The sequence below is a fragment of the Loxodonta africana genome, chromosome 1 (genome assembly GCF_030014295.1).
Source record: "Loxodonta africana isolate mLoxAfr1 chromosome 1, mLoxAfr1.hap2, whole genome shotgun sequence".
Classification (NCBI taxonomy): Eukaryota; Metazoa; Chordata; class Mammalia; order Proboscidea; family Elephantidae; genus Loxodonta; species Loxodonta africana.
This window is the reverse complement of record NC_087342.1, coordinates 96,859,589-97,147,946: the sequence shown is the minus strand read 5'-3', so window position 1 is coordinate 97,147,946 and position 288,358 is coordinate 96,859,589. Positions and strand designations below refer to the sequence as shown.

At 41.1% G+C, this 288,358-nt stretch overlaps 3 protein-coding genes, 1 long non-coding RNA gene and 2 pseudogenes across 8 annotated transcripts; 5 read left to right on the top strand and 1 right to left on the bottom strand.

Annotated features, from left to right (window-relative positions):
- The first annotated feature begins 18,954 nt into the window (after positions 1–18,954).
- On the top strand, positions 18,955–30,853 carry LOC100675728 (DLA class II histocompatibility antigen, DR-1 beta chain-like). 2 transcript variants are annotated; one of them, XM_064285154.1, is made up of 6 exons: positions 18,955–19,122; positions 26,198–26,467; positions 28,600–28,881; positions 29,601–29,711; positions 30,187–30,210; positions 30,521–30,853. In XM_064285154.1, exons 1-6 carry the CDS (start codon positions 19,023–19,025, stop codon positions 30,532–30,534), a joined length of 801 nt encoding a protein of 266 aa, XP_064141224.1. In that variant the 5' UTR covers positions 18,955–19,022; the 3' UTR covers positions 30,535–30,853. The 2 variants fall into 2 exon arrangements, with proteins under 2 accessions (XP_064141224.1, XP_064141226.1); XM_064285156.1 differs by lacking the exon at positions 29,601–29,711.
- Positions 30,854–62,002: 31,149 nt separating this feature from the next.
- Positions 62,003–203,804, bottom strand: LOC100667002 (mamu class II histocompatibility antigen, DR alpha chain-like). The gene is made up of 4 exons (XM_064285152.1): positions 203,008–203,804; positions 63,402–63,647; positions 62,579–62,877; positions 62,003–62,297 (listed from the first exon to the last, which is right to left on the bottom strand). The coding sequence occupies exons 1-4, from the start codon at positions 203,096–203,098 to the stop codon at positions 62,178–62,180; spliced, it is 756 nt and encodes a 251-aa protein (XP_064141222.1). The 5' UTR covers positions 203,099–203,804; the 3' UTR covers positions 62,003–62,177.
- LOC100675165 (DLA class II histocompatibility antigen, DR-1 beta chain-like) lies at positions 92,329–104,447 on the top strand (annotated as a pseudogene).
- Positions 154,178–167,570, top strand: LOC135231298 (DLA class II histocompatibility antigen, DR-1 beta chain-like). 4 transcript variants are annotated; one of them, XM_064285128.1, is made up of 6 exons: positions 154,179–154,323; positions 157,173–157,229; positions 159,039–159,308; positions 161,838–162,119; positions 163,309–163,419; positions 164,204–167,570. In XM_064285128.1, the coding sequence occupies exons 1-6, from the start codon at positions 154,233–154,235 to the stop codon at positions 164,215–164,217; spliced, it is 825 nt and encodes a 274-aa protein (XP_064141198.1). In that variant the 5' UTR covers positions 154,179–154,232; the 3' UTR covers positions 164,218–167,570. The 4 variants fall into 4 exon arrangements, with proteins under 4 accessions (XP_064141204.1, XP_064141198.1, XP_064141207.1 ...); XM_064285134.1 differs by lacking the exons at positions 163,309–163,419; positions 164,204–167,570 and adding an exon at positions 162,811–163,287 and having other exon boundaries at positions 154,178–154,323; XM_064285137.1 differs by lacking the exon at positions 157,173–157,229.
- Positions 174,198–176,876, top strand: LOC135231296 (uncharacterized). Its single transcript, XR_010321989.1, has 3 exons — positions 174,198–174,292; positions 175,440–175,463; positions 175,769–176,876. It is a non-coding gene; the product is annotated as an uncharacterized LOC135231296 (long non-coding RNA).
- A 64,156-nt stretch (positions 203,805–267,960) lies between the features above and the next one.
- On the top strand, positions 267,961–279,490 carry LOC100665834 (DLA class II histocompatibility antigen, DR-1 beta chain-like; annotated as a pseudogene).
- Positions 279,491–288,358: the final 8,868 nt, after the last annotated feature.

Genomic DNA, 288,358 nt, shown 5'->3' with positions numbered 1-288,358 from the left:
ATGTTAAAGAATAGAGTTGCTCCATAGGGTTTTCTTGGCTGTAACCTTTACAGCAGCAGAGAACCAGGCCTTTCTTCCACATTGTGAGTGGTTGGGTTCGAACCAGTACCTTAGTAAAAAAAAAAAAAAATTAGGTTAGTAGATGAGTGCAAACAACTTGCACCACTCGGGGACTGAGGTCCTCAAATGTCTGCGACAATGGTGTTGTCAAATAGCAGGAAGCTCAAAGCTGGGAGTTTAGGGGGAAAGGAAAGATGATATTCTGGAAGAGATAAGGAGGAGTAAGGAGGTCACTGACCCCCCTTCCCGGCCAGTGGCAGGAGAGCGAGGGGGGAAAACAGCCACCACTTGCAGTAGTGGGAGAGGAAGCAGTGTCCTTGGGGAGAGCCAGGCTTCCAGAAGAGCTAGAAGGCGAAGGAAATGTTCAAAGACAACAAATTCTAGGGCCCCTCCCATGCCTGGGTCCTTGGGTGCTGCAATGGTTAATGGGCTCGTCCGCGAACTGAAAGGCTGCAGGCTGAAGTTCACCTGGAGGCACCTCAGAAGAAAGGCCTGGTGATCTGCTTCCAAATAATCAGCCACTGAAAACCCTATGGAGCACAGTTCTACTCTGACACACACGGGGTTGCCGTGAGTTGGAATCTACTCAATAGCAACTAGGTTTTTCCCCATCCCTGAGTTCTAGGCAGCACAGTGGAGTTCTAGGAGGCTGAGTTCTAGGGAGGGGTGGGAGATGGAATCAGAGAAGGGGAAACAGGGCCAGATGGGGATTAGATGCAGGGAAGAGGGCTGACCTGGGAGTCCGTGACTCTTGTGGGGACTGAATAAACAGATTAAGGGGTGCAATGGGATTAGTCCTCCTGGCTGGCAGCAGAGGGGGGAACTGTGAGTGGCTGGAAGGCTGTTAGGGAGAAAAGCAACAATCCCATCTCTGCACTCAGAGGGCCTTGCTAGGAGTCTGCCTTAATCTGGGTCACCTGCCCTTCAAGTCTGGCCAATGACACGGTGAAGGGCAGGTCTATCCAGAACTGTGACTCCTGCCAACACCTGTCCACCAACGTTCAAGAAAATGATGAAGAAGTCAGTGAGGTAGAATAGAGTACAGAACAGATCCCAACATATATTTAATGTACAACAACAGTGGAATTTCAACTCAGTGAGAACCCCCAACCTCTTACCAAAAAAACCAAATCCATTGCCGTCCACTAGATTCTGATCCATAGTGACCCTACAGGATAGAGTAGAAGTGCCCTATACATAGCCTTTCCAAGGAGCGACAGGTGGTTTTGAACTGCTAACCTTTTGGATAGCAGCCAGGCTCTTAACTCTGTACCACCAGGGCTCCTATATCTTACCATGACCATATAAAAAGTAAATTCCAGATGGTTTGAGCACATAAATGTAACCACTATTCAGGAAACATAAACATATATTCAGAAAGACCTTTTATAACAAAGACCAGAGAGCCAGAGCTGTAAGAAAAAAGATTTCAGTACCAGTTGCTGTTCAATGGATTCTGACTCAAGGCAACTGATGTGTGTCAGAGTAGAACTGGGCTCCACAGGGCTTTCAATGGCTGATTTTTTGGCAGCAAATCGTCAAGTCTTTATTTGAGGCGTCTCTGGGTGGACTACACTCTGTAACCTTTCAGCTAGTAGGTCAGCAGGTAACAGTCTGTGCCATCCAGGGACGGGGTGAAAGAAAAAATGTAGAATGAAAGCCTGAGGGTGGTGAAAGATTTCTTCTCATGACACAGAAGCACCAACCGTGAATGACAATGCTGACAAATTTGGCTTCGTTAAGATTAGTAGCCACCTGTCTGTCACTTTGTCATAGTGTGGTGACCTGCATGTCTCTGAGATGTTGGAACCTATGGCACCTGTACTTCCAATACCAGCAGGATCACCCACGGTGGACAGGTTTCAGTGGAGCCTCCAGACTAAGACAGACCAGGAAGAAAGGCCTGGTGATCTACTTCTGAAAATCAGCCATGAGAAGTTTATGAACAACTACAGGACATTGTCCGACACAGTGCTGGGAGACGAGTCCTTCAGGTTGGAAGTCACCAGAATATGACTGGTGAACAGCTCACTCCTTAAAGTCACCTTGACCTTAAAGACAAAGACGGAGTAAAGGCTTCAAGCCTTTGTGACATTCAGGTGCTTTTGTGATATTTGCTGATACGGAACGACTGAAAACGAGACCAGCTGCAAACATCCATTATCCAACATACCAACAGTCACGAAGATGGGCAGGGCTGGGCCATGTTGCTTTCTGTTACACACAAGGTCCCCAAGGGATGGAGCCTACTCAATGGCAACTAACAACAACAACGAGATTAATTGAAAGTTTCATTTCATAAATCTCCATGGAAAAAACCCTTGCTGTAGAGTTAATTCCGATTCATGGCGACTCTATAGGACACAGTAGAGCAGCCCCATGGGTGTTCTAGGCTGTAATCTTGACGGAAGCAGACTGCCACATCTTTCTCCCATGGAGCAGCTGGTGGCTTCAAGCCTCCGACTTCTTGGTTAGCAGCTGAGTGCTTAACCACTGCGCCACCAAACCAAAAAAACAGACCCACTGCCGTTGAGTCAATTCTGACTCCCAGTGACCCTATGGGACAGAGATGAACTGCCCCATAGAGTTTCCAAGGAGCGCCTGGCGGATTCAAACTGCCGACCTCCTGTAGCACTTAACTACTATGCCAAAGGGGCTCCTAAATGTGCATAACAGGAAAAATTAAACCATAGTGTTCAGGGAAGCATATTTAGGTTGAAATTATCTAGAAAAGCAAGGAAGTGACTGCAATAAAGGTCAGGGTGGTGGTTCCCTTTAAAGGGAGGCGGGGCCTTGTGCCAGGAGAGGAGCTCCTTGGGGGCTTTTGGAGCCTGACAATGTTCTCTTTCTTGACCAAGATAGGATTACAGGAACAATTGCTTTATAATAATGCATTAAGTTGTACACATTTTGTTCTGTATGGGTTATATTTCGCATAAAGATTTTAAGGGAAAAAAAATCTTTCCAGATGACTGTTGAACAACCATATTTAAGGAAACCTTGTCTAGTGCTGTAGAGGGACACCGTATGAGTCATGTCAGTTTCAAACAACAGAAGCCAGTGCAGACTGGCACATCTCAGAAAGTGAGTGTTGTATCGGATAACCCCAGGGAATAGTTTCAGGAATGGCTGGATCCAGGTGCTACATCAGCAGTATGTGGGTTCTCCTGTCTAAAGAAAGGGGGAAAGATGTTTGGCTAGAAAAATGGGGACCAATGAGCTGGAAGTCCCAATGAGGTCAAAGGAGAAGTGTGGTGGAGGTGAGTGAGTAAGGCCCAGAGGGCAGAAAGTGTCATCAGAGAGTGGGATGCCTGAATTGTCATCTCAGGTGGAACAGTTTCAGGTGATGACAGTGTGCAGGGTGTCAGCATGGTGTTGGGTGGCAAGAATGTCAGGGAACCAAGACAGCAGGGTGTCAGATGCTTGAGAGCCACATGCCCAAGTCTACATTAATAAGAATGTAACCCTAATAAAGCTCAGTCCCATGTGATTCAGTCTAAGAATAGTATCTGATTCAGGAAGTGCAGCTCAATAAGCTAGAGTAATTAAAAAAGAATTTCATTCTTTACTCGTGTCACTCAAAGGACTTTAAAGAGTTCTTATACACAGTCCACTGCAAACTAATTAAAATTCCGTGTCCTCTCCTGTCCCTCTCCTTCTCACCCTGAGGCTGCTCTGGGCCACTCATTTCAGTCTCCATCTCACAGCAAGAAAACTCTCCACTTCCACACCCAGCTCAGCGTGGCTGCTTCTCCTGCAGGGGAGACTCAGTCTTCTTTAGGAAGGGAGGAGGAGTGGAGGAGAAATTGGAGCAGCAGTTACAGGGCTCTTTTTGGTGGGCCAGGAAAGGAGGAAAGGCTGTGCCCAGCCTCTCACTGACCGTTTTTGTCCCATCACAAGGGGAGTGGCCCTAGAGTTATATGGTCGCAGCCACTGAAGGACCAGTAGGGGGCACAGCAAAAATATATGAGTCCGAAATGAATAGAGGTTTTTACATGAGCGGGTACGAATTCCATCCTTCCACCTTGAGAACAAGGAGCCCTGGTGATGCAGAGGTTAAATGTGGTTGACATTTTGGCTGCTACCTGAAGGTCAATGATTCAAGCCCACCAGTTGCTCCATGGGAGGAAGATGTGGCAGTCTGCTTCTGTGAAGATTACAGCCTTGGAAACCCGATGGGGAAGCTCTACTCTGTCCTATAGGGTTACTACGAGTTAGAATTAACTTGATGGCAATAGGTTGTACCTTGAGAGCCTCCATTTGAGAACCTGGAGTTTCTTCTTTCCTCTGCCACTGAGACAGGAGAACAAAGCTTATGGTGAATAAACAGAAACAATCAGGGCAGAAGCTCAAAAAAGAGCTATTTTTTCTTCCTCAAAAATAGACCTAGCAATTCTACTGATTACTCTAACAATAAATACTAATTTGACTTATTAGGTAAAATAAATTGGAAATGCAAATGCATTCCACTGTGTGAGTCATAGGAAATCATGGCCAACATCTTGAAGAAGGGAAATTCTAGAACTCTTAATCGCGCTGATGTGGAACCTGTACATAGACCAAGAGGTAGTCATTCAAACAATAAAAGGGGACACTGCATGGTTTAAAATCAGGAAAGGTATGTATCAGAGTTGTGTCTTTTCGGTATATATATTTGATCTGTATTCTGAGCAAATAATCAGAGAAGCTGGGCTCTATGAAGAAGAATGTGGCATTAGGATTGGAGGAAGTCTCCTTAACAACCTGCAGCACCCAGATGACACAACCTTGCTTGCTGAAAACAAAGAGGACTTGAAGCACTTACTGATGAAGATCAAAGACTACAGCCTTCAGTAAGGATTACAACTCAACATAAGGAAAAAAATCCTCACAACTGGACCGATAAGCAACATCATGATACACGGAGAAAAGAGTGAAGTTGTCAAGGATTTCATTTTACTTGATCCACAATCAACACCCATGGAAACAGCAGTCAAGAAATCAAATGACATATTTCATTGGGCAAATCTGTGGCAAAAGTCTTCTTTAAACTGTAAAGAGCAGAAATCTTCCTTTGAGGAGGAAGATACACCAGACTCAGGCCATGGTGTTTTCAGTTGCCTCACATGCCTGCGAAAGCTGAACAATGAATGAAGGAGACCGAAGCAGAACTGACACCTCTGAACTACGGTGTTGGCGAGGAATATTGAATACACCGTGGGCTGCCAGAGGAACGACAAATCTGTCTTGGATGAAGTACAGCCAGAATGCTCATTAGAAGCAAGGAAGGCAAGAATTTGTCTCACTTATTTTGGACATGTTATCGGGAGGGACCAGTCCCTGGAGAAGGACATCAAGCTTGGTAAATTAGAGGTCAGAGAAAAAGATGAAGACCCTCAATGTGATGGATTGACACAGTGGCTACAGCAATGGGCTCAAACATAGCAACAACTGTGATCTAATAAATTTTAATACAAACTTAAACACCTATCAAATTAAAAAAAATTAAGTAAGAAAAAATAAGAAAAATAATAAAACCTAAATTGTGTACAGTTACTGGGGAAAAGTATACTCACAAATTATTAGCATAATTCTGTTGTGGAGGGAAATTAGCAATGTTAATCAAATCCACACAATATGTATTCACAAAGTTATTCAAAAGATGAAGAAAGACATCTCCCTCCTTGCTGCTACCACCGTCCAGGGCTGGGCAGGCACTGTCTCATCTTTCTTTTGGGGCCTGGCTTCTAGATCAGAGAGTATTAAGAGATTGGAGGGATTAGCTCTGTGACCTTAGGCCAGTCACCCTCTGGCTCTGGGAGCAGATCCATGTTTCCAAAACAGGGCCTCTTTTAACCATATATATTCAGAAGTCTCTTTTCCTGGGAGATTCTAATTTTGTGCCTGAGCTGGGGACTGGGAATTTGGAATTCTCCTTAAAAGAGCCTCAGGTGATTTGCAGAGTCAGATAGGTTTAGGAACCACAGGACTGGATTTCCACAGGGCCTAGCAGCTCTGACCTTCTGTGACCTCAGGAGTTAAGAGACTCATCTGGAGCTAAACTGAAAAGAAACCAAACCCACTGAGGTGCATCAATTCTGACTCAGAGACCCTGTAGGACAGAGTAGAAGTGCTTCGTAGGGTTCCCAAGGCTGAAAAACTTTAGGGAAGCTGCCTGCCACATTCTGCCACATCTTTCTCCTCTGTAGTGTTGAGCAGGTGGTGGGTGCTAACAGAAGACATTTTCGTTAGCAGCCGAGCACTTTAACCACTGCCCACCAAGAGTCTGGAGTCAGACTGACCGGGTTCAAATCCAGTGCTGCCAGTTACTACGTGAACCACCTCCATTTCTTCACCTTTTAAAGGAGACTGATGGTGCCCACCACAGGACTGTTGCAAGAAATGAAATGAAATAACGTAAAGAACTTAGCATATACCGAGTACTGAGGGGAAAAAAAGTCCTTGTTAAATCTTTGTATTTTTCCCAAATAACTTGTATTCACCTTAGGCCTGGCTGGTGTCCTCCCCCAGTGAGTGGGTTTCTCGCCACCTTGTGGTGAGTGTATGTCATTGTGTTCCTGCACTCACAAGGCCACTTACCCCTCCCCCAATCGCCTGCCCATCACAAACCCCCTTCGGAAATGTCAAGTCCCTTGAGAAAAGTTCAAGTCAGAAGGGGCTGGGATGGGGCACCAGGCAGCCTTGCCCATACAGGACTCCCCAAACCAAACCCATTGCCGTCGAGCTGATTCTGACTCATACTGACCCTACAGGAGAGCATAGAACTACCCCATAGGGTTTCCAAGGCTGAAATCTTTATGGAAGCAGACTGCCATGTATTTCTTCCATGGAGTAGCTGGTGAGTTGGAAGTGCTGACCTTTGGGTTAACAGATGAGCGCTATATCCACTGCACCACCAGGGCTCCTGCAGGACTCCAAACAGCCCAAGAGTCCATTCCAGTGATGGCCGCTCTGCCTTCGTGGTGGCCGCTCTGCCTTCGTGGTGGCCCTGCTCAGACCTGAGCCTGTGGCCAGGGCCTAGTCGGCTTTACCTCCTCTTTCATTGTCAGGATGTGTGCCAGCTCTGCGATCAGAGCCTTACAGACATCGCCTCATTGGACTGTCTCAACTCCTTCGTAAGGTAAGGGAACTTACTATTCCTTTCCACAGAAGGGGAAATTGAGGCTCAGAGAAGTTAAGTGACTAGTACAAAGCCACACAGCTCAAACTCAGGCCAATATTAACCCACAGCTCCTTTTCCTAAGTCAGAGACCTCTAAACTAGTAGCCCCTCACCTGGGCTGGATGCTGAATTTTACCTGGGGAGCTTTAAAAGATACTGAGGTCTGGGTCCACCCCAGAGGTTCTGCTTTAACTGGTCTGGGTCGTGGCCTGGGCATCAGGACTTGGTAAAGCTCCAGAGGGATTCTAATATGCAGCCAGGCTGAGAATCACTGCTCCCAACTCTCCCTTCCTGTTCTCGGTCCTGGGGCTCTGCCTTCACTATGGGCTGGTGTCCTGCTGCCCAGACTCAGCCTGCAGCAGGAGGCCTGGGTTTCCTGCATGGAGTATGGTGGGCTAGGATGTGCTCTACACCAGATCAGCACAACCTCTCAGTGGGGCCATGAATGTGGGAGCCCGGGGTCCTGCTGCATATTGGCTGTGTGACCTTGGGCAAGAGAATGCACCTCTCTGTGAAATTTCCTCTTATATAAAATAGGGGTGAAAGTAGCATCTACCCAATAAGATCATTGTATTTAGCGTACATATGAACTATGTACAAAACACTTAGAACAATGGTCAGAACACAGCAAGCGCTCAATAAATGTTACAACTACTGCTGCTGTTATTATTACTCCTGGCTCTATCAATAGCTCCCTGCGTGGACTACTGTCAGTTGATCTGAAGTAGGGAATTCCTCTGTTCCTATTTAGAACTACCATTCTCCCAGGGTCGGGGTATCCATCAAAGACAGCCCTGCCCAGGATAGGCTCATGACTCGAACTGGCCAATGAGAGTATCCCCTTCTCTGGGCAGAAACCGGTTAAGCCAAGGGAAGACAAGTGATCCCTGTTGGGGAACTTAGAGAGAGACCAGAGAACACCTTTTGAGCCCCTGTGTGTACCCATTCCTGAAGGTGACAGTGCACCAGACATCCCAGTATGAGGCCAATCAATTCTCTCTCCCCCTTTTTTACGGTGAAAACATACCCACCAAATCATCAGGCAACACAACAACTTCTTCACTGACAATTCAGTGACACTGATTGTGTGTCTCATGTTATGCCACCATTACCTCTATCCTAATCCAAAACATCGCATCACCATTAATACAGATTGAAAGCCTTCCCCAAACAAAAACTCCCCTTTCTCCCCCACACATACCTCTGCTAACTATTAATAATCTTTGGTTTCTATAAATTTGCTTATTTCATGTAAGTGAGATTATGCAACATTTGTCCTTTTGAGACAGACTTATTTCAATTAGCGTAATGTATTCAAGGTTCATTCATGTTGTGGCATGCATCACAACTTCATTTCTGTTTATGGGTACAGAATATATACACCACATTTTGCCCACCCATTCTGCTGTTGATGGATATTTCAGGGGTTTCCACGTTTCGGCTATTGCAAAAAGTGCTGTAATGAACATTGGTGTACTGGTTTCTGTTTTGCATTCCTTCCTCTACTTCTTCTGGGTATATACCTAGGAATGGGATTGCTGAGTCATATGGTAATTCTGTGTTCAACTTTTTGAGGAACCGCCAAATGGTTTTCCAAAGGGACTGCAGCATTTTACAAATCTACTGTATGGATTAGGGTTCCAGTTTCTCCACAACCTCACCACCATTTTCTGATTTCTGTTTCTGTGATCACTGCCATTCTAATGGAGGTGGGTTGTAAACTCATTGTGGTTTTGATTTTCATCTCCTGAGGAGCCCTAGTAGAGCCCTGGTGGTGCGGTAGTTAAGTGTCTGGCTGCTTACCAAAAGGTCAGCAGTTGCAATCCACCAGCTGCTCCTTGGAGACCCTATGGGGCAGTTCTACTCTGTCGTATAGGGTCACTGTGACTCAGAATGCATGCAACTTTGGAACAGGGGGTTAAGGAGCCTTAAGGACCCTGGTAGCACAATGGTTAAGAGCTCAGGTGCTAACCAAAAGGTAAGCAGTTCAAATGGACCAGCCATTGTCTGGAAGAAAAGACCCAACATTCTTCTCTCATAAAGATTTCAGCCTAGAAAACCCTATGGGGCAGTTCTACTCTGTCATGTTGTGTCGCTGTGAGTCACAATTGACTCAACGGCACACAACAGCAATGGCTAATGATGCTAAGCATCGTTTTATGTGCTTGTTGGACATTCAAATATCCTTTTTGGTGAACTATCTGTTGAAGTTCTTTGCCCATTTTTTGAGTGGACTATTTCTCTTACTGTTGTCAATTCCCATTTGAGCTTATGCTGAATTTATGTTGGACTTCTGTCAAAGACACCTGCCTGGTGTAACATGGTGTTCACAGTCCCTGCTCATCCCCAGGGCCACTGGGATTCAGCTGAGATGATGTCCAGGGAGTGGTGTCTTATGTGGGATTTAGCTTCTGAAGGCAGCTCACAAATTGTATTAACTGTCCATAATTGATAATCACATGCAGCAAAATGTCCCTTGACAATCTCTCATAGCTTGAAGAGGACTGAAGAGACATGGAGCGTTGGTGGCACAGTGATTAAGAGCTTGGCTACTAACCAAAATATTCACACTTGAAATCCACCAGCTGCTCCTCAGAAACCCTATGGGGTATTTCTGCTCTGTCCTGTAAGTTCCCTGTGAGTCAGAATTGATTCAGTGGCAATGGATTTTTTTCTTTTTTCCTGGTCAGAGGGTTGGAGGGTGTAGGGGGGCCAAGACAAACAGATGCCTCAGGCTCCCTGGGGATTGGAGGAAGGACAAGTGGGTTGGAAGGTAGAACTCAGCTCCTATAGGTCCCTTCTTTTTCTACCAACCACCATCCATTTCCAGGGGACCTGGCAAGTTCTGTCCCTACAATGAAACCTCTTCAAATTAAGATGAAGAAGACTTCAGCAGCACAAGGGACCAATATGAGAAAGACAAAGAAGGAAGATGAGCCTGGTCAGCGGAGGAGCAGGGGACCCTGGATGTAGGGGATTGTGACCCTTTCCCATCCATACATGCAGGGCATGGTGAGGCTGACAAGGACACCTCGGTGAGCCCAGCTAGAGTGAGGAAGAAGATCCGAGTAGCCATGTTTATGGTCAGGGAAGGTGGCCAAGCACAGAAGGCTTAGAAGAAGAAAGTGGGGTGGTGTTGACCTCTGGTGCCCTGACATGGTGAGGCAGTCCTGGAGGTGGGAATCTGGTGGACTCACACACCATGTGGTGCAGTACAGGGTAAAAACTGTGGGATCTAAAGTCAGAAGCTTTGAGGACACCTCGATACCCACTTCAATAGCTGTGAGCAGGTGTCTTAACCTTTCTGAGGCTCCGACAGTAATAATACAGGCTTGACCCCCTGCAGTTGTGGGAAGGCTCCAAGTGACACACGGGTGTTAAAAGCTCTTTGTAAGTCATGAAGTGCTCCACCAGGGTAAGAGATCAACAGGCTTGTATCCTGCCCACCCCACCCATGTCCAGGTACTTCCAAAGGCCCAGAAGAGAAGCCTAAGAAGGTAGAAGAGGAGGAGGAGGAGGTGGCAACTGTGGTGGCCAAGAACAGCAGTCAGAAGCGCAAAGTGAAAGGAAAAGGCAAAAAGGTCGGTACCCAGAGGTGGAAGACCTCCATATGTGGGCTTGCTATGAATTTAATTGACTCAAGAACAACGGACGCAACAAAAATAGTAGTAGCTAACCCTTCTAGTATGCCTACCATGTCCTCAGCTCCAGACCCCTGTGGAAGCAATGGCAGGGGACTAGAGATGGGGAACTAGATTCTGGGACCTCCTGGGCTGGAATTTTGGAGCTACTTGGGTTATAATCTTGGCTCCCCATCATGTAATGACTAGGATATGAGGACTAAGGGCACCAGGACCTCCCAAACCTTCTCACAATCCAGCAACTGAAGGGCTAACTGTCAGGGCTGCTAACAGTCTCCAACTGGAGGCTGTCAGAGGCCTCCAACATCCTCCCCCAGGTCACCCAGGCTCCGTTATAAGTGAGGACTTCCCATGGGCACAAAACAGGGTGGTAAATCTTTTTGAATCTTGCCCCTGTCCACAAGCAGAGTTCAGGCACCAATCAGCATAAGCTGAAGTGAGCAGAAGAGAAGGGTCCAACTGGGGAGAGAAAACGACAAGCCTTTGAGAAACAACTTTCCCACAGAGGAGATGTCACCATGTTATCAGGGCTCAGGTCTTAGCTTTGTAGATTTATTAATTTGTGCAGTAGTAGTCAGATCTTGTTGGGTTGATACACATTAACCAAGATCACCAGACACTGATGTATAAACTGAAAGGCCAGTTTATTATCTCCCAGAAAGAATATAACGGCAGAGCAGCCTTCATACGGTAGGTCCTCAAGATTCACAGCCATGGAAGTGTTTGAGTAAGCTCTGCTTTCTCCATATCACAGCCCAAACATAGCTTAAAGTTATCCAAGTTTCTTCTGGAGCAGCCTAGAGTGGAGAGTGGACACGCTGGGCATAATGACTAAGGGCCTGCTCCCCCACACCAGCCTTACCTCACACACGGGGTAGACCTACCCTTATCAAAAATGACCAACCACAACACAGCAGGGCTTCCTGGAGGCTCACAAATAGCACTTAATTCTCCAATGCACATATGCAGGTTGGCAGTCCATTCTCTCCCTGTGGGAAAGATGGACTTAGAATCTTGGTTCTCCTTCTGGTGAGGGATATGACATGAGGGCAAAGGGCACAGGTTTGTGAGAAGAGAAGGGGAGTCATGAGGTCCCCAGACCAGGCCAGGCAACCCAACAGTCTTAGTCAACAAGATTGTTACTAGGGGTTTCTCAATGAGCAAACCAAAACCAAACCCATTGTCATCAAGTTGATTTTGAATCATCTAGACTCCAAGTGTTACAGAGTGGAACTGCAACAGAGGGTTTTCTTGGGTGTAATCTTTTTTTTTTTTTCCTTTATATCCAGAAATGCTCCTAAGAAAGGAGATTGATGAGAACTTGGTCTCACATACTTTGAACATGTTATCAGGACGGACCAGTCCCTGGAGAAGGACATCATTCTTGGTAAAGTAGAAGGTCAGTGAAAAAGAGGAAGACCCTCAATGAGATGGATTGACACAGTGGCTGCAACATTGGGCTCAAGCATAGCAACAATTGTGAGGATGGTGTAGGACTAGGCAGTGTTTTGTTCTGCTGTGCATGGGGATGTTCTGAGTTGGAACCGAGTCAACAGTAGCTAACAGCAACAGCTAGAAATGACAACATGCATAATTAAGTCCAAATGGAATCATTATCTTTCCCAAATATAGATAACATGAAGATCATAGAATCCTCATAATCTATCTTCTTGTTTTCATCTAAGAGCTTATTCTTTCCTCTAAATTTATATATTATTATGTTGGTGATAGACTTATGTATTATTTTTAAACTTTATCAGACAATATTATTATTGTCTTATACAGTTGATGTAATTTGGAATGACCACATATTCACCACTCTCTTTGTTCTTCATTCCTCATTTCATCTCAGAATTTCTATCTCGGGTTATTTTCCTTCTATCTGAAGTGCATCCTTTAGAATTTTCTTCAGCAAAAATTTTTGATTGCAAATGATCTGGCTTTATGTTCATCTGAAAATGTTTTTCTCAGTACTGAGGGGATTCCAGAGTCACAGTTATTTTTTTTCAGCACATTGAGCATATCACTGGGCTATTTCTGACTCCCATCATTGCTTCTGAAAAGTTAGCAGTTGGAATAACCCACCTCTGGCTGCTTTTAAGATATTCTCTTTACCTTCTGTGTTCTATGGTTACACTATGATATACCTGGGATGTTTTCCTTTTTATTTATACTGATTGGGGTATTTTTTGCTTGTTGAATATGTAGACTGATCATTCATCAGTTCTGGAAACTATTTTCAGAAGAGGTAGGCAGCATCATCTGTGCTCATGAAGCATTCTTCAACCTCTTCCAGTATTTTTCACTGGCATCTGGCTGGCTGGCTGGCTGTGGTACAGGCTAAGCTTTTACTAGACGGCCAATTGACTTATTACCAGCTTATGGCTCCCACATTCACCTCAGGGAAATTCTACACCCTCCATCCAATGGTTGCTGCATGTTCCTGGGAGAATCTAGACAGAAAACTTTTCTTGCCATTGAGATGGACAATAGCACGTGCTTGGGGGATGGTGTTATGATGATTCTTGTTGTTATTGTGCTTTCAGGTCGGTTCCAACTTGTAGTAATTCTATGTACCACAGAATGAAACACTGCCTGGCCCTGCACCATCCTACAATTCTTGCTAGATTTGAGCCCATTGTTGCAGCCATTGCGTCAATCTATCTTGTTAAGGGTCTTCTTCTTTTCTGACCCCTCGACTTTACTGAGCATGATGTCCTTCTCCAGGGACTGGTCCTTCCAGATAACATGTCCAAAGAATGTGAGACAAAGTCTTGCTGGCCTCCCTTCTTAGGAGCATTCCAGCTGTATTTCTTCCAAGGCAGATTTGCTTGTTCTTCTGGTAGTCCATGGCATAGTCAATATCCTTTGATAATACCATAATTCAAAAGCACCAATACATTCTTGGTCTTCCTTATTCATCTCCCAGCTTTCGCATGCATATGAGCCAATTGAAAATACCATGGCTTGGGTCAGGTGCCCCTTAGTCCTCTAGGTGAAATCTTTGCTTTTTCACACCTTAAAGACATCTTTTGCAGCAGATTTGCCCAATGCAATTCCTGCTTTGATTTCTTGCCTGCTGCTTCCATGGTGTTGATTGTGGATTTAAGTAAAAAGAAATTCTTGACAACTTCAGTCTTTTCTCCGTTTATTACGGTGTTGTTTATTGGTTCAGTTGTGAGGATTTTTGTTTTGTTCATATTGAGGTGTACTCCGTACTGCAGGTTGTAGTCTTTAGTCTTTATCAGTAACTGCTTCAAGAAGTCTTCACTTTCAGCAAACAAGATTATGTCACCTGCATAACACAGGTTGTTAATGAGCCTTCCTCCAATCTTGATGCCAAGTTCGTCTTCCTATAGACCAGCTTCTTGGATTATTTGCTCAGCATAGAGATTGAATAAGAATGTTGAAATGATACAACCCTGATGTACACCTTTGTTGATTTTAAACCATGCAGTATTCCCAAGTTCTGTTCAAAAGACTACCTCTTGGTCAATGTTTCCACGAGCAAAGTAAAGGGTTCTGGAATTTCAATTCTTCACAATGTTATCTATAAGTTTTTTATAATCCACACAATCAAATACTTTTGCATAGTCAATAAAACACAGGTAAACATTTTCTTGTATCTCTATAATGAAGAATGGTACCAAAATTGCTGTGAAGTTTAGTAGGTTTATTTCAACTTTTTCACATCTTCTAAGGTGAAAAGACCAGAACATTGTGACACAGCTACCTTTAGCCATCTTTCTGATCAGGGTACATGGCACGATGATGTTTACTCTCTGTTAAACCTGTGCAGAGACCACTAACAGGCATCTTATGGACACACTGACAGCAGCCTGCTTACCAGTGAATTCAGTGCGTGTCTGCACAAGGATCACAGGGTCAGTGAGATACAAGGTGTTTAGCATTTTAAGAACGATGTGACTGCACACTTTGGGGACTATTTAGACAGCAATTATGGAATTCTTCCCAGTTTCCAGCTGGGTTTAATTGCAACTCTTGCCGCTCAATATACAGAGAAGATTCTAAGCCTTGGTTCCGTGTTATCAGCCTGAATCATGCCAAGTCTCCTGATTTCTCTGGGAGGAAATCTCACAACTTAGGAAAGTTATACACATTCACAACTGTCCTAAGACTCTTGGTTTAGGAAGCCTGTGGAGAGGCTGAGCATATCTCCTCACCTTCCCAAGCAGTTTATGCTGAGACCTTATAGGTGATATTATGCAGTGATGTGCCAAGATTGTGCAAAGATTCCTGCATGTCTCCAATTTCTCCCAACATCTTTATGGCCTGACTGACCATTCTTTAGCTCATTTGGAATTTTACAACTCACTTGGCAGTTAAATTCTTGAGCATGATAGTGACTTCCTTTTAAACTTAAAAAAAAATAATAAAATAAAAAAGAAGTTACCATCAAGTGATTCTGAGTGATAACAACTCTAAATAAGACAGAGTAGAACTGCTCCATAGGGTTTCTAAGGAGCAGCTGGTGGATTCAAACTGCCAACCTTTTGGTTAGCAGCCAAGGTCTTAATAACTGAGATACCCTTAGAAGCCTGTTTCTTCTATTTAATCCATTGCCCAGAAATAATCTTTAAACCATGAATCAAAATTATCCCACAAAGTCATCTTTAAACTAAACAACATTTCAACTCCAATAATAAAGAATGCCTTCTTTGATCATTGAACTCTTTTAAAGAATTATCTGTATGAGATCAAATTGACAAGAGAACTCTGAGGCACAGATGAGAACCTAAAAGGGTAGCTAGTTTAAGTTATTGGTGGTGAAGCCATCTGGGTAGAGCTAGTGAGAATAGTGACAGAATGTGAGGAATGTAACCCGTTTTCATTGAGCTGCACGTGTAGGAATTGTTGGATGGGTGTACTTTTTGTTGTGTGCATTTTCATCAAAAATAAAAATTAAAAAACCTTTCTAGATGAACACACCAGTAAATGGCACGTACGGGAGCACCACAAGGAGTTTGAGTTTGATGGTCTGAAGTCACATGGCCGTAGGTGGGAAGACTATGGACAAGATAAAAGAGATCACAAGTTCGCAACAATACAGAGGGCAGTGTTGGCAGTTAAAACACTTCACGGTTTAATATTTCCTCTGGAAGAAAAATAAACCAAGGGCTATACATTTTCCCTAGGTGACAGAACTTATTGCCACCCCTGAAGTCTTTTAATTCTTGCACTGACCCTTGTTGTGCTTTTGTATTTTTCGTAGCTTTGAAAATTGTAAAAGCAATAAGGATTCCTCACTTCTTGAGAAGCTTAAAATGTCTAATAGATATTGTACTGTGGTTGTTAGAACCTATTTTCCCTTTGGTTAATAATGGAGCCATGGTTTCGATATATACATATAAATATATATATATATTTTTAGTTAACTGGAACCTTTATTTTTGTCTTTAACATCTGACCAGACAACTCTAGTAGCACTTTTTTTAAGGTCAGGCCTCCAATTTTGAACTTTAGAGACTAACAGGTTATTTTTTTGCACCCAGACCATCTTTAGCATCTCTAGATGGCTGTGTAGTACCATCGAGTTTTGCTCCTTTACCTTGTTTGTGTAAACTTATGAAATTGTACATAGAAAAAAAATAAGAATGCTAGCAAAAATTAATGAGACTGGTATGCTTCAAGTTTCTTAAAATAGGTCTACAATATTGAAAGAGTTGATTTGTTTGACAGGCACAACATGTAGAAGGACTTGTCCAAATGAGTCTTCTCCCCTTGGGGAACCTTTTATAAATATTCAAGTTGATTTCATTTAGGTAGTTTGGCTTTGGAGGATGGATAGAAGTTTTCCATCTACAAAGGTAAGCTCTCAGTAAAATAAGTCCTAAATGGTATTATTTTTTGTTTTGGAGAACAAAAATAGCATTCCAGACATACACTTTACAAGAAGCCCTACAAAATAGATGGTAAAGAAGTTGGTACAGCTCAACAGATTGATCAATTTCTTCATTGTCAAAACCACCTGGAATTTTTAGATTGTGGCCGAGAAGAACACCAAAGTGGATTTTGAAAAATAACAGTCAATTCTGTGCTGGATAAAGAGGCAGACACCTTGTCATAGCACACTTCTCCAAAATGAGACGCTATTTCTATTCAATTCTGAGATGGTCAAACTGCACTTGAGGTGTTGCACTGCATTGTGGTGAGAAAGCTGAAATAATGACTGAGAACAACAGGCTGGGTTTGAGAATGTTGAGGTCACTGTTAATCTTTAATAACAAAGAGACTACGGAGGTCACTACATAATTTCAAATTTTGTCACTTGTAGAGGAGAGTAAGGATGGTGATAAGGGAAATCTTTTAAAGAAAGTAGAATTGTTATGAAGAAAATGAAGAAGCTCCCCTAAATGATAGAAAATGCTGCCATTCATTAAAAGGAATAGCCTTACTGACTAGTCAAATCCATGAATTAAGGTGATAAAAATATTTTTAATATAAGGGACACTTTTGCCTTCAGACATTGAATGTAGGTGGTATAATGACTGAGCTCATGGAGTTTGGAATCACGTATAACTTGATTCAACCTGGAATGTACCATTTATTAGCCTTGTATCTTTATAAACCTTGTTTAATCTCCATCATTTTTTTTTTTCATCTGCAGGGATAAAAAGGGTACTCAACTCAAGTGAGAATTAAATAAAAATATGATACTCAAAAAGCTCTCAGTACAATCCTTAGTAGAAAGTAAAATGCTCAGAAATTGCTCGATAAAGTTTAATCAGCTTTTATTGTAGAATATTGAGTATCTTCTCACTAGAATATTAACTAAGTCACACAAAGAATGACTGCTTGTCAGAAGCGTGGGAGATGTGAATTACTGCAGAACTTTAGATGTAGTAGTTGTTCTCCAAAGTTTATTCTGAATCAGAGATGTTCCATTTATTTTGATGTCTTTAATAGTTACCTAAAAGTCGAATGATGTGTTTCGAATTATATGATTACATCAAAGGATGCAATTCCTAGTTTTTCCACAGTTTTCTATTTCCTGACTGTTCTGTGAGTTATTAATTAGCAAAGTCTCCCTATCTCATTCCCTAGGATTAAGCAAGGGAAGAGGGTCAATTCAGAAAAATATCCCCAGGTAGGTGAGAAATTCATAATGGGAGCTGAGAGCAAGGGACTGAACACTTTCCCACACAAATATTAATTATTGTAAAGCCGGCTTCTTGTGCCAAAGGCTGACCCTGAGTCCTTTATTGATCTCTCAGCCCCTTGAAGCCTTTGATTTGAACCATTTACCTTATTACATTATTAGGTTCAGTGTTGTGTAAAGGTGCCTTCAAGACCGTCCATTCCACATAGATTGCCTCCCATGTATGCTGGAGATGCCTCTAAACAGTGACAGTATCAGGAGAAAAACATGAAAAATCTTTTCACCCAGGTTAGATTATGGAGTAACTTTCAATTTCCTTTTGTTTATCAGAAGCATCCCTACCTCTAAGGAGGTACAGACTATACTCTCTCATCAAAAACTATAATTCTGTCAGCTCCTCAGTTACCAGGGAATGCTGCTTCTTGAGGGGGCTCCTAAGGGCTCAAAGATTCACAGCATTTTCCAGTATTGAGATTCCTGAAAAAAATCACCATGTCTTTATTTCTCCTGTGAAAAGTGAATTTTCCCAAATCTAGAGCACAAAGTTAAGTTGATCAAGATTAAAGATTAAAAGTCTCCTAACTTGCAGTCATCTTTCCTTCACCACATCTCCTCCTAAACACACACACATATGCTTGTCCAAACAGCTCCTTCTCCTACCATAGGAGAGATGAAGACTTCCAAAGGGCTTAAACTTGTGTTTAAGCTTAAATACATCACTGACCAGCACAGGCTGCCTCACAACAGGGGTCAATTAAAAGGCTTTAGATGTAGTTGGATCAAATCTTTAAAGTACTATCTTGAAAAAACCCTCTGAATGAAGGAAAGTCCAAGCTTCAGAAGAGGACCTTCATACTAAGTAGCTGACCAGCAACTGATGATGCTGTTTCTCTCAAATGCTGATTGGTTGTCAAATCCAAGACTACCCAATCCGAAGGCAATACAATGAGTTCTTTGGGATGTGAGTGGAGGAGGGTCACAGGTCTCCTTGAGGGGACTTCCCTGTTCCTCTGTTACCCTGTGCTCTCCTGTTCTCCAGCATGGTGTGCTTGTGGTTCCCCTGGGGCACCTGGATGGCAGCTCTGACTCTGATACTGATGATGCTGAGTCCTCCTCTGGCTTTGTCCAGGGACACCCGATGTAAGTGAAGACGTTGGCTGGTAGCTATTATGGGGTGGGATGAGTAGGGAGTTAACTTTGTCACTGTGTCCAGGCTATGTGAAGTCAAGTTCTAAAAAAAAAATTGTGACATTTTCTTCAGTGATTTTCTATCTCTATCATATGGATCCCAAATTCTTTCTACAGTGAGTGAATAGGGAATTTTCCCTGAGAAAGTCATGTCAGGCTGAGACATGAATGATGAGAAGAAGCCAGCCGTGTGAAGATCTAAGGGACAAGTGCTCCAGGGAGAGGGGAAAGGTCTAGATGAGGTAGGATGTTTGCTGTCTTTAAAGGTGAGAAAGAAGGCTACAGTGACTGAGCACAGTGAGCAAGGTGGAGAGTGGCGTTCGATGAGGTTGGGGAAGGAGTCAGGAGTCAAATTATTTAAGGCCCTGACAGCCATGGTAAGAAATATATGTATGTTTTAGCTACTATATGTAGAATGGATTATAGGGTTCACAAATGAAGGCAAGTAAACCGTTAAGGAACATTGTAGAATTCTACAGAGAAGTCATGCTTGTGGCTTCATTTAGTGCTCTAGTGAGAAAGACAAAAACATGGACAATTTTAGGATATATTTGGGATGACTTATGGGCGAATAAAATGTAAGTGGTGAGGAAAAGCAGAAAATCAAATTGATCTCTAAGGATTTTGTCTTGAATAACTAGGTGGATGTTGGTACCCTTTATTGAGCCAGGGGACATCAGAGAGGAAATGATTTGAAGTGGGAAGCTATAAATAAAAGTTTTGTTTAAGTGAGGCTTGATATGTCATTTTTGACATTCATGAGAAATTATCAAGCAGTCAGTTAAATATGAGTCTTGAACTTAGGGAGAGCCCAGGGCTGGAGATATACAAGGTGGTGTCATCAATTGTATTAAATGCAAGAAAATGGAGGAGGTCACATAGGGAGAGACAGTATAGATAGAAAACAAGAAGAGGTTCCCAAGGCCACACACAGAGACATCTTCACATTAAAAGTTGAGCTAAGAAGGATGAGTCAGCCAGGGACACTGAGAAGGAGAACCAGTGGTGTTTGTTGGAGGAAAACTAAGAGAATGTGATGATGCACAGAAGCCAAGGAAAGGAAATTGGTTACAAGAAGGTGGCAGTGTCCAGCTCTGGTGGATAGCACTAAGAAGTGTCTGAAGTGAGAACATGACAGAGAAGTGAGCACTGGCTTTGGTGGACTTGACATTGGCAGATTCAGTGGTATATTTAGGTTGGAGGCTGAAGTGTTTGAAGATACAGTGGGGGTTAAGAAGTGAACTCAGGATTAAAGATGACTCTTTTGAGCAGGTGGCCTCAAGAAAGGACAGTACTCTGGGATCAGAGAGTCAGCTGGACTTAAAATATAAGAATAAAAGGGCCTGAAGAGAAGTTCGTCATCATTCGATGGCACTGGGTTTGGTTTTTTTTGGTTTGAAGAGAAGTTGGGGGGAACTGAGAACCAGAGATGTTTGGCCAATAGCAAGGAAGCACTAGAGTATCTTTGTAGGCAATGTTGACTGGTTAGGCACAAAACCAGTAATTCTCACAAGAAACATAAAGCGTAGCAACATTTTACAGTTACTGAGTACAAGACGTATAATTGGAAGGGTTGAAAATTCAGATATGGGTGTGTAGAGTGAAATTAGCAGAGTTCCTGTGTGATGCCTGTGTACTGATTATGGTTATGAGAACCTGGGATGAAAAGGGGAAGTGAAAAAGTCTAAGTATTTCAACAGTTTGATAAGGTTAGAAGATGCGGTGGCCAGTGTTGAAAACTGCAGAGAAATTGAAATGATGATTGAGAACCATCTAGTGAATTTGGAATAATGAGGTCACTGTCAATCTTTACTAAGGACACAGGCACAGAAGCTGTGGCAGAACATGTAATTGAGGACTTGCAGGAAGTTAGAATCATGTCCTGGTGAAGTGCTAGGACACCGGAGCCAGATTTCCGGAGCTCTAATCCTTGCTTCACCTGCCATGAAATACTTGGCTATGGGCAAGTCATTTAGCCCCTCAGGGGTTTTGTTGCTCCAATTGTAAAATGAGGAAAATACTATCTCCTTCATGGAGTTGTTCTGAGGATTAAAAGAGGCGATATATGTAAAGCACTGGAAATACTTCCTGATGCACTGTACTCTTAATTCAGTGCAAGCTATGATTTTTCTCTCCATCCACATATCCATGAATGTGACATCCAAAATAAGTCTCAAGTCTGCCCACCACCTCTAGGTCCCTGTCTACTGCCATTGTTCAGTCCGCTGTCATCTCGTGCCTGGATTACTCTAGAAGCCCCCAAACTCATCTCTTTTCTTCCACTCTTGCCTTTGTCCATATCCACTTCACTTTTTACTGTGTTGTCAGTGATACCTGAAAATATATACAGATCTAGAATTTCATTTCTGAAGTTCTTGGAGCCAGATGTCCTGTGGAAATTAGAATTTTGGATTTAAAAAATTAACTTTCCCAATTAATTACAAACATCTTCACTGGAATAAAGAGAAGTAACCTATAACCAAACACATCAATATTTCTACACCCAAACCTCTGAATACTCAGGTTTATGGAAGAATAGCCCTATGTAGTATTGGAGACAATCTTGATAATAAGAAATAGCAAATGAAATAGGTAAATATAGAATAAATATTCCAATATGTTTTTCTGAGAGAAAATATTGAGTAATGCTTCCAACTTACATATGACTTGCGTTAAGCTAAATATTAAGCTAATACATATCCACACTTATTACATCCTGTTCCCTGAGGATCTCAGAGAGGTCGGTAAATCAGGGTCGTTATTCTCTTCATCATCAAGTTGGGTTGGACAATTCATTTTTTCCAGGAATGAAATTCACAAAGGAAGAAGCAGCGCTCCCTAGACTGTCATTTTAAAGCTCCTCGCAGCACCATTGCAGCTCTGTGTCAGCAGCGTCTCCCTCACTGAGGAAGCTGCCACACGCTCAGGCTCTGTAGTGAATGCACCTGTTCAAGGCTGTTAATTAACTGATCCCCTGTTCTCACCATGTCACCTTTGGGGACCTTTCCACCTGAGCTCTCCATGTCACCACTGCCATGTTCCTGTCACCCCAGGAATGCCCAGCAGGGGCCTCATTGTCAGTGCTCAGTAATTTGGATGTCAGCTTCCTCTGACTTATTGAAACCTTTCCCTGATGAACGTCCATCATATATTGAAGTTTGTTATCATTTTCTTCTCCTTCTTGACGTGACAGTTTTTCAAACCGTCATCAGCTAGCTCATTTGCAAAGTCAGGACAGCTCACAGTCTGTGCCAAACATTTCTAAAGGTTGATTTCTTAATTTTAGCATCTTAACAAGCACCAGCAATTGACTTTTTCCAGAAAGTTTTGGATTCCTTGACATCTGTAAACTGCGGCAATACAGAGTTTAAAAACTGTTTATAGCTCTGGGCTGCTAGCCTAAAGGTCGGCGGTTCAAACCCACCAACTGCCCTGTAGGAGATAGATGTGGCAATCTACTTCCATAACTGTTGTTGTTGTGTGCCGCTGAGTCAATTCAGATTCATAGGGACCCTGTATGACACTGTAGAACTGCCCCAAAGGGTTTCCTAGGCTGAAATCTTTACGGGAAAAGATCACCAGGTATTTTCTCCCGTGGAGGCTAGATTTGAACTGCTAACCTTTCAATTAGCAGCTTATCGCTTAACCATTGTGCAACCAGGGCTCCTTCCATAAAGATTACAGCCTTGGAAACCCTATGGCGCAGTTCTATACTGACCTATAATGTCGCTATAAATTGTAATTGACTCAACGGCAGCAGCTTTCTTCGTGGGACAAAAGAGTCCTCGGACACAGGCTTCAATACAGATGTCTCACCGGGAGAAATTGAAAGCCATAAAGTTTACTTTTTACACAAAGTTCAGGAAAGAGTGTGTATGGAACAGTTGTACACAGACAATACAATTTTATATTTTTCTCCCATTTCAATCGATTCGATGGCAGCTGGGTTTTTTTTTTTTTTTGTATAATGAACTTAAGCCACTGATAGAGAGTGATTAATAAACCAGACAGAAATCAGATCTCTGGTTCTCCATGTTTTTCTTTTTGAAAATTAAAGCACACATAAAATACTCCTTTCAGACATCCTGAATTTGGGCTTTTCCATTGATTACTCTCTTTTTTTTTCATTGTGGTGAAAATATGCACCACAAAACAGGCACCCATCTCACAGTCTCTGCGTGGACAATTCAGTGGCACTGAGCACTGCTCACTGTGTTTGGGGAGAGCGTGAGCGTTAGCACACCTGCTGTGAGAATCCATCAGAGCTTTTTCTACTCTCTCCTTAGACATCAGGAATTTTCTGTTTCTTTAAGAATCCAGTCCCAGTTCAGATCTGTTTTTCCAGCAAAATAAACTTGTTCTCCACTAAGGTTTTCATCAGATGTAATTTGGCACAATTTTCCATGTAATTTTCATCTACTTCATAGTGAACACGGACTTCTTCACCACAGACTTCTCAGATGGTTTTCACCAGTGATTCTCACCCAGGGACAATTTGTCCCTCAGGGGGCACTTGGCAATGTCTGGAGGAATTTTCTTTGTCACAACTGAAGATGCTATTGGTATCTAGTGGGTGAGACCAGGGATGCTGCTGAACATCCACAATGCGTAGGAGAGCCCTCCACAACGAGGAATTATTCAGTCCAAAATGTCAATAGAGTTACACACACTGGCTTACACTGTGCTGCTTCTGAAAGTTCTAGACTCATAGGTTAGACATACACACACCTCCCAACTCACTTTTTCATGGTTTATTTTAGCTTCTTTCCCTGCCAAAACATTAGAAAATTTTCCACTTTGTAGTTGCATTTATTCAATAAATTCAAGTTCAGGATCTTAACTTTTTTTTTTTTTGCCTTATGCAATGGTTTTCAATATTTCATGAGTTCTTGGTCATTAGCATCTCTGCTAACTTTCAACAACTTGCCTTTATGTTCTGAAGTCATCCATGGGGGTGACTGCCACAAGTATTTTTAACTGTGATGCCTCAAAGGCCTGCAGTGATTCTATATTCTATACTTGAACATCTGACTTGTCCTTTTATTTTTATCATTTTAAACTAAGAGGTTATTCTTTAACTTTTTTTTTTTTTTGACAGTTTCACAGTTCATAGTCAAATAAACTTAAAAACAAAGCTCAGAAGAATGTACAGAAGCATGTATGGTACATCAGAGCTCTGACACACATCTCACCCCTTATCTCATCTGGCCAGATTTGCCAAATGAGTTTCGGCACCAAAGTTACAAAATGCTTCTTTTTTCTTCTTGTTTTCAGAAATTTTTGGATTTTGAAATGTAAATAAGGAATAGGGTACCTGTATTAGATCATGGTATTAATCTGCTCAAAACAATAGTTTCTCAGTTCCTATTACATTCTATATAAATCCACAATCCTAACATCACCTACAAGGCTTTAAGTACCTGGCTCCGTGTGATTTCTCCAGCCGGATCTTTTCTGTCCCTTTCCCTTCACTCTCTGTGCTTCAGTGAAGTCTTTTCTTCTGGTTTCTTGAAGAAGTTCATAGATTCTTTTGAGCTTTTGCACATGGTACTACCTTTACCTGCACTGTGCCTACCTGCTAGCCCAAAATCCACACACGCCCCACTCTTCCCCTAGCTCACATCAGCTTAGTATTTCATGTTGTCTGTCTTGGTTATCTAGTGCTGGTATAACAGACATACCACAGGTGGGTGGCTTTAACAAACAGAAATCTATTTTCTCACAGTTTAGGAGGCTCCCAAAAAAGCAAACCTGTTGCTATCCAGTCGATTCTGATATAGAGACCCTGTAGGACAGAGTAGAACTGCCCCATAGGTTTTCCGAGGAGCACCTGGTGGATTCGAGCTACCAGCCTTTTGGTTGGCAGTCATAGCTCTTGACCACTGTGCCACTAGGGTTTCCATTTAGGGGACTAGACATCTGAAATCTGGGTGCTGACTCTTGGGGAAGGGTTTCTCTCTCTGTTGGCCCTGGAGGGAAGTTCTTGTGTCTTTGAATTTCTCTTTTGGGAGACCTAGATGTGGCTTGGCATCTATCTTCCCCCATGTCTGCTTGTTGTTCAGACTGCTCTTTTTACATCTCAAAAGGGATTGACTTAAGACACACCCTACAGTCATACTGAGTCATTAACGTAACAAAGAAAACTCATTAGGATTTACAACACATATTTGGGGGAACACAATTGAATCCCTAACATCGTCTTAAATGTCACATTTCAGAGTGTCCTTCCTTCTCTGGCACCTAAGGCAATCCAGATCCCACCATTATCCTCTGTACAGAAGGCCACACTTTTCCTTTTTTGACAGTTCTCACTCCTGTGTAATGTCTTGTGTGTTTGGTTTTTATGTGGCACTTTCACTACAATTTCAGCTCCCTGAGTGGAGGAGAGAAATCTGATTTTCCCTCCTTTGGATTCCCAGGGGGCAGCACAGGGGTCACAGGTCAGGACAACAGAAGTGTCTACAGAATGGAGGAGGTGGCAAGTGTTCAGGGAAACAGGTGAAGAACTGTGGGAGGTGAGAGGATGGGAGGCTTCAGGAATGGGTGGTGTAGACCCGAAACCAAAAATCAAACCCTATGCGGTCCAGTGGTTCCCGACGCATAGCGACCCTATAAGACATAGTAGAATTGCCCCGTAGGGCTTCCAAGGAGCACCTGGTGGATTTGAACTGCCGACCTCTTGGTTAGTAGCCTGGCTGTTAACCACTAGCCACCAGGGTTTCCGTAGACGGCGGGGATGGGGGCGAATCCTCATCTGGCCCCGACCTGGAGGTGTCCCGCCCAGTGTCTAAGCAGGAGAGGATCACAGGACCTGGGACCAGGCGGGCGCCCTCCGCCCTGCGGGGCCTCAATCAGGATCAGGCGGGTGAAAGATGAAGCCGCACAGGCCGGTGGCTTGGTGTCGCGGGTGGAGCCCCTCAGGGGTCTTTAGTGCCGCCACCTCGCGCCAGGGGCCCCTGACTGGTGGCTTCGCCGTCAGTTTCTTCCGGAGAGGCCGCCGGTGACCGCATGTTTCCTGTCCCCACAGCACGTTTCCTGGAGATGGCTAAGTCTGAGTGTCACTTCACCAACGGGACGGAGCGGGTGCGGTTTATGGAGAGATACATCTACAATCGGGAGGAGTACGCGCGCTTCGACAGCGACGTGGGGGAGTACAGGGCGGTGACGGAGCTGGGGCGGCCGGACGCCGAGTACTGGAACGGCCAGAAGGAGCTCCTGGATCGCAAGAGGGGCCAGGTGGACAATTACTGCAGACACAACTACGGGGTTGGTGAGAGCTTCACGGTGCAGCGGAGAGGTGAGCGCTGGGGGGCGGGGGGGGGGACTGTGTGTGTGTGTGTGTGTGTGTGTGTGTGTGTGTGTGTGTGTGGTGCAGGCTGGAGTGTGAGGGGCAAAGGGAGGCAGAGTGTGGTGTGTGGGATTTGTGGGTACAGGAGGGGGGCCCTCAGGTTTTCCTGGGGCCGCTGTGGGGAGAGCTGAGGGGGAGGGGAGATGGGAGAGTCAACATGTGGGATAATGTGGGGCTCCTCCCAGGCTGTCCTTAACACAGGACCTTCTCAGCCATGAATCCCCGAAATAAAAAGTGTGTGTTGTTTGCTTGCGTAAGTTTTTCACTGAGGGAAAAGTACCGGCGGAGTAGTTTATTTATTTATCTTTTGGGCGGTGGAAGAGAAGGAAATTCTAAGGCACCTCTAACCTTTCTGAGGCTTCTTTTAGGTCTAAATTTCTTGCTATCTTTTTAATGTATATATTTTTACATGGTTGAAATAATTCTGAAAATAGTTTTTTTGAAGTATATTTTTTTACTAACATACTGATGCTGCAATTTTTAAAATACCATTATTCAACTAGCTTCATATTACTCTTTTGTATGGTTGTAACACAATTTACCCCATAGTCTCCTTTGTCAGGTCTTTTTTTTTTTTTTTAATTCTGCTGAATATTCGGTTGAAATTTTCTTTTTTATTTTTAATTTCCATTTCTTTATTTCTGAGGCTATTAAATGTTTTTTCATATATTTATTGGCCATTTTTAATTACTACTCTAAGAATTATTTATTGACTGTTATCTCTAGGGTTCTAGTTTTTTTTTCAGAGAAATGGGTTCTCTAGGAAGTAAGATTACTAACCTATTGCTGCTATTTGATTCCACATTTTCTTCACTTTCTGGTTTATACTTTGACTCTCTTATTTTCAATGTTAAGAATTTAAACATTTTGATTAAATGAAAGGCTTTGCAAAATTGTTGGTAATGATTTACTATCAATCTTAAATCTACTACTTTGTGACATTGTGAAAAAGTTGCCTCCCAAGTTTCTCCTTGTTTTTAAAAAATAGTTGTATTTACAGAGGATCTGCTAGTCTCCAAGATTGGCCAAAGCCTTAAGCACATATATTAATGAGCCCCAGACACTGCCCTGACCTCAAATGTCAGTTTGGAAAGAGAGACAATTGTAAAAGGGTAACAATTCCAATACTAGATATGTTTGTTTTGAAAAAGGAGAGACATTGAACAGAGGACAGTACATATTAGAACTTTTTTGAATGAATGGCTTCCCTTATGACTTTATCCCACCAGACCCCCCTGCTTTCCTTGGGACTCAACTCACAGAGTTAGAGAATCACCTCTGTCTATTCCTGCCTCCCAGTGGTAGAACCATTTCTGTGGCTATAAAGGTGTGAGCGCATCCAGACAGCATTCTAGGACTCCATGCTCTTATCTCCCCACCTATCCCACTGCTGTTCCCCAATCTCTCCACACCACTTTGAATCACCTTTTCTCTCAGAGTAAACAAGGATAATAAATAACAAACAAATATTGAATACTAAATCCAGTTACTGTTTTGTGTATTTTAATTGCATCAGTTCTCACATAACACTAAGAGATAAGTTTATTAACTTATTATTCCTCACCACAAGTGAGAAAGTTGAAGCACCAAGAAATTAAAAAACCTCCCAGGAACATCCAGTAAGAGGCAGAGCCTGGATTTGAGCCCAGCCACCTTGGCACTTAAAGCCATGCTTTTCATTAAACACTATATGCTTTACGAAGATTAAAGCAGTGAATAACTGTTTCAATTATCTAAAAACCCACAATGTTACCAATGTCTCTCAAATCTAATGGTTTAAGTTCAAGGCCCCTGACATACTGACTCTTATGGCCACATGGCCAACTTGAGGGAGACCTGAGCAAGACTTGGGAGCCTTGGTGGCATAGTCGTTAAGAGCTCAGCTGCTAACCAAAAGATTGACAGTTTGAGTCCACCAGCTGCTCCTGGGAAACCGTGTAGGGTTGCTATGAGTCAAAATCCACTAGACAGCAATTTAAAAAAAAAAAATATGACAGACTAGGTTTGAAGAGAGACAAAAAGACAGCCAAGAAGACTTACTACGACTTCCTCACTTTTTCTCTCTGCCTTTTCTCTCCTAGTTGAGCCTGTGGTGACTGTGTATCTGGCAAAGACTCAGCCCCTGCAGCACCACAGCCTCCTGGTCTGCTCTGTGAATGGTTTCTATCCAGGACACATTGAAGTCAAATGGTTCCGGAATGGCCAGGAAGAGGAGGCTGGGGTTGTCTCCACAGGCCTGATCCAGAATGGAGACTGGACCTTCCAGATCCTGGTGATGCTTGAAACCATTCCTCAGAGTGGAGAAGTTTACTCCTGCCAAGTGGACCACCCAAGCCTGACGAGCCCTGTCACAGTGGAATGGAGTGAGAAGCTCTCTGACCTCATTAGTTCCTCACTCAGCAAGAAGGGGGCTTTTGCTTATTCCTGAGTGTAGGGTTTCTTTTCTTCCCACACCATGTTTTCGTTTGGTTCATGTTCTCCCCTCCTTCAGCACAGGTCACTGAGGGTAGAAGCTCTGTGATCCTTTCCACAAATACCTATACCCCTGGGGAGGTAATTATGCCTAGCAGGCAGTAATGAAATAGTCCCTGTTTGAATCTTCTCATGATATCACAGGACACAGTCACCCTCTTGGCCCTGGGTACCAGGCCCCTGCTTCCTCGGCTGGGCTTCCGCTTCCTGTGCTGTTGCTCTGAGCTGTATAGATGGTCATTGTGATCTGAGGAGAGGAGCGTCCTCTACAATGCAGGGCCCTTCCTGACCTGAGGGGAATGCGATCTCAGCTCTGCCCTTTATTAGCTCTGTCACTCTAGACAAGCTACTGAAGCTCACTGAGTCCCAGGCTCCTCACACATCAGATGTGTGGTCAAACCTCATGTCAGGGTGTGATATTAATGAGTTCAGTGCATCAACCTTGTACCTCCTCAACAAGATTGTGAAAACTTTGTCGTCCTCAAGTGACCAGTTATTCTATTTTGCAGAACAGACTTCTTCCCCCATTCTCAAAGCTCTGAATCTCAGAATCTCAATTAGAGAAGTTGGATTTGGGGTAAAAATCACTAAAGCTGGCTTCTTCTCTTAGGGGCACAATCGGGATCTGCACAGAGCAAGGTGCTGAGTGGAATCGGGGGCTTGGTTCTGGGTCTGCTCTTCCTTGGGGCGGGGCTGTTCATCCACTTCAGGAACCAGAAGGGTAAGGAAGCTGGTGGGAGCTGGGGTTCCCCATGGACTCCCCTGAGGAGGAAATAGGGCTTTGTTCAACTCATTTTTCTATATAGCAATGATCTTGTATAATGCTTTTGTTTTCCTGTCAATCCCAAATTTTGGGGCATGCAGAAATAAAGAGCCCATTGCTCTTTTGTCAAAGCACAGGGGTCATAACCTGTGGCAGGTAAAAGAAAGGCTACTGTGCATGGAGATCTTGGGTCAGGATCCTGGGGCAGATGAAAGAGGAACTACTGAAGCTAAATAAAATGCTACTGGATTCGTGTGGCAGAAGCTTCACAGATTGCAGGCTCTCAGACTCGGCCCTCTTTTCTGCCGTTATGTGATATGGCGTGTGGTGTTAGAGAAATCTCAGGTGGGAGACCTAGAACTGAGGACGTGGTGTGTGGGGACAGATGTGGCTCTACATCTTATAAACATACATCTTCTTCTCTCTTCCCCAGCACGCTCTGGACCTCAACCAACAGGTAATACACTTTCATTGCCTTTTACAATGAGATTTGGTTCTCCTACAATTATAGTAGAGGAGACAAGACAAGAGACAGAAATATCTGGAAAGACTGAATTCAGACTTCTGATCAGGCAGTTTGTACTGAGATTCTTCTTTCTGCTTAAAAGCCCTGTGCTCTAGAGTAGCATTGGGTCACGGAGACTTAAGGCATTTTTTTTTTTCTTTCTTCTGACTGCATTGCTATAACCTGAGGGTCGGAAAGAGGGGGAAAAGCATTTGTTCATAGAGTTAGGTTTGGAAACCACACTGTTCTCTGTCTTCTCCAGGACTCCTGAGCTGAAGTGAAGATGGTGACACTCAAGGAAGAACCTTGTCTCCCAGCTTCTTCACAGCACAAAAAGATTTGAGCTTCACTCTTATTCTTCCATGAATAGAATGCTTCTTCAGGATCTGGCTCACTCCTGGTTCACTGACCCTATAGAAAATGTTACCATCGATGAGTTTCCTCAGCCCCAGCCTTGACCTGAAGGTCCCCGATGTTGCTTAGAGCACCTTGTGTTCCTTTTTCCCCAGTTTCCTTTTTATTCATCCTTACTCCTCCCCGTGTATCTGAACTCACCATCTGCTCACATTGCTTCATAAAAGTTTTCTCAAATCAACATGGAGTGAAAATCATCCTTTTCCTACAGATTCAAAAAAAAGAAGCAGAAATAAGAGAGAAAATGAGAATTGCATTGTAATACAGTAATTGCTTTCACTTGTATTCCTGAGTTTTGGACATATGTAGATCCAGAAGGTTTCCTTGCCTGCTATTTCTTGGGTTTTCTGTGTCCTGTAAGGAACATTTCACTGTGCTAGGAGAAGGCCCTTTAATGCACCCAGATCATGGTGGTCTCCTTCACCTTTGCATCATCAAAGATAAATACACAGGTCCCTTTCTACCATGGGCTACAGACAGGAGAGAAAAAGCATGAGAAACTGTGGTGTCTGGAACTATTAGGTTGCCAGTATTTTTAATTCATTTCTGCATGAAGGCGTATATATTCTTACCAGGCAGCATCAGTTCATATTTTGAATCCTTTTTTTTGTGTGTGTGAACATGTCGAGTATGGAACACCAGCCATGAACCCAATGACAATTTTAAAACAAGTAAACAAGAGTATTGCTTGCTTGTTTTATTTTTAGAACTTAACATGCTGATACTTAATTTTATGGGGAAAACTATATTTTCCAAGGGAATTTTATTAAAAAGAAGCATAATGCGGACTGACCAACTCTATAATATGCTAAAACATGTTATACATTGATTTTAGTGAGCACACTTTTGGTCTTGATTCTTTGTTGGTTAAATGCACCAGTGAAACAGCCTCTAGAATTAGATGCCAAAACATTTGAGGTTTGTTTTAAGATAAATGGAGAGTTTATAGTAAAGTCTATCCTAAACTCATTCAACAAAATATAAAGAAAGAGAAAATAAGCAGAGATATTATTTTCATTACTATTATCATCATCTGTATAGCCAAACCTCTCTAAACACTGATGCATTGCTGGTAGAAATGTATGATGTTACAAACACTTAGGAAAACAGCTTGTCAATTACTTAAAAACTTATACATCTGCCATGTTGTTTTGTTAGGTGACACAGAGTTCGTTCTGACTCATAGTGACCTTTCGTATAATAGATCAAAATATTTTCTGGTCCTGCATCATCCTCACTATTGGTGCTATGTCTGAGCCCATTGCTGCAGGCACCGTGTCAATGTCAATCCATCTTGTTGAGAGTCTTCTTCTTTTTACTGACCCTTTACTGGACCAAGTATGATGTCCTTCTCCAGGGTTTGGCCCCTCCTGGTAACGTGTCCAAATTAAGTGAGATGAAGTCTTACCATCCTCACTTCTAAGGAGCATTCTAGTTGTACTTCTTCCAAGACAAATTTATTCGTTCTTTTGGCAGTCCATGGTACATTCAATATTCTTCCCCAGCACCACAATTCGCAGGCATCAATTCTTCTTTGGTTTTCCTTATTCATCATCCAGGTTTGCATCCATATGAGGCTGTTTTACTTGTAATAGCCCCAAATTAGAAACAGCTAAAACTTCTTTCAGTGGGTGAATAGGTAAACTGTGGTACAACCATACCACAGAGCACTACTCTACACAGAAAGTAAGATAGACTCAAGGGCATTTTACTGAGTGAAAAAAGCCAATCACAACACATCACATACAGTATAATTTCACGTATATAACATGCTCAAAGTCGCAAAATTATAGACGGAGAGCAGGTTAGTGGTGGTCAGGTGTTAGGTGGGAGTGTGAGGAGGGCGGTGGCTGTGACTACACAGGGGGAGCATGAGAGACCTGTGTGGGGAGGGGATAGTTCTGTGCTTGATTGTGGTGGAGGTTACACAAACTGCACGTGGAATAAAATGACATAGAACTACATACACACATTGCACCAATGTCAGTTTTCTAATTTTGATAAAGATTACAACCTTGGAAACCCTATGGGGCAGTTCTACTCTGTCCTGTAGGGTCGCTAGGAGTCAGCATCGACTTGATGGCAGAGGGTAGAACCGTTTGGAAAAACAGGAAGAGTTCACAGGATCTCTCTGTACCATCTTTGTAACTTCCCCTGAATCTCTAATTACTTCAAAAGACAAAGGTTTTAGTGAAGTGGCTTTCTGGGTAAAAGTCAAAGCACTGACAGCACCAAATGCTGGAAAGGCCGTGAAATAAAAGAACTGTCCTTCATTGCTAGTGGAAATGCAAACTGATCGGCTAGTCTGGAAGAGAGTCCACCGATTTTTTACAAAGCTAAGCAAAGGCTTATCATATAATCCAGTAAATACCATACTTCTAGGTATTCGCCCACATGAGCTGAAAACTTAAGTCCACACGAAAACCTGCACACAAATGTTTATAGAAGTTTTATTCATAACTACCAAAACTTGGGAACAACCAAGATGTTCTTCAGTGGGTGAATAAATAAAAAATGTCATACAATGGAGTACTATCTAATGATGAAATGAGCTATCAAGCTGTGAAAGACATGGAAGAACCTTAAATGCAAATTATGAAGCAAAAGAAGCCAATCTGAAAAGCTACATACTCTGTGATTCCAACTATATGACATTGTGGTAAAGGCAAGCTTATAGAGAGAGCAAGAAGATCAACAGTGGCTAGGATCCAGGGGGTGAAGAGGGGATTAATAGGTGGGGCACAGGGCATTTTTAGGGCAGTGAAACTACTCTACAGGATACTGCCATGGTGAATACAGGACATGATGTATTTGTCAAAACCCATAGGATTATACAACACAAAGAGGAAACCCAAATGGGAATAGTGGACTTCAGTTAGTAATAATGTATCAATATTGGTTCATCAGTTGTAACAAACAGATCACACTAATGTGAGATGCTAATAACAGGAGAAACTGCGTGGGGGGGGGGGTTGGATCTCTGTATTGTCTCCAGACGTCCTTGAGTGGTGTGAACAATTTCTGCTTGGCTACTCACCAAAGTGTTGGCAGTTCAAATCAACTCAGCAGCACCACAGGAGAAAGGCATGGCCATCTACTTCCAAAAGGTCACAGGCATTGAAAATCCTATGGAGTGCCGTTCTATTCATGGGGTCTCCAAGAGACGTATAAACCTGATAATAATGGGTTTTGTTTTTTGGGGTTGTATTTTCTGCAGCATTTTTCTGTGAACCTAAAACAGTTCTGAAACATAAAGTTCATTAAAAAAAAAAAAAATGACTTTCTTACATGGGAGGATCTGGTTTAGTTTTTGCTTTTTTTTAATTCCGTACTTGTCTGAGTTTTAGTGTATTTTCTATTGTACATCTATTTATTTTACAATAAAAAAAAAGTAGCTACAAAATGAAACACCAGTGCGTGATGTGTCTCCCTTTTTCTCAAGATTCTACTCTGAATCTCTAAACCAGAGGTACAGAAACTTGCTATTTACTGGTAAAGTCATGCCCTCTGAAGTTGTGCTTGTTTTGTTTTGCTTCACTCTGTTTTACAGGGCAGCTAAAAGTCAGAATCAACTCGATGGCAACAGATTTTTTTTTTTTTAATTTTAACAAGAAGCTGCAGAAATTTTGACGAACAGCAAAATTAACAATTTTTGCAACGTCGTTACTGCTAATCATGGTATCTAACAACTCTATTTGCATATTCTTTTTTCATTCTCACAATAGCTAAATGTAGTAAAAATTAACATCAGTATTTTCATAAGAGGAATCAGAGGCCAAGTTGTGGGAAGTAAAGTACCAGTGAATACATAGCCAGTAAGTAAGTGATGGAGCCAAGCTGAAGTCCAAGTCTAACTCATTCCAGCAACATGCAGTTGTTAGTCTACCACATTGTCATGGATAATTTACCTTTGTGGTTTGGGGTAGGTCCTGGTAACCATTTTAGACATCAGTATTCAGCTATTGTTTCATATTCAAATGAGCAACAGCTCACTGTGTCTCAAATATTCTTTCCTCTCTTTTTTATGCCATAGCCTCCTCTTTTCACAGTTTCTCCACTCAAGGGAGCATCTTCAAATATAAGATGGTTCCAAGAAATTAATTGGAATATTCTGCTGGTGATGACACAGGCATCAGGGATTATGTCTAATGAAATGGATAATTCCAATTTTAGTGTTCAGTTCTTAAGTCTGAAATGAGTGATGTTGATATATATAAATCCTGGAACATACATGGATCCTTCTCTCATTTCTCTCCCCACCTGACTTCTATCTTATCCTCATCACCTGTCTCCCCCATTATCGGAGGCCAAAACATGGAGCCTGAGATTCTCTCTACTGAAGATCCAGATATCTCATTGAATTGGAGGCTCAAGAACCAAAAACCAATTCTGAACCTATTGCTCAAGAGAGATTCCCCAACAAACAAACCACACTCTAGGGTTTTCCAGAAGACTGGACCACAGCCACTGGTTTGCCTATAGATACTCAGAATTATACCAAGTCCTAATGAAAAGGGATATTTATGACTAATTCCAAAACTTAAAATATACTTTGAATATTCAGACATTTCGGCATGGAGGAATAACATATATTCCCAGCCTCTGTGAAGAACTGGATCAGACACTGAAAACTCCACCGAAGAGCTATCCAATAGTTTATAATATTCAGAAAAAAATTGGTTTGGAGAAACCTCAAGCACTATGTATACAAGAGGTGACCTTGTGAAATGTTCAGAAGATTCTGTGGCAGAGAAAGGATCCTATGGGGTCTTTTCCAGATGCATTACATGGTGGTAAAATGATGGTAGGAAATGGAAGGAGAAAGATACAGGAAGGGGTAATAGACATAAGTCCAATATATGTTAGAGCATGGAGATATCAGGGGAAGGCATCATTGCTCATGAGGTGGATGTTAGAGCTGGAAAGTGCTGAAGAATGACTGTCTTCACTGAGGTGAACACTTGGAGTCCTGCTGACATTGTAAAGCTATTAAAGCAGAAAATTTGTGAAATCGTTAGGCAGAGCCAAGATGGCGGACTAGACAGACACTTCCAGTGAGCCCTCTTTACCACAAAGACCCGAAAAAACAAGTGAAATGAGTATGTTTATGACAAGCTAGGAGCCCTGAGCATCAAAGGCAAGCTTAGAAAATGAACTGAGGGGCAGGTGGAGGAAGAGGCTGTTCAGAAGCGGAGAGGAGTTACCGGACCTGAATCGCAGGGAACCCTCAGGCACCATTCCCAGAGCGGCGGTGGTGGGCTGGTACTAGCATTAGGCTGCAGTTTCCTCAGGGAGAAGCAGCCAGCCGCAGAGCCTACTCACATCTCCAGAACCAGAGAAGAACAGCCATCTCAGCAAAAGCTAAGTACTTGCGTATATTTTACTGTGTCCACACCCCCAAGCTGGCTTCAGTGGCTGAATTCCCTGGTCCTGAGACAGGCCCTGTTGAGCACCTAGAGCCATCCTCGCAGCCTTGGAGAAAGAATACATTTGCAATTGGGGGAAAAGATAATTTGCCACCTCCACTAACTGGGGGAGCTCAGGACAGAAGTGGCTCCTGTCTAGGCATAAACGGTCGGTGGACTTTCAGTACCTTTCCCCTCTGCATGGACCTGTGTGGGCCTATTTCAGAAGAATAGGCACTTGATGGCAGACTCCAACTGTTTCAGCTGTGCAGCAGAGTGGTGGGTGTTTTTTGTTTGATATCGCTTTGTCTATTAAACACCACCTTCACCTACCCTCATCAGGGGCCAAAGCTCCACTCAGGCCACTCGGCCACCCACGACAGGTGTACAAGAACAACTGGTACCTCCCAGTCCTTACAACCAAAAACATTGGGTGTCCGTGGTCCATCTGCAGAGCTCACCTACCTCTACACTCTAGGGAACAGGGACACGCTTTCCTCAGAGACATGTGGGGTATGATTCACAGTCCTCTGCCTTGTTCAGAGTGTGACCCCCGGCTGCAACCAGATACCGGTAGCTACACCAATCACCCATGCCCCTCTAAGACTGTAGGACAGCGCCTGTACCACACACTTGATGATCAGCTACCTGGACACCTGAGCTGAATTCTTATAAGAAAAGTGAATGGTCTCCCAGAGTGATATACATGATAACATCTCTAGCCATCTGGGGACAGGATGTCAGAGCTCCAAGGTGAAAATAATCAAGCTAGCTACTCAAGCAACCCATTTAGGCATATCAAAACAAAACAAAGCAAGAAGCTATGACACAGGAAGCAAGCATAAAATAAACTAATAAAATAACTTATAGATGGTTCAGAGACAACACTCAATATCAAGTCACATAAAGAAACGGACCATGATCTCCTCAACAAGCTCTCAAAACAAAGAACCCAGGGATCTTAAGATGAAAGTGCATTCCTGGAATTACCAGAGGCAGAATACGAAAGATTAATATATAGAACCCTTCAAGACATCAGGAGGGAAATGAGGCAATAAGCAGAATGAGCCAAGGAACACAGAGATAAAGCAATTAAGGAAATAAAAAAGATTATTCAGGAATGTAAGAAGAAATTTAATAAGCCGGAAAAATCCATAGACAGACAGCAATCTGAAATTCAGAAGATTAACAATCAAATTACAGAAGTAGACAACTCAATAGAAAGTCAGAGAAGCAGATTTGAGCAAGTAGAAAGGAGAATTGATGAAATAGAAGATAAAGCACTTGGCACTAATATATTTGAAAAAAACAGATAAAAGAATTAAAAAAAATCAAAGAAACCTTAAGAATCATGTGGGACTCTATCAAGAGAAATAACCTATGAATGATTGGAGTAACAGAACAAGAAAAGATAACAGAAAATACAGAGAGAATTGTTCAAGATTTGTTGGCAGAAAACTTCCCTGATATCGTGAAAGCTGAGAAGATATCTATCCACGATGCTCATTGAACTCCACAAAAGGTAGATGTTAAAAGAAATTCACCAAGACATATTATAATCAAGCTTGCCAAAACCAAAGATAAAGAGAGAATTTCAAGAGGAGCTAGGGATAAACAAAAAGTCACCTACAAAGGAGAGCCAATAAGAATAAGCTTGGACTGTTTGGCAGAAACCATGCAGGGAAGAAGGCAATGGGATGACTTATATAAAAAATTGAAGGAAAAAAATTGCCAGCCAAAAATCTTATATCCAGCAAAGCTGTCTCTCAAATATGAAGGTGAAATTAGGACATTTCCGGATAAACAGAAGTTTAGGGAATTTGTAAAAATGAAACCAAAACTACAAGAAGTACTAAAGGGAGTTCTTTTTTAGAAAATCAGTAGCATCAAGTATCAACCCAAGACTAGAACACTGGGCAGAGCAATCAAAAGTTAAAGGAGACAGGGAAATAAAAAAAATAAATCAAGACAAAAAAAAAAAAAAAAAACCCTCAAAACAGGGAAACAGCGATGTTATTAAGTAAAAGAAGACAACACTAAAACAAAGAAGAGGGACTAAGAAATGTAGTCATAGAAAGTCCATATGGAGAAGAAATAAGGAGATATGAAGATATAAATGTTAGGCTTAAATTTAGAAAAACAGGGGTAAATAATAAGGTAACCACAAAGGAGACAAACTATCCTACACATCAAAATAAAATACAAGAAAAAATAGAGACTGAGCAGAAACAAATTCAACAAAAGCACATATGAGGAAAGGACAGTATATAAACGTAATCTACTCAGCACTTAAAATTAAGTGGGAAGAAGAAACAGTCAACAACACACAAAAAAAGACATCAAAGTGATAGCACTAAACTCATACCTATCCATAATTAACCTGAATGTAAATGGGCTAAATGCACCAATAAAGAGACAAAGAGTGGCAGAATGGATTAAAAAACAAGATCCATCTACCTGCTGCGTACAAGAGACACACCTTAGACTTAGAGACACAAACAAACTAGAACTGGAAGGATGGAAAAAAACATATCATGCAAACAACAATCAAAAAAGAGCAGGAGTGGCAATATTAATTTCTGACGAAATAGACTTTAAAATTACATCCATCATAAAGGATAAGGAAGGGCACTACATAATTATTAAAGGGACAATATACCAAGAAGATATAACCATATTAAATATTTATGCACCCAATGACAGGGCTTCAAGATACAGAAAACAAACTCTATCAGCATTGAAAAGCGAGATGGACAGCTCCACAATAATAGAAGGAGACTTCAACACACCACTTTCGGTAAAGGACAGGACATGCGGAAAGAAGTTCAAGAAAGATGCGAAAGATCTAAATGCCACGATCAACCAACTTGACATCGTAGACATACACAGAACACTCCATCCAACAGCAACCAAGTATACTTTCTTTTCTAGTGCTTGTGGAACATTCACTAGAATATACCACATATTAGGTCATAAAGCAAGCCTTAGCAGAATACAAAACATAGAACTATTACAAAGCATCTTCTCTGACCATAAAGCCATAAAAGTGGAAATCAATAATAGAAAAAGCAGGGAAAGAAATTAAACACTTGGAAACTGAACAGTAAATACCCTGCTCAAAAAAGACTGGATTATAGAAGACATTAAGGATGGAATAAATAGAGTCCAATGAGAATGAAAACACTTCCTATCAGAACCTTTGGGACACAGCGAAAGCAGTGTTCAGAGGTCAATTTATATCCATAAATGCACACATAAAAAAGAAGAAAGGGCCAAAATCAAAGAATTATCTCTACAACTTGAAAAAATAGAAAGAGAACAAGAAAAGAAACCCTCAGGCATAAGAAGAAAACAAGGAATAAAAATTAGAGCAGAGCTAAATGAAATAGAAAACAGAAAAACAACTGAGAGAATAAACAAGACCAAAAGCTGGTTCTTTAAAAACAATCAACAAAAACGATAAACCATTGGCCAAACAGAGAAAAGAAAAACTGGAGAGGAATCAAATTACCCAAATAAGAAATGAGATGGGCGATACTACAACAGACCCAACTGAAATTAAAAGAATCATATCAGATTACTATGAAAAATTGTACTGTAACAAAGTTGAAAACCTAGAAGAAATGGATGACTTCCTACAAACACACTACCTACCTAAACTAACACAAACAGAGATACGACAACTAAATAGACCCATAACAAAAGAAGAGATTGAACAGGGAATGAAAAAACTCCCAACAAAAAAAAGCCCTGGCCCGGACGGCTTCACTGCCGAGTTCTACCAAACTTTCAGAGAAGAGTTAACACCACTACTACTAGAGGTATTTCAGAGCATAGAAAAGGTTGGAATACTCCCAAACTCATTCTATGAAGCTACCATATCCCTGATACCAAAACCAGGTGAAGACAGCATAAAAAAAGAAAAAAACAGACCTATATCCCTCATGAACACAGATGTAAAAATCCTCAAAATTCTAGCCAATGGAATTCAACAACATATCAAAAAAAGAATTCACCACGACCAAGTGGGATTCATACCAGGTATGCAGGGATGGTTCAACATTAGAAAAACAATTAAAGTAATCCATCATATAAATGAAACAAAAGACAAGAATCACATGATTTTATCAATTGATGCAGAAAAGGCATTTGACAAAGCTCAACACCCAATCATGATAAAAACTCCCAGCAAAATAGGGATAAAAGGGAAATTCCTCAACATAATAAAGGGCATTTATACAAAGCCAACAGGCAACATCATCCTAAATGGAGAGAGCCTGAAAGCATTCCCCTCGAGGTTGGAAACCAGACAAGGATGCCCGTTATCACCACTCTTATTCAACATTGTGCTAGAAGTCCTAGCCAGAGCAATTAGGCTAGATAAAGAAATAAAGGGCATCCAGATTGGCAAAGAAGAAGTCAAAGTATCTCTATTTGCAGATGACATGATCTTATACACAGAAAACCCTAAGGAATCCTCCAGAAAACTACTGAAACTAATAGAAGAGTTCAGCGGGGTATCCGAACACAAGAGAAACATGCAAAAATCAGTTGGATTCCTCTACACCAACAAAAAGAACATTGAAGAGGAAATCACCAAATCAATACCATTTACAGTAGTTCGGAAGAAGATAAAATATTAGGAATAAATCTTACCAGAGTTGTAAAAGACTTATACAAAGAAAACTACAAACGCTTCTACAAGAAACCAAGAGACATACGTAAGTGGAAAAACATACCTTGCTCATGAACAGGAAAACTTAACAGTATAAAAATCTATTGTACAAAAAGTGATCTATAGATTTAATGCAATTCCGATCCAAATTCCAACAACAGTTTTTAATGAGATGGAGAAACAAATCACCAACTTCATATGGAAGGGAAAGAGGCCCCAGATAAATATAGCATTACTGAAAAAGAAGAACAAAGTGGGAGGCCTTACTCTAACTGATTTTAGAATCTATTATGCCGCCACAGTAGTCAAAACAGCCTGCTACTGGTACAACAACAGATATATAGACCAATGGAACAAAACTGAAGAATCCAGGCATAAATCCATCCACATAGGAGTGGTTAATATTTGACAAAGGCCCCAAAACAGTTAAATGGGGAAAAGACAGTCTTTTTAACAAATGGTGCTGGCCTAACTGGATAGCCATCTGCAAAAAAATGAAACAAGACCCATACCTCACTCCATGCACAAAAAGAAGCTCAAAATGGATCAAAGACCTAAACATAAAATCTAAAACGATAAAGATCGTGGAGGAAAAAATAGGGACAACGTTAGGAGCCCTAATACATGGCAAAAACTGTATACAAAACATTACTAACAACGCAGAAGAAAAACTAGATAAGTGGGAGCTCCTACAACTCAAACACCTGTGCTCATCCAAAGACGTGACCAAAAGAGTAAAAAGGTTACCTACAGACTGGGAAAAAGTTTTTAGCTATGATATTTCTGATCAGCGCCAGATCTCCAAAATCTACATGAAACTGCAAAAACTCAACTACAAAAAGACAAATAACCCAATTAAAAAATGGGCAAAAGATATGAATAGACACTTCACTAAAGAAGACATTCAGGTAGCTAACAGATACATGAGGAAATGCTCACGATCATGAGCCATTAGAGAAATGCAAATCAGAACTACAGTGAAATTTCATCTCACTCCAGCAAGGCTGGCATTAATCCTAAAAACACAAAATAATAAATGTTGGAGAGGCTGTGGAGAGATTGGAACACTTGTGCACTGCTGGTGGGAATGTAAAATGGTACAACCACTGTGGAAATTGACATGGCACTTCCTTAAAAAGCTAGAAATAGAACTACCATACAACCTAGCAATCCCACTCCTTGAAATATATCCTAGAGAAATAAGACCCTTTACACAAACAAATATATACACACGCATATTTATTGCAGCACTGTTTACAATAGCAAAAAGATGGAAGCAACCAAGGTGCCCATCAACATATGAATGGATAAATAAATTATGGTATATTCACACAATGGAATACTACTCACCTATAAAGAACAGTGATGAATCTGTGAAACATTTCATAACATGGAGGAACCTGGAAGGCATTACGATGAGTGAAATTAGTCACTTGCAAAAGGACAAATATCGTATAAGACAATTATTATAAGAACTCGAGAAATCTTTTAAACAGAGAAGAAAATATTCTTTGATGGTTACGACAGTGGAGAGGGAGGGAGGGTGGGAGAAGGGTAACCCCTAATTAGATAGTAGATAAGAATTACTTTAGGTGACGGGCAAGACAACACACGATACAGGCAAGGTCAGCACAACTGGACGAAGCCAAAAGCAAAGAAAATTTCTGAACAAACTGATAGCTTCGAAGGCCAGCGTAGCAGGGGCACGGGTTTGGGGACCATGGTTTCAGGGGACATCTAAGTCAATTGGCATAATGAAATGTATTAAGAAAACATTCTGCATCCCACTTTGGAGAGTGTTGTCTGGGGTCTGAAATACTAGCAAGCGGCCATCTAAGATGGACCAATTGGTCTCAACCCACCTGGATCGAAGGAGAATGAAGAACACCAAGGAAACAAGGTAATTATGATCCCAAGAGACAGAAAGGGCCACATAAACCAGTGACTACATCAGCCTGAGAACTAGATGGTGTCCGGCTACAACTGATGACTGTCCTGACAGGGAACACAACAGAGGACCTCTGAGGGAGCAGGAGAGCAGTGGGATGGAGACCACAAATTATTGTAAAAAGACCAGACTTAATGGTCTGACTGAGACTAGAAGGACCCCAGTGGTCATGCCCCCAGGCCTTCTGTTGGCCCATAACAGGAACCATTCCTGAAGCCAACTATTCAGACAGGGATTGGACTGGACAATGGGTTGGAGAGGGACGCTGGTTAGGAGTGAGCTTCTAGGATCAGGCAGACACTTAAGGCTTGGTTGACATCTCCTGCCTGGAGGGGAGATGAGAGGGTAGAGGGTAGAGGGTATTAGAAGCTGGCAAAATGGACACTAAAAGAGAGAGTGGAGGGAGAGAGCAGGCTGTCTCATTAGGGGAAGAGCAATTGGGACTATGTAGCAAGGCGTATACAAGTTTTTGTGTGAGAGACTGACTTGATTTGTAAACTTTCACTTAAAGTACAATAAATATTAAAGAAATAATAATAAAATTTCAAATCCGAAAAAAAAAAAGCAGAAATTTCTTCATTATCTTCTCTAAGAAAGCCCATAACCTGTAGCGGGACACACAGAGCTACTAAAGAGTTTAAAATGACTCTTTTGAGCTCCCTTCGTCAGATTCCTTCCTCTCTTCCCTTAAGTTTTTTACTTTGGAAAAGTCTCTTAAGATCATCAGACCACTAGTAAACGTAACTCCTCTGATATGAACTGCTGTACCACACTCTCCAGGTGAACATGAATGAACAGGCCACGTGCTACCTTCTTTTAGAGCATCTAACACCACTTGTCAGACTGCAGAAGCTAGAACAGGCATTGGACTCCATGAGATTTCTACTGCATGAGATGAACCTATGCTAACGCCAATGGAGCCAGCTCTGGAAATGCTGCCCAACTGACAGCCTGCTTTAGGAAACAGGTTCTCTGTTGTCTCTGGGAGGAATTTGGCATTTCAAACTCTTGGAAAAAAATAAAACAAAACACAGGGTAATGAATGATGGTAGGGAAAGCACTTAGTAGCAAATGTAAGTTACTTAGTCAAGACAACAGTTATTAATGCATTAAAGAAGAGGAATATAAAATAAATTATTCCAGGAATTGCAGAATAGTGAGGAAGCTGATTAATGGCAGAAGACAAGGTATATAGATTTTACCAAACGGTACAAAGCAGTTATGGCACTCTGGGTCCCAAGGGACCAGACACATGCATCATCTGAGGAAACCATGAAACAAAGGAGATTGAAGGATGGTTCATACCCCAGTGCTTGAGGAGCACCTTGTCGAATCCCCAGTGATCCACATGGCAGTCACAGAAGTCCTCTGTTGAGGGTAGGAAGGGGAGATAGTAGAACTTCGAGAAAAAGTGGTCTTCCCTGGGCAGGAAGACTGTCTCTAAAACTCCTGCGATGACAGCTTTTCCATTTTTAAGCCTTGTGACGTTGAGCATTGGTGGGGAGAATTTGTCAACAAAACAGATGAGGATGTTGGGTTATACAAATTCTGCAGGGCTGTTCAAAAGCAGTGTCCCTTCTGGAGATTCTGGGGTAGTGGGCACATGACAGAAATTAGACTTGCATGCTGAGACTTGTCCCTTCCCCTCTCTCATTGAAGTGTGGTACAAAGTAAATTAAAAGAGCAGTTGAAGTTGTGTCCTGGGGACTCTATGCCATGGTCACAGATACCAATCTCTGACTCTGTCAACCTGGAACTTGAACCAAAATTGAGGTGTAAGATATCCAAGGACCTTCTTCTGGCTCCTTCCACAAACCATGGATTCAGGGTTGTGACTTTTGTGAGTGGCTGTGCATGACAGAGACAAGACATGCATCCATAAAGGAGGAAACAAACTCATGGGGCGTGTAATGCTGGGCTGGCTTATAACAAGTTTGTTGTTGTTGTTAGTTGCCATCAAGTCAATTCCAACTCATGGCTACCCCATGTGGCCCGTTGTAACTCCACAGGGAAAGTCAGTCACAATAATGACATAAAGAGGTGAAGCATTTATTTTAAAGCTACAGATCCCATGCCTAGGAAAGCAGCAGAGAGAGGTACCACTGATGTTCGGTGTGTGGTTGGACTGTTTCATCATGACATCCAGGTTGGCTTTGTCCACAGCTATATTGGCCCAATGCACTCTGAGCCTCAAAGCTGGCAAAATGTTCAAATTCTTTAAGCCACCAGACTGTCTCCTTCTTTTCCATAGCCACATGGAAAATCTCATCACCATCAAAGTCAAGCATAAACCCACCTGACTGGGGCTCAGATAGAACTCAGCCTGGATGGTCACGTGCTCTTCTGAAATGGCAAGAAAGGGAGTTAGGGTGAGAATGAGGAGAGAGAGATGAAGAAGAACCCAGGACATGAGACACATACATGTGGGCAGGAGGTGATGGAGAGGCTTAGGGCCCAGTGGAACTGAGGAGTGAGGGACACTAGGAGTGAGCTTGGAAAGCTGAGGCCTGAATGAAGGATATGCTTGTTGAACAGTGCTGGAGAAGACATAGAAGGGGGCAGAGTCAGAGAAGTTGGATTGAAGGTGATGAAGGCTAAAAAGCCCAGAGACTTATGAAGTTGTTTTTTGGCTCCATGTTACTAGCTGAGACATAAAACCCTTTTAAGAAATGCAGTGTGGGTCCCCAAAAGAGAAATGTTCTTTCACTCTTTTCACAGCTTTTACAGAGGCTTTAAATACACGAAAGGTCAGAGTTCCTGGCATGTCTTTCTGGGGACACTGTACTCTAAGAAGCAAACACCGTTTACTCTAGGAAGAGGGAAACACTGCTTAAAAGGTTGAGTTCTGAGTTTTGGAATCAAGTCAAATCTGGAATTCTTATTCACCTACTTACTTGCTAAGCAATCTTAAGCAAAACATTCTACCTATTCATGTATAGTTTTCTAATTATAGTTCTGTTGTGGTTTTACTTCCTCCATAGGAGTGTTTTGAAGGTTAAATGAGACAAGTAAGTAGATTACTAGTATATATCAGGTCTACAGCAAGCACTGTTGACTATTTACAGTTGGAAGCTGCTTTGTATCTCAGAAAAATACAACTGGAGCCTGGAATACCCAGAAAGCTAAGATCAAGACCTTGTGGTGTTGCAGATCACCCATTTACCTAGGTCTACACCACACCGCAGACACATCTATGAGAAGCATTATGTTTGCATTGACCTTAGCAATGCACTTTTGTATCTTGATGCTCCTTAGATTGGGACTATCGTTATTGGACATACTGTATTCTATATGGTTGATGCTGAGAATAATCAACACCAAGGGGATAATCTATCTGAAAATGGAAAACTACACTTGGAGAGTATGCATGCTGTATGGTGTGTGTATGTGGGATGGGGGTTGTTTCTTCACTCTGTCTTCAGAGACACATGAGGTTTTTCAAGGTTTGAGTGTATATTACTAAACCTAGGGATTAATTTAACATTTGTAACTCTAAACACACACACACACACACACACACACACACACATATTCTAGCTTCCCTTTCCAACCTAAGAGCCTCTATCTTTCCAGGTGAGCATCCTCATACACCGCTCTTTCTGGGCAATGGAAACTACATTTACCACCATGGTTGTAAAGGCTGGGACACTACTTTGATTATTTCCAGTGTTCACATGACCTTCTGTGGGAGTCACTCTGGATGAAGAATACTTCTTCACAACACCTCTTCGCAATAGCACAGATGTTTGTTGTGCAGATGGCAGAGAAAAAAATCAGATTCCTCAATTCTTTATTCATTTTTCTACTCTCTGGAAAATATCACTATATATCCGTGACTTCAGATCCCTGCAAGAGCCACTGTAGTGTGGATTATCACTGTCATAATACAAACCAAAACAAAAAATAATGTTGAGGTCTAGTGAATTCTGACTCATAGCGAACGTATAGGACAGGGTAGAACTACCCCAGAGGATTTCTAGGGAGCACCGGGTTGATTTGAACTGCTGACCTTTTGGTTAGCAACGGAGCTCTTAACAACTGCACCACCAAGTCTCCAACATCACTGTTGTAGGAAGGAGTTATTCGGTGCAATTGACATCAGCATTCCTTTGCTCCCAGTCTCTCTTGGGTTCATTGTTGCTCTTTGTTGACCTTCCTTTGTAGTGATCTTTAGTACAATGTCTGTGCTCACAATATGTTGACAGAATTCACATGCCAAAAGAAATTACCATCAAGTGAATTCCATCTCATGGAAACCCTGTGTGTCAGAATAGAACTGTACCCCACAAGGCTTTCAAATGTTGTGACCTTCAGAAGTAGATTGCCAGGCCTTTCTTCCAAGGTGCCTCCAGGCACTTATTGGCCAAGCTAAAAGAGCTTTGTAACACTTGCCTGAGAAGGGCAAAGGCTGAGTCAGCCCAAGAGGTCTAAGATGTAGGGGCTGAAGGCCAGAGAGAAGCCTGTCTGTGGCACAGCTGGAAACAGGCCGTGCAGATCAAAGAACAGTATCCTGAGTGTTCCTGAACCAGGACAGTAACCTCTTACTTCCCTAATAATCCACTTAACTGTTAGTACAGTTTGTTACTTCTGAGCGGCCATTGCAAAGAGTTATTGAACCCAGCACAGAAGTAGAGAGAGCTGTGGGAGGGAATGTTGGTGTCAGAAGTGTAAAAAGTTTGGAAGGAGGGAGTGTCTGGCCTCCATATCATAGGAGTCAGCCCTGGGCTGTTGGTGCTGATAATGATTCTCCTCCCCGCTGTGATGTTAGAGGAGGTCACATGCCCCAACCACCGTGCCATTTTTACACATGTGATCCAGCAATCCCACTCGTGGGCATATGCCCCAAAGAATTAACAGCAGGAATGCAAGCAGATGTTTGTAATACCATGTTCATTGCAGCAGTAGTCACAATAGCTAAAAGGTGGAAACAGTCTAAATGTCCACCAACAGAGGAATGGATGAACAAAATGTGGTACACGCATACAGTGGAATAGTACTCCGCCATAAAGAGAAAGGAAGTTGATACTCACCACCACACGCATGAACCTTGAAAAGATTATGCTGAGTGAAATAAGTCAGTCACAAAAGGACAAATGTTGTATCATCCCACTTATAGGAAATATCTAGAATAGGCAAATGTATAGAGATCAGAGTTTATTAGTGATTACCAGGGGCAGGAGGGAGGGAGGGGAAAAGGAAGACACAACACTTAGGGGACATTGAGCTTCTGTTAAGGGTGATGGAAATATTTGGGAATGATGATGGTTGACCAACATGGTGAACATATTTAATGTCACTCGATTGTACCTGTGAAGATTGTTGCAACGGAAAACGGTTTGTTACCATATATTTTCCACACTCATAAATGAATGAATGACAATTAAAATCCAGTATCTAGTAATCTCCGAAAAGCCTGAGAATGTCCCTTTCCCTTACCCTAAAAAATGACTGCGGGGTCCTTTAAGGAAAGCTCGGCAGAAAGTAAACAGGACATGTTTATGGAATTTTGCAAGGTCCTGCCTCAAGGGAAACCTGGTCTTGATTCAGGCAAAGGGGCTCTGGGTCTGTGAATGAACTTAGGCCCAGAAACTGGGTGAGAGGCTGCAACAGCTTTTGTGGCAACTACGTTGGGGGTCTGGCTACCAGATCTGAACCTTTTCTATTCTACAGATCAAGTCATATTTTATTTAGTTTATTTTTTTTCCTTTTTTAAAAAATTGAATTTTAGATGAAGGTTTGTAGAACAAACTAGTTTCTCATCAAAGAGTTAGTACACACATTGTTGTAGGACATTGGTTAAAAAACCTCATGACATTTTTCACTGTCTTTTCTCAACCCCGGGTTCCCTATTACCAGCTTTCCTGTTCCTTCCTGCCTTCCAGTCCCTGCCCCAGGGTTGCTGTGCCCCTTTAGTCTTGTTTTTCTTCCATGGGCCTGTTCAATCTTTGGCAGAAGGATGAACCTCAGGAGTGACCTGTTTTCTGAGCTGAAAGGGTGTCCAGGGGCCATGCTGTCACGGTTTCTCCACCCTCTGTATGAGGCCAGCAAGTCTGGTCTTCTGAGTTATAATTTTGTTCTGCATTTTTCTGCAGCTCTGTCCAGGGCCCTCTATTGTGATCCCTGTCAGAGCAGTCAGTGGAGGTAGCTGGACACTATCTAGTTGTGCTGGACTCAGTCTGGTGGAGGCCGTGGTAGATGTGGTCCTTTAGTCCTTTGCACTAATGTTTCCCTTGTGTCTCTAATTTTCTTCATTCATCCTTGTTCCTGAAGGGCTGAGACCAGTGGCATATCCTAGATGGCCGTTCACAAGCTTTTAAGGCCCCAGATGCTACTCACCAAAGTAATATATAGAGCATTGTCTTTGTAAGCTATGTTATGTCAATTGAGTTAGATTTTCCCTGAGACCATGGTCCCTGCAGCCCTCAGCCCAGCAATTTGGTCCCTCAGGGAGTTTGGATGTGTCTATGGAGCTACCATGACCTTGCCTTGTATAGGTTGTGGTGGCTTCCCCAGTAGTGTGTACTGCCTTACCTTTCACCAGAGTTGCCACTTATCTATCGTCTATTAAGAGTTTTTCCATCCCACACCCCCACCCCATAACCATCAGAGAGTGTTTCTTTTTGTGAGTTTTTACACTGGTGGTCTCATACAATCAAGGAATATTTTAGTAAGTTGTCCATCTATTTTATTTCTAGGATCACCATGGTGCATAATTAAAAAAAAAAAAAAACTCTGTTGCTGTCGAGTCAATTTGAACTCAGCGACCCTATAGGACAGAGTAGAGCTGTCACATAGGGTTTCCAAGGAACACCTAGTGGATTTGCAATGCCGACCTTTTGGTTAGCATCCGTACCTCTTGACCACTTTGCCTCCAGTGTTCTAATCACTCATTAGCCACCATCAAAATCCCTGCAGGTTAAAACATTTCGTAGGCTTTTTCTGATTACAATTCCCCAATGCCCATTATGTCTTTGGGGGTAAATGCTGACACTTGGCCTCTGCCACTCCAGGATTCCAAGGAGTCCTGTTGGCACCACGGTTAAGAGCTCAGCTGCTAACTGGAAAGTTGGCGTTTGGAACCCACCCAGCCGCTCCATGGGAGAAAGTCTTGGTGATCTGCTTCCGTGAAGATCACAGCCAAGAAAACACTATGGGGCAATTCCACTCTGTTACATGGGGTTACTAGGAGTAGGACTCAACTTGACAGCACCCAACAACTCCAGGATTCTGGCATTTCCAGAATGCATAGGGCCCATCTCACTGGTGGCTCTCCCACCTTGACCTCAGGCCAATGGAAACAGCCAGTACAAAGCTTCTTGAGGACACTGGTTCTCCCCTCACTAAGGTTGGCTATGCCTTCAGGGACTTGTCAGGGGGTGTAATTTGGAGCGGGTGGCCAGATCACATTTAATATATTCACTTCAAAGTTTCTACCGTCCTCAGTGTTTGGACCCTTTCTTCTATGTTATTCCAGGGAGTTCTAGCATCTCTACCTCTCTGACTGTAGGTCATTGCTGAGTCCAAGTTTTAGTCAATCAACGAGGCAAGTTGCTAACCCCTCTACCAGCATCACAGGCTAACATACTGCAGTAGATTGAGAAAGAAAAAAACTAACCTAGAAATTCTTCCCATCCCTGTGTGTGCACCCCTTTGATTTTACTGCTCTTCCCATCAAGAGATGGAATCTATTTCTTTCTTCTTTTTTACTGTAGTAAAATACATGTAACAAAAATGTGTCCTTTTAACCATTTCAAGTGTACAATTCAGTGACATTAATTGCTGTCACCATGTAACTGCAACCATCACCACTATCTCAAAAAGCTTTTCATCACCTCAAACAAAAACTCAGTTTCCCTTAAGCAATAAGTCCCCATTTCCCCTCCCCCAGCTGCTCGTAACCACTAACCAACTTTGTCTCTATGCATTTGCCCATTCTAGATATTTTATAAAAATCAGATCATACAATATTTGTTTTTTTGTGACTGACTTTTGTCACTCAGTGTAATGTTTTCAACGTTCATCCATACAGCAGCATGCATCAGAACTTCATTTTTATGGCTAAGTAATGCTCTATTGTATCTATGTACTGCATTTTGTTTATCCTTTGCCCTGGTGATGGAGGCTTGGCTGTCAGGAGTAATGCTGCAGTGGACATCGGTGTATAAGTATCTGTTTGAGTCCCTGCTTCAATTCTCTGGGTAAACACGTAGGAGTGGAATTGCTGGGTCATATGGTAATTCTGTGTTTATCTATTTGAGGAACCACCAAACTGTTTTCCACAGCATGTAGGCCATTGCTGCGCCCAAGTCTTAGCCACTCAATCATGTAAATTCCTACAAGCTAACACAGTGCAGTAGACTGCAAAAAAAAACAAAAGTCCACATATTCCTCCCATCCCTGAATGCACACCCCTTTGCAGTGTGACTACTGGTCCTCGCATCAAGAGGTGGAGTTTATTTCTCAACTCCTTAAACCTCAGTTGTCATGTGGCATGCTGTGACCAATAGATTAGGGCAGAAGTAGATTTGTGGGAGTTGTGAGCCCAAGGCTCCAGAGGCCTGAGGCTTCCATTCTCTCTCTCACTGCCCTGAGGCAGCCTGGGCAACTTCTTGTCGATAAGAGAGCACATGGACAGCCAGGCCCAACTGATGGTCAGCACCAACTAGCCAACTATCTCAGGTCATCCACCTCCAGTTGAGCTACCAGATAAAGATGAGTTCTACTGCATGAAAATGACCACGAGGTCATACCTGACCATGAGGCCATACCTGACCATGAGGTCATATCTGACCATGAAGTCGTACCTGATCATGATGTCATACCTGATGTAAAGTGAAGTGCAGGATCACCGGAGGAGAGCGGTCAGGGGACTGAGGGGCCAGGGCATGGGAGGGATCATCTATGTGACACTGACAGCATCGACAATTATGGCAAGAGTGGTGCTAGTGAAAACGGTGGTGAGTCAGGTGCTATAATCCTCAAGGAATGAGGAGTGACCCAACTAAAGACTAAACTCCTTGCTATTGAGCTGATTTCAACTCCTGCAGATGCCACGTGTTAAAGAATAGAGTCGCTCCGTAGGGTTTTCTTGGCTGTAACCTTTACAGCAGCAGAGAACCAGGCCTTCCTTCCACAGTGCCACTGGTTGGGTTCAAACCACCAACCTTTAGGTTAGTAGATGAGTGCAAACAATTTGCACCACTCAGGGGCCTGAGGTCCTTCAATGTCTGCCACAATGGTATTGTCAAATAGCAGGAAACTCAAAGCTGGGGGTTTAGGAGGAAGAGGAAAGATGATATCCTGGAAGAGATAATGAGGAGTAAGGAGGTCACTGACCCCCTTCCCGGCCTGTGGCAGGAGAGCGAGGGGGGAAAACAGCCACCACTTGCAGTAGTGGGAGAGGAAGCAGTGTCCTTGGGGAGAGCCAGGCTTCCAGAAGAGCTAGAAGGCGAAGGAAATGTTCAAAGACAGCACATTCTAGGGCTCCTCCCATGCCTGGGTCCTTGGGTGCTGCAATGGTTAAAGGGCTCATCTGGGAACTGAAAGGCTGCAGGCTGAAGTTCACCTAGAGGCACCTCAGAAGAAAGGCCTGGTGATCTGCTTCCAAATAATCTGAAACCCCTACAGAGCACAGTTCTACTCTGACACACACGGGGTTGCCGTGATTTGGAATCTACTCAATAGCAACTAGGTTTTTTCCCCCATCCCTGAGTTCTAGGCAGCACAGTGGAGTTCTAGGGGGCTGAGTTCTCGGGAGGGGTGGGGATGGGATCAGAGAAGGGGAAACAGGGCCAGATGGGGATTAGATGCAGGGAAGAGGGCTGACCTGGGAGTCCGTGACTCTTGTGCAGACTGAATAAACAGATTAAAGGCTGTAATGGGATTAGTCCTGCTGGCCAGCAGCAGAGTTGGAAACTGTGAGTGGCTGGAAGGCTGTTAGGGAGAAAAACAACAATCCCATCTCTGCACTCCGAGGGCCTTGCTAGAAGCCTGCCATAATCTGGGCCACCAGCCCTTCAATTCTGGCCAACGACACGGGGAGGGGCGGGTCGATCCAGAACTCTGACTGCTGCCAACATCTGTCCACCAACGTTCAAGAAAATGATGAAGAGGTCAGTGAGACAGAATAGAGTACAGAACAGATCCCAACATATATTTAATGTACAACAACAGTGGAATTTCAATTCAGTGAGAACCCCCAATCTCTTACCAAAAAACCCAAAAACCAAATCCATTGCCGTCCACTAGATTCTGACCCATAGTGACCCTACAGGACAGAGTAGAAGTGCCCTGTCCATAGCCTTTCCAAGGAGCGGCAGGTGGATTTGAACTGCTGACCTTTTGGATAGCAGCCAGGCTCTTAACTCTGCACCACCAGGGCTCCTACGTCTTACCATGACCATATAAAAAGTAAATTCCAGATGGTTTGAACACAGAAATGTAACCAACATTCAGGAAATATAAGCTGTATATTCAGAAAGACCTTTTATAACAAAGACCAGAAAGCCAGAGCTGTGAGAACAAAGACGTAAGTACCGGCTGCTGTGGAATAGATTGTGACCCAAGGCGACTGCGAGTGTGTCCGAGCAGAACTGGGCTCCACAGGGTTTTTAGTGGCTGATTTTTCAGCAGCAGATTGTCAGGTCTTTATCTGAGGCGCCTCTGGGTGGACTACACTCTGTGACCTTCCAGTTAGTAGGTCAGCAGGTAACAGTCTGTGCCATCCAGGGACGGGGTGAAAGAAAAAACATAGAATGAAAGCCTCAGGGTGGTGAGAGATTTCTTTTCATGACACAAAAGTACCAACTAGGAATGAAAATGCTGACAAATTTGGCTTCGTTAAGATTAGTAGCCACCCGTCTGTCACTTTGTCATAGTGTGGTGACCTGCATGTCTCTGAGATGTTAGAACCTATGGCACCTGTGCTTCCAATACCAGCAGGATCACCCACAGTGGACAGGTTTCAGTGCAGCCTCAAGACTAAGACAGACCAGGAAGAAAGGCCTGGTGATCTACTTCCGAAAATCAGCCACTGAGAAGTTTATGAACAACAACAGGACGTTGTCCGACACAGGGCTGGGAGACGAGGCCTTCAGGCTGGAAGTCACCAGAATACGACTGGTGGACAGCTCACTCCTTAAAGTAACCTTGACCTTAAAGACAAAGACAGAGTAAAGGCTTCAAGACTTCGTGACATTCAGGTGCGTTTGTGTTATTTGCTGATAGTGAACGAATGAAAATGAGACCAGCTGCAAACATCCATTATCCAACATACCAACAGTCATGAAGATGGGCAGGACCGGGCCATGTTGCTTTCTGTTACACACAAGGTCCCCATGAGTCGGAGCCTACCCCATGCCAACAAACAAAAACAATAAGATTAATACATAGGTTCATTTCATAAATCTTCAGAAAAAACCCACTGCCTTCGAGTCAATTCCGATTCATAGCGACTCTATAGGACAAAGTAGAACAGCCCCACAGGGTTTTCTAGGCTGTAATCTTCACGGAAGCAGACTGCCACTTCTTTCTCCCATGGAGCAGCTGATGGCTTCAGACCTCTGACTTTTTAGTTAGCAGCTGAGCGCTTAACTGCTGCACCACAGAACTCCTAAAACTCCACAAGAGGCGAAATTAGACCCCAGTGTTCAGGGAAGCACACTTAGGTTGAAACTATCTAGAAAAGCAAGGAAGTGACTATAGTAAAGGTCAGGGTGGTGGTTCCCTTTAAAGGGATACAGGTCTTGTGCCAGGAAAGCAGCATGTGGGGGGCTTTTGGAGCCTGACAGTGTTCTCTTTCTTGACCTAGATAGGATTACAGGAGGGATTGCTTTATAATAATGCATTAAGTTGTACACATTTTGTTCTGTATGTGTTATATTTCACACAAAGATTTTAAGGAAAAATCTTTCCAAGTGACTCTGTTGAACAACCATGTTTGGGGGCCTTGCTCTAGTGCTGTAGAGGGACACTGTATCAGTCATGTCAGTTTCAAACAACAGAGGCCAACCGAGACTAGCATATCTCAGAGTGAGTCATGTATTTGATAAATCTAGAGAATAGTTTCAGGAATGGCTGGATCCAGGTGCTACATCAAGATCATTAGGAATCTGCCTCTTTTTGTCTCTATGCTCAGCTTTTCTCATCCTGCAGGCAATCCTCCCAGGACAGGCCCCAGCGAGGTCAGGCATATGTCCTTCTGGCTGAGTCACCTGACCAAAAGAAAACATCTCCTTCTCTGGAGTCTCACCAACAGTTATAGGATTGGCTCTCACGGGAGCTACACCCATCCCTGACCAATTGCTGTGGCCAGAAGCTTGAAATACGATGACTGCCCAGATGTGGGTCATGGGCCTGGCCCTGGAGTTGGGGAGGGCGGAGTCAGCAGAAAGAGAATCACAAGGATTATCCACATGGGAAAAAAATGAATAAACCCTAAAGGAAAACATGGGTTCCCCTACCAAAAGAAAGGGGGAAAGATGTTTGGGTAGAAGAATTGCGACCGATGGGCTGGAAGTCTCAAAGGAGTGAAAGGAAAGGGTTGTGTAGGTGAGTGTGTAAGGCACACAGGGAGGAGACTGTCATCAGAGAGTGGGATGCCTGAATTGTCATCTCAGGTGGAGCAGTTTCAGGTGATGAGAGCGTGCAGAGTGTGACCACAGCATTGGGTGACAAGGATGTCAGGGAACCAAGACACCAGGGTGTTAGGGGCTCAAGAGGCACGTGTCCAAGTCTACGTTAATAAGAGTGTAGCCGAATAAAGCTCAGTCCCATGTGATTCAGCCTAAGAATAGTATCTGATTCCAGAAATGCTGCTCAATGAACTAAAGTAATTAAAAAAGAATTTCATTCTTTATTCATGTCACTCAAAGGAGTTTAAAGAGATTCTTACACATAGTTCACCCACACTTCTCAATCAGTTGGTTCTATTGTGGGGGCTTGCGTGTTGCTGTGATGCTGAAAGCAATGTCACCAGTATTCAGATACCAGCAGGGTCACCCATGGAGGACAGGTTTCAGCTGACCTTCCAGACTAAGACAGACTAGGAAGAAGGACCCAGCAGTCTACTTCTGAAAAGAGTTAGCCAGCAAAAACCTTATGAATAGCGGTGGAACATAGTCTGATATAGTGCCGGAAGATGATCCCCCCAGTTGCAATAGTGAAGGATTCTATGGGGAAAATATTAAACAGTGCAGGAAGCATCAAAACAAGATGGAAGGAATACACAGAGTCTTTATACGAAAAAGAATTGGTGGACTTTCAACCATTTCAAGACGGAGCATATGTTCAGGAACTGATGCTACTTAAGGAAGAAGTCCACTGAAGGCACTGGTGGAAAACAAGGCTCCAGGGATTGACAGAATATCAACTGAGATGTTTCAACCAAGGGGTGCAGCACTGGAGCTGCTCACTCGTCTATGCCCAGAAATATGGAAGACAGCTTCCTGGCCAACTGACTGGGAGAGATCCATATTTATGCCTATTCCCAAGAAAGGTGATCCAACCGAATGTGGAAATTATCAAACAACGTCATTAATATCACCCACAAGCAAAATTTTGCTGAAGGTCTTTGAAAAGTGGCTGCAGCAGTATATCAACAGGGAACTGTCAGAAATTCAGGCTGGATTCAGAAGAGGATGTGGAACCAGGGATATCATTGCTGATGTCAGATGGATCCTGGCTGAAAGCAGAGAATACCTGAAGGATATTACCTATGTTTTATTGACTATACAAAGGCACTCGGTTGTGTAGATCATAACAAATTATGAATAAAATTGAGAAGAATGAGAATTCCAGAAGACTTAATTGTGCTCATGAGGAACCTGCACATAGATGAAGAGGCAGTTGTTTGGACAGAACAAGGGGATACTGAGTGGTTTAAAGTCAGGAAAGGTGTGTCAGGTTTGTATCCTTTCACCATATCTATTCAATCTGTATGCTTAGCAAATAATCTGGGAAGCTGAACTATGTGAAGAAGAACGGGACATCAGGATTGGAGGAAGACTCATTAACAACCTGCGTTAGGCAGATGACACAGCCTTTCTTGCTGAAAGTGAAGAGGACTTGAAGCACTTTCTAATGAAGATCAAAGACCACAGCCTTCAGTATAGATTACACCTCAACATGAAGAAAATAAAAATCCTTACAACTGGACAAATAAGCAACATCATATTAAACGAAGGAAAGATTGAAGTTGTCAAGGATTTCATTTTACTTGGATCCATAATCAACAGCTGTAGAAGCAGTACATGAGAAATCAAAAGACACACTGCATTGGGCAAGTCTGCTGCAAAGGACCTCTTTAGAGTGTTGAAAAGCAAAAATGTCACCTTGCAGATTAAGGCGTGCCTGACCCAAGCCATGGTATTTTCAGGTGCATCATATGCTTGTGAAAGCCGGACAATAAATAATTGACGCCTTTGAACTGTGGTGTTGGCGAAGAATATTGAATACATCATGGCCCGCCAAAAGAAAGAAGAAATATGTCTTGGAAGAACTACAACCAGAATGCCCCTTAGAAGCAAGGACGTTGAGACTGCATCTTACATGCTTTGGACATGTTGTCAGGAGGGATCAGTCCCTGGAGAAAGCCATCATGCTTGGTAAAGTACAGGGTCAGCAGAAAAGAGGAAGATCCTCAAGGAGGTGGATTGACACAATGGGTGCAACAATGGACTCAAGCATAACAACAATTTTAAGGATCGTGCAGGACCGAGCAGTGTTTTGTTCCATTGTGCCTAGGGTCGCTATGAGTCGGAAGCGACTTGACGGCACCTAACAACAAAAACAACATATGTAGTTCACAGGCAAACTAATTAAAATTTCATGTCTTTTCCTCTTTTTCTCCCTCTTACCCCGAAGCTGCTCTGATCCTCTCATTTCAGTCTCCATCTCCCAGCAAGAAAACTCTCCTCTTCCATACCCAGCTCAACCTGGCCACTTGTCCTGCATGGGAAACTCAGTCTTCTTTATGCAGGGAGGAGGGGTGGAGGAGAAATTGGACCAGCAATTACGGGGCTCTTTTTGGTGGGCCAGGGAAGGGAGAAGTCTGTGCCCAGCCTCTCCTAAATATTTTTGTCCCATCACAAGGGGAATGACCCTAGAGTTACATGGGCACAGCCACTGGAGGACCAGTAGGGGGCGCAGCAAAAGATATGAGTCTGAAATGAACAGTGGTTTTTACATAAAAAAAAAGAAAATTTTTTTTTTACATAAGAAGGTACCAATTCCATCCCTCCACCTTGAGACCAAGGAGCCCTGGTGGTGCAGTGGTTAATCGTGGTTGATCTTTTGGCTACTAACTGCAAGGTCAGTGGTTCAAACCCATCAGTTGCTCCATGGGAGAAAGATGTGGCAGTCGGCTTCTGTAAAGTGTCCTATAGGGTCACTAGGAGCCAGAATCGACTTGATGGCAACTAGTTGTACCTCAAGAGCCTCCATTTGAGAACCTGGAATTTCTCCCTTCCTCTTTTCTGCCACTGAGGTAGGAGAACAAAGCTTATGCTGAATAAACAGGAACAACCAGGTAGAAGCTCAAAGAAGAGCTATTTTCTCTTCCTCGAAAATAGACCTGGTAGTTTTACTAATTACTAGAACAGTAAACATGAATTTGTTTTATTTGGAACAATAAATTGGGAATGAAAAGGCTTTATACTGTGTGAGTCATAACAAATTATGGATAATATTGTGAAGAATGGAAATTTCAGAACTCTTAACTGTGTACATGTGGAACCTGTGCATAGACCAAGAGGCAGTCATTTAAACACAAAAAGGGGATACTGCATGGTTTAACATCAATAAAGTATGTGTCAGAGTTGTGTCTTTTCAGTATACATATTCAATCTGTATGCTGAGGAAGTAATCAGAGAAGCTGGGCTCTATGAAGAAGAATGCAGCATCAGGATTGGAGGAAGACTCATTAACAACCTGCCTGACCCAGATGACACAACCTTGCTTGCTGAAGACCAAGAGGGTTTGAAGCACTTACTGATGAAGAGCAAAGATTTCAGCCTTTAGAGTGGATTACATCTCAACATAAGCAAAAAAAATCCTCACAACTGGACCGAAAGGCAACATCATGATACACGGAGAAAAGAGTGAAGTTGCCAAGGATTTCGTTTTACCTGATCCACAATCAACACCCATCGAAACAGCAGTCAAGAAATCAAATGACATATTTCATTGGGGAAATCTGAGGCTTCTTTAAAGTGTAAAGAGCAGAAATCTTCCTCTGAGGACGAAGATGCACCTGACTCAGGCCATGGTGTTTTCAATTGCCTCACGTGTCTGTGAAAGCTGAACAATGAAGCTGAAGAAGAAATGACACCTTTGAACTATGGTGTTGGCAAAGAATATTGAATATACTGTGGACTGTCAGAAGAACGACAAATCTGCCTTGGATGAAGTACTGCCAGAATGCTCATTAGAAGCAAGGATGGCAAGAATTTGTCTCACTTATTTTAGACATGTTATTAGGAGGGACCAGTCCCTGGAGAAGGACATCATGCTTGGTAAAGTAAAGGTCAGTGAAAAAGATGAAGACCCTCAATGTGAGTAACAGTGGGCTCAAACATGGCAACAACTGTGATCTTATAAATTTTAAGGCAAACTTAAACACCTATCAAATTAAAAAAAAAACCTATTAAATAGACAAAAAAAGGAAAATTATGAAACCTAAATTTGGTAGTCACTGGGGAAAAGCATATTCATAAATTATGAGTATAATTCTGTCATGGGGGGGAATTGGCGATATTAATCAAATACCACACAATATGTATTCACAAAGTCATTGAAAAGATGAAGAAAGGCACATCTCCCTCCTTGCTGCCACCACCCTCCAGGGCTGGGCAGACACTGTCTCATCTTTCATTTGGGGCCTGGCTTCTAGATCAGAGGGTATTCAGAGTTTGGTGAGATTCGCTCTGTGACCTTGAGGAAGTCACCCTCTGGCTCCGGGAGCACATCCATGTTTTCAAAACAGGGGCTCTTGTTAACCACATACACTCCCAGGTCTCTTTTCCTGGGAGATTCTAATTTTGTGCCTGACCTGGGGACTGGGAATTTGGAATTCTCCTTAAAAGAGCCTCAGGTGATTTGTAGAGTCAGACAGGTTTAGGAACCACAGGACTGGATTTCCACAGGGTCTTGTAGCTCTGATCTTCTTGTTACCTCAGGAGTTAAGAGCCTAATCTGGAGCCAAACTGAAAAGAAACCAAACTCCATTGGTGCGTATTCTGACTCGAAGAGATTGTGTAAGACAGAGTAGAAGTGCTTCATAGGGTTCCCAAGGGTGTAAATCTTCACGGAAGCTGACTGCCACGTCTTTCTCCCCTGTAGCACTGAGAGGGTGGTGGGTTCCAGTAGAAGACCTTTTGGTTAGCAGCTGAGCGCTTTAACCACTGCCCACTTGGGCTCTGGAGTCAGACTGGGTTCAAATCCTAGTGCTGCCAGTTACTAGCTGCACCACCTCCATTTCTTCACCTTCTGAAGAGACTAATGGCACCTAGAAACGAAATGAAATATGTAAGGAACTTAGCATATACCGAGTACTGGGGGGAAAAAAGGTTCTTGTTAAATCTTTGTATTATTCCCAAGTAACTTGTATTCCCCTTAGGCCTGGCCCGTGTCCTCTTCGGGTGAGTGGGTTTCTCACCATCTTGTGGTGGGTGTATGTCATTGTGCTCCTGCAATCACAGAGCCACTTACCCCTGCCCCAATAGCCTGCCCATCACAAGCCCCCTTCAGAAATGTCAAGTCCCTTGAAAAAAGTTCAAGGCAGAAGGGGCTGGGTTGGGGCACCAGGCAGCCTTGCCCATACAGGACTCCCTAAACCAAACCCATTGCTGTCGACCTGATTCTGACTCATACTGACCCTACAGGAGAGCATAGAACTACCCCATAGGGTTTCCAAGGCTGAAATCTTTATGGAAGCAGAGTGCCATGTATTTCTCCCATGGAGTGGCTGGTGGGTTTGATACGCTGACCATTGGGTTAGTTGATGAGCGCTATAACCAGTGTACCACCAGGGCTCCTACAGGACTCCCAGCAGCCCGAGAGTCCTTTCCAGAGATGGTGAGTTGTCAGGGCCTCTCTGCCTCTGAGGTGGCCCTGCTCAGACCTGAGCCTGTGGTTAGGGCTTAGATGGCCCCACCTCCTCTTTCGTAGTAAGGATGTGTGCCAGCTTTGTGCTCAGACTCTACCATAGCAACTGGTTTGCCTATAGATACTCAGAAGTATACCAAGCCCTAACAAAAGTGGATATTTATGACTAATTCCAAAGCTTATAATATATATTCAACATTCTGACATTTCAGGATGGAAGAATTACATATATTCCAGCCTCTGGGAAGAACTGGATCAGACACTGAAAACTCCACCTAATACCCACCCAATAGTTTATAATATTCAGAAAAAAATCAGTTTGGAGAAACATCAAGCAGTAAGTTTACAAGAGGTGACCTTGTGAAATGTTCAGAAGATTCCATGGCAGAGAAAGGATCCTATGGGGTCTATTCCAGGTACATTGCATGGTGCAAAATGATGGTAGGAAATGGAGGGAAAATAGATACAAGAAGGAGTAATAGAGAGATAAGTCCAATAGATGTTAGAGCATGGGGATATCAGGGGAAGGCATCATTGCTCTTGGGGTGGATGTTTGGGCTGGAAAGCGCTGAAGAATGCTTGTCTTCACAGAGGTGAAAAATTGGAGTCCTGCTGACATTGTAAAGCTATTAAAGCAGAAATTTCTTCACTGATCTTCTCTAAGAAAGCGCATAACCTGTAGTAGGATGCACAGAGTTACTAAAAAGTTTAACGTGACCCTTTTGAGCTCTCTTCTTCAGATTCCTTCCTCTCCTCCCTTAATTTTTTTGACTTTGGAAAAGTCTCTTAAGCTCATCAGACCACTAGTAAATATAAGTCCTCTGACATGAACTGCTGTACCATACTGTCCAGGTGAGCATGAATGAACAGGCCATGTGCGACCTTCTTTTAGAACATCCAACACCACTCCTATCACGGCAGAAGCTAACACAGGCATTGGATTCCATGAGGTTTCTATTTCATGATGTGAATCTATGCTAACACCAAAGAACCAATCTCAGGAAATGCTGCCAAACTGACAGCACCCTTTAGGAAACAAGCCAGGAAGTGCCCAAATCTTGCTGCTGACTTTCCTAGATCACTGACTTGGTATTCTAATGTGAAGCAATGCTATTCGGCACTGGAGAGAATTTCCAGTGCCTAATTTGTAGAAAGGGATGAGGGACCCTGGAGTTTTGGGATGTCAGATGGTACCCATGTCTGACTCTGTCCTAGGAAAACAAATCGAGAACCACATTCCCTTAAAGGCACGACATATCCTATTGCCCACTCTGCTTAACACACTCAGAAAACTCCATATGTGTCTTCCTCTGACCACATCAAAGCCACCTCCAGTTGCCTCACAGAAGCCCAAAGCACTCAAAGGCATTGCTTTTCACACACCCTTGATGATGAAGATGGTAGCAACGATGATGCCCACCACACCCACAACCAGGCCCAGGATGCATACACCAGATTCGCTGTTGTCTCTGGGAGGGATTTGGCATTTCAAAATCTCGGGAACAAATAAAAGAGAATAGAGGGTAGTGAATGATGGTAGGGAGAAGCACTTAGTAGAAAATGTAAGTTACTTAGTCAAGAGAATAGTTATTAATAGATTAAAGAAGAAAATAGAATGACAGATTCAAGGAATTGCAGACTGGATGGGGGGAGCTGATTAATGGCAGAAGACAAGGTATATGGCTTTTACCAAATGGTACAAAGCAGTTATGGCATTCTGGGTTCCAAGGGACCCGACACATGCATCATCTGAGGAAATCGTGAAACAAAGGAGACTGAGGGATGGTTCATACCCCAGTGCTTGAGGAGCAGCTTGTCGAGTCCCCAGTGATCCACCTGGCAGTCACAGAAGTCCTCTGTTGAGGGTAGGAAGGGGAGATAGTAGAACTTGCAGAAAAAGTGGTCTTCCCTGGGCAGGAAGACTGTCTCTGAAACTCCTGTGATAACAGGTTTTCCATTTTTAAGCCTTGTGACTTTGAGCATTGGTGGAGAGAATGTGTCGACAAAAGAGATGAGGATGTAGGGCTGTAGAAATTCTGCAGGGCTGTTCAAAAGCAGTGTCTCTTCCGGAGATTCTGGAGGAGTGGGCACATGACAGAAATTAGGCATCTATGCTGAGACTTGTCCCTTCCCCTCCCTCAATAAAATATGGTCCAAAGTATGTTAAAAGAACAGTTGAAATTGTGTCATGGGGACCCTATGCCATGGTTTCAGATAACAATCTCTGACACTGTCACCCTGGAACTTGAACCAAAGTTGAGGTGTAAGATATCCAAGGACCTTCTTCCTGGCTCCCTCCACAGCCCATGGATTCAGGGTTGTGACTTTTGTGAGTCACGGTGCATGGCATAGACAAGATATGAGCACATAAAGGAAGAAACAAATCCAATGGGCTTGTGGCATGGTAATGTTGAGCTTGCTTATGACAAGTTCCTTGTTGTTGTTAGTTGCCATTAAGTCAATTCCAACTCATGGCAACCCCATGTGACCCCATGTAACTCCATGGGAAAAGTCAGTCACAATAATATGACACAAAGAGCTGAAGCATTTATTTTAAAGCTGCAGATCCGAAATCTAGGAAAGTAGAACAGAGAGGGACCATTGATGTTCAGTGTACAGCTGAAGCGTTTCATCATGACGTCCAGATTGGCTTTGTCCGCAGCTATATTGGCCAATGCACTCTGAGCCTCAAAGCTGGCAAAACATTCAAATCCTTTAAGCCACCAGGCTGTCTCCTTCTTTTCCATATTCACATGGAAAATCTCATCACCATCAAAGTCAAGCATAAACTCACCTGACTGATTGGGGCTCAGATAGAGCTCAGCGTGGGTGGTCACATGCTCCTCTGAAGAGACAAGAAAGGGAGTTAGGGTGAGAATGAGGAGAGACAGGTGAAGAGGAACCCAGGGCATAAGACACATACATGTGTGGAGGAGGTGATGGAGAGGTTTAGGGCCCAGTGGAACGGAGCAGTGAGCGACACTAGGAGTGAGCTTGGAAAGCTGAGGCCTGAGTGAAGGATATGCTTGTTGAACAGTGCTGGAGAAGACATTGAAGGGGGCAGAATCAGAAAAGGTGGATTGAAGGTGATGAAGGCTAAAAAGCCCAGAGACTTGTGAAGTTGTTCTTTGGCTCCATGTTACTACTTCAGAAATAAAGCCCTGTTAAGAAATGCAGCATGGGTCTCCAAAAGAGAAATGTTCTTTCACTCTTTTTACCCAGGCTTTAAAAACACGAATAGATCAAGTTGTTGGGCATGTGTTTCTCAGGACACTGTGCTCTAGGAAGAGGGAAACACTGTTTCTTCTAGGAAGAGGGAAACACTGTTTAGGAAGAGGGAAACACTGTTTACTCTAGGAAGAGGGAAACACTGTACTCCAAGAAGAGGGAAACATTGTTTACTCTAGGAAGAGAGAAACAAGGTTTACTTAAGGAAGAGGGAAACACGGTTCACTCTAGGAAGAGGGAAACATTGTTCACTCTAGGAAGAGGGAAACATTGTTCACTCTAGGAAGAGGGAAACATTGTTCACTCTAGGAAGAGGGAAACACTGTTTACTCTATTGTTGTTGTTAGGTGCTGTCGAGTCGGTTCCGAGTAACAGCGACCCTATGCATAACAGAACCAAACACTGCCCGGTCCTGCGCCATCCTTATAATCGTTGTTATGCTTGAGCTCATTGTTGCACCCATTGTGTCAATCCACCTTGTTGAGTGTCTTCCTCTTTTCCGTTGACCTGTACTCTGTCAAGCATGATGTCCTTCTCCAGGGACTGATCCCTCCTGACAACATGTCCAAAGTATGTAAGATGCAGTCTCGCCATCCTTGCCTCTAAGGAGCATTCTGGCTGCACTTCTTCCAAGACAGATTTGTTCGTTCTTTTGGCAGTCCACGGTATATTCAATATTCTTTGCCAACATCACAATTCAAAGGCTTCAACTCTTCTTCGGTCTTCCTTATTCATTGTCCAGCTTTCACATGATGTGATTGAAAATACCATGGTTTGATCAGGTGCACCTTAGTCTTCGGGGTGACATCTTTGATCTTCAGCACTTTAAAGAGGTCCATTGCAGCAGATTTGCCCGATGCAATGTGTCTTTTGATTTCTTGACTGCTGCTTCCATGGCTGTTGCTTGTGGATCCAAGTAAAATGAAATCCTTGACAACTTCAATCTTTCCTCCATTTATCATGATGTTGCTCATTGGTCCAGTTGTGAGGATTTTTGTTTTCTTTATGTTGAGGTATAATCCATACTGAAGGCTGTGGTCTTTGATCTTCATTAGTAAGTGCTCCAAGTCCTCTTCACTTTCAGCAAGCAACGTTGTGTCATCTGCACAACGCAGGTTGTTAATGAGTCTTCCTCCAATCCTGATGCCCCGTTCTTCTTCATATAGTCCAGCATCTTGTATTATTTGTTCAGCATACAGATTAAATAGGTATGATGAAAAAATACAACCCTGACCTTAGTGATGTAGGTGGAGTAAAGCTCTCAGGACCTTCATTTGCTGATGTGGCACGACTCAAAATGAGAAGAAACAGCTGCAAACGTCCATTAATAATCGGAACCTGGAATGTAAGAAGTATGAATCTAGGAAAATTGGAAATCATCAAAAATGAAATGTAACACATAAACATAGACATCCTAGGCATTAGTGAGCTGAGATGGACTGGTACTGGCCATTTTGAATTGGACAATCATATAGTCTACTATGCTGGGAATGACAACTCAAAGAGGAATGGTGTTGCATTCATCATCAAAAAGAACATTTCAAGATCTATCCTGAAGTACAATGCTGTCAGTGATAGGATAATATCCATATGCCTACAAGGAAGACCAGTTAATACGACTATTATTCAAATTTACACACCAACCACTTGGGCCAAAGATGAAGAAATAGAAGTTTTTTGTCAGCTGCTGCAGTCTGAAATTGACTGAACATGCAATCAAGATGCATTAGTAATTACTGGCGATTGGAATGAAAAAGTTGGAAGCAAAGAAGAAGGATCAGTAGTTTGAAAATATGGCCTTGGTGACAGAAACAATGCTGGAGATCGAATGACAGAATTTTGCAAGACCAATGACTTCTTCATTGCAAATACCTTCTTTCACCAACATAAAAGGTGACTATACACATTTTTTTTTTTTTTTTTTTTATACACATGGACCTTGCCAGATGGAACACACAGAAATCAAATTGACTACATCTGTGGAAAGAAACCATGGAAAAGCTCAATATCATCAGTCAGAACAAGGTCAGGGGCCGACTCTGGAACAGACCATCAATTCCTCATATGCAAGTTCAAGCTGAAACTGAAGAAAATCAGAGCAAGTCCATGAGAGCCAAAAATATGACCTTGAATATATCCCACCTGAATTTAGAGACCATCTCAAGAATAGATTTGATGCTTTGAACCCTATTGACCAAAGACCAGATGAGTTGTGGAATGACATCAAGGACATCATCCCTGAAGAAAGCAAGAGGTCACTGAAAAGACAGGAAAGAAAGACTACTCTAGGAAGAGGGAAACGAGGTTTACTCCAGGAAGAGGGAAACAAGGTTTACTCTAGTTAGAGGGGCACACTGTTCACTCTAAGATGAGGGACACACTGTTTACTCTAGGAAGAGGGACACACTGTTTACTCTAGGAAGAGGGACACACTGTTTCCTCTAGGAAGAGGGAAACACTGTTCACTCTAGGAACAGGGAAACACTGTTCACTCTAGGAACAGGGAAACACTGTTTACTTTAAGAAGAAGGAAACAGTATTTACTCTAGGAAGAGGGAAACACTGTATACTCTTGGAAGAGGGAAATACTGTTTACTCCAAGAAGAGGGAAATGCTGTTTATCTAGGAAGAGGGAAACATTGTTTTTCTAGGAAGAGGGAAACACTGTTAGGAAGAGGGAAACACTGCCTACTCTAGGAAAAGGGAAACAGTGTTTACTCTAGGAAGAGGGAAACAGTGTTTACTGTAGGAAGAGGGAAACATTGCTTAACAGGTTGAGCTCTGAATTCTGGGATCAAGTCATATCTTGAACTGTTATTCGGCTACCTACTTGCTGAGCAGTCTCGAGCAAAATATTCTACCTATTCATGTACAGTTTTCTAATAATACTTCCGTTGTGGTTTTGCTTCTTCCATAGGTTTGTTTTGAACGTTAAATGAGACAGGGTAAGTAAATTACTAGTATACATCAGGTCTACAGCAAGCACTGTTCATTATTTAGGGTCAGAGTCTGCTTCGTACCTAAGAAAAATACAGCTGGAGCCTGGAATACCCAGAAAGCTGAGATTGAGACCTTTTGGTGGTGGATCACACATTTACCTAGTCTACATCACACCATAGACTTCTCTCTGAGAAGCATTATGTTTGCATTGACCTTAGTAATGTACTTTTGTATGTTAACGCTCCTTAGATTGGAAATATCATTATAGGACCCACTGTATTCTAAATAATTGATACTGAGAATAATCAACACCAAGGGACTAATCTACCTGAAAATGGAAACCTGTAATTGGAGAGTATGCATGCTCTATGGTTTGTGTATGTGGGATGGGGATTGTTTCTTTACTCAGCCTTCAGAGACACGTGAGGTTTTTTAAAGTTTGGCTGTATATTAAAAAACCTAGGGATTAATTTAACATTTGTAACTCTAAACACACACACACACACACAAATATTCTAGCTTCCCTTTCCAACCTAAGAGCCTCTATCTTTTCAGGTGAGCATCACCATACGCAGCCTTTCCTGGGCAATGGAAACTACAATTGCAACCATGGGTGTAAAGGCTGGGACACTACTTGTTCATTTCCAGTATTCAGGTGACCTTCTGTGGGAGTCACTCTGAATGAAGAATACTTCTTCAAAACACATCTTCGCAATAGCGCAAAAGTTTGTTGTGCAGATGGCAGAAAAAAATACCAGATTCCTCAAATTTTTAGTACTTTTTCTACTTTCTTGTAAATATTACTATATAACCGTGACTTCAGATCACTGTAAGAGCACCACAGGGTGGATTATCACTTTTACAAAACAAAACAAAGTTGAGGTCTAGTCAATTCCGACTCATAGTGAACGTATAGGACCGGTAGAACTGCCCCAGAGGATTTCCAGGAGCACCTGGTAGATTCGAGTTGCTGGCCTTTTGGTCTTAGCCACTGCACCACCAGAGCTTCAACATCACTGTTGTAAGAAGGAGTAATTAGGTGCAATTGACATCAACATTCCTTTGCTCCCAGTCTCTCTTGGCTTCATTGTTGCTCTTTGTTGACCTTCCTTTCTAGTGATCTTCAATACAATGTGTGAGCTCACAATATGTTGACAGAATTCACATGCCAGAAGAAATTACCATTAAGTGAATTTCAACTCATGGAAACCCTGTGTGTCAGAATAGAACCTTACCCCATAGGGTTTTCAATTGTTGTAACCTTTGGAAGTAGATTGCCAGGCCTTTCTCCCAAGGTGCCTCCAGGCACCTATTGGCAGAGCTAAAAGACCTTTGTAACACTTGCCTGAGAAGGGCAGAGGTTGAGCCAGCCCAAGAGGTCTAAAATGTAGAGGCTGAAGGCCAGAGAGAAGCCCGTCTGTGGCACAGCTGGAAAGAGGCCGTGCTGATCAAAGAACAGTATCTTGAGTGTTCCTGAACCAGGACTGTAACCTCTTACTTCCCTAATAATCCACTTAACTGTAAGTACAGTTTGTGAGTTCTATGTGGCCATTGCAGGAGCTATTGAACCCAGCACAGAAGTAGAGAGAGCCGTGGGAGGGAAGGTTGGTGTCAGAAGTGTGTATTGTTTAGAAGGAGGGAGTGTGTGGCTGCCAACTCATAGGAATCAGCCCCGGGCTGTTGGTGCTGATAATGATTCTCCTCCCCCCTGTGAAGTTAGAGGAGGTCGGACCCCCCATGCCCTCATTTTTACACATATGGTCCAGCAATCCCACTTGTGGGCATATGTCCCAAAGAATTAACAGCAGGAATGCAAGCAGATATTTGTAAAACCATGTTCATTGCAGCAGTAGTCACAATAGACACAAGGTGGAAATGGTCTAAATATCCACCAACAGATGAGTGGATGAGGAAAATGTGGCACACACACACAAGGGAATAGTACTCCGGCATAAAGAGAAATAAAGTTGATATTTGGCATCACATGCATGAACCTTGAAAAGATTATGCTGAGTGAGATAAGTCAGTCACAAAAGGACAGATATTATATGGTCCCACTTATGGAAAATATCTAGAATAGGCTAATGTATCCAAAAAAAGAAAAGAAAACAACCAAACCCAGTGCCGTCGAGTTGATTCCAACTCATAGCGACCCTATAGGACAGGTTAGAACTGCTCCCTAGAGTTTCCAAGGAGCGCCTGGTGGATTCCAACTGCGGACCCTTTGATTAGCAGCCGTAGCACTTCACCACTGTGCCACCAGAGTTTCCATGACTAATGTATATTTATAAAAAAAAAAAAAGTGTATAGAGAACAAAATTTATTAGTGGCTACCAGGGGCAGGAGGGAGGGAGGGGCAAAGGAAGACACAACACTTTGGGGACACTGAGCTTTTGTTAAGAGTGATGGAAAATTTTGGGAATGATGATGGTTGACCAACATGGTGAACATATTTAATGTCACTAGACTGCATCTGAGAAGACTGGTGAAATGGAAAATGGTTTGTTACCTTCTATTTTCCACAATCATAAATGAATGAACGACAATTAAAATCCAATTGTCTAGTAAACCCCCAAAATCCAGAGAATGTCCCTTTCCCTTACCCTAATAAATGGCCGCAGGGTCCTTTAAGGCAAGCGTGGCAAAAGGTTTATAGGACATGTTTGTGGAATTGTACAAGGTCCTGCCTCAAGGGAAACCTGGACCTCGATTCAATCAAATGGGCTCTAGGTCTATGAACAAAATTAGGCCCAGAAACTGGGTAGGAGGCTGCAACTCTTATTGTGGCAACTAACTCAGAGGTCTGGCTACCAGACTTGAAGCTTTTCTCTTCTATAGATCAAGTAATATTGTAGTAGGTTGGCCATCTATTTTATTCCTAGGATCACTATGGTCCATTAGCCACCATCGAAATCCCTGTAGGTTAAAACATTTCATAGGCTTTTTCTGATTACCATTTCCCAAAGCCCATTATGTCTCTGGGGGTGAATGCTGACACTTGGCCTCTGCTTCTCCAGCATTCCAAGGAGCCCTGATGGCACCATGGTTAAGAGCTCAGCTGCTAACTGGAAAGTTGGCGTTTGGAACCCACCCAGGTGCTTTGTGGGAGAAAGACTTGGTGATCTGCTTCCATGAAGATTCCAGCCAAGAAAACACTATGGGGCAGTTCTACTCTGTCACACATAATCACGATGAATAGGAATCAACTTGATGGCACCCAACAACGCCTCCAGGATTCCAGCATTTCTACAGATGTATGGGGCCCACCTCACTGGTGGCTCTCCCACCATTACCCCTGGCCAATGGAAACAGCCAGCACAGAGCTTTTCAAGGACACTGGTACTCTCCTTCCTAAGGTATTTCCAATGCCATAGGATTGGCTGTGTCCTCAGGGACTTCTCAGGGGATGTAATGTGGAGGGGACGTGCAGGTCGCATTTAATATACTCACTTCAATGTTTCTATCTTCCTACATGTTTGGACCTTTTCTTCTATGTTATTCCAGAGAATTCTAGCACCTCAACCTCCCTGACTGTAGGTCATTGTTGAATTCAAGTTTTAGTCAATCAACCAGGTCAAATGCTGACCCCTCTACCAGCAGCACAGGCTAACATACTGCAGTAGATTGAGAAAAACAAAACAAAAAAACCCAAGAAATTCTCCCAAACCCTGTGCGTGCGCCATCAACACGTGGAGTCTGTTTCCTTCTTTCTTTTTCATTGTAGTAAAATATATAACAAAAATGTATCATTTTAACCATTTTAAGTGTACAATTCAGTGACATTAATTGTAGTCACCACATGACTGCAACCATCACCACTATCTATGTCCAAAAGTTTTTCATCACCTGAAAAAGAAACTCAGTTTTCCTGAAGCAATATCTCCCCATTTCCCCTGCCCCCAGCTGCTTGTAACCACTAATCAATTTTGGACTCTATGCATTTGCCCATTCTAGATATTTCATTAGATATTTCATATAAATTGGATCATACAATATTTGTTTTTTTGTGACTGACTTTTGTCACTCAGCGTAACGTTTTCAACATTCATCCATTTGGCAGCATGCATCAGAACTTCATTTTTATGGCTGAACAATACTCTATTGTATCTATGTACTGCGTTTTGTTTATCCAGTCCCCTGGTGAAGGACACTTGGCTGTTAGGAGTAATGCTGCAGTGGACACTGGTGTACAAGCATCTGTTTGACTTCCTGCCTTCAATTCTCTGGGTATACACATAGGAGTGGAATTGCTGGGTCAATTTTTTTATGGTAATTCTGTGTTTATCTATTTGAGGAACCACCAAACTGTTTTCCACAGCACGTAGGCCATTACTGAGTGCAAGTTTTAGTCACTCAATCAAGTAAATTGCTGCAAGCTAACACACTGAAGTAGATTGCAAAGGGGAAAAAGTCCACAAATTCCTCCCATCCCTGAATGCACACCCCTTTGCAGAGTGACTACTGCTGCTCCCATCAAGAGCTGGAGTCTATTTCTCAACCCCTTAAATCTGAGTTGTAATGTGGCATGCTGTGACCAACAGAATGTGACAGAAGTGGCTTTGTGGGAGTTCTGAGCCCAAGTCACCAGAGGTCTGAGGCTTCCACTCTTTCTCTTGCTGCACTGAAACCCTGGCCTACGTCCTTGAGCACAGGAGGGCACATGGACAGCCAGGCCCAACTGATGGTCAGCACCAACTGGCCAACTATCTTAGGTCATCTACCTGCAGTTGGCCTGCCAGATGAAGATGACTTCTACTGCATGAAAATGACCATGAGGTCATACCTGACCATGAGGCCATACCTAATCATGACATCATACATTATATCAGGTGACGGGCAGGATCACCGGAGGAGAGCAGTCAGGGGACTGAGAGGCCAGGATGTGGGAAAGACCGTCTATGTGACACTGACAGCATTGAAAACTATGGCAGGAATCGTGCTAATGAAAAGCGCAGTGAGTCCGGTGCTATAATCCTCAAGGAATGAGGAGTGACACAAGTAAAAACTAAGCTTGTTACTGTCAAGTCGATTCCGACTCCTGGCTATGTCACATGTTAAAGAATAGAATTGCTCCATAGGGTTTTCTTGGCTGTAACCTTTACAGCAGCAGAGAGCCAGGCCTTGCTTCCACAGTGCCACTGGATGGGTTCAAACCACCAACCTTTAGGTTAGGAAAAGAGTGCAAAAAATTTGCACCACTCAGGGGCCTGAGGTCCTTCAATGTCTGTGACAATGGTATTGTCAAATAGCAGGAAACTCAAAGCTGGGGGTTTAGGGGGAAGAGGAAAGACGATATTCTGGAAGAGATAATGAGGAGTAAGGAGGTCACTGACCCCCTTCCCGGCCTGTGGCAGGAGAGCGAGGGGGGAAAACAGCCACCACTTGCAGTAGTGGGAGAGGAAGCAGTGTCCTTGGGGAGAGCCAGGCTTCCAGAAGAGCTAGAAGGCGAAGGAAATGTTCAAAGACAGCACATTCTGGGGCCCCTCCCATGCCTGGGTCCTTGGGTGCTGTAATGGTTAATGGGCTCATCTGTGAACTGAAAGGCTGCAGGCTGAAGTTCACCTAGAGGCACCTCAGAAGAAAGGCCTGGTGATCTGCTTCCAAATAATCAGCCACTGAAAACCCTACGGAGCACAGCTCTGCTCTGACACACACGAGGTTGCCATGAGTTTTCTGAGTTCTAGGCAGCACAGTGGAGCTCTAGGAGCCTTAGTTCTGAGGAGGGGTGGGAGATGGGATCAGAGAAGGGGAAACAGGGACAGAAGGGAATTACTTGCAGGGAAGAGAGCTGACCTGGGAGTCTGGGAAGTCCTGTGGGGACTGAATAAACAGATGAAAGGCTGTAATGGGATTAGTCCTGCTGCCGGGCAGCAGAGAGGGGAACTGTGAGTGGCTGGAAGGCTGTTAGGGAGAAAAGCAACAATCCCATCTCTGCGCTCAGAGGGCCTTGCTAGAAGCCTGCCATAATCTGGGCCACCAGCCCTTCAAGTCTGGCCAATGACACGGGGAGGGGCGGGTCTATCCAGACCTGTGACTCCTGCCAACACCTGTCCACCAATGTTCAAGAAAATGATGAAGTCAATGAGACAGAACAGAGTACAGAACAGATCCCAACACATATTTAATGTATAACAACAGTGGAATTTCAATTCAGTGAGAACCCCCAACCTCTTACCAAAAAAACCAAAAAACCAAATCCATTGCCGTCCACTAGGTTCTGACCCATAGTGACCCTACAGGACAGAGTAGAAGTGCCCCACACAAAGCCTTTCCAAGGTGTGGCAGGTGGATTTGAACTACAGGCCTTTTGGATAGCAGGCAGGCTCTTAACTCTGCACCACCAGGGCTCCTACGTCTTACCATGACCATATAAAAAGTCAATTCCACATGGTTTGAACACAGAAATGTAACCAATATTCAGGAAATATAAACTCTATATTCAGAAAGACCTTTTATAACAAAGACCAGAAAGCCAGAGCTGTGAGAACAAAGACATAAGTACCGGCTGCTGTTGAATGGATTCTGACTCAAGGCGACCGCGAGTGTGTCCGAGCAGAACTGGGCTCCACAGGGTTTTAGTGGCTGATTTTTCAGCAGCAGATTGTCAGGTCTTTATCTGAGGCACCTCTGGGTGAACTACACTCTGTAACGTTTCAGTTAGTAGGTCAGCAGGTAACAGTCTGTGCCATCCAGGGACAGGGTGAAAGAAAAAATGTAGGATGAAAGCCTCAGGGTAGTGAAAGATTTCTTTTCATGACACAAAAGCACCAACTGTGAATGAAAATGCTGACAAATTTGGCTTCGTTAAGATTAGTAGCCACCTGTCTGTCACTTTGTCGTAGTGTGGTGACCTGCATGTCTCTGAAATGTTGGAACCTATGGCACCTGTACTTCAAATACCAGCAGGGTCACCCATGGTGGACAGGTTTCCGTGGAGTCTCAAGACTAAAACAGACCAGGAAGAAAGGCCTGGTGATCTACTTCCGAAAATCAGCCACTGAGAAGTTTATGAACACCAACAGGACATTGTCCGACACAGGGCTGGGAGACGAGGCCTTCAGGCTGGAAGTCACCAGAATATGACTGGTGAACAGCTCATTCCTTAAAGTAACCTTGACCTTAAAGACAAAGACGGAGTAAAGGCTTCAAGACTTTGTGCCATTCAGGTGCTTTTGTGATATTTGCTGATAGTGAACGACTGAAAATGAGACCAGCTGCAAACATCCATTATCCAACATACCAACAGTCATGAAGATGGGCAGGGCCGGGCCATGCTGCTTTCTGTTACACACAAGGTCCCCAAGGGATGGAGCCTACCCCATGGCAACAAACAACAACAACGAGATTAATAAAAAGTTTCATTTCATAAATCTCCATGGGAAAAACCCTTGCTGTGGAGTTAATTCAGATTCATAGTGACTCTATAGGACGAAGTAGAACAGCCCCACAGGGTTTTCTAGGCTGTAATCTTCACGGAAGCAGACTGCCACATCTTTCTCCCATGGAGCAGCTGGTGGCTTCAAGCCTTCTTGGTTAGCAGCTGAGTGCTTAACCACTGCACCACCAAACCAAAAACCCAAGCCCACTGCCGTCGAGTCGATTCTGACTCCTAGTGACCCCATGGGACAGAGATGAACTGCCCCATAGAGTTTCCAAGGAGCGCCTGGCGGATTCAAACTGCCGACCTCTTGGTTAGCAGCCATAGCACTTAACCACTATGCCAGCGGGGCTCCTATAATCTGCATAACAGGAAAAATTAAACCATAGTGTTCAGGGAAGCGTATTTAGGTTGAAATTATCTAGAAAAGCCAGGAAGTGACTACAATAAAGGTCAGGGTGGTGGTTCCCTTTAAAGGGAGGTGGGGGCTTGTGCCAGGAGAGGAGCTCATGGGGGCCTTTTGGAGCCTGACAATGTTCTCTTTCTTGACCCAGATAGGATTGTAGGAGAGATTGCTTTATAATAATGCATTAAGTTGTACACATTTTGTTCTGTATGGGTTATACTTCACATAAAGATTTTAAGGGAAAAAAATCCTTCCGCACGACTGTTGAAGAACCATATTTAAGGAAACCTTGTCTAGCGATGTAGAGGTACACTGTATGAGTCATGTCAGTTTCAAAGAACAGAAGCCAATGCAGACTGGCATATCTCAGAAAGTGAGTCATGTATCAGATAACCCCAGGGAGTAGTTTCAGGAATGGCTGGATCCAGGTGCTGCATCAACAATATGTGGGTTCTCCTGTCTAAAGAAAGGGGGAAAGATGTTTGGCCAGAAGAATTGGGACTGATGAGCTGGAAGTCCAAATGGGGTCAAAGGAGAAGTGTGGTGGAGGTGAGTGAGTAAGGCCCAGAGGGCAGAGACTGTTATCAGGGAGTGGGATGCCTGAATTGTCGTCTCAGGTGGAGCAGTTTCAGGTGACGACAGTGTGCATGGTGTGACCATGGTGTTGGGTGGCAAGAATGCCTGGGAACCAAGACAACAGGGTGTCAGATGCTTGAGAGCCACATGCCCAAGTTTACATTAATAAGAGTGTAACCCTAATAAAGCTCAGTCCCGTGTGATTCAGTCTAAGAATAGTATCTGATTCAAGAAGTGCAGCTCAGTAAGCTAGAGTAATTAAAAAAGGATTTTATTCTTTAGTCATGTCACTCAAAGGACTTTAAAGAGTTCTTCTACACAGTCCACAGGCAAACTAATTAAAATTCCGTGTCCTCTCCTGTCCCTCTCCTTCTCACCCTGAAGCTGCTCTGGGCCACTCATTTCAGTCTCCATCTCCCAGCAAGAAAACTCTCCTCTTCCACACCCAGCTCAGCATAGCAACTTCTCCTGCAGGGGAGACTCAGTCTTCTTTAGGAAGGGAGGAGGGGTGGAGGAGAAATTGGAGCAGCAGTTACAGGGCTCTTTTTGGTGGAAAGGGGGAAAGTCTGTGCCCAGCGTCTCACTGACCCTTTTTGTCCCATCACAAGGGGAGTGACCCTAGAGTTATATGGTCACAGCCACTGAAGGACCAGTAGGGGGTACAGCAAAAAGATATGAGTCTGAAATGAACACCGGTTTTTACATGAGCGGGTACCAATTCCATCCCTCCACCTTGAGAAGAAGGAGCCCTGGTGATGCAGAGGTTAAATGTGGTTGACATTTTGTCTGTTAACCGAAGGTCAATGATTCAAGCCCACCAGTTGCTCCATGGGAGGAAGATGTGGCAGTCTGCTTCTGTGAGGATTACAGCCTTGGGAACCCGATGGGGAGGCTCTGTTCTGTCCTACAGGGTTACTACCAGTTAGAATCAACTTGACGGCAAGAGGTTGTACCTTGACAGCCTCCTTTTGAGAACCTGGAGTTTCCTCCTTCCTCTGCCACTGAGGCAGGAGAACAAAGCTTACGGTGAATAAACAGAAACAATCAGGGCGGAAGCTCAAAAAAGAGCTATTTTTGCTTCCTCAAAAATAGACCTACCAATTGTACTGATTACTGTAACAATAAATATTAATTTGTCTTATTTGGTAAAATACATTGGGAATGCAAAGGCATTCTACTGTGTGAGCTATAACAAATTATGGATATGATCGTGAAGAAGGGAAATTCTAGAACATTTAAATGTGCTCATGTGGAATCTGTGCATAGACCAAGAGGCAGTCATTCAAACAATAAATGGGGATGCTGTATGGTTTAAAATCAGGAAAGATATGCATCAGAGTTGTGTCTTTTCGGTATACATATTCAATCTGAGCAGTTAATCAGAGAAGCTGGTCTATGTGAAGAAGAATGTGGCATCAGGATTGGAGGAAGTCTCCTTAACAACCTGCAGCACCCAGATGACACAACCTGCTTGCTGAAAACAAAGAGGACTTGAAGCACTTACTGATGAAGATCAAAGACTATAGTCTTCAGTAAGGATTACATCTCAACATAAGGAAAAAAATCCTCACAACTGGACCGATAAACAACATCGTGATACATGGAGAAAAGAGTGAAGTTGTCAAGGATTTCATTTTACTTGATCCACAATCAATGCCCATGGAAGAGGCAGTCAAGAAATCAAATGATGTATTACATTGGGCAAATCTATGGCAAAAGGCTTCTTTAAAGTGTAAAGAGCAGAAATCTTCCTTTGAGGAGGAAGATGCACCTGACTCAGGCCGTGGTGTTTTCAGTGGCCTCACATGCCTGCGAAAGCTGAACAATGACTGAAGGAGACTGAAGCAGAACCGACACCTCTGAACTACGGTGTTGGCGAGGAATATTGAATACACCGTGGGCTGCCAGAGGAACGACAAAGCTGTCTCGGATGAAGTACAGCCAGAATGCTCATTAGAAGGAAGGATGGCAAGACTTTGTCTCACTTATTTTGGACATGCTATCAGGAGGGACCAGTCCCTGGAGAAGGACATCACGCTTGGTAAAGTAGAGGTCAGAGAAAAAGATGAAGACCCTCAATGTGATGGATTGACACAGTGGCTACAGCAATGGGCTCAAACATAGCAACAACTGTGATCTAATAAATTTTAATACAAACTTAAACACCTATCAAATTAAAAAAAAATTAAGTAGGAAAAAATAATAAAACCTAAATTGAGTACAGTTAATGGGGAAAAGTATATTCATAAATTATTAGTATAATGTGTTGTGGGGGAACATTGGCAATGTTAATCAAATCCACACAATATGTATTCACAAAGTCATTCAAAAGATGAAGAAAGGCACATCTCCCTCCTTGCTGCTACCACCCTCCAGGGCTGGGCAGGCACTGTCTCATCTTTCTTTTGGGGCCTGGCTTCTAGATCAGAGGGTAGTAAGAGATTGGAGGGATTAGCTCTGTGACCTTAGGCCAGTGACCCTCTGGCTCTGGGAGCAGATCCATGTTTCTAAAACAGGACCTCTTTTAACCACATATATTCAGAAGTCTCTTTTCCTGGGAGATTCTAATTTTGTGCCTGACCTGGGGACTGGGAATTTGGAATTCTCCTTAAAAGAGCCTCAGGTGATTTGTAGAGTCAGACAGCTTTAGGAAGCACAGGACTGGATTTCCACAGGGCCTTGCAGCTCTGACCTTCTCCGACCTCAAGAGTTAAGAGCCTAATCTGGAGCCAAACTTAAAAGAAACCAAACCCACTGAGGTGCATCAATTCTGACTCTAAGAGACCCTGTAAGACAGAGTAGAAGTGCTTCATAGGGTTCCCAATGCTGAAGAGCTTTAGGGAAGCTGACTGCCACATCCTGCCACATCTTTTTTCCCGTGTAGTGTTGAGCGGGTGGTGGGTGCCAACAGAAGACCTTTTCGTTAGCAGCCGAGCACTTTAACCACTGTCCACCAGAAGTCTGGAGTCAGACTGACGATTCAAATCCTAGTGCTGCCCGTTACTAGCTGCACCACCTCCACTTCTTCACCTTCTAAAGGAGACTGCTGATGCCCACCACAGGACTGTTGCAAGAAATGAAATGAAATAATGTAAAGAATTTAGCATATACCGAGTACTGAGGTAAAAAAAAGTCCGTGTTAAATCTTTGTATTATTCCCAAATAACTTGTATTCGCCTTAGGGCTGGCTGGTGTCCTCCCCCAGTGAGTGGGTTTCTTGCCACCTTGTGGTGAGTGTATGTCATTGTGCTCCTGCACTCACAGGGCCACTTACCCCTCCCCCAATCGCCTGCCCATCACAAGCCCCCTTCAGAAATGTCAAGTCCCTTGAAAAAAGCTCAAGTCAGAAACGGCTGGGATGGGGCACCAGGCAGCCTTGCCCATACAGGACTCCCCAAACCAAACCCATTGCCGTCGAGCTGATTCTGACTCATACTGACCCTACAGGAGACCATAGAACTACCCCATAGGGTTTCCAAGGCCGAAATCTTTATGGAAGCAGACTGGCACATATTTCTTCCGTGGAGTAGCTGGTGAGTTGGAACTGCTGACCTTTGGGTTAACAGATGAGCGCTATATCCACTGCACCACCAGGGCTCCTGCAGGACTCCAAGGAGCCAGAGAGTCCATTCCAGTGATGGCCGCTCTGCCTCCGTGGTGGCCCTGCTCAGACCTGAGCCTGTGGCCAGGGCCTAGTTGGCTTCACCTCCTCTTTCATTGTCAGGATGTGTGCCAGCTCTGTGATCAGGGCCTTACAGACCTCGCCTTATTGGGCCCTCTCAACTCCTTTGTAAGATAAGGGAACTTACTATACATTTCCACAGATGGGGAAATTGAGGCTCAGAGAAGTTAAGTGACTGGTACAAAGCCACACAGCTCAAACCCAGGCCAATATTAACCCACAGCTCCTTCTACTAAGTCACAGGCCTCTAAACTAGTAACCCCTCACCTTGGCTGGTTGCTGAATTTCCCTGGGGAGCTTTAAAGAATACTGAGGCCTGGGCCCCACCCCAAAGGTTCTGCTTTAACCAGTCTGGGTGGTGGCCTGGGCATCAGGACTTTGTAAAGTTCAGGAGGGATTCTAATGTGCAGCCAGGCTGAGAACCACTACTCCCAACTCGCCCTTCCTGTTCCTGTTCCTGTTCCTGGGGCTCTGCCCTCACTGTGGGCTCGTGTCCTGCTGCCCAGACTTAGGCTGCAGCAGGAGGCCTGGTTTTCCTGCATGAAGTGTGGTGGGCTAGGATGTGCTCCACAGCAGACCAGCACCTCCCCTGAGTGGGGTCATGGATGTGGGAGCCTAGGGTCCTGCTGCGTATTGGCTGTGTGGCCTTGGGCAAGTGACTACACCTCTCTGTGAAATTTCCACATATATAAAATAGGGATGAAAGTAGCATCTACCCCATAAGATTGTTGCATTAAACATACATGTATGAACTATGTACAAAACACTTAGAACAATGGCCAGAACACAGCAAGCACTCAATAAATGTTATAACTACTGCTGCTGTTATTATTACTCCTGGCTCTATCAATAGCTCCCTGTGTGGACTACTGTCAGTTGATCTGAAGTAGGGAATTCCTCTGTTCCTATTTAGAACTACCATTCTCCCGGGGTGTGGGTATCCCTCAAAGAAAGCCCCACCCAGGATAGGCACATGACTTGAACTGGCCAATCAGAGTATCCCCTCCTCTGGGCAGAAACCGGTTAAGCCAAGAGAAGACAAATGATTCCTGTTGGGGGACTTGAGAGAGAGAGAGACCAGAGAACACCTTTTGAGCCTTTGTCTGTACCCATTCCTGAAGGTAACAGTGCACCCAGACATCCCAGTATGAGGCCAATCAATTCCCTCCCCCGCCTTTTTTGTGGTGAAAACATACACGCCAAATCATCAGCCAACACAACTTCCTCATTGACAATTCAATGACACTGATTGTGTGTCTCATGTTGTGCCACCATTACCTCTATCCTAATCCAAAATATCACACCACCATTAACATAGATTCAAAGCCTCCCCCAAACAAAAACTCCCCTTTCTCCCCCACACATGCCTCTGCTAACTATTAATAATCTTTGGTTTCTATAAATTTGCTTATTTCATGTAAGTGAGATTATGCAACATTTGTCCTTTTGAGACTGACTTATTTCAATTAGTATAATGTTTTCAAGGTTCATTCATGTTGTGGCATGCATCACAACTTCATTTCTGTTTATGGCTACAGAATACATACACCACATTTTGCCCACCCATTCTGCTGTTGATGGATATTTCAGGGGTTTCCACGTTTTGGCTATTGTAAAAAGTGCTGTAATGAACATTGGTGCACAGGTTTCTGTTTTGCATTCCTTCCTTTACTTCTTCTGGGTATATACCTAGGAATGGGATTGCTGAGTTATATGATAATTCTGTGTTCAACTTTTTGAGGAACCGCCAAATGGTTTTCCAAAGGGACTGTAGCATTTTACAAATCCGCTGTATGGATTAGGGTTCCAGTTTCTCCACAACCTCATCACCATTTTCTGATTTCTGTTTCTGTGATCACTGCCATTCTAATGGAGGTGAGGTGATAACTCATTGTGGTTTTGATTTGCATCTCCTGAGGAGCCTTAGTAGAGCCCTGGTGGTGCAGTAGTTAAGTGTTTGGCTGCTTACCAAAAGGTCAGCAGTTGCAATCCACCAGCTGCTCCTTGGAAACCCTGTGGGGCAGTTCTACTTTGTCCTATAGGGTCACCGTGACTCAGAATGGATGCAATGACGATGGGGGGTTAAGGAGCCTTAAGGACCCTGGTGGCACAATGGTTAAGAACTCAGCTGCTAACCAAAAGGCAAGCAGTTGAAATGCACCAGCCATTGTCTGGAAGAAAAGACCTGACAGTCTTCTCTCATAAGGATTTCAGCCTTTTGAAAACCCTATGGGGCAGTTCTACTCTGTCAGGTTGTGTTACTATGAGTCAGAATTGACTCAATAGCACACAACAGCAATGGCTAATGGTGTTGAGCATTGTTTTACGTGCTTGTTGCCCATTCAAATATCCTTTTTGGTGAACTATCTGCTGAAGTTCATTGCCCGTTTTTTGAGTGGACTATTTCTCTTACTGTTGCCAATTCCCATTTGAGCTTATGCTGAATTTATGTTGGACTTCTGTCAAAGACACCTGCCTGATGTAACATGGTGTACACAGTCCCTGCTCATCCCCCAGGGCCTTGGGATTCAGCTGAGATGATGTCCAGGGAGTGGTGTCTTATGTGGAATTTAGCTTCTGAAGGCAGCTCACAAATTGTATTAACTGTCTGTAATTGATAATCACATGCAGCAAAATGACCCTTGACAATCCCTCATAGCTTGAAGAGGACTGAAGAGACATGGAGCCCTGGTGGCACGGTGATTAAGAGCTCGGCTACTAACCAAAATATTCACACTTCAAATCCACCAGCTTTAGAAACCCTATGGGGTAGTTGTACTCTATCCTGTAAGTTCCCTGTGAGTCAGAATCAACTCAGTGGCAATGGATTTTTTTTTCTTTTCCTGGTCAGAGGTCTGGGGGGTGTACAGGGGCCAAGACAAACAGAGGCCTTCAGCCTCCCTGGGGATTGGAGGAAGGATGAGTGGGTTGGAAGGTGGACTTCAGCTCCATTAAGTCCCTTCTTTTTCTACCAACCACCACCCATTTCCAGGGGACCCGGGAAGTCCTGTCCCCACACCGAAACCTCTTCAAATTAAGACGAAGGAGGCTTCAGCAGCAGAAGGGACCAATATGAGAAAGACAAAGAAGGAAGGTGAGCCTGGTCTGTGGAGGAGCAGGCGACCCTGGATGTGGGGAATTGTGACCCTTTCCCATCCACACATGCAGGGCATGGTGCGACTGACAAGTACACCTCGGTGAGCCCAGCTAGAGCGAGGAAGAAGATTCGAGTAGCCATGTTTATGGCCAGGGAAGGTGGCCAAGCACAGAAGGCTTAGAAGTAGAAAGGGGTGTGGCATTGACCTCTGGTGCCCTGACATGGTGAGGCAGTCCTGGAGGTGGGGATCTGGGGGACCCATACATCATGTGGTGCAGTGCAGGGTAAAAACTGTGGGATCTAAAGTTAGAAGCTTTGAGGACACCTCAATACCCACTTCAATAGCTGTGAGCAGGTGTTTTAACATTTCTGAGGCTCTGAGAATAATAAAACAGGCTTGACCCCCTGCAGTTGTGGGAAGGCTCCAAGTGACACACAGGTGTTAAAAGTTCTTTGTAAGCCATGAAGTGCTCCACCAGGGTAAGAGATCAACAGGCTCTTATCCTGCTGTCCCCACCCAAGTCCAGGTACTTCCAAAGGCCCAGAAGAGAAGCCTAAGAAGGTAGAAGAGGAGGAGGAGGAGGTGGCAACTGTGGTGGCCAAGAACAGCAGTCAGAAGGGCAATGAGAAAGGAAAAGCAAAAAGGTTTGTACCCAGAGGTGAAGGGCCTCCACATGTGGGCTTGCCATGAGTTTAATCGACTCAAGAACAACTGACACAACAACAGTAGTAGCTAACCCTTCTAGTATGCTTACCATGTCCTCAGCTCCAGACCCCTGGGGAAGCAATGGCAGGGGACTAGAGGTGGGGGACTAGATTCTGGGACCTCCTGGGCTGGAATTTTGGAGCTACTTGGGTTAGAATCTTGGCTCCCCATCATGTAATGATGAGAATATGAGGACTAAGGGCACCAGGACCTCCCAAACCTTCTCATAGTCCAGCAACTGAAGGGCTAACTGTCAAGGCTGCTGACGATCTCCCACTGGAGGCTGTCAGAGGCCTCCAACATCCTACCCCAGGTCACCCAGGCTCCTAAGTGAGGACTTCCCATGGACACAAAACAGGGTGGTAAATCTTTTTGAATATTGCCCCTGTCCACAAGCAGCATTCAGGCACCAATTAGCATAAGCTGAAGTGAGCAGGAGAGAAGGGTCCAAGAGGCGAGAGAAAACGACAAGTCTTTGAGAAACAACTTTCCGACAGAGGAGACGTCACCGTGTGAGCAGGGCTCAGGTCCTAACTTTGTAGGTTTATTAATTTGTGCAGTAGTAGTCAGGTCTTGCTGGGTTGATACACATTAACCAAGATCACCAGATGCTGATGTATAAACTGAAAGGCCAGTTTATTATCTCCCAGAAGGAATATAATGGAAGAGCAGCCTTCATACAGTAGGTCCTCGAGATTCACAGCCATGGAAGTGTTTGAGTAAGCTTTGCTTTCTCCATATCACAGCCCAAACATAGCTTAAAGCTATCTAAGTTTCTTCTGGAGCAGCCTAGAGTGGAGAGTAGACACGCTGGGTACGATGACTAAGGGCCTGCTCCCCCACACCGGCCTCACCTCACACACAGGGTAGACCTACACTCAGCAAAAATGACCAACCACAACACAGCAGGGCTTCCTGGAGGCTCACAAATAGCACTTAATTCTCCAATGCGCATATGCAGGTTGGCAGTCCATTCTCTCCCTGTGGGAAAGATGGACTTAGAATCTTGGTTCTCCTTCTTGTGAGGGATACGACATGAGGGCAAAGGGCACAGGTTTGTGAGAAGAGAAGGGGACTCATGAGGTCCCCAGGCCAGTCCAGGCAACCCAACAGTCTTAATCAACAAGATTGTTACTATGGGTTTCTCAGTGAGCAAACCAAAACCAAACCCATTACCATCAAGATGATTCTGGCTCATCGAGACTCCAAGTGTTACTGAGTGGAACTGCAGCAGAGGGTTTTCTTGGGTGTAATCTTTTTTTTTTTTTTTCTTTTATAGCCAGAAATTCTCCTAAGAAAGGAGATTGATGAGAACTTGGTCTCACATACTTTGAACATGTTATCAGGACGGACCACTCCCTGGAGAAGGACATCATCCTTGGTTAAGTAGGTCAGTGAAAAAGAGGAAGACCCTCAATGAGATGGATTGACACAGTGGCTGCAACATTGGGCTCAAGCATAGCAACAATTGTGAGGATGGTGTAGGACTAGGCAGTGTTTTGTTCTGCTGTGCATGGGGATGTCCTGAGGTGGAACCGAGTGAAGAATAGCTAACAACAACAACAACTAGAAATGACAACATGCATAATTAAGTCCAAACTGAATCATTATCTTTCCCAAATATTAGATAACATGAAGATCATAGAATCCTCATAATCTGTCTTCTTGTTTTCATCTAAGAGCTTATTCTTTCCTCTAAATTTATATATTATTATGTTGGTGATAGAGTTATGTATTATTTTTAAACTTTATCAGACAATATTTTTATTGTCTTGTACAGTTGATATAACTTGGAATGACCAGATATTCACCACTCTCTTTGTTCTTCATTCCTCATTTCATCTCAGAGTTTCTATCTCGGGTCATTTTCCTTCTGTCTGAAGTGCATCCTTTAGAATTTTTTTCAGTAAAAATTTTTGGTGGCAAATCATCTGGCTTTATGTTCATCTGAAAATGTTTTTCTCAGTATTGAGGGGATTCCAGACTTGCAGTTATTTTTATTCAGCACATTGAACATATCACTGGGCTATTTCTGACTCCCATCATTGCTTCTGAAAAGTTAGCAGTTGGAATAACCCACATCTGGCTGCTTTTATGATACTTCTTTTATCTTATGTGTTCTATGGTTACACTATGATATAGCTGGGATGTTTTCCTTTTTATTCATACTGGTGGGGGTATTTTTTGAATATGTAAACTGATGATTTGTCAGTTCTGGAAACTATTTTCAGAAGAGGTAGGCAGCATCATCATTTCTCATGAAGCATTCTTCAACCCCTTCCAGTATCTTTCACTGGCATCTGGCTGGCTGGCTGGCTGGCTGTGGTACAGGCTAAGCTTTTACTAGAGGGCCAATTGACTTATTACCAGCTTATGGCTACCACATTCACCTCAGGGAAATTCTCCACCCTCCATCCAATGGTTGCTGCATGTTCCTGGGTGTATCTAGACAGAAAACTTTTCATGCCATTGATATGGATGGTAACACCTGCTTGGGGGATGGTGTTATGATGATTGTTGTTGTTATTGTGCTTTCAAGTCGGTTCCAACTCGTAGTGATTCCATGTACAACAGAATGAAACACTGCCTGACCCTGCACCATCCTACAATCCTTGCTAGATTTGAGCCCATTGTTGCAGGCATTGTGTCCATCTATCTTGTTAAGGGTCTTCTTCTTTTCTGACCCCTCGACTTTACTGAGCATGATGTCCTTCTCCAGGGACTGGTCCTTCCAGATAATATGTCCAAAGAATGTGAGACAAATTCTTGCTGGCCTCCCTTCTTAGGAGCATTCCACCTGTATTTCTTCCAAGGCAGATTTGCTTGTTCTTCTGGTAGTCCATGGCATATTCAATAGCCTTTGACAACACCATAATTCAAATGCATCAATACTTCCTTGGTCTTCCTTATTCATCTTCCAGCTTTCACATGCATATGAGGCAATTGAAAATACCATGGCTTGGGTCAGGTTCACCTTAGTCCTCTAGGTGAAATCTTTGCTTTTTCACACCTTAAAGGCGTCTTTTGCAACATATTTGCCCAATGCAATTCCTGCTTTGATTTCTTGCCTGCTGCTTCCATGGGTGTTGATTGTGGATCCAAGTAAAATGAAATTCTTGACAACTTCAGTCTTTTCTCTGTTTCTTATGGTGTTGTTTATTGGTTCAGTTGTGAGGATTTTTGTTTTGTTCATATTGAGGTGTACTCCATACTGAAGGTTGTACTCTTTAGTCTTTATCAGTAACTGCTTCAAGAAGTCTTCACTTTCAGCAAACAAGATTATGTCACCTGCATTACACAGGTTGTTAATGAGCCTTCCTCCAATCTTGATGCCAAGTTCTTCTTCATATAGTCCAGCTTCTTGGATTATTTGCTCAGCATACAGATTGAATAAGAATGTTGAAAGGATACAACGCTGATGTACACCTTTCTTGATTTTAAACCATGCAGTATTCCCAAGTTCTGTTCAAACGACTATCTCTTGATCTATGTTTCCATGAGCAAAGTAAAGGGTTCTGGAATTCCAATTCTTCACAAAGTTATCTATAAGTTTTTTATAATCCACACAATCAAATACTTTTGGATAGTCAATAAAACACAGGTAAACATCTTTCTTGTATCTCTATAATGAAGAATGGTACCAAAATAGCTGTGGAGTTTAGTAGCTTTATTTCAACTTTTCCACATCTTCTAAGGTGAAAAGACCAGAACATTGTGACGCAGTTACCTTTAGCCATCTTTCTGATCAGGGTATATGGCACGATGATGTTTACTCGCTGTTGAACCTGTGCAGAGACCACTATCAGGCATCTTATGGACACACTGACAGCAGCCTGCTTTCCAGTGAATTCAGTGCATGTCTGCACAAGGATCACAGGGTCACTGAGATATAAGGTGTTTAGCATTTTAAGAATGATGTGACTGCACACTTTGGAGACTACTTAGATGTCAATTATGGGATTCTTCCCAGTTCCCAGCTGGGTTTAATTGCAACTCTTGCCGCTCAATATACAGAGAAGGTTCTCAGCCTTGGTCCTCTGTTACCAGCCTGAATCATGCCAAGTCTCCTGATTTCTCTGGGAGGAAATCTCACAACTTAGGAAAGTTATACACATTCACAACTGTCCTCAGACTCTTGGTGTAGGAAGCCTGTGGAGGAGCTGAGCATATCTCCTCACCTTCCCAAGCAGTTTACGCTGAGACCTTATAGGTGACATTATGCAGTGATGGGCCAAAATTGTGCAAAGATTTCTGCATGCCTCCAATTTCTCCCAACGTCTTCATGGCCTGACTGACCATTCTTTAGCTCATTTGGAATTTTACAACTCACTTGGCAGTTAAATTCTTGAGCATGATGGTGACTTACTTTTAAAATTAAAAAATATATATAAAATAAATTAAAAAGAAGTTACCATCAAGTGATTCTGACTCATAGCAACCCTAAATAAAAGACAGGGTAGAACTGCCCCATAGGGTTTCTAAGGAGGAGCTGGTGGATTCAAACTGCCAACCTTTTGGTTAGCAGCCAAGGTCTTAATAACTGAGATACTCTTAGAAGCCTCTTTCTTCTATTTAATCCATTGCCCAGAAATAATCTTTAAACCATGAATCAAAACTATCCCACAAAGTCATCTTTAAACTAAACAACATTTCAGCTCCATTAATAAAGAATGCCTTCTTTGATCATTGAACTCTTTTAAAGAATTATCGGTATGAGATCAAATTGACAAGAGAAACTCTGAAACACAGATGAGAACCTTAAGGGGCAGCTAGTGTAAGTTATTAGTGGTGAAGACATCTGGGTAGAGCTAGTGAGAACAGTGACAGAATGTGAGGAATGTAAGCCATTTTCATTGAGCTGCACGTGTAGAAATTGTAGGATGGGTGTATGTTTTGTTGTGTGCATTTTCATCAAAAATACAAATAAAAAAACTTTTCTAGATAAACACACCAGTGAATGACACATACGGGAGCACAACAAGGAGTTTGAGCTTGATGGTCTGAAGTCACATGGCCATAGGTGGGAAGACTATGGACAAGATAAAAGAGATCACAAGTTGGCAACAACACAGAGGGAAATGTTGGCAGTTAAAACACTTGGCAGTTTAACATTTCCTCTGGAAGGAAAATAAACCAATGACTGACTATACATTTTCTCTAGGTGGCAGAACTTATTGCCTCCCCTAAAGTCTTTTAATTCTTCCACTGACCCTTGTGCTTTTGTGTTTTTCATAGCTTTCAAAATTGCAAAAGCAATAAGGATTCCTCACTTCTTCAAAGGCTTAAAACGTCTAATAGATATTCTGCTGTGGTTGTTAGAACCTATTTTCCCTTTGGTTAATAATGGAGCTATGGTTTGGATATATATATACATGTATTTTTTTTTTTTTTAGTTAACTGGAACCTTCATTTTTGTCTTAACATCTGACCAGACAACTCTAGTAGCACTTTTTTTAAGGTCAGGCCTCCAATTTTGAACTTTAGAGACTAACAGGCTTTTTTTTTTTTTTTTGCACCCAGACCATCTTTAGCATCTCTAGGTGGCTGTGTAGTACCATCAAGTTTTGCTTCTTTATCTTGTTTGTGTAAACTTATGAAATTGCACATTGAAAAAAAATAGGAATGCTAGCAAAAATTAATGAGACTGGTATGCTTCAAGTTTCTTAAAATGGTTCTACAATATTGAAAGAGTTGATTTGTTTGACAGGCACAACATGTAGAAGGACTTGTCCAGATAGGTCTTCTCCTCCTTAGGGAACCTTTTATAAATATTCAAGTTGATTTCATACAGGTAGTTTGGCTTTGGAGGATGGATAGAAGGTTTTTCATCTACAAGGGTGAACTCTCAGCAAAATAAGTCCTAAATGATTTTATTATTTGTTTTGGAGAAAACAAATAGCATTCCAGGTATACACCTTACAAGGAGCCCTACAAAATAGATGGTAGAGAAGTTGGTACAGTTCAACAGATTGATCAATTTCTTCATTGCCAAAACCACCTGGAATTATTAGATTGTGGCCAAGAGGAACACCAAGGTGGATTTTGAAAAATAACAGTCAGTTCTGTGCTGGATAAAGAGGCAGACACCTTGTCATAGCACAATGAACCCAAGCTCTAGAGTAAAGAGAAAAAAACCCAACTCTTCCTACGTAAAACGTGAATGGGCAGGTCTATGAGAATTCTAGTTGCTCTCTGTATGACTACCGTATGGCAAACTTTCTGGTGTGAAAGAAAAACACTGTGGTAAATTATTATAAAACAATGACAAGTTGAGTCAGTGAATGACATCCACAAAGGTAGAAGCCCTATCTATCACCTGACTTAGACAATGATGGAAGACATCACTGAGCTACCACTGGAAATGGCCTTACCAAGCCTGTCACATGGCACAGTCCTCTGTTGAAAAAGATGGTATTTCCATGGAAAGAAGAAATTGGCTTGTTTATCCATTTCTTGTTAGTAATATTTATTTTTATCTTAAACATAGGGACTAGTGGACTGCTTTTCACTTCAGGTTGACCTGAAAACTCCTGAGGATATCCTACTGTGACAAGTGACAGACTTTCTATGCTAGTTGTGCCTTACTGATATCTAAAACAGCCCACTCTCCAATATTTACTGCAAACCCTCAGGTTTACTAAAAGTGAGTCCCATTGTATGACAACTTATTGGGCTCAGAAATTCTAATAATACAAAATTCAGTCTGCCTCTTTTCAGTAGAAAGTTTATGTTTCTGATTTTACTTATTTGTCCCTAAAAGTATTGGGACTTACACCCCATAACTGCAAACCTACAGTCTCATATATCGAGATCAGAGACTGTAGAACTTCTGTACTGAGAACCACTTTCCTCCAGGACAGAATTTAACTGCCTTCTCCTCAGAAATAAACCCTTAAATGACACCTCTCATACACAGCCAGAGTGGAGCAGGGGAGCTTCTCCTCTCACTTCCATTGAAAAAGTTCAGCCTGGAGATCACCACTGGGATGGATAGTTTGCTGATAGTTACTATAATGTTTTACTAAGCTATGCTTACTTTGAATATGTATTAAAAAGCATATGAGGTATCATTTTGAAAGGAGCACATTTTTACTAATTATAAAGGTATACAACATACAGAATTTAGATCATAGTCGGCATCCCTTTCTTTTTCAAAATAAATTCAAATGTTTTGTAAATTGTGTGTCAAATTCATAGGAACAAATTTTGTTAGAGTTCTCTTTAACTATATTTCAGCATGTTCTTCTTACAGAGTCACTTCTCTTTTCCATCCTGTTGTGTTCTATAACACTAAGGTGAACTTTAGCTTGGCTTTCCCAGATTATCACACATTACAATGAGCACAAATTACAGTTTTCTGCTTGTGAAATGAAATGTAATATCCACCGGTTGCATCTGCACCCTTGCCAACAATCCTGAATTATCCTTGGGGTCCAGAGACACAGTTTCTTCTCTAATACAGGGATAGTTGTGGCCTCTACGCAATCTCTGAAGGATATTCTAAACCATCTACATTAATAGAAATATACTTCTCCAAAATAAGAAGCTATTTCTATTCAATTCTGAGATGGTCAAACTGCACTTGAGGTGTTCCACTGCATTGTGGTGAGAAAGCTGAAATAATGACTGAGAACAACAGGCTGGGTTTAAGAATGTTGAGGTTACTGTTAATCTTTAATAACAAAGAGTCTATGGATGTCACTACATAAGTTCAAATTTTGTCATTTCTAGAGGAGAGTAAGGATGGTGATAAGGGGAATCTTTTAAAGAAAGTAGAATTGCTATGAAGAAGCTCCCCTAAAGGATAGAAAATGCTGCCATTTATTAAAAGGAATAGCCTTACTGACTAGTCAAATCCATGAATTAAGGTGATAAAAATATTTTTAATATAAGGGACACTCTTGCCTTCAGACATTGAATGTAGGTGGTATAATGACGGAGCTCGTGGAGTTTGGAATCACGTATAACTTGATTCAACCTGGAATGTACCGTTTATTAGCCTTGTATCTTTACAAAACTTGTTTAATGTCCATCATTTTTTTCTTTTCATCTGCAGGGATAAAAAGGGTACTCAACTCAAGTGAGAATTAAATAAAAATATGATGCCTAAAAAGCTCTCGGTACAATCCTTAGCAGAAAGTAAAATGCTCAGACATAGCTCAATAAAGTTTAATCAGCTTTTATTGTAGAATATTGAGTATCTTGTCACTAGAATATTAAATAAGTCACACAACGAAAGACTGCTTGTCAGAAGTGTGGTAGATGTGAATTACTGCAGAACTTTAGATGTAGTAGTTGTTATCTAAAGTTTATTCTGAATCACAGATGTTGCATTTATTTTGATGCCTTTAATAGTTACCTAAAAGTCGAATGACGTGTTTCAAATTATATCAAAGGTGGCAATTCCTAATTTTTCCACAGTTTTCTGTTTCCTGACTGTTCTATGAGGTATTACGTAGCAAAGTCTCCTTATCTCATTCCCTAGGATTAAGCAAGGGAAGAGGGTCAATTCAGAAAAATATCCCCAGGTAAGTGAGAAAATCATAATGGGAGCTGAGAGCAAGGGACTGAACGCTTTCCCACAACAATATTAATTATTCTAAAGCAGGCTTCTTGTGCCAAAGGCTGACCCTGAGTCCTTTATTGATGTCTCAGCCCCTTGCAGCCTTTGATTTGAACCATTTACCTTATTACATTATTAGGTTCAGTGCTGTGCAAAGGTGCCTTCAAAACCGTCTAGTCCACATAGATTGCCTCCCATGTATTCTGGAGGTACCTCTAAACAGTGACAATATCAGGAGAAAAACATGAAAAATCTTTTCACCCAGGTTAAATTATGGAGTAACTTTCAATTTCCTTTTTTTTTCAGAGGCATCCCTACCTCTAAGCAGGTACAGACTATGCTCTCCAATCAAAAACTGTAATTGTGTCAGCTCCTCAGTTACCAGGGAATGCTGCTTCTTGAGGGGGCTCCTAAGGGCTCAGAGAATCACAGCATTTTCCATTATTGAGATTCCTGAAAAAAATCACCATGTCTTTATTTCTCCTGTGAAAAGTGAATTTTCCCAAATCTACAGCACAAAGTTATGTCGATCAAGATTAAAGATTAAAGGTCTCCTAACTTGCAGTCATCTTTCCTCCACCACATCTCCTCCTAAACACACACACATACCCTTGTCCAAACAGCTCCTTCTCCAACCATAGGAGAGATGAAGGCTTCTAAAGGGCTTAAACTTGTGTGTACACATCACCGACCAGAACAGGCTGCCTCACAACAGGGGTCAATTAAAAGGCTTTTGATGTAGTTGGATCAAATCTTTAAACTACTAACTTGAAAAAACCCTCTGAATGAAGGAAAGTCCAAGCTTCAGAAGAGGACCTTACTACTAAGTACCTGACCAGCAACTGATGATGCTATTTGTCTCAAATGCTGATTGGTTGTCAATGCCGAGGCTACCCAATCCAGAAGCAATACAATGAGTTCTTTGAGATGTGAGTGGAGGAGGGTCACAGGTCTCATTGAGGGGACTTCCCTGTTACTCTCTTACCCTGTGCTCTTCTGTTCTCCAGCATGGTGTGCTTGTGGTTCCCCAGGGGCACCTGGATGGCAGCTCTGACTCTGATACTGATGATGCTGAGTCCTCCTCTGGCTTTGTCCAGGGACACCCGACGTAAGTGAACACATTGGCTGGTAGCTATTATGGGGTGGGATGAGTAGGGAGTTCACTTTGTCACTGTGTCCAGGCTATGTGAAGTCAAGTTCTTCAAAAAAATTTTTGACATTTTCTTCAGTGATTTTCTATCTCTATCATATGGATCCCAAATTCTTTCTACAATGAGTGAATAGGGAATTCTTCCTGAGAAAGTCACGTCAGGCTGAGACATGAATGATGAGAAGAAGCCAGCCATGTGAAGATCTAAGGGACAAGTGCTCCAGGGAGAGGGGACTAGAGGGGAAAGGTCTAGATGAGGCAGGATGTTTGCTGTGTTTAAAGGTGAGAAAGAAGGCTACAGTGACTGAGCACAGTGAGCAAGGTGGAGAGTGGCGTTCGATGAGGTTGGAGAAGGAGTCAGGAGTCAAATTATTTAAGGCCTTGACAGCCATGGTAAGAAATATATGTATGTTTTAGCTAATATATGTAGAATGGATTGTAAGGTTCACAAATGGAGGCAAGTAAACAGCTAAGGAACATTGTAGAATTCTACAGAGAAGTCATGCTTATGCCTTCATTTAGTGCTCTAGTGAGAAAGACAGAAACGTGGACAATTTTAGGACATATTTGGGATGACTTATGGGTGAATAAAATGTAAGTGGTGAGGAAAAGCAGAAAATCAATTTTATCTCTAAGGATTTTGTCTTGAATAACCAGGTGGATGTTGGTGCCCTTTATTGAGCGAGGGAACATCAAGAGAGGAAATGATTTGAAGTGGGAGGCTATAAATAAAAGTTTTGTTTAAGTGAAGTTTGATATGTCATTTTGACATTCATGAGAAATTATCAAGAGGTCAGTTAAATATGAGTCTTGAACTTAGGGAGAGTCCAAGGCTGGAGATATACAAGGTGGTGTCATCAATGCATAAATTGTATTAAATGCAAGAAAATGGAGGAGGTCACATAGGGAGAGACAATATAGATAGAAAACAAGAAGAGGTTCCAAGGCCAAACACAGAGACATCTTTACATCAAAAGTTGATCTAAGAAGAATGAGTCAGCCAGGGACACTGAGAAGAAGTACCAGTGGTGTTTGTTGAAGGAAAACTAAGAGAATGTGATGATGCACAGAAGCCAAGGAAAGGAAATTGATTACAAGAAGGGGAGAGTGGTCAGCTCTGGTGGATACCACTAAGAAGTGGCTGAGGTGAGAACATGACAGAGAAGTGAGCACTGGCTTTGGTGGACTTGACATTGGCAGAGCCAGTGGTATATTTAGGTTGGAGGCTGAAGTGTTTGAAGAGAGAGTGGGGTTTAAGAAGTGAACTCAGGATTAAAGATGTATCTTTTGAGCAGGTGGCCTCAAGAAAGGACTGGGATCAGAGAGTCAGCCGGACTTAAAATACAAGAATAAAAGGGCCTAAAGAGAAGTTCGTCATCATTCAACAGCGCTGGGTTTGGTTTTTTTTGGTTTGAAGAGAAATTGGGAGGAACTGAGAACCAGAGATGTTTGGCCAATAGCAAGGAAGTACTAGAGTATCTTTGTATGCAATGTTGACTGGTTAGGCACAAAATAATAATTCTCACAATAAACATTTATTATTAGTGACCTAAAATACACAGATCATTGCCCCTAGGTGAAGACAACAGGATGAAGAGCAAAACAAATCTGGTCTCTGTCAGCATAAAGCATAGTAACATTTTACAGTTACTGAGTACAAGATGTATAAATGGAAGGGTTGAAAATTCAGATATGGGTGTGTAGAGTGAAATTAGCAGAGTTCCTGTGTGACGCCTGTGTACTGACTACATTATGGTTATGAGAACCTGGGATGAGAAGGGGAAGTGAAAAAGTCTAAGTATTTCAAAAGTTTGGTAAGTTTAGAAGATGTGGTGGCCAGTGTGGAAATTTGCTGAGAAATTGAAATGATGATTGAGAACCATCTATTGAATTTGGAATAATGAGGTCATTGTCAATCTTTACTAAGGACACAGGCACAGAAGCTGTGGCAGAACATGTAATTGAGGACTCGCAGGAAGTTAGAATCATGTCCTGGTGAAGTGCTAGGACGCTGGAGCCAGATTTCCGGAGTTGTAATCCTTGCTTTTTTTTTTTTTTTTTAAATCCTTGCTTCACCTGCCTTGAAATATTTGACTATGGGCAAGTCATTTAGCCCCTTAGGGGTTTTGTTGCTTCAATTGTAAAATGAGGGAAATAATATCCCCTTCATGGAGTTGTTCTGAGGATTAATAGAGGCGATGTATGTAAAGCATTGGAAATACTTCCTGATGCACTGTACTCTTAATTCAGTGCAGGCTATGATTTTTCTCTCCATCCACATATCCATGAACCTGACATCCAGAATAACTCTCAAGTCTGCCCACCACCTCTCGGTACCCGTCTACTGCCATTGTTCAGTCCAGTGTCATCTCGTGCCTGGATTATTCTAGAAGCCCCCAAACTCGTCTCTTTTCTTCCACTCTTGCCTTTGTCCAAATCCACTTCACTTTCTACTGTGTTGTCAGTAATGTCTGAAAATATATACAGATCTAGAATTTCATTTCTGAAGTTCTTGGAGCCAGATGTCCTGTGGAAATTAGAATTTTGGATTTTAAAAATTAACTTTCCCAATTGATTACAAACATCTTCACTGGAATAAAGAGAAGTAACCTATAACCAAACACATCAATATTTCTACACCCAAACCTCTGAATACTCAGGCTTATGGAAGAATAGCACTATGTAGTATTGGAGACGATCTTCATAGTAAGAAATAGGAAATGAAATAGGTAAATATAGAATAAATATTCCAATATGTTTTTCTTAGAGAAAATATTGAGTAATACTTGCAACTTACATATGACTTGCATTAAGCTAAATATTAAGCTAATACATATCCACACTTACTACATCCTCTTACTTGAGGATCTCAGAGAGATAGATGAATCAGGGTCATTATTCTCTTCATCATCAAGTTGGGTTGGACAATTCATTTTTTTCCAGGAATGAAATTCACAAAGGATGAAGCAGCACCCACTAGACTGTCATCTTAAAGACTCCGTGCAGCACCATTACAGCTCTGTGTCAGCAGTGTCTCCGTCACTGAGGAAGCTGCGACACTCTCAGGCTCTGTAGGGAATGCACCTGTTCAAGGCTGTTAATTAACTGATCCCCTGTTCTCACCATGTCACCTTTGGGGACCTTTCCACCTGAGCTCTCCATGTCACCACTGCCATGCTCCTGTCACCCCAGGGATGCCCAGCAGGGGCCACATTGTCAGTGCTCAGTCATTTTGATGGCAGCGTCCTCTGACTTAGTGAAACTTTTCCCTGATGAACTTCCATCATATATTGAAGTTTGATATCATTTTCTTCTCCTTAGTGACGTGACAGTTCTTCAAACCGTCATCAGCTAGGTCATTTGCAAAGTCAGGACAGCTCAAAGTCTGTGGCAAACATTTGTAAAGCTTGATTTCTTAATTTTAGCATCTTAACAAGCACCAGCAATTGACTTTTTCCAGAAAGTTTTGGATTCCTTGACATCTGTAAACTGCAGCAATACAGAGTTTAAAAACTGTTTATAGCTCTGGGCTGCTAGCCTAAAGGCCGGCGGTTCAAACCCACCAACTGCCCTGCAGGAGATAGGTGTGGCAATCTACTTCCATAATTGTTCTTGTTGTGTGCCGCTGAGTCGATTCAGATTCATAGCGACCGTATATGACACGTAGAACTGCCCCAAAGTGCTTCCTAGGCTGAAATCTTTATGGGAAAAGATAGCCATGTATTTTCTCCCATGGAGACTGGTGGGTTCAAAATGCCAGCCTTTTGATTAGCAGCAACTATTGTGCAACTAGGGCTTCTTCCATAAAGATTAAAAAAGACATGAAGATTACAGCCTTGGAAACCCTATGGGGGAGTTCCACACTGTCCCATAGAGTCGCTATAAGTTGTAATTGACTCAACGGCAGCAGCTTTCTTCGTGGGACAAAAGAGTCCTCGGACACAGGCTTCAATACAGATGTGTCACTGGGAGAAATTAAAAGCCATAAACTTTACTTTTCACACAAAGTTCAGGAAGGAGTGTGTGTGGAGCAGTTGTACACAGACAATACAATTTTATTCTTTTCTCCCATTTCAATCGACTCAATGGCAGCAGGTTTGGTTTTTTTTTTTTTTTTTTCGTATACTGAACTTAAGCCACTGCTAGAAAGTGATTAATAAACCAGACAGAAATCAGGTCTCTGGTTCTCCATGTTTTCCTTTTTGAAAATTAAAGCACAAGTAATATTATAAAAAAAAAAAAAAAAAAAAAACTCCTTTCAGACATCCCGGATTTTGGCTGTTTCCACTGATTGCCCCCTTTTGTTTTCACTGTGGTGAAAATATGCACCACAAAACATGCACCCATCTCACAGTCTCTGCGTGGACAATTCAGGGACACTGAGCACTGCTCACTGTGTTTGGGGAGAACGTGAGCATTAGCACACCTGCTGTGAGAATCCATCGGAGCTTTTTCTACTCTCTCCTTAGACATCATGAATTTTCTGTTTCTTTAAGAATCCAGTCCCAGTAAAACAAATTTTTTTTCCAGGGAAATAAGCTTGTTCTCCACTAAGGTTTTCATCAGATGTAATTTGGCACAATTTTCCATGTAATTTTCATCTACTTCATAATGAACATGGACTTTTTCAGCACAGACTTTTCAGATGGTTTTCACCAGTGATTCTCACCCAGGGACAATTTGTCCCTCAGGGGGCACTTGGCAATGTCTGGAGGAATTTTCTTTGTCACAACAGAAGATGCTGTTGGTATCCAGTGGGTGAGACCAGGGATGCTGCTGAACATCCACAATGCATAGGAGAGCCCTCCACAATGAGGAATTATTCAGTCCAAAATGTCAATAGAGTTACACACACTGGCTCACACTGTGCTGCTTCTGAAAGTCCTAGGCTCATAGGTTAGACATACACACACCTCCCAACTCACTTTTTCATGGTTTATTTTAGCTTGTTTCCCTGCCAAAACATTAGAAAATTTACCACTTTGTAGTTGCATTTATTCAATCAATGCAAGTTCAAGATTTTCACTTTTTTTCTGCCTTATGCAATGCTTTTCAATATTTCCTGAGTTCCTGGTCATCAGCATCTCTGCTAACTTTCAACAACTTGCCTTTATGTTGTTAAGTCATCCATGGGGGTGACTGGCACAAGTATTTTTAACTCTAATGCCTCAAAGGCCTGCAGTGATTCTTTATTCTATACTTTCACATCTGACGTGTCCTTTTATTTTTATCATTTTAAACTATGAGGTTATTCTTTAATTTTTTTTTTTTTTTGACATTTACCAGTTCATAGCCAATTAAACTTAGAAACAAAACCCAGAAGAATGTACAGAAGCATGTATGGTACATCAGGGCTCTGACACACATATCACCTCTTATCTCATCAGGTCAGATTTACCAAATGAGTTTTGGCACCAAAGCTAAAAAATGCTTTTTACTTTCCATTTTCAGAAATTTTTGGATTTTGAAATGTAGACAAGGGATAGCTTACCTGTATTAGATCATGGTATTAATCTGCTCAAAGTGATAGTTTCTCAGTTCCTATTGCATTCGATATAAATCCCAAATCCTAACATCACCTACAAGGCTTTAAGTACCTGGCTCCATGTGATTTCTCCAACCGGGTCTTTTCTGTCCCTTTCCCTTCACTCTCTGTGCTTCAGTGAGGTCTTTTCTTCTGGTTTCTTGAAGAAGTTCATTGGATCTTTCGAGGTTTTGGCATGGTATTTTTTTTTATTACCTTTACCAGCAATGTGCCTCCCTTTTAGCCCAAACTCCACACATGCTCCACTCTTCCCCTAGCTCACATCAGCTTAGTATTTCATGGCATCTGCCTTAGTTATCTACTGCTGCTATAACAGACATACCACAAGTGGGTGGCTTTAACAAACAGAAATCTATTTTCTCAAAGTTTAGGAGACTACCAAGAAACCAAACCTGTTGCTATCCAGTGGATTCCAACATAGTGACCCTGTAGGACAGAGTAGAACTTCCCCATAGGGTTTCCGAGGAGCACCTGGTGGATTCAAACTACCAACCTTTTGGTTGGAAGGCATAGCTCTTGACCACTGTGCCACTAGGGTTTCCATTTAGGGCATTAAAAAAAAGCCATCTGAAATCTGGGTGCTGACTCCTGGGGAAGGGTTTCTCTCTCTGTTGGTTCTGGAGAGAAGTTCTTGTGTCTTTGAATTTCTCTTCCTGGGAGATATAAATGTGGCTTGGCATTTGTCTTCCCCCATGTCTGCTTGTTGTTCAATCTGCTCTTTTTATATCTCAAAAGGGATTGACTTAAGACACACCCTACAGTCATACTGAGTCATTAACATAACAAAGAAAACTCATTAGGATTTACAACAGATATTTTGGGGACACAATTGAATCCCTAACATCATCTTAAATGTCACTTTTCAGAGCGTCCTTCCTTCCCTGGCACCCTAAGGTAATCTAGATCACACCATTATCCTCTGTACAGAAGGCCACACTTTTCCTTTTCTGACAGTTCTCACTCCTGTGTAATGTCTTGTGTGTTTGGTTTTTATGTGGCACTTTCACTACAATTTCAGCTCCCTGAGTGGAAGACAGAAATTCTGATTTTCCCCCCTTTGGATTCCCAGGGGGCAGCACAGGGGTCACAGGTCAGGACAACAGAAGTGTCTACAGAATGGAGGAGATAGGAAGTGTTCAGGGAAACAGGTGAAGAACCATGCAAGGTGAGAGGATGGGCGGCTTCAGGAATGGGTAGTGTAGACCGGAAACCAAAAATCAAACCCGTTGTGGTCCAGTGGTTTCCGACGCATAGCGACCCTATAAGACATAGTAGAACTGCCCGGTAGAGTTTCCAAGGAGCACCTGGTGGATTTGAACTGCCGACCTTCTGATTAGTAGCCTGGCTGTTAACCACTAGCCACCAGGGTTTCCGTAGACGGCGGGGATGGGGGCAAATCCTCATCTGGCTCCGACCTGGAGGTCTCCCGCCCAGTGTCTAAGCAGGAGAGGATCACAGGACCTGGGACCAGGCGGGCGCCCTCCGCCCTTTGGGGCCTCACTCAGGATCAGGCGGGTGAAAGATGAAGCCGCACAGGCCGGTGGCTTGGTGTTGCGGGTGGAGCCCCTCAGGGGTCTTTAGTGCGGCCACCTCGCGCCAGGGGCCCCTGACTGGTGGCTTCGCCGTCAGTTTCTCCCCGAGAGGCCGCCGGTGACCGCATGTTTCCTGTCCCCACAGCACGTTTCCTGCTGCAGCGTAAGTCTGAGTGTCACTTCACCAGCAGGACGGAGCGGGTGCGGTGTGTGGAGAGACATCTACAACCAGGAGGAGTACGTGCGCTTCGACAGCGACGTGGGGGAGTACAGGGCGGTGACGGAGCTGGGGCGGCCACAAGCCGAGGCCTGGAACCGCCAGAAGGAGATCCTGGAGCAGCACCGGGCCCTGGTGGACACGCTGTGCAGACACAACTACGGGGTTGGTGAGAGCTTCACGGTGCAGCGGAGAGGTGAGCGCTGGGGGGGGGGGGGGGGGGGGGGGCTGTGTGTGTGTGTGTGTGTGTGTGTGTGTGTGTGTAGTGTGAGGGGCAGAGGGAGGCAGAGTGTGGGGGTGTGGAGTGCGGGTGCAGGAGGGGGGCCCTCAGGTTGTCTTGGGGCCACTGTGGGGAGAGCTGAGGGGGAGGGGAGATGGGAGAGGCAACATGTGGGATAAAGTGAGGCTCCTCCCAGGCTGTCCTTAACACAGGACCTTCTCAGCCATGAATCCCTGAAATAAAAAGTGTGTGCTGTTTGTTTGTTTGTTTCCGTAAGTATTTCACTGAGGAGAAAGTGCCAGAGAAGTTTATTTATCTTTTGGGGAGTGGAGCATAAGGAAATTCTGAGGCACCTCTGACCTTTCTGAGGCTTCTTTTAGGCCTAAATTTCTTGCTATTTTTGCCGTTTTTTTTAATGTATATATTTTTACATGGTTGAAATAATTCCAAAACTAGCTTTTTTGAAGTATAATTTTTTACTAGCATACTGATGTTGCAATTTTTATAATACTATTATTCAACTAGCTTCATATTATTGTTTTGTAATAGTCTCCTTTGTTAGGTCTTTTTTTTTTTATATATACTGCTGAATATTCAGTTGACATTTTCTTTTTTATTTTTAATTTCTATTTCTTTATTTCTGAGGCTCTTAAACGTTTTTTCATATATTTATTGGCCAATTTTAATTACTACTCTAAGAATTATTTATTCACTATTATCTCTCGGTTTCTAGTGTTTTTTTCAGAGAAATGGGTTCTCTAGGAAGTAAGATTACTAACATATTGCTGCTATTTGATTCCGCATTTTCTTCACTTTCTTGTTTATACTTTGACTGTTGTTTTCAATGTTAAGAATTTAAACATTTTGATTAAATGAAATGCTTTGCAAAATTGTTGGTAATAATTTACTATCCATCTTAAATCTACTACTTTGTGGTATCATGAAAAAGTTGTCTCCCAAGTTTCTCCTCCTTTTTAAAGAATAGTTGTATTTACTGAGGATCTGCTAGTCTCCAAGATTGTCCAAAGCCTTAAGCACATATATTAATGAGCCCCAGACCCTGCCCTGACCTCGAATGTCAGTTTGGAAAGAGTGACAGTTGTAAAAGGGTAACAATTCCAATACTAGATATGTTTGTTTTGAAAAAGGAGAGACATTGAGCAGGGGACGGTACATATTACAACTTTTTTGAATGAATGACTTCCCTTATGACTTTATCCCACCAGACCCCCCTGCTTTCCTTGGGACTCAACTCACAGAGTTAGAGAATCACCTCTGTCTATTCCTGCCTCCCAGTGGCAGAACCTTTTCTGTGGCTCTAAAGGTGTGAGCACATCCAGACAGCATTCTAGGACTTCATGCTCTTACGTCCCCACCTATCCCACTGCTGTTCCCCAATCTCTCCACACTACTTTAAATCACCTTTTCTCTCAGAGTAAACATAGGACTTCATGTTCTTATCTCCCCACCTACCCCACTGCTGTTGTCCAATCTCTCCACACTACTTTGAATCACCTTTTCTCTCAGAGTAAGCAAGGATAATAAGTAACAAACATATATAGAATACTAAGTCCAGTCACTGTTTTATGTATTTTAATTGCATCAGTTCTCACACAACACTAAGAGATAAGTTAATATTATTATTCCTCACTACAGGTGAGAAACTTGAGGCACCAAGGAATTAAAAAACCCTCCCAGGAACATCCAGTAAGAGGCAGAGCCTGGATTTGAGCCCAGCCACCTTGGCACTTAAAGCCACGCTTTTCATTAAACACTACATGCTTTACGAAGATTATAACAGTGAATAATTGTTTCAATTATCTAAAAACCTACAATGTTGCCAATGTCTCTCAAATTGAACAGGTTAAATTCAAGACCCATGAAATACTGACTGATATGGCCAGAAGGCCAGCTTGAGGGAGGCCTGGGCGAGCCTTGGTGGCGTAGTGGTTATGAGCTCAGTTGCTAACCAAAAGACTGACAGTTCGAGTCTACCAGCCTCTCCTGGGAAACCCTGTAGGGTTGCTATGAATCAAAATCCACTAGACAGCAATTTAAAAAAAAAAAATATGTCGGACTAGGTTTGAAGAGAGACAAAAAGACAGCCAAGAAGACTTACTATGACTTCCTCACTTACTCTCTATGCCTTTTCTCTCCTAGTTGAGCCTGTGGTGACTGTGTATCTGGCAAAGACTCAGCCCCTGCAGCACCACAACCTCCTGGTCTGCTCTGTGAATGGTTTCTATCCAGGCCACATTGAAGTCAGATGGTTCCGGAATGGCCAGGAAGAGGAGGCTGGGGTTGTCTCCACAGGCCTGATCCAGAATGGAGACTGGACCTTCCAGATCCTGGTGATGCTTGAAACCATTCCTCAGAGTGGAGAGGTTTACTCCTGCCAAGTGGAGCACCCAAGCCTGACAAGCCCTCTCACAGTGGAATGGAGTGAGAAGCTCTCTGACCTCATTAGTTCCTTACTCACCAAGAAGGGGGCTTTGCTTATCCTTGAGTGTAGGGTTTCCCCTCTTCCCACACCATGTTTTCATTTTTTCCATGTTCTGCTCTCCTTCAGCACAGGTCACTGAGGGTAACAGCCCTGTGATCCTTTCCACAAATACCTATACCCCCTGGGGAGGTAATTTTGCCTAGCAGGCAGTAATGAAATAGTCCCTATTTGGATCTGCTCATGATATCACAGGACACAGTCACCCTCTTGGCTCTGGGTACCAGGCCCCTGCTTCCTCGGCTGGGCTTCTGCTTCCTGTGCTGTTGCTCTGAGCTGTATAGATGGTCATTGTGATCTGAGGAGAGGAGCGTCCTCTACAATGCAGGGCCCTTCCTGACCTGAGGGGAATGCGATCTCAGCTCTGCCCTTTATTAGCTCTGTCACTCTAGACAAGCTACTGAGCCTCACTGAGTCCCAGGCTCCTCACACATCAGCTGTGTGGTCAAACTTCATGTCAGGGTGTGATATTAATGAGTTCAGTGCCTCAACCTTGTACCTCCTCAGTGAGATTGTGAAAACTTTGTCGTCCTCAAGAGACCAGTTATTCTATTTTGCAGAACAGACTTCTTCCCCCATTCTCAAAGCTCTGAATCTCAGAATCTCAATTAGAGAAGTTGGATTTGGGGTAAAAATCACTAAAGCTGGCTTCTTCTCTTAGGGGCACAATCTGGATCTGCACAGAGCAAGATGCTGAGTGGAATCGGGGGCTCGGTTCTGGGTCTGCTCTTCCTTGGGGCGGGGCTGTTCATCCACTTCAGGAACCAGAAGGGTAAGGAAGCTGGTGGGAGCTGGGGTTCCCCATGGACTCCCCTGAGGAGGAAATAGGGCTTTGCTCAACTTATTTTTCTATATAGCAATGATCTTGTATAATGCTTTTGTTTTCCTGTCAATCCCAAATTTTGGGGCATTCAGAAATAAAGAGCCCATGGTTCTTTTGTCAAAGCACAGGGGTCATAACCTGTGGCAGGTAAAAGAAAGGCTACTGAGCATGGAGACCTTGGGTCAGGATCCTGGGGTAGATGAAAGAGGAACTACTGAAGCTAAATAAAATGATACTGGATTTGTGTGGCAGGAGCTTCACAGATGGCAGGCTCTCAGACTCTGCCCTCTTCTCTGCCGTTATGTGATATGGGGTGTGGTGGTAGAGAAATCTCAGGTGGGAGACCTAGAACTGAGGACGTGGTGTGTGGGGACAGATGTGCCTCTATATCTTATAAACATACATCTTCTTCTCTCTTCCCCAGCACGCTCTGGACTTCAACAAACAGGTAACACATTTTAATTCCCTGTTAGAATGAGATTTAGTTCTCCTACAATTATAGTAGAGGAGACAAGACAAGAGACAGAAATATCTGGAAAGACTGAATTCAGACTTCTGATCAGGCAGTTTGTACTGAGATTCTTCTTTCTGCTTAAAAGCCCTGCTCTAGAGTAGCATTGGGTCACAGAGACTTAAGGTGTTTTTTTCTTTCTTCTGACTGCATTGCTATAACCTGAGGGTCTGAGAGAGAGGAAAAAGCATTTGTTCATAGAGTTAGGTTTGGAAACTACACTGCTCTCTATCTTCTTCAGGATTCCTGAGCTGAAGTGAAGATGGTGACACTCAAGGAAGAACCTTCTCTCCCAGCTTCTTCACAGCACAAAAAGATTTGAGCTTCACTCTTATTCTTCCACAAACAGAATGCTTCTTCAGGATCTGGCTCACTCCTGGTTCACTGACCCTATAGAAAATGTTGTCATTGATGAGTTTCCTCAGCCCCTGGCCTTGGCCTGTAGGTCCCGGATGTTGCTTAGAGCACCTTGTGTTCCTTTTTCCCCAGTTTCCTTTTTATTCATCCTTATTCCTCCCCATGTATCTGAACTCATTGCTCACATTGCTTCATAAAAGTTTTCTCAAATCAACATGGAGTGAAAATCATCTTTTTCCTATAGCTTCAAGAAAAAGAAGTAGAAATAAGAGAGAAAATGAGGATTGCATTGTAATACAGTAATTGCTTTCACTTATATTCCCGAATTTTGGACATATGTAGATCCAGAAGGTTTCCTTGCCTGCTATTTCTTGGGTTTTCTGTGTCCTATAAGGAACATTTCACTGTGCTAGGAGAAGGCCCTTTAATGCACCCGGATCATGGTGGTCTCCTTCACCTTTGCATCATCAAAGACAAATACACAGATCACTTTCTACCATGGGCTACAGACGGGAGAGAATAAACTTGAGAAACTGTGGTGTCTGGAACTATTAGGTTGCCAATATTTTTAATTCATTTCTGCATGAAGGCCTATATATTCTTGCCAGGCGGCATCAATTCATGTTTTGAATCTTATTTTATTTTTTTTTTTTGTGAACATATCGTGTTTGGAATGCCAGCCATAAACCCAATTACAATTTTAAAACAAGCAAACAAGAGTATTGCTTCTTTGCTTTATCCTTAGAACTGAATGTGCTGATACTTAATTTTATGGGAAAAACTATATTTTTCAAGGGAATTTTATTAATAAGAAGCACAATGAGGAGTGATCAACTCTATAATATGTTAAAACACATTATACATCGATTTTAGTAAACACGCTTTTGGTATTGATCCATTGTTGGTCAAATGCTCCAGTGACATAGAGATGAATAGAAATTAGATGCCAAAACATTTGAGGATTACTTTAAGATAAATAGAGTTTTAGAAAAGTCCATGCTAAACTCATTCCTTTGAACAAAATATAAAGTATAAAATTAATAAGCAGTAATATTATTTTTATTACTATTATCATCATTTGTGTATGTAAACCTTTCTAAACCCTGATGCATCGCTGGTCAAAATGTATGTTGTTACAACCCCTTAGGAAAACGGTTTGTCAAATTCTTAAAAACTTACACATCTGTCATGTTGTTTTGTTAGGCAACAAGGAGTTGCTTCTGACTCATAGTGACCTTATGTATAACAGATCAAAACGTTGTCTGGTCCTGCACCATCCTTGCTATTGGTGCTATTTCTGAGCCCATTGCTGCAGACACTGTGCCACTGTCAATCCGTCTTGTTGAGAGTCTTCTTCTTATTTTTGACACTCTACTCTCCTAAGTAAAATGCCCTTCTCCAGGGATTGGCCCCTCCTGATTTCATGTCCAATTAAGTGAGATGAAGTCTTACCATTCTCTCTTCTAAGGAGCATTCTGTCTGTACTTTTTCCAAGACAGCTTTGTTGGTTCTTCTGGTAGTCCATGGTATATTTAATATTCTTTGCCAATGCCATAATTCAAAAGTGTCAAATTCTTCTTCTGTATTCCTCATTCAATGTCTAGCTTTCGCATGCACATGAGGTGATTGAAAATACCTTGGCTTGGTCAGGCGCACCTTAGTGTTCAAAGTGACATCTTTGCATTTTAACACTTTAAAGAGGTCTTTTGCAATAGATTTTCCAAATGCAGTACTTTATTTGTTTTCTAGACTGCTGCTTCCATTGGTGTTGATTGTGGATCCACGCAAAGGAAATCCTTGACAACTTGCATATTTTCTCAGTTTATCATGATGTTCTCACATGACCCAGCAATGCCACTCCTTGACATATATGTTGACTACAGCCAATAACTACAGAATATATTTTTAACTGCTAATTGTACAATGAATACTCATGAAATAAACCCTATGGTAGGCCATAAAACAAGTGTCAATAAATTTCACAGGATTGAATTCCTACAGAATACATTTTCCGGCCACAAACTTATTAAATTACAAATCAATAAGACTAAGAATATACTTAAATTTTTGGAAGTGAGGCAACACACTTGTAAATAACCCATAGTGTGTCGAAGAAGAAATCAAAAGGGAAATTAGAAAATATTTTAAAGCAAAGGAATATTCAGTTTTTTCAAAGTTTGTGGGGAATAAGTAAAGCAGTTCTTCCAGGGAAATTTATGGCTTAAATGCTTATATTACAAAAGAAGAAATCTATAAAAATCAGAAAGCTAAGCTTAATCTAGGAAAAGAGTGGATTTAACTAAAAACAAGTAGAAGAAAGGAAGTAGTAGAAGTAAGTGAGGAAACTAATAAAATTGAAAAGTGAGGTATAATACAGAAAATCAGCAGAACCAGAAGTTTTCTTTTAGTTTGTTTATTTGATAAACCACTTGCAAGACTTAAAAGGAAAAAGAAAAAAAAAAATCCAAATTACAAATTTATCAACATCTAGAATGAAAAAAAAAGACATTCCTACAGATCCTACAGACATTATAAAGATACTAAGATGATATTATATTTTTGTGTCAGTAGATTTCACATCTTAAATGAAATTTCTTAAATAATACAATGTTTCATTTTGTATTTCTTTGTAACAAATAACCCAAAAGCTTAGTGGTTTAAAACTACAGCCATTACATGATTTCTCACAGCTCTGGGAGTTGATTAAGCTCAGCTGGGTGGTTCTCACTGTCTCTCACGTGGTTGCAGAAAGATAGCAGGTGGGGCTGGGATCCTTGGTGGCTGAACTGGGACACTGACACACTATCCGTGTGCATTGGAGTTCCAGGCCTCTACCGTGGCCTCTGTGGTCTCATCGGCAGGGAAGACAGGCTTTTTAGCTGATGGCTCAGGGCTTACAGGAGCATGTTTTCCAGGAGGAAAGTAAAAGCTACAAAGACCTAGCTCAGAAATTCTGTGGCATAATTTCCACAACATTCCATACGAGCTCTGGTCGCACAGTGGTCAAGCGCTCAGCTGCTAACTGAAAGATTGGCTTTTGATCCTAACCAGCCAATCTGCTTCCTCAAGATTACAGTAAAGAAAACCAACCCTGTGGGGCAATGCTACTCTGCAATGCACGGGGTCAACATGAGTTGGAATTGACTCCATGACAACTGATTCAGTGAGGGTTTTTTGGACTCCATGAGATGAATGGCAAATATTTTGCACCCTTTTTGAATCTCCCCCACATGATTTATCAAAACTGAAAGAGACACAAGAGATAATCTGTATTGCCCTGCATCCGATAAAGCCATTATAACTATTAATAAAATCATTTCTCAAAAGGAAATTCAAGCTGTAATTTGCTTCAATTGTAAAATAATAATTTGCATTTTCAATTCATGTGGAATTGATTTTTATTGTTGGTTTGAATAGGTGTCACAGTAAATTTTCTCAAATGGATATCCAAGTGACCTAGCAACATTTACTGAAAAGATCATCTCTTCCCACAATGCTCTGCAGCACCACCACAGACCAGGGCACTGTATTTGAGAAGGGATCTGTTTCTACGAGTTCTATTCTGTTCCTTGTCTTGTTTGCTACATTTGAGCCAATATCATGTCATGTTAAGTATAGGTTTATAGTAGGTCTTTTTTTTTTTCTTTTACTGAATTTCCTTATTTTTCTTTGGAATTTCCTTATGTTTCAAATTTTCCTTAACTAACCTAAGACCTAAGCACTTACTTATGAATTTGAAGCTCACCTTGACAATTTACTCTCCTACCCAAAATAAGAAGAGAAGAAACATAATGAATCAAAACAAAACAAGCATGCAAGTAAGCAAACAAAACACCTTGCCATGATTTTCAGCGGAATTTTCCACAATAGAAATTTGGAGAGAAAGATTATATTTAAAATATTTAGTCATAAAATTCTCATATTGGGTATTCTGTCCATTTATTCCATTATGTTAATGTCTCCCAATGATGTTTTATACTTTTAAATACAGAACTCTCGCTCATTTTGGTAGATTTATTCCTAGATATTTGATATAATTGGATGCTATTGAGAATGGTTTTGATTATCTTGACTTTGTTTTCTATTTGTTTCTGGTAGAGCAGAATATCATTACTTCATGTATGTTGGCTTTTATCCAGCAACACTGGTAAATTTACTTATTAAATCTGTTAGTGTGTCTATAATTTTTATATTCTAAGTACATGATCATTTACAAGACATTTAAAAGAGTAAGTGATTGCAAATTTCCACTCCTTTGCAACCTATATAATATTTATTTATTTTTCTTGACATTTTTCATTGTCTACAACTTCCTCTACTCCAGATATCAGGGAAAAAGTTTTAAACATTTAACCATTGAGTCTGATGCATTATAGTAGGGTAGATATCTTTTCTCAGATTCAGAAAATTCCTTTATAATACCAGTTTGCAAATACATATATTTTTAAAAATCAAGAACATGTGTTGACTTCTTTCAAGATGGTCTTATGGCTTTTCTCCTTCCTTTAGTTAATGTGGTGAATTGCATTGATTCTCGAATGTTTAAACAACCTTGAATTTCTGGAATAAAAACAACTTGGTCATGAGGTATTATCCTTTTTATATACGGTTGGTGGTGTCCCCCTCACCTGGGCTTTGAGAATATGTGACTAATAAACTCTCAATGTCATCTGTCAATATCAGGTGTTGCGTGTTGGGCCATCTTATACTATTACAATGGGGTTATCCACCAGTGGGGCGAATAGTAGGTGGTCTGAAAATATGCAGACCAGAAAGAAACAATACTATCCTATTCTCAGCTGACATGAAGATCTACATAAAAATTCCCAAAGAATCTGTGAAAAAGAAATTGCCTAGAATAAGGGAGTTCAGACATTTGCAGGATTCAAGATTAACAAAAAAATCTACTGCATTCTATACACAACAATGAAGACATAAAAATTTTAAAATATAATACCATTTGTAATCAAGCCAAGGCAAAAAGAAACTTAAGTATAACGCTAACAAAACATGTATGGGACTTGTATGCTGAAGTGCTGTTGAAAGAAATCAAACAAGATCTAAACGAGTAGAAAGACATGTTGTGTTCATCATCTAGAAAACAGAACACAGTAAAGATACCAGTTCTTCCCCAATTGCCCATATCCAGGTTTAATGGAATTTCTATCTAAATCCCAGCATAAATTTTAGTAGATGTAGACAAAGTTATTCTAATATATATATGGAAAAGCAGAGGAACTAGAATATCTAAAAGAAATTTGATAATATAAAATAAAGTTGGAAGAATCGCTCTAACCATACTTATATAGGTACAGCAATCAAGGCTTACTAGTATTTGCAGAGGAATAGACATTCGGATCCGTGGAACAGTATAGAGAACCCAGAAGAAGACCTGCACCAGTGTGCCTATTTGTGACAGAAGTGCAACACAATTCAAAAGAGAACAGATAGTCTTTGCAAACGAAAGTGCTGGAGCAAATGAATATCCATAGGCAAGAAACCGAGAAAGAAAAAAAAAAACAAAAACAAAACTAACTCAACCTAATCATCACAGCTTATACAAATTTCACTTAAAATAGATTACAAATTTAAATGCAAAACTTTCAGAAAAAAAAAAAAAACAGGAGAAAATCTTCAGAAGCTAGGGTTTGGTGAAGAGTTCTTGGACATGTCACCAAAAGCACAATCCATAAAAGTAAAACATCAATAGATTGGGCTTTATCAAAATTGAAAACTTTTGTTCTGCAAGATAGCCTATTAAGAGGATGAAAAAAGTAGCTACGAACATGGAGAAAATATTTGCAACCCACATAACTCACCAAGGTCACGTATCTAGAAAACATAAAGAACTCTCAAAACTGTACATGTGGAGATTGTAGAAATGACCAATTTTCCCCCATTAGTTTATCACAATAAGAATAAAAACTATAAGAAGGTGATTGTATAATAGTGGTATATACTAGTAATAATATTAGTTAAAAGATATGACACTTAGTACAGATTGCATTCATATGTATTTTTTCATATCTATCATGCATACTGATTTTTAACATAAAACATAAATTTGTTCCCAAAAAATTTCAATAGAAAAAGAATCCAATTTAAACATGGGCAAAAGTCATAAAGAGGCATTTTATCAAAGAGAATGAAAAGATATTCAATGCCATCAACCATTAAAGAAATGCAGATTGAAAACATGTTATCGCTAAAATTAAAAAAAAAAAAAAAGCCCTGATAATGACAAATGGTGACAAGGGTGTGGAGAAACTGGATCACCCTCATACTGATGGTTGGAATATAACCTGTAAAGACACTCTGAGAAATAGTTTCTTAAAAAATAAAATACACTTACCATACAACCCAGCAATCACAATCCTGACATTTGTTCTTGAGAAATGAAAACTTCTATTCACACAAAAACCTCACATGAATGTTCACAGCGGTTTTATTTCTTGTTGTTTTTGTTAGATGCTGTTGAACAGGCCTGACTCATGGCGACCCTATGCACGACAGAACGAAACACTGCCCTGTCCTGTGCCATCCTCACAAATACTGTTATGCTTGAGCCTATTGCGGCAGCCACTGTGTCAATATGTCTCATTGACAGTCTTCTTTTTAGCTGATCCTCTACTTTACCAAGCAGGATGTCCTTTTCCAGAGACTGATCCCTCCCGTTACATGTCCAAAGACTGTGACACAAAGTCCCGCCATCCTTAAGGGAATTCTGGTTGTACTTCTGCCAAGACCCATTTGTTCATTCTTTTGGCAGTCCATGGTACTTTCAATATTCTTCCCCAGAACCACAATTCAAAGGCATCAATTCTTCTTTGGTTTTCCTTACTCATAGTCCAGCTGTTGCATGCATATGAGGCTATTTTACTTGTAATAGCCCCTAAATAGAAATAAATGCCCTTCAGTAGGTGAATAGGCAAAAGAACCATGGTACACCCATACCATGGGATACTACTCTGCAATTAAAAAAGAACCAACTATTGATGCACGTAGAAGTTTAGATAGACTGAAGGGAGTTTTACGGAGTGAAAAAGGTCAATCACAACACATCACATACAGTAGGATTCCATTTATATAACACCCTCAGAATGACAAAATAATAGGCGGAGAGCAGATTAGTGGTGGTCAGGTGTTAGGTGGGAGTGTGAGGAGGGCGTTGGCTGTGACTACACAGGAGGAGCATGAGAGACCTGTGTGGGGAGGGCATAGTTCTGTGCTTGATGCTGGTGGTGGTTACACAAACTGTACATGGAATAAAAAGACATAGAACTACATACACACACTGCACCAATGTCAGTTTTGTAATTTTGATAAAGATTACAGCCTTGGAAACCCAATGGGGCAGTTCTACTTTGTCCTGTAGGGTCGCTAAGAGTCAGCATCGACTTGATGGCAGAGGGTATAAACGTTTGGAAAAACTGGGGAAGAGTTCACTGGATCTCTCTGCACCATCTTTGTAACTTCCCCTGAATCTCTAATTACTTCAAAATACAAGGTTTTAGTAAAGTGGCTTTCTGGCTAAAATTCAAAGCATGAACAGCACCAAATGCTGGAAAGGCCATGAAATAAAAGAACTGTCCTTCATTGCTAGTGGAAATGCAAACCGATGAGCTAGTTTGGAAGAGAGTCTAATGATTTTTTACAAAGCTAAGCAAAGGCTTACCATTTAATCCAGTAAATACCATACTCCTAGGTATTCACTTAAATGAGCTGAGAACTTAAGTCCACACAAATGTTTATAGAAGTTTTATTCATAACTACCAAAACTTGGGAACAACCAAGATGTTCTTCAGTGAGTGAATGCATAAAAAATTTCATACAATGGCGTATTACCTAATGATGAAATGAGCTATCACACTATGAAAGACATGGAAGAACCTTAAATGCAAATTATGAAGTAAAAGAAGCCAGTCTGAAAAGCTACATACTCTGTGATTCCAACTGTATGGCATTGTGGTAAAGGCAAGGTTATAGAGAGAGCAAAAAGATCAACAGTGGCTAGGATCCAGGGGGTGAAGGGGGGATTAATAGGTGGAGCACAGGGCATTTTGAGGGCAGTGAAACTACTCTTCATGATACTGCCATGCTGAACACAGGACATGAAGTATTTGTCAAAACCCATAGGATTATACAACACAAAGAGGAAACCCAAATGGGAATTGTGGAATTCAGTAAGCAATAATGTATCAATATTGGTTCATCAATTGTAACAAACAGATCACACTAATGTGAGATGCTAATAACAGGAGAAACTGTGTGCTAGTGTGTTGGGGGAGGGTTTGGATCTCTGTATTGTCCGCAGAGGTCCCTGGGTGGTGTGAACGATTTCTGCTTGGCTACTCACCAAAGGGTTGGCAGTTCAAATCAACTCAGCAGCACCACAGGAGAAAGGCATGGCAATCTACTTCCAAAAGGTCACAGGCATTGAAAATCCTATGGGATGCAGTTCTATTCATGGAGTCTCCAAGGGATGAATCAATCTGATAATAACGGGTTTTGTTTTTTTGGTTTGTATTTTCCGCAGCATTTTTCTGTGAACCTGAAACTGTTCTGAAAAATAAAGTTTATTTACAAAAAAAAAAAAAAAAAGACTTTCCTGTATGGGAGGATCTGGTTTAGTTTTTGCTTTTTTTATTCCATACTTGTCTGAGTTTTAGTGTATTCTCTATTGTACATCTATTTATTTTACAATCAGAAAAAAAAGGTAGCTACAAAATGAAACACCAGTGCGTGCTGTGTCTCCATTTTTCTCAAGATTCTACTCTGAATGTCTAAACCAGAGGTACAGACACTTGCTATTTACTTGGAAAGTCGTGCCCTCTCAAGTTGTGCTTCACTCTGTTTTACAGGGCGGCTAAAAGTCAGAATCAACTAGATGGCAACAGTTTTTTGTTTCCTTTTTTTTTTTTAATTTTAACGCAAAGCTGCAGAAATTTTGAAGAACAGGAAATTAATAACTTTTGCAACGTCGTTACTGCTAAGCATGGTATCTAACAGCTCTGTTTGCATCTTCTTTTTTAATTCTCACAATAGCTAAATGTAGTAAATATTAACATCAGTATTTTCATAAGAGGAATCAGAGGCCAAGTTGTGGGAAGTAAAGTACCAGCGAATACATAGCCAGTAAGTGATGGAGCCAAGCTGAAGTCCAAGTCTAACTCATTCCAGCGGCACGCAGTTGTCAGTCTACCACATTGTCATGGATAATTTACCTTTGTGGTTTGGGGTAGGTCCTGGTAACCATTTTAGACATTAGTATATTCAGCTATTGTCTCATATTAAAACGAGCAACAGCCCAGTGTGTCTCAAATATTTTTTCCTCTCTTTTTCATCCCATAGCCTCCTCTTTTCACAGTTTCTCCACTCAAGGGAACATCTTCAAATAGAAGATGGTTCCAAGAAATAAATTGGAAATTCTGCTGGTGATGACACAGGCATCAGGGACTATGTCTAATGAAATGGATAATTCCAATTTTAGTGTCCAATTCTTAAGTCTGAAATGGGTGGTGTTGATATATATAAATCTTGGAACATATGTGGATACTTCTCTCATTTCTCTCCCCGCCTGACTTCTATCTTATCCTCATCGCCTGTCTCGCCCATTATTGGAGGCCAAAACATGGAGCCTGAGATTCGCTGTACTGAAGATCAGGATACCTCATGGAATTGGAGGCTCAAGAACCAAAACCCAATTCTGAACCTATTGCTCAAGAGAGATTCCCCAGCAAACAAACCATACTCTAGGGTTTTCCGGAAGACTGGACCACAGCATCTGGTTTGCCTATGGATACTCAGAAGTATACCAAGTCCTAATGAAAATGGATATTTATGACTAATTCCAAAACTTAAAATATACTTTGAATATTCAGACATTTCGGGATGGAGGAATAACATATATTCCCAGCCTCTGTGAAGAACTGGATCAGACATTAAGAACTCCACCTAAGAGCTATCCAATAGTTTATAATATTCAGAAGAAAATTGGCTTGGAGAAACCTCAAGCAGTAAGTATACAAGAGGTGACCTTGTGAAATGTTCAGAAGATTCCTTGGCAGAGAAAGGATCCTATGGGTACTATTCCAGATGCATTGCATGTTGGTAAAATGATGGTGGGAAGTGGAAGAACAAATATACAGGAAGGGGTAATAGACATAAGTCCAATAGATGTTAGAGCATGGAGATATCAGGGGAAGGCATCATCGCTCATGGGGTGGATATTAGAGCTGTAAGTGCTGAAGAATGACTGTCTTCACAGAAGTGAACAATTGGAGTCCTGCTGACATTGTAAAGCTATTAAAGCAGAAAATTTGCCAAATCATTAGGCGCAGCCAAGATGGCAGACTAGACAGACACTTCCAGTGAGCCCTCTTTACAACAAAGACACCAAAAAACAAGTGAAGCGAGTATGTTTATGACAAGCTAGGAGCCCTGAGCATCAAGGCAAGCTTAGAAAATGAACTGAGGCACAGGTGGAGGAAGAGGCTGTCAGAAGCGGAGAGGAGTTACCGGACCTGAAAGATGGGGAGCCCTCAGGCACCATTCCCAGAGTGGAGGCGGTGGGCTGGTACTAGCGTTAGGCTGCAGTTTTCTCAGGTAGAAGCAGCCAGCCACAGAGCCTACTCACACCTCCGGAACCAGAGAAGAATAGCCATCTCGGCCAAAGCTAAGTACTTGCGTATATTTTACTGTGCCCACACCCCCAAACCGGCTTCAGTGGCTGAATTCTCTTGGCCTGAGATAGACTCTGTTGAGCACCTATACCCATCCTCACAGCCTCGGAGAAGGAATACATTTGCAATTGGGGAAAAGATAATTTGCCACCTCCACTAACCAGGGGAGCTCAGGACAGAAGTGGCTCCTGTCCAGGCATAAACGGTCTGTGGACTTTGAGTACCTTTCCCCTCTGCATGGACCTGTGTGGGCCTATTTCAGAAGAATAGGCACTTGTTGGCAGACTCCAACTGTTTCAGCTCTGCAGCAGAGTGGTGGGTGTTTTTTGTTTGACATTGCTTTGCCTATTAAACACCACCCTCACCTACCCTCATCAGGGGCCAAAGCTCCACTCATGTCACTTGGCCACCCACAACAGGGGTACAAGGATAACTGGTAGCTCCCAGTCCTTACAACCAAAAACATTGGGTGCCCATGGTCCTTCTGCAGAGCTCATCTACCTCTACACTCTAGGGAACAGGGACATGCTTTCCTCAGAGACATATGGGGGATGAATCACAGTTCTCTGCCTTGTTCAGAGTGTGACCCCTGGCTGCAACCAGATACCGGTAGCTACACCAATCACCTATGCCCCTCTAAGACTGTAGGAGAGAGCCTGTACCACACACTTGATGATGAGCTACCTGGACACCTGAGCTGAATTCATACAAGAAAAGTGAATGGTCTCCCAGACTGATATACATGATAACAGCTCTAGCCATTTGGGGACAGGATGTCAGAGCTCCAAAGGTGAAAATAATCAAGCTAGCTACTCAAGCAACCTATTTAGGCATATCAAAACAAAACAAAGCAAGAAACTATGACACAGTAAGCAAACATAAAATAAACTAAGAAAATAACCTATAGATGGCTTGGAGACAACACTCAATATCAAGTCACATAAAGAAACGGAGCATGATCGCCTCAACAAGCTCTCAAAACAAAGAACCCACTGATCTTAAGATGAAAGTGCATTCCTGAAATTACCAGAGGCAGAATATGAAAGATTAATATATAGAACCCTTGAAGACATCAGGAGGGAAATGAGGCAATAAGCAGAACGAGCCAAGGAACACAGTGATTAAGCAATTGAAGAAATTAAAAAGATTATTCAGGAATGTAATGAGAAATTTAATAAGCTGGAAAAATCCAAAGACAGCAATCAGAAATTCAGAAGATTAACAATAAAATTATAGAAGTAGACAATTCAATAGAAAGTCAGAGAAGCAGATTTGAACAAGTGGAAGACAGAATTGGTGAAATTGAAGATAAAGCACTTGGCACTAATATATTCGAAGAAAAATCAGATAAAAGAATTTAAAAAAAAAAAAAGAAAGAAACCTTAAGAATCATGTGGGCCTCTATCAAGAGAAATAAGCTGCAAGTGATTGGAATAACAGAACACGAAAAGATAACAGAAAATACAGAGAGAATTGTTGAAGATTTGTTGGCAGAAAACTCCCCTGATTTCGTGAAAGCTGAGAAGATATCTATCCACGATACTCATTGAACTCCACATAAGGTAGATGTTAAAAGAAATTCACCAAGACATATTATAATCAAGCTTGCCAAAACCAAAGATAAAGAGAGAATTTTAAGAGGGGCTAGGGATAAACAAAAAGTCACCTACAAAGGAGAGCCAATAAGAATAAGCTCGGACTATTTGGCAGAAACCATGCAGGGAAAAGGCAATGGGATGACTTATATAAAAAATTGAAGGAAAAAAATTGCTAGCCAAGAATCATATATCCAGCAAAGCTGTCTCTCAAATATGAAGGTGAAATTAGGACATTTCCAGATAAACAGAAGTTTAGGGAATTTGTAAAAATGAAATGAAAACTACAGGAAATACTAAAGGGAGTTCTTTTTTAGAAAATCAGTAGTATCAGGTATCAACCGAAGACTAGAACACTGGGCAGAGCAATCAAAAGTTAACCGAGACACAGAAATAAAAAAAAAATAAATCAAAACAAACAAACAAACAAAAAGCTCAAAACAGGGAAACAGCGATGTTATTAAGTAAAAGAAGACAACACTAAAACAAAGAAGAAGGACTACGAAATGTAGTCATAGATCTTCCATATGGAGAGGAAGATAAGGCGATATGAAGAAATAAATGTTAGGCTTAAATTTAGAAAAATAGGGGTAAATAATAAGGTAGCCACAAAGGAGACAAACTATCCTACACATCAAAATAAAATACGAGAAAAAATAGAGACTCAGCAGAAACAAAATCAACAAAAACAAGTATGAGGAAAGGACAATATATAAACGTAATCTACTCAGCACATAAAATTAAGTGGGAAGAAGAAACAGTCAACAACACACAAAAAAAGACATCAAAGTGATAGCACTAAATTCATACCTATCCATAATTGCCCTGAATGTAAATGGACTAAATGCACCAATAAAGAGACAAAGAGTAGCAGAATGGAATAAAAAACAAGATCCGTCTACATGCTGCCTCCAAGAGACACACCTTAGACTTAGAGACACAAACAAACTAGAACTGGAAGGATGGAAAAAAACATATCATGCAAACAACAATCAAAAAAGAGCAGGAGTGGCAATATTAATTTCTGACGAAATAGACTTTAAAGTTACATCCATCATAAAGGATAAGGAAGGGCACTATATAATTATTAAGGGAAAATATACCAAGAAGATACAACCATATTAAATATTTATGCACCCAATGACAGGGCTGCAAGATACAGAAAACAAACTCTATCAGCACTGAAAAGGGAGATAGACAGCTCCACAATAATAGAAGGAGACTTCAACACACCACTTTCGGTGAAGGACAGGACATGCGGAAAGAAGTTCAAGAAAGACACGGAAGATCGAAACGCCACGATCAACCAACTTGACCTCATAGACATATACAGAACACTCCATCCAACAGCAACCAAGTATACTTTCTTTTCTAGTGCATGTGGAACATTCTCTACAATAGACCACATATTAGGTCATAAAGCAAGCCTTAGCAGAATCCAAAACATTGAAATATTACAAAGCATCTTCTCTGACGATAAGGCCATAAAAGTAGAAATCAATAATAGAAAAAGCAGGGAAAAGAAATTAAACACTTGGAAACTGAACAATGCCCTGTTCAAAAAAGACTGGATTATAGAAGACACTAAGGATGGAATAAAGAAATTCAGAGAAACCAATGAGAATGAAGACACTTCTTATCAGAACCTTTGGGACACAGCTAAAGCAGTGTTCAGAGGTCAATTTATATCCATAAATGCACACATACAAAAAGAAAAAAGGGTCAAAAACAAAGAATTATCTCTACAACCTGAACAAATAGAAAGAGAAGAAGAAAAGAAACCCTCAGGCACCAGAACAAAACAAAGAATAAAAAGTAGAGCAGAACTAAATGAAATAGAAAGCAGAAAAACAACTGAAAGAATTAAAAAGACCAAAAGCTGGTTCTTTAAAAACAATCAACAAAATTGATAAACCATTGACCAAACAGACAAAAGAAAAACTGGAGAGGAATCAAATTACCCAAATAAGAAATGAGATGGGCAATATTACAACAGACCCAAATGAAATTAAAAGAATCATATCAGATTATTATGAAAAATTGTACTGTAACAAATTTGAAAACCTAGAAGAAATGGATGAATTCCTAGAAACACACTACCTACCTAAACTAACACAAACAGAGGTACGACAACTAAATAGACCCATAACAAAAGAAGAGATTGAAAAGGTAATCAAAAAACTCCCAACAGAAAAAAGCCCCGGCCCGGAAGACTTCACTGCCGAGTTCTATCAAACTTTCAGAGAAGAGTTAACACCACTACTAGAGGTATTTCAGGGCATAGAAAAGGTTGGAATACCCCCAAACTCATTCTATGAAGCTACCATATATATCCCTGATACCAAAACCAGGTAAAGACACCACAAAAAAAGAAAAAAACAGACCTATATCCCTCATGAACACAGATGTAAAAATCCTCAAAATTCTAGCCAATGGAATTCAACAACATATCAAAAAAATAATTCAACATGACCAAGTGGGATTCATACCAGGTATGCAGGGATGGTTCAACATTAGAAAAACAATTAAAGTAATCCATCATATAAATGAAACAAAAGACAAGAATCACATGATTTTATCAATTGATGCAGAAAAGGCATTTGACAAAGTTCAACACCATTCATGATAAAAACGCTCAGCAAAATAGCGATAAAAGGAATATTCCTCAACATAATAAAGGGCATTTACACAAAGCCAATAGGCAACATCATCCTAAATGGAGAGATCCTGAAAGAATTCCCCTCGAGACTGGGAACCAGACAAGGATGCCCGTTATTACCACTCTTATTCAACATTGTGCTGGAGGTCCTAGCCAGAGCAATTAGGCTAGATAAAGAAATAAAGGGCATCCAGATTGGCAAAGAAGAAGTCAAAGTATCTCTATTTGCCGATGACATGATCTTATACGCAGCAGACCCTAAGGAATCCTCCAGAAAACTACTGAAACTAATAGAAGAGTTCAGCAGAGTATGGGAACACAAGATAAACATGCAAAAATCAGTTCGATTCCTCTATACCAACAACAAGAACATCGAAGAGGAAATCACCAGATCAATACCATTTACAGTAGTCCGGAAGAAGATAAAATATTAGGAATAAATCTTACCAGAGATGTAAAAGACTTATACAAAGAAAACTACAAAATGCTTCCGCAAGAAACCAAAATAGACCTACATAAGTGGAAAAACATACCTTGCTCATGGACAGGAAAACTTAACATTAGAAAAATATCTATTCTACAAAAAGTGATCTATAGATTTAATGCAATTCCGATCCAAATTCCAATGACATTTTTGAATGAGATGGAGAAACAAATCACCAACTTCATATGGAAGGGAAAGAGTCCCCAGATAAATATAGCATTCCTGAAAAAGAAGAACAAAGTGGGAGGCCTTATTCTAACTGATTTTAGAATCTATTATGCCGCCACAGTAGTCAAAACAGCCTGGTACTGGTACAACAACAGATATATAGACCAATGGAACAAAATTGAAGAGTCCAGACATCATCCATCTACATATGAGCAGTTGATATTTGACAAAGGCCCCAAAACAGTTAAATGGGGAAAAGACAGTCTTTTTAACAAACGCTGCTGGCATGACTGGATAGCCATCTGCAAAAAAATGAAACAAGACCCATACCTCACTCCATGCAGAAGAAGAAGCTCAAAATGGATCAAAGACCTAAACATAAAATCTAAAACGATAAAGATCATGGAGGAAAAAATAGGGACAATGTTAGGAGCCCTAATACATGGCAAAGACTGTATTAAAACATTACTAACAACACAGAAGAAAAATTAGATAAGTAGGAGCTCCTACAACTCAAACACCTATGCTCATCCAAAGAAGTGACCAAAAGAGTAAAAAGGTTACCTACAGACTGGAAAAAAGTTTTTAGCTATGATATTTCTGATCAGCGCCAGATCTCTAAAATCTACACGATACTGCAAAAACTCAACTACAAAAAGACAAATAACCCAACTAAAAAATGGGCAAAAGATATGAACAGACACTTCACTAAAGAAGACATTCAGGTAGCTGACAGATACATGAGGAAATGCTCACGATCATTAGCCATTAGAGAAATGCAAATCAAAACTACAATGAAATTTCATCTCACACCAGCAAGGCTGGCATTAATCCTAAAAACACAAAATAATAAATGTTGGAGAGGCTGTGGAGAGATTGGAACACTTGTACACTGCTGGTGGGAATGTAAAATGGTATAACCACTTTGGAAATTGACATGGCACTTCCTTAAAAAGCTGGAAAAAAAAACTACCATACGATTTAGCAATCCCACTCCTTGAAATATAACCTAGGGAAATAAGACCCTTTACACAAACAGATATATACACACCCATATTTATTGCAGCACTGTTTACAATAGCAAAAAGATGGAAGCAACCAAGGTGCCCATCAACAGATGAATGCATAAATAAATTATGGTACATTCACACAATGGAATAGTAGTCACCTATAAAGAGCAGTGATGAATCTGTGAAACATTTCATAACATGGAGGAACCTGGAAGGCACTATGGTGAGTGAAATTAGTCAGTTGCAAAAGGACAAATATTGTATAAGACAACTATTATGAGAACTCGAGAAATCTTTTAAACAGAGAAGAAAATATTCTTTGATGGTTACGACAGTGGGGCGGGAGGGAGGGTGGGAGAGGGTTATCCCCTAATTAGACCCAAACAAAAAAAAAATTTTTTTTTTTTTAGTAGATAAGAATTACTTTAGCTGTCAGGCAAGACAACACACAGTACAGGCAAGGTCAGCACAACTGGACGAAGCCAAAAGCAAAGAAGATTCCTGAACAAACTGAAAGCTTTGAAGGCCAGCGTAGCAGGGGCAGGGGTTTGGGGACCATGGTTTCAGGGGACATCTAAGTCAATTGGCATAATGAAATGTATTAAGAAAACATTCTGCATCCCACTTTGGAGAGTGTTGTCTGGGGTCTGAAATACTAGCAAGCGGCCATCTAAGATGGATCAATTGGTCTAACCCACCTGGATCGAAGGAGAATGAAGAACACCCAGGATACAAGGTAATTATGAGCTTAAGAGATAGGAAGGGCCAAATTAAACCAGTGACTACATCAGCCTGAGACCAGAAGAACTAGATGGTGTTCGACTACAACCGATGACTGTCCTGACAGGGAACACAACAGAGGACTTCTGAGGGAGCAGGAGAGCAGTGGGATGCAGACCCCAAATTCTTGTAAAAAGACCAGACTTAATGGTCTGACTGAGACTAGAAGGACCCCAGTGGTCATGCCCCCAGACTTTCTGTTGGCCCATAACAGGAACCATTCCTGAAGCCAACTATTCAGACAGGGATTGGACTGGACAATGGGTTGGAGAGGGACGCTGGTTAGGAGTGAGCTTCCTGCACCAGGTGGACAGTTAAGACTTTGTTGACATCTCCTGCCTGGAGGGGAGATGAGAGGGTGGAGGGTATTAGAACCTGGTGAAATGGACAGTAAAAGAGAGAGTGGCGGGAGAGAGCCGGCTCTCTCATTACGAGGAGAGCAATTGGGAGTATGTAGCAAGGTGTATATAAGTTTTTGTGTGAGAGACTGACTTGATTTGTAAGCTTTCACTTAAAGCACAATAAATATTAAAAAAAATAATAATAAAAGTTCAAATCAGAAAAAAAAAAGCAGGAATTTCTTCACTGATCTTCTCTCACTTTTGTGAGTGGCTGTGATGACAGACAAGACATGCATACATAAAGGAGGAAACAAACTCATTGGGCGTGTAATGCTGGGCTGGCTTATAACAAGTTTGTTTTTGTTGTTAGTTGCCATCAAGTCAATTCCACCTCATGGTGACCCCATGTGGCCCCATGTAACTCCACGGGGAAAGTCAGTCACAATAATGACATAAAGAGGTGAAGCATTTATTTTAAAGCTACAGATCCCATGCCTAGGAAAGCAGCAGAGAGAGGTACCACTGATGTTCGGTGTGTGATTGGAGCATTTCATCATGACATTCAGGTTGGCTTTGTCCACAGCTATATTGGCCAACGCACTCTGAGCCTTAAAGCTGGCAAAATGTTCAAATTCTTTAAGCCACCAGACTGTCTCCTTCTTTTCCATAGTCACATGGAAAATCTCATCACCATCAAATTCAAGCATAAACTCAGCTGATTGGGGCTCAGATAGAACTCAGCCTGGATGGTCACGTGCTCCTCTGAAATGGCAAGAAAGAGAGTTCGGGTGAGAATGAGGAGAGAGAGATGAAGAAGAACCCAGGACACGAGACACATACATGTGGGCAGGAGGTGATGGAGAGGTTTAGGGCCCAGTGGAACAGAGGAGTGAGGGACACTAGGAGTGAGCTTGGAAAGCTGAGGCCTGAGTGAAGGATATGCTTGCTGAACAGTGCTGGAGAAGACATAGAAGGGGGCAGAGTCAGAGAAGGTGGATTGAAGGTGATGAAGGCTAAAAAGCTCAGAGACTGGTGAAGTTGTTTTTTGGCTCCATGTTACTAGCTGAGACATAAAACCCTTTTAAGAAATGCAGCGTGGGTCCCCAAAAGAGAAATGTTCTTTCACTCTTTTCACAGCTTTTACAGAGACTTTAAATACATGAATAGATCAGAGATCCTGGCATGTCTTTCCAGGGACACTGTACTCTAAGAAGCAAACACCGTTTACTCTAGAAAGGGGGAAACACAGCTTAAAAGGTTGAGCTCTCAGTTCTGGAATCAAGTCAAATCTGGAATTGTTACGCAGCTACTTACTTGCTGAGCAATCTTAAGGAAAATATTCTACCTATTCATGGATAGTTTTCTAATCATACTTCTGTTGTGGTTTTACTTCCTCTATAGGAGTGTTTTGAAGGTTAAATGAGACAAGGTAAGTAAGTTACCAGTATACATCAGGTCTACAGCAACCACTGTTGACTATTTACGGTTGGAGGCTGCTTTGTATCTCAGAAAAATACAGCTGGAGCCTGGAACACCCAGAAAGCTAAGATCGAGAACTTGTGGTGTTGTAGATCACCCATTTACCTAGGTCTATTTTTTTTTTTACACCACACCACAGACACATCTATGAGAAGCTTTATGTTTGCATTGACCTTAGCAATGCACTTTTGTATCTTGATGCTCCTTAGATTGGGACTATCATTATTGCACATACTGTATTGTATATGGTTGATACTGAGAATAATCAACACCAAGGGAATAATGTACCTGAAAATGAAAAACTACACTTGGAGAGTATGCATGCTGTATGGTGTGTGTATGTGGGATGGGAATTGTTTCCTTACTCTGTGTTCAGAAACACATGAGGTTTTTTAAGGTTTGAGTGTATATTACTAAACCTAGGGATTAATTTAACATTGATAACTCTAAACACACACACACACACACACACACAAAATATTCTACCTTGCCTTTCCAACTTAAGAGCCTCTAACTTTCCAGGTGAGCATCCTCATACACTGCTCTTTCTGGACAATGGAAACTACAATTGCCACCATGGGTGTTAAGGCTGGGACACTACTTTGATTATTTCCAATGTTCACGTGACCTTCTGTGGAAGTCACTCTGGATGAAGAATACTTCTTCACAACACCTCTTTGCAATAGCACAGATGTTTGTTGTGCAGATGGCAGAGAAAAAAATAAGATCCCTCAATTCCTTACTCATTTTTCTACTCTCTGGAAAATATCACTATATATCCATGACTTCAGATCACTCTAAGAGCCACTGCAGTGTGGATTATCACCATCATAATACAAGCCAAACCAAAAAAAAATGTTGAGGACTAGTGAATTCCGACTCATAGTGAACATATAGGACAGGGTAGAACTGCCCCAGAGGATTTCTAGGGAGCACCGGGTTGATTTGAACTGCTGACCTTTTGGTTAGGAACAGAGCTCTTAACAGCTGCACCACCAAGGTTCCAACATCACTATTGTAGGAAGGAGTAATTCGGTGCAATTGACATCAGCATTCCTGTGGTCCCAGTCTCTCTTGGGTTCATTGTTGCTCTTTGTTGACCTTCCTTTCTAGTGATCTTCAATACAATGTCTGTGCTCACAATATGTTGACAGAATTCACATGCCAAAAGAAATTACCATCAAGTGAATTCCAACTCATGGAAACCCTGTGTGTCAGAATAGAACTGTACCCCACAGGGTTTTCAAATGTTGTGACCTTCGGAAGTAGATTGCCAGGCCTTTCTTCCAAGGTGCCTCCAGGCACTTATTGGCAGAGCTAAAAGACCTTTGTAACACTTGCCTGAGAAGGGTAAAGGCTGAGTCAGCCCAAGAGGCCTAAGATGTAGGGGCTGAAGACCAGAGAGATGCCTGGCTGTGGCACAGCTGGAAAGAGGTCGAGCTGCTCAAAGAACTGTATCCTGAGTGTTCCTGAACCAGAAATGTAACCTCTTACTTCCCTAATAATCCATGTAACTGTAGGTACAGTGTGTTAGTTCTGAGCGGCCATTGCAAGGAATTATTGAACCCAGCACAGAAGTAGAGAGAGCCGTGGGAGGGAAGGTTGGTGTCAGAAGTGTAAAAAGTTTGGAAGGAGGGAGTGTCTGGCCTCCACCTCATAGGAAGCGGTCCTGGGCTGTTGGTGCTAATAATGATTCTCCTCCCCTCTGTGACGTTAGAGGTCACACGCCCCCACCACCACGCCATTTTTACACATGTGATCCAGCAATTCGACTCGTGGGCATATGCCCCAAAGAATTAACAGCAGGAATGCAAGCAGATGTTTGTAAAACCATGTTCATTGCAGCAGTAGTCACAATAGCCAAAAGGTCGAAACAGTCTAAAAGTCCACCAACAGAGGAATGGATGAACAAAATGTGGTCCACACATACAGTGGAATAGTACTCGCCATAAAGAGAAAGGAAATTGATACTCACCACGACATGCATGAACCTTGAAAAGATTATGCTGAGTGAGATAATCAGTCACAAAAGGACAAACATTGTATTATCCCACTTACAGGAAATATCTAGAATAGGCAAATGTATAGAGATCAAAGTTTATTAGTGATTACCAGGGGCGGGGGGGAGGGGAAGGAAGACACAACACTTAGGGGACATTGAGCTTCTGTTAAGGGTGATGGAAATATTTGGGGATGATGATGGTTGACCAACATGGTGAACATATTTAATGTCACTGGATTGTACCTGTGAAGATTGTTGCAATGGAAAATGGTTTGTTACCGTATATTTTCCACAATCATAAATGAATGAATGACAATTAAAATCTAGTATCTAGTAATCTCCGAAAAGCCTGAGAATGTCCCTTTCCCTTACCCTAATAAATGGCTGCAGGGTCCTTTAAGGAAAGCTCGGCAGAAAGTTAACAGGACGTGTTTACGGAATTTTGCAAGGTCCTGCCTTAAGGGAAGCCTGGTCTTGATTCAGTCAAAGGGGCTCTGGGTCTGTGAATGAACTTATGCCCAGAAACTGGGTGAGAAGCTGCAACAGCTTTTGTGGCAACTACCTTGGGGGTCTGGCTACCAGACCTGAAGCTTTTCTATTCTACAGATCAAGTCATATTTTATTTAGTTTATTTTTTTCTTTTTTAAAAAATTGAATCTCAGATGAAGGTTTATAGAACAAACTAGATTCTCATCAAAGAGGTAGTCCACACATTGTTGTATGACATTGGTTAAAAAACCTCATGACATGTTACACTGTGTTTTCTCAACCCTGGGTTCCCTATTACCAGCTTTCCTGTTCCTTCCTGCCTTCCAGTCCCTGCCCCAGGGCTGGTGTGCCCCTTTAGTCTTGTTTCGTTCCGTGGGCCTGTTCAATCTTTGGCTGAAGGATGAACCTCAGGACTGACCTGTTTTCTGAGCTGAAAGGGTGTCCAGAGGCCATGCTGTCAGGGTTTCTCCACCCTCTGTATCAGGCCAGCAAGTCTGGTCTTTTGAGTTATAATTTTGTTCTGCATTTTTCTGCAGCTCTGTCCAGGGCCCTCTATTGTGATCCCTGTCAGAGCAGTCAGTGGTGGTAGCTGGACACTATCTAGTTGTGCTGGACTCAGTCTGGTGGAGGCCATGGTAGATGTGGTCCTTTAGTCCTTTGTACTAATGTTTCCCTTGTGTCTCTAATTTTCTTCATTCATCCTTGCTCCTGAAGGGCTGAAACCAGTGGCATATCCTAGATGGCCGTTCACAAGCTTTTAAGGCCCCAGATGCTACTCACCAAAGTAATATATAGAGCATTTTCTTTATAAGCTATGTTATGCCAGTTGAGTTAGATTTTCCCTGAGACCATGGTCCCCACAGCACTCAGCCCAGCAATTTGGTCCCTCAGGGAGTTTGGATGTGTCTATGGAGCTTCCATGACCTTGCCTTGTATAGTTTGTGGTGGCTTCCCCAGTATTGTGTACTGCCTTACCTTTCACCAGAGTTGCCACTTATCTATTGTCTATTAAGAGCTTTTCCATCCCACACCCCCTACCCCATAACCATCAGAGAGTGTTTCTTTTTGTGAGTAAAACTTTTTGTGGGTTTTTACACTGGTGATCTCATACAATCAAGAAATATTTTAGTAGGTTGTCCATCTATGTTATTTCTAGGATCACCATGGTGCATTATTAAAAAAAAAAAAAGAAAGAAAAGAAAAAAAACTCTGTTGCTGTCGAGTCAATTTGAACTCACAGTGACCCTATAGGACAGAGTAGAGCTGTCGCATAGGGTTTCCAAGGAACACCTAGTGGATTTGCAATGCCGACCTTTTGGTTAGCATCCATACCTCTTAACCACTTTGCCTCCAGTGTTCTAATCATTCATTAGCCACCATCAAAATCCCTGCAGGTTAAAACATTTCGTAGGCTTTTTCTGATTACAATTCCTCAATGCCCATTATGTCTTTGGGGGTAAATGCTGACACTTGGCCTCTGCCACTCCAGGATTCCAAGGAGTCCTGTTGGCACCATGGTTAAGAGCTCAGCTGCTAACTGGAAAGTTAGCGTTTGGAACCCACCCAGCCGCTCCGTGGGAGAAAGTCTTGGTGATCTGCTTCCGTGAAGATCACAGCCAAGAAAACACTATGGGGCAATTCCACTCTTTCACATGGGGTCACTAGGAGTAGGACTCAACTTGACAGCACCCAACAACTCCAGGATTCTAGCATTTCCAGAATGCATAGGGCCCATCTCACTGGTGGCTCTCCCACCTTGACCCCAGGCCAATGGAAACAGCCAGTACAAAGCTTCTTGAGGACACTGGTTCTCCCCTCACTAAGGTTGGCTATGTCTTCAGGGACTTGTCAGGGGGTGTAATTTGGAGTGGATGGCCAGATCACATTTAATATATTCACTTCAAAATTTCTACCGCCCTCAGTATTTGGACCCTTTCTTCTATGTTATTCCGGGGAGTTCTAGCATCTCTACCTTCCTGACTGTAGGTCATTGCTGAGTCCAAGTTTTAGTCAATCAACGAGGCAAGTTGCTAACCCCTCTACCAGCATCACAGGCTAACATACTGCAGTAGACTGAGAAAAAAAAACTAACCTAGCAATTCTTCCCATCCCTGTGTATGCACCCCTTTGACTTTACTGCTCTTCCCATCAAGAGATGGAATCTATTTCTTTCTTCCTTTTTACTGTAGTAAAATATATATAATAAAAATGTGTCATTTTAACCATTTCAAGTGTACAATTCAGTGACATTAATTGCTGTCACCATGTGACTGCAACCATCACCGCTATCTCCAAAAGCTTTTCATCACCTCAAACAAAAACTCAGTTTCCCTTAAGCAATAAGTCCCCATTTCCCCTCCCCCAGCTGCTCGTAACCACTAACCAATTTTGTCTCTATGCATTTGCCCGTTCTAGATATTTTATAAAAATCAGATCATACAATATTTGTTTTTTTGTGACTGACTTTTGTCACTCACCGTAATATTTTCAAAGTTCATCCATGTAGCAGCATGCATCAGAACTTCATTTTTATGGCTGAATAATGCTCTATTCTTCCTATGTACTGCATTTTGTTTATCCTTTGCCCTGGTGATGGAGGCTTGGCTGTTAGGAGTAATGCTGCAGTGGACACTGGTGTATAAGTATCTGTTTGCGTCTCTGCTTCAATTCTCTGGGTAAACACGTAGGAGTGGAATTGCTGGGTCATATGGTAATTCTGTGTTTATCTATTTGAGGAACCACCAAACTGTTCTCCACAGCATGTAGGCCATTACTGCGCCCAAGTCTTAGCCACTCAATCATGTAAATTCCTACAAGCTAACACACTGCAGCAGACTGCAAAAAAAAAAAAAAACCCACATATTCCTCCCATCCCTGAATGCACACCCCTTTGCAGTGTGACTACTGGTCCTTGCATCAAGAGGTGGAGTTTATTTCTCAACTCCTTAAACCTCAGTTGTCATGTGGCATGCTGTGACCAAGAGAGTAGGGCAGAAGTGGATTTGTGGGAGATGTGAGCCCAAGGCTCCGGAGGTCTGAGGCTTCCATTCTCTCTCTCGCTGCCCTGAGACAGCCTGGGCAACTTCCTTGTCGATAAAAGAGCACATGGACAGCCAGGTCCAACTGATGGCCAGCACCAACTGGCCAACTATCTTAGGTCATCCAGCTCCAGTTGAGCTACCAGATAAAGATGACTTCTACTGCATGAAAATGACCACGAGGTCATACCTGACCATGAGGTCATATTTGACCATGAAGTCGTACCTGATCATGACGTCATACCTGATGTAAAGCGAAGTGCAGGATCACTGGAGGAGAGCAGTCAGGGGACTGCGGGGCCAGGGCGTGGGAAGGATCATCTATGTGACACTGACAGCATCGACAATTATGGCAAGAGTGGTGCTAGGGAATATGGTGGTGAGTCAGGTGCTATAATCCTCAAGGAATGAGGAGTGACCCAACTAAAGACTAAACTCATTGCTGTCAAGTTATTCCGACTCCTGGCGATGCCACGTGTTAAAGAATAGAGTTGCTCCATAGGGTTTTCTTGGCTGTAACCTTTACAGCAGCAGAGAGCCAGGCCTTTCTTCCACAGTGTGAGTGGTTGGGTTCAAACCACTAACCTTTAGGTTAGTAGATGAGTGCAAACAATTTGCACCACTCAGGGGCCTGAGGTCCTTAAATGTCTGCGACAATGGTATTGTCAAATAGCAGGAAACTCAAAGCTGGGGGTTTAGGGGGAAGAGGAAAGATGATATCCTGGATGAGATAATGAGGAGTAAGGAGGTCGCTGACCCCCCTTCCCGGCCTGTGGCAGGAGAGCGAGGGGGGAAAACAGCCACCACTTGCAGTAGTGGGAGAGGAAGCAGTGTCCTTGGGGAGAGCCAGGCTTCCAGAAGAGCTAGAAGGCGAAGGAAATGTTCAAAGACAGCAAATTCTAGGGCCCCTCCCATGCCTGTGTCCTTGGGTGCTACAATGGTTAATGGGCTCCTCTGCGAACTGAAAGGCTGCAGGCTGAAGTTCACCTAGAGGCACCTCAGAAGAAAGGCCTGGTGATCTGCTTCCAAATAATCTGAAACCCCTACAGAGCACAGCTCTACTCTGACACACACGGGGTTGCCGTGAGTTGGAATCTACTCAATAGCAACCAGGTTTTTTTCCCCCATCCCTGAGTTCTAGGCAGCACAGTGGAGTTCTAGGGGGCTGAGTTCTCGGGAGGGGTGGGGATGGGATCAGAGAAGGGGAGATGGGGCCAGCTGGGCATGAGATGCAGGGAAGAAGGCTGACCTAGGAGTCTGGGAACTCTTGTGGGGACTCAATGAACAGATTAAAGGGTGTAATGGGATTAGTCCTGCTGGCGGGCAGCAGAGTTGGGAACTGTGAGTGGCTGGAAGGCTGTTAGTGAGAAAAGCAACAATCCCATCTCTGCACTTGGAGGGCCTTGCTAGGAGCCTGCCGTAATCTGGGCCACCTGTCCTTCATGTCTGGCCAATGACACGGGGAGGGGCGGGTCTATCCAGAAGTGTTACTCCTGCCAACACCTGTCCACCAATGTTCAAGAAAATGGTGAAGAAGTCAGTGAGGCAGAATAGAGTACAGAAGAGATCCCAACATATATTTAATGTACAACAACAGTGGAATTTCAATTCAGTGAGAACCCCCAACCTCTTACCAAAAAACCCAAAAACCAAATCCATTGCCGTCCACTAGATTCTGACCCATAGTGACCCTATAGGACAGAGTAGAATTGCCCCACACAAATCCTTTCCAAGGAGTGGCAGGTGGATTTGAACTGCTGACCTTTTGGATAGCAGCCAGGCTCTTAACTCTGCACCACCAGGGCTCCTATGTCTTACCGTGATCATATAAAAAGTCAATTCCAGATGGTTTGTACGCATAAATGTAACCAACATTCAGGAAATATAAACATATATTCAGAAAGACCCTTTATAACAAAGACCAGAGAGCCAGAGCTGTAAGAAAATAGATTTCAGTACCAGTTGCTGTTCAGTGGATTCTGACTCAAGGCGACTCCTGTGTGTCAGAGTAGAACTGGCTCCACGGGGCTTTCAAAGGCCGATTTTTTGGCAGCAAATCATCAGGTGTTTATTTGAGGCACCTCTGGGTGGACTACACTCTGTAACCTTCCAGTTAGTAGGTCAGCAGGTAACAGTCTGTGCCATCCAGGGACGGGGTGAAAGAAAAAATGTAGAATGAAAGCCTCAGGGTAGTGAAAGATTTCTTTTCATGACACAGAAGCACCAACCAGGAATGAAAATGCTGACCAATTTGGCTTCGCTAAGATTAGTAGCCACCTGTCTGTCACTTTGTCATAGTGTGGTGACCTGCACGTCTCTGAGATGTTGGAACCTATGCCACCTGTACTTCAAATACCAGCAGGGTCACCCACGGTGGACAGGTTTCAGTGGAGCCTCCAGACTAAGACAGACCAGGAAGAAAGGCCTGGTGATCTACTTCTGAAAATCAGCCACTGAGAAGTTTATGAATAACTGCAGGACATTGTCCGACACAGGGCTGGGAGACAAGGCCTTCAGGTTGGAAGTCACCAGAATATGACTGGTGAACAGCTCACTCCTTAAAGTAACCTTGACCTTAAAGACAAAGACGGAGTAAAGGCTTCAAGACTTGGTGTCATTCAGGGGCTTTTGTGTTATTTGCCGATATTGAACGACTGAAAATGAGACCAGCTACAAACATCCATTATCCAACATACCAACAATCATGAAGATGGGCAGGGCCGGGCCATGTTGCTTTCTGTTACACACAAGGTCCCCGTGAGGTAGAGCCTACCCCATGGCAACTAACAACAACGAGATTAGTTAATGGTTTCATTTCATAAATCACCATTAAAAAGTCCTTGCCATCGAGTTAATTCAGATTCATAGCGACTCTCTAGGACAAAGTAGAGCAGCCCCACAGGGTTTTCTAGGCTGTAATCTTGACGGAAGCAGACTGCCACATCTTTCTCCCATGGAGCAGCTGGTGGCTTCAAGCCTCCGACTTTTGGTTAGCAGCTGAGCGCTTAGCCACTGCACCACAGGCCTCCTAAATCTCCATAACAGGTAAATTTAAACCATAGAGTTCAGGGAAGCATGCTTAGGTTGAAAGTATCTAGAAAATCAAGGAAGTGACTACAATAAATGTCAGGGTGGTGGTTCCCTTTAAAGGGGGTTCAGGGCTTGTGCCAGGAGAGGAGCAGGTGGGGGGCTTTTGGAGCCTGACAGTGTTCTCTTTCTTGACCTAGATAGGATTACAGGAGTGATTGCTTTATAATAATGCATTAAGTTGTACACATTTTGTTCTGTATGTGGTATATTTTACGTAGAGATTTTAAGGGAAAAAAATCTTTCCATGTGACTCTGTTGAACAACCATGTTTAGGGAATCCTAGTCTCGCACTGTAGAGGGACACTGTATGCGTCATGTCAGTTTCAAACAACAGAAGCCAACCCAGACTCGCATATCTCAGAAAGTGGGCATGTATCTGAAAAACCCAGGGAATAGTTTCAGGAATGGCTGGATCCAGGTACTACACCAAGGTCATTAGGAATCTGCCTCTCTTTGCCTCTTTGCTCAGCTTTTCTCATCCTGCAGGCACTCCTCCCAAGACAGCCTCCAGCAAGGTCAGGCATATGTCCTCTGGCTGAGTCACCTGAACAGAAAGAGAACATTTCCTTCTCTGGAGTCTCATTAACAGTTGTAAGGTTGGCTCTCACTGGAGCCACACCCATCCCTGACCAATTGCTGTGGCCAGAGGCTAGAAATATGACGATTGTCCAGATGTGGTTATGGGCCTGGCCCTGGAGTTGGGGAGGGTGGAGTCAGCCAGAATAGAATCACAAGGATTATCCATGTGAGGAAAAAAATGAATAAACCCTAAAGGAAAATCTGAGTTCTACTACCAAAAGAAAGGGGAAAAGATGTTCGGGTAGAAGAATTGGGACAGATGAGCTAGAAGTCCTAATGGGGTCAAAGGAGAAGTGCAGTGGAGATGAGTAAGTAAGGCACAGAGGGCAGAGACAGTCATCAGAGAGTGTGATGCATGAATTGTCATTTCAGGTTGGAGAGGTTTCAGGTTATGACGGTGTGCAGAGTGTGACAGAGTAAAAGAGTCTCAGGGAACCAAGACAGCCGGGTGTCAGAGGCTTGAGAGCCACGTGCCCAAGTCTACATTAATAAGAGTGTAACCCTGATAAAGCTCAGTCCCATACAATTCAGTCTAAGAATAGTATCTGATACAAGAAATGCAGCTCAATAAACTAAGGAAATTAAAAAAGAATTTCACTCTTTACTCATGTCACTCAAAGGACTTTAAAGACATTCTTATACATAGTCCACCCGCACATGTGTGTGAGTTTGTCGTACTGTGGGGGCTTGCCTGTTGCTGTGATGCTGGGAACTATGCCAGCGGTATTCAGACACCAGCAGGGTCACCCATGGAGGACAGGTTTCAGCTGAGCTTCCAGACTAAGACAGACTAGAAGGACCCAGCAGTCTACTTCTGAAAAGCATTAGCCAGTGAAAACCTTATGAATAGCAGTGGAAGATTGTCTGATATAGTGCTGGAAGATGAACCCTCCAGTTGCAATAGTGAAGGATTCTATGGGGAAAATATTAAACAGTGCAGGAAGCATCAAAAGAAGATGGAAGGAATATACGGAGCCATTATACGAGAAAGAATTGCTCTATGTTCAACCATTTCAAGAGGTAGCATCTAAGCAGGAACTGATGCTACTGAAGGGAAGGCATCTACTGAAGGCACTGGCGAAAAACAAGGCTCCAGGGATTGACGGAATATCAACTGAGATGTTTCAACAAACAGATGCAGCATTGGAAGTGCTCACTTGTCTATGCCAAGATATGTGAAAGACAGCTCCCTGACCAACGGACTGGAAGAGATCCGTATTTATGCCTATTCCCAAAAAAAGGTGATCAAACCAAATACGGAAATTATCAAACAATATCATTAATATCAAATGCAAGCAAAATTTTGATGAAGATCATTCAAAAATGGCTGCAGCAGTATATTGGCAGGGAGCTGCCAGAAATTCAGGCTGGCTTCAGAAGAGGACGTGGAACCAGGAATATCATTGCTGATGTCAGATGGATCCTGGCTGAAAGCAGAGAACACCAGAAGGATATCTACCTATGTTCTCTTAACTATGCAAAGGCATTCGACTGTGTGGCTGATAACAAATTATGGACCACATTGCAAAGAATGGGAATTCCAGAACACTTAATCGTGCTCATGAGGAACGTGTACATAGATTAAGAGGCAGTTGTTCGGAGAGAACAAAGGTATTCTGAGTGGTACAAAGTCAGGAAATGTGCGTATCAAGGTTGTATCCTTTCACCATACCTATTCAACCTGTATGCTGAGCAAGTCACCAGAGAAGCCCGACAATATGAAGAAGAATGGGCATCAGGGTTGGAGGAAGACTGAATAACAACCTGTGTTATGCAGATGACACAACCTTGTTTGTTGAAAGTGAAGAGGACTTGAAGCACTTACTAATGAAGATCAAAGACCACAGACTTCAGTATTGATTACACCTCAACATAAAGAAAACCAAAATCCTCGCAACTGGACCAATAAGCCACATCATGATAAATGGAGAAAACATTGAAGTTGTCAAGGATTTCATTTTACTTGGATCTGCAACCAACACCCAAGGAAGCAACAGTCAAGAAAACAAAAGACGCATTGCACTGGGCAAATCTGCTGCAAAGGACCTCTTTAAAGTGTTGAAAAGCAAAGATGTCACCTTGAAGACTAAGGTGCGCCTGTCCCAAACCATGGCGTTTTCAATTGCATCATATGCAAATGAAAACTGGACAATGAATAAGGAAGACTGTTGAAGAATTGACGCCTTTGAACTGTGGTGTTGGTGAAGAATATTGAATATACCACGCACTGCCAAAAGATTGAACAAATCTGTCTTGGAAGAAATACAGCCAGCATGCTCCTAAGAAGCAAGGATGGTGAGACTGGGTCTTACATACTTTGGACATGTTGTCAAGAGAGATCAGTCCATGAAGAAGGACATAGTGCTTGGTAAAGTACAAGGTCAGCAGAAAAAAGGAAGACTCTCAGTGGTGGATTGACACAGTGGCTGCAATAATGGGCTCAAGCATAACAACGATTGTAAGGATGGCGCATGACAGGGCAGTGTTTCGTTCTGTGGTGCATAAGGTCACTATGAGTTAGAACCGACTCAATGGCATCTAACAACAACAACATCATACATAGTCCACAGGCAAACTAATTAAAATTCTGTGTCCTCTCCTGTATCCTTCTCTCTTACCCTGAAACTGTTCTGGGCCGCTCATTTCAGTCTCCATCTCCCAGCAAGAAACTTCTCCTCTTCTACACCCAGCTCAGCGTGGCCACTTGTCCTGCAGGGGAGACTCAGTCTTCTTTAGGAAGGGAGGAGGGATGGAGGAGAAATTGGAGCACCAATTACAGGGCTCTTTTTGGTGGGCCAGGAAAGGGGGAAAGTCTATGCCCAGCCTCTCAATGACCCTTTTTGTCCCATCACAAGGGTAGTGACCCTGGAGTTACATGGTCACAGCCACTAGAAGACCACTAGGTGGTGCAGAAAAAGACATGAGTCTGAAGTAAACAGCGGTTTTTACATAAGAGGGTACCAATTCCATCTCTCCACCTTGAGAAGAAGGATCCCTGGTGGTGCAGTGGTTAAATATGGTTGACCTTTTGGCTGCTAATTGAAAGGTCAGTGGTTCAAACCCACCAGTTGCTCCATGGGAGGAGGATGTGGCAGTCTGCTTCTGTAAAGATTACAGCCGTGGAAACCCTATGGGGCAGTTCTACTCTGTCCTGCAGGGTCACTATGAGTCAGAATTGACTTGATGACAACAGGTTTTACCTTGAGAGCCTCCATTTGAGAACCTGGAGTTTCTTCCTTTCTCTGCCACTGAGGCAGGAGAACAAAGCTTATGCTGAATAAACAGGAACAATTGGGCAGAAGCTCAAAAAAGAGCTATTTTCACTTTCTCTGAAATAGACCTAGTAGTTTTACTGATTACTGTAACAATAAATATTAATCTGTTTTATTTGCTAAAATAAATTGGAAATGCAACAGCATTCTACTGTGTGAGTCATAACTACTTATGGATAACATCATGAAGAATGGAAGCTCCAGAACACTTAATTGTGCTCATGTGGAACCTGTGCATAGACAAAAAAGCATTCATTCAAACAAACAAGAAAAAAAAAAGGGATACTGCATGGTTTAAAATTAGGAAAGGTATGCGTCAGAGTTGTGTCTTTTCACTATACATATTCAATCTGTATGCTGAGCAAATAGAGAAGCTGGACTCTATGAGGAAGCACTGGTGGCGTAGTGGTTAAGTGCTATGGCTCCTAACCAAAACATCGGCAATTCAAACCCACCCGGTGCTTCTTGGAAACTCTATAAGTCAGTTCTACTCTGTCCTGTAGGGTCTCTATGAGTTGGAGTCGACTCGATGGCAATGGCTTTGGTTTTTTGGTTTGGACTATATGAAGAAGAATGTGGCATCAGGATTGGAGGAAGACTTATTAACAACTTGCATGACCCAGATGACACAACCACGATTGCTGAAAACAAAGAGGACTTGAAGCACTTACTGATGACGATCAAAGACTAAGGCCTTCAGTAAGGATTATATCTCAACATAAGGAAGAACAATCCTCACAACTGGACCAATAAACAACATCATGATACATGGAGAAAAGAGGAAGTTGTCAAGGATTTCATTTTACTTGATCCACTATCAATGCTCACGGAAGCAGCACTCAAGAAATCAAATGACATATTATATTGGGCAAATCTGTGGCAAAAGTCTTCTTTAAAGTGTTAAAGGGCCAAAGTCTTACTTTGAGGAGGAAGATGCGCCTGACTCAGGTCATGGTGTTTTCAATCGCCTCACACGCCTGGAAAAGCTGAACAATGAATAAAGAAGACTGAAGAAGAACGGACACCTTTGTATTACGGTGTTGGCAAAGAATATTGAATATACCATGGACTGCCAGAAGAATGAACAAATCTGTCTTGGATGAAGTACAGCAAGCATGCTCATTAGAAGTGAGAATGGAAAGACTTTGTCTCACTTATTTTAGACATGTTATCAAGAGAAACCAGTCCCTGGAGAAGGACATCATGCTTGGTAAAGTAAAGGTCAGAGAAAATGATGAAGACCCTCAATGTGATGGATTCACACAGTGGCTGCAACAATGGGCTCAAACAGCGAGAACTGTGATCTAATACATTTTAATGCAAACTTAAACAGCTATTAAATTTAAAAAAGCAATTAAATAGAAAAAATCAAATAAAACCTGAATTTGGTAAAGTTACTGAGGAAAAGTATATTCAATAAATTATTAGTACAATTCTGTCTTGGGGGGGAATTGGCAATATTAATCAAATTCCACATAGTATCTATTCACAAATTCATTGAAAAGATGAAGAAAGACACGTACATCTTCGTCTTTGCTACTACCACCCTCCAGGGCTGGGCAAACACCGTCTCATCTTTCTTTTGGGGCCTGGTTTCTAGATCAGAGGGCGTTAAGAGGTTGGTGGGGTTAGTTCTGTGACCTTGGGGATGTCATCCTCTGACTCTGGGGACAGATCCATGTTTCCAAAACAGCGGCTGTTGTTCACCACATACATTCTCAGGTCTCTTTTCCTGGGAGATTCTAATTTTGGGCCAGACCTGGGGACTGGGAATTTGCAATTTTTCTTAAAAGAGCTGCAGGTAATTTGTATAGTCAGACAGGTTTAGGAACCACAGGACTGGATTTCCACAGGGCCTTGCAGCTCTGACCTTCTGATACAAAAACCACTGGGATGCCTAGATTCCGACTCAGAGAGACCCTGTAGGACAGACTGCTTCATAGGGTTCCTAAGGCTGTAAACCTTTAGGGAAGCTGACTGGCACATCCTGCCTCATCTTTCTCCCCTGTAGTGTTGAGCGGGTGGTGGGTTCCAACAGAAGACCTTTTAGTTAGCAGCCAAGCACTTTAGTCCACTGCCCACCAGGAGTGTGGAGTTAGATTGACTGAGTTCAAATCCTAGTACTGCCAGTTACTAGCTACACCACCTCCATTTCTTCACCTTCTAAAGGACAGAAAATGGCACCTACCACAGGCCTGTTGCATGAACTGAAATTAAATAGTTAAAGAACTTAGCATATACCGAGTCCTGACGGGGGAAAAAAAAGTCCCTGTAAAATCTTTGTATTATTCCCAAATAACTTGTATTCACCTTGGGCCTGGCTGGTGTCCTCTCCCAGACAGTGGGTTTTTCGCCACCTTGTGGTCAATATATGTCATTGTGCTCGTGCATTCACAGAGCCACTTACCCCTCCCTCAATCACCTGCCCACCACAAGCCCCCTTCAGAAATGTCAAGTCCCTTGACAAAAGTTCAAGGTAGCAGGGGCTGGGATGGGGCACCTGGCAGCCTTACCCATACAGGACTCCCCAGACCAAACCCATTGCCATCAAGTTGATTCTGGCTCATACTGACCCTGTAGGACAGCATAGAACTACCCCGTAGGGTTTCCAAGGCTGAAATCTTTATGGAAGCAGACTGCCACATATTTTTCCCATAGAATGGCTGGCGAGTTCGAACCGCCACCCTTTGACTTAGCAGACGAGTGCTATAACCAGTGCACCACTAGGCCTCCTGCAGGACTCCAAACAGCCCAAGAGTCCATTCCAGTGACGGTGAGTTGCCAGGGCCCCTCTGCCTCCTTCGTGGCCCTGCTCAGACCTGAGCCTGTGGCCAGGGCCTAGTCGGCTCCACCTCCTCTTTCATTGTCAGGATGTGTGCCAGCTCTGTGCTCAGGGCCTTACAGACACCATCTCATTGGGCTCTCACAACTTCTTTGTAAGGTAAGGGAACTTACTATACTTTTCCACAGATGGGGAAATCAAGGCTCAGAGAAGTTAAGTGACTGGTACAAAGTAACACAGCTCAAACCCAGGTGGATATTAACCCACAGCTCTGTCCACTAAGCCACAGGCCTCTAAACTAGTGGCCCCTCACCTTGGCTGGATGCTGAATTTACCTGTGGAGCTTTAAAGAATACTGATGCCTGGGCCCACCCCAGAGGTTCTGCTTTAACTGGTCTGGGTCGTGCCCTGGGCATCAGGACTTTGTAAAGCTCAGGAAGGATTCTAATGTGCAACCAGGCTGAGAACCACTGCTCCCAACTCGCCCTTCCTGTTCCCGCTCCTGGGGCTCTGCCCTCACTATGGGCTGGTGTCCTGCTGCCCATACTCAGCCTGCAGCAGGAAGCCTGGGTTTCCTGCATGAAGTATGGTGGGCTAGGATGTGCTCCACAGCTGACCAGCACAATCTCTGAGTGGGGTCATGGATGTGGGAGCCCAGGGTTCTGCTGCATATTGGCTGCGTGGCCTTGGGCAAGAGAATGCACCTCTCTGTGAAATTTCCTTGTATATATAACAGGTATGAAAGTAGCATCTACCCCATAAGATTGATGTATTAAACATACATGTATGAAGTACATACAAAATGCTTAGAACAGTGCCCAGAACACAGCAGGCACTCAATAAATGTTACAACTACTGCTGCTGTTATTATTATTATTATTACTCCTGGCTCTGTCAATAGCTCCCTGGGAGGACTACTGTCAGTTGATCTGAAGTAGGGAATTCCTCTGTTCCTATTCAGAACTACCATTCTCCCAGGGTGGGGGTATCAATCAAAGAAAGCCCCGTCCAGGATAGGCACATGACTAGAGTTGGCCAATTAGAGTATCCCCTCCTCTGGGCCAAAACCCATTATGCCAAGGGTAGGCCAGTGATCCCTGCTGGGGGACTTGAGAGACACAGAGACCAGAGAACACCTTTTGAGCCCTTGTGTATAGCCATTCCTGAAGGTGACAGTGCACCCAGACATCCCAGTATGGGGCCAATCAATTCCCTCCCCTCTTAAGGATCCTGGTGGCACAATGGTTAAGAGCTCAGCTGCTAACCAAAAGTTAAATATTTTTGAATATTGCCTCTGTCCACAAGCAGGGCTCAGGGACCAACAAGCATAAGCTGAAGTGAGCAGGAGAGAAGGGTCCAAACGGGGAGAGAAAATGACAAGTCTTTGAGAAACAAGTTGCCAACAGAGGAGATGTCACCATGTGAGCAGGGCTCAGGTCTTAGCTTTGTAGGTTTATTAATTTGTGCAGGAGTAGTCAGGTCTTGGTGGGTTGATACACATTAACCAGGATCACCAGATGCTGATGTATAAACTGAAAGGTCAGTTTATTATCTACCAGAAGGAATATAACAGCAGAGTAGCCTTCATACAGTAGGCCCTCGAGATTCACAGGCATGGAAGTGTTTGAGTAAGCTCTGCTTTCTCCATATCACAGCCCAAACATAGCTTAAATTTATCCAAGCTTCTTCTGGAGCAGCCCAGAGTGGAGAGTGGACACACTGGGCACGATGACTAAGGGTCTGCTCCCCCACACCGGCCTCACCTCACACACAGGGTAGACCTACACTCAGCAAAAATGACCAACCACAACACAGCAGGGCTTCCTGGAGGCTCACAAATAGCACTTAATTCTCCAATGCACATATGCAGGTTGGCAGTCCATTCTCTCCCTGTGGGAAAAATGGACTTAGAATCTTGGTTCTCCTTCTGGTGAGGGATACGACATGAGGGCAAAGGGCACAGGTTTGTGAGAAGAGAAGGGGAGTCGTGAGGTCCCCAGACCAGGCCAGGCAACCCAACCGGCTTAACGAACAAAATTGTTACTAGGGGTTTCTCAGTGAGCAAACCAGAACCAAACCCATTGCCATCAAGTTGATTCTGACTCATCAAGACTCCATGTGTTACAGAGTGGAACTGCAACAAAGGGTTTTCTTGGGTGTAATCTTTTTTTTTTTTTCTTTTTACAGCCAGAAATGCTCCTAAGAAAGGAGATTGATGAGAACTTGGTCTCACATACTTTGAACATGTTATCAGGACGAACCAGTCCTTGCTTCATAAAGTAGAAGGTCAGTGAAAAAGAGGAAGACCCTCAATGAGACGGATTGACACAGTGTCTGCAACAATGGGCTCAAGCATAGCAACAATTGTGAGGATGATGTAGGACTAGGCAGTGGTTTGTTCTGCTGTGCATGGGGATGTCCTGAGTTGGAACCGAGTTGAGAGCACCTAACAACAACTAGAAATGACAACATGCATAGTTAAGTCCAAATGGAATTGTTATCTTTCCCAAATATTAGATAATATGAGGATCATAGAATCCTCATATTCTCTCTTCTTGTTTTCACCTAAGAGCTTATTCTCTCCTCTAAATTTATATATTATTATGTTGTTGATAGAGTTATATATTATTTTTAAACTTTATCAGACAATATTATTATACAGTTGATATAGTTTGGAATGACCACATATTCACCACTGTCTTTGTTCTTCATTCCTCATTTCATCTCAGAGTTTCCATCTGGGGTCATTTTCCTTCTGCCTAAAGTGCATCCTTTAGAATGTTCTTCAGTAAAAGCTTTTGGTGGCAAATGATCTGGCTTTTTGTTCATCTGAAAATGTTTTTCTCAATATTGAAGGGATTCCAGACTGGTAGTTGTTTTTATTCAGCATGTTGCACACATCACTGAGCTATTTCTAACTCCCATCATCGCTTCTGAAAAGTTAGCAGTTGGAATAACCTTCACCTTTGAAGCTATTCTGCCTTTCCCATTTCTGGCTGCTTTTAAGATAGTCTCTTTGACTTAGGTGTTCTGTGGTTACACTATGATATAGCTAGGGTGTTTCCCTTTTTATTTATACTGATTGGGGTATTTTTAGCTTCTTGAATATATAAATTGGTGGTTCATCAGTACTGGAAACTATTTCCAGAAGAGGTAGGCAGCATCATCAGTGCTCATGAAGCATTCTTCAACTTCTTCCAGTACCTTTCACTGGCATCTGGCTGGCTGGCTGGCTGGCTGTAGTACAGGATCAGCTTTTACTAGACGGCCAATTGACTTATTACCAGCTTATGGCTACCACGTTCACCACAGGGAAATTCTACACCCTCCATCCAATGGTTGCTGTATGTTCCTGGGAGCATCTAAACAGAAAACTTCTCATGCCACTGAGATGAAAGATACCACCTGCTTGGAGGATGGTGTTATAATGATTGTTGTTGTTACTGTGCCTTCATGTTGGTTCCAACTCATAGCGATTCTATGTACAACAGAAAAAGAAACACTGCCTGGCCCTGCAGCATCTAACAATCCTTGCTAGTTTTGATCCCATTGTTGCAGCCACTGTGTCAATCCATCTTGTTAAGGGTCTTCTTCTTTTTCGCTGACCCCTCTACTTTACTGAATATGATGTCCTTCTCCAGGGACTGGTCCTTTCAGATAATATGTCCAAAGTATGTGAGATGAAGTCTTGCTGGCCTCCCTGCTCAGGGGCATTCCACCTGTATTTCTTCCAAGACAGATTTGCTTGTTCTTCTGATAGCCCATGGCATATTCCATATCCTTCAACAACACCATAATTCAAATCCATCAATACTTCCTTGGTCTTCCTTATTCATCTTCCAGCTTTCGCATGCATATGAGGCAATTGAAAATACCTTGGCCTAGGTCAGGCACACCTTAGTCCTCTAAGTGAAATCTTTGCTTTCTAACACTTTAAAGATATCTTTTGCAGCAGATTTGCCCAATGCAATGCCTGGTTTGATTTCTCGGCTGCTGCTTCCATGAGTATTGATTGTGCATCCAAGTAAAATGAAATTGTTAACTTCAATTTTTTCTCCATTTATTACAGTGTTGTTTATTGGTTCAGTTGTGAGGATTTTTGTTTTATTTATATTGAGGAGTAATCCGTACTGGAGGTTGTAGTCTTTAATCTTCATCAGTAACTGCTTCAAGAAGCCTTCACTTTCAGCAAGCAAGGTTGTGTCACCTGCATAAAGCAGGTTGTTAATGAGTCTTCCTCCAATCTTGATGCCATGTTCGTCTTCATATAGTCCAGCTTCTCAGATTATTTGCTCAACGTACAGATTGAATAAGAATGTTGAAAGAATACAACCATGACCCACACCTTTCCTGATTTTAAACCACGCAGTATTCCCAAGTTCTGTTCAAAAGGCTACCTCTTGGTCTATGTGCACATAAGCACAGTACAGCGATCTGGAATTCCAAGCCTTCATGATGTTATCCATAAGTTTTTAATAATACATACAGTTGAATACCTTTGCATAGTCAATAAAACACAGGTAAACTTCTTTCTTGTATTCTCTATAATCATTAAGGGTGACAAAATTGCCGTGGAGTTTAATGGCTTTCATTTCAACTTTTCCACATCTTCTAAGGTGAAAAGACCAGAACATTGTGACGCAGTTACCTTTAGACAGCTTTATACTGTAAACATTATCAAAATATGTGATCTCTAGAAATTCCTGACGGACATACAGGTTTTCTGGCAAAATGAATTGAAGATGATGCTGAAAGACAACTGTCGGTTTCAGAATTTTCCATAGGAGCTGGGAACCAGTGATGCCTCATTAGGAACTTATTCAAAGTTTTCCTATTTCAGAATGCTTCATAACCTAGTGAACCCTTCATTAGTACTCTACTGGCAACTTAGGAGCCCTGGTGGCACAGTGGTTAAGAGCTTGTCTGCTAACCAAAAGGTCAACACTTTGAATCCACAGCCACTCCTTGGAAACCCTATGGGGCAGTTCTACTCTGTCCTATAGGGGAGCTATGAGTCAGAATCCACTTGATGGCAAAGGTGTGTGTGTGTGTGTGTGTGTGTGTGTGTGTTTTGCTCAGGCTTAGAGACTTTTATTTTATTTTGGTGGGTTTGATGACAATATGAAGACATAGTTAAGAGTAATTGTGTACCTACCAAGGATATTTTTCATCTTTTTGATCAGGGTATACGGCACGATGATGTTTACTCGCTGTTGAACCTGTGCAGAGACCACTAACAGGCACCTCATGGACACACTGACAGCAACCTGCTTTCTAGTGAACTCAGTGCATCTCTGCACAAAGATCACAGGGTCACTGAGATGTACGGTGTTTACCATTTTAAGAACGATGTGACTGCACACTTTGGAGACTATTTAGACATCAATCATGGGATTCTTCCCAGTTTCTAGCTGGGCTTACTTTCAACTCTGGATGCCGAATATAAAGAGAAAACTCTCAGCCTATGTCGCATATTATTAATCTGAATCATGTCAAGTTTCCTGATTTCTCTGGGTGGAAATCTCACAACTTAGGAAAGTTCTACAGATTCACAGCTGTCCTAAGACCCTTGGTTTAGGAAACCTGTGTAGAGGCTGAGTATATCTCCTCACCTTCCCAAGTAGTTTATGCTTAGATCTCATAGGTGATATTATAGCAGTGATGTGCCCAGAGTGTCCAAAAACTCCTACATGCCTCAAATTTCTCCCAACATCTTCATGGCTGACCTGACCATTTTGTTTGTTTGTTTGTTTGTTTGTTTTTAAGGAGTAACTGCATTTTTTTTTTTAATGATTTTTATTGAGCTTTAAGGGAAAGTGTACAAATCAAGTCAGCCACTCACACAAAAACCCATATACACCTTGCTACACACTCCCAATTACTCTCCCCCTAATGAGACAGTCTGCTCTCTCCCTCCATTCTCTCTTTTCGTGTCCATTTTGCCAGCTTCTAACCCCTTCCACCCTCTCATCTCCCCTCCAGGCAGGAGATGCCAACATAGTCTCAAGTGTCCACCTGATCCAAGAAGCTCACTCCTCACCAGCATCCCTCTCCAACCCATTGTCCAGTCCAATCCACGTCTGAAGAGTTGGCTTTGGGAATGGTTCCTGTCCTGGGCCAACAGAAGGTCTCAGAGCCATGACCACTGGGGTCCTTCTAGTCTCAGTCAGACCATTAAGTCTGGTCTTAGGAGAATTTGGGGTCTGCATCCCACTGCCCTCCTGCTCCCTCAGGGGTTGTCTGTTGTGTTCCCTGTCAGGGCAGCCTTCAGTTGTAGCCGGGCACCATCTAGTTCTTCTGGCCTCAGGATGATGTAGTCTCTGGTTCATGTGGCCCTTTCTGTCTCTCGGGCTTGTAATCACCTTGTGTCCTTGGTGTTCTTCATTCTCCTTTGATCCAGGTGGGTTGAGACCAATTGATGCATCTTAGAAGGCTGCTTGCTAGCATTTAAGACCCCAGACGCCACTCTTCAAAGTGGGATGCAGAATGTTTTGTTAATAGTTTTTATTATGCCAATTGACTTAGATGTCCCCTGAAACCATGGTCCCCAGGCCCCTGCCCCTGCTACACTGGACTTTGAAGCATTCAGTTTATTCAGGAAACTTCTTTGCTTTTGGTTTAGTCCAATTGTGCTGACCTCCCCTGTATTGTGTGCTGTCTTTCCCTTCACCTAAAGTGGATCTTATCTACTATCTAATTAGTGAATTCTCCTCTCCCATCCTGCCTCCCTCCCCCGTCTCGTAACCACAAAAGAATGTTTTCTTCTCAGTTTAAGCTATTTCTCAAGGTCTTATAATAGTGGTCTTATACAATATTTGTCCTTTTGCAACTGACTGATTTCACTCAGCATAATGCCTTCCAGGTTCCTCCACGTTATGAATGTTTCACAGATTCCTCACTGTTCTTTATTGATGGGAAGTATTCCATTGTGTGAAGGAATATACCATAATTTATTTATCCATTCATCCGTTGATGGGCACCTTGGTTACTTCCACCTTTTTACTATTGTAAACAGTGCTGCAATAAACTTGGGTGTGCATGTATCTGTTCGTGTAAAGGTCTTATTTCTCTAGGATATATTCCAAGGATTGCTGGATCCTATGGTAGTTCTATTTCCAGCTTTTTAAGGAAGCGCCAAATCAATTTCCAAAGTGGTTGTACCATTTGACACTCCCACCAGCAGTGTAGAAGTGTTGCAATCTCTCCACAGCCTCTCCAATGTTCATTATTTTGTGTTTTTTGGATTAATGCCAGCCTTGTTGGAGTGAGATGAAATCTCATTGTACTTTTGATCTGCATTTCTCTAATGGTTAATGACCGTGAACATTTCCTTATATATCTGTTAGCTGCCCGAATATCTTCTTTAGTGAAGTGTCTATTCATATCTTTTGCCCATTTTTTAATTGGGTTATTTGTCTTTTTGCAGTTGAGTTTTTGCAATATCATGTAGATTTTAGAGATCAGGCACTGATCAGAAATGTCATAGTTAAAAACTTTTTCCCAGTCTGTAGGTAGTCTTTTTACTCTTTTGGTGAAGTCTTTGGATGAGCATACGTGTTTGATTTTTAGGAGCTCCCACTTATCTAGTTTTTCTTCTACATTCTTCATAATGTTTTGTATATTGTTTATGCCATGTATTAGGGCTCCTAACGTTGTCCCTATGTTTTCTTCCATGATCTTTATCGTTTTAGATTTTATATTTAGGTCTTTGATCCATTTTGAGTTAGGTTTTTATGCATGGAGTGATGTATGGGTCTTGTTTCTTTTTTTTGCAAATGGATATCCAGTTATGCCAGCACCATTTGTTAAAAAGACTGTCTTTTCCCCAGTTAACTGTTTTGAGGCCTTTGTCAAATATTAGCTTTTTTTATATGTGGATGGATTTATGTCTGGATTCTCAATTCTGTTCCACTGGTCCATGTATCTGTTGTTGTACCAGTACCAGGCTGTTTTGACTACTGTGGCGATGTAATAGGTTCTGAAATCAGGTAAAGTAAGGCCTCCCACTTTGTTCTTCTTTTTCAGTAACGCCTTATTTATCCGGGACCTCTTTCCCTTCCATATGAAATTGGTGATTTGTTTCTCTATCTCATTAAAGAATGTCCTTGGGGTTTGGATCCGAATTGCATTAAATGTATAGATCCCTTTTGGTAGAATAGACATTTCTATAATGTTAAGTCTTCCTATCCACGAGCAAGGTATGTTCTTCCACTAATGTAAGTCTCTTTTGGTTTCCTGCAGAAGTGTACTGTAGTTTTCTTTGTAGAAGTCTTTTACATCTCTGTAAGATTTATCCCTAAGTATTTTATCTTCTTGGGGGCTACTGTAAATGGTATTGATTTGGCGATTTCCTCTTCAATATTCTTTCTGTTGGTGTAGAGGAATCCAACTGATTTTTGTATGTTTATCTTGTATCCCGATACTCTACTGAACTTTTCTATTAGTTTCAGCAGTTTTCTGGAGAATTCCTTAGGGTTTTCTGTGTATAAGATCATGCCATCTGCAAATAGAGATACTTTGACTTCTTCTTTGTGAATCTGGGTGCCCTTTATTTCTTTATCTAGCCTAATTGCTCTGGCTAGGACTTCCAGCACAACGTTGAATAAGAGTGGTGATAAAGGGCATCCTTGTCTGGTTCCTGATCTCAATGCGAATGTTTTCAGGCTCTCTCCATTTAGGGTGATGTTGGCTGTTGGCTTTGTATAGATGCCCTTTATTATGTTGAGGAATTTTCCTTCTATTCCTATTTTTCTGAGAGTTTTTATCATGAATGGGTGTTGAACTTTGTCAAATGCCTTTTCTGCATCAATTGGCAAAATCATGTGATTCTTGTCTTTTGTTTTATTTATGTGGTTGATTACATCAATTGTTTTTCTAATGTTGAACCATCCCTGCATACCTGGTATGAATCCCACTTGGTCACGGTGAATTTTTTTTTTTTTATATGTTGTTGAATTCTATTGGCTAGAATTTTGTTGAGAATCTTTGCATCTACATTCATGAAGGATGTAGGTCTAAAATTTTCTTTTCTTGTGGTGTCTTTACCTGGTTTTGGTATCAGGAATATGGAGTCTTCATAGAATGAGTTTGGGAGTATTCCGTGTTCTTCTATGCTCTGAAATACCTTTAGTAGTAGTGGTGTTAACTCTTTTCTGAAAGTTTGGTAGAACTGTGCAGTGAAGCCGTCCGGACCAGGGATTTTTTTTGTTGGGAGTTTTTTGATTACCTTTTCAATCTCTTCTTTTGTTATGGGTCTATTTAGTTGTTGTACCTCTGTTTGTGTTAGTTTAGGTAGGTAGTGTGTTTCTAGGAATTCATCCATTTCTTCTAGGTTTTCAAATTTGTTTGAGTATAGTTTTTCATAGCAATCTGGTATGATTCTTTTAATTTCAGTTGGGTCTGTTGTAATATCACTCATCTCATTTCTTATTTGGGTTCTTTGCTTCCTCTCCTGTTTTTCTTTTGTCATTTTGGCCAGTGGTTTATCAATTTTGTTGATTTTTTCAAAAAACCAGCTATTGGTCTTGCTAATTCTTTCAATTTTTTTTCTATTTCATTTAGTTCAGCTCTAATTTTTTATTATTTGTTTTCTTCTGGTGCCTGGGGCTTTCTTTTGTTGCTCTCTTTCTATTTGTTCAAGTTGTAGGGATAATTCTTTGATTTTGGCCCTCTCTTCTTTTTGGATGTGTGACTTTATTGATATAAATTGGCCTTTGATCACCGCTTTTGCTGTGTCCCAAAGATTCTGATAGGAAGTGTTTTTATTCTCATTGGATTCTATGAATTTCTTTATTCCATCCTTAATGTGACCTGACCATTCTTTAGCTCATTTGGAATTTTACACCTCACTTGGCAGTTAATTTCAAGAGCATGATAGTGGCTCACTTTTAAATTAAAAAAAAAAGTCACCGTTGAGTGATTCTGACTCATAGCAACCCTATGGGACAGAGTGGAACCCTCTGTCCCATAGGGTTTCTAAGGAGCAGCTGGTGGATTCAAACTACCAATCTTTTGGTTAGCAGCCAAAGTCTTAGCCACTGAGATACCCTTAGAAGCCTATTTCTTCTTTTGGTCTATGGCCCAGGAATAATCTTTAAACCGTGAATCAAAACTATCCCACAAAGTCATGTCTAAACAACAGTTCAGCTCCATTAATAAAGAATGCCTGATTTGATCATTGCCATCTTTTAAAGAATTATCTGCATGAGATCAAATTGGCAACAGAAACTCTGAAGCACAGATGAGAACCTTAAGGGGCAGCTCGTGTAAGTTAGTGGTGGTGAAGCCATCTGGGTAGAGATAGTGAGAATAGTGACAGAATGTGAGAAATGTAACCAGTTGTCAAAGAGCTGCATGTGTAGAAATTGTTGGATGGGTGTATGTTTTGTTGTGTATATTTTCATCAAAAGAAAAATTTTTAAAAAACCTTTCTAGATGAACACACCAGTGAATGGCACATACAGGAGCACAACAAGGGGTTTGAGTTTGATGGTCTGAAGTCACATGACCATAGGTGGGAAGACTATGGACAAGATTAAAGACATCAAAATGTTGGCAACAACACAGCAGGAAATGTTGGCAGTCAAAACAGTTTACAGTTTAACTTTTCTTCTGGAAGGAAAATAAACCAACTACTTTGCGTTTTCCCTAAATGATAAAACTTATTGTCTCACCCTAAAGTCTTTTCATTCTTGCACTGACTGTCATTGTGCTCTTGTATTTTTTGTAGCTTTCAAAATTGTAAAAGCAGTAAGGATTCCTCACTTCCTCAGAAGCTTAAAATTTCCAATAGATATTGTGCAGTGATTGATAGAAAGTATTTTTCCTTTGGTTAATAGTGGAGCCATGGTTTGGATCTTTTTTTTTTTTTTTTTTTTTGGTAACTATAACGTTTATTTTTATCTTTAACATCTGACCAGACTCCTCTAATAGTTCTTTCTTTAAGGTCAGGCCCCAAATTTTGAACTTTAGAGACCAACAGGTTATTTTTTGTACCCAGACCATCTTTAGCATCTCTGGAAAGCTATGTAGTACCATCAAGTTTTGCTCCTTTATCTTGTTTGTGCAACTCATGAAATTGTGCTTAGAAAAAAATAGGAATGCTAGCAATAATTAATGAGACTGGTATGCTTCAAGTTTCTTACAATGGCTCTACAATATTGAAAGAGTTGCTTTGTTTGACAGGTACACCATGTAGAAGGAGTTGTCCAGACAAGTCTTCCTCTTCAGGAACCTTTTATAAATATTAAAATTGATTTCATTTAGGTGAAGTTTTATTGCCATGAAGAAGTCCTAATAATGTTTACTTTAATGTTTGGCTTTTGAGGATGGATAGAAGGTTTTTTATCTACAAGGGTGAACTCTCAGGAAAATAACTGTTGAATGATTTTGTTACTTCTTTTGGAGAAAGCAAATAGCATTCCAGTTACACACTTTACAAGGAGCCCTACAAAATAGATGGTAAAGAAGTTGGTACAGCTCAACAGATTGATCAATTTCTTCATTGCCCAAACCACCTGGAATTATTAGATAGTGGTCTAGAGGAATACCAAAGTGGATTTTGAAAAATAACAGTCAATTTTGTGCTGGATGAAGAGGCAGACGCTTGATCATAGCACAATGAACACAAGCTCTAGAGAAAGGAGGGAAAAAAACTAACTCTTCCTACATACAATGTAAGCGGGCAGGTCTATGGGAATTCTAGTTGCTCTCTGTATGACTACCGTATGGCAAACTTTCTGGTGCAAAAGAAAAACCCTGTGGTAAATTACTAGAAAACAATGACAAGTTGAGTCAAAGAATGACATTCACAATGATAGAAGCCCTGTCACCTGACTTAGACACTGATGGAAGACATAACTGAGCTACCACTGGAAAGGGCCTTACCAAGCCTGTCACATGGCACAGTCTTCTGTCAAAGAAGATGATTTTTCCACGGAAAGAAGAAATTGGCTTCTTTATCCTTTTCTTATTAGTAATATATTTTTTTTTTCTTAAACATAGGGAATAGTGACCAGCTTGTCACTTCAAGTTGAACTGAAAACTCCTGAGAGTACCCTACCGGGACAAGTGACAGACTTTCTATGCTAGTTGTGCCTTACTGATATCTAAAAGAGCCCACTTTCCAATATTTACTGCCATCCCTCAGGCTTACTAAAAGTGATTCCCATTGTATGACAACTTATTGGACTTAGAAATTCTAATGCTACAAAATTCAATCTGCCTCTTTTCAATAGAAAGTTTATGCTTATGGTTTTACTTATTTGTCCCCAAAAGTATTGGTACTTATATTCCATAACTACAAATCTACAGTCTCATGCATGGAGATTAGAGATGGTAGAACTTCTGTACTGAGAACCACTTTCCCCAGGATGAAATTTAATGGCCTTCTCCTCAGAAATAAACCCTTAAATGACACCTCTCATACACAGCCAGAGTGGAGCAGGGGAGCTTCTCCTCCCACTTTCGCTGAAGAAGTTCAGCCTGGAGATCACCGCTGGGATGGATAGTTTGCTGATAGTTACTATAATGTTTTACTAAGCTATGTTTACTTTGAATATATATTGAAAAACATATGAGATATCATTTTGAAAGGAGCACATTTTTACTAATTATAAAGGTATACAACATACAGATCTTAGCTCATAGTCTCTGGCCCTTTCTTTTTCAAAATAAATTCAAATGGTTTGTGAATTGCATGTCAAATTCATGTGAACAAGTTCTGTTAGAGTTCTTTTTAACTATATTTCAGTACATTCTTGATATAGAATCACTTTTGTTTTCCATCCCATTGTGTTCTATAATACTAAGGTGAACTTTATCTTGGCTTTCCCAGATTATCACACATTACAATGAGCACAAATTACAGTTTCCTGATTGTGAAATGAAATGTGATATCCCCCTGGTTGCATCTGCACCCCTGCCAACAATCCTGAATTATCCTTGGGGTCTAGAGACACAGTTTCTTCTCTAATACAGGGATAATTTGGCTTCTATGCAATCTCTGCAGGATATTTTTTAACTTCCACATTAATAGAAATATACTTTTCCAAAAAGAGACACTATTTCTGTTCTATTCTGAGTTGGTGAAACTGCACTTGAGGTATTAAACTGCATTATGGTGAGAAATCTGAAATAATGATTGAAAACAACAGGTTGGATTTGAGAATGTTGAAGTCACTGTTAATCTTTAATAACAAAGACTATGGATGTCACTACGTAAGTTCAAATTTTGTCGTTTCTACAGGAGAGTAAGGATGGTGATAAGGGGAATCCTTTGAAGAAAGTAGATTTGCTATGAAGAAGCCCCCTTAAATGATAGAAAATGCTGCCATTCATTAAAAGGAATAGTCTTACTGACTACTCAAATCCACGGATTAAAATGATAAAAATATTTTAATACAAGGGACACTATCGCCTTCAGACATTGAATGTAAGGTAGTATGATATAATGACTGAGCTAGTGGGGTTTGGAATCACATATAACTTGATTCAACCAGAAATGTACCATTTATTAGCCTTGTATCTTTGCAAAAATTGTTTAATCTCCATCATTTTATTCTTTTCATCTGTAGGGATCAAAAGGGTACTCACCTCACTGGGCTGATGTGAGAATTAAATAAAAATCTGATGCATAACAAGCTCTCAGTACAATTCTTAGCACAAAATAAAATGCTCAGCAATTACTCAATAAAGTTTAATCACTTTTTATTGCAGAATATTGAGTACTCTGTTACCAGAATATTAATTAAGGCCCAAAAAGAAAGACTGCTTGTCAGAAGTATGGTAGATATAAATTAATGGAGAACTTCAGATGTAGTAGTTGTTGTCTAAAGTTTATTCTGAATCAGAGATGTTGCATTTATTTTAATATCTTTAATAATTATCTCAAAGTACATTAATGTGTTTAAAATTACATGATTACATCAAAGGATACAATTCATAGTTTTTTCATAGTTTTCCATTTCCTGAATGTTCTTAATGTATTAACCTGCAAAGTCTTCTTATAACATTCCATAGGATAAAGCAAGGGAAGAGGGTCAATTAAAAAAATATCCCCACCCTGAGGGAGCAGGAGAGCAGTGGGATGCAGACCCCAAATTCTCATAAGACCAGACTTAATGGTCTGACTGAGACTGGAAGGACCCCGGTGGTCATGGCTCTGAGACCTGTTGCCCCAGGACAGGAACCATTCCCCAGCCAACTCTTCAGACATGGATTGGACTGGACCATGGGTTGGAGAGGGATGATGTGAAGAGTGAGCTTCTTGGATCAGGTGGACTCTTGAGACTATGTTGGCATCTCCTGCCTGGAGGGGAGATGAGAGGGTGGAGGGGGTTAGAAGCTGGCAAAATGGACACGAAGGGGGAGAGTGCAGGGAGAGAGTCTCATGAGGGGAGAGTAATTGGGAGTGTGTGGCAAGGTGTATATGGGTTTTTGTGTGAGAGACTGACTTGATTTGTAAACTTTCTGTTAAAGTACAATAAAAATTATTTTAAAAAGAAAAAAAAATCCCCAAGTAAATGAGAAAATCATAATGGGAACTGAGAGCAAGAAACTGAAAACTTTCCCACACAAATATTGCTTATTCTAAAGCAGACTTGTGCCAAAGGCTGACTCTGAGTCCATTATCAATCTTTCAGCTCCTTGCAGCCTTTTATTTGGATTTTTTACCTTATTACATTATTAGGTTAAATGCTGTACAAAGGTGCCTTCAAGACCTCCATTCCACATAGATTGCCTCCCATGTATTCTGGAGGTGCCACTAAACTCATTGATGGCATCAGGAGACAAACCTGAAAAATCTTTTCACCCAGGTTAAATTATGGACTATCAATTTTCTTTTGTTATATCAGCGACATCTCTACCTGTAAGGAGTTACAGACTCTACTCCCTAATCAAAAACTATAATTCTGTCAGCTCCTCAGTTACCAGGGAATGCTACTTCTTGAGGTGGCTCCCAAATTTTCAAAGAATTACAGCATTTTCCAGTATCCAGATTCCTGAAAAAATCACAATGTCTTTATTTCTCCTGTGAAAAGTTAACTTTCCCAAATCTACAGCACTAAGTTTTGTTGATCCAAATTAAACATCTCCTGACTTGCAGTCATGTTTCCTCCACCACCTCTCCTCCTAAACACACTCACATAAGCTTGTCCAAAGGCTCGTTCTCCAACCATACGGGACACGAAGGCTCCTAAAGGGCTTAAACTTGTGTGTACACATCACTGACCAGCACAGTCTGGCTCACAACACGGATCAGTTAAAAGCCTTTAGATGCAGTTGGATCAAATCCTTAAAGTACTAAATTGAAATAATCCTCTTAATGAAGCAAAGTCTAAGTTTCAAAAGAGGACCTCGATACTAAATTGCTGACCAGCAACTGATGATGCTAATTCTCTCGAATGCTGATTGGTTCTCAGTGCCGAGGCTACCCAATCCAGAGACGATACCACCAGGTCCTTAGGATGTGAGTGGAGAAGAGTCATAGGTTTCGTTGAGGGAGGCTTACCTGTTCCTCTCTTAACTTGTGCTCTCCTGTTCTCCAGCATGGTGTGCTTGTGGTTCCCCAGGGGCACCTGGATGGCAGCTCTGACTCTGATGCTGAATCCTCCTCTGGCTTTGTCCAGGGACACCCGACGTAAGTGCACACGTTGGGTGGTAGCTGTTATGGGGTGGGATGAGTAGGGAAAGAGTTAACTTTGTCACTTTGTCCAGGCTATGTGACGTCAAGTTCTTAAAAAAAAAAAAAAATTGAGATTTTCTTCAGTGATTATCTATCTTTATCGTAGGGATCCCAAATTCTTTCTACAATCAGTGAATAGGGAATTTTCCCTGAGAAAGTCACATTAGGCTGAGATATGAATGATGAGAAGAAGCCAGTCATGTGAAAATCTAAGGGACAAGTCCTCCAGGGATAGGGGAATACAGGAGAAAGGTCTAAATGAGGTAGGATGTTTGCTGTGTTTAAAGGTGAGAAAGAAGGCTAGAGTGACTGGAGCATAGCGAGCAAGGGGGAGTGTGGTGAAAGATGAGGTTGGAGAGGGAGTCAGGAGCCAAATCGTTTAAGGCCCTGACAGCCATGGTAAGAAATTTGATTTTTATTTATAAATAGATTGGTGAAGACACTGGAGGGTTACAGGAAGAGGTAATTTATATATATACACACACACTATGTGTACAATGGACTATAGGGTTCACAAATGGAGGCAAGTAAACAGTTAAGAAACACTGTAGAATTCTACAGGGAAGTCACGCTGGTGGCTTCATTTAGTGTTCTAGCGATAAAGGCAGAAAAGTGGACAATTTAAGGATCTATTTGGGATGACTTAAAGATGAATAAAATGTAAGTGGTGAGGAAAAGCAGAAAATCAAATTTATCTCTAAGGGTTTTGTCTTGAATAACTTGGTGGATGCTGGTGCCCTTTATAGCCAGGGAACATCGAGGGAGGAAATGATTTGAAGTGGGAGGCTATAAATAAAAGTTTTGTTTAAGTGAGGTTTGATATGTCATTTTGACATTCATGAGAAATTATCAAGAGGTCAATTAAATATAAGAGACTTGAATTTAGGGAGAGTCCAGGGCAGGTGATATACGAGTTGGTGTCATCAATACATGGATTGTATTAAATGCAAGAAAGTGGAAGACGTCACTTACAGAGAGACAATATGAATAGAAAACAAGAAGAGAGTCCAAGGCCAAACACAGAGGCATCTTCACATTAAAAGTTGATTTAAGAAGAATGAGTCAGCGAGGGACACTGAGAAGAAGTACCAGTGGTGTTTGTTGGAGGAAAACTAAGAGAATGTGATGATGCACGGAAGCCAAGGAGAGGAAACTGGTTACAAGAAGGTGGGAGTGGCCCGCTCTGGTGGATACCACTAAGAAGTGGCTGAGGTGAGAACATGACAGAGAAGTGAGCACTGGCTTTGGTGGACTTGACATTGGCAGATTCAGTGGTATATTTAGGTTAGAGGCTGAACTGTTTGAAGAGATAGTGGGGGTTAAGAAGTGAACTCGGGATTAAAGATGAATCTTTTGAGCAGGTGGCCTCAAGAAAGGACAGTACTCTGGGATCAGAGAGTCAGCAGGACTTAAAACATAAGAATAAAAGGGACTGAAGAGAAGCTGGGAGGAACTGAGAACCAGAGATGTTTGGACAATAGCAAGGAAGCACTAGAGTGTCTTTGTATGCAATGTTGACTGGTTAGGCACGAAATCAGTAATTCTCACAACATTTATTACTAGTGACCTAAAATACACAAATCGCTGCCCCTAGGTGAAGAGGACAAGGTGATGAGCAAAACAAATCTGGTCTCTGTAAGCATAAAGGATAGTAACATTTTATAGTTACTGTGTACAAGACGTATAATTGGAAGGGTTGAAAATTCAGGTATAGATGTGTAGAGTGAAATTAGCATAGTTCCTGTGTGACGCCTGTGTCCTGACTACATTATGGGTATGAGAACCTGGGATGAAAAAGGGAAAGTGAAAAAGTCTAAGTATTATAAAATTTTGATAAGTTTGGAAGATATGGTGGCCAGTACTGTTGAAAGCTGCTGAGAAATTGAAATGATGATTGAGAACCATCTATTGAATTTAGGAACTGTGAGGTCACTGTCAATCTTTACCAAGAAGGACACTGGCACTGGAGCTGTGGCACAAGGCACAGAACATGTAATTAATCACTTCCAGGAAGTGTCCTGGTGAAGAGCTAGGATGCTGGAGCCAGATTTCTTGAGTTGCAATCCTTGCTTCACCTGCCATGAAATATTTGACTATGATCAAGTCATTTAGCCCGGCTGTGCTTTTGTTGCTTCAATTGTAAAATGAGGAGAATTATATCTCCTTCATGGAATTGTTCTGAGGATTAAAAGATATGACCTATGTAAAGCATTAGAAATAGTTCCTGCTACACTCTAGTCTCACATCAGTGCAAGCTATGATTTTCCTCTCCATCCACATATCCATGAATGCTATGCACAAAATAGCCCTCAAGTCTGCCCACCACCTTCTCGGTACCAGTCTACCACCATTGTTCAGGCCGCTGTCATCCTGTGCCTGGATTATTCTAGTAGCCCCCAAACTTGTCTCTTTTCTTCCATTCTTGCCTTTTTCCATGTCCACTTGACTGTTTACTCTGTTGTCAGTGATGTCTGAAAACATGTACAGATCTAGAATTCTATTTCTGAAATTCTTAGAGCCAGATGACTTTTGGAAATTAGAATTTTGGATTTTAAAAATTAACTTTCCCAATTAATTACAAACATGAGTTCCTGGTCATCAGCATCTCTGCTAACTTTTAACAACTTGCCGTTATGCTGTTAAGTCATACATGGTGGTGACTGCCGCAAGTATTTTTTCAGTATAATGCCCCAAACACCTGCAGTAATTCTACATTCTATACTTTAATAATGTCTGATGAGTCTTTTTATTTTCATCAATTTAAACACAAGGTGATTCATTAACTGTTTTGTTTTTTTTGACAGCTTCACAGTTCATAGTTCAGTTCAACTTAAAAACAAAACCCAGAAGAATGTACAGAAGCAAGTATTGTACATTAGAGCTCTGACACACATCTGACCCCTGACATCAGGTCAGATTTGCCAAATTAGCTTTGGCACCAAAGTTTTAAAATTTTTTTTCTTTTTGTTTTTGGGAATTTTTGGATTTTGAAATGTAGATAAGGGCTAGGGTACCTGTATTGGATCATGGTATTAGCCTGCTTAAAAATGATAGCTTCTCAGTTCCTATTACATTCCGTATAAATCCACAATCCTAACATCACCTACAAGTATTTTAGGCACCTGGCTCCATGTGATTTCTCCAATGGGATCTTTTGTGCTCCTTTCCCCTCACTCTCTGTGCTTAAGTGAAGTCTTTTCTTCTGGTTTCCTCAAGAAGTTCATCAATTCTTTCGAGCTTTTGTATATGCTATTACCTTTACCTGCAATGTGCCTACCTGTTAGCCCAAACTCCACACGTGCCCCACTCTTCCCCTAGTTCACATCAGCTTAGTATTTCATGTCGCCTGCGTTAGTTATCTAGTGCTGCTATAACAGAAATACCACAAATGGGTGGCTCTAACAAACAGAAATTTATTTTCTCACAGTTTAGGAGACTACCAAAAAACTGAAACCTGTTTCCATTGAGTCGATTCCGACTCATAGCTACCCTGTGGGACAGAGTAGAAGTGCCCCACAGGGTTTCCAGGGAAGCCTGGTGGATTTAAACCACAGATCTTTTGGTTGGCTGCCATAGCTCTTAAAAGACTACGCCACCAGTGTTCCATTTAGGAAACTAGACTTCTGAAATCTGAGTGCTGGCTCTTGCAGAAGGGTTTCTCTCTCTGTTGGCTCTGGAGGGAAGTTCTTGTGTCTTGATTTTCTCTTCCTCTGAGATCTAAGCGTGGCTTGGCACCTGTCTTCCCTATGTCTGCTTGGTTGTTCAGTCTGCTGTTTTTATATCTCAAAAGGGATTGACTTAAGACACACCCTATAGTCCTACTGAGTCATTAACATAAAGAAAACTCATTAGGATTTACAACACATTTTTGGGAGGACACAATTGAATCCATAACGTCATCTTAAATGTTGCTTTTCAGAGAGTCCTCTCACTGGCACCCTAAGGCAATCCAGATCACGCCATTATCCTCTGTATGAAACTCCACAATTTTCTTTTTTTGACAGTTCTCACTTTTGTGTAAATTCTTGTGTGTTGGCTTTTATCTGTCACTTTCACTACAATTTCAGCTTCCTGTGTGGACGGAAGAAATCTCCTTTTCTCTGCTTTGGCTTCCTAGGCGGCAGCACAGGGCTGGCACAGGTTAGGACTTATTAAGTGTCTACAGAATGGAGGAGGTGGGAAGTGTTCAGGGAAACAGGTGAAGAACTGTGGGAGGTGAGAGGACGGGAGATTTCAGGAAAAGGTGGTGAGATGGCAGAAGCCAAAAACCAAACCGGTTGCGGTCGAGTGGATCCCGACTCACAGCCACCCTGTAAGATAGAGTAGAACTGCCCCCATAGGATTTCCAAGGAGCGCCTGGCGGATTCGAACTGCAGACCTTTTGGTTAGTAGCGTAGCTCTTAACCAGGGTTTCCGTAGACGGCAGGGATGGGGGCAAATCCTCGTCTGGCTCCGACCTGGAGGTCTCCCGCCAAGTGTCTAAGCAGGAGAGGATCACAGGACCTGGCACCAGGCGGGCGCCCTCCGCCCTGCGCGGCCTCAGTCAGGATCAGGCGGGTGAAAGATGAAGCCGCACAGGCCGGTGGCTTGGTGTTGGGGGTGGAGCCCCTCAGGGGTCGTTAGTGCCGCCACCTCGCATCAGGGCCCCCTGACTGTTGGCTTCCCCACAGCAAGTTTCCTGGACCAGGCTAAGGCTGAGTGTCACTTCACCAACGGGACGGAGCGGGTGCGGTATTTGGACAGATACATCTACAACCGGGAGGAGTACGTGCGCTTCGACAGCGACGTGGGGGAGTACAGGGCGGTGACGGAGCTGGGGCGGCGGAGTGCTGAGTACCTGAACGGCCAGAAGGAGCTCCTGGAGGAGAGACGGGCCGCGGTGGACACTTACTGCAGACCTAACTACGGGGTTGGTGAGAGCTTCATGGTGCAGCGGAGAGGTGAGCGCTGGCCGGGGGGCGTGGGAGACTGTGTGTGTGTGTGTCTGTGTCTGTGTGTGTGTCTGTGTCTGTGTGTCTGTGTGTGTGTGTGTGTGGTGCAGGCTGGGGTGTGAGGGGCAGAGGGAGGCAAAGTGTGGGTGTGTGTGTGTGTGTGTGGTGCAGGCTGGGGAGTGAGGGACAGAGGGAGGCAGAGTGTGTGTGTGTGTGTGTGTGGTGCAGGCTGGGGAGTGAGGGACAGAGGGAGGCAAAGTGTGGGTGTAGGTGTGTGTGTGTGTGGTGTAGGCTGGGGTGTGAGGGGCAGAGGGAGGCAGAGTGTGTGTGTGTGTGTGGTGTAGGCTGGGGTGTGAGGGGCAGAGGGAGGCAAAGTGTGGGTGTGTGTGTGTGTGTGTGTGTGGTGTAGGCTGGGGTGTGAGGGGCAGAGGGAGGAAGAGTGTGTGTGTGTGTGTGTGTGTGTGTGTGTGTGTGTGTGTGTGTGTGTGCTGTAGGCTGGGGTGTGAGGGGCAGGGGGAGGCAGAGTGTGGGTGTGTGGGGTGCGGGAGGGGGGCCCTCAGGTTGTCCTGGGGCCACTGTGGGGAGAGCTGAGGGGGAGGGGAGATGGGAGAGTCAACATCTGGGATAATGTGGGGCTCCTCCCAGGCTGTCCTTAACACAGGACCTTCTCAGCCATGAATCCCTGAAATAAAAAGTGTGTGTTTTTTGTTTGCATAACTATTTCACTGAGGAAAAAGTACCAGAATAATTTATTCACTTATTTTGTGTGGGGGAGGCAGGGTGGAGGTGAAGGAATTTCTGAGGCACCTCTGACATTTCTGAGGCTTCTTTTAGGTCTAAATTTCTTGCTGTTTTTGTTGTGTTTTAATGTATATATTTTTAGATAGTTGAAATAATTTTTTGAAGTATAATTTTTACTAACATACCGATGTTGCAATTTTTATAATACTTGCTTTGTATGGCTGTAGCACGATTTACCCCATAGCCTCCTTTGTTGGGTCTTTTTTTTTTTTTTTTTTTTAATTGCTGAATATTCAGTTCAAATTTTCTTTTTCTTTTTAATTTCTATTTCTTTATTTCTGAGGCTTTTAAATTTTTTTTCATATATTTATTGGCCAGTTTTAATTACTACTCTAAGAATTATTTGTTGACTATTAATTCTAGGGTTCTAGGTTTTTTTTTTCCCAGAGAAATGGGTTCTATACAAAGCAAGATTACTAACATGTTGCTGCTATTTGATTCCACATTTTCTTCAATTTGTGGTTTATAAATTTGACTCTGTTATTTTCAATGTTAAGAATTTAAACATTTTGATTAAATGAGATGTATTGCAAAATTGTTGGTAATGATTTACTAACAATCTTAAATCTGCCATTTTGTGGTATGGTAAAAAAGTTGTCTCCCAAGTTTCTCCTTCTTTTTAAAAAATATTTGTATTTACTGAGAGTCTGCTAGTGTCAGGGACTGTCCAAAGCATGAAGCACATATATTAATGAGCCCCAGACCCTACCCTGACCTCAAATGTCAGTTTGGAAAGACAGACAGTTGTAAAAGGGTAACAATCCCAATACTAGATTCATTTGTACTGAAAAAGAAGAGGGGTTGATCAGATGAGAGTAAATATTAGAACTTTTTTGAACGAATGGCTTTCCTTGTGACTTTATCCCTCCTTTAGACTTCATGCTTTATTTGGGACTCAACTCACAGAGTTAGAAAATAAGTTTTTGCTTCCCAGTGGTAGAGCCATTTCTGTGGCTCTAAAGGTGTGAGCGCATCAAGATAGCATTCTAGGACTTCATGCTCTTATCTCCACACTTAACCCCCTGCCATTCCCCAATCTCTCTGTACTACTTTGAATCACATTTTCTCTCAGAGTAAACAAGGATAATAACTAGCTAACATTACCGAATGCTACGTTCCAGTCACCGTTTTACATATTTTAATCACATATAATTCTCACATAACACTAAGAGGTAAGTTACTATTATTATCCCTCTTTATAGGCAAGAAAATTCAGTCAACAAGGAATTAAGAAAGTCTCCCAGGACCATCCCATAAGAGGCAAAGGCTGGATTTGAACCCAACCACCCTGGTTCTAAAAATCACGCCTTTCTTCAAACACTACATGCCTTGCAAAGATTATACTAGTGAACAAGTGTTTCAATTATCAAAAAGCCCACAATCTTACTAATGTCTCTCAAATATAATGAGTCCATGTCTTAAGGATTAAATTCAAGGCCCCTGACATACTGACTCATATGGCCACATGGCCAGCTTGAGGGAGGCCTGGCCAAGACTTGGGAGCCTTGGCGGTATAGTGGTTAAGAGCTCAGCTACTAACAAAAAGATTGACAGTTTGAGTCCACCAGCCACTCCTTGGAAACACTAAAGGATGGCTATGAGTCAAAATCTGCTAGACAGCACAGATTTTTTTTTTTTTTCCAAGACTTGAGCCTGGGTTTGAAGAGAGACAGAAAGACAGCCAAGCAAGAGTTATTATGATGTCCTCACTTATTCTCTCTGCCTTTTCTCTCCTAGTTGAGCCTGTGGTGACTGTGTATCCGGCAAAGACTCAGCCCCTGCAGCACCACAACCTCCTGGTCTGCTCTGTGAATGGTTTCTATCCAGGCCACATTGAAGTCAGATGGTTCCGGAATGGCCAGGAGGAGGAGGCTGGGGTTGTCTCCACAGGCCTGATCCAGAATGGAGACTGGACCTTCCAGATCCTGGTGATGCTTGAAACCATTCCTCAGGGTGGAGATGTTTACTCCTGCCAAGTGGAGCACCCAAGCCTGAAGAGCCCTGTCACAGTGGAATGGAGTGAGAAGCTCTCTGGCCTCATTAGTTCCTCACTCAGCAAGAAGGGGGCTTTTGTTATTCCCTGAGTATGAGGTTTCTCCTCTTGCAACATGTTTTTTTCATTTGCTCCATGTTCTCCTCTCCTTCAGCACCAGTTACAGAGGTTAGCAGCTCTGTGATCAAATACCTATACATCTGGGGAGGCAATTATGCCTGGTAGGCAGAAATGAGGCTGATTCTGATTTGAATCTTCTCATGATATCACAAGACAAGGTCACCCTCTTGGCCCTGTGTACCAGTTCCCTACCCATGGGGTTGAGCTTCTGCTTCCGGTGCTATTGCTCTAAGTTCAATAGATGTTCATTGTGATCTGAGGAGAGGAGCGTCCTCTACAATGCGGGGCCCTTCCTGACCTGAGGGGAATGCAGCCTCAGCTCTGCCTTTTATTAGCTCTGTCACTCTAGACAAGCTGCTTAACCTTACTCAGATGTGTGGTCAAACCTTAGGTCAGGGCTGATATTTAATGAGTTTCAGTACCTGAACCTTGTATCTCCTCAATGTGATTTTTAAAACTTTGTTTTCCAGAAGTGACCAGTTATTCTGTTTTGCAGAGCAGACTTCTTGCTCCATTCTCAAAGCCCTGAATCTCAGAGTCTCAATTAAAGAAGTTAGATTTGGGGTAAAAATCACTAAATCTGGCTTCTTCTCTTAGGGGCACAATCTGGATCTACACAGAGCAAGATGCTGAGTGGAATCGGGGGCTTGGTTCTGGGTCTGCTCTTTCTTGGGGCTGGGCTTCTGCTTCCTGTGCTGTTGCTCTGAGTTGTATAGATGTTCATTGTGATCTGAGGAGAGGAGCGTCCTCTACAATGCAGGGCCCTTCCTGACCTGAGGGGAATGCAGCCTCAGCTCTGCCTTGTATTAGCTCTGTCACTCTAGACAAGCTACTTAACCTCACTGAGTCCCAGGCTTCTCACACATCAGATGTGTGGTCAAACCTCATGTCGGGGCTGTGATATTTAATGAGTTCAGTGCCTGAACCTTGTATCTCCTCAGTGAGATATTTAAAATTTTGTTTTCCAAAAGTAGTCAGTTATTCTATTTTGCAGAGTAGGCTTCTTCCCCCATCCTCAAAGCTCTGAATCTCAGAGTCTCAACTAGAGAAGTTGGATTTGGGGTAAAAATCACTAAAGCTGGCTTCTTCTCTTAGGGGCACAATCTGGATCTGTGCAGAGCAAGATGCTGAGTGGAATCGGGGGCTTGGTTCTGGGTCTGCTCTTCCTTGGGGCGGGGCTGTTCATCCACTTCAGGAAACAGAAAGGTAAGGAAGCTTGTGGTAGCTGGGGTTCCCCATGGACTACCCTGAGGAGGAAATAGGGCTTTGTTCAACTTACCTTTCTGTAGAGCAATGACCTTGTATAAAGCTTTTGTTTTCCAGTCCATCCCAAATTTCGAAGCATTCAGAAATAAAGAGCCCATTGCTCTTTTGTCAAAGTATAGGGGTCATAACCTGTGGCAGATAAAAGAACAGCTACTGTGCATGGAGATTTTGGGTCAGAATCCTGGAATAGATGAAAGAGGAACCACTGAAACTAAATATACTGGATTTGTGTGGTAGAAGGTTCATAGACTGAAGGCTCTCAGACTCCACTTTCTTCTCTGCCATGGTGTGATATCTGTTGTGGTGTTAGAGAAATCTCAGTTGGGAGATCTAGAACTGAGGACATGGTGTGTGGGGACGGATGTGCCTCTATATCTTATAAACATACATCTTCTTCTCTCTTCCCCAGCACACTCTGGACTTCAATCAATCTCTTTTAGAATGAGATTGGTTTCTCCTAGAATTATGGTAGAGGAGACCAGACAGGACACAGATATATCAGGAAGGACTTTGCATTCAGACTTCTGATCAGGCAGTTTGTACCAAAGATTCTTCTCTCTGCTTAAAAGCCCTGTGCTCCAGAGCAGCACTGCGTCACAGGGACTTAAGGCATTTTTTTCTTTCTTCTGACTACATTGCTATAACCTGAGGGCCTGAGAGAGGGGGAAAAGAATTTGTTGGTAGAGTTTGGTTTGGAAACAACACTCTTCTCTGTCTTGTTCAGGACTCCTGAGCTGAAGTGAAGACGGTGACACTCAAGGAAGAACCTTCTCTCCCAGCTTCTTCACACCATGAAAAGATGTGAGCTTCACTCTTTTTCTTCCCCAAAGAGTGTGGTTCTTCAGTATCCGGCTCACTCCTGGTTCACTGACCCTAGAGAAAATGTCAACCTTGATGAGTTTCCTCATCCCCCGGCCTTGGTCTGGAGGTCCCCAATGTTGCTTAGAGTGTCTTGTTTTCCTTTTTCCCAGTTTCCTTTTTATTCATCCTTACTCCTCCCCATTCATCTGAACTCACCATCTGCTCACATTGCCTCATAAAAGTTTTCTGAAATCAACATGGAATAAAAATCATCTTTTTCCTACAGCTTCAAGAAAAAGAAGTAGAAATAAGAGATAAAATGAGGATTGCATTGTAACACAGTAATTGCTTTCACTTATATTCCTGAATTTTGGACATATATAGATCTGGAAGCTTTTCTTGCCTGCTTTTTCTTGGGTTTTCTGTGTCCTGTAAGGAACATTTCACCGTGCTAGGAGAAGGCTCTTTAATGCACCCAGATCATGGTAGTCTCCTACACCTTTACATCATCAAAGATAAATACACAGGTCCCTTTCTAGCATGGGCTACAAATGAGAGACAACAAACATGAGAAACTGTGGTGTCTGGAACTATTAGGTTGTCAGTATTTTTAATTCACTTCTGCATGAAGGCCTATATATTCTTGCCAGGCAGCATCAGTTCATGTTTTGAATTTTTGTGTGTGTGTGTGTGAACATACTGAGTATGGAACACCACGCATAAACCCAATGACAATTTTAAAACAAGTAAACAAGAGTATTGCTTGCTTGTTTTATTTTTAGAACTCAACATGCTGATACTTAAAAAATTTTTTTAAGAAAACTGTATTTCCCAAGGGAATTTTATTAAAAAGGAGCATAATGAGGAGTGACCAACTCTATAATATGCTAAAATATATTATACATCGATTTTAGTAAACAGGTTTTTGGTATTCATGGTTGGGTAAATGCATCCATGAAACTGAATCTAGAATTAGATGCCAAAACATTTGAGGTTTACTTTAAGATAAATGGAGAGTTTCTGGTAAGGCCTATCCTAAACTCATTCCTTTCAACAAATTATAAAGAAAGTATAAAATTAATAAGCAGAGATATTATTTATTATCTTTATTACTATCACCATCTTTTGTATATCTAAACCTTTCTAAACCCTGATGTATTTCTGGTGGACATGTATGATGTTACAACCACTTTGGAGAACAGTTTAGGAATTTCTTAAAAACTTAAACATCTGTCATATTGTTTTGTTAGGTGACATCAAGTCAGTTCTGACTCACAGTGACTTTATGTATAACAGATCAAAGCGTCTGGTCCTGCACCATTCTCGCAACTGGTGAGATGTTTGAGCCCATTGTTGCAGACACTGTGTCATTGTCAGTCCATCTTGTTGAGGGTTTTCTTCACTTTCACTGACCCTCTACTTTTCCAAGTATGGTGTCTTTCTTCAGGGATTGTCCCCTCCTAATTATATGTCCAAAATAAGTGAGATGAAGTCTCACCATTCTCACCTCTAAGGAGCATTCTGGCTGCACTTCTTCCAAGACAGACTTGTGGTTCTTCTGGGAATCCATGGCATATTCAATATTCTTTGCCAACGCCATAATTCAAAAGCTCCAGTTCTTCTTTGGTCTTCCTTATTCATTGTCCAGCTTTTGCATGCACATACGGCAATTGAAAATACCATGGTCAGGCCCACCTTAATATTCAAAGTGACATTTTTGCTTTCTAACACTTTAAAAAAGCATTTTCCAGTAGATTCTCCAAATGCAGTACATTATTTATTTTCTTGACTGCTGCTTCCATGCGTGTGGATTGTGGATCCAAAGGAAATCCTTGACAACTTCAGCATTTTCTCCGTTTATCATGATGTTGTCATATGACCCAACAATCCACTACATGAAACTTACACAAGGGAAATGAGAACATATGTCTTCACAAAGATAGATATGCAAATGTTAATAGATGCACATACTCATAATTGCCCAAAACTGGAAACAAATATCCATCAACCAGTGAATGCATAAACAAAACGTGCTATATCCAAGCAATGGAATATTGTTCAACAGTAAAAAGGAAAAAATGCTGATAAATGCTACAAAATGGATGAACTTCAAAACATTTTACTAAGTGAAAAAAACCAGACACAAAAGACTATTTGTCATATGATTCCATTTATACGAAATGTTCAGAAAAGGCAAAATTATAAAAGGCATATCAGTGGGTGCCTAGGGCTTGGGGGTGGGGATGTGATTTATATGTAAACAGGAACCTCTTCGGGTTGATGAAAATATTCTAAAACTGGATTGTGATGATAGTGGCACAAATCTATAACTTTACTAAAATCATTGAAGTTTACATGTACAATCAGTGTATTTTGTGGTACATAAATTATATCTCAATAAACCTGTTAAAATAACCTTGAAAGAAAAAAAATCTAATCAAGACAAAAAATTTAGAAGACATAATGGAAAAAAAAATTTGAAAATTTAAAATTCCCTTGCTTGGAGAAAATCACAAAGAAATATGTAAAGAACAGCAGCAGGCAAGGCAGATATTAGGCTAAATTCCTCATTATGTAAAATTGTCAACAAGTCAATAAATAAGTGAACAAGAATCCAAGAGAAATTTGGGCAAAGGATATAAACTATTTACAGAAGAGAATATGCTGATGGGCAATAAAATATATGCTCAAGCTCACTAAGAATCAGAAAAATGCAAATCCAAATAACAATATGATGAAATATTTCTCCCCACAAATTGGAAAATGTAATTCTTCATTTGTTTTTCTAATCAAGGGATTATAAGACTCTATGGGAATGGAGTATCTCATGTACTGTTATTAGAATTGTGAATGGGTGGCAGCTTGGAGGTATCTATTCAGATTCAAAATGCAAATGCAACATGATTGACAAAAACAACAAAATCCACCCTTGATATGTGTTCTAAAATATCAGCCCTATATGAACCCAAGGAGGTTAGAATTGAAAGCTTGTTTTACCAGGGTTTGGAATATTAAAGATATTCTTAAATTCTAAAGGAAAAGATTAATAAATTTGTCTTGCTTGTAAAAATTCTGTACTTTAAAAAACTATAAAATACATGAGATAACAACATATTGCAGGATGATATTTGGGTATTTACATGGCGATGTGGGTGTAAACTGGTGTACTACTTTGGTGTTTTGGATAATCCAGTATTTCCACCCTAGGTGTTCATACTCTAGATAAATTCTCACATACATGCCCAAGATTACATATTTAAAAAAATGATTAATTGTACCACAGTAATAGAAAAGAAACATTCTGAATTTTCAGATAGAGAATGGATAAGTTGTGGTACACCCATTCAAAGGAATAAAAAAAAAAAAAAAAAAAAAAAACACCCATTCAAAGGAATAAATAGAGAGCTTTAAATAAATGGGTTAAGACTCCCAACAGGAAAGAAGAAAAAAAAAAATCATATGCTGTAGATGCAAACAAGTCTAAAAACTCCACATTCCAGAGTTGGACAAATTCTGCTTAGTTGAGCGGGAACAGATTTCCACTCTCCTCCCTTGGCTCATCTGCTGAAACTCAACATCGGTGAGATTGGACCTACCACAGAAAGGGAGATTTTGATGGGGTTATGAGAAGGCTGCAAAGTTTTAAATAGCCTGTGGGCTTGTGTGATGGTTTGGAATCTATAGAGGCTCTAAATACAAAACTAGCTTAACCCTACTGGCTGGTTTTCCTCCCAGAAATTTTGCTGAGCTCATAAGGGTGGTGTGGGAACTTGGGAGGTGGGTAGAATGGAGAAAAACCTCTCTATAGGTTCATGAAAACAAACATCATTAAGGAAACCAAAGCTATACTTTCAGCCATCTTGACCTAACTGACATTTAAATCTGACATATATGTCGACTACTGCCCATAACTACAGAATACATTTATTCCTACTAATTGTGCAAAGAAGATCCATGAAATAGACCATATGTTAGCCCATAATAAAAGTCTGAATAAATTCCAGAGGATTGAAATCATACAGAATATATTCTCTGGCCACAAACTTATTACATTACAAATCAATAAGACTGAGAAAATACTCAAACTTTTGGAAGTGAATCAACATTCTTGTAAATAATCCAAGGTGTGTTGAAGAAGAAATCAAACAGGAAATTAGAAAATATTTTAAAATAAAGGAATATTAAAACAGCTTTTCAAAGTTTGTGAGGTATAATCAAAGCCGTGCTTACAGGGAAATTTATAGCTTAAATACTTATATTATAAAAGAAGAAATATATAAAACTCAGAGGGCTAAACTTAATCTAGCAAAAGAAGAGTGAATTTAACTGAAAAAAGTAGAAGAAAGGAAATAATAAACATAAGTGAGGAAATTAATAAAGTTGAAAAGAAATGTAGGATAAAGACAATCAACAGAGCCAGAGCTCTTGCTGTTAGCTAGCTAGTAGTTATTTAGTTAGTTTGACTGATACACCGCTTGCAAGCCTTATAAAGAAAAAGATAGAAAAAAATCCAAATTACATATTTGCAATACTTGGAATGAACAAAATGGCATTCTACAGATCCTACAGACATTAAAAAGATAATATTACAAAGAATTTTGTGCCAGTAGATTAGACATCTTAGATGAAATTCCTTAAATGACACAATGTTTCATTTTGTTTTTCTTTGTGACAAATCACTCAAAAGCTTAGCAGTTTAAAACTACAGCCGTTTCATGATTTCTCACAGCTCTAGTTGATTAAGCTCAGCTGGGGGGTTCTCACTGGATCCTCTAAATGGTTGCAGAAAGAGGAAAGTACTAGGCTAATACCAAGTCATTAACATAACAATAAAACTCATTAGGATTTACCACATATCTTAGGGCTGGACACAATTCAATCTATAACATCACCTTAAAAGTCACTTTTCAGAGAGTACTTTCTTCTCTGGCACCCTAAGGCAATCTAGATCATACAATTATCCTGTGTACAGAACTCCACACTTTTCCTTTTTTGATATTTCTCATTTGTGTATAAATTCTTGTGTGTTTGGTTTTTATCTATCACTTTCACTACAATTTAAGCTCCCTGAGTGGATGGGAGGAATCTGTTTTTCCCTCCTGTGGATTCCCAGGGGACAGCGCAGGGCTGGCACAGGTCAGGGCTACAGAAGTGTCTACAGAATGGAGGAGGTGGGAAGTGTTGAGAGGAACAGTTGAAGAGCTGTGGGAGGTAAGAGGAGAGAAGGCTTCCGGAAAAGGTAGTGTGGACTACAGGGATGGGGGCAAATCCTCATCTCGCTCCGACTTGGAAGTCTCCAGCCAAGGTTCTAAGCAGGAGTGGATCAAAGGACCTGGGAACAGGCCGGTGTCCTCCGTCGTGCGCGACCTCGGTCAAGCATCAGGCGGATGAAAGATGAAGCCGCACAGGCAGGTGGTTTGGTGTTGACAGTGGAGCCCATCAGGAGACTTTGGTGCCGCCACCTCGCGCCAGGGGCCGCTGAATGGTGGGTTTCGCCATCAGTTTCTCCCCAGAGGCCGCCCGTGACCGGACCTTCAGGTCCCCACAGCGCATTTCCTGAGGCAGTTTAAAGCTGAGTGCTATTACACTAATGGAACGGAGCGAGTGCGATTTATGGAGCGACAACGTCTGTAACCGGGAGGGGCACCTGCGCTTTGACCGCGACGTGGGGGAGTACAGGGCGATGACAGAGCTGGGGCGGCCTGAGGCCACGTACTGAAACAGCCAGAAGGAGCTCCTGGTTGATGCGCGGCCCCAGGTGGAAACCCACTGCAGAGACAACTACAGGGTTGTGGAGAGCTTCACGGCGCAGCGGCAAGGTGAGCGCCGAGTGGGGAGTAGGGGGTCCGTGCAAACAGGGGGCACCCTGTGTGTGTGTGACAGCGACAGAGACAGAGGGAGGGAGAGCGCGAGGTGGGTGAGTGTGGGCTTGTGAGGAGTCGTGAAATTGTGAGGATACATGTGAGAGTGTGTGTTGTTGGAGAGATGGTGACTATCGTGTCAGTGACTGTGAGACAGGAGAGTGTGAGAGGGTGGACCTGTGAGGTAAGGGGGTGCCAAAGAGAGAGAAGGAGAGTGTGTGTGTGTGTGTGTGTGTGTGTGTGTGTGTGTATGTGTTTGCGCACAGGGGCTGGGATGTGAGAGGGAAGAGGAAGGGAGAGTGGGGGGGGTGTGGGTGCAGGAGGGGGTGGTCAGGTTGCCCTGGGGGCCACTGTGGGGAGAGCTGGGGGTGGGTTGGGAAGTGGGAGAGTCAACATTTGGGATAAGGTGAGGCTCCTCCCAGACTGTCCTTAACACAGGACCTTCTCAGCCATGAAATCCCTGAAATAAAAGCCTGAGTTGTTTGTTTGCATAAATATTTCACTGAGGAAAAGTACCTGAGTAATTTATTTATTTATCTTTTGGGGGGTGGAGGTGAAGGAAATTCTGAGACACCTCTGACCTTTCTGAGGTTTCTTTCAGGTCTTAATTTCCTGCTATTTTTGTTGTTTTTTTAATGTATATATTTGTACATAGTTGAAATAATTGTGAAACTAGATTTTTTTGAAGTATAATTTTTTTACTAACATACCAAAGTTGCAATTTTTATGATAATACTATTTCACTTCCTGTTTTTCTTGTTAGGTGCCCTAGAGTCAATTCTGACTTACAGAGACCCTGTGTACAACAGAAAGAAACACTTCCCGGTCCTGCGCCAGCCTCATGATTTTTGTTGTGCTTGAGCCAATTGTAGCAGCCAGTATGTCAGTCCATCTTGTTGAGGGTCTTCTTCTTCTTTGCTGACTTTCTAAGTTACCAAGCATGATGTCCTTCTCTAGGGACTGGTCCCTCCTGATGGCATGTCCAAAGTATGTGAGACATAGTCTCGCCATCCTTGTTTCTAAGAAGCATTCTAGTTGTACTTCTTGCAAGACAGATTTGTTCCTTCTTTTGGCAGTCCATGGTATATACGATTCTTCTGTCTTCGTTATTCATCGTCCAGCTTTCACATGCATAGGAGGCGACTGAAAACACCATGGCTTAATTCAGGCACACCTTAGTCTTCAAGGTGACACCCTTACTTTTCGACACTTTCAAGAGGTCTTTTGCAGCAGGTTAACCCAAAGCAATGGGTCTTTTGATATCTCGACTGCTGCTTCCATGGATGTTGATTGTAGATCCAAGTAAAATGAAATCCTTGACAACTTCAGTCTTTCCTCCTTTTATCATGATGTTGCCTATTGGTCCAGTTGTGAGAATTTTTGTTTTCTTTACGTTGAGGTATAATCCATATTGAAGGCAGTGGTCTTTGATCTTTATCAGTAAGTGCTTCAAGTCCTCTAAACTTTCAGCATGCAAGGTTGTGTCATCTGCATAACGCAGGTTGTTAATGAGGCTTCCTCCAATCCTGGTACCCCGTTCTTCTGCGTATAGTCCAGGTTCTCGGATTATTTGTTCAGCATAGAGATTGAACAGGTATGGTGAAAGGATACAACCCTGATGCACACACTTCCTGACTTTAAACCATACAGTATTCCCTTGTTTTGTTCAAACAACTGCCTCTTGATCTACGTACAGGTTCCTCACGAGCAGAATTAAGTGTTCTGGAATTTCCATTCTTTGAAATGTTACCAGTAATTTGTTATGATCCACACAGTCAATGCCTTTGCATAGTCAAGAAAAGACAGGTAAACATCTTTCTGGTATTCTCTGCTTTCATTCAGGATCCATGTGACATCAGCAATGATATCCCTAGTCCACCTCCTCTTTTGAATCCAGCTTGAATTTCTGGCAGCTCTCAGCTGATGTACTGCTGCAGCCACTTTTGAATGACCTTCAGCAAAATTGTACTTGGGTGTGATATTAACTATATTGTTAGATAATTTCTGCATTCGGTTTGACCTCTTTCTTCGGAATAGGCATAAATATGTAAGTATTTAACTGGTTGCATATTATTGCTTTGTATAGTAGTAACACAATTCACCTTATAGTCTCCTTTGTTATGTTCCTTTTTCCAATATTGCTTAACACTAGTTTAAAATTTCTTTTTTTATTTTTAATTTGTATTTCTTGATTTCTGAGGCTCTTAAAGATTTTTCATGTATTTTGTCCACCTGTAATTACTACTCTAAGAATTATCTATTGACTGTTATCTCTAGGGTTCTAGTGTGTTTTCAGAGAAATGGGATCTCTACAAAGTAAGTTATTAACATGTTGCTGATATGTGATTCAGCATTTTCTTTGGTTTGTGGATTGTAGTTTGATTCTGTTATTTTCAGTGTTAAGAATGTAAACACTTTGATTAAATAAGATATATTGAAAAACTGTTAGTAATGATTTACTATCTATCTTAAATCTACCATTTTGTGGTACTGTGAAAAAGTTGTCTCCCAAGTTTCCCCTTCTTTTTGAAAATAATTGTATTTACTGAGAGTCTGCTAGTGTCAGGGACTGTCCAAAGCAGTAAGCACATATATTAATGAGCCCCAGACCCTACTCTGACCTCAAATGTCAGTTTTGAAAGACAGACAGTTGTAAAAGGGTAACAATTCCAATACTAGATACATTTGTATTGAAAAAGGAGAGGGATTGATCAGATCAGAGTAAATATTAGAATTTTTTTGAATGAATGACTTTCCTTGTTACTTTATCTCTCCTTCAGACCTCATGCTTCCTTGGGACTTAACTCACAGAGTTAGAGAGTCACCTTTGTCTATTCCTGCTTCCCAGTGGTAGAACCATTTTTGTGGCTCTAAAGGCGTGAGCGCATCAAGATAGCATTCTAGGACTTCATACTCTTATCTCCCCACCTAATCCACTACCATTCCTCAATCTTTCCATACTGCTTAGAATCACATTTTCTCTCAAGAGTAAACAAGGGTAACTAACATATATTGAAGGCTAAGTTCCAGTCACTGTCTTACATGTTTTAATTGCATCAATTCTATCATAACCCCAAGAGGCAAATTACTATTATTATCCCTCCTTATAGGTAAGAAAACTGATGCATCAAGGAATTAGAAAAATAAAAACAAAACAAACAACAAAAAAACTCTCCCAGGGTCACCCAGTAAGAGGCAGAGCCTGAATTTGAACCCAGCCACTCTTGCACTAAAAATCACTCTCTTGATTATACACTACATGACTTCCAAACATTTATGAGCACTGCAACAGTGAATAACTATTTGAATTATCAAAAAACCCACAATGTTACAAATGTCTCTCAAGCCTAACGGGTCCATGTTGTAAGGATTAAATTCAAGGCCCATGACATACTGACTCATATGGCCACATGGCCAGCTACGAGGGAGGCGTATCCAAGACTTGGGAGCCTTGGTGGCATAGTAGTTGAGAGCTCAGCTGCTAACAAAGAAATTGTCAGTTTGAATCCACCAGCCACTCCTAAGAAACATTTTGGGGCAGTTCAAATCTGTCTTACAGTGTTGCTATGAGTCAAAATATACTCAATGGCAAAATGGCAACGGACTTCTTTGTTTGTTTGTTTTTGTTTGTCCAAAACTTGAGCCTGGGTTTGAAGAGAGACAGAAAACCAATCAAGCCAGAGTTAGTCTGTCTTTCTCACTTATTCTCTCTGCCTTTTCTCTCCTAGTTGAGCCTGTGGTGACTGTGTATCCTGCAAAGACTCAGCCCCTGCAGCACCACAACCTCCTGGTCTGCTCTGTGAATGGTTTCTATCCAGGCCACGTTGAAGTTAGGTGGTTCCAGAATGGCCAGGAAGAGGAGGCTGGGGTTGTCTCCACAGGCCTGATCCAGAATGGAGACTGGACCTTCCAGATCCTGGTGATGCTTGAAACCATTCCTCAGAGTGGAGAGGTTTACTCCTGCCAAGTGGAGCACCCAAGCCTGACAAGCCCTGTCACAGTGGAATGGAGTGAGAAGCTCTCTGACCTCATTAGTTCCTCACTCAGCAAGAAGGGGGCTTTTGTTATCCCCTGAGTATGAGGTTTCTCCTCTTGCAACGTGTTTTTTCATTTGCTCCATGTTCTCCTCTCCTTCAGCACCAGTTACAGAGGTTAGCAGCTCTGTGATCAAATACCTATACATCTGGGGAGGCAATTATGCCTGGTAGGCAGAAATGAGGCTGATTCTGATTTGAATCTTCTCATGATATCACAAGACATGGTCACCCTCTTGGCCCTGTGTACCAGTTCCCTACCCATGGGGCTGGGCTTCTGCTTCCGGTGCTGTTGCTCTAAGTTCAATAGATGTTCATTGTGATTTGAGGAGAGGAGCTTCCTCTACAATGCGGGGCCCTTCCTGACCTGAGAGGAATGCAGCCTCAGCTCTGCCTTTTATTAGCTCTGTCACTCTAGACAAGCTGCTTAACCTTACTCAGATGTGTGGTCAAACCTTAGGTCAGGGCTGATATTTAATGAGTTTCAGTACCTGAACCTTGTATCTCCTCAATGTGATTTTTAAAACTTTGTTTTCCAGAAGTGACCGGTTATTCTGTTTTGCAGAGCAGACTTCTTGCTCCATTCTTAAAGCCCTGAATCTCAAAGTCTCAATTAAAGAAGTTAGATTTGGGTTAAAAATCATTAAATCTGGCTGCTTCTCTTAGGGGCACAATCTGAATCTACACAGAGCAAGATGCTGGGTGGAATCGGGGGCTTGGTTCTGGGTCTGCTCTTTCTTGGGGCGGGGCTCTTCATCCACTTCAGGAACCAGGAAGGTAAGGAACCTGGTGGTAGTTGGAATTCCCCATGGACTACTCCAAGGAAAGAAATATGGCTTTGTTCAAGTTAGTTTTCTGAATGGAGGTAAACCTGTGTAACACTTTTGTTTGGCAGTCAATCCCAATTTCGGGACATCCAGAAATAAGTAGCCTATGGTTCTTTTGTCAAAAAGAACCTGCCACAGGCTATATATACCCTGTGGCAGATAAAACAAAAAAGGCTACTGTGCATGGAGAACTTGGAGCAAGATCTGGAGCAAACGAAACAGGAGCCACTGAGGCTAATAAAATTATGCTGGATTTGTGTGGCAGAAGCTTCAGAGACAGCAGGCTCTCAGACTCTGCTCTCTTCTCTGCCATCCTGTGACATGGGTTGTGGTGTTAGAGAAATCTCAGATGGGAGACCTAGAGCTGAGGATGTGGTGTGTGGGGACAGATGTGCCTCTGTATCTTATAAACATACATCTTCCTCTCTCTTCCCCAGCACACTCTGGACTTCGGCCAACAGGTAATGCACTTTAATCCTCTTTCAGAATGAGACTTGGTTCTCCTAGAATCAATAGTCCAGTTGACAAAACAGAAGACAGAAATATCAGGAAAAACTTTGAATTCAGACTTTTGATTACGCAGTTTGTACTAAAGATTCTTCTCTCTGCTTAAAAGCGCTGTGCTCTAGAGCAGCATTAGGTCACAGAGGCTTAAGGCATTTTTTTCTTCTGACTGGATTGCTATAGGGTGAGGCCCTGAGAGAGGCGGAAATAAGTTGCTTGTAGAGTTAGGTTTGAAAACAACACTCTTCTCCATCACTTTCAGGACTCCTGAGCCGAAGTGCAGATGGCGACATTTAAGGAAGGACCTTCTGTCCCGGCTTCTTCCCAGCATGAAAATATTCCAACCTTCACTCTTATTCTTCCACAAAGAGAATGCTTCTTCAGGGTCTGGCTTATTCCTGGTTCAGTGACCCTATAGAAAATGTCATCCTTGATGAGTTTCCTCAGCCCCTAACCTTGGCCTGGAGGTTGCCAAGATTGTTTATAGTGCCTTATGGTCATTTTTTCCCAGTTTCCTTTTTATTCAACCCTTACTCCTTCCCATGGATCTGAATTCAACTTCTACTCACATTACTTTATAGAAGTTTTCTCAAATAAACATGGAGTGACAGTCATTTCTTTCCTACTGCTTCAAGAAGCAAAAGAAGTGGAAATAAAAGAGAAAAGAACGATTACATTGTAATACAATAATTGCTTTCACTTCTGTTCCTGAATTTCAGTCATATGTGTATCTGGAAATTTCTTTGCTTCCTTGCCTGCTTTTTCTTGAGTTTTCTATGTCCTATAAGGAATGTTTCACTGAGCTAGGAGAAAGCCCTTCAATGCCCCCAATTCATGGTGGTCTTCTACACCTTTGCATCATGAAAGACAAGTAGACAGTTCCCTTTTCACCATGGGCTACAGATGGGAGACAAAAACATGAGAAACAATGATGTCTGGAACTATTAGGTTGTCAGTATTTTTAATTAATTTCTTCATGAAGGCCTATACATTCTTGCTGGGCAGCATCAATTCTTGTTTTGAATCTCTGTGTGTGTGTGTGTGTGTGTGTGTGTGTGTGTACCTATTGCGTATGAAATGCCAGCCACAAAGCCAATTACAGTTTTAAAAAAGCAAGGAAGTATTGCTTATTTGTATGACTTTTAGAATCGAGCATGCTGATACTTAATTTTATGAGAAAAACTATATCTTCCAAGAATTTTTATTTTGACAAACATAATGAGAGTGATCAACTGTATAATATGCTAAAATATATTGCACACAGATTTTAGTAAACACGTTTTTGGTATTGATTCATTCTTGGTTAAATGTACCAGTGAAACAGAGTCTAGAATTAGATGCCAAAACATTTTAGGTTTACTTTAAGATAAATGGAGAGTTTCTAGTTGTTAGTAAGGTCTATCATAAACTCATTCCTTTCAACAAAATATAAAGTTAATAAACAGATATTATTTGTATTACTATTATTATCGTTTTTGTATCTAGGCTTAAGAATTAAAAAAAAAAAAAAAAAAAAGCCTTTCTAAAACCTGAAGCATTGCTGGTGGAAATGTATGATGTAAGTATGTTTAAGTTTTTAAGAAATTGCCAAACTTCAGAAAACAGTTTGGCGATTTCTTAAAAACTTAAATATACATCTGCCATGTCGTTTTTGTTAGGTGATGCGAGTCAGTTCCAACTCACAACGACCTGTGGTGTAACAGATCAAAACGTTTCCTGGTCCTACACCGTCCTCACAATTGGTGCTATGCTTGATCCCATTGTTAAAGACACTGTGTCAATCCATCTCATTGAGCATCTTTCTCTTTTTTGCTGACCCTCTACTTTACCGAGCATGATGTACTTTCCCAGGGAGTGGACCCCCTGAAAACATGTCCAAAGTGAGTGAGATGAAGACTCGCCATCTGCCCTTCTAAGGTATATTTTGCCTGTACTTCTTCCAAGACAGATTTGTTTATTCTTCTGGTAGTCCATAGTATATTCAATATTATGCACCAACATCATAATTTCGATGCATCAATTGTTCTTTCATGTTCCTTAGTCATTGTAAAGCTTTCACATGCACGTGAGGCAATTGAAAATACCATGGCTTGGGTTTGGCACACCTCAGTTCTCAAGGTGACATCTTTGTTTTTTAATACTTGAAAGAGGTCTTTTCAGTATATTTTTCAAATGCAATACGTCATTCGATTTCTTGACTGCTACTTCCGTGGGTGTTGATTGTGGATCCAAGTAACATGAAATCCTTGACAAATGCAATATTTTCCCAGTTTATCAAGATGTTGTCATTTGACCCAGAAATTCCATTATTTGAAACTCACCAAAAGGAAATGAAAACATGTGTCTTCACAAAGATTGATATGCAAATGTAGATAGAGGCCTATAGTCATAATAGCCCCAAACTGAAAACAATCAAATATCCATCAACTAACCAAAACACATTGCCATTGAGTTGATTCTGACTCATAGCAACCCTATAGGACAGAGTAGAAGTACCCTATAGGGTTTCTAGGGAGCAGCTGGTGGCTTCAAACTGCCGACTTTTTGGTTAGCAGCTGAATGCTTAACCACTGTGCCACCAGGGCTCCATCCATCAACTAGTGAATGCATAAACGAAATGTGCTATATTCATGCAATAGAATACTGTTCAACAACAAAAAGGGAAAATGCTGATATATGCTACAAAATAGATGAACTTCAAAAACAGTTTACTAAATGAAAAAGCCAGACACAAAAGACTATTTGTTGTGTGATTTCATTTATAAGAAACTTGAAGAAAAGGCAAATTTACAGACACGGAAAGCAGATCAGTGGGTACCAGGACTGGGGATGGAGCTGGATTTATCTGTAAACAGGAAACTCTTTAGGGTTATGAAAATGTTCTAAAACTGGATTGTAGTGAGAGTAGCACAGATCTGTAACTTTACTAAAACCATCACAGTATACATGTACAGCGAGCAAATTTTGTGGTACATAAGTTATATCTCAATAAGCCTGTTAAAATAACCTTTAAAGAAAAAATCCTTTCTAATCAAGACAAAAAATCCAAAAGACATAAAGGAAAAAAAATATTTGAACAAAAATGTAAAATTTCTTCTCATGGAGAAAACAACAAAGTTTTAAAAAAATATGTAAATTTCAGGAAAAATTTTATAACAGATAAGGCAGATATTAGCTTAAATTGCTTATTATGTAAAATTGTCAACAAGTCAAAAAATAAATGAACAAGACTCCAAAAGATAATTGGGCAAAGCATATGAGCTATTTACAAAAGAGAATATGCCAATGGGCAATAAAATATATGCTCAAGCTCACTAATACTCAGAAAAACACAAATCCAAATAGCAATGTGAGGAAATACTTCTCCCCCCAAATTGACAAATATAGTTTTTTCTATTAAAATCTAACATTTATAAAACTGTATGGAGATGGAGTCTCTCATACACTGTTTGATATTAGGGTTGTGAATGGGTGTCAGCTTGGAAGTACCCATTCAGATTCAAAATGCAAATATGACTTGACTGAGAACACCACCAAAAATCCACTCTTGATAATCTATCCTAAAACTGAATGTTTGAATCCTAAAATATAAGCCCCATATGAGCCCAAGGAGACTAAAATCGAATCTTCAAGATTTGGAATATTAAAGATATTTTCAAATTCTAAAAGAAAAGACTGATAAATTTGTCTTGTTCATAAAAATTCTGTACATTAAAAAGCTATAAAATACATGAGACGACAGCATATTGCAGGATGATATTTGGGTATTGTGCATGGGGATGTGAGTGTAAATTGGTATATTCTTTTGGGTGGATTGGGTAATCCAATATTTCCATCCTAGATGTTTACATTCTAGATAAATTCTCACGTACATGCCCAAGATTGTTGTTAGGTGCCATCAAGTTGGTTCTGACTCACGGAAACACTATGTACAACAGAACAGAACACTGCCAGGGCCTGCACTATCCTCACAATCGTTGTCATGCTTGAGCCCCTTGTTGCAGCCACTGTGTCAACCCATCTCATTGAGGGTCTTCCTATTCTTCACTGACCCTGTACGTTACCAAGCATGACGTCCTTCTCCAGGGACTGATCCCTCCTGATAACATGTCCAAAGTATGTGATATGAAGTCTTGCCATCCTTGCTTCTAAGGAGCATTCTGGTTTTACTTCTTCCAAGACAGATATGTTCTTTCTTTTGGCAGTCCATTCAATATTCTTTACCAACACCACAATTGAAAGGTGTCATTTCTTCTTTAGTCTTCCTTATTCATCATCCAACTTTTGCATGCATATAAGACAATAGAAAACACTATGGCTTGGGTCAGGCACACCTTAGTCCTCAAGGTGACATCCTTGCCTTTTAACACTTTAAAGAGGACTGTCGCAGCATATTTGCCCACAGCAATGCATCTTTTGATTTCTTGATTTCTGCTTCCACAGGTATTGATTGTGGATCCAAATAAAAAGAAATCCTTGACAATGTCAATCTTTTCACCCTTTATCCTGATGTTGCTTACTGGTTCAGTTGTAAGGATTTTCTTTTTTTTTTTATCTATTTTTTTTTATTAACTTTTATTGAGCTTCAAGTGAACGTTTACCAATCAAGTCAGATTGTCACATATAAGTTTATATACACCTCACTCCGTACTCCCACTTGCTCTCCCCCTAATGAGTCAGCCCTTCCAGTCTCTCCTTTCGTGACAATTTTGCCAGCTTCCAACTCACTCTATCCTCCCATCCCCCCTCCAGACAGGAGATGCCAACACAGTCTCAAGTGTCCACCTGATATAATTAGCTCACTCTTCATCAGCATCTCTCTCCCACCCATTGTACAGTCCCTTTCATGTCTGATGAATTGTCTTTGGGGATGGTTCCCGTCCTGTGCCAACAGAAGGTTTGGGGACCATGACCGCCGGGATTCCTCTAGTCAAATCCAGACCATTAAGTATGGTCTTTTTATGAGAATTTGGGGTCTGCATCCCACTGATCTCCTGCTCCCTCAGGGGTCCTCTGCTGTGCTCCCTGTCAGGGCAGTCATCGGTTGTGGCCGGGCACCATCTAGTTCTTCTGGTCTCAGGATGATGTAAGTCTCTGGTTCATGTGGTCCTTTCTGTCTCTTGGGCTCTTAGTTGTCTTGTGACTTTGGTGTTCTTCATTCTCCTTTGTTCCAGGTGGGTTGAGACCAATTGATGCATCTTAGATGGCCGCTTGTTAGCTTTTAAGACCCCAGATGCCACATTTCAAAGTGGGATGCAGAATGTTTTCATAATAGAATTATTTTGCCAGTTGACTTAGAAGTCCCCTTAAACCATGGTCCCCAAACCCCCGTCCTTGCTCCGCTGGCCTTTGAAGCATTCAGTTTATCCTGGAAACTTCTTTGCTTTTGGTCCAGTCCAGTTGAGCTGACCTTCCATGTATTGAATATTGTCCTTCCCTTCACCTAAAGCAGTTCTTATCTACCAATTAATCGGTAAAAAACCCTCTCCCACCCTCCCTCTCTCCCCGCCTCGTAACCACAAAAGTATGTGTTCTTCTCAGTTTATACTATTTCTCAAGATCTTATAATAATGGTCTTATACAATATTTGTCCTTTTGCCTCTGACTCATTTCGCTCAGCATAATGCCTTCCAGGTTCCTCCATGTTATGAAATGTTTCACAGATTCGTCACTGTTCTTTATCGATGCGTAGTATTCCATTGTGTGAATATACCAAAATTTATTTAACCATTCATCTGTTGATGGACACCTTGGTTGCTTCCAGCTTTTTGCTATCGTAAACAGAGCTGCAATAAACATGGGTGTGCATATATCTGTTTGTGTGAAGGCTCTTATTTCTCTAGGGTATATTCCGAGGAGTGGGATTTCTGGGTTGTATGGCAGTTCTATTTCTAACTGTTTAAGATAACGCCAGATAGATTTCCAAAGTGGTTGTACCATTTTACATTTCCACCAGCAGTGTATAAGAGTTCCAATCTCTCTGCAGCCTCTCCAACATTTATTATTTTGTGTTTTTTGGATTAATGCCAGCCTTGTTGGAGTGAGATGGAATCTCATCGTGGTTTTAATTTGCATTTCTCTAATGGCTAATGATCAAGAGCATTTTCTCATGTGTCTGTTAGCTGCCTGAATATCTTCTTTAATGAAGTGTGTGTTCATATCCTTTGCCCACTTCTTGATTGGGTTTTTTGTGTTTTTGTGGTTGAGTTCTGACAGAATCATATAGATTTTAGAGATCAGGCACTGGTCGGAGATGTCACAGCTGAAAATTCTTTCCCAGTCTGTAGGTGGTCTTTTTACTCTTTTGGTGAAGTCTTTAGATGAGCACAGGTGTTTGATTTTTAGGAGCTCCCAGTTATCTGGTTTCTCTTCGTCATTTTTGGTAATGTTTTTATTCTGTTTATTTATGCCTTGTATTAGGGCTCCTAAGGTTGTCCCTATTTTTTCTTGCATGATCTTTATCGTTTTAGTCTTTATATTTAGGTCTTTGATTCACTTGGAGTTAGTTTTTGTGCTTGGTGTGAGGTATGGGTCCTGTTTCATTTTTTTGCAAATGGATATCCAGTTATGCCAGCACCATTCGTTAAAAAGACTATCTTTTCCCCAATTAACTGACACTGGGCCTTTGTCAAATATCAGCTGCTCATATGTGGATGGGTTTATATCTGGGTTCTCAATTCTGTCCCACTGGTCTATGTGTCTGTTGTTGTACCAATACCAGGCTGTTTTGACTACTGTGGCTGTATAATAGGTTCTGAAATCAGGTAGAGTGAGGCCTCCCACTTTCTTCTTCTTTTTCAGTAATGCTTTGCTTATCCGAGGCTTCTTTCCCTTCCATATGAAGTTGGTGATTTGTTTCTCTATCACCTTAAAAAATGACTTTGGAATTTGGATCGGAATTGCATTGTATGTATAGATGGCTTTTGGTAGAATAGACATTTTTACTATGTTAAGTCTTCCTATCCATGAGCAAGGTATGTTTTTCCACTTAAGTATGTCCTTTTTTTTTTTTTTTAATTTCTTGTAGTAGAGCTTTGCAGTTTTCTTTGTATAGGTCTTTTACATACTTGGTACAATTTATTTCTAAGTATTTTATCTTCTTGGGGGCTACTGTGAATGGTATTGATTTGGTTATTTCCTCTTCGATATTCTTTTTGTTGATGTAGAGGAATCCAAGTGATTTTTGTATGTTTATCTTATAACCTGAGACTCTGCCAAACTCTTCTATTGGTTTCAGTAGTTTTCTGGAGGATTTCTTAGGGTTTTCTGTGTATAAGATCATGTCGTCTGCAAATAGAGATAATTTTACTTCCTCTTTGCCAGTCCGGATGCCCTTTATTTCTTTGTCTAGCCTAATTGCTCTGGCTAGGACTTCTAGCACAATGTTGAATAAAAGAGGTGATAAAGGGCATCCTTGTCTGGTTCCCGTTCTCAAGGGAAATGCTTTCAGGCTCTCTCCATTTAGAGCGATGTTGGCTGTTAGCTTTGCATAGATGCCCTTTATTATGTTGAGGAATTTTCCTTCAATTCCTATTTTGCTGAGAGTTTTTATCAAAAATGGGTGTTGGGCTTTGTCAAATGCCTTTTCTGCATCAATTGATAAGATCATGTGGTTTTTGTCTTTTGTTTTATTTATATGGTGGATTACATTAATGGTTTTTCTAATATTAAACCAGTCTTGCATACCTGGTATAAATCCCACTTGGTCATGGTGAATTATTTTTTTGATATGTTGTTGAATTCTATTGACTAGAATTTTGTTGAGGATTTTTGCATCTATGTTCATGAGGGATATAGGTGTGTAATTTTCTTTTTTTGTGATGTCTTTACCTGGTTTTGGTATCAGGGAGATGTTGGTTTCATAGAATGAGTTGGGTAGTATTCCGTCATTTTCTATGCTTTGAAATACCTTTAATAGTAGTGGTGTTAACTCTTCTCTGAAAGTTTGGTAGAACTCTGCAGTGAAGCCGTCCGGGCCAGGGCTTTTTTGTGTTGGAAGTTTTTTGATTACCGTTTCAATCTCTTTTTTTTGTTATGGGTCTATTTAGTTGTTCTACTTCTGAATGTGTTAGTTTAGGTAGGTAGTGTTTTTCCAGGAATTCATCCGTTTCTTCTAGGTTTGCAAATTTGTTAGAGTACAATTTTTCGTAATAATCTGATATGACTCTTTTAATTTCAGTTGGGTCTGTTGTGATGTGGCCTTTCTCGTTTCTTATTCGTGTTATTTGTTTCCTTTCCTGTATTTCTTTAGTCAGTCTAGCCAACGGTTTATCGATTTTGTTAATTTTTTCAAAGAACCAGCTTTTGGCTTTGTTAATTCTTTCAATTGTTTTTCTGTTCTCTAATTCATTTAGTTCAGCTCTAATTTTTATTATTTGTTTTCTTCTGGTGCCTGATGGATTCTTTTGTTGCTCACTTTCTATTTGTTCAACTTGTAGGGACAGTTCTCTGATTTTGGCTCTTTCTTCTTTTTGTATGTGTGCATTTATCGATATAAATTGTCCTCTGAGCACTGCTTTTGCTGTGTCCCAGAGGTTTTGATAGGAAGTATTTTCATTCTCGTTGCTTTCTGTGAATTTCCTTATTCCCTCCTTGATGTCTTCTATAACCCAGTCTTTTTTCAGGAGGGTATTGTTCAGTTTCCAAGTATTTGATTTCTTTTCCCTAGTTTTTCTGTTATTAATTTCTAGTTTTATTGCCTTGTGGTCTGAGAAGATGCTTTGTAATATTTCGATGTTTTGGACTCTGCAAAGGTTTGTTTTATGACCTAATATGTGGTCTATTCTAGAGAATGTTCCATGTGCGCTAGAAAAAAAAGTATACTTTGTAGCAGTTGGGTGGAGAGTTCTGTATAAGTCAATGAGGTCAAGTTGGTTGATCGTTGTAATTAGGTCTTCCGTGTCTCTATTGGGCTTCTTACTGGATGTCCTGTCCTTCTCCGAAAGTGGTGTGTTGAAGTCTCCTACTATAATTGTGGAGGTGTCTATCTCACTTTTCAGTTCTGTTAAAATTTGATTTATGTATCTTGCAGCCCTGTCATTGGGTGCATAAATATTTAATATGGTTATATCTTCCTGATCAATTGCCCCTTTTATCATTATGTAGTGTCCTTCTTTATCCTTTGTGGTGGATTTAAGTCTAAAGTCTATTTTGTCAGAAATTAATATTGCTACTCCTCTTCTTTTTTGCTTATTGTTTGCTTGATATATTTTTTTCCGTCCTTTGAGTTTTAGTTTGTTTGTGTCTCTTCTAAGGTGTGTCTCTTGTAGGCAGCATATAGACGGATCGTGTTTCTTTATCCAGTCCGAAACTCTCTGTCTCTTTATTGGTGCATTTAGTCCATTTACATTCAGGGTAATTATAGATAATTAGTGTTGTCATTTTGATGCCTTTTCATGTGTGTTGTTGACAATTTCATTTTTCCACTTACTTTTTTGTGCTGAGACGTTTTTCTTTGTAAATTCTAAGATCCTCATTTTCATAGTATTTGACTTTATGTTTGTTGAGTCGTTAAGTTTTCCTTGGCTTTTATTTTGAGTTATGGAGTTGTTATACCTCTTTGTGGTTACCTTAATATTTACCCCTATTTTTCTAAGTAAAAACCTAACTTGTATTGTCCTATATCGCCTTGTATCACTCTCCATATGGCAGTTCTATGCCACCTGTATTTAGTCCCTCTTTTTGATTATTGTGATCTTTTACCTATTGACTTCAATGATTCCCTGTTATGAGCATTTTTTTTTAATTAATCTTAATTTGTTTTTGTGATTTCCCTATTTGAGTTGATATCAGGATGTTCTGTTTTGTGACCTTGTGTTGTGCTGGTATCTGATATTATTGGTTTTCTGACCAAACAATATCCTTTAGTATTTCTTGTAGCTTTGGTTTGGTTTTTGCAAATTCTCTAAGCTTATGTTTATCTGTAAATATCTTAATTTCCCCTTCATATTTCAGAGAGAGTTTTGCTGGATATATCATCCTTGGCTGGCAGTTTTTCTCCTTCAGTGCTCTGTATATGTCATCCCATTGCCTTCTCGCCTGCATGGTTTCTGCTGAGTAGTCTGAACTTATTCTTATTGATTCTCCCTTGAAGGAGACCTTTCTTTTCTCCCTGGCTGCTTTTAAAATTTTCTCTTTATCTTTGGTTTTGGCAAGTTTGATGATAATATGTCTTGGTGTTTTTCTTTTTGGATCAATCTTAAATGGGGTTCGATGAGCATCTTGGATAGATATCCTTTCGTCTTTCATGATGTCAGGGAAGTTTTCTGTCAGCAGATCTTCAACTATTTTCTCTGTGTTTTCTGTCCTCCCTCCCTGTTCTGGGATTCCAATCACACCGCAAGTTATCCTTCTTGATAGAGTCCCACATGATTCTTAGGGTTTCTTCATTTTTTTTAATTTTTTTATCTGATTTTTTTTCAGCTATGTTGGTGTTAATTCCCTGGTCCTCCAGATTTCCCAGTCTGCATTCTAATTGCTCGAGTCTGCTCCTCTGACTTCCTATTGCGTTGTCTAGTTCTGTAATTTTATTGTTAATCTTTTGGATTTCTACATGCTGTCTCTCTACGGATTCTTGCAACTTATTAATTTTTCCACTATGTTCTTGAATAATCTTTTTGAGTTCTTCAACTGTTTTATCATTGTGTTCCTTGGCTTTTTCTGCAGTTTGCCTTATTTCATTTCTGATGTCTTGAAGCATTCTGTAAATTAGTTTTTTATATTCTGTATCTGATAATCCCAGGATTGTATCTCATTTGGGAAAGATTTTGATTCTTTTGTTTGGGGGGTTGTAGAAGCTGTCATGGTCTGCTTCTTTATGTGGTTTGATATCAACTGCTGTCTCCGAGCCATTACTAAGATATAAAAAAATAGTAGTGGTTTATTCTATAATTGCACACTGAGTCTTGTTTTGTTTTCTTTCAATATATGTGGATGGGCTACTAGATTGTGCTGTCTTATTTGTTGTAGCCCTTGACTTACTTATGACCTATTACCAGCTGGTTTGGGCTGTTGCCAGATATATATGTCTGAGTCTATTCACTATTCTTGAGTAGAATCTGATTTTGGGTCATCAAGTGTGTGATGCACCCTAACACCTATCCACCTTGAGAAGTAGTGGTGATAGTTGTGCGCACCAGATTCTATTAGCAGCTGGGGCTCACACTCCGGGGGGGGCAGGATGCTGACAGGCTTCCCCCAAGTGTCAGTGAGGTAGGTGTGTCTCTATTCCTATAGCGCCTTGGTGGAAGGGCTCTGCAGCTGTACCTTAGGCCCCCAATGCAAGTACCTCTACTGATTGGTAGATGTCACCCTCCTTAGACCCCTAAGCCAAGAGGCTAGGTGGTCTGGGGGGAGCTTCAGCCCTCAGTTCCCTGTTATGAGTCAGTTAGGGCTCTGTTGAATAAGCAGAGATATCATACCTGGGAAACTTGTTTTTCCAGTAAATCCACTAAAGAAAATGCAGTCACATCCCTATCAGAACTGCCTTTGGATTATAACCGCCACCTTGGTCCCTGTAAGGATGAAAGCCCGAGATTTGCATCATATATGCTTGGCTGGAGCTGGTTCTGTGTTTTTAGTCCAATTAGGGAAGGATTTTTGGTCTCTGAGTTTTTTGTGGTTGCTTCTCTCAGGTCGGAAGAATGGGTTAGGAAAAGACCAAAAAAAAAAAAAACGGGAAAAGCAAACCGCTGTGGAGCCGGAGCCGTTCTCCCTGTGGCTCAGGAAATTCCAATGTTAATGAAGCTGCCTGGGAAGGCAGGGGGGATTCAGAAAAACAGGAGAGTAGCACCCCGGAATATAGCCAAAGTTGCTTATCTTGCTTGGGATGACTATTTTATCTGAGATTCCCGAGGGGCGTGTCGCCTATGTGTGTTGGCTGTGTGGAGATTGCCCCCGAGGGTCTGGCCTGCTAAAGCCGCGGTCAGATCCTCCACTGCCAATCCAAAGCCCAGCGTCAAGTTTCCGCTGCTGGGACGCTGCAGTCCCGGCTCCAAAACCAGTCACTGCCTCCCAGGGACTTCTCGTCCTGCCAGCTGCGTCGCCGCGCCACTCCCACGGACCAGCTGGGCCCCCTCCTGGGGTTAGTTTAGCAGAGTAGGGCTGCGCCCCATGTTTGTGCTGTGAGCGGATGCCATGTTCAGCTCCCCTGCACCCAGTCCAAAGCCCAGTGCCAAGGTCCCCCGGCTGGGACGCTACACTCCCGGCTCCAAAACCAGTCACTGCCTCCCGGGGACTTCTCCCACCAGCCGCGTGGGCACGCCGCCCGCGCGGACGGCTGGGCCCCTCCCGGGGTCAGTTCAGGGGGGTAGGGCTGCGCCCTTTGTTTGCGCCATCACGAGATTTTGTGTTCAGCTCTCCTGGGCCCAGTCCTAAGCCTGGTGCCAAGGTTACCTGACTGGGACGCTGGCTCCAGGCTCCGAAAACAGCCGCTGCTTCCCCGTATTTGTTTGTTCTCCGTCTCTGTCATTCAGGTCAACTCTTTAAATCTGTGTTTGTTGTTCAGGGTTCGTAGATTGTTATGTATGTGATCGATTCACTTGTTTTTCTGAGTCTTTGTTGCAAGAGGGATCTGAGGTAACATCTACCTAGTCAGCCATCTTGGCCCCGCCTCAGGATTTTCATTTTTTTATGCTGAGGTGTAATCCATACTGAAGGTCATAGTCTTTGATCTTCATCAGTAAGTGCTTCAAGTTCTCTTCACTTTTAGTAAGTGAGGCTGTGCATTTGCATAACACAGACTGTTAATGAGTGTTCCTCCAATCCTGATATTGAATTCTTCTTCATATACTCCAGTTTCTCAGGTTATTTGCTCAGCATACAGATTGAATAAGTATGGTGAAGGGATACAACCCACCATATGCCTACAAGGAAGTTCAGTTAATAAGACTATTATTCAAATTTATGCACCAACCACTAAGATCAAAGATGAAGATATTAAAGATTTTTATCAACTTCTACAGTCTGAAATTGATTGAACATGCAGTCAGAATGCATTGATAATTACTGGTGATTGGAACGTGAAAGTTGGAAACAAAGGAGAAGGATTGGCAGTTCAAAAATATGGCCTTGGTGATAGAAACGATGCTGGAGATACCATGATAGAATTTTGCAAGACCAACGACTTCTTCATTGCAAATATCTTTTTTCAACAACATAAAGGACAACTATACACATGGACCTCATCAGATGGAATACACAGGAATCAATCCACTACATCTGTGGAAAGAGAGGAAGGAGAAGCTGAATATCACCAGTCAGAATAAGGCCAGGAGCTGACTGTGGAACAGGTCGTCAATTGCTCATATACAAGTTCAAGCTGACACTGAAGAAAATTAGAATAAGTCCACAAGAGCCAATGTATAGCCTTGAGTATATTCCACCTGAATTTAGAGACCATCTTAAGAATAGATGTGATGCATTGAACACTAATGACTGAGACCAGATGCGTTGTAGAATGACATCAAGGACATAAAACATGAAAAGAGCAAGAGGTCATTAAAAAGACAGGAAAGAAAGAAAAGACCAAAAAGGATGTCAGAAGAGACTCTTAAAGTTGCTTTTGAACTTTGAGTAGCTAAAGTGAAAGGCAAAATGAAAAATTAAAAGAGCTGAACAGGAGATTTCAAAGGGCAGCTCTAGAAGACAAACTAAAGTATTAAAATGACATGTGCAAAGACCTGAAGATAAAAAACCAAAAGGGAAGAACTTGCTTGACGTTTTTCAAGCTGTAAGAACTGAAGAAAAAATTCAAGCCTCAAGTTGCAATGTTGAAGGACTCTAGAGCGAAAATATTAAACAACGTATGCAGGAAGCATCAGACCCAGATGGAAGGAATACACAGAGTCACCCCACCAGAAAGAACAGATGGATGTTCAACTATTTCAAGGGGTAGCATATGATCAGGAGCCAATGGTACAGAAGAAAGAAGTCCAAGCTACACTGAAGGTATTGGTGAAAAACAAAGCACCAGGAATTGACTGAATACCAATCGAGATGTTTCAACAAATGGATGCAGAGCTGGAAGTTCTCACTCATCTATGCCAAGAAATTTGGAAGACAACTTCCTGGCCAACCAACTGGAAAAGATCCATATTTATGCCTAACCACAAAGAGGTGATCCAAACAAATGCAGAAAAGGTCGAAGAACATCATTACTATCACATGCAAGTAAAATTTTGCTGTTGTTAGGTGCCATCGAGGCAGTTCCAACTCATAGCGACCCTATGCACAACAGAACGAAACAACGCCTGGTCCTGTGCCATCCTTACAATCCTTGTTATGTTTGAGCTCATTGTTGCAGCCACTGTGTCAATACACCTCATCGAGGGTCTTCCTCTTTTCCACTGACCCTGTACTCTGCCAAGCATGATGTCCTTCTCCAGGGACTGATCCCTCCTGACAACATGTCCAAAGTATGTAAGATGCAGTCTCGACATCCTTGCTTCTAAGGAGCATTCTGGTTGTACTTCTTCTGAGATAGATTTGTTCGTTCTTTTGGCAGTCCATGGTATACTCAATATTCTTCGCCAACACCAAAATTCAAAGGCGTCAACCCTTCTTCAGTCTTCCTTATTCATTGTCCAGCTTTCACATGCATATGATGCGACTGAAAACACCATGGCTTGGGTCAGGTGCACCTTAGTCTTCAGGGTGACATCTTTGCTCTTCAACACTTTGAAGAGGTCCTTTGCAGCAGATTTGCCCAGTGCAATGCGTCTTTTGATTTCTTGACTGCTGCTTCCATGGCTGTTGATTGTGGATCTAAGTAAAATGAAACCCTTGACAACGTCAATCTTTTCTCCATTTATCATTATGTTGCTCATTGGTCCAGTTGTGAGGATTTTTGTTTTCTTTATGTTGAGGTGTAATCCATACTGAAGGCTGTGGTCTTTGACCTTCATTAGTAAGTGCTTCAAGTCCTCTTCACTTTCAGCAAGCAAGGTTGTGTCATCTGCATAACACAGGTTCTTAATGAGTCTTCCTCCAATCTTGATGTCCCGTTCTTCTTCATATAGTCCAGCTTCTCTGATTATTGCTCAGCATACAGATTTAAAAGGTATGGTGAAAGAATACAACCCTGACGCACACCTTTCCCGACTTTAAACCAATCAGTATCCCCTTGTTCTGTCTGAACAACTGCCTCTTGATCTATGTAAAGGTTCCTCATGAGCACAATTAAGTGTTCTGGAATTCCAGTCTTCACAGTGTTATTCATAGTTTGTTATGATCCACACAGTCAAATGCCTTTGCAAAATCAATAAAACACAGGTAAACATCCTTCTGGTATTCTCTGCTTTCAGCCAGGATCCATCTGACATCAGCAATGATATCCCTGGTTCCACATCCTCTTCTGAAACTGGCCTGAATTTCTGGCAGTTTCCTGTCGATATACTGCTGCAGCCGTTTTTTAATGATCTTCAGCAGAATTTTGCTTGTGTGTGATATTAATGATATTGTTCTATAATTTCCACATTCGGTTGGATCACTGAAAATCAGAGCAAGTCCACGAGAGACAAAATATGACCTTGAATATATCCCACTTGAATTTAGAGACCATCTCAAGAATAGATTTGACGCATTGAACACTAGTGACCAAAGACCAGACAAGCTGTGGAATGACATCAAGGACATCACCCATGAAGAAAGCAAGAGGTCACTGAAAAGACAGGAAAGAAAGAAAAGACCAAGGTGGATGTCAGAGGAGACTCTGAAACTTGCTCTTGAGTGTCAAGCAGCTAAAGCAAAAGGAAGAATTGATGAAGTAAAAGAACTGAACAGAAGATTTCAAAGGGCCTCTTGAGAAGACAAAATAAAATATAATGACATGTGCAAAGAGCTGGAGGTGGAAAACCGAAAGGGAAGAACACGCTCGGCATTTCTCAAGCTGAAAGAATTGAAGAAAAAATTCAAGCCTCAAGTTGCAATAGTGAAGGATTCCATGGGGAAAATATTAAATGATGCAGAAAGCATCAAAAGAAGATGGGAGGAATACACAGAGTCATTATACCAAAAATAATTAGTTGATGTTCAACCATTTCAAGAGGTGGCATGTGATCAGGAACCGATGGTACTGAAGGAAGAAGTCCAAGCTGCTCTGAAGGCATTGGCGAAAAACAAGGCTCCAGAAATTGATGGAATATCAATTGGGATGTTTCAACAAACAGATGCAGCGCTGGAGGTGCTCACTCGTCTATACCAAGAAATATGGAAGACAGCTTCCTGGCCAACTGACTGGAAGAGATCCATATTTATGCCTATTCCCAAGAAAGGTGGTCCAACCGAATGTGGAAATTTTGCTGAAGATCATTCAAAAGCAGCTGCAGCAGTACAGCGACAGGGAACTGCCAGAAATTCAAGCTGGATTCAGAAGAAGACATGAAACAAGGGATATCGTTGGTGATGTCAGGTGGATCTGGACTGAAAGCAGAGAATACCTGTTTCAAATGCAAAGCCATTTGACTGTATGGATCTTAACAAATTATGGATAACATTGCAAAGAATGAGAATTCCAGAACACTTAATTGTGCTCATGAGAAACCTGTACATAGATCAAGATGCCCAAGATTACATATAAAAAATGGCTTATTTACCAGAGTAATAGGAGAGAAATGAAACATTCTGAATTTTCAGATAGATAATGGCATACTCATTCAAAGGAATAATATACAGAGCCTTCAATAAATAGGCTAAGAATATCAGCATGGATAGGAAAAAAAAATCATAAGCCATAGTGCCAGTGAGAATGTAGAAAGTTATAACTGCCATCATTGCCATACTAAGGACAAGAAAAAATGTATATATAAACCTAATGAAATGGATAACTAGGAAAAATTTTATTTTTACAGCCTTCAAAGAGTTGTAGATGCAAACAACTCTAAAAACTTCACATTTCAAAAATGCCCAAGTTCTGCTTAATTGAGTAGGGACAGATTTCTACTCTCCTCCCTTCAGTCATCTGCTAAATCTCAACATTGGTAGAATACTGGACCGATCACAGAAAGGGAGATTTTGGTGGGCTAATGAGAAACCAGCAAAGTTTTAAATAACCTGTGGATTTGTGTGATGTATTGTAATCTACAGAGACTCCAAATATAAAGCCAGTTTTCGCTGCCAACTGATTCTCCTCCCAGAACTTTCACTGAGGCCATGATGGTGGTGTCAGAACTTGGAATGCAGATAGAAGGCAGAAAAATATCCCTACAGTTTCATGAAAACAAACGTCAGTAAGGAAATCAAAGCTATAAATACTTTCAACCATCTTGACCTAACTGACATTTATAACTGACATATATGTTGGCTACAGCCAATAACTACAGAATATATTTATTTCTGTTAAATGGACAAAGAATACCCATGAAGTAGACCGTATGTTAGGCCATCAAACAAGTTTCGATAAATTTCACAGCACTGAAATCATACAGAATATATTCTCTGGCCACAAACTTATTAAATAATAAAACAGTAAGATTAAGAAAATACTCAAACTTTTGGAAGTGAATGAACACACTTCTAAATAATCCAAGGTGTGTCGAAGAAGAAATCAAAAGGGAAATTAAAAAATATTTTAAAATAAAAGAATATTAAAAGAGCTTTCTCAAAACTTGTGAGATACAACCAAAGCAGTTCTTACAGGGAAATCTATAGCTTAAATGCTTATATTATAAAAAGAAATATATAAAAACCAGAGGGAGAAGCTTAATCTAGGAAGAGTGAGTTTAACTAAAAAAAATAGAAGGAAATAGTAAAGGTAAGTCAGAAATTAATAAAATTGAAAAGGGATGTATAATAAAGACAATCACAGAGCCAGAAGCTTTTTCAGTTAGTCAGTCAGTCAGTTAGCTCGTTAGTTAGATTGATTGATAAACCGCTTGCAAGTCTCATAAGGAAAAAGACAGAAAAAAGTCCAAATTACAAATTTATCAAAACCTGGAATGAAAAAAATAACATTCCTACAGATCCTATAGACATTAAAAAGACACTAAGATGATATTATAAAGAATTTTGTGCAGCAGATTGGACATCATAGATGAAATCCCTTCAATATAATCATCTAAAAACGTAGTGGTTTAAAACTACAGCCATTTAATGATTCCTCACAGCTCTGGGAGTTGATCGAGCTTAGCTGGCTAGTTCTCAGTAGATTCTCTCATGTGATTGCAGAAAGATAGCAGCTAGGGCTGGGATCCTTGGAGGCTCAATGAGACACTGAAACACTCTCCCTCTGCATTGCAGTTCCAGGGCCTCTACTGTGGCCTATGTGGTCTCGTCAGCAGGGAAGACAGGCCTCTCTCCTGATGGCTCAGGGCTTCCAAGAGCATGTTTTCCAAGAAAAAGATCTAGCCTCAGAAATTGTGTGGCATCCATCATTTCACCACATTCCATAGGAGTTCTGGTGGCACAATGGCCAAGCACTCGGCTGCTAACTGAAACGTTGACTTTTAAACACACCCAGGTGATCTGCTTCCTAAAGATTACAGCCAAGAAAACCCTATGGGGCAGTTCTACTCTGCAACACATGGGATCTCCATGAGTCGGAATTGACTCCATGGCAACTGGTTTGGTGGTTTTTTTGGTCTCCATGAGATGAACAGCAAATACTTTGCACCCTTTTTTAATCTACTCCATATAATTTATCAAAACAGAAATAGACACAAAAGATAGACAATCTGCATAGTCCTACATCTGATAAAGAAATTGTAATTATTAATAAAATCATGTCTGAAAGGAAATTTAAGACTTAGTTTGCTTCAATGTTAAATAATAATAAATATTTTCGATTTATGTGGAATTGATCTTTATTGTTGGTTTGAATAGGTGGCATTGCAATTCTTCTCAAATGGATATCTAAATGAGCTAATAAATTTTTGTTTAAAGACCGTCTCTTCTTACATTGCTATGCAGTGTCACCACAGACCAGGGCATTGTATTTGAGAGGTGTCTGTTTCTAGAATTTCTGTTTTGTTTCTCTTTCTAGTTTGCTACACTTAAGACAATATCACATCATATTAACTAATATAGCTTTACAGTAGGTCTTGGTGTCCTGTGGTAACCCTAGTTGTGTAGTGGTTAGGAGCTACGGCTGCTTACCAAAAGCTCAGCAGTTCGAATCCACCAGGCACTCCTTGGCAAATCCATGGGGCAGTTCTACTTTGTCCTATAGGGTTGCTGTGAGTCAGAATTTTTTTTTTTTTTTTTTGGTGTCCTGTACTGAATTTCCTCCAGTTTTGTTCTTACTTTTCAAAATTTCCCTGGCTAATCTAAGACTTTGGTATTTGCATATAAATTTTTTAAATTCAGCTTGACAATTTCCTTACCACCGAAAAAGAAAAGGAACGTAAAGAAACAAAACAAGCACGCAAGCAAGCAAACAAAACACCTTACCATGATTTTCAATGGAATTTTACCAAGCATAGATTTGGAGAGAATGAACATCATAAAATACTTGTCTTACAATTCTCAAATTGGGAATTCTCTTTATTTAGTTCTATTAATTTCTCCCAATAATGTTTTATAGTTTTCAGTATAGAAATCCCATTCATTTTTGTTAAATTTATTCCTAGATATCTGAAACAATTGGATGCTATTAAAAAAAAAAAAAAAAAAAAAAACTTTTTTTTTTTTTATTGTGTATGGTATCATTTTCTTGACGCTGTTTTCTATTTGTTTCTGGTAGAGCAGAATATCATTGCTTTACGTATATTAGCTTGTATCCAGCAACATTGCTAAATTTGCTTATTAAATCTTAGTGAGTCTATAATTTTTATTTTCTAAGTACATGATAATTTACAAGATACAAGTTAGAACCTCCGGCTTAACTGCAACCCATAGCTATGAACCAACCCCCATAAAGCCTATTATATTAAAAATTTGAGGTACATACAATGGTTTGTAACAACAAAGGAGTGCTACTATGCTATGTACATCAAAACATTATTAATATTATTGTATTATGTTAAACATATTTTAATGTATCTGGAAGTCTTTCTTTAATGCTTTTATGCATAAAAGGCACTCTATAGACTATATACTATGACAAACATTTGACTAACTGAAGTTACATACAAACCATACCCAACTCTTCCGCTTATGTACAAATTCGACTAAAGACAGTCTTAGGAACTGATCTCGTTCAAAATCCAGAGGCTGCCTGAATTTAAAAGAGTAAGTGATTGCAAACTTCTCCTCTCTTGCAATCCATATATTATTTGTTCATTTTTCTTTGCCTGCAATTTCCAGTACTCCAGATATGAAGGGAAAAACTTTAAATATTTAACCACTGAATCTGATGTGTACAGTAAGGTAGCTAGCTATCTTTTCTCAGATTGAGAAAATTTCTTTTTCTCGTTTGCTAATATATTTTTCTAAAAAGAATCAGGAACGGATTTTGATTTCTCTCAAGATGGTCATATGCCTTTTCTCTTTCTTTCAGTTAATGTGGTGGGTTGCATTAATTGATTCTCAAATGTTTAAATGACCTTGAATTTCTGGAATAAAATCAACTTGATCATGATGTATTATCCTTTTTATATATGGTAGTTGTTGTCCCCCTCACCTGAGCTGTGTGTACATGTGACTAACAAACTGTCATTCTCATCGGTCAAAGTTGGGTGTTGTGCATTGGGCTATCCTGTACTATTTATGGTAGGATTATTCATAAATAGGGTGAATAGAAGGTGGTCAGAACCAGGGGTGGATTAGCCAGTCAGCAAGGTAAGCACCGGCTTTCTTGTGCATACTTACTAATCTGTTGCAAAATATTTCACATGAATTTAAAAATTCACCACATGAAACCCATGTGAAATTGTTCGCTACAAATGATCTGGTAAGCAAGGTAATCACCGTGCTCATCTTCCCTATCGGATAATCCACCCCTGTTCAGAACATATGCAGACCATGAAGAAAGAAAGAAAACTATTCCTATTCTCAGCTGACATGATGGTCCACATAAAAATTCTCAAAGAGCCTACAAAAAATAACCTCTTAGAATAAGGGAGTTCAGCAAGTTTGCAGGATTCAAGATCAACAAAAAATCAATTGAATTTCTATATACAGCAATAAAGACATAAAAATTAAAACAAAAAATATAATACCATTTAAAGTCACTCAAATAAAAGAAACTTAAGTATAACCCTAACAAAACATGTATGGAACTTGTATGCTGAAGTGCTGATGAAAGAAACAAAACAATATCTAATTAAATGGAAAGACATACCATGTTCATTGACTAGAAAACCGAACATAGTAAAGATGTCAATTCTCCCCAAACTGATATCCAGGTTTAATACAACTTCTATATAAATCCTAGCAAAAATGTATAGTACATGTAGACAAAGTTATTCTAAAATATATTTATGGAAAAGCAAAGGAACTAGAATAACTAAAACAAATTTGATATAGTAAAATAAAGTTGGAAGAATCACTCTAACAATACTTACATAACCACAGTAATCAAGGTTTATTGGTATTTGCAGAGGAATGGAAACACACGTCCATAAAACAGTATAACCCATTGCCATTGAGTCATTCCAACTCATAGCGACCCTGTAAGACAGAGTAGAACTGCCCCACAGAGTTTCCAAGTGCCTGGTGGATTCAAACTGCCGACCTTTTGGTTAGCAGCCTTAGCACTTAACCAGTACGCCACCAGGGCTTCCAACATAAAACAGTATAGACAGTCCAGAAATAGACCCACGCCAGTATGCCTAGTTCATTTTTTACAATGGTGCAACAAAATTCAATGGTGGAAGGATGGTCTTTTCAAATGATGGTGTTGGAACAAGTGAATATCCATAGGAAAAAAGGAGAGAGAAAAAAGAAAAAGAAACTCCACCTGATTCTCACAGCTTATACAAAAATTCACACAAAATAGATGATAAATTTAAATGTAAAACTATAAATCTTTTAGAAAAAAACATTGGAGAAAATCCTTAGGGCCTAGGGCTTGGTGAAGAGTTCTTAGACATGACACCAAAAGCACAATCCGTAAAAGAAAAACATCAATAAATGGGGCTTTACAAAATTAAAATCTTTCGTTCTGCAAGATTTTCTGCTGAGAGGATGAAAAGATAAGCTACAGATGGGAGAAAATATTGGCAACCCATGTACCTCACAAAGGACAGGAATCCAGAAAATATAAAGAACTCTCAAAACTGTACATGCGAGGGTTGTAGAAATTACAAATGTTTCATCACCTATATATTTACCACTATAAGAAAAGAACGTAAGAATGTGATCCTGTAATAGCATTATATACTAGTGAATATTATTACTTAAGAGGTATGTAGCTTCATATACATTGCATTAATATGTACTTTTTATCCCTATTATATAGGAGACCCTGGTGGCGTTCTGGTTAAGTGTTACAGCTGCTAACCAAAAGGCTGGCAGTTCGAATCCACCAGGCACTCCTTGGAAACTCTATGGGGCAGTTCTACTCTGTCCTATAGGGTCGCTATGAGTCGGGATCGACTTGACGGCAAAGGGTTTTACATAGAGAGCTATGAAAATCTGATTTTTTAACATAAATAAAACATAAATTTGTCCCCCAAAAATCCACAGTAAAAAAAATTCAACTTCAACATAGCCAAAAGACATAAAGAGGCATTTTTTCGAAGAGGATGAAAGAATATTCACCATCATCAACCATTAAAACCCACTGCCATCGAGTCGATTCTGACTCATAGCGACCCTATAGGACAGAGTAGAACTGCCCGATAGAGTTTCCAAGGAGCGCCTGGCAGATTCGAACTGCCGACCTCTTGGTTAGCAGTCGTAGCACTTAACCAGTACGCCTCCAGAGTTTCCCATCAACCATTAGAGAAATGCAAATAGAAAACATGATGAGATATCACAATACATCTATTAGAACAGCTAAAGTTAAAAAAAAAAAATCCTGACAATGATAAATGCTGATGAGAATGTGGAGAAACTGGATCACTCACACATTGATGGTGGAAATGTAAACTATAAAGACCATCTAGATAATAGTTTCTTTAAAAACTAAAAATACACTTACCACACAATCCAGCAATCAGACTCCTGGGCATTTATCCTAGAGAAATTAAAACTTATGTTCACACAAAAATCTTACATGAATATTCAGAGCAGTTTTATTTGTAACAGCTCCAAAGTAGACATAACTAAAATGTACTTCAGTAGGTGAATAGGTAAGCAAACTGTGGCACAACCATACCACCAGATACTACTCAGCAATAAAGAAAGAACAAACTATTGATATATGCAGAAACTTAGATAGATCCTAAGGGCATTTCATTGAGAGAAAAAAAGCCAATCTCAAACAACAACCTACTGTATGATTCCATTTATGTAGCACTCTCAAAATGACAAAATTATAGACGGAGAGCAGATTAGTGGTAGTCAGATGTTAGGTGGGAGTGTGAGCAGGACGGTGGCTGTGACTACAAAGGGGGAGCATGAGAGACCTGTGTGGTGAGGAAATAGGTCTGTGCTTGATTGTGGCGATGGTTACACAAACTGCACGTGGAATAAAATGACAAAGAACTATGCACAGCCATTGTACCAATGTCAGTTTTCTAATTTTGATAAAGATTACAGCCTTGGAAACCCCATGGGGCAGTTCTACTCTGTCCTAAAGAGTTACTAAGAGTCGGAATCGGCTCAACAGCAATGAGTATAACCGTGTGGAACAACTGGGTGAAGTTTTCGTGGGATATCTCTGTATTGTCTTTGCAGCTTCCTGTGTAACTATAATTCCTTCAAAATAAAAAGTTTTTATAAAGTGGCTTTCTGGCTAAAATCCAAAACACCGACAATGCCAAATGCTGGAAAGGGTGTGAAACAAAAGAACTGTCATTCATTAATAGTGGAAATGCAAACTGATCAGCCACTTTGGAAGACAGTCTGGCAATTTTTTACAAAGCTAAGCAAAGGCTTACCATATAATCCAGCAATCACACGCCTAGGTATTTACCCAAGTGTGTTGAAAACTTATGCCCACACAAAAACCTGCACACAAACATTTATAGAAGTTTTATTTATAATTGCCAAAAATTGGAAGCAACCAAGATGCTCTTCAATGGGTGAATGAATTAAAAAACCAGTGGTACCTCCATATAATGGAGTGTCATTAGTGAAAAAATGAAAAGAGCTATCAAGCTATGAAAGACATGGAAGAGCCTTAAAGGCATATTACGAAGCAAAAGAAGCCAGTCTGAAAAGCTACATACTGTATGATTCCAACTATATGACATTCTGAAAAAGGCAAAGCCATACAGATAACAAAAAGATCAGTGGTGACTAGGGGTTCAGGGGGTGAGAGAAAGATTAATAGGTGGAGCACAGGGCATTTTTAGGGCAGTGAAAATACTCTATGTGATACTGCAATGGTGAACACATGACGTGATGTATTTGTCAAAACGCATAGGATTATACAACACAGAGTGAACCAATGTGAACTGTAGACTTCAGTCAATAATAATGTGTCAATATTGGTTCAGCAATTGGGCTGGCGAATCCATGATGGGCAGGTCAGACAGCAAGGCTCTTGTTCACATGCTTCAAAGATAGACAAATCCCAAGATCGGTAGGCAAGACAGCAGGTAAACTGCTAGCTCAAATCACAAGAACCAGAGGTCAGATGAACGGAGCCAGTTGCAGGATCCAGAGCGAGCAAAAGCCCCCAAGACTTGCCAGAAAGCCCACATATTATTCAATGCAGGCCACATGCCGAAGGAATCTCCCTTTTAACTGATTGGCTACTCACAGCAGATCCCATTATGAAGATGATCACATTACATCAAATCTTATCATGGAAATGATCACATCATCATATAACTGCCAAACTACATCATAATGGCCAAACCACTGAGGCTCATGGCCAAGCCAAACTGACACACAGCCTTAGGAATCACACCTTGAGCCTCAAAGTTGGCAAAACGTTCAAGATCTTTAAGCTGACGGACCGTCTCTTTCTTTTACATATTCACTTGGAAAATCTCACCACCAACGTCAAACATAAATTCGCCTGATTGGCCAAGGACCTGATAGAACGTGGACTGAATGCTCACATGCTCCTATGAAAAGGCAAGAAAAGGAGTTTGGGTGGGAATGAGGAGAGAGATGAAGAAGAACCCAAGACGTGAGACATAAACATGTGGGCAGGAGGTGGTGGAGAGGGATAGGACCCAGTGGAATGGAGGAGTGAGGGGCACTAGAAGCAAGTTTGGAAAGCTGAGGCCTGAGTGAAGGATATGCTTGTTGAACAGTGCTGAAGAGGAGATAGAAGGGGGCAGAGTTAGAGAGGGTGGATTGAAGGTGATAAGGGCTAAAAAGCCCAGAGTCTTGTGAAGCTGTTGTCTGGTTCCATGTTACTAGCTGAGAAATAAGACCCTTTCAAACAATCCAGCATAGGTCCCTAAAAGAGAAATGTTCTCTCACTCTTTTTATGGAGGCTTTAAATACATTAATAAGTCAGAGTTCCAGGGCAAGTCTTTCTCAGAACACTGTACTCTAAGAAGAGGGAAACACTGTTTAAATTCTGGAATTCTAGAATTAAGTCAAATCTTGAATTCTTATTCAGCTGCTTACTTGCGGAGCATCTTGACAAAATTTTCTACCTATTTACTTGTAGCTGAATCAACTCGATGGCAATGGGTTTTTTGTTTACGTTAGTTTTCTAATTATAATTGAGTCATGGTTTTGCTTCTTCCATAGGTTTGTTTTGAAGGTTAAATGGGACAAGGTAAGTAATTTACTAGTATATATCAGGCCTACAACAAGCTCAGGTCACTATCTAGGGTCAGAGGCTGCTTTGTTTTTAAGGAAAATATAACAGGAGCCTGGAATATCCAGAAAGTTAAGATTGAGACCTTCTGGTATTGTAGATCACCCATTTACCTAGCTCTACACCGCACCATCATATGCATGTGAAATATGGGTAATGAATAAGAAAGACCAAAGAAGAATTGAATTATGAATCCTTTGAATTATGATGTTGGTGAAGAATATTGAATATACCATGGACTGCCAAAAGAATGAACAAACTTGGAACTTGGAAGAAGTACAGCCAGACTGTTCTTTAGAAGCAAGAATGGTGAGACTTCTTCTCACATACTTTGGACATGTTATCAGAGGGGTCAGTCCCTGGAGACGGATATCATGCTTAGTAAAGTAGAGGGTCAGCAAAAAAAGAAAAAGAGATCCTCAACGAGGTGGATTGACGCAGTGGCTGCAACAATGGGCTCAAGCAAAACAATGATCATGAGGATGGTGCAGGAGCAGGCACTATTTTGTTCTGTTGTACATAGGATCACTATGAGTTGGAACCGACTTGACGGCATCTAACAACAACAACACACCATAGAAACCTCTATGAGAAGGATTATGTTTGGATTGACCTCAGCAATGCACTTTTGTATCTTAATGCTCCTTAAATTGGGACTATCATTATGAGACATACTGCATTCTATTGTAGTTGATATTGAGAATAATCAGCACCAAAGGAATAATCAACTTGAAAATGGAAAATTACAGTTGGAGGGTATGGATGCTCTATGGTGTGCATAAACAGGATGGAAATTCTTTCTTTACTTATTCTTCAGAGACAGGAGACGTATTTTAAGGTTTGATTGTATATTAATAAGCCTAGGAATTAATTTAACATTTGCAGCTCTCAACACACATACACGCGCGCGCACGCACACACACACACACACACACACACAATATTCTAGCTTCCCTTTCCAATCTAACAGAAGAGACTCTATATTTTCAGGTGATCATCATCTTATACGGCTCTTTCTGGGCAATGGAAACTACAATTGCCTTCGTGATGAAAGAGCTAGGTCACTACTTTGCGTATTTTCAATATACATGGGACCATCTGTGGGAGTAACTGTGGATTAAGAATGCTTATTCACAACACATCTTCACAATACGACATGTTTGCTCTAGAGATGGCAGGAAAAAATATCAAATTCCTCAATTCCTCATTCATTTTTCTCCTATCTGGGAAACATCATAATATAACAGTGACCTCAGATCACTGTAAGACCTACTGTAGGGTGAATAATCACTGTCATAAAACCAAAAAACCAAACCTGTTGCCGTCCAGTCAATTCCGATCATAATAACCCTATAGGACAGAGTAGAATTGCCCCCATAGAGTTTCTAAGAAGCCCCTGATGTATTCGAATTGCCGACCTTTTGGTTAGCAGACATAGCTCTTAACCACTATGCCACCAGGGTTTCCATCACTGTCATAGGAAGGGGAAAATTAGATGGAATTTATATCATCACTTCTGTGTTCCCCACATCCCTGTGTAGACTGTTGCTCTTTGGTGATCTTCCTTCTAGTGATTTTCAGTACAAAGTCTGTGTTCACAATATGTTGACTAGATTCACAAAAAAATAAAATAAAACAGCTGCCATCAAGTCAAATCCAACTGATGGTGACCACAGTTCATTTCTCTAATGATCTCAGAGCCTATTGTCTTTAATTTTGGTTCTCTCAGCTCCTACCTTTGGTAGCCCATGATTGATGAGAGCTCATCAGGACAGCCACAGTGAAAAATACTAGTACCAGGACTCCACTTCGGGCCATTGTCTTCATGCATGCTTTGACAGAAGCCAGTAGAGCTCGAGGTTGAGGCAATACAGACAAGAAGAAAAGAGATTTGGGGTATAATAGAGTACAGCACAGTTAAAATTCAGCTCAGTTGAGCTGCTGCCAATCAGAAAAATTCTTTGAGATGACATTCCTCTTGCTAAGGAAAGGGTTCATGTAAAGAGCCCAAGAAAGGACATATTATTTACTTCATTAGATACAAAGAAAAGTCCTTAATCAATCACACAAATACGCAAACAAATAATAAAGTTTTTGACAATATTGGGGAATCACTCATAGATTCTTCCATCCCAGACTAAGCCCTGGAAAGGAATATACCTGAAGCACATTAGTGAGGATAGAATCAATGGAAGCATCCTAAAATGAGAGCCAAGTACAGATCATGCCTCTGTGCTGTGAAAGCTGAGGAGCTTTTTTAGAGACAACAAAACACCTAAAGAGCAGGTGAACTGTCAGGCCATGGAGAATGCCTGAATCCTGGCAGGAATATGTGACAAGGTTTATTGCTTCATGTTTCTCCTCTAGTTTCCTAAAACTTAGGATTGCCAACTCAGCCCAAGAGCTTGGGATATCTGGAAACATGCTATCCTTACAAAATATCAAAGGAGAAACTCTGAGTTTCAACAAGTGGCGAGGGATGGAAAGCTATACTTTGGAACACAGGAAGTGATTACTGAAAACTGTGGGCTGTAAAAGGAGTACCTTCTCTTAATCCCTACCATCTTAAATATGACCAGAGGTCAAAGTCAACAGTAGGAGACACATCTCATTTGAGGACCCAGGTCACCTAATATGGTGGATTAACTTGAAAAGACTGCATTTTACTGGGAAGGCTAGAGACAATGAACCGCAGGAGAGCTTTATCGTTCCTTCCATCACGTCATAAGGCTATTGAAGTTCTGATTCAGGGACTATATTTCAATGTTTACCAACCATAGAAAAGACTGAAAGTTATGACACTCTGACTCTCATGTTTCTGAAAATCCAGTAGAGTAGAAAGGAATATGTTCGACCATGCATAGAAAGGACAGTTGAAAGCGTTGAGATCCAAATGTTACTAATGAAGGCAAACCTGGCAGTGAAGTGGCCCATCAGGTGGTGAGTCCGTCTTTTAACATCAGTCATGACACATGACCTTATTCTGCTATGCAGCTTGTTTCACAAGTTGTGAGGCAAACACCCTAAAGAGACTCACATTATCTGATCACATCTAAGGGCTTTGAACATCCTTTGACACTGACTCCTCTATCACTAAGAGGAGACCCACAGTACAGTTCAGCCCTAGAATTATCGAAGAGGCAGAGAATGGGCCAATTGGGAGTTCTACAGTATCAGTCTATGCTGAGAGTCTAATCCTATGTCTGGGGGCAAAGCCAAGTTAATTTTTCCATGCCTACTCTTTGCTAGCTGTCATAATGCCTGGTTTTTAGAAGGTACTCAGTGAATATATGGTAAATTTAAAAATATTTTACAGAAAGATATTTTACATGTTGTATTAGAATCTTGAATCCAAGATGTTGCTCGGCAACTTATGGTATTGTTTAGTCCTAAAACACTGGTTGATTTTCTCACAAGGCTATTAAATTTGGGAGACGTTAGAAAAGTTCCTTTCCTCTGTGATAGGACAGCAATTGCCGTTTGTACACCATTAATGTTTCCCTATTCTCTCTGAAACTCTAGCTTTCAGTGTGTTTGAGGGAATCTCTGAGGGTCACTGAATGAAGACTTCTTGGGGACAATAAATTGCAAGGAATCTCAGAAATCACTGTAGGCATTTTAAACAAAATTGAATATATATTGCAGAAAATTGTGCCTTACCACAGTTAGGAAGTCTTGAGGAGCAGAAGTCAGTGCAGAACCCTAACTTTAAGAAGCCAGGAATCTGTTGGAAGCCACTGCAGATGTCACAGCTCCTCTAGAGCCCCAAGGGAGTGGAATGTCTTGGGAATACAAGGCTGCTGCCAAAACTCATGTCTGTGAAACCCAGGAGTCCACTGCATAAGATGGCTTCTGCCTAACTTCCACCTTCCAAATCTCATAATAGTAAGCTTCACTGGCAAACATATGCAACATTCAGAAACCTGAGAGCAAAAAGAGTCTGGAAAACATAATTTGTTATATTTCCTTTCTCTAACCTATAGACAAGCCCTGGTGGCACAGTGGTTTAAAGCTTGGCTGCTAACCAAAAAGTCAGCAGTTCAAATCCACCAGCTCCTCCTTGGAAACCCTGTGGGGCAGTACTGCTCTATCTTGTAGGGTTGCTATGAGTTGGAATTGACAACAATGGGTTTGTTTTTTAGTTAACACACTGACAAGACCATAGAACTGAATGAAAAAAAAATTTTTAATACTAATAATAAATGTAATATATAATCATATCACCAGGGATAATATTTTTTGGGTGTATTTGAGTTAGAGCTTAGAAATGAGAACTGGATCCAGGTCAAGTCTGGATGTTCATGAGGTTTGAGTTCTGAGAACCTCAATCTCCTTACTTTAGCTTCCTTTCCCATTTGTATTCCCTAGAACTCTGAGTCCTCAAGGTATTCTCTCCTACTAAAGATTTAGGAGGTAACTTAGGGGCTAGAGTTTTGAGAACTGACCAAGTCCGGACAATAGTGCAGTTATTCCTGCCACCATTTCCTTGAGAATACCAAAAAAAAATAGGGTCGCTATGAGTCCTTGGGAATAGGTAGCATTATTTGGAAATGTTTCTCCAGTAAGTGTGATCTCTGCACGCTTCTGTAGATGGTAAGAATGTCTGTATAGCAGTCCTCTTCTACTCTTAAACTTGGAGGATGAGAGACTGAAAACTTGAAGACGGTTCATTTAATGTATTTGGTGAGAAATCATTGTAAAGGTCCTGGTTTACAAATCTGCAAAACTCTTGCTGAAGAGAATTAAGAAGACAAGAAACATGAAGAAAAGAAATAAAGAAATGTGAAGAACAATCACTAGGACTTGCTGATTGACAGGATAAGGAAGGTTGTAGAAATGATCAAAAAGAGCACTAAGTAATTAAAATTTCAACACTGAGTGTCGTGGATGAGTGAACAAAATTTTAACCAAAAAATAGAAGCCATGCAGAGAAGGTGGCTCTTGTCTGAATGGAGTATTGTGGTTGTTAGGTGCCATCAAGTCAGTTCCGACTCATAGCGACCCTATGTACAACAGAACGAAACACTGCCTGGTCCTGTACCATCCTCACAATCGTTGTTATGCTTGACCCCATTGTTGCAGCCACTGTGTCAGTCCATCTTGTTAAGGGCCTTCCTCTTTTTCGCTGACCCTTTACTTTACCAAGCATGAGGTCCTTCTCCAGGGATTGGTCCCTCCTGATAACCGTCCAAAGTACATGAGATAAAGTCTCGCCATCCTTAATTTTAAGTACCATTCTGGCTGTACTTCTTCCAAGGCAGATTTGTTTATTCTTCTGGCAGTCCGTGGTATATTCAATATTCTTCTCCAACACCATAATTCAAAAGGATCAATTCTTCTTCCATCTTCTTTACTCATTGTCCAGGTTTGAGGAGATTGAAAATACCATGCCTGTGTCAGTCTCACCTTAGTCCTTAAAGTGACATCTTTGCTTTTTAACACTTTAAAGAGACCTTTTGCAGCAGATTTGCCCAATGCAATACGTTGTTTGATTTCTTGACTGTTTTTTCCATGGGCATTAACTGTGGATCCAAGTAAAATGAAATTCTTTGAGTAGGGCATGGTTCAATGACAGAATGTAGGTGGAAAATTAGTTAAGTTATCACAATAGAACAGGGAAAACATGAGAGAATAAATGTCATCTAAAATATAATTCCAAGACTTCTATGGGATAATATTTGAGGAGCAATCAGTGCTGCAAAATGTTTTAGAAAAACCAAAAGTTTTAGAAAAATATACCAAGCAAGAACCTAATGTATTTCAGATTTCTTAGGTTACTTTTGAACTTTGACATTTTTAAGGTAAAAAGAAACTTGAGAAATAGACTAGAGGTTTGTTACTGCTTTTAATAAGTCATTTTTTAAAATATATACCCTTTCTCACTCACCAATTAAAAATACTAATAAAAACAGATATTATTTTAAATCTTAACCATAGACCGATATACTTACTGAGAACATCATATTCACTGGATCATAATTGTATTCCCATTGTATCCTGAGAAACCTGGACTTTTTGGTCAAGGAAACTAGAAACTTTTGGTAAAGGGAAACCAGAAAATGGGAACTGTGGTATTCTCAATCAAGGCTCTCTACCCCTGTAACCAGTAATATGCGAACTCCTAGAATGAGTTTGCATTTCAAACCCTACAAACTCTTCAACCACAAATATAGCCTCGGCTTGGGACAATGGTTGTTTTGCCTTCTACACTGTAGGCAAATATTTCAAAAGTTCTAAGGGCATATCTCCTTCCCTTGATTTTCTAACCTATAGTATAAGCTAGACTAGTTTCCATTTGTGGTAGACAGCATTTAATTCTTTATATACTTTTTGACACTGAGTGTTCAGACAACTTGTGAAAGGTCAAGGATTTCTTAATTCAGGATGCTTCAACTAATTTTTTACTCATGTGTGTTTGACCTAATTAGGTTTTTCAAATAGTTTTCAACTCTAATATGTTTGAAGTCTTTTATACTAAGAATCATCATGCCTTTTTTGGATAAATGAAGAAAATATACAATATCTTTCTTTTAAATAATTAAAAAAATTAAATGATAATTTTAAAGCTGAAAAATTAACTATAAATCACTTTGACTCTTGTTGGTAAATGTCTAATAACACCCTTTCTCCTCTGTGACAAATCTGATCCTAGGCTAATTTTCTAGCTCTGTTTTCTGGAAACCCAATAAAGCTAAAATATCAGCTGGATTTCTAGGCAATGTTGCTTATTGTAAAAATGCCCTCTGATTGGCAAATTGTGTCTTTACTGAGAGGGATAAACTCCTGAAAAAGAAATCTCCAGACTCAGATGGCTTCATTGAATAATTCTACAAAACGTTCAAAGAGGAGTTAGCACCAATTCCACACAATTTCTTAGAGAAATCACAAAAAGAAAATACTTTCCAACTAATTTTATGAAGCCAGTGTTACATTGATTCCCATATCGGAGAAAGACAGTATAAAATTGAAAATTACAAATTGATATACCTCATAAATACAGAGAAAAAATCATTAACAGAATATTATCGAACATTCAATAGTATATAAAAAGAACTATGCTCCATGACCAATTGGGGTTTATTCTAGGTCTCCAAGGTTGGTTCCATATTTGACAATTTAATTTGGCATATTAACAAACTAAAGAATCAAAATCACGTGATCATATCCACTGATTGAGAAAAAACAGTTAGCAAAATTCAGCACCCATTCATAATAAAAACTCTGAGAATATTAGGATTAAAAGGTGTGATGGTTAAGGTTATGTATCAGCTTGGCTAGGCCATGATTCTCAGTGGTTTGGCAGTAATATAATGATGTAACTTGGCACTTTTGAAATGATGTAGTTTGGCAGTTGTGTAATGAGTTAATTTGGCAGTTATGTAATGATGTAGTTATCTTCCATTTGTTATATAATGTAATCACCTCCATCATGTGATCTGATGTGATCAGCCAATCAGTTGTAAGGGGAGTTTCCTATGGGGTGTGGTCTGCATCCAGTATATATGGATATTCTGGCAAAGTTCACTGGCTTTTGCTCTCTCGAGATCCAGCATCCAGCTTGTCATCATCTGACCTCTGATTCTTGGGACTTGAGTCAGCAGCCTTCCTTATTGCCTGCTGATCTTGGGATTCATCAGCCTGTGAGCCAGCAGCCTGTCATCTGACCTGCTGATCTTCAGTTCCTCAGCCCCTTCAGCTATGTGAGTCAGGAGAAGCCTCTAGCCTGATGCCTGAACAATGGATCAGGACTTGCCAACCTCTACAACTGTGTGAGCCATTTCCTTGAGATAAATCTCTCTCTCTCTCTGTATCTCTCTCTCTCCATATATATATGCTTCACTGAAGAACCCAGCTTACTACAGAAGGAAACTTCTTCAACTTGATAGAGAAAATCTATTTTAAAAAACACAACTAATATTATACTTAAAAGTAAAAGACTGAATGCTTTCCGCTTAAAGTGGGAACAAGGCAAGAATGTCTGTTCTCATCATTTTTATTCAATATATATAGCACTGAAGGTCCTGCCAATCACAATAAGGCCAGAAAGGGAAACAAAAGGCAAATTAATCAAAAAGAAAGAAATAAAATAAAACTGTCTCCATTTACCAAAAAAAATGATGGTTTATGTAGAAAATCCATGCAATTTAAAAAAAAAAAAAAAAAAAACCTAAAATAATAATTGAGTTCAGCAGGTTCACATGATATAAACAGACAAAAAAATCAATTGTTTTTTTGGTTTTATATATATACTAGTAATGGGCACATAGAAACCAAATTTAATAATGAAATAATATCTGCAATTGCTCAAAAAAAAGAAAAAAATAGGTACAAATATAATCAAGTATACGCATGACTTGTATGCTGAAAACTAAAAAATGCTTATAAAAGTAATCAAAAAGGATCTAAATACGTAGAGAGACATTTTGTGTACATGGATCAGAAGACTCAATAGGAAAGATGTCAATTTCCCCCCCAAATGATATACAGGCTTAATGAAATTCTTATAAAAATACCCAGAAAGATATTTATCGGTATAGAGAACATTATTCTGAAACAAGTAGATATCCAGAGGCCCAACACAAAACAAAAAGAACCTTGGTCAAACCTCACACCTTATACAAAAAACAACTCAAAATGGACCACATATTTGAATAAAACCATAAAACTTTTGGAAGAAAATCTAGATCTTGGAGAAGAGTTTTGGGACATAATATCAAAAACACAAGACATTGAAGAAAAAAATTGATAACTGGACTTCATCAAAATTAAAATCTTTTGCATTGCAAAAGACCATGTTAATAAGATGACAAGAAAAACTATAGACTGAGAAAATATTTTCAAACCACATATCTGACAATGGTCTGTCTAGAATAGAAAAGGAACTCTGTGTTATCAAGTCTTTAAACAAACAACACAGACATAAAGAAGAAACTTCAAAGCAACAAGCCAATTATAGAATGGGCAAAGAACAAGAAGAAAATTTTACCAAAAAAGAATATATGTATTGCAAATAAACCCACAGAAAGATGTTCAACATTATTACTTATTAGTGAAATTCAAATTAAGAACATAGTGAACTATCACCACACCTATTAAAACAGCTCAAACTTAAAAAAATAGTGAAAATATCAAATGCTGGTGAAGATGTGGTAAAACTAGATCTCTCATACACTGCTGGTAGGAATGTAAAATGGCATAGGCACTATGAAAAATTGTTTGGCTGTTTCTTAAAAATCTGCATGTATACTTATCATATGACCCAGAAATCACAGTTCTAGACATTCATCCTAAAGAAATAAAAATTTATATCCACAGAAAAATCTGTACATGAATGTTTGCAGTATGTTTACTTGTAACAGACGAAAAGTAGAAACACCTATAATGTTTCTTAATAGATGAATGGTTAAACGAACTGCTGTGCGTTAGCACCATGAAATATTATTTAGCAATATAAAGGAACAAACTATTGATTATGTATGAAAACTTGGATGTATATCAAGGGCATTATACTGAGTACAAAAAGCCAATTTCAACAGGCTACATTCTGTATGATTCCATTTATACAACATTTCCAAAATAACAAAATTGCAGCTATGAAGAGATTGGTGGTTGGCATAATAGGTTAGGGATGGTGGGGGTGAGGGGTGTGTGTGACTATAAAGGGGCAGCATGACAGATATCTTTGTGGTGATGGAATAGTACTGTAATTTGATCACAGTGGTAGTTATAGGAATCTACAACTGTGATAAAATAGCAAACTACACAAATACATTGTATTAATGCCAATTTTTTGGTTTTGGTACTGTGTTGTTGTTGGGTGCCATAGAGTCGATTTCAACTCATAGCAACCCCATGTGACAGAATATACCATAGTTATATAAGTTAGAACCATTGGGGGAAACTTGGTGAAGGGTACAAGGGACTTCTCTGTATTATTTTCACAATTTCCTGTGAATGTGTAATTGTATCAAAATAAAAATTTAAAAATCATGATACATTCAAAGTCTTTTAAACTTTGAACTAAAGAAAGTTTACAATAGCAGTAGCTGGTTGCGCTTCTAACAACATTGAGTGTTCTTTATTTTAGATTTGTGTATTATTTCATAAAAGTTCTATCTCATTAAAAAAAAAGTTTTTTACATTTATGTGCCTTAAAGATGATTTAGTCTGACTGAATTTAAAAACAACACTAAAACAAAGAACACCACTCATGGTATTTCAAACATCCAATCAGTAAAACCAGTAACCATTGCGTCAATTCTGACCCCTGGAGATCCCAGGTGTGTCAGAGTAGAACTGTGCTCCAAAGTGTTGTCAATGGCTGATTATTCTAAAGTAGATAGCCAGGCTTTTCTTCTGAGGTATCCCTGAGTGAACTTGAACCTACCGCCTCTCGACTAGCAGTGGAGAAGGTTAACCATTTGCACTATCTGGGAACATTTCAAGCACAGAGAGATGTAATACAGTGAAGTGGACTGCAAAGCTTTGTAAGGACAGTAAGACTAAAACTGTGTTTCCAGAGATCAGGAGCTGCAGGAGACTACTATTGGCCCTGCAGCAGTAAACAAATCCACACAAGTAGGGGTGGCAGCTACTTGGTGCAAGTAACAAAATGGCAGCTATTTTCCACCTGCTTTCCAGTGACACACGAATACCTCTTAGAGCAAGGAAGTGTGGGAAAGGTTCTGTCCAGGCTTTCAGCTCCATGTGATACAGAAGAAAGCACAAAAGAAAAAAATGGAAATTTTTTTTTTGCCAAAGGTAGTACCATCAACCCAAAATTTCTTGAACATTAATTCATAAATACATTAACATTTTCTAAAACTTCCTTTGTCAATTTTCTTTATTTGCCCATATATCTGATAAATTTTTTTTATTGTGCTTTAGATGTAGGTTTACAGAGCAGATTAGTTTCTCATTAAACAATTAATACACATATCATTTTGTGACATTGGTTGTCAAACCCACGACATGTCAACACTCTCCCTTTCTCGACTTTGTTTTCCCTATTTCCATTCATCCCACTTTCTTATCCCCTCCTGCCTTCTTGTCCTTGCCCCTGGGTTGGTGTGCCCGTTTAGTCTTACATACATGGTTGAGCTGCACGTACTATTGTTTGTCCATCTAACCTTTGGCTGAAGGGTAAACCTCAGGAATGACTTCAGTACTGAGTTAAAAGGATGTCCAGGGGCCATACTCTTGCGGTTTCTCCAGTCTCTGTCAGACCAGTAAGTCTGGTCTTTTTTTGTGAGTTTGAATTTTGTTCTACATTTTTCTCCAGCTCTTTCCAGGACCTTATATTGTGATCCCTGTCAGACCAATCGGTGGTGGTAGCCGGGCACCATCTAGCTGCGCTGGACTCAGCCTGGCAGAGGCTGTGGTAGTTGTGGTCCATTAGTCCTTTGGACTAATCTTTCCATTGTGTCTTTGGTTTTCTTCATTCTCCCTTGCTCCAGATGGGTGGGACCAGTGGAGTATATCTGATGGATTTTTAAACAATTTTACTACATTTTATTAATTCTATATCCAATAGGAATACTAATCCTTTTATATTAATTGCACCAAGTATAACATTATTTAGTATTAAAAAAAAAAAACCTGTTGCCATGGTGTTGATTTTGACTCATAGCAACCGATAGAGTAGAACTGCCCCATGGAGTTTCCAAGGAGTGGCTGGTGGATTCAAACTGCCAACCTTCTGGTTAGCAGCCAACCTTTTAACTACTACACCACCAGGACTTAGCAGATGTTAAATGTGACTAATCAAATATTATCCTATTGGATTTTCTCTTAGAGTGAAAACACACACTCTATAAAAGTAAAATCAAAGACTGTCCAGAGACAGTTAGGCTGGGAGGGAAGATGTCCAAAAATCACAAAGGGAAAATGGAAAGTCCAGAGAGCAACAAAGAAGCACACATTCTTACACAGACAAAGAGGGAACTAAAACTACAATATTAGGGTTGGCTGAAAGGCAATAGATGTAGTTGAAAGCAGGCTATCTGAAAGTGAGGGCTTAGTAGGATTAGTGCATAACATATATGTGGGATTATATGATTGGTTAAGGGCACATACTTGCAAGCATACGTGCTTTTGACATAATTACAGGATAGTCCCAGGACAACCACAGGACATGTTTTCCTGGGAACATGTTATTAAAACTGCTTTCTCAAGCATGTCTTTTCCTGAGGATCTATTATAAGGAAGATTTGTTAATAACGCTGTGTGTCAAGACCCTTCAGGCATAGGCTATCGCATCCTGCATCTGTTTGGCCATAGAGAAAAGACCCCGTGGGAACAGGCTGTGACATCCTGCACCTGCTCGAGCACAGGGAAAAAATATTTCCTTAGGATATATAGCTAGGTTAGCACAAAGGTTAAGCACAGGAGAGAAAAACTGCTGTTTGAAAGGCAATTTAAAATTCAACATGGAGCCGGGGCCAAGATGGCAGAGCAATAAGATGCTTCCTGTGGTCCCTCTTACAACAAAGACCTGAAAAAGCAAGTGAATCAATTATATATGACAATCTAGGAGCCCTGAACATCAAAGGCAAAGTTGAGGAATTAGACTGAGTGGTGTGGCGGGGAGAGACTGTTCAGAAGTAGCGAGGTGTTGCCAGATCTGACCCAGTGAGAATTGGTACCCACAGGCCAGATCCACTGGCACAAGTACAGTGAGGCAAGCAGTGGCATCTGGGACATGTTTTCCACATCCGGAGAGACCAAGCATCTGAGAGTCCACTCATGCCTCCAGAATCAGTGAAAAGTGGTGCTCAATCAGCAAAAGATAAGTACATGCATCTAACCTACTGCATGGATTAAAAAATACCCTTGTGGGAAAAAATCTCTTCCATTTACCTGCCCACTTCCCACTGTGCACTGGGTCCAAGCAGGCTTTAGAGATTGTCATGTCCCCTGGGCCAGAAGTAGGACCTGCCACGTGCCCTGAGCCATTCTTCCAGCTTTGGAGAGGGAACAAATTAACAAACAGGGAAAAAATAATCTGCCGGCTCTCCTAAGTTGGGAATTCTGGGCAGGCAGAGTTCCTTTGCTTAGACACAGGCATAAGGGGTCCACAGACATTGAATGCCTTACCCCCACAGAGAGCTGTGTGGGACCATTTCAACAGCTATGGCAAGTTCGAGACATTTGACATGGCTCTGCCTATTAAGCAGAGTCCTCACCTACACACATCAGTGGCCTGAGGACTGGTGGCTCCACCCATGCCACCTAGCCACCCATGACACGGGAGTGGTGCCTCCCAGTCCTTACAGCCAACGACATTGGGCGCCCATACTCTAGTTGCAAAACTCACCCACAAATGCATTCTAGGGAACAGAAACATGCTTTCCTCCCAGACACTCAGGGGCAGCAGTCAGCCCCCTGCCTTCCTCAGTACATGATCCCTACTGCAGCTAGACACCTGTGCCTACATCATCACCCCTGCCCATCTAGGACTGTAGGTGAGAGCCTGCATAACACACTTGGTGACGAACTACCTAGACACTTGAGCTGAATCCATACAAGAAAAATAAATGAACTCCTGGACTCACATACCTAGTAACAACTCTATCCACCTGGTAACAGGACTTTAGAGCTTCAAAGGCAATAATAAGCAAACTAGTTCACAGGAGCAGCCTATCTGGGAATAACAAAACAAAACAAGAAGCTAAGACACAGTAAGCAAACATAAAATAAATAAATACAATAACTGGTTGATGGCTTGGAGACAACAGTCAATATCAAATTACATGAATAGGCAGACCATGGTGGCTTCATCAAGTTCCTAAAACGAAGAATCAAGAAATCTTCTGGATGACGAGAACTTCCTGGAATGACTGGAGGTAGAATACAAAAGATTAATATACTGAACTCTTCAAGAGATCAGGCAAAACGCAGAACAACCAAGGAGCACACAGACAGAGCAATAGAGGAACTTAAGAAGATTAAAGAAGAGGATAATGACAAATTTAACAGGCTGCAAGAATCCATAGAAAGACAGCAAACAGAAATCCAGAAGACTAACTGCAAAATTTTAGAATTAGACAACTCAATAGAAAGTCTGAGGAGTAGAATTGAGGCAACAGAAGTCAGAATTAGTGAGATTGAAGATGAAGCTCTTGACACCAACGTATTTGAGAAAAAAACAGATAAAACAATTTTAAAAAATGAAGAAACCCTAAGAATTATGTGGGACTCTATCAAGAGGAATAATCTATGAGTGATTGGACTGCCAGAACAGGAAGGGATAACAGAAAATACAGAAAGAATTGTTGAAGATTTGTTGCCAGAAAATTTCCCTGATATCACGAAAGATGAAATGATATCTATCCAAGATGCCTATCGAACGCCACACAAGGTGGATCCCAAAAGAAAGTCACCCAGACATATTATAATCAAACTTGCCAAAACCAAAGATAAAGAGAGAATTTTAAGAGGGACTAGGGTTAAATGAAAAGTCATCTACAAAGAAGAGTCAGTAAGAATAATCTTGGACTACTCAGCAGAAACCACGCAGGCAAGAAAGCAATTGAATGACATATGTAAAGCCTTGAAGGTAAAAATATTTCCAGCCAAGAATTATGTATCCAGCCAAACTGTCTCTAAAATATGATGGCGAAATTAGGACATTTCCACATGAACAGAAGTTTTGGGAATTTGCAAAAACCAAACCAAAATTACAAGAAATACTAAAGGGAGTCCTCCAGTTAGAAAATCAATAACATCAATTAACAACCCAAGACTAGAACACAGGACAGAGCAACCAGATAACAACCCAGATGGAGAAATCAAAGAAATATATCAAAGTTAAGACACTGAAAATAGGGAAACAGAGATGTCATTATGTGAAAGATGACAACAATTAAAACAAAAAAGAGGGACTAAAAAATGTAGTCATAGATCTTTCATATGGAGAAGAAGTCAAGGTGATACAAACAAATAAAAGATTGTTTTAAACTTAGAAAAATAGAAGTAAATATTAAGGTAACCACAAAGGAAACTAACAATCCTGCACATCAAAATAAAAAAAAAAAAACCGTAAAGACTCAGCAAATACAAAATCAACAACAAAGAAAAAATAAAAAGAAAATACATTTAAAAAATGACTCGGATCAGAAAATTAAGTGGAACAAAGAAACTGTCAACAACACACAAAAAAAAGACATCAAAATGACAGCACTAAACTCATATCTACCCATAATTACTCTGAATGTAAAAGGACTAAATGCACCAACAAAGAGACAGAGAGTGGCAGAATGGATTTAAAAAACACCATCCATCTATATGCTGTCTACTAGAGACACACCTTAGACTTAAAGACAAAAACAAACTAAAACTCAAAGGTTGGATAAAATATTTCCAGCAAACAACAATCAAAAAAGAGCTGGAGTGGCAATATTAATTTCTGACAAAATAGACTTTAAAGTAAAATCCACCACAAAGGATAAGGAAGGACACTATATAATGATTAAATGGTCAATATACCAGGAGGACATAACCATATTAAATATTCACACACCCAACGACAGGGCTTCAAAATACATAAAACAAACTCTATCAGCACTGAAAAGACATGTAGAATATTCCACCATAACAGTAGGAGACTTCTACACACCACTTTCAGTGAAGGACATAACATCCAGAAAGAAGCTCAATAAAGAAACAGAAGATCTAAATGCCACAATCAACCAACCTGACCTCATAGACATACAGAACACTCCACCCAACAGCAGCCAAGTATACTTTGTTTTCCAATGCACTTGGAACATTTTCCAGAATAAACCACACATTAGGCCATAAAGCAGGCCTTAACAGAACCCAAAACATCGAAATATTGCAAAGCATCTTTTCTGACCATAAAACATAAAAGTAGAAATCAATCACAGAAAAAGCAGGGAAAAGAAATCAAACACTTGGAAACTGAACAATACCCTGCTCAAAAAAGACTGGATTATAGAAGACATTAAGGATGGAATAAAGAAATTCAGAGAATCCAATGAGAATGAAAACGCTTCCTATCAGAACCTTTGGGACACAGTGAAAGCAGTGCTCAGAGGTCAATTTATATCAATAAATGCACACATCCAAAAAGAAGAAAGGGTTAAAATCAAAGCATTAACCCTACAACTTGAACAAGTAGAAAGAATACAGCAAAAGAAGCCCTCAGGCACCAGAAGAAAGCAGATAACAAAAATTAGAGAAGAATTAAATGAAATAGAGAATAGAAGAAGAATTGAAAGAGTTAACAAGACCAAAAGCTGGTTCTTTGAAAAAATTAACAAAATCAATAAACCATTGGCCAAACTTACAAAAGAAAAACAGGAGAAGAAACAAATAACCAGAATAAGAAATGAGACGGGCGATATCACAACAGATCCAACTGAAATAAAAAGAATCATAAGAGAATACTATGAAAAATTGTACTCTAATAAATTTGAAAACCTACAGGAAATGGTAAAACTTCTAGAAAGACACTACCTACCTAAACTAACACAAACAGAGACAGAACAACTAAATAAGCCTATAACAAAAGGAGAGATTGAAAAGATCATTTAAAAACTGTCAACAAAAAAAACCCAGCCCTGACATTTCACTGGAGAATTCTACTAAACTTTCAGAGAAGAGGTAACACCAATAGTACTAAAGGTATTTCAGAAAACAAAAAAGGATGGAATACTCCCAAACTCATTCTATAAAGCCAGCATAACCCTAATACCAAAACCAGGTTAAAAAAAAAAAAAAAGACACCACAAAAAAAGAAAATTACAGACCAATATCCTGCATGAACTTAGATGAAAGCATTTGCATTGAGAACAGGAACTAGACAAGGGTGTCCTTTACCACCACTCTTATTCAACATTGTCCTAGCCAGAAAATTAGGCTGGAAAAAGAAGTAAAGAGCATCCAAATTAGTAACGAAGAAGTAAAAGTATCTCTATTTGCAGATTATATGATCTCATACACAGGAAACCCTAAAGAATCCACAAGAAAACTACTGGAACTAATAGATGAGTTCAGCAAAGTAGCAGATTAGAAGATAAACATACAAAACTCAGTTGGATTCCTCTACACCAACAAAGGGAACGTCAAAGAGGAAATCACCAAATCAATACCATTTACAATAGCCCCCAAGAAGATAAAATGCTTAGGAATAAATCTAACCAGAGATGTAAAAGACCTATACAAAGAAAACTACTACAGGAAACCAAAAGAGATCTACATAATTGGAAAAACATACCTCGTTCATGGACAGGAAGGTTCAGCATTGTGAAAATGCCAATTCTACCCAAAGCAATCTACAGATACAATGCAATCTCCATCCAAATTCCAATGACATTTTTTAATAAGATGGAGAAACAAATCACCAACTTCATATAAAAGAAGTCCCCAGATAAGTAAACCATTACTGAAGAAGAAGAACAAAGTGGGAGGCCTCACACTACCAGATTTTAGAACCTATTATACAGCCACAGTAGTAAAAACAACAGATACATAGACCCATGGGACGGAAATAAGTGGTACAACAACAGATACATAGACCCATGGGACGGAAATAAGAATTCAGACATAAATTCATCCACCTATGAGCAGCTGATATTTGACAAAGGTCCAAAGTCCATTAATTGGGGGCAAAGACAGTCTTTTTAACAAGTGGTGTTGGCATAACTGGACATCCAGCTGCAAAAAAATGAAACAAGGTCTATACCTCACACCAGGCACAAAAACTAACACAAAATGGATCAAAGATCTAAATATAAATTCTAAAACAACAAAGATCATAGAAGAAAAAATAGGGACAATGCTAGGAGCCCTAATATGCAGCATAAACAGAATACAAAACATTACCAACAATGCACAAACACCAGAAGAGAAACTAGATAACCAGGAGCTCTTAAAAATCAAACACTTATGCCCATCAAAAGGCCTCACCAAAAGAGTAAAAAGACACCCTACAGACTGGGAAAAAAAAATTTGGCTATGACAAATCCAGTCAGCGTCTAATCTCTAAAATCTACAAGATACTGCAAAACCTCAACAACAAAAAGACAAATAACGCAATTAAAAAAATGGGCAAAGGATATGAATAGGCACTGCACCAAAGAAGACATTCAGGTGGCTAACAGACACATGAGGAAATGCTCACTATCATTAGCCATTAAAAACCAAAAAACCCGTTGCCGTCCAGTCGATTCCAACAGTTGTTGTCTGTCTATACTTACCTTCTGTCTCCTGAATACCTGGTGCTGTGTAACATCTATACCCCCTCTAGCCAGGCTATACTGCACAGCATGGGAGACCTCCCCCATCTTCTTGGCTGCACCAGTGGAATCCCTGGGGGCTTTTCTTTTCTTTTTTCCAAATTTTTATCTACCTTTTTTTTCCTTTTTCCTTTTCTCCATTTCTCATCTCTCCACTCCAATGCAAGCTCCCTTTGCACCCTCTTTTTTTCCTCTTTGTTGTTTATTTTTGGCTCTTGTTTCTCTCTCCTGTTTCCCATATCCATATTAGATCCATACATCACAACCTAATCCCTCTTTCCTTCCTACCTGCACCATGCTCTGAACATCACACCTCCGAACAGCATGGGCAGGGCGTACTGGAACCTGCCTGGCACTGATTCCTGGCCTACCCTGTCAGCCCTAGTGTGTGCCATAAACAACCTATCCCAGCCCCTCCCCTTCAGCAGTATCTGCCTTGCCGCACCATAGCTGAGTGACTGGCCATGCCCATTGGACAAGGAGGCAAAAAGTACTGTGACTACAGATGAGCAAACGGCAAAGAATGCACAGCCTGCCTGTTCAGACATAATGAAATAAAATCAAAAACCAGGATGAAACAAACAAATCTACGGTCAAGAAAGGAAGAAAATAACTACTGAATGCCCTAAAGACAGCAAACAATATCAAAACATATTTTTAAAAAAGGACAAGATGATTCCAGTATATATTCAAAGTAAAACACCAGATGACTTTCCAGTAGAAAAAAAGGCTCTAGAAATACCTGACAGAGAATAAAAATCTCTAATATTCAGAGCTATCAAAGAGTTGAAGCAAAAAGCAGACAAAAATAAGGGAAAAATAGACAAATTTATGGAAAAGGCAGACAAATTCATGGAAAATACAGACAAGAAATGGAATAATTCAGGAAAATAATACAGGAACAAAATGCCAAAATAAATTCACAGCTAGAAATCATACAAAAATGACAATTAGAAATTAGATATTTCAGAAATGGACAGTGTCATACAAGGGCTGAGGAGCAGGTTTGAAATGATGGAAGATCAGTGAAATTGAAGACAAACACTTGGATACAACTCTGTTAAAGGAAAAGTCAGAAAAAAGAATGAAGAAAAATGAGGAAACCTTGAGAATTATGTGGGATACTATCAAAAGCAAAAATTTACAAGTGATCAGAGTTCCAGAAAAGGGAGAGAAAACACAGAGAGGATCATCAAAGAATTGCTGACAGGAAGCTTCCCTAATATCACGAATGATGAAAAGCTGACCATCAAAGAACCTCAACAAAACCCATATAGGATAGACCCCAAAAGAAAAACACCAAGGCGTATCATAATCACACTCGCCAAAGACAAAGAAAAAATCCAACAAGCAGCTCGAGAAAAACAAAGAGTCACATACAAAGGACAAAGAATAAGACTAAGCTCTGATTATTTGGCAGAAACCATGCAGGTAAGAAGGCAATGGGATGACAAATAAAACCTTGAAAGAAAAAATTGCCAACCACAGGTAATATATCCTGCAAAACTTTCATTCAAATAAGATGGTGAAATTAGGACATTTCCAGATAAATAGAAATTAAGGAAATATGTAAAAACCAAACCAAACCTACAAGAATTATTAAAGGGAGTCCTTCAGTCTGAGAACAAAGAACCTCAGACCACAGCATGAATCTAGGATACCAGATGTACCAGCCAGATACCAACTAGGAAATGAACACACAAGGACTATCCAAAACCAGAAGAATTGCAACAGGCAACCAGAGAGGTTAATCTGTAAATGACAACAATGTCAGAACAATAAAAGAGGGAATAAATGGTGTAGGTATAAAACTTTCTAATGGAGAGAAAGGCAAAGCTATACCAAGTAAGAATAATAGACTGGCTCAAACCTAGGAAGATAAGGGTAAATTTCAAGGTAACCACAAAGAACCTTAACAAACCTACTCAACAAACTTAAGATGGAAAACATAAAGTCTCAGTAAAAAAAAAAGAAAAAGCTACAAAAACAAAAGAAATCCACAAACAAAAGAAACTCCGCACAGGTGAGTAAGAGGAACAGAGAAAATGTTAGCACCACAAAAAAAAGCACTACAAAATGACAATAATTACACTGAATGTAAATGGCTTAAATGCACCCATAAAGAGACACAGTAACAGAATGGATAAAAAAAAAACAGGATCCATTAATATGATGTCTACAAGAGATACACCTTAGAAACAAAGACATAAATTTATTAAAAATCAAAGGATAGAAAAAAATATATCAAGCAAATAACTATGAAAAAAGAGCAGGAGTAGCAATACTAATCTCAGATAAAATAGACTTTGAAACAAAATCCACCGTAAAAGACAAAGACGAGCACTATGTAATGATTAAAGAGACGATCCATCATGAAGGCTTAGCCATAATAAACATCTATGCACCCAATGACAGGGCTCCAAGATACATAAAACAAACTCTAACAGCACTGGAAAGAGAAATGGACAGCTCCACAATAATAGTAGGAGATTTCAACACACCACTCTCGGTAAAAGACAGAACATCTAGAAAGGAACTCAGCAAAGATACAGAAGAGCTAAAGGGCACAATTAGCCACCATGACCTCACAGGCATATATAGAACACTCCACCCAACAGCTGCGAAGTACACATTCTTTTCCAACACACATGGAATGTTCTCCAGAATAGAACACATCTTAGGCCACAGAGGAAACCTCAACAAAATCCAAAACACTAAGATAATACAAAGTATCTTCTCTAACCACAATGCCATCAAAGTAGAAATTAACAACAGGAAGAGTAAGGAAAAAGAATAATTACATGGAAACTGAATAACACCCTGCTTAAAAACCACTGGATAATAGAAGAAATCAGAGATGGAATCAAAAAATTCCTAGAATCAAATGAGAATGAAAACACGTCATACCAAAACCTTTGGGACACAGCAAAGGCAGCCCTCAGAGGTCAACTTATAGCAATATATGCACACGTCAAAAAAGAAGAAAGGGACAAAATCAAAACATTAGCTAAACAACTTGAACACTTAGAAAGAGAACAGCAAAAGAAGCCCACAGCCACCAGAAGAAAGGAAATAATAAAGATCAGAGCAAAAATAAATGAAACAGAGAATAGAAAAACAATAGAGGGAATCAACAAAACCAAAAGCTGGTTCTTTGAAAGGATCAACAAAATCAACAAACCACTGGCCAAACTGACAAAAGAAAAACAGGAGAGGAAATAAGAAATGAAATGGGGGACATTAAAACAGACCCAACCAAAATAAAAAGGATCATGACAGAGCATTACGAAAAAACTCTACTCAATCAAATTTGAAAACCTAGAGGAAATGGACAAATTTCTAGAAACACAATACCTACCCAAACTAAAACAAAATGATGTTGAAAATTGAACACACCCATAACAAGAGAAAAGATTGAAAAGGTAATTTTAAAAAATCCCTACCAAAAAAAAGCCCTGGCCCAGATGCCTTTACTCGAGAATTCTACCAAACATTCAGAGAAGAGCTTACACCAGTACTACTCAAACTATGTCAGAACATAGAAAAGGAAGCTATACTTCCAAATTCATTCTATGAAGCCAGCATAACCCTGATACCACAACAAAGCAAAGACACCACAAAAAAAGAAAATTACAGAACAGTATCTCTCATAAATATAGATGCAAAAATTCTCAACAAAATTCTTGCCAGTAGAATTCACCAGCATATCAAAAACGTAATACACCACGACCAAGTGGGATTCATACCAGGTATGTAAGGATGGATAAACATTAGAAAATCAACATAATCCACCACATAAATAAAAGGAAAAAAATCACATGATCATCTCAATCAACACAGAAAAGGCATTCAACAAAGTCCAGTGCCAATTCCTGATAAAAACTCTCAACAAAATAGGTATAGAAGGAAAATTTCTAAACATGATAAAGGGCATCTATGCAAAACCAACAGCCAACACCATTCTTAACAGAAAGAGGCTGAAAACATTCCCCTTGAGAACAGGGACAAGACGAGATGCCCTCACCACTCATATTTAACATTGTGTTGGAAGTCTTAGCTAGACTAATAAGGCAAGAAACAAATAAATGGCATCTAAATCGGTAATGCAGATGTTAAACTCTCTCTATTTGCAGATGATATGATACTATACGTAGAAAACCCAAAAGACTCCATGAGAAAACTACTGGAACTAATACATTCAGCAGAGTAGCAGGGTACAAGACAAACATCTAAAAATCAGCTGAATTCCTATACACCAATAAAGAGAACGATGAAAAGGAAATCAGGAAAACAATACTATTTATAATATTCCCTAAAAAAATAAAATACTTGGAAATAAATCTAACCAGAGATGTAAAACACCTATACAAAGAAAACTACAAAATACTACTGCAAGAAACAAAAAGAGATCTACATAAATGGAAAAACATACCATGGTCATGGATAGGTAGACTTAACATTGTGAAAATAACAATTCTACCCAAAGCAATTTACCAATACAATCCAATACCAATCCAAATACCAACAACATTCTTTAAAGAGATGGAAAAACTTATCATTAACTTAATATGGAAAGGAAAGAGGCCCTGGATAAGTAAAGCACTATTGAAGAAGAAGGATATTTCTGTTATAGCAGCACTGGATGACTAAGACACCTGGGCCCCACCCCAGAGATTCTGCTGTAACTGGTCTGGGTCGTGGCCTGGGCATCAGGACTTTGTAAAGCTCAGGAGGGATTCTAATGTGCAGCCAGGCTGAGAACCACTGCTCCCAGCTCTCCCTTCCTGTTCCCGCTCCTGGGGCTCTGCCCTCATTATGGGCTGCTGCTGTTCTGCTGCCCAGACTCAGCCTGCAGCAGGAGGCCTGGGTTTCCTGCATGGAGTATGGTGGGCTAGGATGTGCTCTACAGCCGACCAGCACAACCTCTGAGTGGGGCCATGAATGTGGGAGCCTGGGGTCCTGCTGCGTATTGGCTGTGTGGCCTTGGGCAAGTGACTGCACCTCTCTGTGAAATTTCCTCATATACAAAACAGGGATGAAAGTAGCATCTACCCCATAAGATTGATGTATTAAACATACATGTATGAACTACGTACAAAACACTTAGTGCCCAGAACACAGCATGCGCTCAATAAATGTTATAACTACTGCTGTTATTATTATTATTATTACTCCTGGCTCTGTCAATAGCTCCCCGTGTGGACTACTGTCAGTTGATCTGAAGTAGGGAATTCCTCTGTTCCTATTTAGAACTACCACTGTCCCAGAGTGGGGCTATCAGTCAAAGAAAGCCCCTACTCAGGATAGGCACATGACTCAAGCTGGCCAATCAACATACTCCACCAAAGGTCAATTAAGCCAAAGGTAGGCAAGTGATCTCTGTTGGAGGGCTTCAGAGAGAGAGAGAGACCAGAGAACATCTTTTGAGGCCCTGTGTGTAGCCATTCCTGAAGGTGATTGTGCACCCAGACATCCCAGTATGGGGCCAATCAACTCCCCTGTCTTTTTCATTGTGAAAACATACACACCGAAACATTGGGCAACACAACAAGTTCTACATTTACAATTCAATGACATTGTTTACAATTTTCATGTTGTGCCACCATTATCTCTATCCTCATCAAAAACGTTGCATCACCATTAACATAAATTCAATGCCTCCCCAAACAAAAACAAAAACTCCCCCTTCCCCCTCCCTCACTGTTAATAATCTTTAGTTTTTAAAAACTGACTGGTAACTGTTATCTTTACACAGTTTTTATATATTTGCTTATTTCATATGAGATCATCCAATATTTGTCTTTTACAGACTGACTTATTTCACTCAGCGTAATGTTTTCAAGGTTCATTCATGTTGTGTCATGCATCACAACTTCATTTTTCTTTATGGCTACAGAATATTCCATCATATGTACTGCTTACCATGCCCTCAGCTTCAGTCCCCTTGGAGAGAAGTGGCAGGGACGTGGACTTGGGGTACTAGATTCTGAGACCTCCTGGACTAGGATTTTGGAGTTACTTGGGCTAGAATCTTGGCTTCCCATCATGTGATGGATAGAATATGAGGACCAAGGGCACCAGGAACTCCCAAATCTTCTCAAAATCCAGTAACTGAAGCGTTGGCTGTCAGGTGCCTCCAACATCCTCCTCAAGGCCATCCAGTGTCCACTCCAACTGGGCACTCCCCACAGACACAAAACAGACTGTTAAATCTTTTTGAATATTGCCCCTGCCCACAAGCAAGGCTCAGGCACCAACATGTACAAGCCGAAGTGAGCAGAAGAGAAGGGCCAATTGGGGAGAGAAAATGACAAGTCTTTGAGAAACAAGTTTCCACCAGAGAAGATGTCACCACGTGAGCAGGGCTGAGGTCTTAGCTTTGTAGGTTTATTAATTTGTTCAGGAGTAGTCAGGTCTTGGTGGGTTGATACACATTAACCAAGATCACCAGATGCTGATGAATAAACTGAAAGGCCAGTTTAGTATCTCCCAGAAGGAATATAACTGCAGAGCAGCCTTCATACAGTAGGCCCTTGAGATTCACAGCCATGGAAGTGTTTGAGTACGCTCTGTTTTCGCCAAGTCACAATCCAAACATAGCCTAGTGTATCCCAAGTTTCTCCTGGAGCAGCCTAGAGTGGAGAATGGACACGCTGGGCAAAACGACTTAGGGCCGGCCTCACCTCACACACAGGGCAGACCTACTCTCAGCAAAAATTACCAACCACAACACATCAGGGCTTCCTGCTGGCTCACAAATAGCATTTAATTCTCAAATGCATATATGCAGGATGGCAGTTCATTCTCTCTCCGGAGTTAGAATCTTGGTTGTCCCTCTTGAGAAGGGATAAGATATGAGGGTAAAGGGCACCAGGTTTGTGGGAACAGAAGGACCACTCATGTGGTCCCCAGGCCAGGCCAGACAACCAAACAGCCTTAAGCAACTAAACTGTTACTTGGAGTTTCTCAATGAGCAAACCAAAACCAATCTTGTTGCCATCAAGTTTATTCTGACTCATGGAGACTCCGTGCGTTACATAGTAGAACTGCTCCAGAGGATTTTCTTGGTCATAATTTTTTTTTTTTAATTGTGCTTTAGGTGAACGTTTACAGAGCAAATTAGTTTCCCATTAAACAATTAATATATATATTGCTTTGTGACATTGGTTGCCAACCCCGCGACACATCAACACTCTCACCTTCTCGACCTCAGATTCCCTGTTTCCATTCATCCAGCTTTCTGTTCCCTCCTGCCTTCTCATTCTTGCCCCTGGACTTGTGTGCCCATTCAATCTCCCATACATGGTTGAACTACATGTGTTATTGTTTGTTTTATGGGCCTGTCCAATCTGTGGCTGCAGGGTAAACCTTAGGAGTGATTTCAGTAATGAGTTAAGAGGGTGTCCGGGGATCATACTCGCGGAGTTTCCCCAGTCTCTGTCAGACCAATAAGTCTGGTATTTTTTTGTGAGTTAGAATGTTGTTCTACATTTTTCTCCTGCTCTGCCTTTTTCTGTCTGGGACCCTCTGTTTTATTTTATTTATTTATTTATTGTGCTTTAAGTGAAAGTTTACAATTCAAGTCAGTTTCTCATACAAAAACTTATACACACATTTTTATGTGACCCTAGTTGCTCTCCCTACAATGTAGAAGCACACTCCTCTCCACTTTGTATTTCCCAATTCCAGCTCCTGTTCCCCTCTGCCTTCTCATCTCACCTCCAGACAAGAGCTCCCCACATAGTCTCATGTGTCTACTTGAGCTAAGAAGCACACTCTTTACTAGCTTCATTTTATGTCTTATAGTCCTGTCTAGTCTTTGAAGAGTTGGCTTTGGAAATGGTTTTAGTTTTGGGCTAACAGAGAGTTCAGGGGGCATGACCTCTGGGGTCCCCTCCAGTCTCTATCAGACCATTAAGTCTGGACTTCTTACTAGAATTTGAGGTCTGTATCCCACTTTTCTCCTTCTCCGTCAGGGCTTCTCTGTTGTGTTCCATGTCAGGCTGATGGAGTCTCTGGTTTGTGTAGCCCTTTCTGTCTCTTGGGCTCATGTTTTCCTTGTGTCTTTGGTGTTCTTCATTCTCCTTTGCTCCGGGTGGGTTGAGACCAATTGATGCATCTTAGATGGCCACTTGCTAGCTTTTATGGTCCCAGACACCACTCCCCAAAGTGGGATACAGAACATTTTCTTAATACACTTCGTTATGCTAATTGGCCTAGATGTTCCCAAAACCATGGTCCTCAGACCCCTGCCCCTGCTACTCTGTCCCTTGAAGTGTTTGATTGTGTTCAGGAAACTTCTTAGCTTTTGGATTAGTCCAGTTGTGCTGACTTACCCTGTATTGTGTGTTGTCCTTCCCTTTATCTAAAATAACTCTTGTCTACTATCTAATTGAATACCCCTCTCCCTCCCTCCCCACCCTTGTAACCATCAAAGAATGTTTTCTTCTGTGTTGGGACCCTCTACCGTGATCCCTACCAGAATAGTCGATGGTGGTAGCCAGGCACCATCTAGTTGTGCTCACTCAGTCTGGTAGAAGCTGTGGTAGTTGTGGTTCATTAGTCCTTTAGACTAATCTTTCCCTTGTGTCCTTCATTTTCTTCACTCTCCCTTGCTCTAGATTGGGGTGGGACCAGTAGACATACCTTAGATAGCCACTCACAAGCTTTTAAGACCACAGATGCTACCCTCCAAAGTAGAATGTAAAATATTTTCTTTAGGAACTATGTGTCACGGATTGAATTGTGTCCTCCCAAAATATCTGTCAACTTGGCTAGATCATGATTCCCTTGTATGATTATGATTGTCTACCATTTTATCTTCTGATGTTATTTCCCCGTGTGTCGTAAATCCTATTACTATGATATAATAAGTTGGATTAGTGGCAGTTATGTTGATGAGGTCTATAAGATTAGATAGCGTCTTAAGCCAATCACTTTTGAGATATAAAAGAGAGAAGTGAATAGAGAGACATGGGAACCTCATACCACCAAGAAAGCAGTGCCAGGAGCAGAGTATGTCCTTTGGACCTGAGGTTCATGTGCTGAGATGTTCCCAGACCAAGGTAAGACTAGTGACAAGAACCTTTCTCCAAAGCTGACAGAGACATAAAGCCTTCCCCTGGAGCTGGGACCCTGAATTCGGACTTGAAGCCTACTGGATTGTGAGAGAATAAAATTCTCTTTGTAAAAGCCATCCACTTGTAGTATATCTGTTATAGCAGCACTCGATGACCAAGACACTATGTTATGCCAATTGAGCCAGATGTCACTCAAGACCATGGTCCCCAGTAACTCAATAACCCAGCCCAGTAATTCAGCCCCTCAGAGAGTTTGGATGTGTCTATGAAGCTTCTATGACTTTGCCTTGATCAAGCTGTACTGACTTCCCCAGTATCGTGTACTATCTTACCTTTCACCAAAGTTACCACTTAACTGTTGTCTATATTGGTTGCCGTAGAGTTGATGCCGACTCATAGTTCACAGAGTAGAACTGCCCCATAGAATTTCTAAGGAGCAGCTGGGGGATTCAAACTGCCAACCTTAGCCACTATGCCACCAAAGCTGCATCTATTGTCTAGTTAGTGTTTGTCCCTCCCCGCCCCCCATAACTGTCAAAGATTGTTTCTTTCTGTATGTAAACCTTTTCATGAGTTTTTAATATAGTAGTTTCTTACGCGTTTGTCCTTTTGTGATTGATTAACTTCACTCAGCATAATGCCCTCCAGATTCATCCATGTTGTGAGATGTGTCACAGATTCATTATTTTTCTTTATAGTTGTGCAGTATTCCACTGTGTGTATGTACCATAACTTGTTTATCCATTCATCTGCTGATGGGCACTTAGGTTGTTTCCATCTTTTTGCTATTGTGAATAATGCTGCAATGAATGTGAGTAGGCTTATGTCTATTCTTGTGACTGCTCTTATTTCTCTAACATATATTCCTAGGAGTAGGATTGAAGGATCCTATGGTATTTCTATTTCGAGCTTTTTAAGGAAGTGCCATAACATTTTCCAAAATGGTTGTACCATTTTGCATTCCCACCAGCTGTGCATCTGAGTTCCAATCTCCTCACAGCCTCTCCAACATTTGTTATTTTCAGTTTTTTTTTTTTTTAATACGTGCTAGTAAATGTTTTTTAGTAAATGTTGGGGTGAGATGGTATCTCATTGTAGTTTTGATTTGCATTTCTCTAATGGCTGGAGGTCATGAGCATTTCCTCTTGTGTCTGTTAGCCACCTGAATGTCTTCTTTGATGAAGTGTCTGTTCATACCCCTTGCTCACTTTTTGATTGAGTTATTTGTCTTTTGTTGTACAGGTGTTAGATTTTCCTATAGATTTTAGAGATTATACCTTTGTTGGATATGTCACAGCCAAAAAATTTTTTCCCAGTCTGTAGGTTCTGTTTTTACTGTTTTGGTGAAGTCTTGTGATGAGCATAAGTGTTTAATTTTTAGAAGATACCAGTTATCTGTCTTATCTTCTGGTGTTTGTATATTGTTAGTTATGGCTTGTATCCTATTTATGCCATACATTCAGGCCTCTAGAGTTGACTCTATTTTTTCTTCCATGATCTTTATCGTTCTTAGTTTTATATTTAGATCTTTGATACATTTTGAGTTAGTTTTTGTGTATGGTGTGAGCTATGGGTCCTGTTTCATTTTTTTACAGGTGGACATCCAGTTTTGTCAACATCATTTGTTAAAAGACTGTCTTTTCCTCATTCAATGGACTTTGGGACTTTGTCAAGGATCATGTCTTTGGCTGGGTTCTTAAAGAGGAAAAACCAATAAAGCATATAGATATATAGAGAGATTTATGCCAAGGAAATGGTTCCTGCGGTTGTAGAGGCTGGAATGTCCCAAGTCTGTAGGTCAGGATAGAGGCTTCTCCTGATTCAAGTAACTTTAGGGGCTGGTGAACCCAAGATCAGGAAGTCAGAGAGCAGAGCTCTTGCTAGCAGGCTGCGAACATCAATGAATCCCAAGACTGGCTGGCAAGATTGCAGGTAAGCTCCTAGCTCAAGTCCCAAGAATGGGTCAGATGAACAGGAGCCATTTGCAGGATCCAGAACAAGCAAGAGCCCCTGAGACTTGCCAGAATGTCCACTTATATTCGATGTAGGCTACATGCCCAAGGAAACTCCCTTTCAACTGTTTCACTACTCAAGGCAGAACCCATCATGGAGGTGATCACATTATGTCAATTCTCATCATGCAAGTGATCACAACATCGTATGACTGCCAAACCACTAAGAGTCATGGCCCAGCCAAGTTGACACAAAACTAACCATCACAGTCCACCCTTTGTCAACTTGACACCTGTACACATCTCCTTAAACCATACATAATCTCTGAATAAAGACGATTACAAAGCCATACTTGCACCTAACATGATACAACAAACACACATACAACCAAAAATGTTCTAGCCCAGTTTACATCTTATATCTTATAATTGAAAAAAACAAAAATACTTGATGCACGCATACAAAGCAGAAATACTCATAACAATTACATTCCTTATTTCTGCAACTGGTCACGTGGTTGTAACTGGTATTTAGAACTACCTTCTTCTACCATCCATTCCACAAACCCTTTGTCCTCAGCAAGCATCTCAGCTGATCGTGGTTCTTTGCCTGATGGAGTGACTCAAACCTTCATTCCTGAAGGGTCTGGGCCCTTAAAGTCATGTCTGAATTGGGTTGCTGTAGTTTTCCATTGATTCAAATTGCAGGTCATTGCAGTACTAAGAGACACTCTAAGGGATCTCCTCCATTCCAGACATAGTCTTCTTCATCCCCATCATGGAATATAAATCCAATTTCTTCTTGGTAATCAGGATCACCACCTGGTAATCAGCCAGTGTGGTAACTCCCTTCTTTGCCTATTGAGCCAGAGGCATAAAGAACCCAAAATGGGTAAGTGGCATTCTTAGCTTCCAGTTAAATGGAATCAGTGATGTGTCTCCAGGTGTGAGCTTTCCTCCCTTTGGACTAAAATCTCTAGACACAAAGAGCATAAGGTTGCGGGATAGGAAGCAAAAATCTGGCGATTGAGTGACTGGGGTAATAGAGAATGGTACCACTCTCATTGCAACCCTTTGATTCCTGGACGCATGAGTCCTGGCTCTGGGAGAAACAGCACCATATATTGGACCCTGGTTTAGAGCATATACAGCCTCCTGAAGAACATTGCCCAAACACTGGAAGGTGTTGCCACCTAGCTGGTGCCATAATCGTGTTTTTAGAAGGTCATTCCATCATTCTATCAAGCCAACTGCTTCAGAATAATGGGGAACAAGGTAAGACAAGTGAATTTCATGACCTTGGGCCCATTTCCACACTTCATTTGCTGTGAATTAAGTCCCTTGATCCAAGGTGATGCTGTGTGGAACACCATGAGGGTGGATAAAGCATTCTTTAAGTCCATGGATGTAGTTTTAGCAGGAGCACTGTGTGTAGGGAAGGCAAATCTATATCCAAAGTAAGTGTCTATTCCAGTAAGAACAAAACTCTGCCCTCTCCAAGATGAAAGTGGTCCAATGTAATCACCTTGCCACCAGATTGCTGGCTGGTCATCTCAAGGAATGGTGCCACATGGGGACTCAGTGTTGGTCTCTGCTGCTGGTAGATTGGGCACTCAGCAGTGGCTGTAGCCAAGTGCACCTTGATGAGTGGAAGTCCATGTTGCTCAGCCCATGCATAACCTCCATCCCTGCCACCATGGCCACTTTGTTCATAAGCCCATTGAACAATGACAGGAGTAGCTGGAGAAAGAGAATGACTGGTTTTCAAAGAACGCATCATCCTATCCACTTGATTCTTAAAATCCTCCTCTGCTGAGATTACACTCTGGTTAGCATTCACATGAGACACAAATATCTTCATGCCTTTGGCCTATTCAGAGAGGTCCATCCAAGTATCTCCTCCCCATATCTCCTTGCCTCCAATTTCCCAGTCAATGTCCCTTCCGAGTCCCTGACCATCCAGCTAAACCAGTATATAATTACATATCTGGCTATTTCTCCAAGGAAAGTGAACAACCAGGTGCACTACTCAAAGTCCTGCCATTGGGAAGGTTTCCCTTCACCACTGTCCTTCAGGGAGGTCCCAGAAAGGGGCTGTAGCACTGCAGCTGTCCACTTTCAAGTAGTGCATACATATCACACAGAACCATCTGTAAATCAGGCACGAGTTTTCACTTCCTTAGTCAACTAAACCTAAGGAACTCCCCATAAGACCATAGGTGCAGACTGGGAGATGGAAGATAATGTGACAGGGGTGGAAACCATGGGTCACTTCCTCATACAACTTACTTGTGCCTTCAGATCCTGCTCAGGCCTGATATCATATATACCACTTTCATTTAATGATGGAGCACTGCTTGGCACGTCCAACCTTATGACTCTGTGGGTCAGACAACAACCACTTCATGACGGGCAATTCAGGCCACTTGGTAACTTGGTGTCCCACGGTTAAGTATTTAGTCCCTACTAAGGCCCAGTAACAAGCCAAAATCTGCTTCTCAAAAGGACAGTAGGTATCTGCAGAGGAAGGCCGGGCTTTGCTTCAAAATCCTAAGGGTCTGTATTGTAATTCACCAATAGAAGCATGTCAAAGACTCCAAACAGCATCTCTATCTGCCACTGACACTTCAAGCACAATTGGGTCAGCAAGATCTTATGGCCGAAGGGGCAGAGCAGCTTGCACAGCAGCCTGGACCTGTGGCGGAGCCTTCTCTTGCTCTGAAACCACACAAAACTAGCAGCTTCTAGAGTCACTAGATAAATAAGCCAGCATATCTCACCCAAATGAAGAATATGTTGCTGCCAAAATCCAAAGAGGCCCACTAGGCATTGTACCTCCTTTTACGTTGTGGAAGGAGCCAGATGAAATAACTTATCCTTCATTTTAGAGGAATATCTTGACATACCCCGCACCGTTAGATCCCTAGAAATTACACTGAGGTAGAAGGTGCCTGAATTTTGGGGGGACTAATTTCCCACCTTCTAGCATGCAAATTTTTTACCATTAAGTCCAAAGTCATTGACTCTATTTGTTGCTGTTGTTACATGTTTTGAGCTGGTTTCAACTCATAGCAACAGCATGCACAACAGAACGAAACACTGCCTGGCCCTGAGCCATCTTTACAACCATTGTTATGCTTGACTCCATTGTTGCAGCCACTGTGCCAATTCATCTTATTAAGGATCTTCCTCTTTTTTGCCGACCCTCTACTTTACCAAGCATGATGTCCGTCTCCAGTGGCTGATCCCTCCTGATAACGTGTCCAAAGTATGTGAGACAGAGGCAGAGCCAAGATGGCAGAATAGACAGACGCTTCTGGCAAGCCATCTTACGACAAAGATCAAAAAAAAAACAAGCGAAACGAGTATATTTATGACATGCTAGGAGCCCTGAACATCAAAAGTAAGCTTAGAAAATGAACTGAGGGGCAAAGGGAGGAAGAGACAGTCCAGAAGCGGAGAGCAGTTACCGGACCTGAATCACAGGAAGCCCTCAGGCACCGTTCCCGGAAGGAGCGGTGACGGGCTGGTACTAGCATTCAGCTGCAGTTTCCTCAGGGAGAAGCAGCCAGCCACACAAACTACTCAAACCTCCGGAACCAGAGAAGAACGGTGCTCCCAGCAAAAGCTAAGTACTTGCGTATATTTTACTGCCCACCCCCCCCCCAAGCTGGCTTAGAGGCTGATTTCCCTGGGCCTGAGATAGGCCCTGTTGAGCACCTAGAGCCATCCTACCAGCCTTGGAGAAGCAATATATTTGCAGTTGGGGGAAAAGATAATTTGCCAGCTCCACTAATCAGCAGAGCTCAGGATAGAAGCTGCTCCTGTCCAGGCATAAACAGTCCGTGGACTTTGAGTACCTGTCCCCTCTTCATGGACCTATGTGGGCCTATTACAGGAGAATAGGCCCTTGTTGGCACACTCCAACCATTTCAGCTGTGTGGCGGAGAGGTGGGCATTTCATGTTTGACATTGCTTAGCCTATTAAACAGGGCCCTTACCTACCCACATTAGGAGTCTAAGGACTGGTGGCCCCACTCAGGTCACCCAGCCACCCATGACAGGGGTCCAAAGGTAACAGGTACCTCCCAGACCTCACAACCAAAAATATTGGGTTCCCATGGTCCGTCAGCAGAACACGCCCACCTGTACCCTCTAGGGAACAGGGACATGCTTTCCTCAGAGACACGTGTGGGATGATTCTCAGTTCCCTGCCTTGTTCAGAGTGTGACCTCCTGCTTCAACCAGATACCAGTATCTATACCAATCACCCCTGCCCCTCTAAGACTGTAGGACAGAGCCTATACCACACACTTGATGATTAGCTACCGGACACCTGAGCTGAATTCACACAAGAAAAGTGAATGGACTCCTAGACTGATATACGTGATAAACAGCTTTAGCCATCTGGGGACAGAACATCAGAGCTCCAATGGTGAAAATAATCAAGCTAGCTCACTCAAGCAACCCATCTGGGCATATCAAAACAAAACAAAGCAAGAAGCTACAACACAGTAAACAAACATAAAATAAACTAATACAGTAATTTATAGATGGCTCAGAGACAACAGTCAATATCAAGTCACATAAAGAAATACACCATGATCACCTCAACAAGCTCTCAAAACAAAGAATCAAGGGATCTTCTTGAGGAAAGTACCTTCCTGGAATTACCAGAGGCAGAATACAAAAGATTAATATACAGAACCCTTCAAGACATCAGGAAGGAAATGCAGCAATACGCAGAACAAGCCAAGGAACACACAGATAAAGCAATTGAAGAAATCGAAAAGATTATTCAGGAACATAATGAAAAGTTTAATAAGCCGGGAAAATCCATAGACAGACAGCAATCAGAAATTCAGAAGGTCAACAATAAAATTACGGAAGTAGACAGCTCAATAGAAATCAGAGGAGCAGAATTGAGCGAATGGAAGGCAGAAGTTTTGGACTTGAAGATAAAGCACTTGGCACTAATATATTTGAAGAAAAATCAGATAAAAGAATTTTAAAAAATGAAGAAAACTTAAGAATCATGTGGGACTCTATCAAGAGAAATAACATATGAGTGATTGGAGAACCTGAACAGGAAGGGAGAACAGAAAATACTGAGAGAAATGTTGAAAATTTGTTGGCAGAAAACTTTCCTGATATCGTGAAAGATGAGAAGATATTGATCCGAGATGCTCATCCAACTCCACATAAGGTAGATTTTAAAAGAAAGTCACCAGGACATATTATAATCAAACTTGACAAAACCAAAGATAAAGAGAGAATTTTAAGAGCAGCTAGGGATAAATGAAAAGTCACCTACAAAGGAGAGTCATTAAGACTAAACTCAGACTGCTCAGCAGAAACCATGCAGGCAAGAAGGCAATGGGATGACTTATATAAAAAATTGAAGGAAAAAAATTGCCAGCCAACCATTAATCCAAAAAATACAACATAATAAATGTTGGAGTGGCTGCAGAGAAATTGGAACTCTTATACACTGCTGGTGGGAATGTAAAATGGTACAACCACTTTGGAAATCTATCTGGCGTTATCTTGAACAGTTAGAAATAGAACTACCATACAATCCAGAAATCCCACTCCTCGGAATATACCCTAGAGAAACAAGAGCCTTCACACAAACAGATATATGCACACCCATGTTTATTGCAGCTCTGTTTACAATAGCAAAAAGCTCGAAGCAACCAAGGTGTCCATCTACGGATGAATGGGTAAATAAATTGTGGTATATTCACACAATGGAATACTACGCATCGATAAAGAACAGTGACGAATCTGTCAAACATTTCATAACATGGAGGAACCTGGAGGGCATTATGCTGAGCGAAATCAGTCAGAGGCAAAAGGACAAATATTGTATAAGACCACTATTATAAGATCTTGAGAAATAGTATAAACTGAGAAGAACACATACTTTTGTGGTTACGAGGCGGGGAGGGAGGGAGGGAGGGTGGGAGAGGGTTTTTTACTGATTAATTAGCTGAAAAGAACTGCTTTAGGTGAAGGGAAGGACAACACTCAATACATGGAAGGTCAGCTCATCTGGACTGGACCAAAAGCAAAGAAGTTTCCGGGATAAACTGAATACTTCAAAGGTCAGCGGAGCAAGGGCAGGGGTTTGGGAACCATGGTTTAAGGGGACTTCTAAGTCAATTGGCAAAATAATTCTATTATGAAAACATTCTGCATCCCACTTTGAAATGTGGCATCTGGGGTCTTAAAAGCTAACAAGCGGCCATCTAAGATGCATCAATTGGTCTCAACCCACTTGGAACAAAGGAGAATGAAGAACACCAAGGTCACACGACAACTAAGAGCCCAAGAGACAGAGAGGGCCACATGAACCAGAGACCTACATTATCCTGAGACCAGAAGATCTAGTTGGTGCCCGGCCACAATCGATGACTGCCCTGACAGGGAGCACAATAGAGAACCCCTGAGGGAGCAGGAGATCAGTGGGATGCAGCCCCCAAATTCTCATAAAAAGACCATAGTTAATGGTCTGGATGTGACTAGAGGAATCCCGGCGGTCATGGTCCCCAAACCTTCTCTTGGCACAGGACGGGAACCATTCCCGAAGACAATTCATCAGACATGAAAGGGACTGGATGGTGGGTGGGAGAGGGATGCTGATGAAGAGTGAGCTAATTATATCAGGTGGACACTTGAGACTGTGTTGGCATCTCCTGTCTGGAGGGGGGATGGGAGGATAGAGAGAGTTAGAGGCTGCCAAAGTTTTCAGGAAAGGAGAGACTGGAAGGGCTGACTCATTAGGGGGACAGCAAGTGGGAGTAAGGAGTAAGATGTATATTAACTTATATGTGACAGACTGACTTGATTTGTAAACGTTCACTTGAAGCTCAATAAAAGTTAATAAAAAAAAAAAAATTGCCAGCCAAAAATCCTATATCCAGCAAAATTGTCTCTCAAATATGAAGGTGAAATTAAGACATTTCCAGATAAACAGAAGTTTAGAGAATTCATAAAAACCAAACCAAAACTACAAGAAATACTAAAGGGAGTTCTTTGGTTAGAAAATCAATAATATCAGGTATCAACCCAAGACTAGAATACTGGGCAAAGCAATCAGAAGTCAACCCAGACAGGGAAATCACAGAAATAAATCAAGATTAAAAAACACTCAAAACATGGAAACAGCGATGTAGTTATGTAAAAGAAGACAACATTAAAACTATAAAGAGGGACTAGGAAATGTAGTCACAGATCTTCCATAAGAGAGGAAGACAAGGAGATACAAAGAAATAAAAGTTAGGTTTAAACTCAGAAAAATAGGGGCAAATAATAAGGTAACCACAAAGGAGGCAAACTATCCTACACATCAAAATAAAATACAAGAAAAAAATAGAGATTCAGCAGAAACAAATCAACAACAATGAATATAAGGATATAAAGATAATCTACTCAGCATGTAAAACTAAGTGGGAAAAAGAAACTGTCAACAACAGACAAAAAAAAAGACATCAAAATGATAGCACTAAATTCATACCTATCCATAATTACCCTGAACTAAATGCACCAATAAACAGAGAGTGGCAGAATGGATTAAAAAACAAGATCCGTCTATATGCTGCCTACAAGAGACATACCTTAGACTTAGAGACACAAACAAACTAAAACTCAAAGATTGGAAAAAAATGTGTCAAGCAAACAACAATCAAAAAGGAGCAGGAGTGGCAATATTAATTTCTGACAAAATAGACTTTAAAGTTAAATCCATCAGAAAGGATAAGGAAAGACACTATATAATGATTAAAGGGACAAGGGACAATATACCAAGAAGATATAACCATATTAAATATTTATGCACCCAGTGACAGGGCTGCAAGATACAGAAAACAAACTCTATCAGCATTGAAAAGTGAGATAGATAGCTCCACAATAATAGGAGACTTCAACACACCACTTTCAGTGAAGGACAGGACATCCAGAAAGAAGCTCAATAAAGGCATGGAAAATCTAAATGACACAATCAACCAACTTGACCTCATAGACATATATAGAACACTCCACCCAACAACAACCGAGTATACTTTCTTTTCTAGATCGCATGGAACATTCTCTAGAATAGACCGCATATTAGGTCATAAAGCAAGCCTCAGAAGAATCCAAAACACTGATATATTACAAAGCATCTTCTCTGATCATAAGGCCATAAAAGTGGAAATCAATAACAGGAAAAGCAGGGAAAAGAAATCAAACACTTGGAAACTGAACAATACCCTGCTCAAAAAAGACTGGATTAGAGAAGACATTAAGGATGGAATAAAGAAATTCAGAGAATCCAATGAGAATGAAAACACTTCCTATCAGAACCTCTGGGACACAGAGAAAGCGGTGCTCAGAGGCCAATTTATATCAATAAATGCACACATCCAAAAAGAAGAAAGGGCCAAAATCAAAGAATTATCCCTACAACTTGAACAAATAGAAAGAGAGCAACAAAAGAAACCCCCAAGCACCAGAAGAAAACAAGCAATAAAAATTAGAGCAGAACTAAATGAAGTAGAAAACAGAAAAACAATTGAAAGGATTAACAAGACCAAAAGCTGGTTCTCTGAAAAAATCAAAAAAATTGATAAACCATTGCCCAAACCGACAAAAGAAAAACAGGAGAGGAAGCAAATAACCTGAAAAAGAAATGAGATGGGTGATATTAAAACAGACCCAACTGAAATTAAAAGAATCATATCAGATTACTATGAAAAATTGTACTCTAAAAAATCTGAAAACCTAGAAGAAATGAATTCCTAGAAACACATTACCTAAGTAAACTAACACAAACAGAGGTAGAACAACTAAACAGACTCATACAAAAGAAGAGATTGAAAAGGTAATCAAAAAACTCCCAGCAAAGTATGTGAGATATAGTCTCTCCATCCTTGCCTCTAAGGAGCATTCTCGTTTTACTGCTTCTAAGAAAGATTTGTTCGTTCTTTTAGCAGTCTACGGTATGTTCAATATTCTTCGTCAACGCCACACTTCAGAGGTGTCAATTCTTCTTTGGTCTTTCTTATTCATTGTCCAGCTTTCACATGGATATGAGGGGAGTGAAAACACCATGACTTGGATAAGGCACACCTTAGTCTCTTAGTCTTCGAGGTGACGTCTTTGCTTTTCAATGCTTCAAAGAGGTCTTTGCAGCAGATTTGCCCAATGCAATGATTCTTTTGATTTCTTGACTGCAACTTCTATGGATGTTGATATTGTGGATCCAGGTAAAATGAAATCTTTGACAACCTCCATCTTTTCTCCATTTATTATGATGTTGCTTACTAGTCCTGTTGTGAGGATATTTATTTTCTTTATGTTGAGGTATAATCCATACTGAAGGTTGTGGCCTTTGGTCTTCATCAGTAAGTGCTGCAAGTCCCCTGCACTTTCAGCAAGCAAGGTTGTGTCATTTGCATATCACAGTTGTTCATGAGTCTTCCTCCAATCCTGATACCACTTTCTTCTTTATATAGTCCAACTTCTCAGATTACTTGTTCAGCATATAGATTGAATAGGTATGGTGAAAGGATACAGCATTGACTCACATGTTCCCTTCCTTTAAGCCATGCAGCCTCCCCTTGTTTTGTTCCAAAGACTGCCTCTTGGTCTATGTACAGGGTCCCCATGAGCACAATTAATTGTTCTGGAATTCCCATTCTTTGCAAAAAAAAGGTGTTTGCAGTGAAGAAGTCATTGGTCTTACAAAATTTTATCCTCGATCTCTGGCATCATTTCTATCACCAAAGCCATATTTTCCAACTTTTAATTTCAATATCAGTAATTATCGATAGATCTTGATTGCATGTTTGATCAATTTCATACTGGAGAAGTTGGTAAAAATCTTCAATTTCTTCATCTTTAGCCTTAGGGGTTGTTGCATAAATTTGAAGGTTTTCCTTGTAGGTGTATGGATATTATTCCATCACTGACAGTGTTGTACTTCAGGACAGATCTTGAAATATTCTTTCTGATGATGAAAGCAACACCATTCCTCTTCAAATTGTCATTCCTAGCATAGAAGACTATATGATCATCCAATTCAAAATGACTAGTACCAGTCCAGTTCAACTCACTAATGCCTAGGAGATTGATGTTTATGCGTTCCATTTCATTTTTGATGATTTCCAGTTTTCCTAGATTCGTACTTTGTACATTTCATGTTCTGATTGTTTATGTTATAGAGATTTTCAGTTGTTTCTTCTCATTTTGAGTCATGCCACATCAGCAAATGAAGGTCTCAAAAGGTTGACTCCATTCATATCATTAAGGTTGACTCTACTTTGAGGAGGCAGCTCTTCCCCAGTTCTATTTTGAGTGCCTTCCAATCTGAGGGGCTCATCTTCTGGCACTATATCAGACAATGTTCCACTGCTATTCAGAAGGTTTTCACTGGCTCATTCTTTTCAAAAGTAGATGTCTGGGTCATTCTTCCTAGTTTGTCTTAGTCTAGAAGCTCATCTGAAACCTGTCCAACACGGGTGACCCTGCCGGTATTTGAATACCAGTGGCATAGCTTTCAGCATCACTGCAGCAAAAGGACTTCTTCCTTACAAGATCCAATTAGCATAATATCATTGATGTAATGGACCAATGTGATGTCTTGTGGAATGGAAAGATAATCAAGGTCCCTGAAGACTAAATTATGACATATGGCTAGAGAGCTAATATACACTGCGGTAGGACAGCGAAGGCGTATTGCTGGCCTTGCCAGCTGAAGGCAAACTGCTTCTGATAGTTTCAAAACAGGGTATGGAGAAAAAGGCGTTAGCCACGTCAGTGGCTGCATACCAGATAACAGAAGATGTGTTCTTTTGCTCAAGCAATGAAACTACATCTTGCACAGTAGCTGCAATTGGAGTCGCCACCTGGTTAAGCTTTTGATAATCCACTGTCATTCTCCAAGATCCACCTGTTTTTTGCACAGGCCAAATAGGTGAGTTGAACGAGGATGTGGAGGGAATCACCACCTCTGCATCCTTCAAGTCCTTGATGGTGGTAGTAATCTCTGCAATCCCTCCAGGAATATGGTGTTGCTTTTGGCTTACTGTTTTCCTAGGTAGAGGCAGTTCTAACGGCTTCCACTTGGCTTTTCCTACCATAATAGCTCTTGCTCTATTTGTCAAGGATCCAATGTGGGAGTTCTGCTCATTGCTGAGTATAGCTATTCCAATTATGCATTCCTGAACTGCGGAAATCACTACAGGATGTGTTCAGGGACCCAATGGACCTACTGTGAGAGGGACACTAGCTAAGAGTCCATTAATAACCTGAACTCCATGCCCCTACTCTGACTTCTGGGCCATAATGACAATTTAAGTCTCCTAGAATTAGTGTCTATTTAGAGCCAGTATCCAGTAATCCCCCAAAAGTCTGATTATTTCCTTTTCCCCAATGAACAGTCACTGATAAAAGGCTGTAGAACCCTTTGAGGAAGACTGTGAGGAAAATTAACAGCATAAGTTTTTGTCAGTGTTTTGGACTCCTTCCTCAAGGGGACCCAGCCTCACCTTCATTCAAGGGGCTGTGGGTCTTTAAACTCGCTCAAGTCTGGGAATTGATTGAGGGGTCGTGATTTTTCTTCTGGCAATTTGAGTTAGACTGCTGTTCACTTGACCTAGAATTCATCCACCTGTACAAATCAAGTAAATATTTAGTAGATTTCCCATCTATTTCACTCCTAGAGACACCGTGACTAAGTAGCCAATATCATAAGTACACACGAGTCAGACTATCCTAATTACTGCTTTGACTCTGCTGTCCATTACAATAACCATGCCCACCTTGTCTTTGTCAATCTGGTGCCACCACTTGGGCCCTACTACCATGGGGTCCAATCAGACCTATTGTAGTTAGGTGTCTTAATTCAGTTAGGGCAGTTCCCATTGTCAAATCTGACTATCGTAAAATAGCAATCACAGCAGTCTTCAGAGATGCTGGGATTCCCTTCACAAATTTGTTGCCTACCATTGTGGTACAAGCTGTGTCCTCTGGGCACTCCATGTGTGGGTCTGTGGGTCTAACCTGACATATCCACTCTAGTGTGCCAATTTTCCTAAGCCTTTGGATACCTTCTTCTACAGTATACCAAGGCAGGTCTGGTACTTCAACTTGATTTAGTGTAGGCCACCATGTAATCCATGCTTCAGTGACCCAACCAAATAAACTATAAGACCCTTTCCTAACTTCTCGAGCTGAAACATTGAGTAAAGAATCTGTGTTTAGTGGGCCTGTGTTGTTGCTGTTGTTGTTAGGTGCCATCAAGTCGGTTCCGACTTGTAGCGACCCTATGCACAACAGAACGAAACTCTGCCCGGTCCTGCGCCATCCTTACAATCGTTGTTATGCTTCAGCTCATTGTTGCAACCACTGTGTCAGTCCACCTCGTTGTGGGTCTTCCTCTTTTCCGCTGACCCTGTACTCTGCCAAGCATGATGTCCTTCTCCAGGGACTGATCCCTCCTGACAACATGTCCAAAGTATGTAAGACACAGTCTTGCCATCCTTGCCTCTAAGGAGCGTTCTGGCTGCACTTCTTCCAAGACAGATTTGTTTGTTCTTTTGGCAGTCCATGGTATATTCAATATTCTTTACCAACACCACAATTCAAAGGCGTCAACTCTTTTTTGGTCTTCCTTATTGATTGTCCAGCTTTCACATGCATATGATGTGATTGAAAATACCATGGCTTGGGGCGGGTGCATCTTAGTCTTCAGGGTGACATGTTTGCTCTTCAACACTTTGAAGAGGTCCTTTGCAGCAGATTTGCCCAATGCAATGCGTCTTTTGATTTCTTGACTGCTGCTTCCATGGCTGTTGATTGTGGAGCTAAGTAAAATGAAATCCTTGACAACTTCAATCTTTTCTCCATTTATCATGATGTTGCTCATTGGTACAGTTGTGAGGATTTTTGTTTTCTTTATGTTGAGGTGTAATCCATACCGAAGGTTGTGGTCTTTCATCTTCATTAGTAAGTGCTTCAAGTCCTCTTCACTTTCAGCAAGCAAGGTTGTTTCATCTGCATAACGCAGGTTGTTAATGAGTCTTCCTCCAATCCTGATGCCCCATTCTTCTTCATATAGTCCAGCTTCTCGTATTATTTGTTCAGCATACAGATTAAATAGGTATGGTGAAAGAATACAACCCTGACGCACACCTATAGAAGACAGCTTCCTGGCCAACTGGCTGGAAGAGATCCATATTTATGTCTATTCCCAAGAAAGGTGATCCAACTGAAATTGCAAATTATAGAACAATATCATTAATATCACATGCAAGCAAAATTTTGCTGAAGATCATTCATATGGCTGCAGCAGTATATTGACAGGGAACTACCAGAAATTCAGGCTGGTTTCAGAAGAGGACGTGGAACCAGGGATATCATTGCTGATGTCAAATGGATCCTGGCTGAAAGCAGAGAATACCAGAAGGATGTTTACCTGTGTTTTTTGACTATGCAAAGGCATTCAACCGTGTCGATCATAACAAACCTCCCATCTTATGTATCGAGATCAGAGACCGTAGAACTTCTGTGCTGATAACCACTTTCCTCCAGCCCATATTTAACTACCTTCTCCTCAGGGAATAAATCCTTCAATGAAACCTCTCATACACAGCAGAAGTGGAGCAGGAGAGCTTCTCCCTTCACTTTCATTGAAAAACTTCAGCCTAGAGATCACCAATAGGACCAATAGTTTGGTGTCAGTTGCTACAACGTTTTACTAAGCTATGCTCACTTTCAGCTGATATTGAAAAACTGTATGAGAATAATTTTGAAAGAAGCATATTTTTATTACTCATAAAGGTATACAGCATACAGAACACAGGTCATAGACGTTGGACTTTTGTTTTTCAAAACAAATTTAAATGGTTAGTAAATTGCATCTCAAATTTATATGAACAAGTTTTGATAGAGCTCTCTTTATGTTCCAGCATGTTCTTGATATAGAATTATTTTTCTTTTCCATCACGTTTTGTTCTATAATACTAAGGTGAACTTTACCTTGGTTTTCCCAGATTATCACACATTACAATTAGTATAAATTATGATTTTCTGCTTGTGAAATAAAATGTGATATCTTCCTGGTTGCAATAGCACCCTTGCCATCAATCCTAAGTTATCACTGGGGTCTAGGGACATAGTTTCTTTTTGAATACAGGAATAAAAGCGACTTCTATGAAATCCATCCAAAAATTTTGAAACTTCCACATTAATAGAAACCTATTTTTCCAAAGTGGGATGCTATTTATATCCTATTCTGAGATGGACAAATTGGACCTGAAGTGTTGCACTACATTATGGTGAGAAATCTGAAATAATGGCTGAGAACAGTAGGTTGGATTTAAGAATTTTGAGGTCACTGTTAATCTTTAGTAACAAAGAAACTAGGGGTGTCATTACATAAATTCAAATTTTGTCATTTCCAGAAGCGAATAACTATAACAATAAAGGGAATATTTTTTAAAAACTACAATAGCTATAAGGAATCTCCCCTAAATTATAGAAAATGCTGCCGTTCATTAAAAGGAGTGGTCTTACTGACTACTCAAATCCATAAATTAAAGTGATGAAAATATTTTTAATATAACGGACGCTATTGCCTTCAGATATGGAATGTGAGGTAGTATGATATAATGACTGAGCTTGTGGGGTTTGGAATTACGTATAACTTGATTCATCCTCTAATGTACAATTTATTAGCCTTGTATCCTCGCAAAAGTTGTTTAATCGCTATCATTTTATGCTTGCCAACTGTAGGGATAAAAAGGCTACTCATCTCACTGGGCTGATGTGAGGATAAACAAAAATATGATGCATGAAAACCTCTTAGTACAAGTCTTAGTAGAAAATAAAATGCTCAAGAATCTCTCAATAAAATTTAATCAGTTTTTACTGCAGCACATTGAGTACCCTGTCACTAGAACATTAAGACACATAAAGAAAGACTGTCAGAACTATGATAGATGTGAATTAATGCAGAACTTTGGATGTAGTGGCTGTTATCTGAAGTTTATCCTGAATCTGAGAGGTTACATTTATTTTAATACCTCTAATAATTATCTAAAAGTAGAATTATGTATTTAAAATAATATGATTGCATCAAAGGATGCAATTCATAGTTTTTCAGTGGTTTTCTATTTTCTGAATATTCTATAATGTATAATTAGCAAAGTCTTCTTATATCCCTAGGATAAAGCAAGGGAAGAGGATCAATTCAGAAAAATATCCCCTTTAAATGAAAAAATGATAATGGGAACTGAGAGCAAGGGACTAAACACTTTCCCATACAAATATTTATTATTCTAAAGCAGACGTGCGCCAAAGGCTGACTTTGGGTCCTTTATTGATCTCGCAGCCCCTTGCATCCTTTGATTTGAACCGTCTACCTTATTACATTGTTGGGTTAAGTGCTGTACAAAGGTGCCTTCAAGACTGTCCATTCCACACAGATTGCCTCCCATGAATTCTGGAGGTGCCACTAAACACAGTGACAGTATCAGGAGGCAAACTTGAAAGAACTTTTCACTCAGGTTAAATTATTGACTAACTTTTCATTTCCTTTTGTTTATCCAAGACACCCCTACATCTAAGACCAGACTATACTCTTCAAACAAGACTTATAATTCTGTCAGCTCCTCAGTTACCAGGGAATGCTGCTTTTTTGAGGAGGCTTGTAAGTGTTCAAAGAATTGCACCATTTTCCAGAATCAGGATTCCTGAAAAAAATCACAATGTCTTCATTTGGCCTGTGAAAAGTTAATTTTCCCAAATCTACAGCACTAAATTATGCTGATTAGGATTAAAGATGAAAGGTATCCTGATTTGCAGTCATCTTTCCTCTACCACCTCTACCCCTAAACACATGTTCTTGTCCAAACAGCTGTCCCCAACCATAGGAGAAACTAAGCCTCCTAAATGGCTTAAACTTGTATGTACACATCACTGACCAGCACAGAGCTGGCTCACAACAGGGGCCATTTAAAAGTCTTTAGATGCAGTTGGATCAAATCTTTAAAGTACTAAATTGAAATAATCCTGTTAATGAAGGAAAACCTAAATTTTAGAAGAGGACTTACATACTAAATCATTGTCCAGCAACTGATGATGCTATTTCTCTCAGATGCTGATTGGTTCTCAGCACTGAGGTTACCCAATCCAAAGGCAAAGCAATGAGTTTCTTGGTTGCTATTATTCGGGATGGGAGTGGAGGAGGGTCATAGGCCTCACTGAGGGAGACTTGCCTGTTCCTCTCTTACCCTGTTCTCTCCTGTTCTCCAGCATGGTGTGCTTGTGGTTCCCCAGGGACACCTAGATGGCAGCTCTGACACTGATACTGATGGTGCTGAGCCCTCCTCTGGCTTTGTCCAGGGATACCCGATGTAAGTGCACACCTTGGGTGGTAGCTATTAGGGGTTGGGTTAAGTTAGGGAAAGAGTTAACTTTGTCATTGTGTCCAGGGCACATGAAGTGATGGCCTTTAAAAAAAAAAATGTGGTATTTTCTTCAGTGATTATCTATCTTTATTGTATGGATCCCAAATTCTTTCCACAACAAGTGATTAGGGAACTCTGCCTGAGAAAGTGACATTTAGCTGAGACATGAATGATGATAAGAAGCCAGCCATGTGAAGATCTAAAGGACAAGTGCTCCAGGGAGAGGGAACTACAGAAAACTTGAAGTGTGGTAGGATATTTGCTGTGTTTAAGGATGAGAAGGAAGGCTAGAGCGATTGGAGGGAGTCAGTTGTCCAATCATTCAAGGCCCTGACAGCCATGGTAAGAAATTTAAAATTTTATTTAAAGAGACAGGTAAAGCCAATGGAGAGATAATTTATATTTGTTTTTAAAAATAATTCTAGCTACTATGTGTAGAATGGATTGTAGGTTTCACAAATGGAGCTAAGAAGACTGTTTAGAACATGGTAGAATTCTCCAGGGAGGACATGCTTGTGGCTTTGTTTAGTGTTGTAGTGATAAAGATGGAGAAAAATGAGCAGATTTGGCCTTACTTATTGGTAGATAAAATGTGAGTGGTGAGGAAAAGCAGAACATCAAGCTTATCTCTGGCAATTTTGTCTTGAATAACTAGGTGGATGTTGGTGCTCGTTACTGAGACAGGGAAGATCAAGGGAGGAAATGATTTGAAGTTGGAGGCTATAAATAAATGTTTTGTTTAAGTGACATTTGATATGTCATTTTGACATTCATGAGAGGTCAAGAGGCCAAATAAATATATAAAACTTGAGCTTATGGAGAGTCTAAGGCTGGAGATACAGAAGTTGGTGTCATCAATACATGGATCATATAAAATTGCTGGAAAGTACAAGAGGTTACATAGGGAGAGACAATATGGCTAGAAAACAAGAAGAGGGTCAAAGGCCAAACACAGAGTCATCTTTATATTAAAAGTAGATCAAAGAAGAATGAGTCAGCCAAGGAGACTGAGAAGAAGTACTAGTGATGTTGGAGAAAATCAAAGAAAATGTGATGATGCATAGAAGCCAAGGAAAGTAAATTTGTTTCAAGAAGGAGGACGTGGGAGGCGGAGACAACATGGCACTGTAGACAGAAGCACCATGCTGTCCCTCTGCAGCAAAGACCCAAAAAACTAAGTAAAACAGATACAAACATCAATCCTGGAATCTTAAGTATCAAATGAATGGATAAAGCACTCGATCATGCCCAACCCCACAGGTTGGCTCCTTCAGCACCATTTTTGTTGTTGTTGTTGTTGTTATTGATTTTTTTTCCTTTCTTTTATTTCTTCTCTCTCTGTCTCTTCTTTCCTTTCTTCCCACCCTGACAACCCCATGTGCCGTCCCCTCCCCTTCTTGATGAGCTGTCCCACACCTCTTGGCTAGACAGCCACTGGCACTCAGGCTCCCCAGACGCATGTCACCCCCACCAGCAGGCTCCCTCAGCACCATCTTTTTTCCAGTTTCTTCTCTCTCTCTCCTTTTCTTTCTTTCCTGTCTCCCACCCGCATAGCCCTCTATGTGGCCACTGCCCCTTCTCAAAGGGCTATGCTGCACCACTAGCCTAGACAGTCATTGCACACGGCCTCCCCAGGTCTGCACAGTTGCCACCAACCAGCTCTATTGCCCCCATTTTTGTTTGTTTGGTTGCTTGGTTTTGCCCTTTTTTCTTTTTTTATATTGCTGTTTCATCTCTCTCTCTCTCTCTGTGTCTCTCTCTCTCCCTACCTTCTCTTATTTCCTTTCTTCCACCCATCTAGCATCATGCACTGCCCCCCTCCTTCTTGATGGGCTGTGCTGTACCACTCAGATGGACAGCCTCTGGCACACAGATTCCACAGATCTGTGCTGCCCCCACAGGCCAGCTACCTTGGTGCAATATTTTTAATTTTACTTTATATTTCTCGTCTCTCTTTTCCTTCTTCCTCCCACGTAGGCCCTGTGCTGCCTCCACCCCTTCCCGATGGGCTGTGCCACGCCTCCTGGCAAAAGAAACATCAGCTCGCCATCACCCAAATTCTGCCCTGCCCCCAATGGTCAGCTCCCCAGCACCATATTTTTTTTATGTTGTTTTCATTGTTTTGTTTTGTTTCTTCAGTCTCTTTCCCTTCTTTCCTATCTTTTCTCCCCACATCTAGCCCCATGCGCTGCCCATGCCCCTTCTCAAGAGGCCAAACTGCATCACTTGGCTAGAAAGCCACCAGCACACAACCTTGCCAGGCCTGCCTTGCCCCTACCCACCAAATTTTATTTACCTTTTTTATTTTCCCTTCAATTTTTGGCTTTTTTTTTTTTCTGTTTCTCTCTCTTCTTTCTCTCACCCACTTAACTCCACACATCGTATCCTCTCCCTTCCTTCCTACCTATCTGCACCACGTGCTGAGCACCATGCCCCAAGTGGCATCAACACAGACCTCTGGGTCCCCAGACCCCACCCTGCACTGTCCCACCAGCCCTGCCCACTCGGGCCCCAGTTCATGCCACGAACAACCCATTCCTGCCCCTCCCCCCCCACCAGACCTGCCCTGCTGCACCATAGTTGAGCAATTGGCCATGCCCTCCTGGACAAGGTGGTGAGAAATATCATGCACACAGAACACCAAGCAACAAAACATGCCCAGCCCTCCTGCCCAGACATAACAAAGCAAAAAAAGCTGGATGAAACAAACAAATCTACAATCAATAAACAAAGAAAATAATTCTTGAATGTCCTGCAGACAGCAGACACTATCAAAACATACAAAAAAAAAAAAAGGATAGGATGGCTCCAGAAATTGACAAAAATAAAACAACAGATGATCTTCTGGTAGAAGAAAAGGCACTGGAACTACCTGACAGGAAATTCAAGACTCTAATATTGAGGACTGTCCAAGACATTAGGAAAGTGATGAAGGAAAATGCCTACAAAAAGAAAGAACAGGGAAAATGCAGACAAAGCAATGGAAGAATTACGAAAATAATAAAGGAACAAAATGTCAAAATAAATACACACCTAGAAATCATACAAAAACAGCAATTAGAAATCCAAAGGATAAACAAGAAATTTTTAAAAATGGACAATGCATTAGAAGGTTTTATGAGCAAATATGAAACAACAGAAGACAGGATTAGAAAAACTGAAAATAAATTTCTGGATAGCACTTTGAAGAAAAATCAGAGAAAGGAACAAAAAAAATGAAGAAACCCTGAGAGCCATACGGGATACAATCAAAAGCAAAAATTTGTGTGTGATCAAAGTTCCATAACAGGGAAAGAATAGAAAACACAGAGAGGATCATTGAAGATATACTGACAGAAAAACTTTGCTAATATCATGAAAGATGAAAAGCTGACCATCCGAGAAGCTCAGCATAACCCACATAAGATAGACCGCCCCAAAAAATCACCAAGACTTATCATAATCGTAGTCATTAAAACCAAAGACAAAGAAAGAATCCTGCAAGCAGCTTGAGAAAAACAAAGAGTCACAAAGGGAAACAATAAAACGAAGCTGTAATTACTGGGCAGAAACCATGCAGGCAAGAAGGCAATGGACTGACATATATAAAACCTCGGAAAAAATTGCCAACTGAGAGTAATACATCCTGCAAAACTCTTGCTCAAATATGATGGCAAAACTAGGGCATTTCCAGATAAGTAGAAATTAAGGGAATATGTAAAAACCAAACCAATCTTATATGAATTATTAAAGGTAGTCCTTTGGTTAAAGAACAAACAACATCAGACAACAACCTGAATCTAGGACACAGCACAGCACCAGCCAGATACTAACCAAGGAAATGAACTCTCAAGGATAAAACAAAACTAAGGATTTACAACAAGGAGCTGGAGAGGTCAATCTGTAAATGACAACATCAGGACAATAAAAGAGGAAATAAATGGTGTAGGTATAGAATGTTCAAATGGAAAAGTCAAGGTGATATCAAGTAAGAAAACAGTGGTTTAAACTTGGGAAGAAAGGAGTAAATTTGAAGGTAATCATAAAAAAAAGTTGACAAACCTACTCATCAAAATAATAGTCTCAATAAACACAAAATCTACAAAAACAAAAGAAACAAGAAAAAAAAAACCCTACAAACAAAAGGAATTCAGCACAGGAGGGTAAGAGGAACAAAGAAAACGTCAGCACCACCAAAAAAAGCACTACAGAATGACAGCATTAAACTCACAGCTATCAATAATCATACTGAACATAAATGGCTTAAATGCAATCAAAAAGTGACAGAATGGATTAAAAAAAAAAACAAGGCCCATCAATATGCTGTCTAAAATACGTAAATATATTAAAAATCATAGGATGGAAAAAAACATATCAAGCAAACAGCAACCAAAAAGCAGCAGGAATGGCAATACTAACCTCAGATAAAATAAACTTTAAAGCAAAATCTACCATAAAAGACTAGGAAGGACATTATATAATGATTAAAGGGACAATCCACCATGAGGACATAACCATAATAAATATCTATGCACCCAATGAAAGAGCTAAAAAATACATAATACAAATTCTAACAGCACTGAAAAGAGAAATTGACAGTTATACAATAGTTGTAGGAGATTTCAATACACTTGTCTTAGTAAATGACACAACATCTAGAAAGAAACTCAAAAAAGATACAGAATACCTGAAGGCCACGATCAACCAACTGGACCTCGTAGACATTTATAGAACATACCACCCAACAGCAGCAAAGGATACATTCTTTTCCAACACTATTGGAACGTCCTCCAGAATAGACATCCTAGGCCAAAAAAGGAACCCTCAACAAAATCCAAAACCCTGAGATAATACAAAGTCTCTTCTCTGATCGCAATGCCATAAAAATAGAAATTAAAATCAGGAAGAGCAAGGAAAAAAAAATCAAATACATGGAAACTGAATAACACCCTGCTTAAAAAACACAGAGCAATAGAAGAAATCAAAAATGGAATAAAAAAAAAAAATTCTAGAATCTTTAAACTGGACTATAAGACATAAAATGATACTAGTGCTTCTTAGCTCAAGTAGATACAGGAGACTAAACAGGCAGCTCCTGTATGCTGTCACATTGTAGGGAGAGCAACGAGGGTCACATAACAATGTGTGTATAAATTTTTGTATAAGAAACTAACTTGAACTATAAACTTCCACTAAAAGCATAAAAAAAAAAAAGAAAAGAAATTCCTGGAATCAAATGAGAATGAAAACATGTCATACCAAAACCTTTGGGACACAGCAAAGGCAGTCCTCAGAGGCCAATTTGTAGTAATAGAGGCACACATCAAAAAAGAAGAAAGGAACAAAATCAAAACATTGGCTACACAGCTCAAACAAATAGAGAACAGCAAAAGGAGCCCACAGCCACCAGAAGAAAGGAAATAATACAGGTCAGGGCAGAAATAAATGAAACGAAGAATAGACTAACAAGAGAAGAGACTGAATAAGTAACAACAACAAAAAAAACCTTCCAAAACAACAAAACAGAGGCGGAGCCAAGATGGCGGACTAGGCAGACGCTACCTCGGATCCCTCTTACAACAAAGACACGGAAAAACAAGTGAATCAATCACATACATAACAATCTACGAACCCTGAACAACAAACACAGATTTAGAGACAGAGAACGAACTAATACGGGGAAGCAGCGATTGTTTCCAGAGCCTGGAGCCAGCATACCAGTCTGGTACGGCGCAAGCACAGAGAGCTGCTCCACCCCCCTGAACTAACCCCGGGAGGGGGACCAGCCGGGTCGCGCAGGCGGCGTGGGACGCAGCCGGTAGGAGAAGTCCCCGGGAGGCAGCGACTGGTATTGGAGTGGGGAGAACAGCGTCCCAGCTGGGACACTCGGTCACGGCACAAGCACGGTGAGCTGCTCCACCCATCTGAACTAACCCCGGGAGGCTGCCCAACTGGTTCTCGGCGGCGGCACGGCCACGCGGCTGGAGGGACGAGAAGTCCCCGGGAGGCAGCGACTGATTTTGGAGTCGAGAGTGCACCGTCCCAGTAGGGGAGCCTTGACGCTGGGCATGGGGCTGGAAGCGGAGGATCTGACCGTGACTCCAGCGGGCCAGACCCCCCGGGGGCAATCTCCACACAGCCAGCACACATAGGCAACGCACCCGCGGGAATCTCAGATATAATAGTCATTCCAAGCAAGACAAGCAACTCTGGCTATATTCTGAGGTGCTACTCTCCTAGCTCTCTGTTCCCTCCCCCACCCTCCCCAGGCGGCTTCATTAACATCTGAATAGCCTGAGCCAGAGGGAGAACTCTGATAGGGATCTGACTGCATTTTTTTTTTAGCGAATTTTCTGGAAAAACTAGTTTCCCAGTGATGGCTCGGAGACAACAATCCATATCAAACCACTTAAAGAAGCAGACCATGACAGCTTCTCCAACCCCCCAAACAAAAGAATCAAAACCTTTCCCAAATGAAGATACAATCTTGGAATTATCAGATACAGAATATAAAAAACTAATTTACAGAATGCTTAATGATATCACAAATGAAATTAGGATAACTGCAGAAAAAGCCAAGGAACACACTGATAAAACTGTTGAAGAACTCAAAAAGATTCTTCAAGAACATAGTGGAAAAATTAATAAGTTGCAAGAATCCATAGGAGACAACATGTAGAAATCCAAAAGATTAACAATAAAATTACAGAATTAGACAACGCACTAGGAAGTCAGAGGAGCAGACTCGAGCAATTAGAATGCAGACTGGGACATCTGGAGGACCAGGGAATCAACACCAACATAGCTGAAAAAAAATCAGATAAAAGAATTTAAAAAAATGAAGAAACCCTAAGAATTATGTGGGACTCTTTAAAGAAGGATAACCTGCAGGTGATTGGAGTCCCAGAACAGGGAGGGGGGACAGAAAACACAGAGAAAATAGTTGAAGAACTCCTGACACAAAACTTCCCTGACATCATGAAAGACGAAAGGATATCTATCCAAGATGCTCATCGAACCCCATTTAAGACTGATCCAAAAAGAAAAACACCAAGACATATTATCATCAAACTCACCAAAACCAAAGATAAACAGAAAATTTTAAAAGCAGCAAGGGAGAAAAGAAAGGTTTCCTTCAAGGGAGAATCAATAAGAATATGTTCTGACTACTCAGCAGAAACCATGCAGGCAAGAAGGGAATGGGACGACATATACAGAACACTGAAGGAGAAAAACTGCCAGCCAAGGATCATATATCCAGCAAAACTCTCTCTGAAATATGAAGGCGAAATTAAGATATTTACGGACAAACACAAGTTTAGAGAATTTGCAAAAACCAAACCAAAGCTACAAGAAATACTAAAGGATATTGTTTGGTCAGAGAACCAATAATATCAGATATCAGCACAACACAAGGTCACAAAACACAACGTCCTGATATCAACTCAAATAGGGAAATCACAAAAACAAACAAATTAAGATTAATTAAAAAAAAACTACACATAACAGGGAATCATGGAAGTCAATAGGTAAAAGATCACAATAATCAAAAAGAGGGACTAAATACAGGAGGCATTGAACTGCCATATGGAGAGTGATACAAGGCGATATAGAACAATACAAGTTAGGTTTTTACTTAGAAAAATAGGGGTAAATAATAAGGTAACCACAAAAAGGTATAACAACTCTATAACTCAAGATAAAAACCAAGAAAAACGTAACGACTCAACTAACATAAAGTCAAGCACTATGAAAATGAGGATCTCACAATTTACTACGAAAAACGCCTCAGCACAAAAAAGTATGTGGAAAAATGAAATTGTCAACAACACACATAAAAAGGCATCAAAATGACAGCACTAAAAACTTATTTATCTATAATTACCCTGAATGTAAATGGACTAAATGCACCAATAAAGAGACAGAGAGTCACAGACTGGATAAAGAAACACGATCCATCTATATGCTGCCTACAGGAGACACACCTTAGTCTTAGAGACACAAACAAACTAAAACTCAAAGGACGGAAAAAAGTATATCAAGCAAACAATAAGCAAAAAAGAAGAGGAGTAGCAATATTAATTTCTGACAAAATAGACTTTAGACTTAAATCCACCACAAAGGATAAAGAAGGACACTATATAATGATAAAAGGGACAATTGATCAGGAAGACATAACCATATTAAATATTTATGCACCCAATGACAGGGCTGCAAGATACATAAATCAAATTTTAACAGAATTGAAAAGCGAGATAGATACCTCCACAATTATAGTAGGAGACTTCAACACACCACTTTCGGAGAAGGACAGGACATCCAGTAAGAAGCTCAACAAAGACACGGAAGATCTAATTACAACAATCAACCAACTTGACCTCATTTACTTATACAGAACTCTCCACCCAACTGCTGCAAAATATACTTTTTTTTCTAGCGCACATGGAACATTCTCTAGAATAGACCACATATTAGGTCATAAAACAAACCTTTGCAGAGTCCAAAACATCAAAATATTACAAAGCATCTTCTCAGACCACAAGGCAATAAAACTAGAGATCAATAACAGAAAAACTAGGGAAAAGAAATCAAATACTTGGAAAATGAACAATACCCTCCTGAAAAAAGACTGGGTTATAGAAGACATCAAGGAGGGAATAAGGAAATTCATAGAAAGCAACGAGAATGAAAATACTTCCTATCAAAACCTCTGGGACACAGCAAAAGCAGTGCTCAGAGGCCAATTTATATCAATAAATGCACACATACAAAAAGAAGAAAGAGCGAAAATCAGAGAACTGTCCCTACAACTTGAACAAATAGAAAGTGAGCAACAAAAGAATCCATCAGGCACCAGAAGAAAACAAATAATAAAAATTAGAGCTAAACTAAATGAATTAGAGAACAGAAAAACAATTGAAAGAATTAACAAAGCCAAAAGCTGGTTCTTTGAAAAAATTAACAAAATTGATAAACCATTGGCTAGACTGACTAAAGAAATACAGGAAAGGAAACAAATAACCCGAATAAGAAATGAGAAGGACCACATCACAACAGAACCAAATGAAATTAAAAGAATCATTTCAGATTATTATGAAAAATTATACTCTAACAAATTTGAAAACCTAGAAGAAATGGATGAATTCCTGGAAAAACACTACCTACCTAAACTAACACATTCAGAAGTAGAACAACTAAATAGACCCATAACAAAAAAAGAGATTGAAAAGGTAATCAAAAAACTCCCAACAAAAAAAAGCCCTGGCCCGGACGGCTTCACTGCAGAGTTCTACCAAACTTTCAGAGAAGAGTTAACACCACTACTACTAAAGGTATTCCAAAGCATAGAAAATGACGGAATACTACCCAACTCATTCTATGAAGCCACCATCTCCCTGATACCAAAACCAGGTAAAGACATTACAAAAAAAGAAAATTATAGACCTATATCCCTCATGAACATTGATGCAAAAATCCTCAACAAAATTCTAGCCAATAGAATCCAACAACACATCAAAAAAATAATTCACCCTGATCAAGTGGGATTTATACCAGGTATGCAAGGCTGGTTTAATATCAGAAAAACCATTAATGTAATCCATCACGTAAATAAAACAAAAGACAAAAACCACATGATCTTATCAATTGATGCAGAAAAGGCATTTGGCAAAGTCCAACACCCATTCATGATAAAAACTCTTACCAAAATAGGAATTGAAGGAAAATTCCTCAACATAATAAAGGGCATCTATGCAAAGCCAACAGCCAATATCACTCTAAATGGAGAGAACCTGAAAGCATTTCCCTTGAGAACGGGAACCAGACAAGGATGCCCTTTATCACCGCTCTTATTCAAGATCGTGTTGGAAGTCTTAGCCAGGGCAATTAGGCTAGACAAAGAAATAAAAGGTATCCGGATTGGCAAGGAAGAAGTAAAGTTATCACCATTTGCAGATGACATGATTATATATACAGAAAACCCTAAGGAATCCTCCAGAAAACTACTGAAACTAATAGAAGAGTTTGGCAGAGTCTCAGGTTATAAAATAAACATACAAAAATCACTTGGATTCCTCTACATCAACAAAAAGAACACTGAAGAGGAAATAACCAAGTCAATACCATTCACAGTAGCCCCCAAGAAGATAAGATACTTAGGAATAAATCTTACCAAGGATGTAAAAGACCTATACAAAGAAAACTACAAAGCTCTACTACAAGAAATTCAAAAGGACATACTTAAGTGGAAAAACATACCCTGCTCATGGATAGGAAGACTTAACATAGTAAAAATGTCTATTCTACCAAAAGCCATCTATACATTTAATGCACTTCCGATCCAAATTCCAATGTCATATTTTAAGGGGATAGAGAAACAAATCACCAATTTCATATGGAAGGGAAAGAAGCCCCGGATAAGCAAAGCACTACTGAAAAAGAAGAAGAAAGTGGGAGGCCTCACCTTACCTGACTTCAGAACCTATTATACAGCCACAGTAGTCAAAACAGCCTGGTACTGGTACAACAACAGACACATAGACCAATGGAACAGAATTGAGAACCCAGATATAAATCCATCCACGTATGAGCAGCTGATATTTGACAAAGGACCAGTGTCAATTTACTGGGGAAAAGATAGCCTTTTTAATAAATGGTGCTGGCATAACTGGATATCCATTTGCAAAAAAATGAAACAGGACCCATACCTCACACCATGCACAAAAACTAACTCCAAGTGGATCAAAGACCTAAACATAAAGACTAAAACGATAAAGATCATGGAAGAAAAAATTGGGACAACCCTAGGAGCCCTAATACAAGGTATAAACAGAATACAAAACATTACCAAAAATGAAGAAGAGAAACCCGATAACTGGGAGCTCCTAAAAATCAAACACCTATGCTCATCTAAAGACTTCTCCAAAAGAGTAAAAAGACCACCTACAGATTGGGAAAGAATTTTCAGCTCTGACATCTCCGACCAGCGCCTGATCTCTAAAATCTACATGATTCTGTCAAAACTCAACCACAAAAAGACAAACAACCCAATCAAGAAGTGGGCAAAGGATATGAACACACATTTCACTAAAGAAGATATTCAGGCAGCCAACAGATACATGAGAAAATGCTCTCGATCATTAGCCATTAGAGAAATGCAAATTAAAACTACGATGAGATTCCATCTCACACCAGCAAGGCTGGCATTCATCCAAAAAACACAAAATAATAAATGTTGGAGAGGCTGCGGAGAGATTGGAACTCTCATACACTGCTGGTGGGAATGTAAAATGGTACAACCACTTTGGAAATCTATCTGGCGTTATCTTAAACAGTTAGCAATAGAACTACCATACAACCCAGAAATCCCACTCCTAGGAATATACCCGAGAGATACAAGAGCCTTCATACAAACAGATATATGCACACCCATGTTTATTGCAGCTCTGTTTACAATAGCAAAAAGTTGGAAGCAACCAAGGTGTCCATCAACGGATGAATGGGTAAATAAATTGTGGTATATTCACACAATGGAATACTACGCATCGATGAAGAATAGTGACGAATCTCTGAAACATTTCATAACATGGAGGAACCTGGAAGGCATTATGCTGAGTGAAATTAGTCAGAGGCAAAAGGACAAATATTGTATAAGACCACTATTATAAGATCTTGAGAAATAGTAAACCTGAGAAGAACACATACTTTTGTGGTTACGATGGGGGGAGGGAGGGAGGGTGGGAGAGGGTTTTTTATTGATTAATCAGTAGATAAGAACTGCTTTAGGTGAAGGGAAAGACAACACTCAATACATGGAAGGTCAGCTCAATTGGACTGGACCAAAAGCAAAGAAGTTTCCGGGATAAAATGAATGCTTCAAAGCTCAGCGGAGCAAGCCCGGGGGTCTGGGGAACACGGCTTGCGGGGACTTCTAAGTCAATTGGCAAAATAATTCTATTATGAAATCATTCTGCATCCCACTTTGAAATGTGGCATCTGGGGTCTTAAATGCTAACCAGCGGCCATCTAAGATGCAGCAATTGGTCTCAACCCACCTGGAGCAAAGGAAAATGAAGAACACCAAGGCCACACGACAACTAAGAGCCCAAGAGACAGAAAGGGCCACATGAACCAGAGACCTACATCATCCTGAGACCAGAAGAACTAGTTGGTGCCCGGCCACAATCGATGACTGCCCTGACAGGGAGCACAGCAGAGGACCCCTGAGGGAGCAGGAAATCAGTGGGATACAGACCCCAAATTCTCATAAAAAGACCAAACTTAATGGTCTGACTGAGACTAGAGGAATCCCGGCGACCAGGGTCCCCAGACCTTCTGTTGACACAGGACAGGAACCATCCCCGAAGACAACTCATCAGAAATGAAAGGGATTGGTCAGCGGGTGGGAGAGAGACGCTGATGAAGAGTGAGCTAATTCTATCAGGTGGACACTTGACATTGTGTTGACGACTCTTGTCTGGAGGGGGGATGGGAGGATAGAGAGAGAGGGAAGCCGGCAAAATTGTCAAGAAAGGAGAGACTGAAAGGGCTGACTCAAGAGGGGGAGAGCGAGTGGGAGTAGGGAGTGAGATGTATGTAAACTTATATGTGACAGACTGATTGGATTTGTAAACGTTCACTTGAAGCTTAATAAAAGTTATTTAAAAAAAAAAAAAAAACAACAAAGTCCTGGCCCAGATGGCTTCACCGGAGAACTCTACCAAATATTCAGAGAAGACCTCACATCAGTACTACTCAGTTCTACTACATAGAACATAGAAAAGGAAGAGATATTTCCAAATCCATTCCATGAAGCCAGCATAACCCTGATGCCAAAACCAGGCAAAGACACCACAGAAAAAAAAGAAAATTACAAACCAATATCTCTCATGGATATGCATGCAAAATTTCTCAACAAAATTCTGCCAATAGAATTCAGCATCATATAAAAAAAAAAAAAAAACTATACACCCCAACCAAGTGGGATTCATACCAAGTACACAAGGATCATCTGTTTGTTGAAACACAACCAACTGATACAACTGTAGAAGTGTTCACTCACTTATACCAAGAAATTAGGAAGACAGCTACCTGGCCAACCAACAGGAAGAGATATATATTTATGCCTATTCCAAAGAAAAGTGATACAACCAAATGTGGAGATTTTTGAACAATATCATTAATATCACACGCAGGTAAAATTTTTCTGAAGATCACTCAAAAGCATTTGTAGCAGTACATCAACAGGGAACTGCCAGAAATTCAAGCCATATTCAGAAGTGGATGTGGAACAAGGGATATCAATGCTGATGTCAGGTGGATCCTAGGTGAAAGCAGAGAATATCAGAAAGATGTTTACCTGTGTTTTATTGACTATGCAAAGGCATTCAACTGTGTGAGTGATAATTATGGATAACATAGCAAAGAATGGGAATTCCAGAACACTTAATTGTGCTCATGGGGAACCTGTACATAGATCAAGGGGATGCTGTGTGGTTTCAAGTCAGGAAAGCTGTGTATGAGGGTTGTATCCTTTCACCATACTTATCCAATCTGTATGCTGAAGAAATAATCCAAGAGGCTGTACTATATGAAGAAGAATGTGGCATAGGGGTTAGGGGGAGACTCACTAACAACCTGCAATATGCAGATGAGACAACCTTGTTTCCTGAAAGTGAAGAAGACTTGAAGCACTTACTGATGAGGATCAAAGACCACAGCCTTCAGTATGGATTACACCTCGACATAAAGAAAGCAAAAATCCTCACAACTGGACCAATGAGCAATATCTTGGTAAGGGGAGAGAAGACAGAAGTTGTCAAGGATGCCATTTTAATTGGATCCACAATCAATGCCAATGGAAGCAACAGTCAAGAAATCAAAAGACGCATTGTATTGGGCAAATCTACTGCAAAAAAAAATCTCTTTAAAGTATTAAAAAGCAAAGATGTCACCTCGAGGACTAAGATGCCCCTGACCCAAGCCACGGTGTTTTCAATCACCTCGTATGCATGCGAAAGGGGGCCAATGAATAAGGAAGACAAGAAGAATTGACACCTCTGAATTTTGGAATTGTGAGGTCACTATCAATCTAAGAAGGACACTGGCAAGGGAGCTGTGGCACAAGGCACAGAATACGTAATTAACCACTTGCAGGAAGTTAGAATAGTGTCCTGGTGAAATGCTAGGACTGCGGAGCCAGATTTCCTGAGTTCTAATCCTCCCTTCACCTCCCGTGACATATTTGATTACGGGCAAGTTATGTAGCCCCTCCGTGCTTTAGTTGCTTCAGTTGTAAAACGAGGAAAATAATATCTCCTTCCTGGAGTTGTTCTGAGGATTAAAATAGGTGATACATGCGCTTTAGGGATAGTGCCTGCGACACTGTACTCTTACTTCAGTGCAAGCTATTATTTTTCTTCCCATCCACATATCCATGGACGCTACTTCCAAAATAGCTCTCAAATCTGCCCGCCACCTTCTAGGTATCAGTCTACTGCCCTTGTTCAAGCCACTGTCATCCTGTGCCTGGGTTATTCCAGAAGCCCCCAAACTCATCTCTTTTCTTCCACTCTTGCCTTTTTCCATATCCACTTCACTCTTTACTCTGTTGTCAGTGATGTTTGAAAACTTATACAGATGTAGAAGTCCATTTCTGAAATTCTTAGAGCCAGATGTCCTTTGGAAATTAACCCACTGCTGTCGAGTCGATTCTGACTCATAAACACTATAAAAATATATATAGAATATTAAAAATGGGGATTAGAATGTTTGATTTTAAAAATAAATTTTCCCAATTAATTACAGACACCTTCAATGGGATAAAAGGCAGTAATCTATAACCAAACACATCAATATTTCTATACCCAAACCTATGAACACTCACACTTATGGAATAATAGCAATATATAGTATCTGGTTTTCATAATAAGAAAATGACAAATGAAACAATGGGATAAATATTCCTACACATTTTTCTTAGAAAAAATATTCAGTAATACTTCAGACTTACACATGACTCACATTAAGCTAAATATGAAGCTAATACATATCCATACTTACTACATCCTAGTGCTTGAGGATCTCAGAGTAGTAAGTACATCCGGGTCATTACTATCTTCCTCATCAAGTTGGGTTGGGCAATTCATTTTTTCAAGGAATGAAATTCACGAAGGATGAAGCACCACTCACTAGGCTGTCATTTTAAAGACTCCTTGCAGCACCATTGCAGCTCTGTGTCACCAGTGTCTCCCTCACTGAGGAAGCTGCGATACTGTTCAGCTCCGTGGTGAATGCACTTTGCTCAAGGCTGGTAATTAACTGATCCCCTACTCTTGGCATATCATCTTTGGGGAACTTTCTACCTGAGCTCTCCATGTCACCACTGCCACGCTCCCGTCACTCCAGGAAAGCCCAACAGGGGCCCATTGTCAGTGCTCAGTAATTTTGATGTCAGCTTCCTCTGATTTAAACTTTTCCCTGATAAACTTCCGTCATATATTGAGGTTTGATATAATTTTTTCCTCATTAGTGGCATGACAGTTTTTAAAACCTTCATCTGCTAGCTCTTTGGCCAATTCAGCATAGCCGAAAGTCTGCACCAAACTTTTCTTAAGGTTGATTTATCAATTACTAGCATCTTAACAGGAAACCCTGGCGGCATGGTGGTTACGTGCTACGGCCGCTAACCAAAAGGCTGGCACTTTGCATCTACCAGGCGCTCCTTGGAAACTCTGTAGGGCAGTTCTACTCTGTCCTATAGGGTCGCTACGAGTTAGAACCGACTTGGCAGCAACGGGTTTAAGTTTTTTAGGTTTTTTGGGGGGGAGGGTTAACATCTTAAAAAACCCTAGTAATTGACTTTTTTCAGAAAGTTTTCGATTCCCAGACATCTGTAAACTGCAGCAAGCATAAATTTTTAAAAAAAATGTTTGTAACACTGGACTACTAACCCCAATGTCAGTGGTTCAAACCCACCAACCTCTCCACAGGAGATACATGTGGAGTCTGCTTCCGTAAAGATCGTTTTTGCTGTCGTGTGCTGTGGAGTCGATTCAGAATCATCGCAAGCGTACGTGACAGAGTAGAACTGCCCCCAAACAGTTTCCCAGGCTGAAATCTTTATGGGAGAAGATCCCTGGGTCTTTTATCCCAAGGAGCGGCAGGTGGGTTCAAACCATCAGCCCTTTGGTAAGCAACCTTAGTGCTTAACCATCGTACCACTAGGGCTTCTTTTCATAAAGATTACACCCTTGGAAATCCAATAGGGCACTGCCACTCTGTCCTATAGTCACTATGAGTTGGAATAGACTGGATGGCAAGGAGTTTCTTCAATAAAAGAATCCTTGGACAGAGACTTTGATAGAGATGTTATCACTGGGAGAAATTAAAACCTATAAACTTCACTTTTTACACAGAGTTCAAGAGGAGTATGTGTGGAGCAGTTATACGGAGACAATAAAATTTTATAGTTTTCTCCCATTTCAGCTTGTCTATAATGAGCTTCAGCCACCGATACAAAGTGATTAATAAACCAATCGGAAATCATATCTCTGCTTTTCCATGTTTTCCTTTTTGAAAATTAATGCACAAATGAAATACTCCTTTCAGGTGTGCTGGATTTTGGCTTTTTCTATTGATTGTCCCCTGTTTGTTTTTAATTTGGTGAAAATATACACAACAAAACATACACCAATTTAACACTTTCTGCACGGATAATTCAGTGACATTGAGCGCTGTGCACTTTGTTTGGGAGAACTTGTAGAGTTAGCACACCTGTTGGCAGAATCCACAATAGGTTCTTACACTCTCTCTTTAGACATCATGAATTTTTTGTTTGTTTGTAAGAATCCAGTCCCAGTACAGATCTTTATTTCAGCAAAATACATTTGTTCTGGACTAAGGTTTTCGTCAGATATAATACTGGAAAAATTTTCCATGCAATTTTCACCTACTACTTAGCATTGGCTTTTTCAAAAAAAAAAAAAAAAAAAAATTTTTTTTTTTTTTCACCACAGACTTTTCACATGGTTTTCTCCAGTGGTTCTCCCCCCGGAGGGGCTTGGCAATTTCCGGAGACATTTCCCTTTGTCACAACTGGGGAGACTTTACTGGAATCTAGTGTATATAAACTCTCCACGCTGCTAAACATCCTAAAAGCATAGGAGAGTCCCCCGCAGCGAAGAATTATTCAGTCCAAAATGTCAATAGGGCCAAGGTTGCAAACACTTGCTTACACTGTGCTGCTTCTAAAAGTTCTGGACTCACATACACAAACCTTCCAGTTCACTTTTTCATGGTTTATTTTAGCTTGTTTCCCTGCCAAAATGCTAGGAAATTTACTGCTTTGTTGTTGCATTTATTCAATCAAGGCAAGTTCAAGATCTTAACTATTTCATGAGTTCTGGTCATCACCAGGGAACCCAGGTGGCATAGTAGTTAAATGCTACGGCTGCTGACAAAAAGGTCTGCAGTTCAAATCTACCAGGCGCTCCTTGGAAACTTTATGGGGCAGTTCTACTCTGTCCTGTAGGGTTGCTATGAGTCAGAATCGACTCGATGGCAACAGGTTTGGTTTTTTTGGTTTGGTCATCACCATCTCTGCTAACTTTCAACAACTTGCCTTTATATTGTTAATCATACATGGTGTTGACTGTCATAAGTATTTTTTGGTATAATGCCTCAAAAGCCTGCAGTAATTCTACATTCTGTAATAATGTCTGATGCATCCTTTTATCTTTATCATTTCAAACTACAAGGTTATTCTTTAACTTTTTTTACATTTTCACAGTTTATAGTTCAATCACACTTAAAAATAAAACCCAGAAGAATTATACAGAAGCTTATATATGGTACATCAGAGCTGTGAGACACATCTGACCCCTTACTTCATCAGGTCAGATTTGCCAAATGAGTTTTGGCACTGACTTTTTTTTGTGTGTGTGGTCTGAGATCTTTGCATTTTGAAATATAGGTAAGGGATAGGTGACCTGTATTGGATCATGGTTTTAATCTGCTTAATGCAATAGTTTCTAATTTCCTATTGTTGTCGTTTTTTTTAAGTGTGATCAAGTTGGTTCCGACTAGGAGTGACTTTGACTCTATGTACAAGAGAACAAAACACTGCCCAGTCCTGTGCCATCCTCACAAGGATTGCTATGTTTGAGCCCTTTATTGCAACCACTGTGTCAATCCATTTCCTTGATAGTCTTCCTCTTTTTTGCTGACTCTCTACTTTACCAAGCATGATGTCCTTATCCAGGGTCCCTTCTGATAGCATGTCCAAAGTACATGAGGTGAAGTCTTGCCACCTTTGCTTCTAAGGAGCATCCTGGCTATACTTCTTCCAAGACAAATTGGTCCATTATTCTGGCAGTCCATGGTATATTCAATGTTCTTCGCCAACACCACAATTCAAATACATCAATTCTTCTTCAGTCTTCTTATTCATTTCCCAGCTTTTGCACGCATATGAGGCAATTGAAAATACCATGGCTTGGGTCAGGTGCACCTTAGTCCTCAAAGTCACATCTAAAGAGGTTTTTTGCAACAGATTTGCCCAGTACAATGACTGTTATTTCCATTGGCATTGATCCTGGATCCAAGGAAAATGAGATCCTTGACAACTTCAATATTTTCTCTCTTTACTGTGATGTTTCTTACTGGTCCAGTTGTGAGGATATTTGTTTCCCTTATGTTGAGTAGTAATCCATACTGAAGGTTCTAGTCTTTAATCTTCATCAGTAAATGGTTCAAGTTCTCTTCACTTTCAGCAAGCAGGTTGTTAATGAGTCTTCCTCCAATCCCTGTGCTCCGTTCTTCTTCATATAGTACACTTACTTGGATTATTTGCTCAGCATACAGATTGAATAAGTTTGGTGAAAGGATACAACCCTGACAAAACTTTCCTGACTTTAAACCATGCAGTATGCCCTCGTTCTGTTTGAATGACTGCCTCTTGGTCTATATATATGTTCCTCATGAGCACAGTTAAGTGTTCTGGAATTCTCATTCTTCCCAATGTTATCCATAATTTGTTATGGTCCACACAATCAAATGCCTTTGCATAGTCTATAAAACACAGGTAAACATCATTCTGGTATTTTCTGCAATGATATCCCTCATTCCACATCCTTTTCAGAATCCAGCTTGAATTTCTGGCACTTTCCTGTTGATGTATTGTTGTAACTGTTTTTGAATGATCTTCAGCAAAATTTTACTTGTGTATTGTTTGATAATTTCTGCATTCTGTTAAATTATCTTTCTTTGGAAGGGGCGTACATATGGATCTCTCCCAATTTGCTGGCCAGGAAGCTATCTTCCAAATTTCTTGGCATAGATGAGCGAACAGTTCCGCACTGCATCTGTTTGTTGAAATATCTCAACTGATATTCCATCAATTCCCGGAGCCTTGTTTTTCACCAATGCCTTCACTGCATCTTGGACTTCTTCCTTCAGTACCATCAATTCCTGATCATATACTACTTTCTGAAATGGATGCATGTTGACCAGTTCTTTTTGGTAGAGTGACTCTGTATATTCCTTCCATCTTCTTTTGATGCTTCTTGAATTGTTTACTGTTTTCCCTGTAGAATCCTTCAACATTGCAACTCAAGGCCTGAATTTTCTCTTCAGTTCTTTCAACTTGAGAAATGCTGAGAACGTTCTTCCCTTTTGGTTTTCTAACTCCAGGTCTTCGCACATTTCATTATGGTACTTTGTCTTCTCAAGTTGCCCTTCAAAATCTTCTGTTCAGCTCTTTTACTTCATGATTTCTTCCATTTATTTTAGTTACTCGACATTGAAGAGCCAGTTTCAGAGTCTCCTCTGACAACCATTTTTGTCTTTCTTTCTTTCCTGTCTTTTTAGCGACTGTCATGGATTAAACTATGGCCCCCCCCCCAAAAAAATGTGTGTATCAACTTGGTTAGGCCATGATTACCAGTATTCTGTAGTAGTCCTCCATTTTGTGATTGTAATTTTATGTTAGGAGGTTTAGGGTGGGATTGTAACACCCTTACCAGGTCACATCCCTGATCCAATGTAAAGGGAGTTTCCCTGGGGTGTGGCCTGCACCACCTTTTATCTCTAAAGAGATAAAAGGAAAGGGAAGCAAGCAGAGAGTTGGGGACCTCGTACCACCAAGAAAGAAGCACTGGGAGCAGAGCACGTCCTTTAGACCTGGGGTTCCTGGGCAGAGAAGCTCCTAGTCTAGAGGAAGATTAATGAGAAAAAGCTTCCTTCAGAGCCGACAGAGAGAGAAAGACTTCCCCTGGAGCTGACACCCTGAATTGGACTTTTAGCCTACTTTACTGTCAGAAAATAAACTTCTCTTTGTTAAAGCCATCCACTTGTGACATTTCTGTTATAATAGCACTAAATAACTAAAACAGTGAACTTTTGTTTTCTTGATGTATGATGTTCTTGATGTCATCCCACAACTCATCTGGCCTTCAGTCATTAGTGTTCAATGGGTCAAATCTATTCTTGAGATGGTCTCTAAATTCAGGTGGAATATACTCAAGGTCACATTTTGGCTCTGGTGGACTTGCTCTAATTTTCTTCAGTTCCAACTTGAATTTGCATATGAACAATTGGGGGTCTGTTCCACAATTGCCCCTGGCCTTATTCTGACTGATGATATTGAGCTTTTCCATCATCTTTTTCCACAGATGTGTATTCTGCCTGGTGAGGTCCATGCTTATAGCCATTGCTTATGTTGTTGAAAAAAGGCATTTGCAATGAAGAAGTCGTTGGTCTTGCAAAATTCTATCATGTGATCTCCGGCATCATTTCTGTCACCAAGGCCATATTTTCCAACTACCAATCCTTCTTTTTTTTTTTTTTTTGCTTTCTCATTCCAATCACCAGTAATTATCAATACATCTTAAGTGCATGTTTGTTCAATTTCAGGCTGCAGAAGTTGGTAAAAATCTTCCTTTTCCTCATCTTTGGTGTTAGTGGGTAATGGGTAAGTTTGGATAATAATCATAGGTCTTCCTTTTAGCCATATAGATATTATTCTATCACTGGCACTGTTGTACTTCAGGATAGATCTTGAAATGTTCTTTTTGATGGTAATGAATTGTTGCCGTTCCCCTTCAATTTGTCATTTCTGGCATAGTAGAGCTTATGATTGTCCAATTCAAAATGGCCAATACCAATTCATTTCAGCTCACTGATTCCTAGGATATTGATATTTATGGGGTCCATTTCCTTTTGGACGACTTCCAATTTTCCTAGATTCATACTTCGTACATTCCATGTTCAGATTATTAACGGATGTTTGCAGCTGTTTCTTCTCATTTTGATTTGTGCCACATCAGCAAATGGAGGCCCTAAAAGCTTGACTCCATCCATGTCATAAAGGTCGACTGTACTTTGAGGAGGCAGCTCTTTCCCAGTTGTATTTTGAGTGCCTCCCAACCTGAGGGGCTCATCTTCTGACGCTACACTAGACAATGTTCTGCTGCTATTTATAAGGTTTTCATTGGCCAATTTTTCGTAAGTAGACTGCCAACTTCTTTCTAGTGTGTTCTGGTCTGAAAGCTCCACCATGGGTGGCCCTGCTGGTATTTGAAATACCGGTGGCATAGCTTCTGGCATCACAGCAATACGGAAGCCACCACAGTATGACAAACTGACATTTAGTATAAATCCAAGATCCTAACATCTCCTACAAGGCTTTTAAGTACCTGGCTCAATGTGATTTCTCCCATCTAATACTTTCTGTTCTTTCCCCTCACTCTCTGTACTTCAGTGAACTCTTGTCTTCAGGTTTCCTGAAGAAGTTCATCGATTCTTTCAAGCTTTTGCACGTGGTACTATCTTTATCTGAAATATGCCTCTCTTTTAGCCCAAACTCACACACACGCCCTTCTCTTAGGTCACATCGACTTAACATTTCATGTCATCTATCTTAGTTATCTAGTGCTGCTATAATAGACACACCACAAGTGAGTGGCTTTAACAAATGGAATTTCTCACAGTTAAGAGAATAGAAGTTCGAGTTCAGTGTGGTGGCTCTCGGGGTAAGGCTTTCTCTCTCTGTTGGCTCTAGAGGAAGGTCTATGTCTCTTTTGAGCTTCTGTTCCTTAGGGATCTTCATGTGGCTTGGCATCTCTCTTCCTCCATCTCTGCTTGCTTTCCTGGCTTGATCAGTCTGTTCTTTTTATATCTCCAAAGAGATTGACTTAAGACAAACCTACATTAATACAGTGTCATTAACATAACAAAGAAAACCCATTCCCAAATGGATTATAACCACAGGTAGAGGGATTTGGATTTACAACACATTTTTTTTCTTGAGGGGAGGGGGCACAATTCAATCCGTAACATTATCTTAAAAGTCACTTTTCAGCGGGTCCTTCCTTCTGTGGCATCCTAAGGCAATCTAGATCATACCATTATCCGCTGTATGGAACTCCTCAGTTTTCCTTTTATAACAGTTCTCCCTCCTGTACAAATTCTTGTGTCTTTGGCTTTTATCTGTCATTTTCACTACAATTGAAGCTCCCAGAGTGGACAGGAGAAATCTACTTTTCCCTCCTTTGGATTCCCAGGGGGAAAGCACAGGGCTGGCACAGGTCAGGACTGAAGAAGTGTCTACAGAATGGAGGAGGTGGGAAGTGTTTAGAGGAACAGGTGAAGAACCCTCGGAGGTGAGAGGAGGGGAGGCTTCAGGAAAAGGTGGTATAGACTGCCAGGATGGGGGTAAATTTTCATCTGGCTCCAACTTGGAGGTCTCCAGCAAAGCACCTAAGCAGGAGTGGATCAAAGGACCTGGGAACAAGCAGGTGTCCTCTGCCCTGTGTGGCCTCAGTCAGGATCAGGCAGATGAAAGTTGAAGCCGCACAGACTGGTGGTTTGGTGTTGTGGGTGGAGCCCATCAAGAGATTTTAGAGCCATCACCTCACACCAAGGGACGCTCACTGGTGGGCTTTACCGTCAGTTTCTTCCAGAGACGCCGCCCATAACTATTTCTTGTCTCCACAGCATATTTCCTGGAACAGGCTAAGTCTGAGTGTCATTTCACCAACCAGAAGAAGCAGGTGCGGTTTGTGCAGAGATTCGTCTATAACCAGGAAGAGTATGTGCGCTTCGACAGCGACGTGTGGGAGTTCGAAGCGGTGACAGCACTGGGGCAGCCAGATGTCCAGTACTGGAACAGCCAGAAGGAGATCCTGAATAACAGGTGAGCAGCAGTGAATAGGTTCTGCAGACAGAACTACAGGGTTATGGAGAGCCTCACGGTGCAGCAGCGAGGTGAGCAAGGGGGGTGGGGGGGTACCTGCAAGCAGGGGAGAGTGTGTGAATGTGTGTGTGTGTACGTGGTGTGGTGTGGGTCTGGGTGTGAGAGGGCAGAGGAAGGGAATGTTGGGGTGGGCCAGGGTGTGAGAGGGCAGGAGAAGTGAGAGAGAGAGTGTGTGTGTGTGCGTGCTTGCATGCGTGTGTGTGCCTGAGATGTGAGAGGGCAGAGGAAGGGAGAGAGCATGTGTGTGCACAGGCCTGGGGTGTGAGAGGGCAGTAGAAGGTACGGTGTGTGTGTGTGTATGGTGTGAGCCTTGTGTGTGAGAGAACAGAGGAAGCAAGAGTTGGGGGGGAGGTTTGTGAGAGGGCAAAGGAAGGAAGTGTGTGTGTATGAGTGTTCCTGAGGTATGAAGGAGCAGAGGAAAAGAAAATATGCCTCTGGGGAAGGGGGTGTGGAGGCAGTAGGGAGGCCATCAGGTTGTCCTCTGGACCATCGTGGGGAGAGCTGAGGGAAGAGGGGAGATGGGAAAGTAAACATTTGGGATAATGTGAGGTTAGTCACAGACTATCCTTGGCATGATGTATGTATGTATGATTCTGCCATTGAGTAGACTCTGACTCATAGGACAAAGTAGAGCTGCCCCATAGGGTTTCCAAGGACAGCTGGTAGATTCAAACTGCCAACATTTTGGTTAACAGCCTGAGCTCTTAACCACTGTGGCACCAGGGCCCCTATCCTTACCATAAAAAAAAAAAAAAAAAAAAAAAGCCCTTCTTAATTCTGAAATCCCTGAGATAAAAAGTGTGCTGTTGCTTTATTCGCATAAGCATTTTATTGAGGAAAAAGTGCCAGAGTAATTTGTTTAGTTATCTCTTCATAGGTGGAGGTGAAGGAAATTCCGAGGTACTTCTGACATTTCTGAGGCTTCTTTTAGGTCTAAATTTCCTGATATTTTTGTTGGGTTTTTTTTTTCCCCCCATATATATGTATTTTTTTTAATTGTACTTTAGGTGAAGGTTTACAGAACAAACTAGCTTCTCATTAAACAGTCAGTACACACATTGTTCTATGACATTGGTTAACAACTCCACGACATGTCAGCATTCTCCCTTCTCAACCCTAGTTTCCCTATTACCAGTTTTCCTGTTCCCTCCTAACGTCCAGTCCCTGCCCCAGGGTTGGTGTGCCCCTTTAGTCTGGTTTTGTTCCACGGGTCTGTTCAATCTTCAGCTGAAGCGTGAACCTCAGAAGTGACCTCATTACTGAGCTGAAAGGGTGTCCAGGGGCCATACTCTCAGGGTTTCTCCAGTCTCTGTCAAGCTAGCAAGTCTGGTCCTTGTTTTTGAATTAGAATTTTGTTCTACTTTTTTCTCCAGCTCTGTCTGGGTCCCTCTGTCGTGATTCCTGTCAGAGTAGTCAGTGGTGGTAGCCGGGCACCATCTAGTTGTACTGGAATCAGTCTGGTGGAGGCCATGGTAGATGTGGTCCATTAGTCCTCTGGACTAATCTTTCCCTTGCATCTTTAGTTTTCTTCATTCTTCCTTGCTCCCAAAGGGGAGAGACCACTGGAGTATCCTAGATGGTGGCTCGCAGGCTTTTAAGGCCTCAGAGAATGTAGAACATATTCTTTATAAACTATGTTATGCCAGTTGAGCTAGGTATTCCCCAAAATCATGGTCCCCACAGTCCTCAGCCCAGCAATCTGGTCCCTCAGGGAGTTTGGATGTGTCTGTGGAGCTACCACGACCTTGCCTTGTACAGGTTGTGCTGGCTTCCCCAGTATCGTGTACTGTCTTACCCTTCATCAAAGTTTCCACTTATCTATTATCTATTAAGCGTTTTTCCACCCTCACCTCTCCCCTCCCTCGTAACCAAAAAAGATTGTTTCTTCTTGTATGTAAACCTTTTCATGAGTATTTACAGTAGTGGTCTCATACAATATTTGTCCTTTTGTGATTGACTTATTTTACTCAGCATAATGCCCTCCAGATTTATCCATGTTATGAGATGCTTCACAGATTCATCGTTGTTCTTTATCGTTGCGTAATACTCCATTGTGTGTATGTGCCACAGTTTGCTTATCCGTTCACTTGTTGGTGGGCATCTAGGTTGTTTCCATCTTTCTGCTATAGTGAACAATGTTGCAATGAACATGGATGTGCATATGTCTATTCTTGTGATGACTCTAGGATATATTCCTAGTAGTGGGATTGCTGGATCATATGTTATTTCTATTTCTAGCTTTCTAAGGAAGCACCATATCATTTTCCAAAATGGTCGTATCATTTTGCATTCCCACCAGCAGTGCATAAGACTTCCGATCTCCATGCAGCCTCTCCAACATTTGTTATTTCCTGTTTTTTTTATTCGTGCCAGTAATGTCGGGGTGAGATGGCATCTCATTGTGGTTTTGATTTGCATTTCTCTAATGGCTAGAGATCGTGAGCGTTTCCTTATGTGTCTGTTGGCAGCTTGAACATCTTCTTTGGTGAAGTGTCTGTTCATTTCCTTTGCCCATTTTTTAATTGGATCATTTGTATTTTTGTTGTAGAGGCGTTGGATTTTCTTGTAGATTAGAGATTAGACCTCTCTCTGATTTGTAATAGCCAAAAATTCTCTCCTAGTCTGTAGGTTCTCTTTTTACTCTTTTGGTGAAGTCTTTTGATGAGCATTAAGTGTTTAATTTTTAGAAAAAATAATAATAATAAGATCCCAGTTATCTAGCTTCTCCTCTGGAGCTTGTGTTGTTGGTTGTGGTTTACTGGTTTTTTAATGTATATATATTTTTAAACAGTTGAAATAATTGTGCAAATAGCTCTTTTGAAGTATAATTTTATTAACATATCGATGTTGCTATTTTTATAAGAATGCTAGGAGTTTTTAACTAGTTACACATTATTGCTTTGTGTAGTTAATAATAACTTATTTCATAGTCTTTGTTAGCTCTTTTTTTTAATATTGCCTAATACTCAGTTGAAATTTTCTCTTTTTGTTTTTAATTTACATTTCTTGATTTCTGAGGCTTTTAAACATTTTTCATATATCTATTGGCCAATTGTAATTACTACTCTAAGAATTACCCATTGACTATTTTCTCTAGAGTTCTAGTGTTTTTTTCAGAGAAATGGGTTCTGTACAAAGTAAGACTATTAATGTTGCTGCTATTTGACTCAGCATTTTCTTCAGTTTGTGGTTTATAGTTCTACACTGTTATTTTCAATGTTAAGAATTTGAACACTTTTATTAAATGAGATACAGTGCAAAATTGTTGGTAATGACTCACCACCGATCTTAAATCTAGCATTTTGTGGTATTGCGAAAATGTTGTCTCCCAAGTTTTTCCTTCTTTTTATTAAAAAATAGCTGTATTCACTGAGGGTCTGCTAGTGTCCGGGATTGTCCGGTGAATTAAGTACTATTTTAATGAGCCCCAGACCCTAGCCTGAACTCAAATGTCAGTTTTGAAAGAGAGACAGCTGTAAAAGTGTGGCAATGCCAGTACTAGATGCAGTTGTTTTGGAAAAGGAGAGACAATGATGAGGTAAGTGTAAATATTAGAACTTTTTGGAGTAAATGAATTTCCCCACTAACTCAGACCTCATGCTTCCTTGGGACTCAACTCATAGAGTTAGAGAATCACCTCTGTCTATTCCTGCCTCCCAGTGGTAGAACCATTTCTGTGGCTCTAAAGGTGTGAGCGTACCCAGACAGCATTTTAGGACTTCATGCTCTTATCTCCCCACCTATCCCACTGCTATTCCCCAATCTCTCCACACTACTTTGAATCACCTTTTCTCTCAGAGTAAACAGGGATAATAACAAGTTAACATATATTGAATGCTAGGTTCCAGTCACTGTTTTGCATATTTTAATTGCATCAATTTTCACATAACCTTAGGAGGTAAGTTACTGTTATTATCCCTCTTTATATGTGAGAGAGCTGAGAAACAGAGGAATTAAAAAAAAACTCTCCAGGATCATACAGTAACAGGCAGGGCCTGGATTTGAACCCAGCCATCTTGGCACTAAAAATCATGCTTTTCACTAAACACAACATGGCTTGCAAAGATTTGTAAACACATAAACAGCGAAGAACCATTTCAATTATTTAAAAACCCACGATTTTACTCATGTTTCTCAAATCTAATGACTCCATGTTGTAAGGATTAAATTCAAGGCCCATAACATACTGACTCATATGGACACATGGCCAGCTTTGAGGAGGTCCACCCAAGGTTTGAGCCTGGGTTTGAAGAGACACAGAAAAGTAGCCAAACAAGAGTCACTTGTGTTCTTACTTGTCTTCCTCACTTACTCTCTCTGCCTTTTCTCTCCTAGTTGAGCCTGTGGTGACTGTGTATCTGGCAAAGACTCAGCCCCTGCAGCACCACAGCCTCCTGGTCTGCTCTGTGAATGGTTTCTATCCAGGCCACATTGAAGTCAGATGGTTCCGGAACGGCCAGGAAGAGGAGGCTGGGGTTGCCTCCACAGGCCTGATCCAGAATGGAGACTGGACCTTCCAGATCCTGGTGATGCTTGAAACCATTCCTCAGAGTGCAGAGGTTTACTCCTGCCAAGTGGAGCACCCAAGGCTGACGAGCCCTGTCACAGTGGAATGGAGTGAGAAGCTCTCTGACCTCATTAGTTCCTTACTCACCAAGAAGGGGGCTTTGCTTATCCCTGAGTGTAGGGTTTCTCCTCTTCCTGCCCCATGTTTTCATTTGCTCCATGTTCTCTTCTGCTTCAGCACAGGTCACTGAGGGTAGTATCTCTGTGATTCTTTCCACAAATACCTATATCCCCTGGGGAGACAGTTATTCCTGGCAGGCAGAAATGAGGTTGTTCCTGTTTTGAACCTTCTCATGATATCACAGGACATGGTCACCCTCTTGGCCCTGGGTACCAGACCCCTGCTTCCTAGGCTGGGCTTCTGCTTCCTGTGCTGTTGCTCTGAGTTGTATAGATGGTCACTGTGATCTGAGGAGAGAAGCGTCCTCTACAATGCAGGGCCCTTCCTGACCTGAGGGGAATGCAATCTCAGCTCTGCCTTTTAGTAGCTCTGTCACTCTAGACAAGCTACTTAACCTCACTGAGTCCCAGGCTCCTCACACATCAGATGTGTGGTGAACTTTATGTCACCATAATTTTTAATGAATTCGGTGCCCAAACCTTGTATCTACTGAAGTGATTTTAAACCTTTGTTTCCCCAGAAGTGGCCAATTATTCTATTTTACAGAGCAGACCTCTTCCTCCATTCTCAAAGCTCTGAATCTCAGGGTCTCAATTACAGAAGTTGAATTTGGGTAAAAATCACTAAAGCTGGCTTCTTCTCTTAGAGGCACAATCTGGATCTGCACAGAGCAAGATGCTGAATGGAATCGGGGGCTTGGTTCTGGGTCTGCTCTTCCTAGGGGTGGGGCTGTTCATCCACTTCAGGAACCAGAAAGGTAAGGCGCCTGGTGGTAGCTGAGATTCCCCATGGACTTCTCCAAGGGAAGAAATATGACATTGTTCAAGTTAGTTTTCTGTGCAAAGGTGACCCTGTATAAAGCTTTTGCTTTCCAATCAATCACAAATTTTGGGACATCCAGAAATAAAGAGCCCATGGTTCTTTTGTCAAAGCATAGGGGTCATAACCTGTGGCAGATAAAAGAAAGGCTACTGTGTATGGAGATCTTGGGCCAGGATCCTGGGACAAATGAAAGGGGATCACAGAGGCTAACAAAATTATGCTGGATTTGTGTGGCAGAAGCTTCATAGACAGCAGGCTCTCAGACTCTGCTCTCTTCTCTGCCTTCGTGTGACATGGGTTGTGGTGTCAGAGAAAGTTCAGGAGGGAGGTTTAGGACTGAGGACATGGTATGAGGGGACAGACGTGCTTCCATATCATATAAACACACATCTTCCTCTCTCTTTCCTAGGACACTGTGGACTTCAGCCAACAGGTAATGCACTTTAATCCTCTTTTAGAATTAGATTTGGTTCTCCTAGAATCGATAGTCGAACTACAAGACAGGAGACAGAAATATCAGGGAAGACTTTGGATTCAGACTTCTCATCAGGCAGTTTTTGCTAAAGATTCTTCTCTCTGCTTAAAAGCCCTGTGCTCCAGAGAAGCCTTGGGTCATGAAGACTTAAGGCATTTTTTTCTTTCTTCTGACTGGGTTGCTATAACTTGAGGGCCTGAGAGAGGGGGAGAAGAAGTTGCTTGTAGAGTTAGGTTTGGAAACAACACTCTTCTCTATCTTCTTCGGGACACATGAGCTGAAGTGAAGATGATGACACTCAAGGAAGAACTTCCTGTCCCAGCTTCTTCACAGCATGAACAGATTTTGTGCTTCACCTTTATTCTTCCTCAAAGAGAAGACGTCTTCATCCTGGTTCAGTGACTCAATAGAAAATGTCATCCTTAATGGGTTTCTTCAGCCTCTGGCTTAGAGTGCCTTGTGTTCATTTTTCCCGGTTTCCTTTTTATTCAACCCTTACGCCTTCCCATCCCTCTGAACCCACCTTCTACTCACATTACTTTATAAAAGTTTTCTCAAATAAGCATGGAGTGAAAATCATCTCTTCCCTACAGCTTCAAGAAAAAGCAGTAGAAACAAAAGGGAAAAGGATTACATTACAATACAATAATCGCTTTCTCTTATAGTCCTAAATTTTAGTCAGCTGTGGAGTGGGAATATTTCCTTGCCTCCTTACCTGCTTTATCTTGGGTTCTCTGTGTTCAGTAACGAATGTTTCACTGAGCTGGGAGAAAGCCTTTTAATGCACCCAAATCGTGGTGGTCTCCTACACCTTTGCCCCATGGGCTACAGATGGGAAAAACAAACATGAGAACCCATGGTGTCTGGAACTATTAGGTTGTCAGTATTTTTAATTAATTTCTTCACGAAGGCCCATACTTTCATGTTTTGAATCTTTGTTTGGGTGTGTGGGTGTCTATGCGCACGCGCACGCACGCGTGGACATGTTGAGTATTAAATACCAGCCATAAACCCAATTATAATTTTAAAAAACAAGTAAGCAAGAGTATTGCTTGTTTGTTTGATTTTTAGAACTTAATATTCCGATACTTAATTTTGTAAGGAAAACAGTATTTCACAAGGGAATTTTATTAAAAAGAAGCATATCGAGGAGTGACTAACTCTATAATATGCTAAAACATATTAAACATCAGTTTTAGTAAACATATTTTTGGTATTGATTATTGTTGGTTAAATATACCAGTGAAACAGTCTAGAATGAGATACCAAAACATTTGAGGTTTACTTTAAGATAAATGGAGAGTTTCTAGTTGTTATTAAGGTCTATCCTAAACTCATTTCTGTCAACAAATATAAAGAAAGTATAAAATTAATAAAGAGATAATAACTATTATTATTTTCACTTTTATGACTATCATCTTTATATCTAGGCTAAAGAATTAAAAAAAAAAAAAAAAACTTTCTAAACCCCAATGCATTGCTGGTGAAAATGTATGATGTTACAACCACTTCAGAAAACAGTTTGGCAATTTCTTAAAAACTTAAACATACATCTGTCATATTGTTGTTGTTAGGTGATGCTTAATCAGCATCCACTCGTAACAACCGTACGCATAACAGATCAAAACGTCGCCTAGTGCAACGTCACCCTCACAGTTGGTGCTGAGTTTGATCCCATTTTTGCAGATGTCAAGCCATCTCATTGACAGTCTCTCTTATTTGCTGAACCCCTCCTTTGCCAGGCAGAAAAAAATCTCTATAGTTTTATGCAAACAAACATCAGTAAGCAAATCAAAGCTATAAATAATTTCTCAAGCTGAAAGAACTGAAGAAAAAAAGTAATCCTCGAGCTGCAATATTGAAGGGTTCTACTGGGAAAATATTAAACAACACAAGAAGCATCAAAAGAAGATGGAAAGAATACACAGAGTCACTATACCAAAAAGTACTGGTCAACGTTCAACCATTTCAGGAGGTAGCATATTATCAGGAACCGATGGTACTGCAGGAAGAAGTCTAAGCCTCATTGAAGGCATTGTCAAAAACAAGGCTCTAGGGATTGATGGAATACTAACTGAGATGTTTCAACAAACAGATGCAACACTGGAAGTGCTTGCTCATCAACGCCAAGAAATTTGGAAGACAGCTACCTGATCAACTAACAGAAAGAAATCCATATTTATGCCTATTCCCAAGAAAGGTGATCCAACCAAATTTGGAAATTATCGAACAATATCATTAATATCACATGAAAGGAAAATTTTGCTGAAGATCATTGAAAAGTGGCTGCAGCAGTATATCGACAGGGAGCTGCCAGAAATTCAAGCCAGATGCGGAAGAGAGCCTGGGACCAGGGATATCATAGCTGTTATCAGCTGGATCCTGGCTGAAAGCAGAGAATACCAGAAAGATGTTTACCTGTGTTTTATTGACTATGCAAAGCATTCAACTGTGTAGAGCTTAACGAATTATGGATAACATTGTGAAGAACGGGGATTCCAGAACACTTAACTGTACTCATGAGGAACCTGTATAGACCAAGAGAACCAGGCCATGCTGCGTGGTTTAAAGTCAGGAAAGGTGTGTTAGGGTTGTATCCTTTCTCCATACTTATTCACACTCTATGCTGAGTAAATTACCCAAGAAGCTCTACTATATGAAGAAGAACGTGGCATAGGGATTGGAGGAAGACCTGTTTGAAACCTGGGGGCTGCCTGTATTTAAAAAAAGTAACTGATTGTAAATTTTCCCTGCTTTGCAACCCGTACAATATGTATTTCTTTTTCTTGCCATTTTTCATTGCCTACAACTTCTACTACTCCAGATATCAAAGGAAAAAAATTTTTAATATTTAACCAATGAATCTCATGTATGTGCAGTACTTTAGCTATCGTTCCTCAGATTGAGGTAATTTCTTTTCAATACTAGATTGCTGATATATATATATTTTTAAAATCAAGAACAGTTGTTGACTTTCATCACGATGCTCATATGGCTTTTCTTCTTCCTTCAGTTAATGTGGTGGATTGCATTAGTTGATTCTCAAATGTTTAAACAAACTTGAATTTCTGGAATAAAACGAACTTGGTCATGATGTATTATCCTTTTTATGTATGGTAGGTGGTGTCCCCCTCACCTGCGCTTTGAGTATATGTGACTAATAAACTGTCAATCTCATCTGCCAATGTTAGGTATTGTGTGTTGGGCCATCTTGTACTAGTTACAATGGGGTTATTCACCAATGGGGTGAATAGGAGGTGGTCAGAACATATGCAGACCAGAAATACTATCCTATTTTCAGTTGACATGAGGGTCTATATAAAAATTCCCAAAGAATCTGCAAAAAATAAACCTCCTAGAATAAGGGAGTTCAGAAGCTTGCAGGATTCAAAATCAACAAAAAGATCAATTGCATTTCCACATACAGCAATGAAGACAAAATTTTTAAGAATATAATACCATTTATAATCACTCAAACAAAAGAAACTTAAGTATAACTCTAACAAAATATGTATGGGACTTGTTTGCTGAAGTGCTGACGAAAGAAATCAAACAAGATCTAAATAAGTGGAAAGACATGTTGTGTTCATTGACTAGAAAACTGAACACGGTAAAGATGCCAATTCTCCCTAAACTGCCCAAACTGATATCCAGGTTTAATGCACTTTCTATCTAAATCCTAGCAAAAATTTTAGTAGATGTAGACAAAGTTATTCTAAAATATGTATGGAAAAGCAAAGAAACTAGAATAGCTAAAACAAATTTGATAAAGTGAAATAAAGTTGGAAGAATCTCTCTAACCATACTTACATAGCCACAGTCATCAAGGTTTATCAGTACTCGCAGAGGAGTAGACACACGGATCCATAGAACAGTATACAGAACTAGTAAGCCTAACTCATTTTTGACAAAGGTACGACACAATTCAATGGAGGCAGGATAGTCTTTTCAAATGAAGGTGCTAGAGCAAGTGAATATCCATAGGCAAAAAAGAGAGAAAGAAAAAGAAACAAACTCAACCTAATTCTCGCTTACACCAAATTTCCCCTAAAACAGATCGTAAATTTAAATGTAAAACTTTTAGGAGAAAACTTCAGTACCCGTGGCTTGGTGAAAAGTTCTTAGACATGACGCCAAAAGCACAGTTCATAAAAATGAAACATCAATAAATGGGACTTTATCAAACTTAAATTTTTTTGTTCTACAAGATAGTCTGTTGAAAGGATGAAAAGAGAAGCTACAGACAGGGAGAAAATATTTGCCACCCACATAACTCACAAAGGACACATCTCTAGAAAATACAAAGAACTCTCAAAACTGTACATGTGAAGATTATAGAAATAACAAATGTTTTCCCACCTATGTATTTGCCACAGTAAAAATAAAGAATATAAGATGCCGGTCCTATAATAGAATTATATACTGGTGAATATTATTACTTAAAAAGTATGTAACTTAGTATGCATTGGACTAATATGTATTTATCATACTATTTTTAGAGTTACGAAAATCGGATTTTTAACATAAATTTGTTCCCAAAAACACTCAATGGAAAAAAAATCCAATTTAAACACGGGTGAAAGACATAAAAAGGCATTTTATCATAGAGGAAGAAAAGATATTCAATGTCATCAACCATTAAAATTAGACCGATGGAAATTGAAAACATGACATCACTAAACAGCTGAAATTTTTTAAACATCCTGACGGTGACAAATGCTGATGAGGGTGTGGAGAAACTGGATCACTCACACATTGATAGTGGGAATGTAAAATAGTAAAGACCTACTGGAAAACAGTTTCTTAAAAAACTAGAAATACACTTACCATGCAACCCAGCAATCTCACTCCTGCCATTTATCCTCGAGAAATGAAAACTTCTGTTCACGCAAAAACCTTACGTGAATGTTTAGAGCAGTTTTAGTCGTAATAGCCCAAACTAGAAATAACTACAATGTACTTCGATAGATAAATAGGTAAGCAAACTGTGGTACAGCAACACCACAGGACACCACTCTGCAATAAAAATAAAAAAGAAAAAGAAACTATTGATGCACGCAGAAACTTAGACTCAAGGGCATTTTACTGAGTGAAAAAAGCCAATCTCAACACATCACATACTGTATGATTCCATTTATATAACACCCTCAGAACGACAAAACTATAGTCGGAGAGCAGATTAGTGATAGTCAGGTGTTAGGTGGGAGTGTGAGGAGGGCAGTGGTTCTGACTACAAAGGGGAAGCATGAGAGACCTGTGTGGTGAGGGAATAGCTCTGTGCTTGACTGTGGTGGTGGTTACACACACTGCATGTGGAATAAAATGACACAGAACCATGGACACACATTGTACCAATGTCAGTTTTCTAATTTTGATAAAGATTACAGCCTTGGAAACCCCATGGGGCAGTTCTACTATGTCCTATAGGGTCACTATGAGTCAGAATCAACTCAATGGCAATGATTATAACCATGTGGAACAACTGGGTGAAGTTTTCATAGGACCTCTCTGTAGTGTCTTTGTAACTTCCTGTAAATCTATAATTACTTCAAAATAAAAAGTTTTTATAAAGTGGCTTTCTGGCTAAAATTCAAAACACTGAGAGAACCAAATGATGGAAAGGGTATGAAACGAAAGAACTGTCATTGATTGCTAGTGGAAATGCAAAATGATCAGCCATTTCAGAAGACAGTCCGGTAATTTTTTTACAAAGCTAAGCAAACGCTTACCATATAATCCAGCAATCACACTCCTAGGTATTTATGCAAATGAGTTGAAAACTTACGGCCACACAAACATTTATAGAGGCTTTATTCATAATTGCCAAAAGTTGTAAGCAACCAAGATGTTCTTCAATGGGCAAATAAATTTTTTAAAAAACCAGTGGTACCTCCATATAATGGAGTGGCATTAGTGAAAGAGCTAACAAGCTATAAAAGACGTGAAAGAACCTCAAATGCATATTACAAAGGAAAAGAAGCCAGCCTGAAAAGCTACATACTGTATGATTCCAACTATACAACATTCTGGAAAAGGCAAAGCCATAGAGATAACAAAAAGATCAGTGGTGACCAGGGGTTCGGGAGGTGAGAGAGAGATTAATAGGTGGAGCACAGGGCATTTTTAGGGCAGTGAAACTACACTGTATGGTACTGAAAGGGTGAATACAGGACATAATGTATGTCAAAACCCATAGGATTATATAACACACAGAGAGAACCCAAATGCGAATTGTGGACTTCAGTTAGTAATAATGTATGCATACTGGTTCATCACTGTAACTAATATATCACTCTAATGCAAGATGTTAATAACAGGAAAAACTGTGTGTGTGGTATGTGGAGGTGGGGGTTGGAACTTTGTTTTCTGCAGAGGTCCCCCGGTGGCATAAAAGGTTTATTGCTTGGCTACTAACCAAAATGGTGGCAGTTCATACCAACCCAGCAGCACCACAGAAGAAAGATGTGATGATCTACTGCTTCCAAGAGGTCACAGGCATTGAAAACCCTATGGAATGCAGTTCTCCTCTGACACGCGTAGGGTCTCCATGAGTTGAAATCAGCTTGATGATAATGGGTTTGGTTTTTTTTGTTTGTATTTTCACACATTTTTCTGCGGACCTAAAACTGCTTTAAAAGATAAGGTCTATTTTAAAAAGGTGACTTTCTTACATGGGAGGATATAGTTTAGTTTTTGCTTTTTTTAATTCCATACTTGCCTGAGTTTTAGTGTATTCTGTATTGTACATCTATTTATTTTATAATCGGAAAAATTGGAGCTCTGTAAAAGAAACACCTGTCCCTACTGTGGGTTTTGGGTCCCTACTGTGTATCAGTTTTCTCAAAATTCTACTCTGAAACTCTAAACCAGAGGTACAGAAATTTGCTATTGGCTGGTAAGGTCCTACTGTCTTGATATGTGCTAGTTTTGTTTTGCTTCTCTCTGTTTTAACATGCTGTAGAAATTTTGAGAAAAACAATGGAATTAATAATTTTTGCAACACTATTATCACTGCTCTGCTTGCATTTTTCTTTTTAATTCTCACAATAGCTAAATGTAGTAAATATTAATGTCAGTGTTTTCATAAGAGGAATCAGAAGCCAAGTTATGTTAAGTAAGATACCAGTGAATACATAGCCAGTAAGTGATAGAGCCAAGATGAAGTCCAAGTCTAACTCATTTCAGCAGCACGCATTTGTCAGTCTACTACACTCTCATGGATAGTTTAACCTTTATGGTTTGGGGTAGGTTCTGGTAACCATTTTAGACATAAATATCCAGCTATTGTTTCATAGACAAATGAGCAACAGCTCACTGTGTCTCAAATATTTTTTCCTCCCCTCTTCATGCCATATCCTCCCTCTTTCTCAGTTTTTCATTCAGGGGAACATCTTCAAATATAAGATGGTTCCGAGAATAAATTGGAATATTCTCCTGGTAATGACACAGGCATCAAGGACTATGTCTAATGAAATGGATAATTCCAATTTTAGTGTCCATTCCTTAAGTCTGAAATGGGTGGTGTTGAGATACATAAATCCTGGAATGTATATGGATCCTTCTCTCATTTCACTCCCCATTTGACTCTCATCTTATCCCTATCACCAGAGACCAAAACCTGGAGTTTGAGATTCACTCTCCTGAACATCCAGTTATTGAATTGGAGGCTCGAGAACCAAAAACCAATTCTGAACCTGTTGCTCAATCGAGATTTCCCAACAAACAAACCATACTCTAGGGTTTTTCCAGAGGACTGGACCACAGCAACTGGTTTGCCTATAGATACTCAGAATAATAACAAGCCCTAAAGAAAATGGATATTTTTTATTAATTCCAAAGCTTATAAGATACATTCAACATTCAAACATTTCAGAATGGAAGAGTAACATATGTTTCCCCAGCCTCTATAAAGAACTGGATCAGACATTGAAAACTCTACCTAAGACCTATCCAATAGTTTATAGTAGTAAAAAAAAAAAAAAATCAGTTTGGAGAAACCTCTAACAATGAGTATGTAAGGGCTGACTTTGTGAAGTGTTCAGAAGATTCCACAGCAGAGAAACTGTCCTATGGGGTCTATTTCAGATGCATTGCATGGTGGTAAAATAATGGTAGAAAATAGAGGGAAAACAGATTCAGGAAAGGGTAATAGACAGATAAGTCCTACAGAAGTCAGAGCATGGAGATATCAGGTGAAGGCATCATCACTCTTGGGGTGGATATTAGAGCTGGAAAGAGCTGAAGAATGCTTGTCTTCACTAAGGTGAACAATTACAGTACTACTGACATTGTAAAGTTATTAAAGCAGAAATTTCTTCATTGAGCTTCTCTCTGAGAAAGGTCGTAACCTGTAGTAGGACACACGCAGTTACTGAAGAGTTTAAGATGAATATTTTGAGCTTTTTCCTTCAGATTCCCTCCTCATCTTCCCTATTCTTTTGATTTGGAAAATCTCTTAATATCATCTGACCTTTAGTAAATATAACTTCCACATGAGCTGCTGTACCCTACTCTCCAAGTGAGCATGAATGAACAGGCCATGCGTTACCTTCTTTTAGAGCATCCAACACCACTTGTCAGACTGGAGAAGCTAAAGCAGGCACTGGGCTCCATGAGAATTCTATTTTATGAAATGAGTCTATGCTAACACCAGAGGAGCCAGCTCTGGAAATGCTGCCAAACTGACAGTCTGTTTTAGGAAACATAAGCCAAGAAGCTCCCAAATCTTGCACCTGACTTTTCTAGATCACTGGTCTTGGTATTCTAATGTGAAACAATGGTATTAGGCACTGGAGATAATTTCCAGCACTTAAGTTGTGGTCTAGGTGCATACCTGTGGAAAGGGATGAGGGACCCTGAAGTTTTGGGATGACAGATGGCACCCATGTCTGACTCTGTCCTAGGAAAGCAAATCAAGAACCACAGCTTTGTCTACCCATTTCCCTTAAAGGCACCACATGTACTTTTCCCCACTTTTTTTCCCCCCACTCAGAAAACTCCATATATCTTCCTATGACCACACCAAACTCACCTTCAGGTGTCTCACAGAGGCCCATGTTGTTCAACAGCATTGCCTTTGCACACACCCTTGATGATGAAGATGGCACCAACAACAATGCCCACCAGGCTCATAACCAAGCCCAGGATGCACACCAAATTCTCTGCTCTTTCTGGGAGGGCTGGTAGCACTTCAAACTCTAGGGAAAAATAAACAAGAGTACAGGGTAATGAATGGTGGTAAGGGAGTAAACCAAAAACCAAACCCACTGCCATCAAGTCGATTTCGATTCATAGCGACCCTATAGGACAGAGTAGAACTGCCCCAGGGCGTAACACAGTAGAAAATATAAGTTACTTAGTAAAAAGACTAGTTATTGGTAGATTAAAGAAGCGGAAAATAGAATAACATATTGAAGGAATTGCAGACTAGTGAGTTGGGGAAGCTAAGTAATGGCAGAAGACAAGGTACATGGATTTTACCAGGTGGTACAAAGCAGTTAGGTCCCGCTGGGTCCCAAGGGACCAGACACATGCATCATCTGAGGAAACCACGAAACAAAGGAGACTAAAGAATGGTTCATAACCCAGTGCTTGAGGAGCAGCTTGTCGAGACCCCAGTGATGCACTTGGCAGTCATAGAAGTCCTCTGTTGAGGGCAGGAAGGGGAAACTTGTGGAAAAGGTTGTCTTCCCTGGGAAGGAAGACTGTCTCTGACAGTCCTGTGGTGGCAGTTTTTCCATTTTTAAGCCAGGTGACAATGAGCACCAGTGGGGAGAATTTGTCAAGGAAATAGATAAGGATGTTGGGCTGTCCAACTTCCACAGGGCTGTTCAAAAGAAGCGTCACTTCTGGAGATTCTAGGGGAGCAGGCACATGACGGAAATTAGACTTCCATTTTGAGGCTTGTCCCTTCCCCTCCCTCACTGAAATGTGGTCCAAACCTATGCTAAAAAAGCAATCGAAATTGTGCCCTGAGGACTCTATACCGTGGACTCAGATTCCAAATTCTAACACTCGCACCCTGAAACTTGGACCAATATTGAAGTGTAAGATGTCCGAGGACCTTACTCCTGGATCCCCCAGGATGGATTCAGGGTAGTGACTTTTGTGAGTGGCTGTGGATGGTGGAGACGAGACATGTGTACATAAAGGAAGAAACAAACCCACTGGGACTGTGGCATGGTAACATTGGGCTCACTTATGAAAAGTTTGTTGTTATAAATTCCAACTCATGATGATCCCATGTGACCCCATGTAACTCCATGGGGAAAGTCAGTCGCAACAATATGACACAAAGAGCTGAAGCATTTATTTTAAAGCTATGGATCCCATGTCTAGGAAAGCAGCAGAGAGACGTACCAATGATGTTCGGTGTGTAGTTGGAGTGTTTCACTGCGGCATCCAGGCTAGCTTTGTCCACAGCTATATTGGCCTATGCACTCTGAGCCTCAAAGCTAACAAAATGTTCAAATTCTATAAGCCTCCTGTCTCCTTCTTCCCCATATTCCCGTGGAAAATCTTACCACCATCAAAGTCGAACATAAACTTGCCTGAATGGTCAGGGATTTGATAGAACTCAGCCAGGATGATCACATGCACCTCTGAAAAGGCAAGAAAGGGAGTTAGGGTGGGAATGAGGAGAGAGAGATGAAGAAGAACCCAGGATGTGAGACACATAGTTGTGGGCAGGAGTTGTTGGAGAGTACCAGGACTCAGTGGAACAGAGGTGTGAGGGACTCTAAGAGTGAGTTTGGAAAGATGAGTCCTAAGTGAAGGATATGCTTGCTGAACAGTGCTGGAGAGGTCATAGAAGAGGGCAGAGTTAGAAAGAGTGAATTGAAGGCAATGAGGGCTAAAAAGCCCAGCATCTAGAGAGGTGGGGTCAGGATGGCGGAATAGTCAGATACTTCCTGTGGTCTCTCTTACAACAAAGACCTGAAAAAACAAGTGAATCAATTATATATGACAATCTAGGAGCCCTGAACATCAGAGACAAAGTTGAGGAATCAAGCTGAGTGGCAGAGGGAGAGAGAGACAGTTCAGAAGCAGCGAAGAAGCATCAGATCTTAACTAGCTGGCACCCTGCAGGCTGGATGGTTTGGCACACACCGGCTAAAGTAAGCAGTAGCCTTCTGGATACGTTTTTGCCACAGTGGTAGAAACTGATGGTGAAGAGTCCTCACAAGCCTCCGGAGCCGCGGGAAGCAGCGCTGGATCTGCAAAAGTCAAGTGCAAGAGTCTAACTTTTTACAGTCCAGCAGGGTTCAGCAATTGCCATGGCCCCTGGACCGGATGTGGGACCCTTTGTGCTCAAGTCATTCTCCTGGCTTTGGGAAGGGAACAAATAAACAAATGAGCAAGCAAAAAAGGAAACTGCCAGCTCCCCTAAGCTGGGACCTCAGGGCTAACCACGCCCAAACCAGTCTCAGAGCTTTAAAAAATCACCATGCCCCCTAAGCCAGGAACTCAAGACAGACACTGCCCCTTGCCTAGGCACAGGCATAAGGGGTCCAAATGCCTTTCACTCCTGCCTAGACCTGTGTGGGCCCATTCAACAGCATAGGCCCTCATTAGCATAGTACAACAGTATATATGCCTGAAGCCTGTTTCCAGCTAAAGGGGAGTGGCAGATTTATGACATTTGACACCATCCTCCCCTTTAAGCAGGGTCCTCACCTACCGACATAAGGGGCCTGAGGATTAGTGGCTTCATTCTCTACAACTAGCCACCCATGACTGGGGTCTGAGAATAAGTGGTGCTTCCCAACCTTACAGCCAACAGCATTGGGTGCCCAACATCCAGCTGCAAAACCCACCCACCTACAGGCTCTAGGGAACAGGGACATGCCTTCTACCTAGGCATTCAGGGGTGGCTGCCAGCCCCCCTACCTTACTCATCACATAACCCCCTACTGCAGCCAGATATCTGTCCCTGCTCCAATCGCCCCTATGTAGCCCTGCTCGTCTAGGAGGGTAGGTGAGAGCCTGCACCACACACTCAGTGACCAATGACCTGAACACCTGAGCTGAATCCACACAAGAAAAGTAAACAGACTTCCAGGCTAACACACTTAGTAGCAGCTCTAACCACCTTATGACAGGACACGAGAGCTTCATAGACACCAAT

Coding starts and splice junctions, on each gene's coding strand:
- LOC100667002 (XM_064285152.1), bottom strand. CDS start 203,098: ATGAAGACAATGGCCCGAAGTGGAGTCCTGGTACTAGTATTTTTCACT. Junction 63,648..203,007: donor TCAATCATGGGCTACCAAAG/GTAGGAGCTGAG, acceptor TTGTCTCTTCAG/AGGAGCATGTGACCACCCAC. Junction 62,878..63,401: donor CTGTACACTGAACATCAATG/GTCCCTCTCTGT, acceptor CCACTCCTCCAG/AATCTCCGGAAGAGACACTG.
- LOC100675728 (XM_064285154.1), top strand. CDS start 19,023: ATGGTGTGCTTGTGGTTCCCCTGGGGCACCTGGATGGCAGCTCTGACT. Junction 19,123..26,197: donor TTTGTCCAGGGACACCCGAT/GTAAGTGAAGAC, acceptor CTGTCCCCACAG/CACGTTTCCTGGAGATGGCT. Junction 29,712..30,186: donor CCACTTCAGGAACCAGAAGG/GTAAGGAAGCTG, acceptor TCTCTTCCCCAG/CACGCTCTGGACCTCAACCA.
- LOC135231298 (XM_064285128.1), top strand. CDS start 154,233: ATGGTGTGCTTGTGGTTCCCCAGGGGCACCTGGATGGCAGCTCTGACT. Junction 157,230..159,038: donor ACCCAGAAGAATGTACAGAA/GCAAGTATTGTA, acceptor GCTTCCCCACAG/CAAGTTTCCTGGACCAGGCT. Junction 159,309..161,837: donor CTTCATGGTGCAGCGGAGAG/GTGAGCGCTGGC, acceptor TTTCTCTCCTAG/TTGAGCCTGTGGTGACTGTG.